This window comes from Mauremys reevesii, linkage group 11 (assembly GCF_016161935.1).
Source record: "Mauremys reevesii isolate NIE-2019 linkage group 11, ASM1616193v1, whole genome shotgun sequence".
NCBI lineage: Eukaryota > Metazoa > Chordata > Testudines > Geoemydidae > Mauremys > Mauremys reevesii.
Genome location: NC_052633.1, coordinates 30,892,031 through 31,180,388, shown reverse-complemented (window position 1 = coordinate 31,180,388; position 288,358 = coordinate 30,892,031). Strand labels below are relative to the sequence as shown.

Below are 288,358 nucleotides of genomic sequence, written 5' to 3'. Positions count from 1 at the left end.
TTTTTGAATTTAAGAAACCTCTCAAAATGAAACTCATTTAGAACCAATCCATTGTGCCTGGCTTTAGGGTCAAAATATTTTTTTATTTAAAAAATAAATTCACCACAACCCCTAAATCACCATTTTTTTTGCCCAAAACTTAACCTATGTTTTCTAAGAGGTTTGCAAACCTTCCAGAGAAGGCCAAAGTTCTGGTTTTCTAACTAAAACCTGACCCTGATCTTTGGGATATAGTTATGGAAGTTTGTATACAGCTTTACTGCTGAGACATTTGTACCAGCATGTGTTTTATGCAGGTGATTTCAGACTTTATGCTTTCAGCTGAACACCTTACATAAGACAAAATAATTATTAAAAAAATGTCTGTATATAATATTAGTGCACAATAATATTCTGTTATCTTCTAACATAAGAAAGCTTGAATCTTGCTGTTTGAGAAATGTAGCTGTCAACACATGTTTCTAAGTTAAAAGATATGTTAGTGGAGAAACTCCTTTTTGAGTGCATGGTGGTTGTTCTTACGTGCACACTAGTGGGAGAAAATAAACCCATGACCATGGATTCCTAATTTCTCTCATCATGATGTGGTTTTTGAGGCTGATAGGTTTTGCAGGAAAATCATTTCAGGATTTCCATGTAAAATCAAAAATGTAGTACTGCCAAGTACTGCTTGCTTTACTCATTCAGGTAGTCCCACTGACTTGAATAGAATTCAAAAATATCTGCAGTTTAGCTCCAAGCTGTGAATATTTTATCTTTATTGAATATGTAATACATATCATCTGAACCTAGTTGCTGTGTGAATCTTCCTGCTTTTTATGTCTCTCCTGGACTCAAAATTCAAAATTTATACGCCAAATGGCTTACAATATTATGGAAAACCTGGATTCAGTCTGCGCAAAGTACTGGTAGTTTCACCCAAAACTCATCTGAAAACTGTTTTTAAAATGAATTGGATAACGTCTGTTTAGGGTGCTAGTTATATTCAACTTTGACTATAACCTTTCTGTGTGTGTGTGTGTGTGTGTGTATACAGAGAGAGAGAGAGAGAGAGAGATTGTTTGAATATTTCTGTAGCAGTTAATTCAGACTACATTACATTTCTAATTGGCAGGAAAAACAATCTTTGTCACTGTAAAAAAATATCTTATAGCAGAGTGACAATATAGCTTCAGAAATAAAAATTATTCTTACTTAATATGACTATTGGACAACAAGCTGTACATTCAGAGCAGATCTCTGGAAGCTTTATGCATGTCAAGTAAAGTTTTTACTGGGTTGTTTTTATAAACTCACTAAGCCTCATCGGTCTGTTATAGCTCCCTCTTTGTTCTAGTGGAAGAAATGACCTTAACAGACTATAGCTGGGAATTTTCCTGGTGTAGGAGGCTTGGTCAGTGTGTGCCTGTGCTCTGGCTATTCTTAGCTGTTCAAGTGGTCCATTGGTGCTAAAGGAGATCAGACTGAAACACCTACTCTGGGTGCTGAACTAACTCCTAGTCTGTCCCAGAAGTGAAGAGCTGCAAAGATGGGGAAATTAAGCTTTTTCTCCCCTTTTGGGAGTGCCAAGCACAGCTCAACTAAAACCAAGAAATGGGTCCACTGAATTTCAGTTTTGTTTTGTTCACCTGAAAACAATGTGCTTTGCATTATTTCCCTTACTTTTGCAGACACAATTTGCATGGCAACAGCCACAAATCAAGTAATTAGAGATAAGGTGCAAATATTTAGCCAGGGTGTTTTGGGGTTTTTTTTGTTTTTTTTTAACAGCACAACTAATGTATGCACAATATGTCTGCCCAGAAGAGAGATTGGGCCTCAGCAGAGTTGAGGGAGCACTGAAAATACTTACAGTACACACTAATTGTAGTGAATATCTAATTATCTGATACTTGCAGAAGGGAGTATGGTTGTGGGACATGGATGCTGGCATAGTAATAAAAACTCATTGGTTTAGGAGAGGTAGAGTATTCATTTTATTAACCTCACTAATTTCTGAAACAATCATGGAAACTGATAAATGAGAAGTGTGAGAATCCACACATGAGAATCCAATGTGTGTCCACTTGGATTAGTCTTGACACAATCCAGGGATATAATTATTCTGCCCAGAGGACCCTTGATCTCTACAACTCAACCTTCCTTGTTTGTGTACTCCACAGTACATGAGGACTCATGGTTTGGAACCCACAGCAGTGTTCAGCCCAAGAGAATAAAAATGGGAAGAGACAAAATAGAGATGGAAAACTGGCTTAGTTTTGATTTTTGCAAAGTAATTGCTAAAAAGTAATAGTTTCGATCTGGGGCCCATTTTCTCTTAACCCCACACTTCTTAGAAAGTTGACTAAATAATAGTTTAGTTTTTGGCTTGTCTCTAGCTAAGTCCTGCTGGTGGAGACAGACAGGAATTCCTGCATATGTGTAAAGCTAGAGGAGTTCAACTACCCAACTATCAGCCACTGGTTAAAATTGGGACCAATTCAGTTAATTTCAAGGCTTAGCCAAGACCTGCTGTTGGTGAGTTGGCTTATTTGATAGTTTGGGTGTTAAAACTCTATATTTGCTAATACTATTTGAAGTTTACTTTAGCCTGATATTCTTGTACTCAAACTTAACATTTACTTTTTGTGAGTTAAGTAAAATGCGACTATTCAAATGTTTGTGGGAAATGAAAGTGGTCAAGTCAAAATTTGTTTTTAAATTTGAATGAATATTCATAGAGAACTTTTAACTATTCGTTCAGCTCTGCTGATGTCTGAAGTGAGGATACCTGAACAACACACTATTGTATGTGAGCCTCTAGCGTAGGCTAAAGACTCAATGTAGTCCATTAATTGTCTGTACAGTGTATATTGTATGCACGTACACATGCCATTCTAAGCATTTGTTTTCTGTTGGTCTGAAATTGCCAGCATCCTGAAATTTAAATAAATATGCCGTGAAAGGGAACAGGGATAAAGCTATCTGTAAACATTCAAATTGGGATACTCATTTTCAAAGTATCACCATGCTATATAGCTGGTAAAATATACTTCAATTTAAAATAACCCAGAATGATTAGGACATAAGGCAAACAGGAATTACTTTTTCCAAAGAATAATAATTGGGCTTTTTTGTTGAGTACCATATCTTGAAAGTGGACTCTGTACTATCTGCATATCTCTCCTATCTTGTTTAAGATCAATTTCAATTTAATCATTTATTTTTCAAAGTTTGCAAAAATTAAACAGTCTTCTTGGAATATTTTGCATGTTATCAGACTCATCTGAGAGGCAAAATAAAAGATATTTATCTCCTGACAAGACATTAAAAAAGCTTTAAATTATATTGACTGAGGTTGCCTTGTGAAATAGCCTGATAGTTCTTCTTTGAAAGGTCTGTAGGAAGTATGCATTATCAAACTATTAAATTGAATAACTCATTAATAGTGGTTGTGTGTCATGAATCATTAGATGACTTGGGAAAGAAAATCTGACCATATTTAGAAAGGGATTAGATCATATTTATTTCTTTTGCCGGACCTGATTCTTTTTCCTTCTGTCAAGGCCTTGATACATTTCTAGTTTGTTTTTATACGACAGGATATATTGTTTTAGAACATATAGTGTAGGTGTATGTCACGCTTATTTCATTTCCTTTCAGTGACTGCTGTTTCATAGCTGTTCACTCTTGATCTTCATCCCCAAACTGCGTATTTCTTATATATTTGACTGTACACAAGGTAAGCTAAATCATCTTAATGTGGGATATGGGAAAATAAAACACTGAGCCATAGCACACTACTGTTTGCTGGAGAGTAGCTTCAGTAGTACAATTCAGTACCATGTAAATCATTTAAAAAAAAAAAAGACACTAACTCCATGTAGTGATCAAACATAGAATTTCAAGTTCAGTTCTTTGGCTCTTGGCTGATGGGTACTGGGGAGCAACGCAGAAAACTTTAGAAATGGTGTAGGGGACGGAATAGTTAGTGATCTTCCTTATTGACACAGGAATAGTGATCCTGCCATAGTCCATGAAGGACTATTGTGTATGCCAACTCCTGGTTGGAAGCTGGATCAGAATCCCCTCAAGCAGCTGGACACAGTGTGTATATCTTGCACATTAACACAGCTGAGCTTTAAATTAGTTTTCTTGTGTTCAAACTCAGCACCTCTACAGGTCAGCCTACAGGGAGCATCTCCACCTGGCTGAGTCATTTAGAGTTGTTCTTTTAGCTGGATGCTCCTCTTTCCACATCGCTTGGCCTCTTCCAGCTCTCCTCAGCCTCAAGCAGAGTTGACATAATGTGGCATCGTGATATTAAGGGTAAGAGTTTCAAAAATACTGAGTGTTGAGCTAACTCCCTGCTAATGAAGCCAATGGGGAAATTTCCATTAACTTCAATGGGAGCAGTTAGTCCAATGCTGAATGCTTTTGAAAATTCCTACCCTAAATTCATATTTTCTTAAGAAGAAAAATCCTTATTTCCTCCAGAATGTTTTTACTGCCCAGCTGCATTTTAGTTTTTTATTTTAATGTTCTAATTTAAACTTCCATTGACTAAGCATTAGAGACTTAGCCTTTCAGTGAGTTTAAAGGATGTGATCCCATTAGAACTAGTGACTAATCTGATTTTTTTTTAAATATTATGGTAAAGAAAAAGTCTATCATTCATACTAAGTAGACATGCAGAGAAAATCAAAATGAAATTTTATTTAAGTGCAAAAAATATATCAGTGCAAGAAGTCTGACTAATACTGAGCACGTCAAAGTGATTAAAGTAATCATTGGAAGTTATTAGTAAAGTCAAAGCTACAAATAAGGTACTTTAATACTGATCTGACCTACTTCTTAAGTCTTGCATTTAAAAAAAATCTAATACAGTGCAAGCTAGTCAGGACTTTCCTGCGTATACTGTACATTAGCCTTTTTTTAAACTTATCCCTCTTCCCAACACAACAGCACAAAGAAATAAGGCAATTAGGATGCTCACCTACTGTTTCTACAATGTAAAGAGGATAGACACCATCTTATGTTCCTATATAAAGCTGCTGGGTGTATTTGATACAGTATAATAAGCAGTGTTCTTTAGAATTACAATAGAACGCTGAAAGAATTACAAATTCCATCTGGACACAAGGTGTGTGACATATCTCTTATTGGACCACTTCTGATGGCAAAAGACAAGCTTTCGAGCTATCCAGAGCTCTTCTTCAGATCCATCCACACAGATATGTGTAAATCAGTATCACTTCATTGATGTCAGTAGTGCTACACTGATTTCCATCAATGGAAGATCTGTCCCATGAAACTCAGATTGTTGACTCCATAAGTGTTTACCTATTTTCTCCCACATTTTCCTATCTTCTTCTGACAGTTAAAGGTCCGCAGGATACCATGAAGTTATTTGAGCTATACCATTTTGGCTAACTCTATCAAAGGCATTTGATGTAAAAAACTGCCAATGATTTTACTTCTGTGTGTATACTGCAATCTTTCCAGTCTATTAAAAATATACTCTATTTGAAAGGACAGAGAGAATGGGTCCAGTGAATACTTCTTTCTAGTTATAATGCCCAATAGCAATTGCTCCTCACTTTCAACTTGTGAACTGGGACCATTTCCTTTTTTAAGTTGGTGTGTATGTGTGTGTGTGAGAGAGAGAATGGCTATAGAAACAGCTATGAACATTCCGAAGTGTGGGAAACTTAACTCCAGTCACTGCAGCAGTGAAGAATAGGTTGTAATCTAGATACAGTCTGTGAGAATTTTATAATCAAGCTTTGGAAACAACAGGGTCAACAAGCAACACTTCAGCATATCATGCCAGACCTTGAAATTCAAAATGTTTAAATATTCAGTAGTTCACAGTATTATATTATATAAAAATATTCAGCTGTTTTTTGGCAAGCATTTTCAAACCAGATTTCTTTTCCATAACACGCTGGACCACTGATCTCCCATGTGGCTGAGCAGAGACATTTAGCACTTTTCTTTCCTCTTTTTAAAGTTTTTTGTTTGGTTGGGGTTTTTTGGGGGGTAGATGGGTGGTAATTATATTCAGGCAGTCCTTTTTTTCATGAAAAACAACTTGTTTTAGATTTTGATCAAGAAAGTGTGAAAATTTATAAGGTTTCTGAAGGGAATATTTTGATTTAGGAGATTGCTTTCTTCAGTGTACATGTGATGGTGTGGTGAAACGAAATGGGATAGACTATTAAATGTTTGAACTACCCAAATTACAACCATAGTAATGCTATATAATGAGGATTCTCACTTGTTTCAGGATTTCAAAGCATGATATAAATACAGAGTAACCTCAAAATTACTCCTGTGTAGAGCTGAGTGGGGAAATGGTTTTTATGTACTGAAAAAAATTCTGAGATGCAGAAAAATTTTCTCATCCCAAATTTTGGGGGAAAAATTTTGAACATTTTTTACTCACTGAAGGGGGGGAATCTGTTTGGGTCAATCAGAATGTTTTGTTTCAATTTTGACTCTTTTTTTTTTTAAAGATACTCTAGCTTAAATTTTGAAATAAATTCATTTTAAATTAGAAAACCCGACTTTTTCATTTTGAAAATGTTTAAACAGAATGGCTCAGTTTTGAAAGTGGGTCATGAAACTTGTTGAAACTACCACTTATTGCAAAAAAAAAAAATTAGCAATCAACAAATCAGTTTTTTTCAGCCTCCCCCACCCCCAAAAAAGTTAGTCAAATTGCTGACCAGCACTAGTCCTTTAGGTGACCAAAATCTTACTCCTACTGAATTTGAGGAGAAAACAAATTGTGGAAGTGGGGTCCAGATACAGCAGTAATACATATTATCCTCATTTCACATAGGAAGACGCTGAGGTAGAGCGTTAAGTAACTTGCCCAAGGTTACATGGTAAATTTGTGGCTGAACTATACATAACTGGGTCTAAAATTTGCTCATTACCTTAGATAACTAAGATTGGATGCTACTGTGGCTAAGCTCAGCATTCAGTTCCTTAAGTAGAGATAAGGGAGAATATTAAGTAAAATTAACAGATTTTCAGTACTACCACTATAGAACTGAGCAGGGTCTAAAGCCAGTATGTCCTGCTCTGGTCATTAGTACACTCTGCCTCTATAACTAGCTAAATCAAACAAAGCTATGAACTGTGGAAAACAATAACAGAGTAAGGGACAAAACTCAGGCCTAAAAATTGTGACTGTAGCTACACAAGGGCCATGGTACTGTTATACACCATAACATTTCCAGTATTGGTTCTGTGGTAGGTATACCGTGAGTAGAGCTGGGCAGGAAATGGTTTACCAGTCCCAGGAAATTTTTGGTAATTTATTTTTTAATTTTTTTCCCCCTGTTCTTTACTGGGACAAAACCAAGACCTGTCAAAATGTTTCACTAAAAAAAGGCAGAGGGCCATTCAGAGCAGGGACTCAAACTGAGACAGTGGTCAGGATCTGTTCAATTACAGGCTGAGCAAGTGCAGATGGGTGTGGAAATAAATATTTAGAAAGATACATTTTACAGAACAATGGTATACTCTGTCTCAGTGATTTACCCTCCCCCCACGCATGGCTAATACCACGGCTAGCTCCTGCTATCAAACAACCTCCCCCCCCCCCCACCTGCTTGTCCGGTGTGGGAAGCTCGCCCGCCGGTGACCAACCAGAAAAGATCATCCATCACCTCCCCTCCCCTCCCCCCCGCGCAGGAAACAGTTTTTTTTTTTTTTTTGCTGCTGCCACACCAGTAGAAAAAAGAAAAACCCCCACCCCCTTACTTTTTTTTTTTTTTTTAAGGTTATTATGATGAATATCACTTTGCTGAGGATAACAGAACAAGATAAAAAGGATGCTTCTTGGAATGCCCAGCAGTCCACCCACCATGCGCATGCTTTGTGCAATGCATGATGCCTGATTACTACTTGCATGGCATATGGTGTATGGTGTCAAAGTGTCACGGTGGGCAGAACAAGGATGCCTTGCCCAGAAACCTTCTGCAAAGGCTGATACCTTCAGGAGAGAGCGCATCGAGATGTCCCTGGAGGGATTTCCCCCAAAACTCGACACTTAACTAACTTTTTAACTAAACTATACTGTAATCCCAAGTCCCAAATCCATCCCAATCATTAAAAAAAAATAAAAAAAAAAAAGCTTAAAAACAAAACACTGTTTGCAGAGCTCAAACCAGGCTCCAGAGCTCCTTCAGTTGCTCAGCTTCTGCGCAGAGGGTGGCAGGGGAGAGGGGGCGGGGTGGGTCCAGTGAAAAAAGCTGGCTGCTTTCTCAGGAGACTGCATTGTTAACTGTGCTGATGAGCTGTGCGTGGTCACCTGTGATGATGAGCTCTCCACTGTCGCGAGCAGAAAATGAATTTCAAAAGTTCCGGGCTTTTTCCTCTACCTGGCCAGTGCATGAGTTGAGAAGAATGCTGTCCAGAGCGGTGGTGTGCTGTGTGTAGCATCTCTCGAGAGGCCACGACCGATGCCACCACCCACACTAACCCTATTCCGATATATTAATACCCGATATTAGCGCTCCTCCTCTCGCAGGAGTACAGAACAGAATTTAAAATCATTAAAATCATCCTAATAAGGTGCCTCTGCCTGGATTTGGTTAGATTTGTTAAATTTGTTTTTTTTACAAAAAAAAAACGCCTAGTGTAGACCAGGCCTGAGGCTCCCCCATTCTAAAGCACTTGGCTATTCTGGGGTCTTACTCTCTCTTTCAACCAGTTCTAACCATGAGTTCAGACAGAATTGTTATACATGCTGCAAACACTAAACCAAGATGCAGTAGCCCTTGATGTTTTCCAAAAAAATGCTCATGCGCACCTAAGAATGTATTTACTGGGACTGGCAAAAAGAGAGCATGTAGATATCTGAGGTCTAGAATCTACATTAGTGATAGATGGAAAGTACTCTGTAAGTGAATTGCTTGGTGGCATTCCAATAAGAAAGGATGTAATTCTCTTCTTGTCCCTCAGGCAGGGCTGCTGGAACAATTTATATAGTGGGGATGCTGAGAGCCTTTGAACCAAACTGTAAATCCTGTGTATAATAAAAACAGCTTCAAGCCAGGGAGTGCAGCAGCACCTCTAGTTCCAGCACCCATGCCCTTAGGGCTCCTTAAAGTCACCTGTCTTTTGGAGACAGCCCATTTAGATAGTTGTTTTCATAGGCCTGGGCTTGACTGCACTTTCAGAGACTTCGGTGATGCCTGGTGGTTGTGTAGGGGATGGCTCTGTCTTTACTACACTACTGTCTTTCTGCTTCAGTGGTCCTTGTCCTCTGCTTGCTAGTCTCTCTTTCTCTGTGTGAATGTCAATTAGGCTACAATGGTTTCACTCTCATCCTGTCCAGTTATCCTTTGGATATTTCATTCACTGTTGCTTGGTATGAGGTAGTGAAAAGTTACATCCTGGGGTGCAACAGAACCTGTAGTTTGATCCTAGTTCTTCTATCCTGTCTGTGCTGGGGATCGTCTTCAGAAGATATTGTCCCTGAACAACAGGTCCTATCTTCTCAATGGCTGATAAAAGTTCAAGTCCAAGTTCCTGTCTGGGACAGGCTGATGAATGCTTAAGGAGGTGAGTCTCAGAGTACCACAGGGAATAAGGTTGTGAAGGAACCTTTGCACATAGACACGAAGTTTAGAATTTCCAAGTGTGTAACTGGGGGCAAGTTTTGTTCGTCTGCCACCATTCTTAGCAGATGTGAGCCAGCACATGTGTTCCAGATCATCTTAAGGAAGGGACCAACTGTTGAGCCAGCAGACTCATTACAAAATGTACCAAATAAATTGTAATGTTAAAATAAAAACAAGTGTATTAATTATGAAAAATGCCTGAATATTATTCATCATGAAACCACTTTGCTTACTGTATTGGAAAATAAATAATTTATGACATTTTAGGTGCAAATTGACATCAGAAGAAAAATACCTCTTCTGCTGTTTTTCCCCCACCCCTCACCCCTCAGATGTGACTGTAATTATATCCACATTACTTCTAAATGAGTGCATCATGATTAATGGCATTGCAATAAATGTTTTATGAATGAATAAAAGATTAACTTCCCATTGGAAACTGTTTGCTATTAAAGGGAAGAAACCCTCAAAACAATCCAGGAATGTCTAGCCTCCAAAACGTTTTTTGGCCTAAAAAGGTATTTGTAGTTTCTGTAAACATTTCCAGCCAAATTTAGTTCTCTAATTGTTTAGAAGAAACAAAACTACTTGTATGTAAATAACTTTACTAGGGTTAACATGAACAGTTATCAGAAAGTGACATTAAAGCAATACTCTTGTCCTTGAAAGGGTTCCCACACATCCTGATGTTTATAGCCTTTATCATGCTATGAACAATGACTGTCCAAACACTCCAGTGAAATGCTACTAAACTGCAGGAAGTTCTATGACCAATGACTGTGCATAGTACTGCTCCAGTGATCCATGAATAATATATTCTGTAAAGAATTCATTCTTAATTTGAGTCTGTTGGTGCTAAAGATATGAGATACTTATTACATTATCTAAATCCTTTTAGAAACTTGCTAGAGGATGCCAGCAATTAGAACCATCAGATCAGGCAAGAACTGAAAGCCATTGAGTTTGTATGAGCCTTAATCACTCCAAGCCTGTTTTACATACAATTGCCAAGTTTGAGGTTATCTGAGAATTAAGTTTTTTTTTTTCTCTCCAATTAGTGTGTAACTGTAAGCATATACTGGGCCAGATTGTAACCTTTCCATGTGGAAAAACTTCAGGAAAGGACTCTTTAAATCTTGCAGATATTACTTTAAATTGTCCTTTCCCTTCCCTTGCAGAAAAGCCATCCCCAGGGTCTGAGACCTGCAGTAGTTCTGGTCTCCATTGACAACCCCCCTCCCCCAATGGAGTTGTGCTGCCAGAGAACAAGGAAAAGTTACTAGGAACTTTCTGTGGCATCTCCTGTGGGTGGTGAAGGGAAGAAAATTAATGGAAAAGCCTAAGACTATATTAACTTTTCTGTATAAGTTCTGTGGGCCAGAGAGGGATCACTATCTATATTCCCCCGACCTTCTCCAGACCTCCTTGACTCTACTCTGTCCCACCACAGGTTACCCACGTTACATGGAGAGTTCTAGTGGTCAGCCACCTGAGCCACACTTACATGTGGAGAAGGGTGATCATACATGTAGAAGATCCTTCCAGGCAAAGATCAAAGAGGGGCACAATCTGTGCCTTAGTGCTTCTGCCAAACTACTTCAGCCTTAGGTGGAAAGTAGTCTCTGTCTGTCTGCACTTCCTGGGTTGCTATTTCCATATTGCATGTAAACTAGTTCAAAAGGCAACAAGGCTTTCTCATTCCCTAGTAAGTCCCTGAGAGGACTTAGCTGCATTTTCTCTACTGTTAACTTGTTGTTTTGCCTTAATTAGAAATAAAGATACATTTCACTGGAAGAAAGGGTTGCCTTTTGTATGGAGGGGTCATAACCAGAAACCCAAAGACAGAAAGGATATGCTGTACCTTTTTATGATCCTCCCAACATGGATATTTGCTAAGATACTAAAACTTTTTAAGTAGGTACACACGTTCCTCCCCAGACAATGAGTTGTCTTAATGATTTTGTTGTTGAAATGTCTTGAGTTTATAGCATGAGGTAATTACATTTCAGTCTCCAGAGAAATGGATTTATAATAATGTGGGACAGAGAAAGTTAACTTGATTATCAAGGAGATCAAAAGGCTCCTTTACTAACATAGAAAAAAGTCACTGGCTGTTTGGGTAGGGCTTAGAACTGTAAAGCTGAGCGAAGCCGGAATTCCAGAGCAGATGCTAGGAATTCTAAAACTGGGTGTTAAATAATGAAACTGATAATTAATATTTTTCTGTGCTAGTTTTCCAAGTCTTCTGCTCCCATAAACAATATCCATACAGATAATTAAATAGTGCAGTTAAAAGAACATGGAAAATACAAGTATTTTCATTTGTAATACTTATCCTTGCCTTTTTGCATGTTTGGTAAAATCTGTTTTAACCATAAAGGGAATGCCTGAATTAATATAATACTTAACTTTTTTGTATATTCTAAATGTTGTACAAACATTAACAAATTAATCCTCACAACACCTCTGTGAGATAAACCAGGTATATATAGATAGGAAGCTGAGAAACTGATTTAGTGACATCTTCAAGGCTAACAGTGAGTTGATGTTAGAGATGGGATTAGAATTCTGGAGATCTTGGCTCTGACTTCCATGATCATTCCATTACACCCCTCTATGCCTATTTAGCTCACTCAAGACTCACAATTTAAATCTAATCTATTTGTAGTGGAATTATAGTATTTCTTCTTTGTATTCTTTAAGGAACAAGCAGTTACTCTTGAGCATCCTGGATAAATACCCCTTAAGAAAAAAGAGTAATGTGATTTTAACTATTTATTGAACTCCCAAAGGTATTTGATAAAAATCTATAGGTACTGACAGGACTGAGTGAAAATACCAAGAGGGCAATAAAATTCTAGAACTGGAAGAGATCTGCAATGGGTCATCTAGCTCATATTCTTTCATTGTGTGTGACTACATTATTCCTCAATAGATTGATGTCATCTGTAGCTGTAAAAGCTTCTAATCAAAGAAATTCCATAACCTTGCTGAGAAACCTATGGCAGTGCCTATCTGTTCTAAGTATTCCTCCCCCCACCCCCAAATGTTTCTAACATTTTTTCCAGTGTTATATGTCTGTTAGTTGTTAGTTCATGTGGACTAAAAAAGTAACATTTATATACCACCTTTCACTTCCAGAGCCCTATACATTTGCAAATATAGCCACAATATTGCTTCTCTTGTAGCCTCTGGCAAAGCTGCCAAAGAAAAAACTTGAAAGAAATTTTGGTATTGACTGCAATAAGACCAAGATTTGGCCTATAGAGGCTACTATCCTTACCACTGGAATAGAAATACTAAGGAAATAACCATTTTTAGAAATACATTTTAATTCCTAATTTGGCATTAACTTAAAAAATGCAGTAGCTTTTACAAGCTTCCAGGAATAGTTCTTTGCAGTGGCAAATCAGCCAATTAGTTTGTGCTGGTGAGGTAACTAAGTAGCTCATTGATTGAATATTTTGTCCCTTAATGGACTCCTGGAAAGTTTAGGGTCTGAGGCCTATGGTCAAAGGGTGTAGTAGTCTCTCCACAGTATGTTCAGTTAAACTCAGTTGCTCTTGTTCTATCTTATTTTGAGACTCATTTACAATTGCACCGAATGCAATATAAATCATTTTCACCATAATGTTATTTTAAAGCCATTTCATTTTTTTGTGTTTTTAAATCCTTATTTTTCTTCCTGCATTTGAATGACAAGACTCATTTATAGAAGGTATTAATAAAATGGCAGCATCTGGCTTCTTCCAGACTCTCTCAGCATTTGTGCTGGCAGCATCTGAATTGCCTTAGAGCAGTCATTTGTTTAGGCTGCTGATGACTGCCCAGGCCATCACTGCAATCTGGATCCCAGGCTTCTTTTTTTAATGTAATATTTATTATGGATTTTTAAAATTAAGTCACACTGAATGCAAAAATAAATCCACTGTGAATCAATTGAGCATGAAATGGTGAAAAGACTCACAAAGAAAGATAAGGAGTCAGAATGCCCCTATAGGAGGGTGGCCTTGCCTGGAGCTCCCTCCTATGCCTGTCATGTCATGGTTAGCCAGGTCTGACTCAGTTTTCCCATTCAAAGTCCCTAGTAACTCCACTTCAGGCTTCATTGCTATAATTATAATATCCTCCTTGGGCCAGTTCCTTACATAGTTCAAATAGTCAATAACAGTCCCAAACAGAGTCCACATCACACCCACTGCAAGTTGTTAAAACTCAAGACATCTCATACCTCAGATGCCTTTGGCCACATACTGATGTTCTGTCAATCCTCTCCTGTCCTTGTACTAGGGCAGCAATGCCATCCCTTCCAGCTGGAGTGAAACCCTGCTCCATCAGGGGTCCCCCCACAGCCTCTCTGCTGGGAGCATCCTACACTCCCCCTGGCCCTCCTACAGTTCTTGAGGCTTCAGCTCTGGAGATGTCAGTGGGGAAGCTCTTCTGCAGTGCCCCTGCCTTCAGCCCTCTCCAATCCTTGGGGTCCTACTCTCTGGCTAAAAGCCAGCAGGTATCTCCTGCTGCTGCTGTCCCTCCTGCCTTCCCCCTCTGGCTCTGGCAAACCCCTTTTGCTATTCGACCTTCAGCCTTTTCCCAGGTGCCAAACACACAGTCTCTGGAAGCTCTCACCTGCCCTTTCTTGACTGATTTGGAGTCATTGGGGTTGTCTGACACCCTGCCCCTCCTACCCCCAATCCTTTATAGCCTTGCCTACTCTCTTAATTGGCCAAATGGCAGCACTTGCTCTGACACTGGGGGGGGCGGGGGAACTGCACCTTCTTCACTGACAGGGGCAAACTACCTGTGACAATCCTCTATATATAAAGCCCTTGTGTGAGGGACAGAACATTCCAGATGTTTTTACTTCTTGAGCCTTCATCAAATTGTCCTTTTGGAATACAGGTCATTGCCTCTGGCTGAACTAGCAGAGGGTTAACTTCCCCCAGTCCCCCACCTTATCCCATAATTCCCCCAAGGTTTGTGAGGATCTTAAGGACTCTTTGTAAAACAGAGACCTCTGTGCCCCTATACTGCCTCCCCAAACATGTCTTTGCCTGTATGACGGTATGGCTCTTTGCCTGCTGTAGTCCAAGTCCCACTTATGGACAGGAGAATTTGCTCTGTGTTGGCGCAAACCATCTGAGACAAAGTGATCACATCAGCATTATTTTCAAAGGGGATGCCCAGAAGGGTGGAAGTGGTGTCAGTGCTACCCAGAGATTCAATGTGGTCTTTCCTTTTTATCACCCCTTATAATAAGATATGTCTAGAGGGAACAATCAAGTCTTTAGTAACAATTAGGCACTTCCCTCTGGAAATACAATTTCTAAGACTTGAACTAAAGGTTCTTAAGTGCAGAACCTCAATAGTTCAGACTCAGTTGTGACCAATACTGAGACTAAATTGCTTTAATTAAAGGCAAATCTAGAGTAGGTGGGCGATGGTATGCATTAAAGTTAGTTCTCTAGGCTGAGACCACTTCAGAACTGAAAAGATTCAGAGAGCCTATAGTAAGCATCACAACTTCAAGAGAATCCTTCACTACCAATATACCAACCATTTATGGATCAGGTTAAGATAAACTTCATAATTTGACCAAAAGCCCATAAATGTGGAGCCTGGATATTGTATGTCAGAATTGCATTTGTATTTATATTTTGTCTATATGGCACCTCAGAGGCATGCATGTCATATTATTGCATCTAAAATAAGGTGTGTGCACAGAGAGCTCCAAAGAGTTACTAGGGGATTCTATACATTTGGTGACTTTTTATTTATTTATTTATTTATTGCTGATCACTTGAGACTATTTCACATCTTTAGACAGAACTAGAACCATCTCCCACAGAAATCTATGGGAGTTTGATTGAGCTCAGAGGCTCTGATTCAGCAAGATACTGAAGCACATGTCTGAAGAGCATGGAACTACTTATGTTCTTAGTTAGGCATGTTATAAAGTAGTTTGTTAATGTGCTGCTATAAAGATTAAGCAGATGTCAAAAGCCTGGTCTATTGGAAAGCAAGAAAAGTTCTTCCTTAGACGTGCTGTGTGGTATAGTAGGGAGTGGAGGCTCCAGTGTCAACAGGTTTGATCCCATTCTCCACAAAGCCAACAGGACTATTGTAACTAACTTCTGTGTCTATCTAAGTTTTTAATATGGTGCTCTGCACCCTGGCATCTGAAAATACATGGGAGCATAATTCTATTGGTTTTTCCTTTCCTTGTAGAGACCACTAGCATTTAATTCCAGGTGATCTGTACTACAACTTGTATTTCATACACCAACATCATTTGGATTTTTTGGTAGCTGATAGTTTAAATCCAAATCAGGATATTTATTTACAAACCTGGTGTTTGCCTATAAGAATCTTGTTTATTTGTATGCTTTATATCACTCTGATTTGGATCAGCTGACCTGCTGTGCTTTATAAAAAGAAACAGAACACTAAGTGTATTTTTTTCTGTCATTCATAATGCTTAATGGGGGAGGCTTTTCACCAACCAGTTTCAGTGAATTTCAGTGATGGAACTTGCCTGCCCCTACATATGAACTAAACTTCATAACTAAAGGATTATGTAGAGGGCCTAGGACAAGGCTGCACAAGGCTTCAACTCCAAGCAACCCATCATATGAGTCATCAGAGAACCACTACATTTCTTTCTCAGCATGAGTCATCCTAGTGATATAATTTGAGCTATGGAAATTCAATGCACCCTGTGCCTTTTGCCTCCAGATCTGTTGCTCCTCACTAAACCTTGGAAACTTCCATCTGGCCACTCATTATTCCAAAGAAAGTTCAAGATCACCTCATTCAGCCCGTAAGAAGAAAAGCAGCATGTTTTGCTGCAGTATGTAACAAAGTTCCAGTCCCAGGTGACCAGGTTGGAGGGGCAAACCAGTTGTAGGACTTTTCCATTCCACAGTGGAGACTGAGCTAACAGACAGTTTTTAAGGATTGTCATTGCTAGCTGAGCTCTAGCACAATTTCCCTGACTGACCTACTATGAACAAGAATATTTATTTTTTCTGAGATTTAAGCTAGCCAACTGTGCGAAAGGCAAACCTTTATTTTCCCTTCCTTAATCTCCCCCCAAATCTACAGTACAACTTTAAAACATGGCATGGTTCTAGGGTGACCAGATGTCCCGATTTTATAGAGACAGTCCCAATTTTGGGGTCATTTTTTTACATAGGTTCCTATTACCCCCCACCCCCTGTCCCAATTTTTCAAACTTGCTGTCTGGTCACCCTACATGGGTTCTCAGAACTGCCCCTATTGGTTAGGGAAGCACTGCTAGGTTCATGGTAAGAATAATGATTGATCACAGTTACTATTATCACAATTTGAACATTTGACCATCGTCTTATTCCTTAGATCTGTAAATTTGGTCTTCAACAACTGTTGATGTTGAGGGAATCAGACAGGATATAGAAAATGTCTTTTTAAAATTGGAATGGTGTAATGGGGAGGGGGAATCCAATCAAATATGCCATGCTTAAAAACGAGGGCTTGAAAAACAAATCACAGAGAGAAGAGGAGGAAGATCCCATTTATCCTCCTCGTTTTTTCTCCTTCAGTGACTGAGAGCTATTTTATGGTTATTTTATATGATTTAATTCTCTACTTTTATTCTCTGGATGTTCTAACCAGTGCAGGATGTGATGTAAAATGCTGAATGCTGCGTGCTCTGAATTCAAACAAGCTACTTGGAGTTGTTATGGTGTTACTTATTTTGAGCCACCAAGTGGAGGCAGAAAACAAACTACTGGAAAACCTGAAGTGTCCAACAGCCTTTTGGCTTCCGAGATAGTGAATAAACATGTACATGGCAGAAAATTCTTTGGGGCCTCACGTGGCTGAGGGAAAGTTGGTTTACAGCCGGGAGTGGGAGCCAATACTTGAAATTCTGTTCCTGTAGGTGTGTATAATGTGATAGATTGAGTGACTTGCCTAAAGTTATATATCTGTCATGGTTTATCAATCTGTACAAGGAATGTATCTGTCTCAAGGGGAGAGGGAAGTAGACTGAGCTTAAACTGATTAACATTTATAAAGCATTTTCAGAGTGTTGCACTGAAGACCCTCCAATAGTGTAACTTTGAGGGGAAGGTATTATTAGCTGTGTACAAGTTATTTGTGTTACTCAAATTAATAGCATTACTGTGTGTTTAAAAGGAGAGATGATATTGCTTTTGTATTTTCAACATTCATGAGAAGCAAGAGGAGAATAGGTTGTCCTTTAACAACACTTGGCTGCAGTTCAATTGAGAGGAAGCACACTTACATCTGCTGCTTATAAAGGTTTACAGCTGATTTGCTGTGAACTACTCACTGAACAGAAGGAAAAAATCTTATGTTCAAGTTGATTTGCAGTGTCTGTGCTTTTGATGCAAATAAAAAGCAGCTAAGTGCAAGGACCTATTGATAATTATGAATCATAGTATTTTCCTTTCAGTGATGAGTCCTGAAGTGCTTTGCAAAGGGGCAATTCTCCCCAAAAAAGATCTGGGCATTATGCTAGGCAATGTGCATACACATAGTAAATGAAATTCCCTTGCATTCTACATATTACAAGATAGACAAAGCATGGGAGAAAGAAAGTATTATTTCCATTTTATGCTGGGAACTGAGGCACAGAAAGATTAAGTGACTTGCCCAAGTTTATACAGGAAATCTGTAGCAGTACCAAGAACGGAACCCAAATCTCCTGAGACCCAGTCTACTGCTTTAAGTATATGGCTCTTCAGTGGTAGTAGAGCATGGTGCAACTATCTATAAAAGAAAACTGTAAATATGGAATTTCTCCAAATTTTCAGATAATTTACTGAGATCATAAATGAGAAATTGTACTTCAAAAGATGATCTTCTTTGGAAAGTTATAAGCTCCTGAAAATGGGTGTTTACAATGGAAGTGACTCTTTTTGCTATAACTAGTGCATTGCTACACCAGAGTGTAGAATATTATTTTGTTAAAAATTCAAAAGACAGTCTCTCTTAACAAAAGACAGCCCTGAGCAAGATGAGGGATAGTGACAGGGAAGACAAAAGAGACATAAGCCATCAAGGAGAGAACAGATTTCCACACATGTTCATCTGCCATTAAGCTGCATTCACAAACCTCCTGCTCTATGTTAACAGTCTCATGGTTCCAGTAGACCTTAGCTGCTATTGTAGGTTGGGTTGGGTCGGGTCGTGCTTGTGGATCCTCACTTTGCCATGTAACAGAGTCACATTTGTAACTCTGACCCAGATCAGGTGATTGGGGCCAGGAACTAAAGAGCAGGGTTTGTCCAGCTCTTCTTGTGTCACACCTTTAGTACAATGCTGAGTAATGGTTTCTTTAGTGCTGGTCAGATTTTCCTCCTCACAGAAGGGGATGGCAATCTGTCAGCTAGGGTCTCCGCATGTTTACTAATTTCTTTGCTCCTACAGGAAGGAGCAGGGTCAGAACCACAGGTGGTGGCTTTGATTGTTGTGAATCCTTCCCTAAGTACTTTGTGAGGGCTTACTTCTTGGGGAGGAAAAAATGGTGTGCCTGGTTCAGTGTTCCAGTTATCATTCTTGGGGTCCCAATAGACCATCTTGGATGCATGTGAAATTCCAGTGAGAGGTCCTGTTGTTGAATGAAGGAAGTCTGGGTTTACAATGGAAATTATGGTCAGGACAAATTCTGTAGAGTTTTTTCCTACCACTATTATAGTGGACGAGGAGGCTTTCTGTATTTTTCAAAGCACTGGCATAGGTATGAAGAAATTAATTGTGTCTCAATCTCTGTATCAGAGTACATTTGCAGCAAGCAATGCCAAGATTAATTATTTTTGCTCAAAATGTTTGCTGTGCATTTGAGTTTGGGGGCCAGGATTAAATGTAAGTAGATGTAATTGTTGCTTTCTCTACCCTGCACATACAAATCTTTCTTCTCCTAAGCACCATGATACAAACCTGGAACAAAGTGGGTGTGTCAGTAGTGTGGAAACATATGCAGGATGCAGGCTGGTTTGCATAAGCAGCATCTCTGTTTGCAGTTGTTGTCAGTTTATTTCCTCTTGCACCGAATTAGGCCAAAGCGAGATTCTATGCAAGAGTCTTTAAACTCTGGTGCCCAGAAAATAGATTTCTATATTAGAAGAAGCAGAGTGAGCTATTATGTTACACTCTGTTAATATAAAAAGAATAAAGGTTGTGAAGCTGTGCTGCATTAGAATCAGTCTAATCAACCATGACTGCTTTGTTATTTGAAAAAAATAGTTTTCATTTTTATCAGTTTGTTTTTGTTATATTACCCCAAATAGTACCTTTCATCACCAGCGTGTCTTGTGGGAACATTCTCATTTGTAAACAAATTGGTAATCCTATAATTGCAGCAACTGGAAAAATGGGTGCACAGTATGTGTTGGAACAATATCTCAATGGACTGTTACCATCAGCTAGATCCTCCATCATGTCCAGACCATTTAATATCAGGAAACCTGCTATATCTAAGCAATAGGTGATGATACTGTGCAGTATCGCTGATTTAATATACATCTGGGGGAGTGTGGCAGCAGTACACGCTGACATTAATCAACAGTATCACACACTGGCCCAAATATGAAATCAGAATTACCCCTTTCTTACCCTGCTCCCCCAACACGACACACACTTCGGTACTTCTGAGGATTGACTGGAAAGTCTCAGGCAGGATAACTAAGTAAATCCAGATGTCTTGAATAAATACAAAATGAAATGCTTAGAGCATGGCGGCAGGAGGTTCTGAATGGAAGTGAAGGACTCAGAGTCCTATCTAGGCAAGAGGAAGATAGCCCTGAGCAACATTTGGAACATGGACACCAAATGGAAGGCAAGGGAAAGGTAACATAAGCAATCAAGGAGAGTGGAGAGGTCCACATGCTGGACTCAATCAGGCATTCAAATAAACACATTTGTAATGAACTTACATTTCTCTGTACTTTTGTTTCCATTTGATTCCCACAGTATGCAATGGAGCTGCCTCCTCCTCCCTTATATCTACAGTGCCAGATCATCAATTGGTGTAAACTGATGTAGCACCACTGAAGTCTATGGAGATACACCAACTTACACCATCTGATTCTGGCCCATACTGATTGCCATTAAAAAAATCAACATTTGCCAACAGTTACATTTTTTACATATACTTTGACTAGGAGTGTAAGTTCTTAATGGCTTCTACTGTACTTGAAAAGGAATTCCAACCTGTAACATAGTCTTAATAACCGCTCCATACAAAATGAACAACCTTCCCCTTTTTATATGCCTCAAAGTTTCTTGTTGGTGACTTTTTTTCCACTTGATAATTGCAGTAAGATGCCTTGTAAAAATTGTGTTTATTTTATGCACTCTCTGGAAGACATAAATCCTAGAATAACTGTAGAAAAAACAAGAGACCAGGATATCAGCTGAGAAATTGAGGTTCCAACCTGATGGAAATCTACCCACTCAATGCTTGATTAATTCCAGGAACAGCAGGACACTCTGTGTGCATGTGACTGTTTGGGAAACAAAAAGAAGACATTTAACTGGCCTTTTCCATCTCTGTATAGATAGCTACCTCTTATTTCTTACTATCTGTGGACCATCATGGGCATATAAACTGGTGGGGGGTTGAGTAGCTGCTGCATTCTTTGAGTAGTGTCCCTAAGGGTACTCCACTTTAGGGGCGTATGCATCTCTCGAGCTCTCAATTGGAGATTTTTCCACCAGCAGTGCCTGTTTGACCTGCACATGCTCCCTATGAGTCCTCGTGCTAGACACTGAGGCTATAAGGGATGTGCCAGTGAACCACCCTCAGTTTCTTCTCTACTGCTTCAGCCTGAGATGGAGCTCTAGAGCATGTCTCAGCTGTTTTATATTCTTATAGTTGTTTGTTAAGATTAGTTAGTTGTTAGTAGTAGTAATAGTCAATTAGTGAGAGGATGGTATTTTTCCCCCTTTCTTTCTCCTTGGAGAGCCTTGTCTTCCTGGCAGACCATACCAGGCTCCAGTATCTTTAGAAGTTCAGAATGGTGACTTTGGCAGCTATAATTCCTTCACTGGAGAGGGCATAGATTTTTGTTCCTCAACCTACAAGATGCCTGTTTCCATATACTGATACACCCTTTTCACAGGAAATACCTAAGATTCACTATAGGTCAGGAATATTTCTAATAATGAGTATTTCCCTTTGGTCTCTCCTCTCCCCCAAGAGTGTTCTCCAAGGTTCTGGCGGTAGTGGCTGCATATCTCTGACAGAAGCCGATCGTAGTCTTCCCATAACTTCACGACTGGCTACTCAAGGGCCAATCTTATGAAGCAGTTCTACCTTTCTCCCAGATGGCCCTTGCTCTGTTCCAGGAGTTAGGTCTTCAACTAAATGTAAGGAAATCCACATTAACCCTGTAACAAGTTACAGCTTCTTTGGCCTTGTTGACAGCCAGAGCCTACCTTCCCTTTGACAGATTCATAACCTTGTCAGGTTTGGCATGGATAATTCAGGGGAATCCTCGAACCACTATAAGGAACTGTCTTCAGCTCCTAGGACACATAGGAACTTGTACATTTGTGACCAATCACACAAGACTATACCTCCACTCCTGTCAATTTGGCAAAGAATTACCTATTTTCCAATCCGAGACACTTTGAACAGACAGACTGAACTTGAGCTTCCTGAATTGGTGGCAAGATCAATTTAATGTGTGAGTGGGCATTCCCTTCTGTCATCCAACTCCATTACTATTTTTAAGAACAGACACATTGCTGTTGGGATGAGGAGCTTATCTCAATTCTCTCATGACTCAGGGCAGATGGACAGCTCAGGAAACCAATCTCATCAAAATGTTGGTGTTCAGGGCTGCCAGAATTGCCTACTTCCATTTCTTGCCCCTGATGAAGGGCAAATAAATCAGGGTCATGATGGACAACATGTCCTGCATGTTGTACATCAACAAGTAAGGAGGAGCTGAAGCTATGGAACTAGTGCATATTTTGTCAGACCCAAATTTCAGCTGTCTACCTCCTAGATATTCAGAACACCACACCCCGGTGTCCATAACAGACACTTCTCATTTGACTACAAGTGGGAGCTAGACTCTCAAGTCCTCCACAACATACTCCAAAGATGGGGTCTGCTGGAGGTGGATATCTTCTCCATCTCCAGGAACAAGAACTGCCCTTTTCTCTGCTCAAGAGGGGGTCTGGGTACCGCTTTTTGGGCGATGCCTTTCTTCGGTCCTGGAAGAAGGGTCTGCTCTATGCATTTCCTCCAATTCTGATATTGAGGATGATGAACAAAATCAGATGGGACAGGGGTATCCTTATAATATCAACTTGGCTGAGACAAGCTGGGTACCCTTACCTGCTTCATCTCGGCATCTATCTGCTGCTCAAGCTGCTCTCTACTCCTTATCTTATCTCACAGGCTGGGTGTCATGTGCTTCACCCCAAAGTAGAAGTTCTCCATCTCTCAGTGTTGTTCCTCAATGGTTCATGGGATTAGAATCCTCCTGCTCTGAGGAAGAATAATTGGAGTTACTGAATAGCAGGAAGAGATCAACCCATACTAACCTGCAGAACTGAAGGGATTCTGCCACTGATACTGTCATAGCTACTTACTGCCTGGATCTGTGCCTCTTTCAGTCATCTTGGATTATCTGCTGGATCTGAAGAAATTGGGGTTATCCATTAGCTCAGTTAAGGTTCATGCGGCCACAATATCAACCTTTCATCCAGCTATAGAGGGGTTTTCCATATTTGCTCAGCCTGTATCATCTAAGTTTTTATTAAGGGTTTGGGGAATCTCTGCCAGCCTAGAGACCTCACCCCAACCTGGGACCTCACAATTAGCTTATGAAACATCCAGTCAAATCTATGGCAACCTGTTCTCTACTCCATTTATCTATGAAGATGGCCTTTTTAGTAGCCATTACATCAGCCCGTAGAGTCGGAGAGATTGGTGCTTTGATGGCAGATCCACCCCTTTTTAGAGAATTATTCAAGGATCGGGTTTCTTTAGGCCTAGACCCTAACTTCTTACTTAAGACTCTCTTAGGGTTCCACCTTAATCAAACTACCAGTGTTTTTCCCAAAGCCACAACTCTCTGCAGGAATCCCATTTTCATACCTTTGATCTTAGAAGGGCTCTGGCCTTCTACTTTGATAGGACCAAGCTTGCCCAGGCTATTCATCTCCTTTGCAGACAGATCCTGAGGATCCATGATTTCTGTTCAGAGACTACTGAGATGGATATCTGGATGTATTGTCACCTATTATGAGACCCCCTCATATTGTCACCTATTATGAGACCCCCTCCAGGCATTCATCTGCCTCAAAGGGTGATAGCACATTCTACCAAGTCACAAGCAACATCCACAGCATTGTTTAAGAACATACTGGTGTCTAAGACACTGCTAGAAGAAGAAGGTTACTCATCTTGTGCAGTAACTGCAGTCTTTGAGATGTGTGTCCCTATGGGTGCTCTACTACCCACCCTTCCTTCTCCTCTGCTTCAGACCGTTCTCTGTGGAGATGTTGGTTGGGTGGAGAAGGAACTGATGGTATTTCACCTGTGCATCTCTATATTGCTTTGGTATCTAGCACGAGGAAATATAGATACCATGTGCGGGCCAAACACTCACTGCTAGTCAGGAGCGCCGCCAGCTTTTGTGCTGCCCTAGGCGGTGGAAGGTCCCGCCCCCGAAATACTGCCCCTGACAGAGGCAGCGGAAGGTCCCGCCCCCGAAATGCCACCCCCCAACAGAGGTGGTGGAAGGTCCGGCCGCCATGGTCTCCACCCCCCAAAATGTTAGTGCCCTAGGCGACCGCCTAGGTCGCCTAATCGGTTGCGCCGGCCCTGCTGCTAGTGGGAAAATCTCTGAGGTCTCAAAAGGCATATGTGCACCTGGAAGTGGAGCACCCATAGAGAGAGACATCTCAAAGAACTTTTAATTACTGCACAAGGTGGGTAACCTTGTCTTTGGGTGGGGTGGTGGCTCCAGGTCTTTAGGGGAGGTAGGAGGAGAGAGTGAGGCTCCAGACTCCATGTTATAATGTTAAAGAACAGTCTTTTGTTACATAGGGTAGGTGGGATAAGGAAGTTTCTGGTCTACAGGTAAAGCCCAAGAAGGAGATGTAGGGGCAGAGTTACAAAACTTAACTTGAAAAATTTTAATAACAATACATCTGTGTTTTTGCAACATGGTTTATTTCTGAATAAATTACAGGAGATGTCTTTTTTTATTGGTGCCTGAAGCACAACTTGAAAGGCTATTCACATGCAAAGATGCTGTTCATTTTAATTGCACTACGCACTTTAAACTCAAACTTAACATTTCCCAGTGACTGTAGTGTCTGTATGTTAAACTAAAGCAAAATCTTAGGTATTTATTTAATTTCCTACCAGTGTGGCAAATAAAATATATGCTCTTATTGGCAGACTGCCTTTGAATTAAAATTTCAGCATATAAACCTAAAGAGAGTGCTTATCTCTGTCTCTAAAGCCCTGACTTTGGCACATGCTCAACTTTACACATCTCAGTAGTTCCTTGGACTTCAATAGGAGTACTCACTCGGGTAAATATAAGCATGTGCAAAAGTGTTTGCAGGACCAGGGCCTAAATGCTCTTCACAGACCATTAAAAATGCAATCCAGTGAAGACAAAAACAGCAATAGCAAAGCAACAACCACTATGCACCGAAAATGTGCTAGATTTTTTGAGACCTATAGAAGACAGTCCCTGTCCCAAAGAGCATATTATTCTACAAAGAAACATGAAGCATAAGCGAATACAAGAAAAACATGATGGAAGAGTAGTGAGGAAGGGAGAACAGGGGTTGGAACAAGAGGAACATGTTACCTAGGGTCAGTTTGTGATATTCCTGCTATCATTTAATAGTACCTTAACCCTTGAGTGGACATAGTGACCACTCCCATTAATGGGACTATTTGGGAAGTACTTGCCAATGTGAGTAAGGATATCACAATCTGGCCTTTCGAAAATCACACATGCAATTTTATTTTTATTTTAGCTCTTTGTATTGTAATTTAGTCTCCCATTTGGCACCAAAAAGCTCTATGGCCATCCTTTTTGAAAGAATGTTGTTACAAGGTAGAATTTGACAGTGGTGATGCAACTAATAGTAATGAAAAAGTAACTAACATATTCTACCTTCTGCTTGTTGTTCTGGATGTTAAGACATTCTTGTGAGGCTGTGTAAGATGAAGGTCTCACTGGACATGTTAGAGCATAAATAACTTTTTTACTTTTTATTATTTTTAATTTAGCAGCCATTTGAACTTTACTTAAGCTCTTTCACCTGGCCGTTCCTTGGGGAAATGAAATATATTTACCATAGCTTAACTGTAGCTGATTTAACTTAGGTACACAGTAAGCTAATGATCTCTTGGGAAACCACTGTTATTATAAGAGGCTTACAAACAGAATGACGTTAAATAGTCACACAGACCCCAGATATTTATGGCCTGCAGTGAGACCTTCTGACATTAAGAACCTACTGTTTTTTTAAATCTGACGCTTCATTAATCCAGGGCTGACTGTGACTCTTGGTATTTAAAGCATCCTATGTTTCCAATATATATGATCTCTTTTCTTGTAAGCAAAAAGGCAGCATTCCTATAAAAAGCTGTACCAAAGAGAACAATGCTAGCATTAGAAAAGTTTTCTAAACGAGACACATTTTCTCTCTTTCTCTCTTTAATATATTATCTGTCTTGCTAGTTAGCTATCCACAAGAGATCTCTATTACAAGTATTTGTAACTGTCAGGCCAGCTGACAGGCATAGGCTTTTTACTTTACTTACTTTTAATTTTCAGTTCAAAACCAGCACTGGTTTATGATACCCTTATTCCAGCTTAGTGGCAGTATAACCTTCAAATGGTCTCATTTTCTTCAATGGCGAAAGGTACTGTTCCACATCACTTAAGGGTAATAGTCTGATCCTTAGAAAATATAATACTGTAGTCAGCAGCGACTAGCAACTACATCACATAATATTATGTATGCATGCATGCGTGTGTGGGTATATATAAGTATGCATGTCTCATAACATAGTATTTGAAGTCCACTTGCAAGAAAAGAAGACATTAAAGACTAAGGACCTGATTCTGCAATAGTATCCACAGAGGTGAGCCCTGTATCTGCACAAAGTGTCATTGATTTAATTGAAGTTTTGAACAAGTGCATGTTCGACTCTTAGAGAAGGAGTTAACAGTCATCAACTCCCTCTTTTATTCTCCTATGTTGAAACCCACCTCCAATCCAGAGGAGGGGCAAAGAACTGGAACCATATAGGGCTTCCTGCGTAAGACCTCTGGGGTCCACATGTCGGTTCCCCAGTACTAACTACCAAGGGGATTATTCCATATTTCACATCTTAAAGAACCCTGTTTTTAAAGTGTTATGAAGATCCTGCAGTCTTTTACTCTGTAATACTGAAAGTGAGCAAAGCATACCATATTGTTCAGATCAATGTTGGAGGATTCATGGCCAGCTCACCATTGAACAGCCTCTAAGTGGAAAGCCTTCCACACTTAGGTGAATTTCACATACGGTGTAGAGCTGTGCTCTAGGAAAGACCCTTCAATGTAAAAGATAGTGTTCTGACTATAGCTAACATAATGATAACACACATGTAATACAAAGACAATAAAAACAAGAGCATGCTGGCAGTTAAGAATCTAATAACTATTAACTAAAAAATTGAATATTGATCAAATCCAAAGGTTATAAGGGACCATATGTCATGATATAGTTTATATAGAAGAACAAATAATACAGATAATGAAAGAGGCACTATTTACCTTCAAGGAGCCAAATGAGCAATGTGATACCCACATTCACTCTTCTCTCTTCCTCCTACAAGAAAGAAACAGAAACCTTAACCATCATTTTGTCAACCATCTTAACATTTCTCCCACCCAGACTTAGATGAATTCTAATTATACATAATATATGCATCATATAGATGGGGAAAGAATACAAAGAAAAAAGTTTGTGAAAAATGTCCACAGTATCCTTGTTGGTCTTCCTCTCCCCCACCCCATCCCACCCCTCTGGCAAAAAAAAATAATTCCAAATGCTTTGTAAAAATCAGACTTCATTTTGTTCACTTCTTTTCCATGATGACTGTAGCTCTGGATGTTAGTAATAAAAGCATAGTTAGGCAAAGTCTAGCTAGCTAACTGAAGTCTCTGAAGTATTAATACATTGAATTACATTTGTTAAGGCAATATAAGCTTTATACTGTGTTCTAAAACACTGGAATTCAATTCACATAGTTTAACAAAGCTCTATTTTTATTTTGTCTTAAGTTTGATGTTATTAAGGTTGTTCGTGTTCCAAAATTGGATGAGTTTTAGCAGTAGTTAGCAGTTGGTAATAGGAGTCAAGAAGAGAGATTTTTAACACATTCAGAATGTTTAATTTCCCCTCCATCTGATGATAATAATTTAACATGTAAAAAAATAACACAAAATTATGTGGATTTAAAAAAGCCTCCCACACACCTTATGGAATTCAAATACTGTGTGGGACTGGAACCACGAGTATGTTCAGTAAGCATGATCTCCAGAAGAATATTTTCATTTAAGAAAAAATGTTTAATTAAAAATTAATGGTAGTCAATTTAGTCAAACACTCTGCTTCCCTAACATTCAGACTATACTCATTAGGATACCAAGTCATTTAAATTAAACTAAAATTTTGCTGAGGATGAAAACTGTAAAACTTAAATATTTGTTTATTCATTGTTTGAATTTCCATAGTAGGAACACAGTAACATAGTAAATTCTAGAGTGAAAAGGAGCAAGGGAGACTATTTTTGGTGCATTCTTTTTGGATATTCCCTTAATTGAGACTTTTTAGTCTAGAAAAAGTATTGAACTGAAGGAAGTGATACATAATCTCATAAAGACTACAAATTTTCATTGTGCTGAAGAGAGCTGGTATAGCTCCTGATTCAGAAATAGACTTGGCACCACACAACCAAGATATGTAGTATGCTTTACACATTCACATAAGACACAGACAACATTCCATAGATAATTGTGGGGAAATCCCAACCTTATCACCATCCAATAAATAAGAAACTCTGTATTTGCACTATACCAATCTGAGCCATTTTTAGGAACCTATTTGGGTATCATGTACTCTGAATGCGTGTTATGTATTGTTAAAAGGGAAAAAATGATAGAAACTTCCTTCTTATAATTGTATACTATATTATTATTATTATTTATTTATTATGAGCTGGGTAAAACCTTGATATGGGCTGGGTTAAAACCCTGTTGAGGCTGATAGGTATGAAAGCCCCAACAAAGACAAAAGGGGTGTGTACCTGCTGAGGAGCTTTTGGAGCTGAGTATTGTTTTAGGTAGGTATGTGGGGGAATGTGAGAGAACATTCACATACTGACAAGACAAGAACAGAGCGGCAAAGGCAAGAAAAGGCCAACCAGCAACCTGTAAGCACAGGGTGACCCTGGAAAAAGCTAGAGAGGAGTGGGTTTTTTGGGTCTGGTGTTGGCTAAAGGGCTTAATGTGCTGGTAAGCTAAGACTGCTCTTTTTTGTTCTTCGGTCCTTCTGTATTCAGAGACACAGGACTTTATACATTCCTTGTAAATAAGCAAGTTTGCATCAAAGAAATGACTGATTACCACCAATTTCTACTCCCAACCTACAGAACCTTGAATTTTGACTAGCCACCTGGGTCAAAAAGAGGCAACAATATACTTTGTTAAATTGTATTAGCAATTTAATTCTCTATTCCCCCTCTCCTAGGGGGAAAAAAAAAGAAGGGGGGGAAGAATAAAACAATAAAAGCATGGATAACTGTTCCCCTTAAGATGCCTCATGGGGGTTTAAATTAAGAACAACAAAATAATATTGTGGTAGTTACTACTGACCATTATTATTGTTGTAACAATCTCTACTTTTTCTCCACCATATTTTAAATACAAAGCATGAGACAGCTGTAAAGCCTGCTTAAAAGGGCTTTGTTTTACAAGGAAAAAACAAGTGAACTAGAGGAATAGGCTCCTCAGTCCCAACAATGAAACCTTCCTGCAAATCTGGAATGAGGCCAGCAATGCAGGCAATGGGAAGCATTTGAAAGATGGAGACAATGGCACCTGACTATTTGTCTGCATTGCTCACAGACTGTGTACTATGTCTTCACTACCACTGCTGCCCCATTTGCAGCCACTAAACTGCTTTTGGGGCCTCCCTTGGGTACTGTAATAGGGTGGCTTGGTCCATGGTGTGGACAACCTGCGGCTAAGCCAGCCCTGATCAAGAAGGTGAGTCCTGCCTGCTATGAATCAAGTATTCCCAGGATCAAAAGGGTAGGACGTTGCAGTGGTGGGGATGGGGCTGGTGGGACAGACGAGAACTTGCTAGGAGTGAGCAGGCTCCAGAAGAGTCCTGGGATTTAGGAGGTAAGACTCCAGCCAGGAGGGGCCGCGAGTAGCCTGCTAATGCAGGAGAGAGACTCTGTGCACTCTGTCCCTGGCCTGATCAAGCTCTCCAGGCAGGAATGCCTGGGAGTGAGAAGAGTAATGTCTGTTTGTGAGACTTTGAGTTTTATGTTGAGTTATTTTCTGGGAGGCAACCCAGATCCCAAAGAGGGGCATTTTGTCCTTAGAAACAGTGTGTGGAGTCTGTAAGAAGCCCTTTGAGGGAGAAATTATTAGCAGAGAACTGCAGAGGCCCCCCTGGCCACGAGGGGGTGCTTGGGAGGTGCCCAACTGTGCTAACATCTACAAAGACACTCCAAAATTTGGCCTTTTGGTAAGCAGTGTTTTGCTTATGCTAACATAGGCTTTCAGAGGTTTGGGTTCATTCTGAAGCATACTGCTCCTAGAAAAGCTCACAAGTGAAATAAAATATAGAAATAAATCTTTTCTATTCTAGGATGTTATAGTCAGTAGCAACATATGGAATGACATAGGAGAGAGAAAAAGATGCACATACTAATCTGAATTGCAGCTAGATATACACTTCTCCCTCTACAGCCCCTTTGTGCTGCTCATAGAATATATTAAGTAATTATACTACCAAGAAATTTATCAATGGCTCATTTTTGTACTATGCATCTACTGATGGTTTTCATTCATAAATCTGGTATATGTGTAGTGTTTTTATGAGATGGCATTAATTAAAGTACTGAAAAGTTACTAGGGATATTGTCAGCATATTTAGCCAAAAATGTTCCTTCCTGTAGAAGGTAAATCATGTTCTGCAGGGCACAAGAAAAGACAGTAATAAAAAAAATATATATACAAAAGGCAGCCTCAGAAACACTGCATGGAATTTATCTTCCTTAGACTTATGCTGGTTGATAGTCTCTTAACATATAGAATATTAGTAGATCACTTAAGAATGGTTTATACATTCCTTTTTTTCTTTCTGCTACAAAAGGAAATCTTCTCGGATAAGAGTGTAAAAAAAGAATCTTATCCTCTCTGGACTGGATAGTTGAAGAGAAATGGAACGAAAGAGTCTTTCACCTTTATGGTCCAAATTTTACTCTAAATTGCACCATGCAACCCCTGACGTGATAAAGGGCCTGATCCAAAGCTTCCTGAAATCAGTTGGAATCTTTCTATTGACTTCAGTGGGCTTTGGATTGGACCCAAAGTGCATGAAGTCCGATGGGTTGCATGGTTGTTACACAGCGCCGAATTGGTTCCTTGCCCGTAACATAAAATTAGGGTGCTGGTATTTGCCCTTCCCTCACAAATTGTTTTCCTCATTGGTTCTCATCCCTATTACAACAAATTATGACTGGTGAGTAAGCTAGGGATAAGAAGTGAAAATAAATTTTGCAGGATGCAATGACAACTACAGCCTGAAACCTACTAGACCAAAGATGAGAAGTGGTGAGAGAAGCAAATTGTGAAGGAAAGCATCATGTACTACTATTATGGATTTTAACCTGGGTGATTTAGAAGTGCATGGGGCTATGTCTCATTGTCAGCCAAGTCCAGCAGACCTGATACTGCAATGAGTTTCTCTGAACCCTCACAGTTCTACTTTCATCGGTGACACAGGCGTGATGCTTTAGAAGTATGGAATATTCAAAACCTGTTGTATTTACTTTATAAATAGTATGTCTCTGTAAGGACAGGCTAGTGTATCCCTGGATAAATGGATTTGCTAAAAGATGTTTTCTTAAAGTCCCTAGAGGGTAATTAATGCAAATACTCAGTCCTGAAGCAAAGCCAGTAATAAATCTGTGGAAGTTTAGGAAATACCATATACTGGTTTGCCCTGGTTCAAAAACCCTAGCAGACAAAGAACCAAACACTGTATAACGACACAGCCTTGATCTGGGAGAAGGGTCATGGTCACTTGATCCAAAAACTAAGCGAAACTGTGAGCAAGATGGACAGGCTGTGTGGAATGGTCCTGAAGTACTTTATTCCTATCAGGGTCTCCATGTGGAAAATGGGTAACCTGCTAGTAAGCAAAGACCTGCACGTACGCTGTTTACTCTTGTTTTTGGGGTTTTTTTAAGATACGTTTTCTCTAATGCTTTTAATCTATGTAAGTAATATATGACAGCTGGCTGGTTACTGGTTAACCCAGTCATTGCCCCTGAGAAGACAGGACGGCAGGTGTTGAAGTGAAGTCAGACCTGCTGAGATAATCACTGTGAACTATAGGAGTCCCTGTTTTGGAGAGATTGACTTGGGGGACCTTGCACTGACACAAGTTATGGTCCTGAACGTGTTAGAGGTACAGTTACTTTGGGAACTGTGACATTCAGTTTTTATTGTAAAAAATAAAATCCTTGTCTTAGTCCTTTCTCTGAAAAGATCGTGGAGGAGAAAATGAAAATATGCATGCCAAAAAGTCTTAAAACAAACTCTAATAGTTGATTAGAGGAACAAAACTCTAATACATGATTAGAAGACAGTAAATACAGTCTGCCTACCAAAAGTACATACTTGTAAACAACTGGATGTAGAATAACATTAATAAGTAAATGTTGTGATCTTGAAAAGTTCTGGACTGACAGCACTGAAGATTGAAGTCCTGTTTATCCACAAAACATTAACATTACACTTATATCAACATTTCTGACACTTCAAATTAGCATTTTATATATAAGAATAAAATATTTCTTCTTCAAATGATATTCTCCACACAACATTGTGATGGGTTGGGTTCAGAGACCCCCTTGGGACTGCCACCTGATGTGCTGAGACTATCTCTGAGCCTGTTTTCGCCGCCAGCTTGGGACTTTAGTACCCTGTCTTGTTGAGCCAGACACGCTAGCCTGCTGCAAACACAGACCCAGGTCTGAACTACATCCCCCAAAAGCTTCAGACTTAACTGAAAACAGCTTAAGAAGTGCTCCTATCTCTAGCACCCAGTCACCCAGTTCCCAATGGGATCCAAAACCCAAATGAATCCGTTTTACTCTGTATAACACTGTATAACACTGATAGAGAGATGTGCACAGCTGTTTACTCCCTCCGGAATTAATTGCTTACTCTGGGTTAATTAATAAACAAAAGTGATTTTATTAAGTATAACAAATAGGATATAAGTGGTTCCAAGTAATAACAGACAGAACAAAGTAAGTTACCAAGCAAAATAAAACAAAACCACTCAAATCTAAGCCTAATACATTTAAGAAACTGAATATAGGTAAATCTCACCCTCAGAGATGTTCCAAAAAGCTGCTTTCACAGACCAGACTCCTTTCTAGTCTGGGCCCAATCCTTTCCCCTGGTACAGTCCTTGTTCCTGCTCAGGTGGTAGTTAAGGGATTTCTCATGACTGCCGCCCTCTTTGTTCTGTTTCACTCCCTTAACTTGTTAACAACCCCTTTGGCACAAGGCAGGAATCTTTTGTCTCTTTGGGTCCTTCTAAATGGAAAAACACCAGGTTTAAGATGGATTCCAGTACCAGGTGACATGGTCACATGTCCTGTGAGACCCCAAACCTTCATTCTTCCCGACCTGACTCACAGGAAGGCTTGCAAGTAAACAGAGCTATCTACCGGCAATTGTCCTGGTTAATGGGAGCCATCAAGATTCCAAACCACCATTAATGTCCCACACTTTGCATAAATTACAATAGGACTTCAGAGTTATATTTCATATTTCTAGTTTCAGATACAATAATGATACATTCATACAATTAGGATGACCACACTCAGTAGATTATAAGCTTTGTAATGATACCTTACAAGAGACCTTATGCATGAAGCATATTCCAGTTACATTATATTCACACTCATTAGCATATTTTCATAAAATCATATGGAGTGCAATGTCACAATCATGACAAAGTCATATATAACAGAAAAAAAAAGAAACATTAGTAAACTAATGTTGTATCCCAGTATGTAGTGGTAACATATCTCATAACCTTAAACACAGGCTTGTATGAGTCATCAAGTAACCACCTCAGAGTACATTAATCTTGACTAAAGATTGAATAAACATTAAATAACAAGCCTCTGTCTATTTTTCTGGTTTTTATTCCTTACATTCCATAAAAGTCTGACTTCATTACCTCATTGGCTTTTCCTCTAGTTACTAAGAGCTGTTGTGAAATGGGCATCAAGTTACAAGGTAATGCTGAATAAGAGCTCTGTCTCTCTCTCAAACAGACGTTGGTCCAATAAAAAAATCTCATCCACCTTGTCTCTCTAATGTAATCCTGGTATGTCATGCAAAGAAAGTCTGTCCATTATCATGATGTACAACCCTGCTAGGAAGCTATCTGTCCCCTAAGGACAGGATGTTTCATTTCAAGAATCAGGGCATCTCACTTTTTCCTGTTTAAATTAAATTGCTAGAGATCATAAGCAGGATTTCAGGTTACAAACCCAGAAGCTAACTTGTAGGATCTATTGGCTTCAGAGGTGAAAATTTATTGATTTCTCATGTATTTTTTGAATAATTTTCCAGCAGTGTACACAACCCCACCAAACATGCTTAACCGAACCACACAAACTAGAAATGTGGACAGAGTAGGACTCTATAGCTCAGATGCAACTGTGCTTGGAAATTGGCATTCAGTTCCTGGCACCAAATGATCAAATATTGACATATTGGGAAGGAGCTCAGAGAAGAGCAACAAAAATTATCAGGAGGCTGCAGGGATTCATTTATGACCCAGTATTAAAAGAGCTAAACAACAAAGGAACATAACAATCTACAAGTATTTGTAGAACCTGAAGAACAAGGGCACCCTCTTGAGAACCATCTTGTGGGCCTTTGCTTCAAGGATCAGCTTCCAAAAATGGTGACAAATTCGAGTGCAAAACAGTAAGTGTGAGGATAAAACTGGAGAGCAAGGAAGCCTTGCAGGAAGGTTCCCCTACCCCACCTCCCACAAAATACACAGGTCATCTCATAATAACAAAGCTATCATTCAAGAAAAGAATCCCTCATCCCTGGAGGTGTGTGACATAAGCACATCCTCTTCTGCCAGTTTGGGACATGAGGAACTGATCTCTGAATTGAGATCAGTCCCTCAGCAGTGCAATAAAAGCAAAGTAGCTCAGAGGCAAAGATTACATGCTATTGTATGAGGTAAAAGTTATCTGAGAGGATCATATATTTACTTGAGTCAGATTTCTGTATGTGGACCCTTTAACATGAGTCTATGTAATCCTAAAGCCAATTGTTTTGGTATTAACATTTTAAAACACTATCTATTTCAAGCTCCTGATTACATGGGTTTCAGATGTACCCATACAAATGTACTTTTGGATAAATAAAATATTCTACAAGGTTTCAGCCATGTAGTGAGATTATTTTGACAATTCAAAGTTGTCCATATATTTTTTTACTTAAACTGCTAAAAAAGGAAACACTGGGTTTTAGAAACTCTCTTTATTTTTAGAACAAAAATTTACTTTGTTTCTTATAATGATATTCTACAGGCCAGAATCCATAATGTGCGCAAGGCCACTTTGAAATAGCTATTTTTAATTAAACACTTAAGTTATTAATGTTTTGAAAATTGGCTTCTGTTCCCAATAAATTATTTTTATACTGTTTTACATATGCCTATTCATAATGAATATTCCTTCTGTACGGTAGACAAATATAATATGTTGTGAGGTATTAAGGGAAAGGTTTAAGTAACTGTTCTAATCAGTAAATAGGGTGTCTCCCCAAATACATTGCAGGGGCTGACCACCACTCAGGATTATGACCATAATGAATACTTTAAAAACTATTTGAAGTACAGCAAATGTCTACTTGCATTTAAATCACAGGCTATATCCGCTCCTTTGCTTCTGGTTTATAATGTAACTCGTATATTTCCATGCAAGGAGTTTTACTGCCTTCTAAAAGTTGTGTGGTAATAAAAATGGTAAATTAACTATAAAAATATGTTCAAATAAAGTCAAGAGACTAATTTAAATCCAGAACTGAAAACAAATATAGATTTAGGGTCCAAACTGCAGCTGGTCGGCACTTCAGTTTCCACAAAAAAAAACCCTCCAGACGTAATTGATGTAAATATGTGACATGCTCTAATGCTTAGGTACAACAGGGTAAGTTATGACTGTGTTAGTCTAATATATGAATGTACTGGCTTTTGAAGGTTTAAATCAAACTCTTAATATTATTTGTACATAATTGTATTAGCTGTACTTTGTGTAGACTACCATGTTAAGGGTACAATGTGTCATGATATTTCACAATATTCTTCTGTAGCATATATATAATATACTGTAATTTTGTTGTACTATTGATATGAATATTCTGAAAGTGATCAATGTGTTAGGAAAATGGCCAGGATTTTCAAAAGTGACTAGTGATGTTTGGTGTCTCAGTTTTTGGGGCCCAACTATAGACACATCAAATGGCCCTCTTTTTCAGAAAAGGCGGAGCATCCAGTCTGTGAAAATAAGGCCCCTTTAAAGAGTCTCACATTGGGCACCGAAAGCCAATGGTCCTTGGGTTTCCTTTCCCCTTCTTTTCTATGATCATTACAAACAACAAGAAATGAGCTATTGTAATGTGTAGTTGAGTCTCATACTATGAATTTTAATCAAATATAATTTATTTTCCTCCATTTGAGTTCCTATTTTTATTGGAACATTCAAGAGTAACGTATCCCTACTTTCTGACCTATTAACACTGTCATTTCGGGTTAAATTCAGTTATTTCCACCAAGAAATATATTATTGAACTGAAAATGATTAAGTGAAATAGTGGTTTGAGAGATGTTATAATTATTACACTGTCCTTGCAAGAATGATTTAAAGGTTTTCATTTGTCTTTTTTATAAGTGTAACTAGAAGTCCAGTTATGATAGAAATTATTTTTACACTTCCTTTCACTAGTCTTGCTGTATATATGTTAACATTGAGATTTGAGTTGAGAGCTGAACTCCTCTGATCTGAATACCATGCAACTTGGGAAAGTTTGGACCCAGATCCAGGTCCTGATCTCAGTTTTGTGGCTGACTCCTAATTTAAGGGCCCACTAAGGGCACTCTGTTTCTGTGCTGCCTTTGAGTTATTCAGCTCTATTGTAATCTTAGAAATGACAGTGACCTCACTGGCTCATTATTTAGTTAATTTTCTTTCGCAGAAGTGCGAATCATTGAAAAGGCTGCTTGGTACCTGCTAGTTCATGACTTACAGGCTCAATGGCCCACTGCTTCTGGAAAGACTGACGTTCCTGACGGTCCTGACGTGGGTATTGTGCTAGCTGGTGAGTCAGGTCTTTCCACATTTGAGGGAGTTGCTGGGGGCAGCAGAGAAGGTGACTTTGAGGCAAGTTCAGAAGGTCTCCGGCTTTATTGCATTTACCTGTAAAGTCATTGTGGCAGGACACATCTTATACTAAGTTTTATGAAGCGCAGCTGGGATCACACACTGTCATCACTGTATCCAGTTCATTATGCAGATCAGGGAGAATTTAGACATTTGCCATACATAGTAGGCATTTCTGAAATATGTCAGACTGACAATAATCAGTGGCATATTGTAAAATTAAACAGTAATAAGTCACCAAGACCACATAGTATACATTCAAGGGTTCTGAAGGAACTCAGATATGAAATTGCAGAACTACTAACTGTGGTATGAAACCTATCACTTAAATCAACCTCTGTACCAGATGGTTGGAGGGTAGCTAATGTAATGCTGACTTTTAAAAAAAAAACTCTAGAGGAACTGCATGATGCTAAGCCTAACTTCAATACCAGCCAAATTGGTTGAAACCATAGTAAAGGACAGAATTATCAGACACATAGATGATCACAATGTGTTGTGGAAGAGTAAACATGGCTTTTGTAAAAGGAAATCATACCTCACCAATCTATTAACATTCTTTGAGGGCATCAACAAACACATGGACAAGGATAATCCAATCAATATACTTTCAGAAAGTCTTTGACAAAGTCCCTCACCAAAGTCTTTTAAGCCACCTAGCATGCATGGGACAAGAGAGACGGTCCTCTCATGGATCAATAATGGTTAAAAGAGAGAAAATAAAAGACAGGAATAAAGGGTCAGTTTTCACAATAGAAACTGGTTCTTCAGGGCAGATGCCTATTATCTAAAGCAATTATATTTCAGTGGTTAAGCACGTAAATCAACAACCATCTTTTGTTAGCCCTTTGCCACCCACCTTTGTACTTTCAGTCCAAGCTGGATGCAAAAGCACAACAGAGGAGACAAGTAGCCCCCACATTTAAAATGGAGTTTACAGTTTGGTAAAGCCACATACAAAAAATGCAAAATCTCATACAGAATTTATAAATCATCACCGTGTGTAAACTGGTCAGAATTCATGTCACGTGGGGACAAAGTTTAAAGAAGCAATTTATTGACACTTTCACTGGCCGCTTATTGGAGCAGTTAGTTCTAAAGCATTTGAGAGGGTAGGCTCTTCTCAGCTTAGTCTTAAACAAACAAACAAACAAACAAACAAACAGAGCTGGTTCAAGAGGTAACTGTAATTGAACCTCTGAGTAATAGTATCTACTTACTACAGAAAGACTGAGGGAGAATTGTTGAATAAGCTGGACTATTAAGGCATTAAAGAGGCAATGAAGGAGGATAAAGACTATACAGAGAAGCTAAATGATTTCTGTGAATAAGACTTTATCATAGAGGATGTTAGAGAGCTACCTGCCCCTTATTCTTTTTAAGTAATGAAGTTCAAGCACTGTCAGAGATTTGAGGTATCAAAAAAGGAAGAGTTGGAGCAAAATAACTAAAGGTATGAATTTCAACAAACTTAGTTATTTCAGTTCCATTTACTTCTACTTACTGTGCAGACAAGCCCTAAGTAGTCTCAGGTTAAGAGGTAAAATACTAAACTTGCTAAGAGGCAGAAAACAAAGAGCCAAATCCTGCAAAGATTTACCCATGTAACTACTTATATGAGCAGTCACATTGAAGTGAAGTAGAATTACTCACATGGATAAATCTTTGCAGGACTGGGCCCAAAAAGTAATAGGAAATTATCATTTTTACATGGCAAAACGTCATCATTGGGTGCCTAAGAAACTGTTTTTATGCTGGTATAGTTGAATATATTTGTTAATGATCTGGAAAACACTGTGAGCAGTGATATGGCAAATTTCATAGATTACACAAAATTGTTTAAATTAGCCAAGTCTAGGGAAGACTTTGAAGAACTCCATACACAGCTAATAAAGCTACATAAATGCAGAGCATGTGAGGCAAAATTCATTGATGATGAATGCCAGGTGATGAAGCAGTAATTTGAAAGGATCTTACATATACTGGGTTCTAAATCTCACTGTGTCAACTCAGAAAAAAAAGTCTTTGTGTCATCATAGACAATCTAACAAAAATCTCTGCTCAGTGTGCAGTGGCAGCCAAAAAATGGAGCAGGTATGAACGTGACTGTAGGCATAGAAAGACTTCTGTATAAGGAGACATTGAAAGATTGGGATTGATATTTTTAGAGAGAAAATGACTAATGGGGAGAAGTGAGAGGTATATAAAATAATGAATAGTATAGATAACAATAGTGTAGAAAAGGTAAACTGTGCAGGTCTCTTTAACCTTTCCCTTAGCACAACGAAAAGGGACATGAAATGAACTTAAAAAAAAAAAAGAAGTTAGTTGTGAGAAGGAACTGCAAACTAGGATAGGCCAATGGAAGGAGGCTGTTTTAAATATATGGGGGAGAATAAAAAAAGGCATAACATTGTGAAGGGGACAAACAGATCCCCTAGACTTTGCAGTATCCTTGGGCTGGTTCCAACTCCCACTGAAATCCATAGGAGCTTTAATGGGAGCTGGATTAGGACTCTTGTGAGTGTTGAACAGTTGCTAATGTCTACCACCATTGGGTGCATTTCAGTGGTGGGTGAAATGATTTCTTGACATAAAGCTATTTGGTATTCTATAATTTGTAACATGCTTTAATAACTATTAAGCAACATGAAGAATATGTTTTTACTGAAGAACAAATTGTATTAAATTATGCTTGGATTATTTATTAAATAAAGAATGTTGTTAAATATTAAACGGCAGAATATTGAGCATTATATTTGTCACAGATAGAAAAACTACCCACTGTGTGTTGATTAATACAATTCATTCATTGCATTATAGTCCCACCACCTTCCAGAGATTGTCACAAATCCATCTCCTGTCTCTGGGTGCTAAGTTTGCATTTGCAGTTTTGTAAGAATTTATGTGTTCCCACAACTCCTTGCAGGCTATTCTAATAGAATAGCGAGAATATAATGGGGCATTGAATGGCTATTATCAGGTCTGATACTCTTATGAAGAGGTGAAAGACTGCAGATTGAACAAGACAGAATGAAGTAGAGCATCCAAGACAGTGAACTTTGGAGGAAGAGTAGAACAATGAGATGGGGGGGAGGGGGAAAGGACAAAAGGGAGAAGCTTCATGGTTTGTAGGAATCATGGACTGATAGAAGGTTAAGGACAGAAGAAAAGGGAGGGAAAGAGCTAAAAAGTTTATGGTCAATAATTGAGGAGATGGCAGACACTTAGGAAGATGAGTGAAACCAAGGGAAGACAGATATGTGGGGGAGGGGAAAAGAGATAAGTTGGGCAAGAGAATATGAGGAAGCAGCCATTCAGGAAGAGAGTCTGACTACTGAGTTAATTAATACAACGAATAGTTCAGTCTGAGGAGGAGCAGAGTTTGACAAGAGAGGTGACCGTGGAATTGAATAAAATTTTGTCCAAGACAAGGTGGCAACCTTACCTTCATCACCAGCGAGTGTCATAGCCTTCCAGATATTCTTCTTTGTTACAGATCACAATATAAATTGTTCACAGATTTGGGTGTATGGAGCAGGCCAGTTATTCACAACTATGATGAAAAGTTTACAATACTTTCTGGAACTAACTCTGGTACACAAGGTATGTCTGGTATGTCTGCCAGAAGTCTGAAAACATTTCACTCTACTGAAAATGGATAAGTAATAGGAACATAGCATTTACCATACCTGATCAAACAGTGGTCTGTCTAATCAGGTACCCTTTATCCAACCGTGGTCAGTGTCAGATACTTCAGAGGTACAAGATTTCCTGAAGATTCAAGATTCCCTGAAGTGGGCAATTATGGACTAACTTCTCCATAGGGGAATTTTCTTCGTAACCCCAGGCAGAAGTCAGTTGGCCCACTATTAACATTGTATTTAGAAGTCCAAAACAATTTTTTGTTCTGCTCAGTCCCTGCAAATATTTTTCTTTGCTTTATTCCAAGGAAGGTGATTGCATAGCCTTCCTGGTTCTTTTCATTTTTGTTATTCTCCTCTCTGTCTATTCATTGTTATCTTCTTAAAATTATTGAACTTTTAAAACAGCAATTATATAGGAGTTGTTGTTGATATGAATTGGTAGAAAGTACTACTGAAAGTTAGAATTGCTATGAAAGGAATAATAAAAGAATGTTGTAACCATATGATGGTTAATTAGATAACCCTAAGGTGTGTCAGTGTAGCTACAAAGCAACCTTCTCCAGTCACTGCTGAAGAGAGCAGAGTTTGGCTTAAAATGTTAAGATACTGTAGAACCATTAAATGAACAAGTTGAAATTGGCTTAAGGGAAATCAGTTTTGTCTCAGTGATTCCTATTTTACTTACATGCTCCACAATTCAAGATATAATTAGATCTAATCTTTTATCCAGTCATTATACTAAGATAACTACTAAGAGTTTGCACACAACCTCAAGATGATTTATTTGGGACCCAGAGAAATATACTAAAATAATGCTGTGATTGTGTATATTTTATGTCAGGTGTTCCCTCCCCAGACTGTCCATTTTGTACATTATGTCTATTTTTAATGCCCCCCACCCCCAACCCCCCCCAAAATTAAAAAAAAATTAGACCTGGATACTTTAATTCACTTTTGCATGCACTGGAGGGAGGTATTATCTAATGGTGAGAGCAGAGGCTTGGAGTCAGAATAATTTTGTTCCCAGCTCTGCCATTGACTTGCTCTGTAGGCATAACACTTGACATTTCAGTGTCAGTATACCCATCAGTTCTATGGGAATCTTGTAATTCCTTCCTTCCATAGAGCTGTTGTGTCGTCCAATTAATTGATGTTTCCAAGATATTCTAACATCTATTCATAAAAGGCACTATATGAGTGCAAAGTATTATATGATATTGTATCTGTTAATAGTATACACTTTGAATCGCAGGTCAGGTGGCTTTTGAATATTATTTTATTCTTGAATTTTTACCTCATGGAGTATCTGGTTGGTCACATATGACTATGGGAGAGTTCATCTGAATGACATTGGTCAAAATATTATTTAGTTAATTAATGCTTTGTACATGTGCCTGCACATTTTATTATGGATGGATTTTTATAAATCAGTAAATGTTTGCTCACTGCCAATCTAAATGGCCAGTTCTTAATCATTTTACTGCTTTTTTTTTAAGGAAATAGACAGTACTTCATCATCATTTGATCCCACCATCAACATTGTGGTCACATAAATATTACTATAATATGTGCATTCTAAATTTATTAACAATTGCTAGGAGCAATGAAATCACTGAAAGCCAGACATTTATTTTCTTCCTGGACTTGTTTTACCTGCTTAATATTTTGTCATCCCCCTAAACTAGTCCCAATCCAACTGTATTTATCTTTTAGAGTACATGAAATTTGCCCTATGTACTATCCATGTGCATAGTCAGCTGGTTTCAGTTCTTTGGTTCCCAAGCATAGTCTGATGATTATGGGAAAGAAACAGAAAAAGCAATTGCTGACAGCTGCTATTAATGTGCTTGGATCAAGTACTTAGCAGTAGTGTGACAAAGGCCCAGGATCATAATTTCTACCATCAATAACATATTAGTTGACACTAAGGGTAAAGCATGAAGAATTCAGCAGATTCCATAGAACATTATAGCCAGCATGGCAGCCAGGGAGAAAAGCTATGAAGATCATGCAAATTTGTGAAAGTAGAGTCATAGTGGTGACACAATTATTTTAAGTGTTGTGTTTATTGCCATACAACTGACACACTTTACTGTTGTAAACTATTGCTTTCAGTAGTTTTCAATGGACAGTTGATATTAGCTCATCAATATTTTATATCCGAGTCAGTGCACTTGGTAAAAGTAACTAAAACAAAACTACACATCTTTCAGATGCCTGGACATGATATAGAATTCCCATACCACTTCTGTATAAGAAATACCCCTATAAGGATTCACACACAATCTTCTAACATCGTCTCTTCTCCTGTGATGTTCTCTTTTCCTGCCTCCTGCCACTTCCAATAATTTATTAATACTTATTTATTATTTATTTTGTAGTAGTTCCCATAGGCCTCAGTCATGGTCAGAGCCCTATTGTGCTATGCTCTGTATAAGCAGATAAGAAGACATCGTTCTTGCCTTAAAAAATCTGCAGTCTAAACTTCACAACTGGCATTCTGTCTTCAAAACAAGGAAATAATGCAAACAATCTACTGTTGCAAGATACCTTTAAGGGACCAATCCTGCACACCTTATTCACATCAGTAGTCCTACCAAAGACTAGGTTTGGGCTAGTGTGCTGTGATACTAAGTCTACTAACTACTGATGATGGTGAGGTGGCTCAAAACCCATATTATTTTGTAGTAATCTCGCTACTTACTTCAGGGTGTGTGTGTGTGTGTGCATGCACATAGATAGATTTTACTCTATATTTTCTGGCATATTCCTGTAACAGTTAGTAGCAAATTCTGACAAGTGTCTCACCTGTCACAATGTCCTACTTTCATCATTTGATTCATTGGTGCAACAGCTAGCAAATTCTGATGTATGACTGACACCTGCCAAAATTTACTACCTAGTGCAAGATGAGAACTAGAAAAGATAGCAAATTCTAATAGGAGGAAGGCTCCTATCATAAATTGTTGCCTCCTGTATCAAGGATATAAATGGTAAAGATAGGAAATTCTGACAGGAAAGTGACACCCATCAGAATTTCCTAGAAGCAGTTTCCTTATTTTCCAACACAAACTGATAGGATCATCATATTTTGCTGCCAGGAGCAAATGCTGGCTGGGAGGCATTTTGTGATGTTACATCATAGTTCTGAGTTAATTCTTTTTGCTACAGTTCCCATTTTCAGTAATGGAACCAACCTTATGCCACAAAACCTGACTCCTAGCACTAAACAGTGAATGTAAAGTGGACTGGACGGGGTAGGGGGCCCCTAAGAACATCTGAACATTATGTATAATAAAGCTGCAGGTGGCTGAATCCACAGGAAAAACAAGGTTTGGTTTTGTGACAGTGTTGAATTGTTTGCATGCAAGATCCGTTTTATTGCTATAACAAGGAAAGAAGCATTAGTTAATAAATGGTAAGAACTGTTAGTAGGTTTTAAATATTGGCTAGATTTGGGGAAGGTAAATAATATATAGTGTCTCTTATTTAGTGTTTTTCTCCCATAGATTTTTCCAACTGCTTTATAAGTATCATACATATTTTAAAGGTTTCAGAGTAGCAGCCGTGTTAGTCTGTATCCGCAAAAAAAACAAGAGTACTTGTGGCACCTTAAAGACTAACAAATTTATTTTAGCAGAAGTGAGCTGCAGCTCACGAAAGCTCATGCTAAAATAAATTTGTTAGTCTTTAAGGTGCCACAAGTACTCTTGTTTTTTTTACACATTTTAAAGTTGAGGAAAGTGACTTGGTGGTGATGATACAGGTCTGCCACAAACTAGGAATAGAACATAGGTGTCTTCATTTCCATCCTCATTCCTTAGCAACGAGACCACAGTGCCTCAAAGTCAGAGAAAACCACGTAATTAGACGTTCACAGCTCAGTGGGATATAATATCTGCAGTTAGAAAAATAAAAACAACACTGTGAAGTGCTAGAAGAGTGTTGCTATTTAATTTGAAGTTTTCAAGGAAACTGTAATCAACAAAGTGATGTGGTTTTACTAGATTTTAAAAAAACCCCACACACACTGCATCACCCATGTCCAACCCTAATTAAACAGTCGGTGAGGTGGAGGTTTTGTAAACATGGTCTTTATTTTAAAGATTCCCAGACTCCCCCAAGCGGATAACTAGAAAATATATCAGCTGAGTGTATTGAAAGACTTATTGAAAGCAGTAATACACGAGCAATACCCTCTCCAAAAAAAAGCGGAACTCCGATCTATGACACGTTTTCCCATTACCTGCGCTGTACTGAGTGTTCTTTTCACGGGAGCAAGATTGTTTTCCTCGCCCAACGTGTTTTTACGACCCTGCCCTTATTCAGTTTCCCCTTAACACTGGGGCGTCTGATCGGTCTAGGAAGCCTGGATCCGTTTGTAGCCGGCTAAAAGGTAACACTTTGCTAGTACTTAGAATGGTCTCAGTTTTGTGGAGCGAGATGTCTGGTACCTATTGTGTATTTAGGAAGTGATTGGCATGGGAGTAGTAGGAGCATGGACCTAGGTTTCGTTTTGTCCAACTTCAGTGATGCCGTGAGAGACTTGAAGTGTACAGGGATTTTTCCCAATTCTACCCCACTGGGGGCGGGGGACACAGGAGACCCTAGAGTGACATTTGCCCTAAGCCCAGGCCCAGACATCGTTCTCAAACCCTTATTAACCAATTAAGGCTGCCCTGGGAGAGAGGGAGATAAAGCTCTCGGTACATGCACTGAAGGACTGGTCCCCAGGCTGCCCGCTGGCTGCTATTGATCCCTGTAAGTGCCTGCTAATGAGTCCCGTATATACTCCCGAGGAGCCAGAGGGGAGCAGCGCAGCACGCACGCGGAGCGCCCCAGCCCCGAGCCGAGCCCGAGGGGTGCCGGGCGTTGTGCGGTCGCGGCCTGAGCAAGGGCCAGCCCTGCTTCGGGGCTCGCTGGCTTGGGGGAGCCCTGTCCCTCGGCCCCGGGGCTAGAGCTGCACTGGGGGCGGGGGCAGCCCAGGGAAGAGGACGGGGCCGCGGCGGCGAGCTCCCTTGTCACCTGCAGCTGCCAGTGGCGGGGCTCGACAGAGGCAGCAGAGCCCAGTGCCAGCCCCCTCCTAGAGTGGCGGGGGGGCGGGGGAGGGAGAGGGCAGGAGGGCGGGGCCCCTGAGCCCTGCTCTGGCTGGCTGCCCCGTCCACAAATCCCGGACTAACCAGAGGCTAGACTGGAAAGCGCCCCCCACCCCCGCGTCCCCCAGGTCAGAGCCCTGCCCGTGCCCGGCGGAGAGCAGCGGGGCCGGGAACACTCCCGGGGAGGAAGCCGCTGCTCCCGGGCCAGGGATTTGCTGCAATTGATGCGAAGGGTTCCCAGCCAGCCAGGGCCGGGGGCCGCCTCCTCTGCTTCCACTTCCCCGTCCCCCCGCAGCGCCTGGTTTCCTTCGCTCCTTCTCCTTTACCTGCGCTGCGGCCGCCTGGGTGCCCTGCCCGCCTCCCGCTGCGGCTGGAGAAGCGGGGCCGAGACAATAGCCCGCGGCCGGGGGGAGGGGAGGGGGCTGGGGGTGGCGGGAAGGCGGCGTGTGACAGCTGTACTCCTCTGACAGCTCCCGGGATCAGCCTAGTGGCTCCCTGCCATTGGCTCAGTGCAATGGACCGGCAACGCTGCGCGGTATAACAACACTATGCCTGTGAGAGGCAGCAGCTCAGACTCCTTCGGCAAAGCCACGGAGATGCTGCTGCTGCCGCCGCTGCGCCGCCGCCTCCTCCTGCCCCTCCAGCCAGCGCTGCCCTGAGACCGCGGGAGACTCTGGACCGTGCCCCCGGGCGCCTGCAATTCCTGTGTGTCTCCCCCGCCCCCCAGCCCGCGAGGCGAGCGGGACCGCGCTCCGCCAGGCGGAGGAGTTGGGCGGCTGGGTTAATTGCCGAGATTAGCCGGAGGTGGGTGTACATGCCGGTGGGGCTCTGCTTCCTTCGGGCCCCTCAGCACAGCACCGTCTCTCCGCCCGTCCTGGGGCTGCCTGCGCTGCCAGCACTGGGGTGCATGGACGCGGCGGAGGCGGCGGCTGCCCCATGGAGTGTTACTACATTGTCATCAGCTCCACGCACCTCAGCAATGGGCACTTTCGCAACATCAAGGGAGTTTTCCGAGGGCCCCTCAGCAAGAACGGGAACAAAACTCTGGTAATGTCTCCTTTTCTCCCCCCGCTTCCCAGCAGCGGCTCGACGTGCGGGGTGCTGGGGGGGCGCTGCCATGGATGCAGCACGTGGTAGTGCTGGACAGTTCTAGGTAGCGTGTGGCTGGCGCTTGTGGGGTAATGGGGACCTGGTCCCATCTCCAATGGCGCGGGTGGTTGAATGGCTGTTTCTAGAGCACTGAGACGCCCTTCTTGGGTTAGGAGTTCCCACTACTTTTACATAGTCACTCGGACTCCCCGTGGACAGGACTTTAGCCACCCAAAAGAGTTCCCTGCATGTTCTTTCAGCATTCTCCGATTTGGGGGTCTGTGAATAGGGATCCCAGAAACCCAAACTGGAAAGGGCATGCGGGCTGCATGGGTGGGTGAGGTGTCACTTTCAGTCCTTTAACCTAGGATTGCAGAGTCTTTAACAAGCTGGAAACTTACCTGGTGACACTCCCAGCACACACAGCTCAGTGAAGTGGTGTGGCTCTCCAGTCTGGAATCGAGTATGATAGGTGATTTCATCTATCCCAGATATCTATGCCAATTAGAAAGTCTTTGGTTTTTAGAAAGTAAGGGAAGAGACTGGAAGAAACATTTGGTTGAGGCCTGAACTTCCTGAGAAGGGACAGGCAGTTGTTCAGGAATGACTTCAGAATCAATCTCATTGGTAGTACAGACAGGCTTAAAGGGTTTTAACAGGAACTGCTTAGGAGTCTTGGTTAGATATACTGGAAAGTCTTGGTTCATAGCCTGTGTATTAAGATTATATTTATATAAAATGTGCAGTACTTCATATATTGGTTCAGCATCTCTTCGGGTTCCAGTAGTTTTGTTGACTTGTTTGTGCTCACAGTGTTTTGGTTTCTGGACTTAGTGGATATGAAGCCTTATAGTGTGTGCGGAGATTGGAAGGATGAAGTCCGCGCTTACAAGTGCCACAATGCCCATGACAATATGGGTAATGCAGGAACACTACAATTGAGTGAGTTACTTCATGTAACAGCTCAAGAAAAATGAACCAAAGTATAAGCAGGTGTCTGCAGGATACCACAGAACTGGAAGTGGGACTTTAACAATGTTGTTTATCACTCTCCTCCATCACCTTATTCTAAATTTCCTTTTGTTAAAATGGAACAGCACTTGTTCACGGTATACTTCCCTGGAATGCATGACTTGTATTAACATTTGCTAAAGTTGGCAAGCTTGCAGCTTCTCCCAAACAAAGAGATTAAGACAAGCTTTTGAGCCAAGTCATAAAAATAGTAACTACTACAGGAGTATCTGCAATTGTCTCTGGTTTGTTCCAAACTGAAGGGTTTCTGATGCTGGAAAACTGATGCAAGAGTTATTTCAGTGGTATATACTTTACAGTCTTCTTTATTAGGGAAGTATCCTATTCCTTGAAATTAAACAGATAATGGTAGAATTATTGTGATTGCAAGCAATACACATATTTAGTGGCTATAGCTGCAAAATAAAAAATCCAGTATAGAAATGTTTGACAAATTGAAAATCTGGTACATATATATTGCCTATATTAAACTGGCTATTGAACTATGGGAGGAAAGATGTGTCAGGCAAGATTAATTGATAAAAAGTCTGCTACAACTTTTGAACTGTGTGTTTACGGAGTAATACCTATAATTTATACAACCACAGTTGTACTATAGTCTCTTCTCTTGAATATCCGACAACCTCCTTTTTAATGCTTATGTAATAAAATAGCTTATAAAATCAACAATTCTGTTTATCTTAAATTCAAGTAATTAGTAACTAAAATAATGTTGGAAAGAAAGCATATGTGTTTAATTTAGTAATTTCAAATGAAGTGAATTGCATAGAGTTTCAAACATTTAGTTGTTTTCATTCTGAAAGTAAATGTAAAGTTACACTGATATTTGGCAAGATACATACAAGAGAACTAAGTAACAAATATGCTATTTATTAAATGAATTGCTATTAAAGAATTTAATGTAAAACTTTAAACCTAAACTATCCCTTTTATCATACTCAACTTGGAATATAACTGTAAAATAATTATCCAGTAAAAATGTTCCTAGTTTTTTTAAAAGGAAAATTAAATTCTTGATTTCAGATTCTGTATTCTTCATAATAAATTCCTTAACATATGAAACAAATTACATAAAGTATACATACCCAGAGTGATATTTTCTCTGAGTAATTTCTGGTTAAAATAATATTTAGCTGTGATCTAATCTGGTTTGTGTATATAAGGATTTTTAAAGTTCATTTATATTATTAAGGAATTAAAGTACTATAAATAATAAGGAAAAGCTGCAATAACTCTGCCTCATGCTCTGAACAATAATGTACATTTTACTCAGTTTCTATTTGCAAATCAATCGCTTTGAATATAAACAGACTTCATTAACATGTTTTAATGTTTAATGTAAATGTTTGTTTTAAGGCAAATTCTATATTATGGCCTTGGGAATTTTCATAAGAATACATTGTCTTCTATTGTAGTCTGATGTCTACCCCTCCAATTCCCACCTACCCTCCTTAAATGTGATGGGATGGACATAATCCATTTTTAAAATATAAAGGATACATCCAGTGTAAGCAGAGCTGAAGCATATGCCTTTGTGTTTTGCTCTAAGTCATTCAGTTCATTGTCATTTACACCTCGAACACAAAGGCTCTGGTTGCCAACCCTCCAGGATTATCCTGGAGTTTCCAGGAATTAAAGATTAATCTTTAATTAAAGATTTTGTCATGTAATGAAACCTCTAGGAATATATCCAACCAAAATTGGCAACCCTACCAAAAGCAGATTGTCAAAGTGACGGTTTCCTTGTGAGTTGGGGAGAACACTAAAGCAACTGTTTATATAGTGTTGAATCATTTCTGTGAAAAAGTTGGCATATATTACTTTGCCTATGCCCTGAAGGGATTGATTATAATATTCTTCAAGGAAACAGGAGACTATATTTGCTAAGTTTCAGAGTAGTATTTGCTAAAGTTATCAAAGACATCTCCCAAAAAGCAGGAAAGGGAGGCACACACAACAGAAGGAGTGGGAATGGCTTTTTATCCATAGTTTTATGATATTGAAATAAACAATCTGATTGAGTGGGATGGAAATAACTTACTTATTTTAACCCACCTGCTGAACAGAGTGGAAGGGCCTCAGAACTGCTGCTGGAAGCTGTTTTTATTTTGGAGTAATTTGTTCCACTGGCCAATAGGGGTCACTGCTGAGCAGAATTTCTTCCTGCCTGCCTGCTGCTCTACCTTACCCCTTGCAGATTCATCTGTTTCCTTCTGTACTCTGCTGGACTGCATGGCAGAGTGAGAAGGCTGCCCAGAGAGCTGAGATCACTAGTGACCGTCCCCCCCTGCTCGCTTGGGTGAAAGGGAGAGGCAGAGAGACTACCCTATGGATGTCCACTTTGTGTGGAGCACAGGCAGAAAATCTCCTCAGGGCTTCCTCTGCTCTTCTGGTGGGACAGAAAGGCAAGGTAGAGACTCAGAGCTTCTCTCTGCTTCTGGTTAGGGAGGAGAAGCAGAGGGGCCCTCCAGGGCTTCCTGTGAGGGTTAGATGGGGAGGAGAGATGAGGCTAAGAGTTCCTCTACCCTCAGATAGTAGGGGAGGAAAACCTCACCTCCCAAGTCTCCTCTGATGTGGAGAAGAGACAGAGACACATCCCTTTGAGAGTTTTGGTGGGGAAAGGGGGAAAGTATAGTCCCCACTTTCCTCAGTGAGATGGAGGAAGAAGAAGTTCCTTCTGTGCCCACAGATGTGGAAGAGAATTAAATCAGTTGCTTCCACTGTCACACCTCTGGGTTATAACCTTTCCCCAGCCCCCAGGATATCAGTAACTCATTTTGACAGATATGGCAATTTACCCAATATAATTGAAAAATTGTACTGAATTAAGTTTAAGTAGCTATGGAGTCGATTGTATTAAAAATGCAAAGTTTATGCGTTATTGTGGAATTGTATGCAACTTCTATAAGAGAAGACGTGACCAGCGTAAACCCTGGGAAGTGTTATGATCTTCAGAGGACTATTTGAAATAATTGTGACAGATAAGAACTTATGGGACAAATAAACATAGATGGGTTTCCCAGGAAATCTCTAGGGGGAAGTGTATACTAGTGTACCCACTCTGGTTATGCAAGAACTCAGACTTAAGAAGCTCTGTCCTGAGGAGGGGACTTTTGTCTGCTGATTACTTGTTCCCAGAGTCTCAATATCAAAGACCAAACTGTATAAAGGAAGGACTCATGGGTGCGCTTGTTCTGAGTGAATAGCTATTATAAACTTGTAATCACAGAAAAGCTCTTGGTGAGGCTTGAAGTATTGATCAACTGCCAGTGTCTTTGTTGGAGTTAGGGTGATCTCTGTTAAGCTTATTAGCACATGTTCTTTTATTTTTTTTAATATGTTTTCTCTGTAAAGCTTTCACCTTAAGAATAAACGTGCTTGCTTAGGTAGAGCTGCGTGGTAGCTTCTAACTGTGGGCAATTAGGCTGTTTATAGCCCCTGGCAGGCCTGTTTAGCTGTCTGACTTTCTGGGGAACTCACAGTGTAGGCAAGGAGCTGTACAGCCTGGAAAAACCTTGGTTATTAGAAAGAGAGTCTCTGCCTAAGAGGGCGATGGTTGAGGAGTTGGGAGATGCAGGTGCAATTGCCATGAACTGTGACCCTCATGTTGAGATTTTAGGAGAGGATGATGTGGAAGTGGAAGAGAAAGAAAGAAAGAAAGAAAGAAAGAAAGAAAGAAAGAAAGAAAGAAAGAAAGAAAGAAAGAAAAAGAAGCTGCAGAAAAGAGGGTGTGATGGAGTAAACACTGAGAAGGGATGCAGGGAAAGTCAGAACATGGAGAAAGGGGATGGTAAGAAGGAACTAAGATAAGTTGGAGTGAAAGAAGAATGGATTTAATCAAACCAGAAACTATTATAAAAAATGAAATAGAAAAGGAAGCACCAAGAAAATATGTACAGGGAAAGGTGAGGTGGGGGATGTGAAGGAAGGGATAGTGAAATGAAGAACATAACCAACAGAGACCCAATAGGTTGATTTTTAAATGCAAATATGTTAACATAAAACCTATAGTAATGTTTATGGGTATGTGTATATGACATATATGCATAGGCATCTTTGTATATTCATACTCCTATGAGTGCCTGAGTAATATATTAACATATTTAGAACAATCTAGTTTTGATGAATCTTAGCCTCATTTAGTTTTAATCTGTGCCACTTGCCACTGACATACATTGAAGGTAGGAGTTTGGTGGAAGAGGGACTCAAACTCATTGTCTGGCTATACTGAAAGAAGGACAGGAGACATTTGACATGGGTTTAATCAGGCTGCAACTTTATTATTAGATGTCTGGGACTACCTGGCAGATAAAAGTGTACAGTGCAGGTAACCCCATGTTTATTCCATAATTACCCAGGGTGTTTTTACCAGCTCTCCATCTTTTTCCATCCAGGTCCCTCCAGCACATCCATTGCTGGGACCTCGTTGGAAGGTTCAGGTGGGCTATAATAGTGGGGGTTGGCTCCCTGCCTTACCAGTCATAGGAGTCCCCAACCGCCCTCTGTTCGCTCGTTGACTGAACACTTCTTTTTAAGACCTTTTCCAAGCCATTTATCCCGTCATGGTGTTCCTTTCCGATAGAGTACCGGTGCTGGAAATCTGCCACAGCGAGGCGCCAGCCATTAGCTTGGCTGCCTCCTCCCCAAACCCAGTCAGGTTCCCAGATATCTCCTAATGCTGCCTTTTATATCAGTCAAAAACATGACAGCATCTAAGTCTGAAAGGTGAACCCCATTCTCCCAAAACAATTCTGGTGTCCCATATATTATGCCAGGATGTGAAATTACTGCCCCTCCTAGGGTCCCAAGGAATTTTGGCCACCTCCCTGTTCACATACCTCCTTGCCTTGTCCACCCTGGGGGAGGGGGCAGGAGGCTCATGGCTCCCTGCCAGATCCTGCGTGGAAGCATGTCTGACCATACAATGTTAACTCCTGGGGAAATTTCAAGGATCAGCCTCAAGTCCCTCCTTGCTCTGAGCATTAGTTCCACCCCTTTAAGCATTCCCAAATCGTTTTCCCCAAGGTGTACCACAATTTTATCTGGTGGCCGCTGACTGGTCCGCCTCAGCCTACTCCATGCAAAGGGAGGGTTAAGGCACAGGGCTGCCCCTTTTAAGCCCCTCATTCCCAGGGTGTGAGTCGGCGACCACACAGATCCTTTTGCAGCAGCTTTCACTTCCTCCCCCACCAGCGTCATAAAGCATAGTTCCCTTCATCTGGCCATCCCTCTGAATTACCTCTCCCCCACCACTTAAAGGGTCAGGGGGGTCATTCTTTGGAGCATAGCCTCTAAAATCCTAAAATCTAAATATAGCAAATAAATTGAAAAAAGTTGGGGAGGGAGTCTCTGGACTCTTTGTTAGAGTTTATCCTTCTACACCATACATCCTACCATCTGAAGCATTTGTTTTGGGACTATGTAGAATCTCTTTTTGATATTTATTCTACTGTCTATTACATTATAAACCTGTTCAAATTACTTAAACAGTAGTTAATTTTGAGGTGGAAGAGGAGAATTAATTGATTGTTCTTTGCTGTTTGTGGGGCACAAAAGCTGTCTGAAGAGACAAACTTAAAAATGAAGAAAACCATATATGTGAATGTAATTAATCGAGGAAAAAATGTTTGTTTTGGGCCACCAAAATTTCTTGTTATAAAACACAGTTATGTTTTGAAAGAACCAAAACTTTTGTCCTAATGAACTTGATTCGTAGACCATTCCACTTGAGAAAAGTCAGCTCTACGAAACACAGAAACATAACACATTCATACAAGGAAAACATTTCAGATGCATCTTAAAATATATTCTTTAATTTGTCTTCCTATATTTACTAATTACCCAAATTATTTGTTTAAAACAAGGGCTTAATATTTTATTCACATTTTTTCCTCTTTTTAATCCTTGAATGAAGTCCTAATGTTAAATCACAATTATATTACTAAAATAGACTAATCTCCTAATCATAGTATGAGAGGGGTAGCCGAGTTAGTCTGGATCTGTAAAAGCAGCAAAGAGTTCTGTGGCACCTTATAGACTAACAAACGTATTGGAGCGTGAGCTTTCGTGGGTAAATACCCACTTCATTGGATGCATGATGGAATCATAGAAGATTAGGTTTGGAAGAGACCTCAGGAGGTCATCTAGTCCAAACCCCTGCACAAAGCAGGCCCAACCCCAACTAAATCATCCAGCCAGGGCTTTGTCAAACCGGGCCTTAAAAACCTCTAAGGATGGCGATTCCACCACCTCCCTAAGTAACCCATTCCAGTTCTTCACCACCCTCCTAGTGAAACAGTTTTTTCCTAATATTCAACCTAGACCTCCCCAACTGCAACTCGAGACCATTGCTCCTTGTTCTGTCATCTGCCACCACTGAGAACAGCCTAGCTCCATCCTCTTTGGACCCCCCCTTCAGGTAGTTTAAGGCTGCCATCAAACCCCCCCTCACTCTTCTCTTCTGTAGACAAAATAAGCCCAGTTCCCTCAGCCTCCTCTCGTAAGTCATGTGCCCCAGCCCCCAATCATTTTTGTTGCCCTCTGCTGGACTATCTCAAATTTGCCCACATCCTTTCTATAGTGGGAGGACCAAAACTGGACTCGATACTCCAGATGTGGCCTCCCCAGTGCCAAATAGAGGGGAATAATCACTTCCCTCGATCTGCTGGCAATGCTCCTACTAATGCATCCCAATATGCCTTTAGCCTTCTTGGCAACAAGGGCACCCTGTTGATTCATATGCAGCTTCTCGTCCACTGTAATCCCCAGGTCCTTTTCTGCAGAACTGCTGCTTAGCCAGTCGGTCCCCAGCCTGTAGCAGTGCATGGGATTCTTCCATTCTAAGTGCAGGACTTTGCACTTGTCTTTGCTGAACCTCCTCAGATTTCTTTTGGCCCAACCCTCTAATTTGTCTAGGTCACTCTGGACCTTATCCCTACCCTCCGGGGTATCTGCCTCTCCCCCCAGCTTATTGTCATCCGCAGACTTGCTGAGGGTGCAGTTCATCCCATCATCCAGATCATTAATGATCACAAGAGTTTGATTTCATTCAAGGAGAGGAGAAGCTGGGTTATGAAAGCTCATATTAAAACACAAATAGAAAACAGAAAAATACTAGCCTTTTTTTCTCCCTCTCGAGATGGCTCCAGAATATCAATCCAACTTTAACAGTCAAAGCCCGTCTTTTTTAAACAACAGGTCTGACTTTGATATAACTCATTTTAATGTCAACAATTTTATATAAAAGTGATAACTAAAGCAGACATCCTTTGTTTGGTCATCTGTTCCATATATTACCATTCATTATGTATATAATAATATTTATTTTAAATAAATCCAAAGAAACTTTCTGCTGCCCTCTCTTCAATTTTAATTCATGATCTTTTTGTTTTTTAAGTAATAGATAGCTGTAGGCTGATTCTGCATTCACTTGCCACCATCAGTGACTTTGATGGCATTTTTGCCAGTAATTATTGTTTGCAGGATAGGGTTTGAATTTAGAACCCATTGTAACATCACAGAAGTCCAGTAGAAGTCTTTTAATTGACTTTAGTGATATTTGGATTAGGATCTAATAAAAAAATTGCTACAAACTGTTCACTTTCTTTTTGGATCTTCTAAACTTTCACACAAACACACAAATGCTGACTTAGTAACCTCTTTGCGTGTTCTAGAGGTCAGGTCTAACTACTCTATCTTCACAATTCATATTCCCAAACCGGAGCTGCTCTCTTGCAACTTTTTAATCTCATCAAGGGTTGACAAGTTGTCTATCTGGACAAATAAATCTATTGTTTGGAGTTATGGACAGGTTGATTTGTTAAGCTCTCTCAGAAATGTCCTTCAGAATTGCAAACAATATTTTAAGGGATTTATTCTAGTTACACATGCAATTCCCTACTAGATAAGTGGGAGAATTGACCTTTAAAAGTGGCCCTCCTAGTAGTTGGTCTGCTGATTTACAACTGGAGGGCTAGATCCTTAGCTGATGTAAATCATTTGAGCTCAGTTCATTACAGTAAAGCTAAAATGATTTATAGCACCATTCTAAGACTTCATTAGTCTTTTGTTTTATTTTTACTGTTATGAGATATTTTGCATTATTTTCTAAGTTTCTAATGACCATCTTTAAGGGCCTGTTCCTAATTCCAGTGAAGGCAATGGCAGAAGTCACTGGCCCAGATCTTCAGCTAGTATAAATTGCTACTCCAATTTACACCATTTGAGAGTCTGGCTCATTGATGTCAGTAGGAAGTGGATTGAGTCCTAAAGTCAAAAGTTTTATGGCTTAGGCATCTAAATAAGTGGTCAGATTTCAAAGATACGTAACACATGCAGCTTTCATTAAGGATGGACAACTTATTTAAATACTTTAATATATATTTGAGTGCCCAACTTTTAGTCACTCATTTATGAAAATTTTGGCTTAAGTGTTGACTAAAGCTTAGCTTCTGTGATTATTTTGCTCTCTCATAACAATAAGTATCTTGCACATCTTTAAATGTCTGTCTGTTTACTGAACAAGTCTGTTCTGAATTAAAAAAAATAAATAAACTAAATTGTAAGTCTCCAATTCCCAGGGTCTATTGATGTTTTTATAAAAACTCCATGGGGTTGAAAATAATGATATACTAGTGAATTCTGAAAATGCCATCTGTTGCTCCGGCTGTTTGTTGTCTTTGTCTCTTCTACATTTTTAGAATATTGCTGTTCATAGCTCAACTAAAGTAAATATGTTGTGGTGGACATGAAAACCTATTTTATGATCAATTTTATTACAAATATTTTCAGTTCAGTACATTTAAAAAGTAATTTTTAAAATCACTTTCCTGGAGTTAGCATAGTTCAACAAATAGCCGTGTAAGTGACAAATTTGTTGGAAATGTATTTCAAGCCTCTGAATATATGTATAATACAAACAAGTAACTAAATCTGTCATAATTTTTTGTAATTATTAAAGAAAAAAATCCTGATTGCTTGCCATACAGTGTAGATTCAGTTGTTGAAAATAAAATGAAATAATTAAAAAGTTCACAAAATTTGTGTTCTCTGTCATTATCTACTATAACTAAATGTAATATAATCTACATTTCATATCCTACATTTTGATATTTATTCTAATAACCCATTTCAATTATTAGAGCAAAATTGACTACCTATAGCCTGAATCCTTCAAACATTTACTGCTGCATGTAGTGTTTACTATCGTGAGTAGCCCCATTGTCTTCAAAATAAGACGTGCTTCAAGTTGGAGAATCATGGATACTGACCAGCTAAAGCCTCAATCTAGCAAAGTACTTAAGCATAAGCTTAAGTCCCAGTGACTTCAATTAGACTACTTGGATGCTTAGTTACCCACTCACTTAAGTGCTTTGCTGAATCAGGCCATACTCTTTGTTATACTTACCATTTTCTTCTATGGGACACTTCATGATAGTAAATACTAAATCTTTAGTGCACATCTAAAGAATCAGGTCTTTGATCTGTAGCATGAGTGGATTTTATAATGGCTTAACCAGAATTTTACAGAGTTTGATATACTTTCAAATTGACAACGTCAAGTTGGATGTTTAAATCTGCATTCTTCTGTTGTTTCTAATCCATTGCTTACATCATCTGGACTTTTTAATACCATTTAGTATTTCAATATGCTTAGGTAATCTGGGTTTTAAAAAAATCAAATCTCATCTATATGACAGTTCGTGTGAATGTGCTAACTCAATAAAGTATTAAAATGATGCAAAAATATAATTATCCTACTCAGTTCAGCTCTAATAGCTAATCACACTTACATGTATAATAATTGTAGGAAACCAGTTAGTCATTAAAGAAACATAATGTTTTTATAAAATGAAAATAACAGTTAAGATCTAAAATCTGTTCATGTCTATTTTTAGAATGCTGCCTAAAATCTTTGATAGGAATTTTAGTTATGTGTAATATGTTTCAATGATGTTCATAATTTTTTTTTTTAAAAAGGGCATTTTGAAACTCTTCTAATCCACAGGAGGGTTATAGTATTTTGACTGCATGGGAGGCCGTTTTACTGTGAAACCAATACATTTCTGAATCAACTTGTAGGGATCGCAAGTCTCATACTGTGATTTTAAAGGGCATTTCACTGCTTATTTAATATTGGGACTTTTCTAAACTAAGACTATTGCATATGCTCACCTCCAAATTTATCAGTGAAAAAAAAGTTTTTTAACCATGCCAATTACTTTTGCTATTAAATGCTTAACTTTTACAACATTTTAAAATCTGCATTTACGTATATATCAGACTATGCAACAAGTGCATGAAGCCTGAAACCTAGGGCTTGATTGTCACTTGTGCCAGCTTTGTACCAGTGTAATTCTACTGACTTTTGTAGTTATTCCTAATTTAGGCCTAAATATTGCAAAAACTTAACTTTAAACACATAATCCTGTTGAACTCAATGAGACTGCTCACCTGGTTAATTTAAGCAGGAGTGTAAATTACTGCAAGATTAGAACCATATGCTATAAATGAGAAGAGAATCAGGCCCTTGATTTTTCTAATGCAAATATCAGTTGTGATCTCTCGAGATCGGTGAGATATGATATCTTTAACATAACATTCAAAACTAACGTTTATCAGACTAACTTGAAGATGGCAAATATGCTGAAGAATATGTATCTCCTTGATGACATTCAAAATTAGCTATATCCCGAATTCAGCAGATTTCTGAAGCTATCTTATTTTGCTAAGCTTTCTCAAATCCACATTTAGTTCAGATTGTACTTCTGATATTCTTAATTTTCCTCTAAGTTGGTGGAACATTCCAATTGTATCAGAGTTTTCCTATCCATGTCTATCATTGTTGCAATTGAATAATCAATATTTACTAGTCTAAGGGCCTGATCCAAAGCATGTTAAAGTCCATGGAAGTCTGTTAACTTATGTCAGTGGACTTTGGAAAGTGTAGGAAATAAATGTAGTATCCCTGGTTGTACTAAGTGCTGACCACTGGTAAATGCTGACTTTTTTAATGGCAATCACTGGCTGTGTACACACACACACACACACACACACACATGAGCATTCTATAAAAATCAGAATGATTTATCATTAATGGTACATGTATTCATTGTATAGCATTGTATAAGAAAGTTCTCTTATTTGTAGTATAGATTTTGGAATTGGCGTTGCAAAAAAAATAAGAGTATCATAGTTTCTCATTTGTGAAAATTCTGACTCACCACTGGGAGCGTGGTCGCTTTTTACATTTGAGTCAAATGCAAAGAAGGGGGAGACATAAGGAGGTATCCATATGTGGGCTACTACTACAGGTAACTTTTAGTCACCATTTATATGTTTTCCCCAGAACAGTTTAATGATGGCAGAGCAGATAACTGCTATGCATCCAACACTGACAGGCTGTTATATGATGAGTTGTAACTTAATTGATGTTGTGTCAATAAAACACTGTCACTGGCTGCAAAAAACAAAACCAAAACAAACAAACAAAAACAACAGAAACACATCCCTGTCCTCCCTAAAGCTGTTTCTCAATCCAGCTGAGAAAAATTCTGAGATGACCAGGAACGTGTGAAAGTTCAGAGGCTGGAGGCTTGAATTACTACTACTGAGTTACTTATGTTTTTAATTATTTTCAACTTCAACTTCTTCTTTTACATTTTGTTAAAATGTGTTTACAGCTGTAGCAGACACAAATTCTTTGTGAACCAGCCACTGGAGGGGAATGTGTAATACATACTGAACAATGAGTTTCATTTTCCCCCTGGCCACAGGAATCTCATTCTGATCATCAGAGACTCACAGCACTTCATCTCTCAGATGAACCCCCATTTTTGTATCGTTTAGCTCAGATTTTAGAAGCTCATGTTGTAGGCATCTCTTGTTCAAACCTGGTATTGAATAAAATGATGGTCATACAGAGACAATCCCTTGGCAAAGGGAGACTGCTTGGCATATTCTTCTCCTTTCCCATTCCTTGGAGCAGCTGTTCTTGCAGGGAATTGTGGGTCTTGAGCCTCTTCTTTAGTTAGGTTCTCGCTGGCATACAATGGGTTTGGGCCAATTGCTGTTCAGTTTAAAGCTATTAAAGAACTAATAAGGGACCTGACTTACACAACTTATCCAATCCTGAAAAATGTTTAGGTTCACTATGGGGGACTGACAGAGATTTCTTATTCTCTCCAACCCATTTATCTATCACTATTTTTTGGATGTACAGACAATTTATCATGGAAAAAGCCCTGCCAAATCATGGATTGTTATATTTGGTGGGAGGTGGCATGTCTAAGATCCATTTAAGGATTGTAAGATTGTACTGTCCATAGGTGTCTAAAGAGTTCAATTCTAAATAAGCAGACATATATTTATTTGCATGTCAGAATGTAATGACTCCTTTGGATATGTGTTGAATAATATGTAGTTCTGAAATTATCAAAATACTTTATGTATTTACACAATAGAGCATGGAAATACCCACTATGGTTTATGTCAGCTGTCATGCATTTTCCTAAACATAACTTTGCCATCAACTGAAAATAATGGCAAACTTGTACAAACTGGAAGAATTTATACCACAGGCCCTGAAGACCTCAAAGTATTTATTTCATACTACAAAATCCCATAGGCCCTTGGTTGGGGAGATATAACATTTTGAGCTGATGACGCTTGCTTGTTTGTAAGTTTTACAAACAAGAAGTTGGAGTAATGAAAGGAACCACAAAATATATTGTAAAGCAACATTTAGGGTCATTTTTAATCTGTGATGTGGCTGAGTTATGTCTCCAATAGATGTGCATACAAAGCATTCTGACACTCATTTGCATGTGCAATTCTGCATATTTTTGAATCTGCAGCATAGCTGCCTGTGTTTGAAAATTTAGATCTTTAAATTTAAACTTTACTAAGTAAAAGAACAGAAAGGTCTAGTTAAGCGTTCATCTATACCCTTATCTCATAATTTTACCTAGGTATAGATGGTCAATGGTAAACATTCCAGTACCCAGACTTAATGGGCTTTATTGGGAGTTATATGTGGAAAGTGAGCACTGCATCTGCAATTCCTGAGTTAATTCTGGTGTCACTGATTCTTCAGTAGTTTTTATACCAGCAGTGCACAAATACAGAGAGGAGCTCCTATGGGTAGTAATAAGAATCAAAGGTTCCTTGTAGCCGCACCCACATTAGTCTGTTCCCTTGTCTCTGCCCCAGTGGTGACACACAGATGCATAGTTATCCCTGAAATGATTGTCCTGTCACTAGTGCTTGGGGAATTTGAAGAGTACAACAAGGGTAAAAAAGCTCCCAATTGGCTATATGTGAAAATAGTCAAAAGGCGTGCTTAAGATAAATGCTTAGCAAGGCCTCAATTCTGCAATTAGGTCCTATATCCAAATGGAGGACCATTGATTTTAGTGCACTTCCTGGGGCAGGAGCTGATTGAGCAAAGCTCAATACACTGTCAGGGTCTAAATCTATAAAAGAAAATGCCTCTCTTAAAAAAAACTTCTGACTTCTGTGCCATAGTCACTGTAAAATTCCCAAAGCCCACACCAGTGGAATTCCCACATAATTGCCTACAAAGTGATTCTGGTGCTCACCTCACAACCACTAGCTTCATACAGTGTCTCCACTTTACAAGCCTATAAGCTTTTCAGGTGCTCTGCTGTTTTTTCTCCTGTATCTCCTGTTTGCACAAGTTAAGGTGACCAGACAGCAAATGTGTAAAATCGGGACAGGGGTGGGGGGTAATAGGAGCTTATATAAGAAAAAGAACCAAAAATCTGGACGGTCCCTGTAAAATCAGGACATCTGGTCACCCTAGCACAAGTCTATTCCCATGCAAATATGTTCTGTGAGGTGATCCTCTGTTACACAAAGGCAAACAGATTGCAATTTCCATGGTCTAACATTAAAAGGCATCAAAAAGAAGGCAGCATAAAGGAGACGTGTCTCGCTAGAGGACATCAGCAGAGGGACAGTCATGAAGCATGGCATTATTAGATTCAGTTACTAAGCTCAGTGCCATTGCACAGCTTGGCATTTAGGTTTAGCCTCCTGGTTGTTGTAGTTTATGCAGACAACTTATACCAACTTTATTTAGGCACTAGCTGGCGAATAAGTGCAGTGTAATTTTTGCTAACAATATACCTTTTTCTGGATCAGCCATGTCACTTAGGCCTGGTCCACACTAGGACTTTAATTTGAATTTAGCAGCGTTAATTCAACTTAACCGTGCACCCGTCCACACCAGGAAGCTAATTAGTTCGACCTAGAGGGCTCTTTAGTTCGAATTCTGTACTCCTCCCCGACAAGGGGAGTAGCGCTAAATTCGACATGGCTATGTCGAATTAGGCTAGGTGTGGATGCAAATCGACCTTAGTAGCTCCGGGAGCTATCCCACAGCGCACCACTCTGTTGACGCTCTGGACAGCAGTCCGAGCTTGGATGCTCTGACCAGCCACACAGGAAAAGCCCCGGGGAAATTTGAATTCCTTTTCCTGTCTGGCCAGGTTGAATCTCATTTCCTGTGTGGACGTCGTGGTGAGCTCAGCAGCACTGGCAATGATGCAGAGCTCTCCAGCAGAGGAGTCCAGGGAATCTCAGACTAAAAAGAGGGCCCCAGCATGGACTGACCAGGATGTCTTGGATCTCATTGCTGTGTGGGGCGATGAGTCTGTGCTTTCGGAGCTGCGCTCCAACAAACGGAATGCAAAGACCTATGAGAAGGTCTCCAAAGCCATGGCACTCAGAGGATACAGCCGGGATGCAATGCAGTGCCGCGTGAAAGTCAAGGAGCTGAGACAAGGCTACCAAAAAATCAGAGCGGCAAACGGACGCTCCGGATCCCAGCCCCAGACATGCCGGTTCTACGAGGCACTGCATGCCATTCTCGTTGTGTCTGCCACCACTGCCCCACCAGTGTGCATGGACTCCGATGATGGGATAGTGTCAACGGCCAGTTCCTCGGCGATGTTCGCGGATGGGGAAGATGAGGAAGGAGATGAAGACGGGGGGGCAGTCGACAGCGCTTACAACGCTGATTTTCCAGACAGCCAGGATCTCTTCATCACCCTCACTGAGATCCCCTACCAACCCTCCCCAGCCGTTACCCCAGACCCTGAATCAGGGGAAGGATCAGTCTGTAAGTGCTTTAAACATGTTAACATTTATTTTTAATGGAGCAGGAATAGTTACTAGTTGAAAAGAAGGTCAATATATATGGGGATAGAACAGAAATCCTCTTGGGAGATTTCCGAGAAGCTCTCCTGCAGGTAATCGAAAAGCCTCCGCATGAGGTTCTTGGGGAGAGCTGCCTTATTGGGTGCTCCGTGGTAGCACACTTTTCCGCGCCAGGCTATCATCAGGTACTCCGGGAGCATTGCCTCCACGAGCATGGCAGCATAGGCCCCTGGTTTGTGCTGGCTTTCACACAGCATGCGCTCTTTATCTGCCTCAGTGACCCTCCTCAGGGTGATCTCACTCGGAGACTCCTGCATTTAATTACAGTAATTTGTGTACTATTAATATTGGGAGTGCTTCACTGTTCCTTTGCATAACAATGAGCGTCACTTTACAGCCACGTGGTGGAGGCTGCAGAGTGGCAGCATACAAGGATCTTTCCCAGGGAACAGACGTGAGGGGGTGCAACAGGGGCAGATTTTATGCTTTCAGGATTGCCTGTAGCAAGAGAACAGTGTACATTCACTTTTAAGCAGCCAAAAGTTTTTGGCTTACCATGCCTGGCTGCTCCACGGATTCTGCTGTCCTGCCCCGCTTGTCTGAGCTGCAGTGCAATCCCCCAGGCAATGAAAGCGAATTCCGAAAATTCGAACTTTCCCTGAGTGAGTGCTGTGCATGGTCTTGTTCACAGAGACTGGCTAGACTATATTTCTTCTTTGCAAAAATGTATCTTTATAAGGAAGTCAATCCCTTTTTCCCATCACACAGCTGCAACTGTATCCCGACCTGCTCCAGCATGCCCCTCACAGCAGATTAGGCGGTGCAAGAAAAAGACACAGGACGAGATGTTCGCTGAATTTATGGGCTGCTCCCGAGCCGAGGCGGCCCAGCAGAGCCAGTGGAGGGAGAACCTCTCTCGGCAGCAGTGCTCACACAGCGAACGGGAGGACAGATGGCGTCTGGAGGACCAGCAGGCGACTCAAACGCTGCTTGGACTAATGAGGGAGCAAACGGACACGCTCAGGTGCCTTGTGGATGTTCTGCAGGACCGCAGGCAGGAGGACAGAGCCCCCCTGCAGTGTATCTGCAACCACCATCCCCCGCCACAAAGTCCAATACCCCCCTCACCCAAAATAACAAGAAGGAGGTGTGCCAGGAGCCGTGAAAACTGTCACTGCACCCCAGCAGAGTGCTCAAGTACCAAAAAGCTCTCATTCGCTAAATTCTGAGAAGTCCTTCCCTTCCTGGATCACCCAAGCCCAAATCCCAGTTTCATCCCCTCACTGTGTAGTTGATTATTAAAAATAGTTTGCTGGTCATTACAGTTTCCGTCATGTTTCTTTACAGAAGACTTTGTGTGAAGGGGGGGGGAGAGGGGTGGTAATTGCATAGGACGGTCACCATTACCTGGGTACAGACATGGGGGCAGGATCTACAGCAGGTCACACACACAGTGCGGTCACTAGGCACCCTGGTCAGTCTGGGAGGTGTTTTTTATGTTCTGTGCATAGGCGGCAGGTGCCCTGCTCCAGCTATATTTGGAGCTGGGTCTCTCCCCCGGCCCTGCCTGGATCGGGCCCTGGCCCCCACGGGTCTCCCCCCGCCCCTCCGCGCTGCATACCTGCCTGACAGTAGAGCGGCTCCCCGCAGAAATGCTGTCTGGTGCCCCAGGGTCCTAGCGCCTGCCATACACAAATGGCAAGGCAGGCTGCCCTTACTCTGCCCTTCCACCATAGCTCTGAGCCTCTCCAATGCCCCAAACCCTCAGCCCCAGCCAGAGCCCTCATCCCCCTACACCTCCTCCCCCTTCCCGCACACCCCTCCCCCCTTCCGACGCCCCCACCCCCAGCCCAGAGCCTGCACCCCTCACCCCTTCCTTCACACCCACCTGTAAATGTCCTCCCCCCAGTCTTCCCCCGCCACAAGGCCACATAGCCCCCGCACACAGAGTCCCGAAACGGAGGGATGGCAGGCTTAGTTGAAACAACCAGTCCGGCAGTGCAGACCGCTCTAGGAGCAGGAGCCTGTCATTTCTCGAGTGTAGAAGCGGTCTGTACATCACTGCACACCCTACCCACCATAGTCTGTGTCCCTGTTTCAACCCTTTAACGCAAATTCATTAGTAAAGAAAACATTGTTAATTAACAATATTCCATTAACTTTATTTTTAAACGTGTGTTGGAAGGGGGGATACGTGGTGAACGGGGTATGTAACCGCAAAAGAAAGTCAACAGTAACTGAAAGAGGGGCAGGTTCAGCTTCTCTGTAAAGAACCTGAACAGTCACAGGTTACCCTGCAACCTGAGGAACCTATCTTTCAAAGCCTCCCGGATGCACAGCGCTTCCCGCTGGGCTCTTCTAATTGCACGGGTGTCTGGCTGAGCGTAATCAGCAGCCAGGCGATTTGCCTCAACCTCCCATCCCACCATAAAGGTCTCCCCCTTGCTCTCACAGAGATTGTGGAGCACACAGCAAGCAGCAATAACAATGGGGATATTGGTTTCGCTGAGATCCGAGCGAGTCAGTAAGCTTCGCCATCTCCCCTTGAGACGTCCGAAAGCACACTCCACCACCATTCTGCACTTGCTCAGCCAGTAGTTGAAGAGTTCCTTGTCGCTGTTCAAGGCGCCTGTATATGGCTTCATGAGCCAGGGCATTAGCGGGTAGGCTGGGTCCCCGAGGATCACTATAGGCATCTCCACATCCCCAACAGTTATTTTGTGGTCCGGGAAGAAACTACCTTCCTGCAGGCATCTAAACAGACCAGAGTTCCTGAAAACACACGCATCATGAACCTTGCCCGGCCACCCGACGTTGATGTTGGTAAAGCGTCCCCTATGGTCCACCAGTGCTTGCAGCACCATTGAAAAGTAGCCCTTTCGGTTAATATACTGGCTGGCCTGGTGGGCTGGTCCCAGGATAGGGATGTGAGTGCCATCTATAGCCCCACCGCAGTTTGGGAATCCCATCGCGGCGAAGCCATCTATGACGACCTGGATGTTTCCCAGGGCCACTACCTTCGAGAGCAGGAGCTCAACGATTGCGTGGGCTACTTGCATCACAGCAAGCCCCACGGTAGATTTGCCCACGCCAAAGTGGTTCGCTACTGACCGGTAGCTGTCTGGCGTGGCAAGTTTCCAGAGGGCTATGGCCACTCGCTTCTGCACAGTCAGGGCTGCTCGCATGCGGGTGTCCTTGCGCTTCAGGGCAGGGGACAGCAAGTCACAGAGTTCAAGGAAAGTGCCCTACGCATCCTGAAGTTTCGCAGCCACTGTGATTCATCCCAGACCTGCAGCACTATGCGGTCCCCACCAGTCCGTGCTTGTTTCCCGGGCCCAGAATCGCCGTCCCATAGCATGAACATGACCCATTGCCACCATGATCTCCACGGTGCGGTGTACCGTGCTTTCTGAGAGGTCTTTGCCACTCTGACACTTCATGTCCTCACCGCGCTGCCGGAGCCTCCTCACCCGATTTCTCAGCATCTGACTGTTGAAGAGGTGTACGATAAGGTGCGAGGAGTTGACAACAGCCATAAGTGCAGCGATGATCGCAGCGGGCTCCATGATCGCAGTGGAGTGGAGTGCTGTGGCGTCCACGCTGTCACTAACAGGAAAAGTGCGCGAACTGATTTCCCGCCGGCGGGAGTGATGGTTGAATGCTGACAGTTACCCAAGACCACCCTCGACACAATTTTCCCCCCAGCAGGCATTGGGGGGAAATCCCAGAATTCCAATGGGCAGCGGGGAGTGCGGGAACTGTGGGATAGCTTCCCACAGTGCACTGCTTCCAATTTCGACGCTTGCCCCGTTAGTGTGGACTCACAAAGTCGAATTAGTGTCCTTACTGTGGACACACAAATTCGACTTTGTAAGGTCGATTCTACAAATTCGAATTAACTTATATCGAACGAATCTGGTAGTGTAGACATACCCTTAGAGAGCTTACACCTGAACTCATGGAGCCAGTTTGTGAAACTGCAACTTAAGCCTATTGTGCACAAGAGGAGAATCTCTTCAGACATATAGAAGGGTGCCTTTTGCTGGTGGTAAGGTTTAAAAGTGATTTTACACAGGTACAGTTGGCTGTGTGGGGTGCAACACAATGGATAATCAAATCCACTGTGGATGAATATCTCGCTAGATCAGGATATTCTTGCTCTTGTAGCTAAATTAGATCTTCTGTAGTTTAATAACTGCAGTCAAAATTCCTAAATAGTAAGATCTCTTGTGAAGAATTATTTTTTTAAACAAATAAGCTTTTGTTTGTTTGCTTGTTTCTAAGTGATCTAGTGGTCATGACACGTACCAGACTGACAGCCCCGGAGACCTGTCTTTTATTCACAGAACCAGCACAGCAAAGATAGCCAAAGTACAAGTGTCTCTCTAATGAGTCATCTGTGTGCCTCCACCAGATCTGGAGGGACTACTTCTAAGGGTGAGAAAGGTTGTGTTCTATGCATACCTAGGTGATTCTTGGCTTTTATTTGCTGAGGTTCCAACCAGAGTGCTAGATACTGAAAAATCTATCAACACGAATTAAGCTGGTCATTGAAACATTCACAGTAATTATAACTTGTAATTCATCAGCCTGAAATTAAATAATATTCCCTAAATAAGGAGATTATTTGGATAAAATATTTTGTTAGACCATGTCCATTATACAGTATAGGATTTGTCATAAAATTGAAAAATGGGTAAAGATGTTCATTTTCCAATCTTATAACTGTCCAGCTCTATTTTTCAAAGTCTTAATGTTAGGCAGTTCATAATTTGCAGGTTTACCTTCCATCCTTCTTAGTAAAACTGCCTTTCAGTGGTAAAAGAAAATTAAATGATCTGCAGTTTTTTAATATCATGTTAGGTTAGTTTCGGTTGCTTCTAAATTTATTCTCCACTAATTGCTGTCTGTGCTGCAGAGGAGTGGAAGGGTGAAAATGAAGAATACCCTGTGATGTGTGAACAGTGAATGATCAGGAAGAAGTCTGAACAGCACATTGGTAGCAGTTGCAAAAGAACATTCCTCCTTTTCATTTAGTGTAGTTCAGGAGTAAATTTATCATTATCTGTAAAGGTAGTTACCAGCTTTGATAACAAACTTCTTTAGACCATCAGACTTGTCAGTCACTTGAGTTAATCAGTTCAGATGTCTCATAGCTTCAACTTAAAAGTTATCATTTTGTGTCTAGGAATTTAATATTTTGACTACATATGCTCTTAACACAGTATTAATACAGAGCAGGGAAAGTGAAACTGACAGACTGACATCTTTTAATGAATTAAATTAGAGAAGCCTTAAAATAAAACCTTTGGACATAGTAAATTATTACACCCTAAATGTTTAATGCAAAGTTTTTATATATATGTATTTTTAGTCTTAAAATTATAGCACATAAAGTATTAATTGAGAGAATGATATGTATGAAATGTGACATTACAAATACTGTGGCTTGCTTTCTGGGCTAAAAAATGTAAAGCAAAGAACATATTTTAAATGCTATTGTAAATAACTTCATATTGTGCCACAGATCAGTAGTGCAATATATTAGTTACTGTGGTCTGTAGAAACTTTTTCAAATGCGCTTTTTAATGCTTTTACAGTGATAGGTTGATTGAAATAATGAATTTTGTAACTTCACTTATTAAATCTGCTGTGGAAATTAACAATGCAAATATATATTTCATAAGAATTATTCAAAATAATGTACAAAACTAAGGAAGCTTCTATTTTTATTTGAACAATGAACAGTAACAATTTAGCAGAAAATAGTTCTGACACAATCCAATAACTATTAAAAAGCAGCAATTCATTATACTGCATATTTAATTTAAATTATTATTTTTTTAAACAAATTATGGTAGCTGTCATGGTGGCTTAATATGCTACAAGTTAGTGATGGAATATGTTGCTCAATAGTTCAGGATTTTGCCTTTTTTCATATTGATCTGCCAACAGCAGCTGTAATTTTGGGAACAGTTCTCCCTAGAAGGAAGAAAAATGCAGAGAATATTTGGCTGTTCTTTTGCTGCAGAATTGGCACACTAAATAATATGACAGCCATTTAGCTGTGGGGCAGCCAAAAGTTATATTGCTCCTTCTCTCTCCTCCACACACATTGACTCTGCAGAGCACTTAACAAGGCTTCTGGTAAAAGTCTGCTGTTGAGGTGTGTGGAGGAATGAGGAAAACATTAGCAAACACAGAATGACGATAAACAAATGACAGTTTCAGAGAGAGTCAGCAAACAGACTTAAAGCAGATGACAAAGGTGTTGCAGCAAGTTTAATTTAAAGGGACCCTGCCAAGGTTATCCCAAGTTTCACTGGCATAATAGAGTTTTGCAGCTTATTGAATGGTGCAGAGATAAAGACTTGCTACCAACAGGATTTAAATATGCTAAACAGTTACCCTATGAAAACACCTATGTTTTCTCTGGGGTATAAAGTGTCAAGACAAAATAACTAGGAAGAGTCTACTGATGTGTGCTGATTTTATTGTTATGGTGGCAATTGCTGATGAAGATACAGTGCAGGTAGACTGGAACTGCTGAATGAACAGATTAGAAGTATATGCACAAAACAATTTATGATGAACTCATAACTGATAGGAAACAGACACAGGGTGGTGAAAAGAAGCATTTAAAAATACTTTGTAAAGAACTCAGAGCTGCATAGTATTGACATAGAGTATTAAAACTATAGTTGCTGATTAAACTGTCCCCTCCATGTTCTTCCTGCCCCAAGAACATTACGTCCCTGCTCTTATATAAGTGTGAGGGGCAGCTGGCATAGCTGGCAAAGGAGATGTCTCGCCAGCTTTCCATGAGTGGAAAGTTCCTCTGCACAATGGGAATTCTCCACTGGCTTTCTCTGCCCACTCTAAGGTCACTTTGTTCCACTTAGACTTATACTGTGCAAACTGACCCAAGTTTACCAGCAAATCTATGCCTAACTGTAATTTTTGAAGCTCTGACTCAAAGCATGCTTTGGGGGTGCTCAAAACTGCTCCCTTTGTATATCACTGGGGTATAAATTACCAGAAGGAGGTGGAAAGTCATAGCCCTATGCCCTCTGCCTTGGCACTCAGAGCTTGCCTGACATGGAAAGGAGAGCATCCTGCCAAGGGATGGTGCATGAGCACGCTTCCAGCTGTGCACTCAGGAGATCTGAGAGAGATTTTGTCTTCTGAGGTGGAGGTACATTGTGCCTTTAAGATTGTGTGCTTTTTTCACTACACACTATTCAGGCCTGTTGCTTAATGCAACGATATAGTTCCCTGTAAATTTCTCACTGTTCTTCACTTAACTAGAGTGAAGAGTAAAGAATATTGGATATAGCTTTGGGAGAGAAAAGAAAATTTGGCTTTATCTATTAATTATTTTCTCTGAGATGGGCCAAATTCTGCTCTCAGATGCAAATGGACAGTTCCTATTGAGTTTATTGGGAGCTATGCATGAACATCAAAGGCAGTATTGGGACCAGTTTGTCCAGCAGTCCCCAGAGAAGAATAAAAAATGGTGTAAATTATTTGATGAATTTTGTGTGTAACAGTTTGATGGTTAAAGCTTTTGGATTAATTTTCTAGCATTGTGTGTGGTCTTCTGGCACTGGGTCTCACTATAGGCTCAAACTGACAACCCATACATCAGCCAAGACAGACAAACCTGTGTTGAGGATGTGTCAGGTGCTATAATCCTGGATATATTCCAGACTGATTTGGTAGAGTAAGCAAATCCATATAATAAACTTACAGATACTTGAAAGGTACAGTGCATACTATGAAGGCTGTGGTATGGGGTAAATTATCAAATGGTTGAGGCCTAGGGTCCCTTTGTGGTCTCATTTTATGCAGACAAAATATGCACCTGCATTTTACACCTGCCAAATATAATTACAGGCACAAATCTGCTTTGCAATTCAGACTTCCTCATTTGTGTCCACAGTCAAGTAGTGAGAGGCACATATGCTTGCACTTGAAAAAAGAGACTTTTTACCCTTTTACAAATTAGGCTCTACATAGGAATCTGTGTTTCTACCTTGTCTGATTATTTTAAGAATGGTTAACTGTTAAACTATTATAATAGAGAAAGAGTAGTTGATTCATATTTTTACTATCCCCTTAACAGTTGAACACATGACAGGATACATTATTACTTTGGTAGTTTATTCTCCTTTCAATGGGTGTGCCTAAACCCAGTTAACATTAATGAGTGTCACATGTGCATCAAGGAGAAAATAGACTTTCTTGTCTTTTAGAGTATATTGTTAACTATAATGGAGAAATCTTATGGTGAATTATTGCAGAGGAACATAAGTCTGTAACGTTTATCTCATTTCCATGGTTGCTAACACTCCCCACTAGTTCTCGCTACCCTCCCAAGAGCCTTAGTAATGACTATAAATGTACAAACAGCATCTGCTATAAATGAAGTGGAGAGTACTGTATTACCTCAAGGTCTAAGATTAATTACTAGCAGGCCATATTTGAAACAAAATAGCAATATTATAGTAGGGTTAATCTATTTGTACTTTTTCTGGGTTATTTTTTTACATTGATAATAATTAACAAACACTAATATTAATGAATTAGTATAAATGATCTGTGAACAAGAAATATTTCCTGCCAGATAGCTTTAATTACTTTATACCTCTAACACTTTCCATCTCTCAGGATCATGATATACTTTACAAGTATTCATTATTCACCCCAACATCCCTGAGAAGTAGGTACTATATCATCTCCAGTTTTATATGTGAGGAATCTGAAACAAATTGTGACTTTACCAAGATCACACAAAATATTTGGTGGTAGAGATGAAACTAGAACCCAGGTTTCCTGATTCCCAGTCATGTACCTGAACTGTGAGACCATGCTTCCTCTCTTCCTTTTTCCAAACTAACAGATTTTTAGTAAATGAAATATTCGCCTCCAGAATAGTATCACCTCCTGGGTACAACCAACATAAAAAGGCCCACTGGAGCACAATGCTTTATAAGTACATTGAAGCCATATGGTCTATCATACTTGTAATATCACCTCAGAGGTTTAGAAATAACATGTTTATTAGCTATAATTACTTTGAAATTTTCATTCAGATGAATAGCCATAAGTGCTAAATATGGTTTGGAGTTCCATGCAAAGCTTGTCACTGCTTTGCAGTGTAGTTTAGAAACAAGACAGGGTGATTAAAAGTTAAACATTTTAAAGGCTCTTGAGTCCACTCCTTTGTGTTAGCAGAGTTCTACTCCGATCATTACTTACAAGTGCTGCGTCTTCTAACCTGTGGTATCCACAGAGGAAAAATATATTTTGGAAAGGACATAAACACCTTCCTATTCATTCAAGATTTCATTTAAAGTAAGGAGAGGGATAAGAAATAAGGGAGGAAAGCATACGGTACAATGAAATAAATACTGCTACTTGAATATGTATTAGGTGCTGCATATCTATAAAATAATAATAGAGCTGAAGTGTTGCACTTGTTATCATAGATTTGAGATTGATATCCCGACAGAGTTTCCCCCTACATGCTGCACTGCTGAGTGTCCATAAACCTGGCTCTGGTAACATGCAGGTTCTTTAGGTGCAGTAGCATCTTCTCCCACTGTCTCATTCATAAGTAGCAATGTTGGGATTAGCCAATTTACTTGCATTGGAACTTTGGGTATTATTGCCTGCCAGATTGTGAATTACAGTCCTGATGCCTAAAATGTTTGACTTAATTGTTGTTCAGGTATAGAAAGTAGAGCGTGCATTATGCAGGATCCAATAGAAAGGAGCAGGAACAACTGTAATTGCTGTTTAAATTACGCATCAATCACTTATATTTCTTGGCTATAAAGTTAGAAATAGAAAAGACCTCTTAGGTTAACCAGTCCATCTCCTGGCCAAAGCAGGATTGTTTCCTATATTGTCTACTATTTTGTCCAGTCTACTTTTAAATGTTCCCAGCCATGAAGAAAGTGGAATAGTCCACAAGATGTTCCATCCCAGTATTAGGAAGCATTTCCTGATACTCATTCCAGATTTCTCTGTTTTTAGTTCCACTCTGTTACTCCTGGTTATGCCCACTTCAGCAGCGGCTCCCAGCACCAGCGCTCCAAGCACATGCCTGGGGCGGCAAGTGATGGGGGGCGCCCTGCTGGTGCCTGTGAGGTCGGCAGACAGGCAGCCTTCGGTGGCTTGCCTGCAGGAGGTCTGCTGGTCCTGTGGATTCGGCGGCAATTCGGCGGTGGGTACGCCGAAGCCGCGGGACTGGCAGACCTACATAGGCACGCCGCTGAAGGCTGCCTGACTGCCGTCCTTGGGGCAGCAAAAAAGCTAGAGCCACCCCTGGCCCACTTCCATGTCCTCTGTCTAAGCTGTTTATATCCTCAACACTTGCTAACATCTTTGCTGAGCTAGGTGTATTTAGCTATTTCAGTTTTTCTTCATACGCCAATCCCTCTAACCTTAATTATATTTATTGTTGTTCCTTGAGCTTGCTCCAGTATTTCCAATATGTATCTGTTAAAGTGATACCTTTAACTCAGTACAATACTCCAGGTACAGTGACCCTAGAATTCTGTGTGTATTGCTAATGGTTGCATTACCATCTAGATGTTTATAACCTTTACTCGTGTTGGTAAGCACGTATTCATGTAAGTAGTTTCATTGACATCAGTGGGACTACTTAAGTGAATAAGTGCCCACCAACATGAGTAAGGGTTTTGCAATCCAGGTTTTAGTATGTCTTGGTGGTGGTTCTCTAGTATTTTTTCCATTATTTAACTAGGAATAGATGTAAGCCTCTAGTTTTTCCTTAAGCTCCCAGGCTGATATTTTGAAAATAAATACTTTTTCACTAGCTCAGTAAATTTATTAGATAATTCCCTTACTATCCTAGAATACGTGTCATTCAGACTGGTTAATTTGTGATTATTTGTATAGTAGAACCTCCGAGTTATGAACACCTTGGGAATTGAGTTTGTTCGTAACTCTGAAATGTTTGTAACTGAACAAAAAGTTATGGTTATGGTTGTTCTTTCAAAAGTCTACAACTGAACATTGACTTAATACAGGTTTGAAACTTTACTATGCAGAAGAAAAATGCTGCTTTCCCTTTATTTTTTTAGTAGTTTATGTTTAACACAGAACTGTATTTGCTGTTTTTTGGGTTTTTTTGAGTCTCTGCTGCTGCCTGATTGTGTACTTCTGGTTCCAAATGAGGTGTGTGGTTGACTGGTCAGTTCGTAACTCTGGTGTTTATAACTCTGAGGTTATACTGTATGTTTAACGTATTGTCTTATGTGATTTTTAGCAAGAATTATTGTATAGAGGCTTTTTCCATATTAAATGCTCAGACTCATCAGTTTCATCCCCCTCTTCATTTATTAGTGAACATACTGTCTCATATTTCTTTCCCCTTGCTCTATTTGCAAAAGCCCTTCTTATTTCCCTTAACAGCTTGGCAAGCATTAGCTAATTTTGCTGTCTTTTTATTTTTCCCCTGTAAGCCTTAGCTGACTCTAAATATTCCTGTTTGATTAGCTCTTCTCTTTCCTATTTTTAGAAGAGATTTTCTTTATCCGTAGATCTTTGGTTAGTTCCTCAGTCCACATTAACTGATTCTTATTTCTTGCATTCTCCTGTTTAGAGAACCAGATATAGTGTCTTAGGGCTAAGTGAAATGTTAGCTCTTCAGCACTGTAACTTTTGAAACATCTCTTCTGTGTAGATTTGAACCCTCTCTATTGATATTCTGACTGCAAGAATTATTTTACTAAATTCCACTGGGCCTAATAGATCATAACCTTCATCACTTATTATTTACTATTGCTTCTTCTTCTTCTAGTATTTTCCCATGATTAGAACAGATCTATTAAAACTATACAAAAATACTCTTCTAGTATGCACACAGTCTCTAAGTCTATATTTGTTATCTTATATCTTCCTTATTTTTTATCTAAAACAAAAACTTAGAACTACCAAGATGTGCACATGATTAAACTGAGTAATCATATTGCTTTAACACTCTACCTTCCCTGCCCAATCCCCTCAATACAGATTGGCACACTTACTGATATTTAGATTGTAAAGTCCTTGGGACAGAGTTTGTGTCTTTCTGTGTCCCATATGTAGCACCTTTCACACTATGGGGTGCCACAGAAAAATAAACAATGTCAGCTTCCTGTTCTTCATTATTTTTGTTTTGGGTCAACTCCACTGCCTTTTTTGTCACCTTCTAGCCTAGATGCAGAGGAAAGAGAGCCTCAGAGATGATAAGAAACTGCATCTTAAAAGTGTGGTTAGCTAATACAATATATTCCCAGACTGGTTTATATTTAGGCTACATTGTGGAACTACTAGAAGTTAAATTGTGGTAACCTATGTTCTTTTGTAAGAGACAAGATGTATGGTCTGTTAACACTTGCCAAATACAAATAGCGTGCTAGGTACAACTGGTACCGGGGATACTTGGGACAGATGTCTTCGTACCCTGTAAAATATGTATGAAACTAGATAAGAAAAGGGGAGTAAAATGTGCAATAATATAGTGGAATTTGTGGAATCTTCTAGTTGCTCTAAACAAGGGGAGTATAAATATGAGCTAAATTGACCTAATAATTTAGAACAGAGGGAAGATGTAATTGTTGCAAGCCTGTTCTCCAGATAGGTAACTGAGAAGAGAGACGTTCATATTTTACCAATCTTTAATAAAACCGAGTGAGCTGACTTATCTGATGTCTTATCAATAAACAGAGTTGAACCCTCAATAGTGTGCAAGGCAAAAAGCCTAGTTACACCATGTAACAGGATGGTTTGCCCTATGGGCTGGAGAACCTGGGGCTGAGCTAATCTGATTACGGAATAAACCCCACCTGAAGGGAATCAGGCAATTCCCCATAAAGAGCAGAAGGAGTCGGCAGTAAAGGGGGAGAGCTAAATTTAAGTGATGATAAAGTCCAGCAGGGGAAGAAGCTGGAGTAAGAGCCAGGCAGAAAGCTCCAGGCAGGCAGAGACCCCGAGAAAAGTAGGGCAGAGATGGAGAGATTCAGAGGGGAACTTAGAAGGCTGGGTAAGACGTAACCCTGGGAAAACTGCAGCAAAGGGACTGGAGCAGACCTAATTGTTCAGTGTAGGACCCTGGGCTAGAACCCCTAGAAGAGGATGGGATGGAATTCCCCTACTGGCCCCAAGGACGGGGGCATATAAACCCCTCACAAGGGCTGTTGAGCCCATCAGGGAGGCTTCAGGCTAAGGAATAGCCCCAGAAAAGGCAGAAGGATTTTGTTTGTGTTCAAGACATTTTGTGACTTTTATGTTTGGCCAAATATGACCCCAGTGGTGCTGAGTTGCTGACGGAGAAACTGCTCTAGCACTGCAGCAATCATCTGCTGGGGGCACTAACCCAGTGAGCGAGCTGCTATGTAATGCCTGGCATGTGGGGATGAACTATGCTGATCAGTGATCAAAGCACGTACAACCAGATCAGCCTCATTATTCTGGACTGAATGATCAGGGGCGGTCAAACGAAATCTATAAGGCTGCCATCTGCTCTCACAACCAAATGATGGAAACTGCACATAATCTCTTCTTCAGAATACTCTAAAATCTGAAGTATTTTAACTGAATGGATTTTTTTCCTTCTGTACTGGGTATATCCCTACTCCTATGTCCCCTGTTTTTGGATTTTCCCACTAGCCACTTCTATGCTATAAAGCTTGCCATACATATCTTTTCTGGAGAGAAATTTCTTTGCCTATGAATATCTTTCCTCTCAGCAAGTTGTGTAAGGTGTTCTCAGTTACCCTTCCCTGTTTGTGGTGAGTACTGTCTTAGGTGCTCCACATGTGGTGTTTACATCTTTCACCATAAATGTTCCTATTTTGAGAGTCTAGTGTATACTGCTTTGGAAGTATATGGCTGGAAAGGGAGCACAGGGAACTGTTCATGACTGGCAGTTCTGAAATCTATTTCAGTAGCTGCCAGGTGGGATGCAGTCTGTTTTGTTATGTAAGAGGGCAATTCTTCCCAACAGATGTTAATTCCAACTACCTGGCTTTTGATGCAGGATGGTTCCATGAGGAGTAGGAATTAGCAACAATGCCTGGAACCGCTGCCACTACTGCTGCCTAAGAGCTGCAGTAGCCTCACTCACATTGTACCCCCTTAAATGAGGATGAATAGCTTGCAGATTTATCTCATGTTGCATCATCAGCCTGTCCTCTGACCCTGACATCCCCTTCCCCAAGACATAGTGCAGACATGGTGTATTGGGGGTGGGGGAAGGTCCTAAAGGAAAGGGGGCTGCTAAACTCTTTCTCTGCTATGTAGCAGAACTCTGGTTTTGATGTGGACAAAGCTCTTTGACCACAAAGGTGGAGTGCCTCTTAAAGAAAATAAACTGCTACAGACATTTTTCTTTGACTTCACTGTATATCTCAGGATGCTATTCATTTAATCTTCTCTTTGCCTTTTTCTCTGTTTCCATTTTAGTTTTTGTTGATTATTATTATTTTGTTCCTACAGCACATCTCCCTGTATTATATTCCCTCTCCCATTATCCTGTCTGGTAGTCTTTCTTTGTGTCTTCCCTTTCTCTATCTCTCCATTGCCTCTTCTCTTTCCCTTTCATTTCTTTTCATGGCCTCCCGTTTTGCTTTCCATCCTACTCACTCTGTACTTTGGGTTACTTTTCAAAAACAGGTGCCTTTTTAAAAATAGATTATCTGCTTTAGGTCAATCAGTTAATGAGAAATTCAAGCTCTGGGTTTTTGTTTTGGTATTTTTTGTTAAAAATACTGTAATAGGAAAAGAAGCATTTTTTATTATTCAGTGAGAATAAAGGTCTCTAATATTGTCTTAATTGCATTGCTCATTAATTTGTTAGATCTGGTACAGATTTAATGATATTGCAGCTGGTATTCAGCTGATTAGAAAAACTTAAGTCTTTTTATATTTTAGTTCTTGCAGAGGAGAGAATAGGAAAACTAGATTAAAGTTCTCTTTAATTATTGTTTTTATAACGTTTTGCATTTTGTTCTTGTGACTCCCTAGTGCATCCTTTAAATGAGGAAAACCTTCCAAAATACTTATATAAGTTAATATGTATGCATGCTAGAGTATGTTAATGGGAATGGGAATTTTTTATTCAAGAACAGGGTTATTTTCCTCTTCCCTGCCCATTTAAAGGTCTGGAACTCTGCTGACAAGGTTTGGGGATAAGACTTAGGTGAGCAGTGTGTGGTCATACCAGGATGTGGGGCTTTTGCCGTTTAAAACAAACAAACAAAAACCCATCCAAAACCAAAACCAAATACCCTTAATAAAATGTTCCTGTTTTAAACTGTCCTATGTCAAGGAATGTAATGTTTGGTGAGAACTTCAATGATCTAAGTTCTTTTTGAGAAGAACCTACCACTGAAGCTGCTGAGATTGTTCCAAGAAAAGCTGCCAGAAGGTAATGTAAACAGGAAAGTGATTTTGCAAAAAGGGAGGTTTTTTTCTTTTCTTTTTTTCTTTTTGGTAACAGACACAAGGGACAATGGGGATTAGAAACAAGTGGCCCAAAGGGCACAGCTGACCTTCAGTGTCTAACTTCCAAAATCTCTGATGTGTATTAGCCGGGGAAGATTTAATTGCTTGCAAGCACTGACGCTGTCAGAAAATTAGATGACCCTCATGGAAGAAGGAGGATTCTTACACCAGCAAAGGGATGAACATTTAAGAGAAGTCTAGGCCTCTTTGGCCTTTTGTGAGGCAGATTGCATCAAAAAGCCATTTTGCTTTAATCTGATAATACATCTCTACCCCGATATAACGCGACCCAATATAACATGAATTCAGATATAATGCGGTAAAGCAGCGCTCCGGGGGGAGGGGGGGGGGGGCTGTGCACTCTGGTGTATCAAAGCAAGTTCGATATACCGGTAACAATGCAGTAAGATTTTTTGGCTCCTGAGGACAGAGTTATATCGGGGTAGAGGTGTATAAGAAAACATTTAAATAGTATAGTGAGCAGGATGAGTTAGAAATTCAGGGATTGTCTACACTGCTGGAACTAAAAGATCAGGTCATATAGCACACTAGTACCCCCGAGGAAGAGCAAACTGAAAAAGTCAAGTAGGCAGTTCAGAAGAGTATGCTGAGAAAATTCATTATGTTTCAGGAAAGCATGAAGGAAATTAAAAACAAAGACCAGTGAAAATGAGTCAGCCCCACTCCAGAAAATAAAACTAGTTTTATTACAATTCATATTAAAATACTCTAACATACATAAAACTTATGCTGCATATATAGGTATGTACATGTAGGTGAGTATAAAAGATAACGAGCTTGCACAATGGTCAATTTTAATGAGGCAGGTCGTTAAATACCCATTCATCAAGATGATTGTTTAGAGGAACTAAACGTCTGGAAAACAGCTATTGTGTTAGAAAAAGGCACTTAATGAGACATTCAGCAACTGAGGTAACATCTTTAAAAAATATTTAGTGCTACTCAGAGCCCAAGAAAGCAATTTTTTAAAATATTTAAAGATGAGAATCACTTAGTGGATAAATGGCCAACTTCTTATGCAATATACTGTATTTAATGTTACAGTCACTCAAATGATAGAAAAGCAACTCTTAATATTTTATATTTAGAGCCACTCAGAAGCACAGCCTCTTATAAAATATGTTAAATGTTTAAAGCCATTCAGAGGTCAGAAAAGAAGCTTTTTCTTTCTATTGCATTAAATGTAGAATGGCTTAAATAGTGAGAATAACATTTAAAATATATAACATTCAAACCCTTTTATATGCTAGAAAGAAAACAAGCTCTCATACTGTTGACCACTTTTGGTTAGTATTGGCCTCCTAGTACTCTTGACAAGAGGTATGAGTGTCAGCCCTGGAATTTTGACAGAATTCTTGTTTGGATGTAACTATATTATGCCTAACTCAATTCCCCTTACGGTTTTAATTAAAATAGATATTCTTCGTGTCCACATTTCACTTTGTAATGTGTTTGGCTGTCTTTCCCTGTGGAGATGATTACATTTCAGTGATAAGATGAGTTCCTGTGCAGTAAATATAGGGCTCAATCTATAAATACTTGCTTATCACACGTAGGTTCCAATCCTGCATTTGCTCATTGCTCAACTTACACTTAACTTCCCCTGAAGTGGAAGAATATACTCAGTAGTAGTTCAGATAGAAATAATTTTATATAAAATAGAACGTTTCATTCACTCACTACTACTAATCACAGTGCCTACTTTTCTGAATAGTTCCACAGTAATTGTTTGCAGAATTGGGTCCCTAATTTATAAAACTCTTTGAAATCCTTCTTGATGGAAAGGGTGAGATAGTTGATCAATATGTGTGTGTATGTGATTGTTACACCAAGTATTAGGAACCATTATGGCATATTAATCAATGTATGCTATAGTTTGCAGCACAGTTTTGTGGCCAACTGGGTGCATTCTTGCCCTGCATTTTAAATGTTGGCAGTGCAAAAGGCAGATCAAGCCTCAACTAATAGGAGATTTTCATAAATTTGGTAGTTTTCTTCTTAAATAGACATTTCAAATATAAAGTCTACATGGGCTCAGTGTACTCATACAGTTCACAGGTAATTCCATAATTAAAGGAATGCCGCATTCTATGCAGTGCATAAAAAACAAAAACAAAACAAAAACAAAACCCTTTGCAAATGTATTTGTCTAGCAATATTGGGATAATTGCCAAATACAAGTTTCTGAATCAGTGAGTAAAGTGTGTATGTATTATAGCACATTAGATAAGATATTACATACAATGTGAATTTTAAAATGTTTATATTATTGCTTGTATTGCCATATGACACGTTGTAGAGTGAAGTGTTTCATATTTTATATGAACAATGATTGAATGAATGGTTCTTTTGTTTGTTGAGCATCCAACACAAGACCAGAGTGGGGAGGAGCAAGATGACTTTAAGCCACTTTTACGTGCTCCTGATCCCTGGATTGGTTGGAGGCTACTCTCACTTATTTCAGGCTACCCATTGCCCCAAGAGGGCAATTCCAGCAGCTGGGGATCAGCTGGCACTCACATGGAAGCTGTGGCTCCATAGGATACCTCTAGGTAAGAGGAATCCTCTGGCCTACCAAGTTATGGCTGCTTTGTGCCAATGGACTAGCTCAAGCCAGCTGCAGCACATCTGTAAATCTTAGCCAGTATTTATATCTATACTACTGTAGTTAATATTCTTTCATCAGGAATGAGTTAAAAACCTTCCTCTCCCCCCCATCCCCCGAATGTATAACTCATGTATGCATAATGAATCTCAGGACCAATCTTGTAAAGCTCTTATGCATATGCTTAACTTTACTCACATGAATAGTAACACTGAAGTCAGTGAAACTACTCCCATAGTTAACTATGTGCATGAGTGTTTATGGGATCAGGGCCCAAAACTGCTAAACTGGGAAAAATGCACATACATTGGATGTTATATTTACTTTAATATTCATATCTATTATAATATTGTTTTAATTTGGTTTGTAATGTATTTGATAAAGCAAGAGTGGAATAAGTAAGTTTATTTAAACCCATTATTTCAATTCAAGGAAGTATAGTATGTTTCTGTTCTATCAATTCTCAATAACACCGGGCTCAATTCTGACCTCAGATATGTACCAGGAACTCCTTTTTGAAATCAGTCAGCTTTCTCCAGCCATTAAAATCTGTGGGAGTAGTGTCTGAGTAAGCACTCCAGAACTGGACACAGTGGAAATTGTTCATGCATTTTTGAAGGCAGAATCTAGCCCATAGTGCCTGTCATTTATCCAGATGCCCACTTCATCACAAACTGGGGACCAAACCCTGCTGTTCCTGTGACTTCAATAGGAATAATTGTATAAGTGAAGTGAACAGAATTTGACTTTTGATTGCATCTTCCATTTTTCCAGCATTGTTCTGATTCTTTTGTTCAATGACTATATTTAAACTTTTTAGAGATATAATCATTGAAATATCTAACTTTCTAGATATTGTATTATTAATTATAATTAAAATTCCTAAGTGTGAGCTAGATGTGTCACTTGCTTTTATTAAGCAGTCATTAAGCACTGTAGCAAAATAACCTAGTACTTTTGTTCAAAGCAGTGTAATCACCTTGCTTAGAGAGTCAAGCATCTAAAATAACATGGCAAAAATTAATTTAAAACAGAGAATCCTCCCACATCTACCAATGTAGGGGGACAGAGGGGAAAAACAGGCTGTCTTGAGATTCTACTCACTTTCTCCTCTCTAATCCTACCCATCCTTCAGGACCCCCTCTGCTGCAGTCACACTCCTTTCAGCCTAAAGGACTGGCCAAGATGCCTTTTGGAACGATGTAAATATAGCTCTTTATTTGGCCAAAATGGTCACTGACTGAATACTATAAGGCACTCTGTCCTTCTAGGAGCTGGATATCATTCCCAGGTCTTAAGAAATCTATCATTGGTAGAATCCTGATCCTACTGAAGTCGGAGGCAAAATTCCCACTGAATTTAACCGTGCCAGGATTTCTCCTTCTATGTTTAGCAGTTGCTATTAACCCATGAGGGTGTCTTTCTGTTTGCTCTACAAAATGCTTTTCAAACACTTGCAAGCTATAATTAATAATGCAGTATTCTGTACAATGTTTTTGGTAAGTATTTTTTTCTGTGCTGCTGGAACAGAATATTATTTATATATGTGCAGAACCTTATAATAATTAAAAACATTCTGAGACTTTGATGCAGCAGAAATGTTATACATATGAGGATACAAAAGGCTAATGTTTTTGCACCCTCTCAATTCTTTTGGAGAAAATCAGTCAGTGAAGAAAACAGTTTTGGCAGATTGTATTGGTGTTTGCACAGAAATTAAAAACTTAATTATAATACCACCTTCTGGTGTAGCATTACATCCTGTACCACTGTCATGGGCAGTACACTTTTAATTTTCTACTCTAATCAGCAGCAGGATCGGTTATGATACATTCTTCTTTAACCACTGATGTATTCCTTGAGAGGACAGCTCTCCTCAGCAACTAGACATAATCACAAATGATATGATTTTTTTGTTAGTGACCGGCATTGTGCCCTTTTGTGCCTCTGGAATTTTGCCCACTTACAAATTGTTCAATAACATTTGAGTAAAATGCATAGGCATGTACCGATAATTTCTAAAATTCCTTCCTATATGATGCTGCCGCCACCTGACTTATCGCTAATATTAGAAATTCACAGGCCAAATAATATTATCTATATAGTTAAAAACAGGAAAAATATAACTAATAGGCACCCTTAATTGCTGAGTAAAAAATTTATTTCCCATGCAAGTACGGATAATGTGGGTTTTTAAGGTTAGTCTATTGAAGAGCACGGATACACTCAGCCACAAACCAAGGAAGTTGATGGAGAATAAGACACACTTGTGCACTTTCTCTAAGGAGTCAAAGCCAGCTCATGTGCACTTGGCAGTCTTGTCCATTACAAAAGCAGGAGATTCCTCTTGGTTTCAATTGACATTATGTGTACCACTGAACAGTGATGTTTCCATGTGTGCTGACGTCTGTGTGCCAATAAAACTCTGTAAAACCCATGAACAGCTTGTCTTTCATTTTGTCTATATCAAAATGTTAATCTCCAAATTGAGAGAGTGGCTTGATCAGATAGGAGTCAGGAGTTCTGCAAGCAAACCAGAATCTGTCCCCTCAATTGAGGGGGTTGGCCAGTGAACCAAAGTCAAATAACAAGAACTGGCTGAACCATTTGATGCAGCAGAACATTGGAGGTGGGAATTGGATTTGCATATGTAGGTTTTTATAGAAAAGGACTCTTGGCTTACTTTTGCCATATACACTCAATACAAGTGCGATTAACTAGCTCCTACCCAGACCCAGTATAAGGACAAGACTAGTTCAGCACAGTTGGTACAACAGTGGGACGCCAAAGCCTGGAAATGACCATTAGCAAAATCCTGGCAGGCATAAGTGAAAAAACACATACCTTGCAGGATGGTGAAATACAGGGACATGTTTGTTGTTTGACATTGGAGAAACCTTGGATTGATCTGATTTGCTATTGGCTAAATGCATAGTCAATAGTTTGTGAAAGATATTCTGCTTTGGGGATGTTGATGGTGCCTGAAGTGCCAGTCATGGAGATAATTTTGGACTGCATATCTTTGCAATTAAACTAAAAAAGCCCCCATAACTGAAATGAATTAACTTCAGATTACTTTCTAAAGAATTCCTTTTGATACTATTTTTCAGAGAGAGTTGCTAATTAAGTAGAAGATATTTTAATTACCAGTTAGCTGGTGAATGAAGAAAAGTGTATTTTTATATCCATATGTTGAGAAAATATTCTCCCTTCCCTCACACATTATTTCAGATTGTTTCCAAAATGTTTTGAAAAGTTTTGCTCCAGAGAATGACAGATACCAAATAATTGCAAATAGCAGTTGTCTCCTGCTCCACCTCCTTGTATGCAAGTGTTCCTCTCTCCCAGGTCACTCTGGATTATATAGCTGAATATAAAACAGATACAGGTATGGATTTAAGTGGTAGGCCTCCAATTAACTTAAGTGGATTTAAGTGGCAGGCCTCTCCCCGTTATCTGACTGCTCCCTCTCTTATATTGGGTGTTTAACTGGATTCAGTACCCCCACAATATAACAAGTAGTTTAGGTAGACTCTTTTCAGCCTAACCCCTAGGGCTGGGCTCACTTCTGAATATTCTTGCTCTCCCATCCATGAAGAAGGTAGGATATACTAAGGGAGACTTCTGTCTGTGAAGACTTTGATCTCCCTTCCCCTTGCAGGCAAAATATCTCTCTTGCCTCTGGGATCTGGCTCTTTTAGCCTTTATCTGCACTGGACACTGACCACAATATTTGAAGAACTACAGATTACAACATTATCTCCTAGCATTAACATCTCTATTCTTATAAACCTAAAGTGTGCCTCCATGATGCTGCAAGGATGATGAAGGCCATTCTAGACTCCTGCCAGTAAGGCCCAATGGCAGGAAAAATTCCTCCCTGATCCCTAAAACAGGTACTTTGTCAGACCCACAGCATCCTGGAAACACAACTCATGAAGGAGTGAGGATTGTATGGCAAGATAGCTCCTAGATATCTGAGAAGGCTTTAAATGAGAGCAGGGCTGTGAGAGCAATTTGGGTTCCCTAATCCCCCACGGCTGGCCAGTGGGAGACAGAAAAAACCTGAGGCACAAGTCAGTTCCAGCACGTCTGGGAAAGAGCTCTTTCCCTCTTTCTCTCCACCCCTGGCAAAGATTTGGCCCTCCCCTCTCTGGTTTGACCAAACTCTCCCCTCTGAGAAGGGGAGGGGAATTTTTTTGTTTGGCCTGTATTCCATGACCCCCTTGTTTCTGTGTTTCTCTCTCAGCTGCAGTAGAAATGAGTTAATGGACAGAACCATCTGTGTGCATATATATATTTTTTCCTTACCCCCAATACAGTGGGCAGCAGCATTTTGGTACAGACTAATCATGCTATCCTAAAATGTTTCAAATTGCTTCTTCTAGAACAAAGCACTTTGCATATGTACAGGCACACTGCTATTGACTGATAATTTTGTAGTTTGGGTAACTGGAAACAATAGGCAGGTGAATACAAATATCATCAACATAGTTTAAACTATTGCCTTTTTAATATTAAATTTTCTGTGGGAAAAAGTGCCTTACAATGACGTTTGGATTATTTAACAAAACTTTATTATGTAATAGTGATGTGCCATGTATAATCTCTGTGTTGTCTGAAATGTTTGTTTCATTTATTTTGCTTTCATTGCAAAGCATAAAAGATTTAAAACAAAATCTACTTTTAGAACTTAAGGTGTTTGATATTCAAGTGGCTAATTTCCACCTATGGTAGGTGCATCTTTCAGAACCCGCAGAAATTAAAGGAAGAACAGATAGGCTGTGAATTATTTTACATAGGGTTTTTCCTCAGGTGATCATTTAGTCAGAACGGCCAGCACTTTACACTTAAATGCATACCGTATTTTTTTAACTTACTTTAAACCACTTGTTCGTTCCCTTGGGAATTAGCCTAATAAGAGAACTACACATAAAATGTGACTGGTTTTATGTAGGACCATTCCTTTACAAAGGAAGGACAATTGTAGTAAATAATTATTTGCAAAATAGAACTGAGTATTATTTTATAGTTTAGAATTGCTGATATTTATTAAATTGAAGTGACAATCTATTATTATTAAATAGTTTATCTAGGTGTACAATACATCCTGTCCAGTGCTTGTAGAAGCCAAGAACTTTTAGCAAGAGATCAGATGCAGTAATGAACGTTCATTGTAGTTAGGAGTGTCCTTTATGTTGTAGAACATATCCAGGACTCTTTTCATTAATATTTTACTTGCATATTCATGCATTCAATTTAATAGAGGGGTTTTGGGGGGGGGGAATGGGGGAGGGACATGGGAAGGATGAATCTGGAAAATGGCCTGCAGCCCTATGGAGGAAAAATAGAAACCATAGCATGAACCAAACACTTACCAATAGAGTTAGGCTGAAACTTCCCCTAGGGGCAGGTTATTCCATAGTTGTCCACAGCTTGGTTATTTGCACTTTCCTCTGAAGTATCTAATACTAGTTGTGAAAAACACAATACTGTATTAGATGGATCATTAGTGTGATGTGGTATGGCAGCTCCTATGACTCTGACAAAGGTCAGGTACTGACAACAGGGCAGTATAGATGTATTTTAAAAAAAGCTGTCCAAAACCTAAAATTTTGTTACAAATTTTGTTACATCTCTATGCAAAGACAAACTCAACATTTGAATAAGCATTACTTTAAGCCCTAAAGAGGGATGCATTGTCTTCAAACGGACACTTTGAAAAGTTGCTACTTCAAACAGCAATGGATACACTTTTATTAGCTCCTAAATATATCTAAGCAATTTCCAAAGGGCTGATTTTGTGAATCACTGCATATTAGGTACATCTACATTTTTACAGATATGGAATCATGTCAGTCTTTGAAGTGATGTGATACACAAACCTGATACTGGGCCAGGGCAGAAAGGGGTTCGTAATATGGCCTGCATTCAGGAACTTAGGTGATGCAGGGCAAGACCAATTTATCTGGTGTGTCAAGCCTTGAGCTAATAATCAGGAGGGAACAGAAGATAGAGGAGACAGTAGACTTAAGTGGCAACTGCCCTAACTCCATAGATGCTTAGAAGGAGCTTGGTTTATAGACCTGGGGCTACAGCCAGCTGGTGAGACAATGGGATTCCTTTGGAAATAAACAGACTCACCATGAGGTGAGTGAGGGAGACAGACCAGGCCTCTCCCAGACAAGGGACAGTCTGAACACAAACTGTATTTGAGTATTTGTTTCCTTTAAGAAAAGACTCATTTGGTTACCATTCTTGGGGGACAGTGGCCATATTTCCCAGAGGATAGGGAAGGCATAGACTAGACGTGAATTGGTTTCTTTCCCTGTCCTATGCCATGCCTCTCTTGTGGAACTGACTGTACACCAAGCTCAACTAAGGAAGGGGTACGTTATTGTTTTCTGGTTGTTTTGAGTCAAGAGGGTTTTTTGTTTTGTGTTTTCCCTCAACACCACCCCACCTAGAGGCATATCTTCCTTTTTGACCCCCTCGCTATGGTCAGCTGACATGCAATCAGTATTACATCTCCACATCTGGGTATGCACTCTTGACCCTTTTTTCCTCTCTCCATCAGTTTCTAGAAACTTCCATCCACAAACAGCCCATCCCAAAAGGGTTCACTAGAAGAACGTACTCATATTAGATGCCTTACAGTGAAAGTGAACCTGTTGTTCAATGCTAATTCAGCATCTTTCTGTGACATTTGGGATCTCTGTAAGCTGCCTATCCCATGGTATCTAAGTGATCTGTTAGTATTAGCCATTAGAATAATAGCTGATAACCAATTCTCAAAAGTGCAAATGGGAAGAAGTGGAGAAGAGAAGCAAAAAGAGAAAGGGGAAAAACTAGTGAGATGTTAGCTTGTAAGTGGTAGGGAGAGAATGGAAATGGCTGGGGTGAAAAGAGAACATCAAAGAAAATAATGGGGGTGGCATAGGAGATCAGAGACAACAAGGAATGAAGAGAGAAATTTTTAGAGAAAGGAAAAAGAAAATATGTCCTATGAGAAACAGTGTCTCATATCAGAAACAAACAAACAAATCAGTGTCTTAAGAAAAGCAGCAGGTTGTGACAAGTGATGGGGCGGGTTGAATCATCTGAAAAATATGGAGCATGACCTTTATTTCTAAAACTGTTATTCCTGTTGTTTGTGATTGCTGGACACTGAGACTGTGGCATATTTGTGAAACAAATCAGACATATCATTGAATGGACTTTTTATGTAGGGCTGTGTACTTATTTATTGTAGCAAGATAGTCTGTAACATTTATTTGTACAATGTGTGCATTCTTGTTTTTTTAAACCACAGCTGATAAGTTAATGAGTTCGAGAGGTGGAGAAATATTTTGTCTTAAAGATAGGATCCACAATTACTGTGACTTTGTTCATGTACCCTTCTCAGTTTTTAATCTGAATTTTAATTGGCTCCTTCTTGTATGGCCAAAGTGAGGTTTTGTTTGTTTGTTATTTTGTTTCTAGGTGGGTTTTGAATGGAGTGAGGCTGTTGGCTTGGTGACTAGATTTGGAGAGAGCATGAAAGAGATAGGCACACACAGGAATGGCTGGGTGAGATGATCTGACTTAAATCAATGCAACCCGCAGTGGACTCATTAGACTCCCTTCCCCCCTCTTCCTCTCATAGGAAAAGTTGTGGAAACTAATGTAATTATATATATATATATTTGTTGTGATTGATATTCTGACTTGGGGGTAGGTTAGAGAGTGTTCATTTTAGTGTCTGTTGTACAATATTGCCAAAGGCATCCAGAACATGGGACAGGTGATCTTTTATTGTGGATGGTAGAAATCATAGCAGTGAGTTATTTCTCTTGACTAAAGGGGAGGATTCATAGACCCTGATCCTTCAAACACTTATGCACCTGAGTAGTCCCACTTAGGGGGGGGGGGATAAAGTTGCTCACATGCATATCTGCAGGTTTTAGATACTGAAAAGGAATCCTGTTTTGGCTTTTTCCATAGGCGTTTGTTCCCCTTTCCTCTCCACTGTTCATCCATTCCCTTTGAAGGGCCAGCTCTCCAAACCACCTCTTACCTCTGTTGTGTAACTTGCAGGTTTTCACCAGGTTCTGTGAGGGAGACTGCTGACTATGGACTTCATCGGCCAAACTTCCTATTCATATTGTGGATAATTTGAGGTTATACTGGTTGTAAGTAAAGGCAGGGTAGTGTCAACTGCTGAGCTCTAGCAAATACCTCTCTCAATATACAACAGTTTATATCTTAAGGGATTTATTAATTTCTTTAAAAAATTATGGGACAAAGAAATGGGAAACAAACATATTAATCAGTTTTTGTTTTGTTTTGAGTAATCCAAGTATTTATGATTGTTAAAATACACACCACACTGGGGCAGCAGTTAGCAAGCCTAACTCAACTCCAGTATAATGTCACAGGTGTTGTATTTGCCTTTCTTGTAGAGGATGGTAATTATTTTATTGTATTCATGGTTACTTCTGAAGTAGTCTAAATTGTATCTGTGTTTTGCAAACAGTGCTCATCCTGGTTTTGGTTATGCATTTAGCAGCCATAATTTAGGTGGATATCTCTGATCTAAAAATAGGCAAATAAGATTGAGGAAGGGAAATCCATAGATTTCTCTGATACTGGTATTTGTGTTTGTATATTGTTTTATATGTACATTTTTAAAAGCACTCTGTGTGTTGGTGTGTGTGTGTGTGCAGTGCACATTTAGGTATATTTATCTTAGCTATTTTGAAATCATAATACACACTTTTATTTTTAAAAAAGTTACTTTTCATTGCTTTAATCTGCAAGTAGAGAGAAGGGATTATGCAGCATGTGCATTGATGGCTACAAGGCGCCCTTTGTAATCTCTCTCTAAATGCAGATTAAAACAGTACAGAATAATTACTCTTTTCTTTTTAATAACATTTTCTTACTTCAGTTCATTTTACAATGAGTTATTTCTTTTCTGTTAAAGATGAATATTGTAATATGGACTTTTCATTTTCATAGAGAGAAATACTACATTAAAAAAATAAGAATACCTTTGGAAAGCAAGAAACGTTTATTCCAATAAAACAGTGTTACTCTCCTTGGTTGGTATGTTGTGCTCTGATCCTGCAAACACCTACACATACACATATCTTTACAGGGCGTGTAGTCATATTGACTCCAGTCAATATGTATTTGTCTAAATGTTTGCAGAATCCCAAATTTACTGATAACTGTAGTATCTGCAAAATGTGAAGAATTTTAAACATTGAACACAACTCATACTGCATTTTTTTACAATATTCATATCACTTAGGCCTGGTCTACACTAGGGTGGGGGGGCGAACTAAGGTACGCGACTTTAGCTACGCGAATAGCGTAGCTGAAGTCGAACTACCTTAGTTCGAAGTACTCACCCGTCCAGACGCCGCGGGATTGAAGTCCGCGGCTCCCCTGTCGACTCCGCCACCGCCGTTCGCGGTGGTGGAGTTCCGGAGTCGACGGGAGTGCGTTCGGAGTTCGAACTATCGCGTCTAGATTAGACGCGATAGTTCGAACTCCGAGAAGTCGAACGCTATGCGTCAACCCGGCAGGTAAGTATAGACCTGCCCTTAGAAAAATGGATGATCCATTTTATATTGATGACAGCAATAATGTAATGGGGTTTGCCATAGTCTAAAATTTGATAACAGATGGAGTAGTGGGTCTGGTATAATGCTAATGCATTAGAGACTTTTATTCTCTGCTTCTTGGGATGCTTGTTCCATGCTTTCTTTTATTCATCAAGTCACAGACATCACTGAAAACAGATAAAGGCCAGTGCATTAATGGGGGTGGAGAGGAAAGGATGCTTTGCTAATTGACCTTAAAGTACCCATTTATCTGTCAGATACAGCCAATTTATTTTTTATCTTTGTAGAACTGATTTTAAAGGAATAAGAATTCCTTAATGGAGGGAGGGCGAAGTAAACAAACCCAAATGCATTTTTACCAGGATAGAAGATTTCTCCAATTTTATTGTAAATCCTAATAAACATAAATGTGAAAAAGTAGAGAAAATGTTCAGTTGAAGCATTTTTCTCAAAATGTGGTGGTTTTATGGCTCAATTCAGCAAACACTTAGGCCTATGAGTAGATATACACACAAAAAGTCCCATGAAAGGCAAAAGGATTACTCGTGTGTGTAGCATTTGGGAGATTGGGTCATTATAATATAAAGTAAACATTATAAAATCTACCCCAAAGTTATCTAACATGTTTATTTTGAGATGATGAATAACCAATCCAAATAAGTTGCAACTTTGTTATAATTTGTGACAATTCCCCACAGGGTCCTTGGGGTTACCCTAACACATTCTCAGCTAGTAGTCTTGACTGTGCAATAGAAGCAAATAAAAGACAGGTGAGGAGGGAAATAAAAAGCACCCCAAACAAAAACTGGTGATTAAGGTGAAAATGTACAATATTCTATGATTTTTAGAGGTGCTGATTCCCCCTCCCCCAGAGGGGCGGCAGCGATTTAGTCTTTTGAAAATCAGGATGACAGTACACAATAGCTCTTTGCTCTAAAGCAGTAAAATGCTGCATTTATACATGTAACTCCATAGAGGAATTGTGATCATCTTATCTGGGAGTATCCGTTCATCATTCACATATAGGGGGATGTGCATGTCACATAGCTGCTCACAAATGATCCAGCTATTGAATACGTTCCCTTGTGGGTTCATCCGGTATTGCTTATTTTAAATCCTTCTCCCTCCCTGCCCCCCAGGCACATTGCTGTTTCCCACTAATTAAGGAGCCAGAAAAAATGCAGAAAAATAATTTTTACTGGGACAAATCCTAGCTCTGCCGTGCCAAACAGAATGGAGCTGTGTGGCTCCTACTGAAACCTTTTGCATCAGCTGCTGAGCACCTAAATGGCTGTCCCTTTCTCTCGCTGGGGCGTGGAGGGTAACTTCAGCATAAGGCAGACAGGCTGCAGTGCTTCTCCATTGCACTCATCTGAGGGAGGAGGGAAGGCTATCCCAGGCCAAATGACACCTGAAGAACAGTGGCTGAATTCCAATATTGGGCTGTATGACCCATAGCTGGTGGAGAACAGATTGGGGAGGTATGCTAGGGAACGCCGCTCTTTTAACCAGCTGGGGACGGAGGGGAGTGGGAAGCTTCACCTCAGTGCACCCAGACCTATCTGGCTGTCAGCACTGCAGAACTGGGTAAGGGCAGGTTTTGACCCTGTGAAACAAATTTTCTGCATTTTCCCTGGATCTTTAAATGACAGAAAACAGCATCTGTGTCTGAAAGAGAGTCTCATATTTGTTACAGATTTTGATGCAATCACAAGCAAATATTTTTAGTTTAATTAATTGAAATGGCCTGTTGACTTGGCAGCTAGGGAGCAGTTTGGGCCCACTGGCAACTGGAAAGAACAGCAGAAACTATCCATTTTCTAAAATGACGCCCCCCCAACCCTCTAAAATAATCCTTTATTTTTTTTAAAAGGCGGGGACATCTCATATGTGTGGGGAGAATGAGAGTGGAAAGACATTTCTGTTGCTTCTTTTTTTTTTATTGAGATCATTTTTATTTAAAGTCTTTCTTTATAAAGCAATCACTTTAGTCACACAGTATTGTCACATTGAATCAAATCTAAAAGGAGCTATGTGATGGCAGGTCGCTCTGGAGAGTTAGGCAATAAGGCATGGCAGATTGTGTGGTAGTATTGATTAAAGAACGCCGGAGGTGTGTTTCTGCAAGTGCTTCCAGCGGCCTCATGAGGTGTGGTGTACTCAGCACAGCCGTGTGGTAATAGTATTACTATTAAAGATTTTTTTTTCAGATATTCTTACAAAAGTTTAATCCAAGATTTATTTATAATTGTGAAAAAATAAAAATCTGTTAGCAAATAAAATATTTAATACATGTTTCACTATTATGGGAATTGCTGTTCTCCCAGGCTTTTCCCCAAAGCAGGGGTGGCTCTAGGCACCAGCACAGCAAGCGCGTGCCTGGGGTGGCCAGCCGGGGAGGGCGGCGTGCTGGTCGTATTGAGGGCAGCAGTCCGGGAGCCTTTGGCAGCATTTCTGTGGGAGGTCCGCTGGTCACGTGGCTTTGGCGGCAATTCAGCAGCGGGTAAACCGAAGGCACGGAACCAGCAGACCTCCCACAGAACCGCCGCCGAATCCACATGACCGGCTGACCTCCTGCAGAAACACAGCCGAAGGTTGCCTGACTGTCGTGCTTGGGGCAGCAAAAAGCATAGAGCTGCCCCTGCCCCAGACAAAGGTTCCAGTCTTTTTTCCCCTTTTTGTAAAAGTCCTTCCCCTCTGTCCTATATTAATTTTTTTATTACAGTAGTGCCTAGGTACGTCAGTCATGGGTCAGAACCCCATTGTGCTAGATACTGTACAAAGAGAACAATGAGATGGTCCCGGCCCCAGAGCTTACATTTTCCAATCCTTCTTCTCTGCTTCGCTGTGGGTGGGCCTGTCAAGGTAGCTTCGTGAAGGCTTCTGTCTCGCTCACCAGCTGAAGTTGGTCCAGTAACAGATATTGCCTCATCCATCATGTGCACCTGGACCAAATCTGCTTCCCCCAGTCAGCAGAGGCCAGGCAGTGCCTGTGCCATTGAGAATAGAGCCCAGCTGATTGCAGGACAGCATGTTTTTTTATGGACTGTGGGATGTTTCCATTCAAGCAGGGAAGCTGCCAATAGGGACGTGAGGGGAACTTCCCTGCCACATGTCCCCTTAACTTACTGTATGTACATTAATCTTATTTCTATTGTGCTTAGTTTTCTCATAGCCCAACACTCTACCACCGTCTTTGCCATAAGAGTCTTGGGCTGCAGCATTACTTCTCACTTGGTATCAGGCTGCAGGCCATAAATCGACTTGTGCTCTTTAACTTGGACTCGTATTGCTATCAATCACCATTTTCCTCAACTCACTTCTCACTACCAACAAGGGTTGCCAGCCCTCCAGGATTGTCCTGAGTCTACAGGAATTAAAGATTAATTTTTAATTAAAGATGTCATGTAATGAAACCCCCAGGAATACATCCAACCAAAATTAGCAACCCTACTACCACCTCGACTCCAAACCCGTTTATCACACATGTAGAAGAGTTTACATTCTAAGCCAAACTCCTTTGCTGAGTTCCCCATCCATCATGTTTCCTGCTGTCAGCACAGAACATCAATTTCTTTTCTTACCATCATGTAAGCTACTTCCACATCTCTACCATTCAAACGGGATACACTTAGTGTTGCTACTTTGGGGCTTCTTTGGGTGTAAAGGTCACTGCTTTTTGTCTCACTCTTCACTCTGGCCACTAATTCCCTTGATCCTCTAGAGACAGGTCTGATGCTGACCAGCAGAAATCCCACTGTTCTGTGGCTGCCAGACTTGAAGTGGACAAAATTCTAGCATAGGGCTGAGACATACGTCCACAGTTAGCAGTGGTCCCTGGCAAAGAGGCATACAGGCCAGTCTCACCTCTCCTTATAACTGGTATCTGCTGCTGTACTTTGGTAACTCACCAAAAATAATAAACTGTTTGCACTGAATTAGTCACTTTTGCACCAAAAAACTGTAGTATATTCATAGAATCATAGACTTTAAGGTCAGAAGGGTCCATTATGATCATCTAGTCTGATCTGCACAATATAACCCACCCACTCCTGTATCAAACCCCTAACCTATGTTTGAGCTATTGAAGCCCTCAAATCGTGATTTAAAGACTTCAAAGTGCAAAGAATCCTCCAGCAAGTGACCGGTGCCCCACGCTGCAGAGGAAGGTGAAAAACCCTCAGGGTCTCTGCCAATTTGCCCTGGAAGCAAATTCCTTCCCGACCTCAAATATGTTGATCAGCTAAACCCTGAGCACGTGGGCAAGACTCACCAGCCAGATACCCAGGAAAGAATTCTCTGTAGTAACTCAGATCCGACCCCATCTAACATCCCATCACAGACCACTGGGCATATTTATCACTAATAGTCAAAGATCAATTAATTGCTAAAATTAGGCTATCCCATCATATCCCCTCCGTAAACTTATCAAACTTAGTCTTGAAGCCAGATATGTCTTTTGGTTGACAGCCCTGACATCTACCACAGTGAGAAGGCCTTTCCCCAGCGGAACTAATATAGGCCCACTCGCTTCACACTATGTTGCCCCAGCCCTAGTAGATCCAGAATTTTCCTTTTCCTAGGTAAGCTGGTCTCCTGAACTGGAGACCCCCATCTGACCTGAGCTGTCTGGTCATTTTTAAAAGGCATCAGATACCCACCTTTTACACCCCCATTTTTTGGATTAAAATAAACAAATAAAAACCCTGCCACATGAAGGCACATGATCAGGAGTTTGGCTATCATAGGCTATCAGAGACGTTGGCCTTTTATAGATGTTGGGAGCTCATTTGCACAACCTAACTCCAGCCACAACAGCCCTCTTTGGAAGCTGATCCTTCATATTAGGGGAGGGGAAAACCTGTTTCACTGTTTTTTGTTTTTTTGTATGTAATGTGTGCTGGTGTGTATGCACTGTGGGGTTTCACTTTCCTTTTATGCATTTAGGCAAGGTATCACTATGGTAGATGAATCAATTAGCAAGGCCAATGTTTCTTTGTGAAGTCAGAACTTATCTATGTAGGGAGCCAGAAAATATAACTGATAACTGAAGCAGCTAATGACACTATTACTTTCTTGAGCACAAAAAGGCAAAAAAAAAGTTCTAATATAGACAGAAAATCCATATAATCTCTGTATGACTTAATAATAGGGCCAGGGAATTATTAGAAATAAATCACTGGATCTTGTCCACAGGGAAGTGAGTTCAAACTACCAGACCCTCTATCTATCCAGGAAAAGGGGAGGGATAGCTCAGTGGTTTGAGCATTGCCCTGCTAAATCCAGGGTTGTCAGTTTAATCCTTGAGGGGGCCACCTAGGAATCTGGGGCAAAATCAGTAATTGGTACTGCTAGTGAAGGCAGGGGGCTGGACTTGATGACCTTTGGGGGGTCCCTTCCAGTTCTAGGCAATATGATATTGCCAATTATTTATTTATAAAGCCTTTACATTAAACCAACAGGGCATCAGGAGTCACATTTGCTTTGTAAAAAGGTTTAAATCTCAACATACTGAGAATTCATAGTGTCTCAACTGGCTTTGTGCTCAGAAGGTGGAAACCTGGCCCGGTTGAAGTCAACGGCAAATCTCCCATTGATTTCAATAGGACCACCATGTCACTCATAATAAATATTTAAAACTAGTTAACAGGTGCTAGTCAGTGCTTTGTGTGGCACAGCTAATCCATTTGATTTAATTTCTTTAAATAAAATGTGAACCTCAAAGAACAGAATGCTTAATGTTTAGGAATAGGATATCTAGTTATGAATGTGGTGTGCCTTTATTTTTTACTTTTATGACTGAGGTTTCAAACCATGATCTTTCAGCCTGTGGCTATGCGTTGGCTATTGATTACCATTCAGATTTGTGATGACAGTTTCCATATATATAAACTATTTTTTGTCACTGAACTTTATACTTGATCATCTGAGTTGACGCAGGTTATAGGTTTAGTATCTACTGTTCTATACGGTAACTTATGTGTGAGGGCCTCAAAGAATATGCTAAAATGAAACTGTAGGAAGCCCTGCGTATGAGACTCTTGTTTGCTGCAGTGATGATGAAAACCTTTCTAGAAATGATTCCAGTCACCTGTTCACATTTTACTCTGTGTGTTTCTCAGCATTTTAGTAGCTTTCAGGGAGATACTCTTTGTAACACACAAACATTACAAATGGTAACCGTGACATCCAAGACGGCCAAGATATTCTTTATTTTCAAAATATTTTGGCCAGTTGATTGAAAAGCAACAAAATATTTGTGCAAAAAATTTTGAAAAATATTTGAAAACAAATTCACTAACAATTTCAAAATTGTAAACTGGACACTATACTGGGATAATATATTAGATAATGCTATCCAGGGAGTGTCATTTAATTATATTTTATATAATTGGAGGGGTGAGTGTACACATAGTCAATGTCACCTTCCATCCTTTTATCTGTTGTTTTAGTCCTATGAATGGTCTTAAAGGCTTTGTTATCTGAGGTTAGGTGGCAGGCTTCAAGTTTTTATGGAGTCCATTTAATAGATGTCTGTGATATTTTGTGGGAGAGGATCAAAATTCTCACTTTTCCGATTGCATTTCTTATGAATATGACTATTTGTAATACACATAAAATATCAATAAAAATAAATTTGATAGACTGAGACCATTTTAGAGGAAAATTAGACAAAGTCATTCCCTAAAATAGCTATTTAAAAAATAATGTAGGATAAATATTGCTATATGCTTTTCCTAGCTGCTCTTCAGAGTTATTCTTATTGCTACAACTAGCTGAAGGGCAAACTTCAGTGCAGAGCTTTTAGTTTCTGCAATATTAAAACATTCAATACAATCTAACATTTCAAAATACATATAAATACTCAGCCCAATTGTACTCTGATAGGGTACTTCTGCAGGTGAAAGGAACTTGTTGTCAACAAACACATCTTTTATAAAGCACAATCATATTCCTAGCTGTGCTTTTTTTATTCTATCCCTACATTTCATATATATTTTAGAGAAGGAAGAAGCAGTGCTTTCATTTGTTATGTAAAAAATCAGAAACTAGTTATTTGCCGTTTTATCTATAAAGGGTCTCTTACTGCTATTCAAACACTCTGCTTTCTCAGAAGTGAACTGGAGGTGGTTGGAATATAAGATAAGTAACCTTTTCCTTTTCCTCCCATCCCTGCTCCTCTGTCTCTAGTCATGGTTGCTGTTTTCCTGTAGACATTTTCTGTTGGGTTTTTTACAGAAGTGATCCCTTGAATAGGCATTTTTGTATAATATATTACTTTATTTTAAGGATACTAACATTGCTTCTGCAACAAAAATAAAATAAAGCCAGCAATTGGAATAGCAATCTAGGAAGTCATCAAAGTTTACTGTGCAAAATTATATATTGCTATATGTTATATATTGAACCTTTCAACATCCTTTCATATCAGAGAATGTTCATGAGCCATTTTGGCAAAACTAACAATCTTGTAAGCAGAAAGAAAAGTGTACAGAAACGTAAAATAGTGCAGCATCTTTTAGTTTGCTAAAAAGGCATGTCCATGTACATTGCTGAAGTGCATGTATTCAATATCTATAGATATTGCTTGATTCCAATGGAATACAGCAAGACTAAGTCGGAAAGGGCAAAAGTTGGGCGGAAACCCAGAAGTAGACTATATTTCTTAGTAATTATTGAATTGAAACCGTGAGAATTCTGAATAGACAAGTGAAGTAACATATATGGAAATAAGGGGCTCATGGCATACTGGGCTGAAATCCTGCACCAAATTCCACTGGTTTCTACTGCACATCAGCACTGCATTCTTCTTGAAGCTGGACATTCTGTGGAAGTAGGAGATGCACAGAGAAACATTGTCTAAGTCCAGGTTGAAGGTGAATGATGTGAACAACAAAGCAAGGGGTGCACTATTTAATTTAGTAAAAATCTCTATTTGCGAATGTCCCTTCTTTCATTCTTGTGCTTCCGGAAACTGCCACAGAAATCAAGGCCTTGTTGCTGGGCTGAGTTGAGTTCCAGCAGGCTGGGTAAGAGCCTTCTTCATCTCAACTTTCCATTCTCCTCCTGTATCCTCCTCTAATTCTTCCTTCCACATGACCTCTTGTCTATACACATGGCCTGGCAGCTATATGGATGGACTTGGGGATGTTTTCAGAGGTTCCTTCCTGCTGGGTAGCTTGACTGATTGTGAGAATCCATAAGAGCCTTCATCCTTGTCAACTGTTTTTGGTACCTTTCTTTCCCTTTTTGTTTCTCTCCATGACATAACACAGCTTACAGGGTCATTTGGCTCAATATTATTGTTTGTTATACAAGCAATAGATGTGTGTGTGTGTGTATTTATTCTAGTTATAAATATTATACAATAGGAGGTTAGATTTGGGTGTGGTTATGATTTTGCGTGGTATTTTGCCAATCAAAATAAATGTGGAAGTCTTCATTTGACTTTCCTGTCACAATATACATGGATGAAAATTAGATATTTACAACTAACTTTGGAGAAGGTGGGAAAGGAAGCAATCTATGGTATTTTGTCTTTGTTGTTTCTTAAGGAAAAATAGCTTTATATATGTGACTAATCTGTCAGTAATTCAGTTTTACGTTTTAGCATTTTCAACACATTTTCTCACCTGATCTGAAATCTCTGGCTTCTGGTGGCTTCTTTCCATACTGGCAGTTAATCAGCACATTTCAATCTGCTGCTGGTTATCTCTCTCATTTCTCAAATTTAAAAGGGTAACAGCAATGGAAAGCAACTTTTGGCTGTGATATGCTGAAATATGAAAACTCATCTAAGAGCTGTTATTACTAAAAGTGAGAATTAAATCATGGTTCTTGAGAGCAAAACTTACATATTTTGACATTGCAGCACATTGATTCAGTTAGCCTCTAAAAACCACAATACACTCTCAAAAGTTTACTGCTAGAGGTTCATAGTGAGAAGTGTTATTCAAAAGGTGAAAACATGACGTCATTGTGCATAAGTGTACACAGTGAGATTACTTCATTAAAGCAAACAAAACAAAAATGAACAAAACAAGGCTTAAACTTTGATCTGGGAAAGGATCATAGCCTGCTTAGATTCTTACTCAACATAGAAAACGCCAATGGGTATCCTTAACAAATGTTAATATTTTCTTCTTCCTAAGCCATGCAACATGTTTGTGTTTAGAAAATGCTAACACTGTAATTGATTTCTGCAACATAATATTTGCAAATGCAGGATTTTCATTACTGACAATTTGTGAAATTCATTAGCAATTTCTGTGTTAGTCCTTGCTGATTGTTTAGAAGTAGACTCAAGTCTGCTTACCTTGAATAGTACCTTCCTCAGAGTAGTTCCATTGAAGTTAGAGAGACCACTCATGGAATATGTTGCTTTTCAGTGCGAGTAAAGGTTACCAGAATAGTAGTCATCTTTTTCCCAGAAAGAGATGATCCCACCCCCACTTGGATTTCACTCCAGCTATTGTATTGTCCCTTCAGCATTCTGACTGAATATGTACTTTGCTTGGAGAGAATGAGGGAGCATATCAGCAAAAGCTGGGCTGTTCTTGAAGAAAGCTGTTTGTTCATGCAGCTGATATCAAGATAGTGTTTACAAAATTATAATCTCAGTTTGAATGTGACGTTTCTTTTCTGTGGTTTTGGTCCTATCAGTGCTAATGGATTGCTCCTCTAAAGACAAACAGAGGAAAATTACTGAGTGTCAATCAGGACTTCTTTTTCCCCTGGAACCAAAACATTTGTAAAACATAACTGTGAGAATTTTCTTTGCACATTGTCACTTGCTCAGGGTTTCACTGTCAATGCTCAATAATGCCAGACCTGTAGGAGAGCTCTGTGTAAACTCGAAAGTTTGTCTTTCTCTGCAACAGCAACTGGTCCAGTAAAAGATATTACCTCTTGAGATCCACCTTGACTCTCTAATGCTCAATAAAGACCTATAATATTGTAGGGTATACAGATACATATTAAGTATTTAGTAGTAGCAGTTGGGGGTGGAATGGGAGTGGGGAATGAATTCTTCAGTGATTACCTTCAAGTAATTTTCTTCTGTGCCTGTTTGAGACAGTGAGCCGAATTCAGAGGATTGTATTCTGCCATCTTTGCACATGCTAAGTAGTACTTTAATTCCTAAGGAGTCCCACTGATTTTAGTGAAGCTACTTGTGGAGTAAGGTACTACTCACTGTAAGTAAGGGTGGCAGATTGTGATCCTAACTGAAGGAGAAAAGTGGGGGTATGGTACCATTTTTGGTGTTTTGTTTTAGCTGGATTTCCCCTATTTAAACAGCAGTTATATGCAGCGTGATTATGTGATAAGTCCCCTAAACACACACACACACACACACACACACACACACACACACACAATTTGTGCACTGATTTGAAAAAAATAAACAGGTGGATTGGTCCCATGCAATTTTAACTTTTCAACCATCCACTTACGCAGTCTGGCCACGAAGCATTTTGAAACAGAAACTGCATCACCGTCTACATGGATTCTGAGGAAGTTTCTTCTAGCATTCTCCAATAAAAGAGAGCAGGTGGTTCCAAATTGGTTTTGTGCAGAGAAAGCATTCTAATACATTCATTCCTGTTTTACATCCCTGATATTTAACATAGATTTTTCATATTGCATTCAAACTGATTGATATATTTAGAAGGTTTAAAGCATATGTTGGCTCTTTCAGCAAGACAATGATATGTTTACATATGTAACTCTGGATTTATCTTCTCTTTAATCCCATTGTGTTTTGCTAAACACCTGTTTGTATTATCTGACATGCAGAAATGTGCTCATCTGACCAGGTGATGAGCTTTTGAGTCCTATATTGCTTAAACTCAGGCATGTCTATGTGGTGGGGTAGTGTGCTCTACGGGGGTGTGATTTCTAAAGCACAAGAATATGTTGTGCATTAATTAGTCTACAGTAAAGGTTCATAAATGCACTTTACCATAGTACTGTTTCAAATAGCATTACTTTAAAGCACACCAGCAGGGTCTTCACACACCAAATAATACACATCATGTTAGTGCTCTTTAGAAATCACACCCCCATACAGCAAGTAGTCAGACCCTTAGAGGCTTGCTTATCCAGAAGAAATACTGGTAACAATTAAAATATCATTCCTTGGGTTCAATCCTGTTCTTTTGAATAATGTGTGTATCATAAGTATAGTGACTGGCTTTACAAGGCATGCTGAGTTGTAGACTTGTAAATGTTGCAACAGGAATAATCTCTAAAGAGTCTGTCTTAATTTATTAACTAGCCTGGTATTTTACATTAAGTATCCAAATAATATATTAAGTCCATGAACATGGTTGCCTGATATCAAAGGGGGGAAAGTTTCAATTGTTGATCAGTGAAAATACAGAAAAGTATTACATGACTGAGACAATTTTTACTGATTAATTTTATGATTTTTCATATACAGTGTTTAATATCTTGCATTGTACCAGAACATAGTGTATCTCTGAGGATAGCTGATGTTTCCACTGTATAAGACTGAAATGGTAAATATTCAAGAATTCAGTTAAAAAAATAGTTATTAAATTGCAGGCATCGGTGATGGCATTTTGAAATTTCTATAAGGTTTTACTTTTTTCCCTCTTACCTTCCGCTCCTCATCTTCACGTGTATTAGATACAGAAGCTACATGATAATGAGTTTTTCCCAGTCTGTAAATACTTTTAGATTTACAGCTTTTTAAATATCAGTTTAAGTCATGGAAGGCTTTAATTTGCTTTCTCCAAAATAGGTCCTCTGTTGTCCTGTTTTTCAAAGCAGTGGTGCTCAGATTTTGCTACATCAAGAGCTGCATTGACAACACATTAGGAGACCCAGAACCACACTCAATTTGCATAATACATATTTACATGTATTTTAATTTTAAAAATAAATGCATTCAGTTATGCCTGTTTGTCTGAAATAAACTTGTCTGAGATCACCAGCAATGAAAATTTGCAGTTGAACAGCTTTGTCCTCTATTTGAAATCCCAGGGAGAAGGCAGCCTTGGGCTACATTCCAGGATTCCCTGGATCATATCTGACCCTCAGAGTGCACTTCGTAAAGCAAAATTGTTGGCCCTTGTTGTTAAACAGGCTGCCCTCTCCTGATCTTCAAATTGCAAGGCAGCAGACCTATGCTATAAACAAATCAGATTCAGCCATGGTGGAACCGGTATAGAATAAATACTGCTTCTGAGAGCAACTCGTTTTCTGAGGCCTATGAGATGTGACAGTATTCTGTTTAGCTGATAAATTGCAGTGTAGCAGGAAGGATGCTACAATGAGTATTGATTTCTTTTGTGCATAGAACTCATTTTGTTACAGCTTGTGAATTGCCTTCATGAGCTGACAATCCATTAAGGATCACTTTGTGTGTCTCTTCCTTCATTATTGCTTCTTTTACTGCTTTCTGCTTTACTGCCTTTAAAATACATTGTCAAAGCAAAATAAAATAGGTAAGAGGGGAAACTCTAATAGTAGCAAAATGAGTTGGTAAATGACTTTATTGAAAAATGTATTTTTACTGGACAACTATGTGCAAAGATGCCTTTCTTTTTAAGGTACTAAAGACACTATATTAAAATTATTTTATAATAGTATAACTCATCTAAAAATTGTAATTCTGTATCATATAACAGTCATTTTAGTATATAATTTTCAAGTCAGAACAGCTAAAACTCAGATTTTTCTATGGATATGGATATTATTATAGTCATTTTATTTCCCTAAGAGGACTATCGATATGTAATCGATCAATCAGACTATGTCATTGAACAATCTCAGTCCATAATTGTGTTTATAACACCTCTGGATAAAAACCACCTTAGGTGTAATTTGGTTAAAAGAAAGAGATAAGAAAGAAATACAATAAAACCCAAAAAGAGGACAGGATCAAATGTGTGGCATGAAAACACAATAGCTGATTTTTCTCAGATTTACAGTGATGTGCTGCACAAGTCATTGGTCAGACTACAGCTCTCTTTATAAACAATGTTAAAGTTTTTCTCTGAGTTCCCTGTCTTTTGTGAGCATGTACTATAGCATTCACTCTTTTATATTGTATTAAAGCCAAATCCTTGACTGTGTTCATGGAATAGGAAGAAACACAGAAGTAAGAGGCATGTGCCATTACTGCTCATCGTTGAACCAGCTGTGGAAGAGGTGGCTTCAGACACCCACTGCATGCTCAGGAGTGTGGCTAGTAACCTTGTAAATGAATTTATATTAAATATAAAGAAAACAACTAATGCTTGAAATGACACTGACATAAATCAATCTCTGGGGCCTTGTGAACTTGTGTAGTCTTTATTGTCTTACTGAAGGTTTCAGTCCATTAGTCCAGTGAAGTGTTAATTCCCAGTTTTCCTGCTGGAGTGGCAAATCTGTCAAAGATAGTTGGAAAGACTGAATTTTCTCTTTAAAGGCAGTCCCCTGCAGAGTGCAGATAGTTTGAATTTCACATAGATTGAGCAATTTAAAAAAAATAGGTATTTTATTATGCATTTTATCTTAGCAGTTACTAATTTATCCCGATATAGGTAAACTAACGGAAAACTAATTTACTTGGCTTGCCTTTAAGATCATACCAGTGCATTTGCTGTTCTGCTTCCTCCTGTTACTATAGTACTGAAGTCCTAGCGATTGCGATATTTGAATATGTATTACAAAGCTGTGAATTCAATATGTTTGCCAAAAATGTAACAATTACTCATAGAGAAGAATATCCATATAGATATGTCTGGCAAAATTGTCATGAGAATTTAACAGCCCAGACAAAAAAATCCACATACCCATGCTTTATTACTCTGATTGTTAATGAGAAAAATAACATTTCACTACTCCGTAATAAATTACCCTCAACAAGAATCAAGCAGAATTTTCCAAGCCCTGGCTCTTGCAGACAACACCTGGAAACTAAAATTATGAGGTAGGAGCATGTGCTGAAGTTATCTATAATGTTTTTGTTTTAAATTCAAAATAATTTCTGCTTTTAGATATGCCCTTTGCACCATGTTAGAGTGGTTGCCAATATTCATCTTCATCTTCTTTACAGTAGTATACTAGATGCCAGAGTTTCTCTGTACATACAATTGGAAATAACTGCAGTATCTCCAATGCCACTATGCTGTAATTGTAATTAAATGTGAACTGTTTAATATACACTATTCTATATTATGGACCAGTAATTACATTATAAATTATCTCCTATTTGGGCAAATTCTGTGCCAATTTATGACTTGTGCAATTCAAGGTCATAGTTGGTGTCCTGGTATTCTCTTCCTCTTGACAAAGAGTTATTTACTGAAGCCCTGATCTTACACCAATGAAGACGTTGGATGTTATGCCTTTGATCTCAGAAGGGGGAGGATCAGGATATTATTTTGATTTTTTGCTTATTTTTTGTTAAGTTCATCAGTCTGAATTTTAGTGGGAAGTGTGCTGTATAGAACACACACTCTTTAAACACATGCTTATGTATTTAATAAAAGTTAATCATTTTGCTAAGAATTACCTTGTGAGTCTACAATATGTAACAGCTTTACTAATGGCTTTTCTTTTAGAGCATTTTAAACATTCTTTAGAATCTGTTTTTATGCAAAGTGGGTCTGAATCACTCATTGTGATCTTAATTTCACCAGCCACAAGTTTCCAGGTGATGATATGTAATTAATAGCGGAGCATCTGACAATGTATTTTTCATTTAGTAATTAAAGACACTGAAAATTTTGCACTGCAAGCTTTTATTTTTTAATTTATCCTTGCTCGGTGTAAAAGCATCAGAAACTTCCATCACTGCATGAAGATGAAAGGGAAAATTTTGAGTGTGTGTGTGGATGTTTAGCTGCCCAAAGCCCTGTACATTGTCAGATCCCTTGCAAAATATTTATTACCCCATCCAAAGTGGAGCTGATTTTGTCTGGCAAGGAATGTGGTTATATGTACGGGCTGATGGAGAGAAGGGAGTTACATTTTGTAGATAAGGATTAGGAGGAAACTGTAGAGATTTTCCTGCAGGTGGATAATATTGGGCCCAATACAAAGCACTGTCTCCACTTCTGCTAGTCACTATGCAAAATACTCTACAAATACCCTCCATATAGCTCAAAATGAATGAGAAACTTGAAAGATCTAGTACAGAAAGGAAAGGAGGGGTTCTTGGGACCGAGAAGTAATACCTGTGGGGAGCCAGCAGAGGCTTTATTAAAACTAACTTTGTGAGGAGAAAATAATATTATGGCATTTGATTAAAATTCATGTGAGATGGACTGAGACAGCTGCCAGGGAGGGCTATTTCCGCATCCTGGGGCTTATGTGCTGAAGTCCTGCTGAGCCAGCAGGTCTTGGGCAAGACAGCCAGCTGCCTAGAACGAGGGGAACTAACCAAATGTCTTTGCATTTGGCATATAGGGGATCCTGGCTGGCCAGCTCCCCTCATTATTCCAGTCCTTGGTGCTCTGAAGTTTGAGTGATGCAATCTATCTTTTGGATAATCAGAGTTCTAATGTACAGTATGTGTGATCTTTCCTTTGTGGTCATATGAGTTTAATGTCGCATTGATATGTTTTGATAATTTCAACACATTTTAAATAATCAAATTATATTTGTGCACTTATTTCAGTATGATTGGTATATTAGTTCATGGTTCTTAATACCAATAAGTACATTAAAAAGGTGTATTAACTGCTAAAGATGTTGCTAGGTGTTATGAATAAATAAAATCACCCATGTAAAATACACTTTTTTCACATCCATTAGTTTCAATTACTTTCATCTAATGTAAATTAGCCTCATATTTTTACGATTTCAGAATTGTCTTTTGTACTGTAACAAATAAATGGTTTGATCTCCTTTTAAAAAAATACTAGTGGTATAAAATACTTTGAAGTATTAAATCTATCGCTTTAAAGTCAGAGAAGAGCTTGAAAAAGAATAAAATAAAATAACCTACTCCCCCACTACAAAATCAAGCAAAACTTTCAAAGGAAACTATCTGAAAAAAATAGGGGAGGGGAGAGAAAGGTCAGTGAATTGATTTTTATCCCTTCAATAACTTCCAGTAACAGCACATTTAAAATAATTAAACTAGTCTAAATTAACATTGAACACTGACTGTGAAATAAAAAAGGGAAATTGAAATTGTAATATCTTACATTTATATAGTTTATTTCATCCTGAACTGGAAGGATCTGAAAGCATTTTATAAACATAGGCATTATCATTTAGGGCCCAGTTCTGATAATCTTACTTAGGAGAAGTAGTATGGCTGATTTGTGGTAAAGTGCTACTCAGCATCAGTCTGGGTATCAGTCTGGCCTTTTGTTTTTTATTACTTCGTTATGCTATTTCTCAACTAATTCAACCCTTACAGTATGATACTCTACAATTATTTTTCCAAACTTTAGAAACATATTTGTCATATCTTGCCTAATAATATCTATTACTACAATATAGGATTATGTGGTCACAAGTTATTTCTCATATTATCCATTAAATATGTTTCACATAATAGACATACCTGGATAGCATGTTATAATATTTACTTTTTTATTGAAATAACTTTCCTATAATAGAGATTGTACATCCAAATCAGAGTGGAGGCATGTTGGCAATGTTCAAATGAGTCTGTGCTTTGTGGATTAATAGAGGACTACAGTCTGGAAAGGAAATTACACTAACTCCTCACTTAACGACATAGTTTTGTTCCTGAAAAATGCTACTTTAAGCAAAACGATGTTAAGCGAATCCAATTTCTTGTAAGAATTAATGTGAATAGGGATAGTTAGGTTCCAGGGAAATTTTTTTGCCAGACAAAAGACATTATATACATATACAGTATAAGTTTTAAATAATTTTAAACAAACAATTTAATACTGTACTCCCCAATTATGATTGTGAAGCTGGGTTGAGGCAGGGGCACAGTGAGGTTGGGGTGCCGGGGCTTGCCCTGCTCCGCCTATCCGGCATTCCAGCTGGGGAGCGGGGTCTGAGGCTTGCCCACTCCTGGCTGGAATGCCTGGTGGGTAGAGTGGGGTAAGCCCCTGCTGGACGAGAGATGTGGGGTAAGCCAAACAACCTTATAATGGAACATTGCACGACTTTAAATGAGCATGTTCTTGAATAGATCAGCAACCTAATAACGAAACAGTGTTAACCAGGATGACTTTAAGTGAGGAGTTACTGTACTCATTTTTTGTTAAGACATGGGACTGGAACTCAGGAAATCCAGGTTCAGTTCCTGGGTTTGCTACAAACTTCCTCTGTGACCTTCGGGTGAAAACATTAATAGGAGCTGGAGGCCTGACTCCATTAAGATAATTTGAACGTCCCAGCCTTTATCTTTTTCTACCTCATTTCCACCATCTGTGAAATGGATTATAATAATATTTTATTTCTATCATCCTTTTTCTATCTTGTCCATTTAGACTGTATACTGTTTGAGAGCAGGACTGTTTTTGAATATGTTTGTATAGGGCCTAGCAGAATGAGGCTTCTGATCTTGATTGAGGCCTGCAGGTGCTAATGTAATATTAATAATAATATATTCTCCCAGACTTGCAATTATACGCCTTTCCAGAACACTAAATATACTAGAAAAGCATAAAAGGGAAAAAGAAATCAGAAACAATAATAACTAGATTTCATCAAACAACCAAAAGATATATCTGCAAATTAGGTGCTCTATCCATGCTAATTCTCAAGTTTTGAATGTCTACAGCAAAGGTGATCAACTGTTAAACAGCTTGCAAAGTATATGCATATATTATTGGAGAAAGAGAGGGAGAGTCTGTCCAGCTATGGTGTATTATTCAACCTTTTTAGACGATAATGGTAGTGGAATCATTTTTTGTTGCAAAACTTAAAAAAATAAAATAAATGCACAACCTTCAAATGTAGCCCAAAAGGTGAAAGAGTTATGTGACTGATAATGGTGATTTAGAGTGGAAACTCAATCTTATCTACAGTTAGCGGTATAGATTCATTTTAAATTCTTTATTTCCATGGGAAGGTCCTTTGGAATTTTTCCCAGGCTGAAACTTATCCAAACTGGGTTTTCAGGCTGAGAGTTCCTAAGAAGAATACATTTCTAGAATCCTTTTGGCTATCAAATGGAAATCCTCTTTTTTGTAAACCCTTTGTAATGGCTCAGTTGAGATGTAGACGGCCACTCATCCTGCTGTTGCAAAGATGGCCTCCCTCCTTTGGTGCTGATGGTTCACGTCCCTTCTGCCTTGCTAGCCTTCAATTCTGAGGTATCAGCCAGGGAGAGAATGTCAGCCCTTATGGACTCCTTAAAAATTTTTCGTAGTCTGGTTGATAGTCACTTAACCTCCACAAGCCTTACTCTTACAGGATTCAGGTGAGAGGAAAGGACAGATTTGCATGACCACAAAGGCCAAAATCAATTTTATCTGGCCATATCGCAGTGAGAAGTATCCCATCACAACAAGGAGTAGCCTGTCTGACGGCTTCTGCAGACTATGCAGTAGAACTAAGCAACATTTGGAATTTCCCCCAGGAAAACCGAGGGTGGGATGAAAATTTGAAACTTTCATGTAATGGAAATTTCAAAATATTAGATTAGGTAAACCCTAAACTATGCATATTCTGGTTTTAAACATTCTGCAAAGGAATGACACTACCTAGCAACCTTAGCTCTGTGTTAATGTATTTTTTGCCACTGAACATAACAGCCTTCTGTGCCTTATGTGTTAAAGGTCTTACTAAGATAGAAATTGAAGGATATTGCATCTGAGTGTCCTATATTATTAGTGTAGCAATATAATTAGTAGTATAGTATAGTATAACTATATAATTAGTAGAGGCACAACAGGCTCAGTTAAGGATAGAGGAGTGCTGTGTGTGTAATGGCCATCATACAGTACATAATTCAACACAATGATAAGTATTGTTATGGACAGAGGTGAAAATAAGCTGGTACGGTCTGGAACGGCTTCTCCAGCGGTGGTTTAAAGGGCCCAGGTCTCCAGCTGCTGCAGGGAGCCCCGGGCCCTTTAAATCACTGCCGGAGCTCCGGCAGCCAGGCTCGAGTGGGGATTTAAAGGGCGCAGAGCTCCAGCCTGTGTGTGGAGCCCCGGGCCCTTTAAAGCGCTGCCTGAGCCCCCCTGCCAGAGCTCCGGCAGTGCTTTAAAGGGCCCGGGGCTCCCCGCAGCAGCCGGAGCCCTGAGCCCTTTAAATCACCATCAGAGCCCTGCTGCCACTACCCCAGCAGTGGCAGGAGCTCCAGGCCCTTTAAATCCCCACTCAAGCCCAGCTAGGGACCGGCAGGGATTTAAAGGGCCCAGGGCTCCCCGCAGCAGCTGGAGCTTCTGGACCTTTAAATCACTGCTGGAGCCCTGGGGGTCCTGCAGCCGGCCTTGGGTGGGGATTTAAAAGCCCACCACTGGAGCCCTGCCACCGCTACCCCAGCAGCAGCAGGGCTCTGGCAGCAATTTAAAGGGCCCAGAGCTCCCCACAGTGGCAGGAACACCGGGCCCTTTAAATCCCTGCCCAAGCCCTGCCCCCCTGGGGTAGCGGCGGCAGGGCTCCCGCAGTGATTTAAAGGGCCCGGAGCCCCGGGGCTCCCAGACGCCTCTGTAGCTGGTAGTTCTGGGGTGATTTAAAGGCCCTGGGGCTCCCAGCCACAGCCCAGGGCCTTTGAATATTGAAAGGCCCTGCCTCTTCTGGTTGAGGCCACTCCTCTTCCAGTTGAGGCCACACCCCTGCTCAGGACTCCGGCGTACTGGTAAGTCCCTTAAGTTACTTTCACCCCTGGTTATGGACTAGTCTAACATACAGTAGAAAGAATAAATATTCCAAAATTGGAAATACCTAAGGTAGACCTTAATTTTACAATATACAAATGATAATGAATGTTTTACAGATTTGCATGACTTATTTGCAATCTCATACTCAAACCAAGATAATGAAATCTGAACACATGGATTTAAGCTTTGGTGTAAATAACATGAGGACTCTAAATACATCAGACTGCCTTTAATGTATGGAGCTTTTTTACATTTTACAGCTGCAATCCCTGGTAAATGGGATTTTAAAAAATATATAAAGAGTCTATCATAAATGTAAGAATTCTTAATTTATTGTAGTAGTGTATGGAGTCCTTTAGAAGAGATTACTCCATCAATAAAACAAAGTATGCACAGCACTCTTGTGGCACAGGCATCTGTCATTCAAACAGATGTCACCCTATAAACCTGCAAATATAACCCTGTTCTCCATTCTGTATGGATAACAGAATTCTTTAGGTAGATTTACTTGGTGGCATTTGTTTAAGTGACAGATGTTCATGTCATAGTGCTTTTCAGTGGAGAGGTGACCTTATTTTTTCGGGGTAGTGGTTCCAGCTCAAGCATTTTAATTATATGTATGGAATGTATGTATGCCTTCATTAAAAATTAAACTCATATGCATGTTCTTATGCATAAATTTTAATGTGCGTAAATGATGCTCTGAAAAATAAATTCAATAATTAAAGGTCTCAGGGCTCGATTCTGGCCTCCACTTTCTCCTTGTATACATCATGAGTAACTCTGTGAAATCAATGAAGATACACAGTTGTAAAACCAGTGAGAGATCAGAATCAGGCCCCAGCTTCTCCAGGTAGGCACTAGGCAGTCATGTAGAGGCTGTTTGCTGTAGCAGAGACTGTCACAGCCAGAGGAGAATCTGAAAGTATTCTCTCCCCAGCTACATTCAGTCCTATCATATCTTTTAAATTGAGGCTATGGCTACACTACAGTTTCAGTCAAGATACGTGGATGAATTAGCCACCCCCTGAGAGACATAATTTATACCAATTTAAGCACTGGTGTGGACAGTGCTATGTCAGCGGGAGAGCTTCTCCCTCCGACATAGCTATCACTGCTTACCAGGGCTGGAGTAATTAAGCCAACAGGAGAGCTGTCTCCCATCAGCTTAGAATAGCTACACTAGAGAGCTGACAGCGGTGCACTGATGCAGCTGTGCCACTGTATGCTTTCTAGTGTAGCCATAGCCTGAGTCTTTAAGGAAGCCTTGTCAAGCAGATAAGCTTGAGTGCAGGTGTTCATTCTCTGCCCCAAATGAGTCTCTTCCTTTTCATTCATCTCACCTGCTCCCAGGCTTGTGTGTTTCAAGTGAACTCCATGCTCCCCTTAATTTTCCCTCACTGAGTACTCTCTGCTGCTAGGATTGAGATTTCTGAAGCAATCTAGCAGAGCAGTGGCTTGTGTTCAGCAGATCCCTGCACAAAACAGTGACACCGAAGGAGACTCAAGAGCTGGAATTTTTTCTTCCTTTTTTCAAAATATCATACACAATCAAAACTGAGAAGATATTTAGGAATAACCTAGATGGTTCTATAATTAAATGTTTTGCGGTACAAGGTCAGTTCACTAACATGCTTATTATATGGCACCGATTTGACTGCTGGTTGAATACTATGTTCAGTTCTGGTGCCCACAATTCAAGAAGGGTATTGATAAATTGGAAAGGGCTCAGAGAAGAGCTGCCAGCATGATTAAAAGGATTAGAAAAAAATGCCTTATAGTGATCGACTCAAGGAGCTCACTCTATTTGGTTAACAAGGCAAAGGTTAAGGGGTGATTTAATTACAGTCTGAGTGTCTACGATGGGGAACAAATATTAAATAATGGGCTCTTCAGTCTAGCAGAGAAAGGTATAACATGATCCAATGGCTGAAAGTTAAAGTTAGACAAATTCAGACTGAAAATAAGGAATAAAATTTTTAACAGAGAAAGTTAATTAAACAGTGGAGCAATTTATCAGTGTAATGGTGGATTCTCCATCACTGATAATTTTTAAATCAAGATGGGATGTTTTTCTAAAAGATCTGCTCTAGGAATTATTTTAAGGAAGTTTTGTGGCCTGTGTTTTATACTGGAGGTCAGATGAGATGATCACAATGTGTCCCTTCAGGCCTTGGAATCTATGAATATGTGAACCTTCTATAGATTTCACTTAAAACAGCCTTTGTTCACTAAATCAAAACAGGAAATAACCAAAACCCTCCTCCAAAATACGACATCCTTGATTTCACTAGGGCCACTGCAGTATGAACCGTATCTTGTCAATTACTTTGTTTTTTTTAAATGCTGAACTCCCAATTGATTTCCATGAGGAGTTCTGCACATAGCTCAATGGCACAATATGCCTCATTATGCCCAGAAACCTATAGCACATTTCTTTTGCTCATTATAAAATCTTTGGGTCATGGTTCTCTCTAGTAACATTGTGGTGGAAAGCACTTTGCATGTGGTACTTCAAAACTACTCCACATTATACAAGGAGCTGAAATTGACTTACTATTTGTATATTAAAGGATGGGTTGGTGTTAATATGGTGGTGCCCCTAAGATATGCATACAACGAACCTAGAAATCAGCATGACATTACTTTTGTAACCAATTACTACCTACACACTATTTTCACCTTATTGTTTGTTACTATTACTTGTCACACCTTACCTTAAATATAGATTGCTATCACTTGAAAGCACTTGAAAAGTTTTACTTACATAAGTAATTGACAAAATTTAATAGGACTTCTTCCATGTGTAAAGCTACCCCCTTGTGTGAGTGTTTACACGGTCAGGCTCTTAGATTGCCAACACTTAGGTAATAAGAACATTCATTTTTTCAGTGCTTAATTAAATGCCTATTGTAATTTTGGGTGCTATATTAATAATGATAGGAAAACAGCTCACGTGGACAACACTTTAGCTCTTGTGCATTGATTTCAGAATTCAAACTCTTTTGCTGTTAGATAAAAATATGGTGCAGAGTACATTTAACAATATCATGTTTTGCATTACATGGTGAATATGCCATCTCTGAGATGCCATGAATTTTCATAAATAATTTTAAGGAACTTCAATCATTTTAATGTTTTTTTAAACACCATCATATCTATCTATCGATCTATCGATCTATCTATATTCTCTGTTTCACAGTGCCCATCCATAAGACATGATTCACTTTTAGTAGCACAGAGATCTAATACACTGTCTGAAAAAATTCAGTACTAGATTGTGCCTGTATTCGACCTCTGTGTAAAGGATGGCAGGTAATCCACCTGTGTTTCTGGGAGAAATAATCTACAGCTTGCCCTCACCAGAAGCAGATAACAGCCACTACTGCCCCATGCCAGCTCAGTTATGCTGGCCTTTGTCCATCTTAGCCAGGGGCAGCTCTAGGAATTTTGCCGCCCCACGCACGGCAGGCAGGCTGCCTTCCGCGGCTTGCCTGTGGAGGGTCCGCTGGTCCCGCGGCTTCGGCGGACCTAGGTCCTCCGAAGCCGCGGGACCAGCGGACCCTCTGTAGGCAAGCCGCGGAGGGCAGCCTGCCTGCCGCCCTCGCGGCGCCGGCAGAGCGCCCCACGCGGCTTGCCGCCCCAAGAACACGCTTGGCGTGCTGGGGCCTGGAGCCGCCCCTGATCTTAGCCTACTCCTTGCCCATATGCCTGGGGATAGTGAGGTACAGAGTATATAGCCCTCCCCTTCCTGCATGCAACTGCACTGGGTTTATGGGGAGGCTGCTGGATGCATCCAAGGCCCCTAAATATGTTTCTGGCACAGTATTAACAGTTAACCAGGTTTGTAAATTGAATTAATATATTGTCCATTGTATGTAATTTGTTTCTGTTCTATGTTTGGTTTTTTCTAGTGTTTTACTTTCACATTTATGTTTACTTTAGTACAAAATGTCTCAAGAGTTTAAAAATTGTTCATTTGCTTCAGGCCATAAACTTTTTTTTTAGTACTCTGGAAAAACTCATTATGCTGGATAAAGCATTATGAACAATTTGATAAAATAATGATTAAGTCAACTGACTGTATGTTTATTAATTTTTTTAATAAGAAGTTTTGTTGAATAAGTTTCCTTGCAATTTTGTGAAATAATGTAACTTAAAATGAGAGAAGTCTTGGCTCATTGTGTTGAATTCAAGAAGGCAGTTACTGGAACAGGTCAGAAATTGGTAAATACTTTGGATGAAAAATTTCCAATTACACAATTCTTTTGAAAATGTTTGCAAATTTTTGGATTTTCAAAAATGAAGTCTGTTTTCAAAAATAAAGTTGGTTTTGAAAAACAAACTTTTTTATTGAAAACAAATTTGTTGGTTTCTTTTTTTTTCATTTAAAAAAACAGAGAGAGAACAGTTTGAATCAAACAGATGTTTCCACAAAATATTTTATTCAGGAAATTTTGTCAAAAATGATTTGATGGATAAAAAAATGCCATGCAACTGTAATAGCTATGCTTCTACATAAGGTAAATGTATCCTGTTGTGAATTTAGTGCTTTATCATTATATGTATTATTAATGTGAAAAAAGTTACACACGTGCATAAGTGTCTGTCAGATTTTTATTGCCAGATGTTTTGGAGAAGAAAAGAGAATGTGCCTTTTTCTTCACACACCATGGTCCAGCTTCTCTCCAACATACAAGCACCATCCTTCCCTGCCCTAATACACTCCCCTGCGCTGGGGGCTATAAGTCATTTGGGCTTTTGGCTAGTGGAGAGTTTCCCTGCAGCTTCACCTTAATTCAGCCCTTTCTTTTTGCCCTTCTGCCCACACACACTTTTCCCAAGTTATATTTCCTCTTTCCCACCACCCACCTCCCCCACCAATATTATTAGTTGTGCATGTTTGGTGCTGTGTTGGAAAAGTAGTTTGGTAAAGGGTTGTGTGCAGAGTGGCAGTTAATGTTAGTGGTGGAAAGCGAACATCCCTAGGGGATAGGAGTGGATGCAGTGGTACCTATCCTGTGATGTTCAGTGGTGGGGTAATAATAAGGTGTATGCTAATGGGTGGAGAAGCAGAAGGTCTGAACTGGTAAGTGGCTTAATATTTCATTTCCTTACTTTTACGGGTTTGTTTGGGTTGATACACACTTTAAAAAAGACCTACCCAATTCACAACAGAATTTTGTATGTATTACTCTCTCCTAGGGTTTTTTTAATCCTTAATTGGGGGTCGAAATTGGATAAACTGGGAGAATGTGATCTTATACAGAGTGGTGCTGCTGCTGACAGAATATTTTATCTGTTGCAAGCAGCTCATGAACCCCTCACCAATCAGCAGCTGCACATGAACCTTCTCTGCGGTAGGATAAAATCTGACAGAAAAGTGTAGCTCCTGACTGGCAAGGCTTTATGTATTCCTGGCCCTCTCAATCAGACTTGTGTGCACCCAGTCCAGGGGCAGCTCTAGGAATTGCGCCGCCCCAAGCAGGGCGGCATGCCGCGGGGGGTGTTCTGGCGGTCGCCAGTCCCGCGGCTCCAGTGGACCTCCCGCAGGCACGCCTGCGGATGCTCCACCGGGAGCCACGGGACCAACGGACCCTCCGCAGGCACGTCTGCGGGAGGTCCACCGGAGCTGCCTGCTGCCCTCCCGCGGCACGCCGCCCCAAGCGCGTGCTTGGCACGCTGGGGTCTGGAGCCAGCCCTGACCCAGTCCCAATCAATCAATCAAGTTTGTGTGCACTCAACTTTCATCAAACATGTTTGTGTGCACAGCACATAAACTTAAAACTATAATGTGAATAACAGCTAAAAATTACCCTAAATCCTATTTAAAAAAACATCTCCCTGTTGCACCAGTTCTCCACAGGGTACACCCGCCGACCAAGTTTTGTTTTGATAAATAATATTATCTAGAGAGACTCCAAGAGAGTGGTAAACAGTGAAAAGCAGGACAGCCAAGGAAAAAGTTCAGCTAGAGTCCAAATACAAGAATTCCTATCAAAAAATTGAGAAAGGAACCAAAAATATACATAAATTTCAAAGGGCTTAAAACCTAATCCTGCATGAAATTTCACACCAGTTGGCCACCCATATTTGAAACAAAATAAAACAGGGCTGTATGTTCTATTTTAAGCTGATTTTGGAATGCTACCCTAATTATTGAGTCACTACCAGGGGCCTCCATAGCACTCATAGGATCTCTCTTTCCACATTTAGGGCCTGAATCGGTGAAATTCCAAGTACATTTAGTAAGATATTAAGCACCCTCCACTCCCACAAACTCAGTGCCTTGTAAAAGATGTCTTGTCAGATTGAGCTCTTAGTGCTTTCATCTGTTTCCCCCCAAATCAGACCTATTTTAAGAAAGGAGTAGTATCTTCATGAATGATCCTGTAAAAGCTGCTTTACGAAGCCCTTCTAGTTTATGGCAGTAAGGGTAGGATTTTTAAAACTGCTCAGTATTGGCTTCACTCTGCTCAGTGACCTCTGTTGACTTCAGAAGAAGCAGAATCATACCAGCGCTGGGCACTTCTGAAAATCTCAATGTAAATATAGAGTAAACATCTCTGTATTTCTGGGAATTTGTTTCACATTGGGAGTGGGAAGTGTGGTTGTACCTATGTAAATAAATAAAAAGGTTCATCCTTGAAATACACTATACGATTCTTCAAAAGCTAGTGTCTTCAGGACAACACTGCAAAATGTTGTCATGTTGCAGCTGTATCATTATGAATGGGGGAAGATACTGTTTTTGCTCACAGGGTTCAATTCACAGAGGGCTGGCACAAGTCTTATGCATCACTTAAACTCTACCTTCAGCCTTGGGCTAGCTGTCTGCACAGGGATGAATTTCACTCATGGTGTATATTGAAAGTAATATCCATTGCAAATATTTCCTGATTCCTGCCCTTTCCCCTCAGCCTAATAACTACTATGATGCCCAAAAATCTTGATTTATATTAATAGCAGTAGAAATCCAGACTATGTAATGTATGCAGTATAGTTGTAGACATGTTGTTCCCAGGATATTGGAGAGACAAGGTGGGTGAGGTAATATATTTTCTTGGACCAACTTCTGTGGGTGAGAGAGACAAGCTTTTGAGCTAAGAAGAGCTCTGTGTAAGCTCAAAAGCTTGTCTCTCAGCAACAGAAGTTGGTCCATGAAAAGATATTATCTCACTCATCTTCTCAGACTGTGTAATAACATTATTATATACTCTGGGCCCAACAGCTAGTTTCCTCTTCCTACCTCCCCTAGCATCCCTAATCCTTCTGTAAAGAATCATGCATTGGAATGACCCCTCTCATAGCTTCTGCTATCTATGCCAAGAAGTTCTCTGGCATGATCATCTCTCTGTTCTTGAAACAAACACTATGGCCCAATTCCACTTCCCTCACTCCCCCCCATCTTTTGCTTCTTTTCCAGATTATGCTATTGAGAGATGCTTCATCTATATTCCCCCTGCCCTGCCACACAAACAAACAAAAAAACCCCACACCCTTCAATCTCTGATTCTCACACACACATACTCTTATGGTTTCCCTTTAATATAGCGCAACCCCAAACAACCAGTATATTAAAATTCTTTTATAACTCTTTCTCCCAAAAACAAAGAATGAGGAACACCCTAGATCTGAATTTTCATCTCTCATAAATAGCAGACTCTGACTACAGTCTCCCCAGTTCCTCAGTTAAAACCAGTTGTGTTCCCTAATATTTCTTCCTAATTTCATGTATTGAGATAAGGAGCTCCTTTTAGCTACTGGTTACATAAAAAAATTGCAATTTTTATTTTCATGGCAGATGAGTACCCAAAGCCAAAAGAATTTGCTAAGCTTGTCAGCTTCTGTGAATGTTAAATGCTAAGACCTAACTGCTGGTAGAAATGATGGCACGAATTCTCATAAAAGGGAAAGAGGGAGAGATTTATAAATGCCTCTTTCAGAGGTTTGGGTCTTCTTGTAATCCAAGCAGTTCCTTATGTATATGCTGGTGCTTGTTTTGAGCTTCCTCCCCTCTTCCATCTTAACACGATGGAATTCTTTAGTTTATGTAAGATTATTCAACAGAGGTATTCAGTGACTGTGTTCTTTTATTTAATGTGGATAATAAAAAATAAGTCCACATCAGAGTATTGTACAGCAGACTAATCTATTCCAAGGCAATGCTTAGAATGATAAAATCTGGTGGGTTAAAATGGGTAACAACTCTGAATGATTGTTTTCACAGGAAATAATGAATACTGACACTTTTACTTGATAATTACACTACAGTAACAGTTCGGCTTTCTCAGAATAAAAGGTTAGCAAGGAGAATGTGGAAAATTAATGATAAATGTATCTAAATTAGATGTGAAGCCAAAATTCATCATCTCCATTTAGAAAATGACGCTTCCACAAATAACAGAATTTTAGTATAATTTGGGGTCAGAGAGAAGAATTAATTGTAGCTTGCTTTCAAAATTAAACCCATTTGTATATGCATATTCCCCAACCACTCTTCCTGTGCATATGTCCAAATATCTAAAAGCAAGGAAATACAGAAAACAAGGAAATATGGAATCCATCCAAAAATTAATTCCTCAATTTTTCATGATTTTTACACAGTTCCAAAGAAAGACATAAAAACATAGAAAGAGCATCTTTTAAAATGCAACCTAATTAGTGTCATGAATAACACTTGCTGTGCTCCCTCATCACTGCTTCACTTCCCCCAGTACTAACCCATCTGGATCTCATGCATATTGTGGTTGCAGAATAAAAGATCACTGGATTATGTATCAAATAACATGCACAGCTATGCCATGGAAAAGGAAAATATACTAATGCTGGCATTTATGTGTCGGGTATTCAGAATAAGAATCCTTGAATGGATTTAGGTCCTCAAAATTACTTTTTCCCTTTAATGAAATATTAAATATTTGTATCTGGACTATTTTAAAATACTGTTTTAAATTGTTTGTGAAAGAAATGTGCCATTTGCTCACTCTGAAACTTTTTATTTCTTTCTTTCTTTCCTTCCTTTTTTTCCCCTCCTAATATGATAGGGAAAGGACCAGTTCCTACTCTCCTCCCCCAACTGTTACCAGATGTGAAAGGTAGTTTTCCAACAGCAGTATCTGGCTTTTGGCAGACCTCTTCCACAGATACTGTGTACTGGTTCCTGAGGGTCTTGCTTCTACATCTGTCATGGGATTGTCCTGTTGATAATATTTGTGGGCTGTTAACTCTTTGGGTTTTGTTTTCCTTTGAGTACTAAAATAGTTATTTGTTTAATATTTCTGAAGATGAGTTTGGGTTTCAACAATATGTATGGCTATACGGTGTTCATTTCTCAGTGAGACAGGATTAACTATTCTCAGCATTGTACTAGGATATTTTCTGATGGACAGAAACATGTTAATGAGGCCCATTAATGCAGAGGACTGTATTGTGAAACCTTCATGAATACCACCTCCCTTAGGCAACCTCCTATCTTAAGTAGACATGGGAAGGGATCCTCAAGATTAGCACTATAATTCGGTGTGAACCCTTGGGTGATTCACTATAATGTGCAGCTTTTTGTTGTTTTACAACTTCACGATATTTCAGCTGATAAAACATAGAGATGTTTTTGGTTCCTCAGTCTTAGAAACACAGAATATTCCCTCTTCAGAGAATCATCTGATATCATCTAACCATGTCAAACTGAAGCAAGTATAATGTCAAAAACTTACGATTGTAAGTTATCACCCATATGGCAGCAAAAACCCTGTGCTTATGCTAAAGATGCCAAGTAGCATATTTAAGTTAATCACCAGTTTTCTTTGTGTAGCTGCTGATAACACTATTTTAAAACAAACTGAAGTTTGAACATATTTTGCTTATTGAGTCACATAAAAGGACACCTCAGAATGAAGGTGTTCATTTTCCTACCCTATTTCAGTTCCCCAGCCAATGCAAGCCCCTACCTTTCAGGTTGGAGAAGAAAGGATCTGTGTTGAATATAAGGCATTTCCTAGCTGCACTAATAGATTTTTCTGTGTATTAAAATAAAAAGTGAATGTTTGTAAATGAATGTTTCAGAGAGTCCAAGAATCTCCAAATTATCTGCCCACCCAAAGGTTCATTTAAATGGATGTTGTTTTTTAAAGGACTAAGTAATTACATTAAGGTCATATTCAATTTTTTGTTCCATACTAAACAAGCAAAACTCCTATGTTAAAAACAAACAAACAAACAAACAAACAGCAATACACAAAGCAAAGCATTCCAAATCAGGAAGTGATGATAAGGTTGCCTCTGCATTAGGAATTACACTGATCAGAATCTCCGTCTATGTTTGTAATCTACATTTAAGATTATAGTCAGTCACTACCCCAAAGTGGGCAAACATTTAGATCTTTCTGCTGAACATTTTACAGGAATCCTGTCACTAAAGAAAACTTCTTTGTGAAGTGAAGTAAAGACAATACTGAAAAGCTACAGCAGAGCCACTCATTGGAGGCAGCACAAACTATATAGCTATTTAGTAGGCCCTTTCAGACTAGGGAGAGACATAGGAGGTTCCATATAGTAGTGGATCCTCACTTCAGCGGTGGGTCCCGGAGTGGAAGGACCTCCTGCCGCCGAATTGCCGCCGAAGACCCAGAGCGGAAGAAGCTCCGGGGGCCCGGGCCCCGTGAGAGTTTTCTGGAGCCCCTGGAGCGAGTGAAGAACCCTGCTCCAGGGTCCCCAAAACACTCTCGTGGGGGCCTCTGTGGGGTCCAGGGCCTGGGGCAAATTGCCCCACTTGCACTCCCCCCCCGGGCGGCCCCGCTAAAAACAAACAAACAAACAAACAAAAACAGTCAACAAATCAGTCATTGTCTATATATGTGCCTTCTTCTGAAATTGCTTTTAAACAGTCCAATTCTAGTAACCCTAGGCATGGCTAGCTGTGCTGGATGAGGATATAATATTTGAAAAGTATTGTGAATGTGGCATAACATTTGAAAAAGATTATCTTGAGTTATGAAAACTAGTTTAAGAGCCTGGGCATTTTCAGCTCAGATGAGAACCAGGGACTCTCTCAGGCTGAGAGATGAAGATTACATATGGAGAGGGACTCTGAGCTTTGATGTGACAGAAGACTGTCTGAGTGCATGTAGTGAGAGAAATCTTTGCTGTCAGCCTCTGCATTCAAAAACAAATTATCTTGCTTTAATGTTAAATCCTACTCTGTTGAAAACCTCTGTGTAGGAGTGATTCATTTATAAATAAAAGTAGATTAGGATAATTATTAATCATGAGTCTTCTGTCCACTCATTTCTCTCCTGGAGGAAATTATCCACTACTTGAGTTCAAGTGTGCTAGCTGCTCTGCAACATAACAATCCATTAATCTTCAAACTTCCAAAAGTGTCCTTATGTGCCTTCATATTTTCATCATCTTCAGGCTGCTCAATCTGTAAATCTCAAGAGAAAATGTAAACACTTGCAGCTTATTCACATTAAGGCTTCAGGAAAACAGGCCTGTAGCAGGTGTTTTATTAAATAAATATTGGGAGGGTTGTTCCAATTAATGAGGTGTAAATGTTACCTTGCAAATTCCTAACGGGATCAACGTGTATTACTGTGCTTTCTCAGATAATGTGAGGTACCCTGGTGTGTCTCCTTTCTCAAATATTTTGTGTTTGGAAACATCAAACTCATAGTTTTACAGATGTGTTCATTTTTTGTGCATACCGATTCACCCAATGTGTATATACAAGTCAGAGGTTTGGTACACACAAATGTGTACACTGTTCGAAGAACTTGGCCTCTGAGTTTAACAGCTGCTATAAGAGAACAATTCCTTGAAATACCGTTTCATTATATTTCCGATTAAAGATTACTTTTATATAAAAATAAATGAATTGTATTCTTGGCACATGTCTCCCTGTTATAAACATGATTCATGTATAACAGTAAGAACATCATAAAGGCAAATTTGAAGCCCAAAGTTTCAAAAATTATTGGGAGAAATCTATTCAGAATTGTTTTGCTTTATATTTAATCCCTGTGTTTATATGCAGGGTGCCATATTTTACACAGCTGTATATCTTGTGCAATCCCACATCATGCCTTTTCTGTTTTTAATGCAAATCTGTGTCATTGGATTCTTCAATATACTTTTTAAAATAATGGGAGCTACATATATTAGTCCATGCTACTCAGAATTCAGATAACCCACCGTATAAGCCTATTGTGTCAGGTGGCTTTTACGTAATTGACAAGATGATTATTCTCAACTGGGTCAGTAGGATGTGTTTTTAAAATCCCTAGATTAGGCTAGATTGTAACCAATGACTGCAAACAGCTATTTGGTCAGATCCTCTGATACAGTCATTATCATGTTATTGTGTGTTAGGGTGCTATGGGATAAGTTAAAGGAGATTAAGAGTTAAACTCTGAATCATCTACATGTATATGTTTGTTAGACCCTTTGTTAAGCAAACACTATTTTAATAATAATTAAAAATTAAAGAATGAAGTGGGTCATTTGTGGGTGGGTGGGAGGAGATTATAAGAGGTAACAATTGTATTTTGCTTTCAGAATCATGTCTGTTTCCTGTTGCAGTAAATGGGAGTCTTTTATGCATCTAAGGACAGCATGAAACCCAACACAGAAATACTTGAATAGCTATGGGAGCAGGAGGATTGGAAGCTAGGTCTTCCAGGAGAGTGTCCTGACCACTACGCTATAGAGTCCAGGTCACTCTCTCTTTACCAATGAGTATTTAATTATTTCATACAAAGTTGAACAGTTTCAAAAGGCAAGATGGAGGCCCCTTCCTCACCCTGTGAATACTATAGCCCAGTAGTTAGGTCACTACTGTGGGAAAGCTGGGTTCAAGGCCCTCCTTCACATCAGGCAGAGTGGGGATTTGAGTCCAGGTCTCCCACAGCTTACATAACTATTCTAACCACTACGATATTGGATAGACATGGGGAGTTGCAGCTGCATTAGCACTACTGATTGTGACAAAGGGCTGACCGGACTTAAGTGCCTAACTCAAAGAGAGCGGCCATGGCTAAGCATCCCAATCAGAGATAGACACCTCCCTCTGGCCCAGAGTTAGGCACTTCAGTTTCTTTGAGCCACACCCCTCTCCTCGGCACATCCTCCTGGCTAACTTAGGCAGCACCCCACTCACTTGCTTCTATGAATCCCCTTTTTAGGGGCTGGAGTCTCCCCAGGCCTTGTATAGATGCCTTGGGCCCCTGAGTCATGGTTGAGGATTCCTCTAGGTGGCAGGGTGCCTAAAGTCAGGCATTGCAAAGCTGAGCCTAAGTCTCCTTTGGCAGCCTTCAACGTTTATATGTAATTAATTTCCTAGTTCTTTACAAATAAAATTGGGTAGAAAAATGTAATTTAAAAGCCAGATAATGTGCGTGAAAGATTAAATGTTATACTGCGGTACCAGTGCAAAGTGCAAGATTAATGATTTTATCTAGTGCATGGCCATTAGTGATAGCACTATTTTACATGTACCAAGTCAGCACTCATGTTTATGTGTTGAGAAACATCTTAGTCTTCTATTTTGGCGAGGCAACTGCTGCCCTCAGGAATAGCAACATGTGTTTGAATTCACTGCAGACTTGCAGAGGATCCCTGGAGAGCTTCATCACAGATGCAAGCCTACTGTTGTGTACCCACAAGAATCTGTTCAGTCCTCATGGTGTGCGCAAGGAGACAAAACTACACAGCAGAAATAATTTATGATGGTGCACCAAAAAACATTAGTCTGAGGCACCGTCTCTGGAAGTTTATAGGTTCTGACATCTGACTCTGGTTTTGTGGCATCCCTGAGGATTTATCAGCAGAACTTTATCTCCTCCCTATATCTTCCGATAAGTTCAGAAAATTTACAGCTTCAGACTACAGTCTGCAATGTTATTGAATTTCCCAGAAGTGTATTTAATTACTCACTGAAGAATCCACTAAACAATCACATCTATTTTGACCAATTAAGAGCACACTAAATACTAATGAATATCTTTTTCATAACGAGAGATGCTGCATTGCCTTTAGGCATTCCCAAAGCACTGTCCAATATATCTTCATGTTCTAGTTCAAATCTGTGATGAATACAGCCTAAAAAATTTGATCTTTGCACTCTCCATCCTCAGAATCTGCGCACTAGATTTTTCTCCTGCACCACAGCTCAGGTCTACACCAGGGAGACTAAGGGTGTCTGGGATTCAATTCTGGGGACCACCTCTGACAGTCACTTACTACCGTGATGGGATGTATATAATTCATTAGATTACCATAGCAGTTGTTTTATGACATAGTTAAATGATGCATGTGTATGTAGTGGCAACATCCATAATTGATGCCTTGGACCATCTATGCTAATTCCATGTGTCCTTTCTGCTTCAATGTAAGTAGAGGGGATGGAGACCAGTTTCATTCTACTTTTACAACTGGGCTGGAGAGTGAAGAAGATTAGCAGTATCAGCTCTGCTGCATGGTCTTTCCTATCCTATTGACCTACTTAAGCCTCCCTCTGAGCACACTGCTCTTTGGGTCTACAGGAATGAGATCAGGGGATGGTTACTCATTGTGCCTGGGTATCCCTCCTAAAATTAGGCTAACCTCACCAGTATAATCCTAGACAGCGAGCCCCATCTCCTGGGTGACTTCCACCAGCAAGGAGTAGTGATGCCATCAGGGCAGGGAAGAAATACAGAATTGCTAAGGCCTGTATACATATAGTACATGTATGGTGCTGAAGGTCCAGACCATCCTATAGAAGAAGGAGGTGTATGGTTTGTAAACCATTTCTCCCAGGCTCCCCCATCCTCAAATGGAACAATGGAACCGGAACTATGCCAGTTAAAATGTTCAGGAAATGTGCAGAGATTCCTGTCCCATGCAGGTTTTTTGTGCATAAGGGAAGACTTGACTTCACGGACTGGAAGTGAGTTTTGCTCATCTTTGGATGATCTGTTTTTGCCTAATTGCCTGCAAGATAAATTGGAACATTAATGTAGAGGAATATGTTCAGCGGTGGCAAACCTTGGTCTAAGTTGTTTACAACTGTAAACAAAGTGTAAGTAGATTCTAATGGGATATTCATCCTTGCCAGTGACACTCATAAATACAGAACCAACAACTTAACTACAAGTTTCAGAGTAGCAGCCATGTTAGTCTGTATCTGCAAAAAGAACAGGAGTACTTGTGGCACCATAGAGACTAACACATTTATTTGAGTATAAGCTTTCGTGGGCTAAAACCCACTTCATCGGATGCATAGAATGGAACACACAGAAATAAGATATTTATACATAACAAACTTAACTACAGTGGCACAAGAAAAACACCTGGTTTTCAAGGCTTGGGCAGTCCATGATGGACCACTTGGGTGAGAGAGACAAAAATGCTTTTTTTCTTTTTTTTTCTTTATTTTTTTCCAGGAGCATTTCATTTCTGAATGTTTAGTGACACTAATATTGATATTGAAAAATTACTTGGATACCCTAGGCCAAATTTTCCAAGCAATATGCCCTCTAAAAATGAACATGCTCAATGCACTGAGGTAGGTCATTTGGATAGTGCATTTTTTGAGAGAAGGCCTGTATTTTTGTCTGTGTTTGCAAAATACATTGTACAACAGAGGTGCTACCACAGTCCAAATAATACAACATAAATGCTAGTGAACAGAAAATGAGCCCCCATGACTCCCGTTTTTACAAACTGCTATTGAAAATGGTAGCGCTCTTAGTTTGTCTAGCAAATTATCCAACTGATATTTTCTCAGTTTTCTTAATTTATTGAATGAAGATAATATGTTTGATCTTGGGTGTCTCTACCTCTGGCCAGTTCAACACAGATTTGGTCAAATTTCTTTGAATAAACCCCACCACCCTTGCATAATTAACAAGAAAAGTTTGCAAAGAACTTTAAAAAATTTGAAAATTCTGACTTTTTGAACTAGATTTATTATCATTATTATGTCGGAAAATTTAGTTTCCTTTTTAATGTTGGAATTTAGTTTGCTGAATTTTGAGGTGCTTTTTATAATGAAATGTTCTTCCCCTCATCTTAAACTTTCTGAATATGGCTGTCTTGAGATCTAATAATGGGATTTTAATATTTACACCAATTATGAATATATTGTGTTTTATAGAATTCAGTGTATAATAGGATTTAGTCATTTGGCAAGAGCTAACAAAAAATTAATGGGAGTATGCCAAAAATAGCCTGTATGCTGTCTTTAAGACCCAGTCCAACTCTTATTAAAGGCAATGGAAGTACTCCTTATGACAGAGTGTCAAGGGCTAGCTTGGAAGATGTAAGAAATGCAGAGCCATTTTGTTGGCTCCTCCTAGCAGCCAGAAGGGGTGAGTAGTAGTATATTTATCTCAAGAGTATAAAAGTGTTGAGAGTTTCTCTAGGGCAGAGATCAACAGCAACAGAGTCAGAAGTCCTTCAGGCAGAAACTAAAAACACGGACGTTCAGGCTGAGATTTGTTTGTTGTTATTTAAGTTAACAATTAAGGAAAACCCTCTGAAAGAGCTAAGTTTGGATAATATCCAGTGTGTGCATACCATGCTAGGAGTATAATGGGAACACCACCTGCTTACACTGCCGTTATTCGTATTGGGAGTTGGACTGGGCCCTTATTCAGGATTCATTATAATCTGCTTATTTTAATGATGTGTGAGTATTTTACAGCATTTGATTGGAACTGCCAAGTTTTAGTTAAACATTTATATTTCAGGACTAGTGTGATCAGGCTTATAAGGGTTTATTTCCATGTTGTATATAAATGAATTAACTTTACTTCCTTCTCTAGTAACTTTTTTCTTGTGTTTCACATAAGGGACTTTCTATATTAAAATACTGAAATATTTGTATCACTAATATATGCGTCTCTGTTATAGTATATTATCTGTTTATATGACATACATGCACTACATTAAAAGAATATTATGGTTGCAAAGTCAAAAGCTGGGAAATGCTACAATTAATGTTGCCAGTACAACCTTAGTTCACCCTCCCCCTTGTGTGTATGCATTATGATACAATCTTTAATTAGGTGGTTACATAATATTTTTCCCCAGGACCCCTGCCTTAGTTCTAATGTCCAGCATCACAGTCGCTTGCAGCAGTTGGGAGCAGCAATTGCAGAGAAAGTCCTTTTCGACCCCTACATCCCTAGACTGGCACATGCTCAATACAGACAGAATCTTGAGAGATTTTAGCTGCTAAATTCTAACCAGCCACTACTGAGCATGTACACGCTATGATTTTTTCCCCCAGGGGCTTATAAATTGTCCAAATTTAGGTAGTTTCTCTTGGGGATGACAAAAGGCACATCTCTGACACCAGGGCAGCCTCCCTGACAAACTTAATTTCCTGCTTCAAAGCATGGAGGTGCTAGAACTTCTCAATGAAAATGTTGGAAGAATTTTTTAACTTGGCCAAAGCAAGGTATTTCCCCCTAACCTTATTCTCAGAATCATTTTTGCTGAAGCTTTCCAAAAAATAATTCAGGCTGAGGCAGAAACCAAGCATGGAGAATTTTAGACTGAATATTTAAAGTTTGGCAAAGTTGTAAACAACCAAAGCAAACATAGGGCCTTATGATGAAACATGTCAGGCAACCTTAAGTATAAGTGTTCAACCAGCTCAACCTATAATATACTTTCATATTTCTCAGTAATCTAGCTCCTTTGTTTGCCTATGCTTATGTACACAATGCCAGTGGTACATCAGTGTGAATGGAAATCAGTTGCTACCACTATCCCTAAATATCCTGTTCAAGAATAATTGGATTTTGAATAGGAAATATCCTTTCTTCTGGGAAAGAATTTACCCTGAGATAAATGTTCTGCCATGTGCCAATGGAGATAAATTAACTAGAGTTGTGTACCAATACTACTCCTCCTCAGTGTGTTCCGCTCTCAGATTTCTTGTTACAGCTTACACTGTTCTCATTCTCTCCCATCAAATTATCTTGTTTTTATTAATGTTTATGTTGCTGTTCAAACCTACTGAAAACAAGTTATTCAAAAACTACAAGTTGTTAGAATAAAGCAAAGTTAGTCTCCAGTGTTTTGACTCAGCTTGTTTTAACTGCCAGTTTATATAGTCTGCTTCTTACAAAAATAAAATAAAAACCCGAGATAAAGCTTTAAAAAGTGATGGAGGGAAAAAATCATAAAATACCACACAGTGTTAAATGCTACATAAAGCACTTTCTTTGTAATTTAGTTCTTCATTGTCTTCTTAGCCCATTCCAACAGAATAATAAAAGGAAAAGGTGTAAATTCAACAACACTGTTCCTCCCCCAAATTTATATTTCAAAATCATTCCATATACAATGTAGAATGGTAAAATATGAGCATCAGACCTTTTAAAATAATAGGAGAGATCCTCAGCCAGTATAAATCCAGTATTGCTCCATTAAAGTCAATTGTATTATGCTGATTTGTACTGGCTGAGCTTGGCCAATATGTTAAATCATCCAATAATAATACTGACAAACGCCTTACTTTTTCCTACCCTGAATGTGTAACAGTTCTTTTTAAAGAAACACTGTAGTTTTTCTGAGGCCCACATTCTGATATCCTCACCCACATAGAAGAGCACTTTATTCATTGTTGGAGTAAGGTATTATTCATAGTAATAGTAAAAGGATCAGACTCCAGCTGTTAATTTATCTAGCTTATTTGCCCTCAATCACTGTATCTGAGCACCTCAGTCTTCACCACCCCCCATGAGGTACAGAAGTGCTATTGCACCAAGTTACAGATGGGGAACTGAGGTACAAAGAGACTGTCTGAGCTGCCCAAGGTCACACAGGAAGTCTGTGTGGAGCAGGGAATAGAATTCAGCTCTCCCAAGTCCCCTGCTTGCTCCCTGAACAGTAAACCAGCCTTTCTTGTAGAATGAATTTGGTGGGAAATTTTCCTGGGTGCAGAAATAGGCCCTTCAAACAGAGAAACAATAGCTTACATGACATTTCGTATTTATGATCAAATCAGGCAGTCTTCCTTGGTTGTTAATTTACCAGTTCCTCTCTTTGATATTGTATCCAGTCCTGTTTCCACTGAAATCAAGAGGAGTTTTGCAGTCTAATCTAGGTATTTCCATTATACCAAAAAATCTACATGCAGATTGGGATCAAATCTGTTGTGTGGCAAAATGCTATTATGTTCTTTTACTGCTCTGGGTTCCATATGGACAGACTCACTGTGCATGCACAAAGACCCATGCCAATTCACAATAACGCATTCACAGGTCAGGGGCTTCGACTAGGATGTGTGTCATTTGTATAAAAACAAGTGTCCTTTTAAAAAAAAATCATTTACTTGTCTTGTTGTCGTTGCTCTTTGTTCTTCATTTCCTTTCTTTGCTATCCTTTTGTTAACTTTTCATTTTGAGTGTGGACATTCATGCACTTCAAATGTATCACATGTACTCTTCAAAGAATATTCACAGTAACACAGGCATGGTAACATCCTTAACTTCCCACTTATTTACGAATGCTCATGCCATCTGCAAGAGCTTGTGCATGATAATAGTCAATACATTCCTGGAAATTGTTTTATGTATGATTTCCTAACAAAATTGCATTACATTTGATGAAGCACATGTTATAGTATATGCCTGTTAACTTTGGGGTTAAAAAATGAGTGCAGAGAGTTAAATATGTTAATAGTAGCAATACATATACATGTATTTGCAGTACCTACCTCTAGTGTAATTAACGTCACCAATGAATAGTGATAACTTGTTGGAAATGGAGTGTAAAAGGATATTGTGGTAAAAATACTGGGACAGGTTGATTGGGCATTTAGTGGATGAGCAAAACACTTGGCATAGCAGATGAAATGGGATAATTTACATTGTTATCTTTATTGAAATCACCTTATTATCATTTTTGTGCAGAGTAAACCCATTTGTTTTACAGAACAGCAAATGAAACCAACCCAAAGTAGTACATCTTTAACAAAACTAGCTATCACTAAGAGATAATCAGGATGGGCAAAATATTGAAGATCCTCTTAACCTGGGCTCCAGCAAAATTACAAATGCAGATAACTAAGCCAGAAGTTAGGTGCAGTGAATGTCACTTACAAGTCATCCTAGCTGATTCTGCCTTCATTTATATATGTAGATAGTCGTGCACTATATATTGCTAAGGAATGGTTTACTTGCAAATCTGTTCTTCTGGCTAAAAAAGTGTACTTTATCCAAATTACAATTATAAATACTATTTGTGAAATTCTCAGTTTGTGGTGGCCTGGGCTGCATGTAAAGGTTAAGAAAGAAGGGACAGTGGCTGCTGAAGAAAATGAGGAGCAAACTTACCTTTGTCGCTTTAAGTGATGACAAGATGTAGAATGGAATAAAATTCAGTGATAATCTCTGTTGGACACTTCACTAAGGTATTTGATTGGCTGAATGATTTGAAATATCAAATATTTGGCTGAGGGGAACAGATGCTGTGTTTTTATAAACAAAAAGAGAAGGAATCCAAGTGTGGGCTGAAGAGAAAGTGCTGAGTATAGAGGAGCTAACATAACATAACAGGGCACAGCAGGTCAACTCCATTAAACTCCATTAAACAAACTAAACAAACCTTGGAAAAAACTCTGAGACAAAGGAAGAGAAACTTTGAACACTCAAGTCTATTAGTTTTTCACAGATGGACACAAATGGCCAAGAGAAACTGCAAACCATGCATTTCAGCTAGAAGAGCCAGAAGTGAACCAGATACTAGCTGACTCTGGTCTAACTAAGGTATTGTAAGGCATCATGAGAGTGTAGTTCCAGGAATTCACGTAACATATCGATAGGACTGAGGCAGAAGCTTTGGGAGAGTGCTCATATACCACAGTGATAGGCAACTTTATAAAGTCCTAGACAGGGTATAAAGTGCTATAGAAACCAATGAGATATAATGTAGGCACAATGATGGCAGAACAGTTGCAGGGATGAAAGGAGAGACAAATGAAAAGTGGGAAAGGTTGAAGATCTTGCTACAAATGTTTTCAGGGGGATTATGGCCCAAATTCACAAAAGGACTTAGCATTGCAAGGCTCCTTCTCTGCTCTGCATCCCCTCTCAGCATGCCTATCTTATTGGGCCCCTCTACTGAGGATCCTGTTGGAGTTTAGATGTGAAATAGGTCTCTAGGTGCCTAGATTAAGGCAGCAGTGCACATACCCAAAGGCAAAAACTTAGACTCCTAGGGGACTTTTACGGTCAAAATGTAGGCACCTAGGGAGTTTAGGGGCTTCTAGCATTAGGCAGAAGCTGAGGAGGGGGGTTTTGGACTTGGGCTCTCAACTCCCACTTTAAGCGCCTAAGTCCTTTTATGGAGCTGGACCTGTGAATGCTGCTGTTACCAACCAATTAAAACCAGGGGAAGCCATGGAGAGGATATTTACAACCATTCAATTTTTTTTGTACCTAACATACAAATCTCAGACTCTGCTTGCTAGTTGACCCTCAAGGGTCAGATGAATCCATCCATCAAAGGACTTTGCAAAGCAAGACTCTCTTGTGTATCTTGAAAATCTTGTTTTGAGACTACCTTAAACACTGGTCTTTGCAACAAATTGCAGCAAAGGGGAGTGAAACAATTAAGCATCCCTACTGCTAATACTGCTGGAAAAATAGACTGTCTTGTATTACATTTCAGAGTAAGCAATATACATCTTAGTAATTACAGCTTATTTTGGAAAGACACTGACTAAAAGCTTGATTTTTTTACGATAATTAAGGCATTTTCTTAACATTAATTTGAAAGAATCATTAGTGGTATTACTTAAAAATTGTGATCACTTCTTTTCTGATGGTTAAATAAAATCCAGTCATAGGAGCAATTTTACCAGTATTTTAAATATTCTAAATCAATATTGAAAATCCTGGGATTAGTTTAAAAACTTGTATAGCAAATATTAATTATCTGGGAAACAAACACAGTAAATATTTCCTCTCTAAATAAGGTCATTTGCAAATAGTTTTGTTGTATAATTACAGTGGACAATTGAATACTATTAAGAAATATAAACTATTTGCAGTAACTGGTATAGTCTTACCAACTAGATTTTTGCTTTTAGTAACTAAAGTTAAATAGACCTTTGTTACTGCTACAATCATTGCATATTTTGATTTATTAAACAGTATTTTAAATGCTTTTTTAGCTTGGAATAAAGCATCAGAGGCAGGACAGATGGGGGAGCTATTTTGGTCAAGTAGTGATGATTCAGACTTTACAAATCTCCCAATACTTGACTTTTAGTTATGATATGTAAATTATGATAGTAAATATGCAGTGGCTTCAATTATATCTGTAGGCAGCTATTACAATTCAGGCCCTGATGTTTCAACCAACTATGCAAAGCTCCATTGACTTCAGTGGGGCGTCTCATGCTTGCATGTAACAAGTGGTGGGATTGGGGCCTATGAGCACAATTTTGGTTTCTTTACTGAGGCTGAACTCCCATTAGCTCTGAGACTGACTACAGAATTGGGCCGTGTATCTTGTTCTACCATGTCATGCTGTAATAAAACACCTAGGGGTAAACATTCAAACTGATACATGAAATCTTCATGCACAATATTTGTGAACAAATAAGATTCCTGTGTATATTGCCTGTTCACGTAATTAGGACATCATATCCTAAAAGCTCAAAGGAGTTTAAAAAAGAGCAAGCATTCAATACTGGTCTAGTAGTAAATGTGCATGTAAGGAAGTGCCTGACATGATTCTAGCATGGCTGACTTTGCACCCCTGTTTCCCGTCACACACATTGTCTCAACACTACCGTTGCAGTGTCTCCTTCATAACCTAGGAAAGGCAAAATTACTGGTGCTACTCTAGTGCTGGTATTAACCGTTAGACTTATTGTGCTTTTTTTCAGAATGAATTATCTGTGGCAATCACCTCACCGAGACAGATTTTATTTTTCAATTTAAGTTCTGTTAAATAATGATATTAGTGATTTTATTTCCCTTGTTATCACTTTAAAATGAAAAAAAAGGAATAATAGAAGAGAACATTAATCTCAAAACAATGTAAAGATAAAACTAAAATATAAACTAATCAGACGTTATTAAATTGTCCATCTTCCACTGTAAATGCTAGTATGTATTGTTCTCATATGAATAATATGTCTTGGAAAGCTAAATTTTATTTGTTTGTTTTTTTGCCAGAAATCCACAATAGGGATTTGGTATTAAAAAGCAACTATGTTTTTGGACTAGGGACAACAGTAGGGGTTGATACTCACTTTCTCTTGATTTCTTGATTGAACCATTGATACAGTATTTCATACATAACTGATAAACCAGAAAATATATTTTAATGTAGTATCTCATCTGTTCACCTGCCTTACCAGAAGTTGTAATACATAACAACAGATGAAAGACAGTCTCACTCTTTCTGGGAGAACTGTCATCCCCCTCCTTTCGTTTGCAATGCCTCTTTAGAGCTGTTGGCCATGGCAATTCATCAAAGCTCACTTAAAGAGCTGATCATAAAAAAGTAACATACGGAATCCTTATTTTAACAGATTTTGTCATGTTACTTTGTAAATTCATGTACAACAGTAAACTGTTGTATGTTATCTAGCAAAATCATTCTGTTGCTAATGCACAGAAAAACAATGGCTTTTTTAATTTGAATTTTAGATTACTGAGAGACAAATTTCCAATGGTTTGGGTCTCTTTGTACATACTCTCATGTCTGGATGCTCATCCCAAATGCATCTGAATCTTTGGCACTTTAGCAGCGTTAAGCATAAGCCATTACTCCTCAAAGGACTACCTCCTATTAACAGGCCTGGACTTGTCCTTACATTGAGCTTTCTTCATTCTCCATTCTATTGTATTTTAAGGCAACCGACTAACCCACTCCCACTTCTTTGGCAGTCTGATTAGTGGGCCTAAACTCTCCACAGTTTAATTTTCCTTTGATGTCTCCACTGGGTGCTGGAAAGATGACATATACCCCTTCTCCGCTCTGTCCTCAAAGCATCCACTTATTATCTGGTTCACCCTCCCCCATTTCCTTTGTGAGAGCCTTCCAGGGTGCTCAGGGAAGGGAATAGGTCTTCAGGATGCAAATTCTTGTGGTGTAATTGGGCCCTCAACTTTTCTTTGGGCCTCACTTAAGCAAAGTTCCGCTGATTATAAGCACGGAGACAAGGGACAGGTAAATCATTAGGCAAATGTATTTTTTTAGCCATTTTACTTGATTAAATCAATTATTTTCTAACTAGATCAAGCTGTAGTTCTAATTTTGTGTTTGAATGCAGACATCTGCAGTATAGTGACAAACTAAAACTAGTAAGAGAGGATAGCATCTCAGTTAAGAAAGTATTTTAAATATTAGGATGTAATGCAAGGTAACTATGCATCATGCCATAAACTGTTGATAATATAATACTTGCTAATTAACATACACCAACCTGATCATAGTGCAAATAAGTTAAATTAGCGTAAAGGAAATGTATGATTCCTACCTTGGTTATTGCATATATTTTTTTAAATAGGAGAATTTTACTAAAGCCAACTTCATGGATATTTTTCAGCTGTGAACAGCTGTTTTATTGTGGTCTAAATTCAAGCAACCATCTTTAATATTGAAATTCTGGGACACAACTGAAGCAAGAGTTCTGTATTTCAAACATAGACAGTAAATCACTGTATTTTGTGGCAGGATTACTAAATCAATGTTCCTATGCATTAGAGTTAGCTCCGGATACATTGTACACCCTAGGGCATTTTTATTTATTGTCAAATACATTTTACAAAAGAGTTGAAAGTTCTGAACCAAATAACCCCCTTCATTTTGAATCTTTCTATCAGATGTAGGAAGATGTGGATTTGTTGTATAATCAAACACAATACTCAATATCATTCCCTCTTGCACATACATACAACACGCCCACCCCTTCAGGTACACATAATTTTCTTTCTCTTTTTTTTGAGTGTGCCCTGTAAAATTTGTGGAATGAAGCTAATAACTTTATTTCATTTAATTGTAATACAAAGCATCTTGGGACAAATTCAATGTTGGTTTACAACACATTCAGGAAGTCAATGGCTAAATTAGTAGTTTAAGTAAATAGATTTATTTTGGATTTAATATCTGGCACTGCCATCAGAATCTGTCCCATTGGAATTGAGTGGGAATGAAGTCCTTCACCTGGAAGGACCCCAGAGCATTTTTAGAAAAGTAACAAAATCATACACAAGAGGGATCATGGTAGTCATGGAAATTTAGACCCTTCTAAATGTAGTAGCACTTTAAGGGTCATATCCTGCACAGTTTTAAACCAAAGTGCATTTTCTGCTTACCTCAGTGGGAGCAGGATCAGATCCTAAAAGCACGCTGAGTACTGGCCACTAAACAGGATGTGAGGAATAACATAACAAACTCTAAGGGGTTGGGGGTAAGAAATCAGAATATAATTACCCAAGCTGGAATTTCTCCAGGACACTGAAGCTAGCATAGAGTGTTATTTGCAATTCTGAATAGCTATGCATCAGGCTAAATCCCTTTACCTATAAGATATTTGTGTATTCCTTTAGAGTCAGTAGATATAAATAGGCAAGGAGTTTCCTGTGTGGCTAATATGCAGACATGTCTGCAGGAATCACATGGCTTTGGTGAAGCTCAGGCTATACCTACACTACCAAGGTAAGTTGACCTAGGCTACACAGCTCCAGCTATGTAACTTAGGTCGAGTTCCCACAGGGTCCACACTTTGGTGTGTCGACAGGAGAAACTCTCCCATCGACTTACCTTACTCTTCTTGTCAGGGGTAGAGTACAGGGGTCGACTGGAGAGTGTTCTGCTGTTAATTTGGCAGGTCTTCACTAGACCTGCTAAATTGACCACCAGTGGATCTCAGAGCATCAATCCCAGCTGTAGTGTAGACCTGCCCTACGATCATTAACAAAGTGTTAAAATGATCAACTTCCCACTGAGAAATATTTCTTATTGCTGTTAATAGGAATTGCTGTGGTTATCGGGTGGGTAACTAAGCTAGCTGCAAACAATGTAAAAATTTTAATTTTGATAAATTGTTTATTATTATTCAGTTGTTCAAACAAGTTTGCTTGTGTATATCAGCAAGCACCATAAACCCGTTTCTTTGTCCAAAAGAAATCTACTATAATCATTGATCAGCTGAATTGTAAAATACTATGAAAATATGGACAGATAGTCAATTTTGTTAGTTGGTTGGCTGGGTTTTTTGTGGGTTTGGAGCTTATTTTATCATTCCAATTTCAAAAAACTGTACTATGAAAGAAAACACTCACCTTGGCAAATAAAAACCTCATTGAAATCTCAGTCATGCATAGTTTCCTTGCTTCTCAAAACAAGGCTTTTTCTGTATTTGATTTTTATTGATTTTTTTTTTCAAAAAACAGATTATATAGTACAAAGCAATTTGCAACTTTAGATATAACTCTACCTTTCCCACATATGCTCCTTTTCATAAATTCAAATGAAAGTTTCCAGTCATCTAAGTAATATAACCCACACCCTAAAAATAGTTAATAAACATTGAATTAAAATCTACAAGGAAAATATAGTTTGTCTATATTCAAAATACTTTCTAAATTTTGAATTGCCCTGTTCTTTAGTAGAAGTTATGCACCAGTCAAGCATGTTAGAGTGTCTTCTTGTTAACCACAAAAGCTGGTCTAAAAACTCTTCAGGATTGGGACCAGTTATCACATGTCTGCTTTAAGGTGCATTGTTTCACCACGTTAATCTACTGAATATCCTTTAGTGCTCATCTTGCAGCAGGGACGGTAGGCAAGCAAGCTCTTGTAAGATCACCGTCATTCCTTGGCTGGCCAACAAGATACATTTGTAGTGTGAGTAGCCATCACTTTTACTTTGCAATCTAAGGGTTTGTACTGTCTGTATTCTGGAAAAAAAGTTTTGCCTCATTAATGACTACAGGTTCAGACATCCCCACAAGGCCCCCAAGTGCTAGAAGCAATGGATGGGAGGCATGTGTTAAAGCTGGTACTCCCTCAACATTCTCACAGCAAGCCACTGGGCTGGTTCTTGAAATTTCCTTTGCAAAGGTGTAAATGTGTTTCCCAAGAGGAGGCAGGAAGTGACCTTTGAAAAATGTTCTGCCATTGTTGACTGACCATCCCCACAGTGACCTTCTGTAATCACTGCTGAGGTAGAAAATGGAACAGTGTACACAACAAGAAAGGTGGGAGGATTAATAGCAGCTAGAAGAAATTAACTGTTTGGCTGTGTAGGAAACAAAAGAATAATAATCTCCACATTAAAACATGCTGGCACAAGAAAGTGTGGGAAAACGTTCCAGAATACAGGCTGGAATAGGAGCTGCAGGTGGCCTGCATTACAGCCCTGAGACCTGGCCAGGTGTGTGTTTGGAGAGAGGCGTTGGTGAGGGTAGTTCCAACTCCCCAGAATCCATTAAGTTCTTTCCTCAAAGTCCAGTTCCTTGGGATATTTGCAAGAGTGGTGTATGAATTTCATCATTCATAGTCAGTGTATTTAGTCCCCCAACTCTCAGATGTTCCTGTAAGTTAACCATCTGCCAGATGCTGTCAGCAGATCCAAGGGCCAGGTTCAGGTAGCTAGAGGTCTTTATTAAAAATAACAAACACCACCAGCTTAAGCCCTCATGCAGAATATCTAAGATCACTAAATATCTTACTTGGGTGCTCTTAATAGACAATATTTTCCACTCATAAGCACTGAGTCTGTGTATGAAACAAGGAGAACTTTATTAGGGAGAAAGGGAAAACAACAATAACATGACTAAAAGAATAAGTAAAATACCCTCTCGGTAACTTAGGCAGTAGTCTGTTAACTCTGTTCCTCACTTGCCTGTGAGAATGTCCAATAGGCTAACGTTCCTTTACCACATAATTTCCCCATCTGCTAAACCCCACTCAGAGTTCAGTATCAGTGGATACCATAGTCTCAGAGTTCTGAAATACACTCAGGCAGGGATGTCCCCAGTCCCTTGGGAAGCTCAGCCTGGTCCTGTCCTTAGGCTGCACCACCTGACCTAGCAATAATGATTTCAGCTTTATTTGGTGGCTGAGTAGGAGGGGCTTCAGCAAAGTTAACTCAATTTTGCTGCTGTCCTCTGTGGTTTCAGCAAAGAGCCCTCTCTGCATTGTATCCCATTGAGGCACCATTTCTGCCTCACCTCTTGTGAAGCTCTCTGCAACAACTCTTGCAGAGAAGACCTCAGCCTGTTATCTCTTGTGATGATTTTTCAACAGCACAGGGGCCTTAGCAGAGGGGAGCCAGTAGCATGTAAAACCACTGATCAGACTCCTTGCCATGTATTCAGGAGCCTTTTTTCCTCTCTCTCTCTCTGTTTAGTTCCACTACTGCACCAATTCTGCATTTGTGTACAGTATGGTGCCTCCCAAAGTGTCACTGAGGAATTCTGGCTGGAAAGTTTATGCAAATACAGCTCTCTTTGTAGCTATATGTCCTCCTGTTCACCAACAGATGGATGCTGAGAGTTTCTTACTCTGTAGAGCTTCAGACCACTGGGCTTATGTTTTTACTTGGATATTTGGTTAAACTATTTCTGGCTTCAGATAAATTATAGGTTAATATTAATAAAGTTGCTGTCTGTTCACCTGTCTAAAATGATTCTTAAAGCTGCATAAATATTGTAGTAAGTTGTGTCTTCAAATTCCACTTTGGGACTAATTTTGAAACAATAGATAGTGTTAGAAATGGGATATTTTTCACCTCTGGCACTGGAGGGAATCAGAGGATCCTGTTTATGCTACTTAGTATTAACAGTATCTGTTTTAAAGGCAGTTTATACTTCAAAGCACTGTGCAGCCATTTAGAGCTGCAGTTCTTGGCTATGTTATTAAACCAATCATCTAATTCAAGAGCATATTGCTGTGTGAAAACCAGCTGGCGTAGTGCAAAGCTAGTAGGAAAACAATGGAATACAATTTTAGAGGGCAGAGTCGGTTTTACTACAATAGTTTTTTGGCAGGAATGATGGGAAAGTATTGGTTTTCTATTAATTAGAATAATAAGAATTATGTTGTGGCTGTTAATCCATTACATGCACTCACTGGCGAGTAGGGCATTGAAGTTCTCTGACTCACCAAGAATTCTTCCAGAATTCTTTTCATTGGGAAAGCACATGCCAGAGCAGGCTTTAACAGATACAGTGTGTGCTGTCCATCAGTTGATTCAGAGTGTAAGGCATGGAATGGCCATGACTCCAATTCTCCAAAATCCTTTGGGGAATCTTATGCTAGGCTAGAATTTCCCTTCCTGCTGCTTAAAGAATACAAGGACTGGGACAGTGTGTAGCCTCCGCACTGTAACAAAAGGGTGGCACATGTGCATAGTCACTCACAACCTAGCACAAAGCCTATTACCCCTGCAGGAGTGAGTCCAGAACACTAGGTGTGGATCTTACAGGCAATGAAGGCTGCAAAAACTTAAGTTTTATAACACTGATCAAAAAGACTATATCATATATATTTTTTTCTGTATTATTTGGGATTGAGAGAATGTGTTGAGAATCAGTTCTTACCTGAGACAGCCCCAAAACGTTCATGCACACAGAGTTCTTCTTCTGTTTAAAAAAGAATAATTCTCAAAAAAAAATGTTACATGGGTTCAGTTATTGCACCTAAAATTTCTGGGCCTAAATCTAACCTGCTAAGCTGTACTTACTCCACATTGATTTCTGTAGGACTATTTGGATATGTCTACATTACAAAATTAGGTCAATTTAATAGAAGTTGATTTTTTAGAAATCGATTTGATACAGTCGATTGTGGTGTCCCCACTAAGTGCATTAAGTCGGCAGTGTGCATCCACAGTACCGAGGCTAGCGTCAACTTTCAGAGCGTTGCACTGTGGGCTGAACAAGTGCATAATGGTGGTAGAATGTGCCTTTGGACGTTTAAAAGCTCACTGGTGCAGTTTACTGACTCAGTTAGACCTCAGGGAAACCAATATTCCCATTGTTATTACTGCTTGCTGTGTGTTCCACAATATCTGTGAGAGTAAGGGGGAGATGTTCATGGCGGGGTGGGAGGTTGAGGCAAATCGCCTGGCCGCTGATTACGTGCAGCCAGACATGTAAGGGTCTTTGAAGGGTGGTTAGAAGAGCACAGCAGGGCGTGCTGTGCATCAGAGAAGCTTTTAAAACCAGTTTCATAGACTCATAGACTTTAAGGTCATGACTGGCCAGGCTATGGTGTGAAAGTTCTGTTTGTTTCTCCTTGATGAAAACCTGCCCCCTTGGATTCACTCTACTTCCCTGTAAGCCAATTGCCCTCCCCTCCCCACTTTGATCTCCGCTTGCAGAGGCAATAAAGTCATTGTTGTTTCAAATTCATGCATTCTTTATTAATTTGTCACACAAATGGGGGGATAACTGCCAAGGTAGCCCGGGAGGGGTGGGGAAGGAGGGAAGCACAGGGGTGGGGGTAGTTGGAGGGGCACCCCCTAGAATGGCATGCAGCTCATCATAGAAGTGGCATGTCTGGGGCTCTGACCCGGAGCAGCCGTTTGCCTCTCTGGTTCTTTGGTAGGCTTGCCTGAGCTCCTTAAGTTTCACGTGGCCCTGCTGCGGGTCCCTGTTATAACCTCTGTCCTTCATGACCTTGGAGATTTTGTCAAATATTCCAACATTTCATCTTTTGGCACAGATTCGTCTCCCCATACAGTGATCATATGCAGTATCTCCCATTTGGTCCATGCTGGAGCTCTTTTGCAATTCTGGCACTCCATGGTCACCTGTGCTGATGAGCTCTGCATGGTCACCTTTGCAGATCAGCTCACCACACTGGCCAAACAGGAAATGAAATTCAAAAGTTCGCAGGGCTTTTCCTGTCCAATTCAGTGCATCTGAATTGAGAGTGCTGTCCAGAGCGGTCATAATGGAGCACTCTGGAATAGCTCCCAGAGGCCAATACCATTGAATTGCATCCACACTACCCCAAATTCATCCCAGCAGGGTCGATTTCAGCACTAATCCCCTTGTCGGGGAGGAGTACAGAAATTGATTTTAAGAGCCCTTTAAGTTGACAAAAATGGCTTCATCGTGTGGATGAGTACAGGGTTAAATCGATCTAGCGCTGCTAAATTTGACCTAAACTTGCAGCGTAGACCAGGGCTTTGTGGAGTAAACTACTATTCTACATACGAAAGTGAGAAGAGCCATTGCCACCTTCCATGCATACAGTCACAAACCACTACCTATAGGCTATTGGAACTAAAATTTTACTCTGCTCTTTTAGGCACACATTCATATATCCTAATGAATGCTGAGAGAATGTCTCAATGGACATTTTCACTCCATTTGTAGAAACAGACATATGTATATTCAGTGTTAATGGAACAATGGCAGATTGCTAGTGTTAGCCAATAACAGGATTCAGTGTGCATGCACAAAGTACACTTTAAAACCATTTTAAATTGACGAAATATAATCCAGTCTTCTTTGGATCAAAAATAAGTACATCTGTGATCTCATGAACACATCCATACCAAATTTTAAGTTTTCCACAGGATTCATAGATAGAGCTGGGCAAATGTACTTATTTGTTTGTTTATTTAGGCAAATAGTAAATGCGCCAAAAATGTGTTTTCTGGGGCATCAAAACTATTCACAAATTTGGGTCAAAGTTGGTGAATAGTTTAAGCTGGAAGAAAAAGGGAAAATTGTTTAGAAAAAGTCAAAATGGTTCATTTCAAAATGATGATTTCTCATTTTGAAACAGTTTCATTTGGAAATTTAGCTATGCTTATTTAAAAAAACATTTTTTAAAGAAAAACAAGGCAGAAAATGAAATGAAAAAAGTGTTTGTTTCAAGTTGAACAAACTATTTCCATTGAATGTAAATAATATTTTGTGGGGTTTTCCTTCTTGGTTAGAAAAATCTAAAAACAATTTTTTTTTGCTTTGAATGGAACAGAATTTTTTAAAATTTTCCCAGTTTGGCCTCTAACTGAAAAATCAATGATTTGTTCAGCTTTATTCACAGGTGCTGGAGCTTTATTTAGAAGAGAGACTACATTTCTATTCCTCACATTCTTGAAAATGGCTCAAGCATCTTTCTGGCAAGGACTTCATTAATGGCCATATGCAACATTTCTGCTAGTTTCTCTGTAGATTCCATTTCCCCAGCCATTTACTGGGGCTTTTTGTGGGCTGGGGCAGTTGGAGGTTCCCCTGAGAGAGTGTGTGGGTAAATAGCCTTATTATGAAAATCTGAAACCAATAAAATAGCTAGATATGAGCCGCCACTGAAATAATGATCTCCCTGGCTTCCAGCCAGTCTCCCTTTTCCAGTATCTGACCTATTCAGCACTAAAGGAAAGAGCTAGATACAAGTGGTGTGATTTGTTTCTTTAAGGGTTGTCACAATGTTTGTCAATGCTGTAGTACCATATCTCAGTTCACAAATTTCTGAGGGATCAAATAAGAATGCTACTCTGTGGAATTGTATTAGTCAACACCAGGGCATTGATTGGAAAATAGGCTGGATTAAAACTCTCCTCCTACACATGGATCTGTGCAGACACTGTATTTGTAAATATCTATACTCCTTCAGATTGATTCTGTCTACCTCTAAAAATACTTTCATATGCAATATCTATCTTACAGAAATGAAATTTCCTTTAATGTCTAATCCTATGAAAAAATCAATTAAATACCTTCGGATGGATTTTTTTCTTAAATGTTTTCTCATCATTTCCCATTAAAATGACTTGTAACATCAAGCAGAGACATTACGTTCATAATTTGTCATCTTTTCCCTTCTCTACCTCCATGTCTGTCACTGAATGAAAAACATATCCATGCTCATTATTAGAGACCTGAAATGGACAAGCAAGTATGAATTTCAAGCAGAGCACTTCTAGAGTGAGGTAGATGGGGCTTTATTAACTGATCTGTTCTATTTGGCTGAGATTTTGTTTTGTTTAGATTAGATTAAAGTCACAGAGGAAGAGGGCCAAATTGGTTTCAACATTTCCTGAAAGTCTGCTAGGAAGACAGTCATTGTAGTGCTATGATTATAGTGTAAAAGAACGTATTTTCCACATTCCATAGTAACTGAATTGAAACAATGTAGAATGCATTCTTATTTTTTGTCATGTGGAAAGCTGAAGTTAAAACTATAGTTCCTCACAGAACAAAAATTTTAAAGTAACCAGCTTCCTTAGTTAGACTGCTCGCCTAGAGGACTCCCATACAAAATATCTGATATATAGTAAAAAAATAACCCATCCATAATGTGACTTATTAACTACTACAGTACTACTCTTGTGTACAGGTAGTTCAAATCTGGTATCCAAAACAGTGGCAAAGGGCATCAGAACTACATGCCATTAAAACTATGCTTGCAAATTCAATCTGGCAGCAATTACTGTTTTCCTATTACTCAGATTCACTGATACAGAGCTCCATAGATGACAGTTTCCCAACTTGATCCCTCTGAAACACTGTACAGAGCCAATGGTGGAACTGTACTGTAAGTCACAACAGCAACCCAAGTTCTTCGTTTCTAGAAAGTTGTTCTGTGCTTTTTTTATCTGAATGTATTTGAGCTAAATCCTTATATCTTAACTTATGCAAAATTGCTATTGATTTGAAAGGAGCTTTTGCAAGATGTTGCCCACTTATTTAAATTTTCCATCATTTCATCACAGCCATGGCACTTGGCTGTGTTCTTATCAGGTCACACATCTGAACAAGATTGGGTTTAGCCACTATTCAGTTGAGAAGTACTGAGTGAAATTCTAAGGCGCTTCAGAAAGTGGTGCTGGTAATTCAGGAGGTGACCTGTTTTGGAAGCAGCACTGAATCAATGCCTCATCATTACAACAGGGGGACTGTATTATTCAGCTCCCTTCTTATGGATGTGATGGAAAACTGAGATCTTCCTGACCATGTGTGGTTATTATCAAACCCTTAGCCACATTTTTGTAATATGTAGACTTAACTCTCAACAGCCACAGATGAGTGAGGTATCATCATTTGTAGCTTCTCAAAAACTGGCTAGGTAAGTGAAACAGGATTCACAATGAGGCTAGGGGAATTTAACAACTTTCCTCATTTCTTGTTTTATTGTGACTTTTGCTCAGCTCATTTGCTGTGATGTGTGACTTTTTGAAAGAGGTGATTGCTATTCTGGGACAAGCACCACTTACCACTCCAGGAGACCAATTTCCTGCATCCCTCCCCAGATAGACCTCTTGTTTTCTTGGAGGCATCTTAAGAGATCAGGATTACATTAAGCAAGCTTAATTTGTCTACCACCTACTGTGTGTATGAAGTTATATATTGTCTCACTAGCAATGTGATAGTTTTTTAAATCAAATATAAAACATATGTTAATTTAGTATCAATGCTGAGACTTAACATGCAGTGAAGTTGCGGACTTGAAAGTCATGATGTTCTCACCCCAAAAGGCCATACTGCTGATTAAGGCTCAGTCCCGCACAAAGATGTAGAAGCACAGAGCCTAGCTCCTGCATGGAGTTTCACCAAAGTAGTTGGGGTAATGGTCAGCTTTTGTGGATCTCTTTGCATTTTGGGCCCTATTATTAAAATTAATGCCATAAACAGTCAAATAGAGTAAAGCAGAAATTTTACACAAAACTAGGGAATAGGGGAGTTTAACAGCTTTAACTTTAGTTGATTTGGAAACTTGTGTGTATGAAAATCTTTCTGATAAAGTTACATTAAGTAACTTCTCTTTTAATATAATCGAGCCTATTGTTTACTTTAGGATTTACGTCAAAAATGCTTTTTTCAGACCCAGCAGTTGGTAACATTTCATTCTGTGTCATTTTGTGTATTGTTAGATATGTGTTGACATTTCTGCTTGTTGGAATAGCTTTTTTACTTTCCATCGTAGCCTGAGTGTTATAAAATGCTGCATTAACCTTTCTAACAGGCTTAGGTTTGACACAGAAGATATATTTTACAGGAGAATGTATTATTCATTAAGTAAATAGTAGATGCAGTATGAAAGAATTGTCTGAGCACTAGAACTTAATCAAGGCAATTACAGTCAGAGATATTAATATATTACTAGGCACAACCAAATCATCATTAAATATACTTGGACATTTCCTTCAGGAATTTAAATGACAAGTTCCAAACAGTCATTTGAACTGAGCAGGCAATGTTGATTCCTCCTCCCTTTTAAAGGTTTTGTAAAAGGTTAAATAATGGTTGGAAATAAGCTACCAGCATTTGAAGAACAATTTCAAGAAAAAAGAAAAGAAAAAACTTTTCATGTTCGAAACTTCCAGATCTTTGGAAGACTCTCAGCTAGAAGCCAAGGTCAATTCTAAATACTTACATGGGGGGAATTCTGCAACCATTTAAACTTGTGGAAATCTGTTGACATCAATAGGGTAGCAGAGGTTTAAATGACAGCAGAATTTGTCCTAAGTGTGTGTAATATTGAGTACTATGGAAAATATGTAAAAATCATAATTGTTCAGTAAAGGAAAGGAAAGGATTGAGCATGTATAGCAGAACATGAATTTGTTGTGTAACTTAATTTACTTCTACAACAGGTTTTTAATTAATGCCAGTGTTTTTTACAACCTTGTCACTGTTTCCCTACTTGCTAGATTTTGATTCTAGGCACAGCCCAGATTGAGTCCCATTGATTTTTTTCATTGGAATCACGTAGACTTTTTTAAAAATTCTCCTCTGGTGTGAAATCCTGAAGTCAATGGTAGTTCTGCCATTGATTTCAATGGGGCTACAATTTCACTTCAGGTCTGTACATTGTTGCCTTAAAAAATAAACTAACATGACAACAAAGCCTTTTTCTCCAGTAGAGACCATGCTGTTTTTGTGGCATGGTTTCTATAAAAATTCTATCTGTATACATTGTGGGTTTTAAATTTGTCATGCCATGTTTAAAATTCCAGTTAAACAGCCCAATTAGTCAACAGGAATTGAAGAGATTACTTCTTTGCTTTTTTCTGTAGATATTTCATCAACGAGTAAATAATGTATGTACGAAATCTGTACTTCCAAACACACAGGCATTTGGTTTGCTGTACAACTAGTAGGCTAATGTATGAATACAAAAAGAACATAACAAGTAAACCCAAATCTTAGACTCCCAATTTATCTTATTTGTTTGAGTTTTAAAATGGAGGAAAAGAGACAAGAGGGGTCAATGGCTATGAGGGCAATAGTTGTCATATTAAGAATGTAATATGTAAGAATGTAAGAGTGTGGGGGGGAGTTTTATGGGATATTTCATTAAAAAGTGTAAAGAAATTTTAACGAGATGCAGTTCAAGGGAAGTGAACTCCACACCTTAAGTCCCATCACAAGAAAAGCATGATGAGCTGATGACCGAAAAATTTACAGTGGGATTCTTAATAGGCAGATGATGCATGAGAATGGAAACTCCTCAAAGCATATTCTGTCAAATAAATCACTGCTACATCCTGAAATAGCTGTAAGTGATAAAGAACTCCTCAGAGCCGTTCAAGAGGCAGTTAAAATAATCACGCCTTGAGGTAGCCAAATTATGTGGTGATGTTGTGAAGTTCACTAGGGATAAGTATGGCACTGCACTATATGAGAACTGCACAAGTGAAAAGAACATTTTCCAGTATTCCAACATTTCCAATATGCAGCTTTTAGTGGAAGAAAGTGTTGTCAAAGATAATGACAAGTGTCTTAACCTGAATAACTACCTCCTAACAAATGCCTTCAGTAAACAGGGATACAAGTGAATAGAGAGCACCCTTGTACAGTTTCCTAGGAATGAAAACCAGAGTAACTCTGAGGCAGCATTCACCTGGTACTGTCACCCAAGTGTTTCTTTAGGACAGAGACCAAACTTGCAGGGTAAGAGTGATACGGTTCCATCTCATCAGTACACATACTTATGATTCCTTGTTTAGAAATGATCTTGCTCATATGCTGAACAACATGACAGATAGAAGAGATTATTGAGGGATTCCTTATGCTCATGCTGACAAGATATCAAACTTCAGTTCCTGGCCCCACTCCCAGCCCAGATTCTAAAAAGTAAACATCCCAGTCACATCACAGAAGTCAGTATTATATCTGATCAGGAAAAGGGAGGTATTTTTACAGATTTTTTTTGACTTTTTGGTGAAAAAAATAAAAAACTGAAATATTTTAGCTGAAAAATAAATATTTTGATTTGGCAATGCCACTGTGGTACCCCATGAGCCTTATAGTTCAGGTGCCCTATGTTCCCATTTTGTATAAGCCCCGGTGTCTGGATGGATTACCTCTCCTGTGGGTGCACAACTGTCCCCTTTCTTGGTTAGGGGAGTTGGCACATCATGGGAGTCTTATCCCCATGGTGCATCACGGGAGATGAAGTTTTGGTGAGGAGCCAAGCACATGGAGGAGAAGGGGGACATAAGAATGACAATGCCCATGAGGCACCATGGTGACATATCTGAACCCAAATTTTTCAATTTGGAGGCATTTGGTTTTTCAACACCCCCCCCCCAGTCTACATTTTCTTGGGAAATGTTTTTCTTCACAAAAAGAATTTGTTTAATCAAAAACTCAACATTATGTCACAAAACAATTTCAATGGAAAAATTTCAACCCGCCTTAGTCAGTATCCGCTGACTCCAGTGGTTATTGTTACATCTTTCCTTTAAAAATATCAAATGCACCTAAAATACGCCAGCTGAGAATGATAACTAATATAACCAATTAATAACTATAGTCTGAACCTCAATGGCTTTCTTATCAATCGCATAGGTCTTGTTCTCAATATAGTTCCTTCTGCAGTGGCTTATTCAGCTACTGAGATTTATCGGAAACCTGAATCCTGTGTCCCTGTTCCTAGTGATTTTCATTACCAGTGAGTAGGTAGACGTGTTACTTCTGTGAGCAGTTCTCTGTATGTCCTTTAGAAACAGAGAGAGCGAGCTCGTATCCTCTTCGGTTTTGTTTAGATGTCTTTTGTTCCTGGGGATACCGTTTATAGCTAGGAATGTGGATAACTTCTTGCTGTGGCTGGCAACCACATGGAGCACCCTATTAATATTAAATAAGATCTGGGACTAATAACTGTACATGGTGCTCGTAATTCTACACTTATGTGTTTACTTTTTTATATTAAAGGGTCATTGCATCAGTGGTTTGGGACAAGACAAAAAAGAACACATGGCATTAATATGCAAAGGAAGAAAATGAAGCACATATCTTCAGAAACCACTTGCAGAGTGTTTCAAATTTGTAAATTTGTGGGAAGGAGAGTACAACTGAGGAAATGTTTTTACTGTAGTTAAACAAAAATGAAGCAGATTTAGTCACTGAGTGATGGATTAGCTTAACATCAATTATTGCTTTATATAAGATATATAGTCACCAAGTTTTTATTCGCTGTATTAATCATTCAAAAATATTAGTTTAAAAGATAGAAATGACTGTAAAACCAGAAATATCAGCACTGATTTACTTTAAACCCAAACCACCAATAAAATAGCTATTTGATAATGTTTCATACTTCGGTTTACTGTAAATGACCTTAAAGACAGTGTGACAAAAGTCAGATTCTTTGCACTAGGCCTGTGCCCATTTTACAACAGCTGAGGATCCAGCCCTTCCTATCAAAACTATGCTTGCAATGTTTCCGTCCACTGAATCTCACTGTAAAGAAAGCTTTTCCTGTCTTTTGTCCACCTTTGGTACCCACAAATATTTCAGTGACTGTGCTCTTCATACAGAACATCTAAAGACTGTAATAACATTTAAAAGCAAGTAAATATGTTTATTAGGTGTAGAGGATAAAGAATGAAGAAAAAATACATATTTCAAAAAATGCTGAAAAACAAGGTAGACAGAAGAAGCGAGTTTACATTTTATGAAGCAGATTACATATTGTTTTCCAATCACACTGATTCAACAATCAGTGCTATTTAGTTCTGATTATACAGACAAAAGGCCATTATTAGTGTTCAGGGGAGAAAAAGCATTTTATTGAAGAATTATAATAATTATCTTTCTTACTTTATCTTGCAGATGCTTAAAAGGGCCAGAGAGAAATTTTGCTTCCCTGTCCGAATCAGGATTATGGGGACAAACTCCCGAAGGGGGAATAAATGAACTAAGCATTGTTTCCCCTGTTCACTGTCACAGAGCACAACAAGGCAGGTGAGCCTTAGTACTTGGTTCCCATGCATTGCCGAATGACAAATCAATGCAGAAAGGCCCAGGCAATAGACATGCTAGTTCCTCTGAGAATGCATACATCCCCCAACTCCCCACAAAAGGAATTCTTCCTCTTTTGAGGAGGAGAGCCAGCAGTCCAAATCAGAGTTAGACAATCAAAGAGTAAAATATATCTTTTTTTTTTTTTAAAGAGGCTAGGTCCTCTTCTGGTGTGAGTGTACTGATTGTTTTGAAACTACACTTAGGAGGACTGTACACGCTACACAAGCTAAAGTGATCTATCCCTCCTCATTCATTCTGGGAAGGTGTAAGAGGGGGATAAGGATTTGCTGCCACGCCTAAAAGACTGGGAAAGTATCAGGCTTTTGTCCTTAGCTGCTGCTATCAGTCACCACACCCTAATGATTGGCCTTCATTCCTTCAGTCCATGTGCCTTAATGTCCAAGATATTGTTCCCAGATTCTGTACAGGTTGCGGTGCCTCACCGCCACCATCTCCTCCTCCAAAGCACCTTAGCTTGGCTTCCTTTGACCAGCTGTACTGAGAGTGTCCAAACTGTGGGCTTGAATACTGTAGTAACAAATTATAACAAAACAAATTGAGGATGAAATGTCCTTGTTTTAGCATACCAGGTTTACGTCAGGACCACATTATTCCCTTATTGATGATTTCTGTAGTTTAATGTCATGCAGGTTTATATTTAAATGGATAAACATGCTCCGATTGTTCAGAGTCAAAACCAGACTGGGGTGGGGGACAGCGTTTAGAAAGAAAAGGCAACTCATCAGCAGCCTGTGGCACAATACATCTGGAGGGAACTTCTAAGTCACCAGCAAACTGACAGCCGCTTGCTGGGTATGAAGTCTGCCAAGGAGACAGATGGTAATGTTGAAATAATCTCTGTTGTGCCTAGCATCTAGGTTTTGTGAGGAGAAGAGGAACTTAGAGCAGCAACATGTTGTAGTAGAATAAATAGTATCCGCTACTACCTTTTTATTTTTAAACAGTTTTGATACGAAACTGAGCAGAAATCTTTCAAATGTTGCATTACAAATGTAAGTTAGAAAGGCAAGTATTTTGTATCTCCTTAGAGTGGATAAAACTACAAGAACTGGAGGTAGTTTAAAATAGATTTATCCCCAGAAGACACTATGCAAGGGAATTATAAAATAATAATCAGATCTCTGGTAAAAAAAAAAGAAGGTTGTATGATTTTTTTTCTACAGAACTACCAGACAGTGTGAACCTAGTGGAGACTAGGTTAGAGAGAGGAAATGAACCAGCATATTCTTCAGAGAATTGGCAGGATCTACGTGCTCACCACTCTCAGCAATGAAAGTTTCTTCTCACGGAGAGAACAAATGTAGAAAGTTATGATTTGGTGTTTTGTACCCCAGGCTTGAACAATGAAGTAGACACAACATTCACAGCAAAATGTTAGAGGGAATGCCACAGTATAGAGAATTGTCTAACCTGTGCTGAGATTATGTTGATGCAGGATAATTTGCACACGCTAGCCTAAGAATTTAAAAGAAATTAAGCCAACATAATGCTACTGTGCTGCAGTGCTTATTTGTAATACATTGCATGCAATTTTGATTAAAACCTTTAATTTTTGCTGAAATGTGTGATGGGCTGAGGCAGGAGCAAGGAACCCTGGGGCACATGTGGATACATCAGAGGTAAGTGGCTCAATTGCCCGGCCACACCAGAAGAAAGACAGGAGGCAATGAATGTGGTTTAGGCTGCAACTATTTTCACTTAAAATATCTGGGAGAATCTGGCAACAAATTGTGCAGTGCAGGTCTTTATCATTCCTTAAACATTTCCACAGTCTCCAACTTGGGACCCTGACCCGTTTCTGGGACCCTGTTGCCCTCTCCTCATATAAAGTCAAATGGGGCTAGACAAGGAGAGGGTTAGCCCCATGCGGTACCTGTGATAGGAGCTCTGAAGCCCCCCTTCCACAGCTTCCTCAAAGGGGGAGGGTCAACTCCCCACTGTAAGAGATTATAGGAGCCCCAAACACTCGTGCCCCACCCCTCACACACCTTACTCAGCTCCCTTAGGAATGGTTTACTTCAAATCCTTTTTACATCCATTTTATCTGATAACTTCATCCCTTCCTTACTGAGTACCTCCACTGGACAGCTGCCACAAATTTTATGTACCAGATTGCAACGCTACAATCTAACCCACCAACTCCACCTGACTGGGTCCCAGACCTACTGTGGGGAAGGCAAAAAATCCCCCACCCTGCTTTGGTCAATCTGAAGGTAAGGGATAAATTGCTTTCCAGCCCCACAATAAAAAAGGGCAACTAGTATACTGCCCACAGTAGGTCCTGAGGAAGCAGTGTCCTTTTGGAAATGTAAAGGGTGGGTGGGTGCTGTCATCCCTATCCAGGTAAAAGAGGGCTTTGCCAGGGCTATATGGGGTATAAATATCTCTACTCTTCCAGTAAGAAGGAAGAGCAGTACCCTCTCCTGACCTGGTCCAGGTCCTACTTGCTCCAGTTTCCTGTGCCTACTTGCTCTGTACAGGTAAACATTCCCCTTTCCTCCACCTCTGCTACTAGTTGTGGGGTGAGGTGTGTGTGTGTGTGTGTGTGTGTGTGTGTGTGTGTGTCTTTTCCAGCCAGATGGACAAGGACCCACCCCATCGAGCTGCAGTGAGCAGAATGAGCCAGCATTACTTCTGAGTGTAGTGAGATCAACAGTATTAATTCTCAAAGTAACTTACAGCATATCTTCACTCTTTTAGATTCAGAAACATTTATTAATATTGAAAATTAGTGCTAACTTTTAAGTGCAGTGAAAGACATGGTGGGCAGAACCCCTGAACCTCATAGAAGATTTTTCTGCTTCATACTCATCTGGTACTCTATCATTTTTCCCTCAAACTGACAGTTCTACAACTATACATGTTCTAGACACTTTGAGCCATATACTTCCCTGATCTGAATTGATCCCCCAGTTCCTCATGCAGATATGAAGTGGCAATGTATGGTCCTTTATACATGAACAACTTAGCAGTATTAAGAATTCCTTTATTTAATTGGAAAGGCAATTTTCAGTGTCATACAATATCAGCTTAGCTGATATCAGCAGGGAACTGAGAATCAGGACTCAGCGGTCTGACTTAGTAAGTCATTTTGCCCCTTTGTTCCTTGATTTACTTATATGTAAAACTGATGTACTTCATAAATTCTAAGGCAGAAAGGGACCACTGTGATCATCTAGTCTGACCTCATGCATAATATGGACAATAGAAATTCCCTTAATTAATTCCTGTTTGAGCTAGAGCATACCTTTTAGAAAAACATCCAGTTTTGATTAAAAATTGTCAGTGATGGAGAATCCACCACAATTCTTGGTAAATTGTTCCAATCGTTAATTACTCTCACTGTTAAACATTTATGTCTTATTTCCAGTCTGAATTTGTCTAGCTTCAACTTCCAGTCATTGGATCGTGTTATAACTTAGTCTGCTAGACTGAGGAGCGCATTATTAAATAGCTCACATAATATCATTTACCTTATATTATTTTGTGCCTCTTAACTATGTGTTTGCAGATTGTATTTAGATCTACATAAGAAAGGTGCTAAAGATATGCAAATATAATATCATCATCATGGATGTATTAAGGCATCAGTGTGCAGATGAATCTATAATAGTCACCTGTCATTTCAATTTAAAGCAAGCTACAAGATTACTGGAGATGTAATGGACCACATAACTTGCTAGATTATGCATGCTATTCTTTTGTCACATCAGAAAAGCACCCACCACCTTTGGTCAAATTATCAAGCACATGTAAGCTAACAGGAAACTGATCTTGAATACCATGGTTTGGGTCTCTACCAGACATGCCTTTTGAGAAGGCATAAGAGAAGGCTAAACAACTTCCACACCCTTTCTCTTCATTGTATTCTAAATATCAAGGGGAAAGCCAAAGTTTCTGACACCAAAGTACTTGAGAAAGCAAAATTACCAAATCTAACCACAATTATCAAACACGGACTTTCTGTTAGTGTGGTCATCTGCACTGTATGGATGATAGCCTCATTCCAAAGGCTCTCCTGTATGGATTACAGATGCTCCAAGGCCACTGGGCCAACATAGACTCAGTTGCATGGATGTTTGCAAGAGGCACTTAAAAACTTTCAACAGGAACACAGCAATATGGGAAAATGCAGCTAGCAACAGGCTGTCTTGTAGGGCTATGCTGCCCCAGGGAGTAAAAGAGACTGAAGAAAGGTGGTTGAGAGGGAGGCAAGAAAAGAGCATGAAGAGAAAAGTACAGCAGGCCTCAAGTGCTAAATGTGCACTGGCTTCCACAGATAACACCTCCGTAATGGCATTACATTCTGAATTATAAAAGTCAAATTTCTATTATTAGTAACAAGGCTATCACAGGAAGTAGTGGGACTTCAGTCATGGAGTTCTTGATATGTACTTGTGAAATTCCTTATATGTGAAAAAGATTTTTAATCAAGAAAGCTTTTCAAGTCTCTTTCAGAATAGCTTCTTCTTGGGCTGTTAGGCAGAACAGGAAAGGCATCTACTGTCCTTAAAATGATGTATGCCTGATGGAGAGTCATGGCACTGACTCTAGCCAAGCTAGCAAAGATTATTAATATCATCTGTACAGAGCAGAACTTTAAACAAGTCTAAGGCATTGCCATGAGAGTTTAAATGGTGTATCCCTTTAGGGTGAAATTGAAGCTGTGCAGAGGGCTAGTGCAAGGCTGTCAACATCAATTAAAACTGGCTATGTGCTGGTGTGGGAAAATCACTCATACAGTAGGGAGCCTCCGTATCCCTTGTGTGTCATGGAGGTGGGCTGTAAACTGATTTATCAAAGACCATCGTGGAGGAATCCATCACAGGTGGCTCTGTTGATTCACTGGCTGGGATCTCCACATAGCTGAAGTGTCATTAGTGAAAAGGATGAGCTATAGTCTGCCTGATAGGGAGAAGTGGTGAACTCAGTTTCCCTGACCACACCATGAATATTTGGCCTTCGTGTGGAGAGAGGTGAATTTTACCCTTAGCATTTGGATAGGCTTATATTTTCTTTTAGGCCAGACCACACATAGCTATGCAAGTGAAGGAGATGTACAGTTGGAGAGTTATAAAACGGACTAGCTGATGTTTTAAAAAAAACATTCTTGTATATGTTGCAGACACAGACTGTGCAATGGTGTCTTCTGGTTAGCAACATTTTATAAACATTCATTTTGGCATAGTTTACCTAACTCCCATGTGGCTCTGCCAATTGTGCCCATCGCACATCTAGGGTGATACAACCTTTATGACACTCCACAACGTCCTGGATGTTCTCTCTTTATACATTGTGTGGAACTGGTCAGGCTTTAGGTTGCCTGGCTCATAACCACAACAGCAGATTCCCAGAGGTTCTGGAGCACACACGTCTGATCAAAATAAATGTGCTATGTGGTTAAAACGGTTAGCTAGTGGCCTTATTGCATCCAGTGTTTAACATCAACTGATTTGTTGGCTGACTACAAGTTATTTGCTTGTAAAGGTTGCATTGGGCTGGATTCCTCTCCCTCAGTGGCCAGTCAGGGAGGTGGAGGAAGCACCAGTCTTCTTTGTCAGGCCTGGTGGCATTTCATAGACAGAAACAGCAGCCAATGGCTGCAATAGTTTCCATCGCAAACAAGCCATGGGAAGAACCAATCAGGCCACAATCTTTAAAAACCGAATGAAATAATCAGCAGTTCCATAGGTTTTTTGAGACATTTGAGGAAACAGGTCAGTTGACATGCATTGTCTCAGCCAGTCTAAAAAGTCCTAACTCAAAAATGATTTCAAAATTGCATAGCTAGCATAAAAATTGTAACTGAAATCATAGAAATGCACCAGTCATACATTCACTCAGAAGGGACAGATCCTGTTTTACAAACATGCTTATAACTTTCCCTTTATATTTGGCACTCAGCAGCTCAACTTTCAACACCATTATTTTGACACACAATATCTGGGAGAAAGGTTAAACTCTAACTCAGAGTAAAAAATTGTCTTCTCCTAAAATCACAACTCTGGGGTTCCATTTTTATATGCAGGGCTATCTTTCTCACACCATATATTTTATACACAAAAGAAAAATCATCAGCATATTTTCACTTTTTTATTTAATATTTCCTCAAATATTTTTTTCAGCTGCACCATAGGAAACAAAAGTTGTTGAAAGGACTAGTTAGCACACCCAAGAGTATTTATAAGTAAAAATGGGTCTGAATGGACAGATCATGGCGATGGACAAAATGTTTAAATTACAGTGGGGGACACTTAATAATGTGTACTGTGTTGAAAGCTTCTATGGATTCCAGCGATATCCCCTCTCCTTATAATGAGGAACTCCACTAGTAATAGTAGAATATGTCAAAATAGAACAAATTGTGAAGAGAACCCACTGTACATTTATCTAAGATCCTAAGATGGAAGCTATTTATTACAGTTGAAGTCAGTGGTCAAGGTAGATTGAAAAAGAAAGGGAAGGTCTCATTGAACCAGCCAAAAGAGAGAAGGAGATGTTGGGGAGTGCCACTTACACAAGTCAGGGAGAGGACAGAAAGCTCTCCTTGCTTTTAGCAGAGGAGGAGGGGGTTGCACTTCTTTACTTGCTTACTTCCTCCCCACTTTCACTTACCTTAACCCTTGACTGAAGCTATTGGTTAAAATTCAAACAAGACTTAGGGGACTAGGTCATTCTGAAAATGGGACTTAGGCACTTTTGATAAGTAGATCCTTAAAAACCTAAATAACTTTATGCACATGGGCCTGAGATGAAGTCTACAGAAGTCAACAGGAATCTTTCCATTTACTTCAATGGGCTTTGGAGGCCTGTTAGGGGACCACTTTCATGCATCAAATTACTGGTATCTTTTCCAGAATTAGGACCTTAGGGGAAAAATCATTATGTCTATGTCATAGCTACAAGTCCTCATAAATTTACACTGTCCCACTTATCTTCATGATTTTATTCTTTACAAAAAAGCAAAGGTATCATGGCTCTTTCTGTCTGGTTAACTTAGGTCAATTTACCACACTTATCACAGTAAAGTTTGAATGGCATCATCTAGATGCATACAGAACTTTTTTCCTTCTACAAACCAATTTTATTTTTATTTAATTAGGGAATGTGGATGGCAAATTCTGCACTGACTTGTATTTGACCCTTAGGATGGGATTTTCTCACACTGACATGGTTATGTTTGAACTTCCATTGATTGCAGTAGGAGAAATATTAGGCCAAAGGTGAGAGCTTTTTTAAAAATACCACATTTAATGTATATTGTAAATATGTTAACATTGTCCATTTATAGCTGCATTTTCAGAACTGTTGAGGAGCCATAAATCCCAATGAAGGCAATGGGCACTGCACAAGCTTAGGACTTTTAGAAAATTGCCTACTGACCTCTTAACCAAGTTGTTAATGCTGCTTCAACCAAATATTTACATGAATTCTCTCTGAGTACTCAGTATTATGTCACATTAGGATCACCCCACATTGACAGTACATAAAAGAAATGCACGGCATGTTGAACATTAGATTAAAGATAAATAGGCCATTATAGATTGGATGATGTGCAGAATTATGGAAACAAAGGTTATCTGGATATAATGTTGACTTAAAAATCATTGATAGACTTAAGTCAATGACAGTAAAATCTTATTTCATTTTTCATGAGCTGAAGAGTAATATATTCTAAGGTCATATATTATTTGTCTGCTTTTTAAAAGTGGTATCAATAGTATAGCAACCGCATTCTCATTTTAGTTGAATATCTCTTCCAGGACCTGGGCTAGAGGGGCAGATAATGTTCTGCAATACAACAAGCACATTATTTAAATGACAAATGACCAGAAAATTAAATCTTCTCATCCCACAGGACATTTTCAAATGTTAAATGAAAGCATCTGCAACAGAGTTGTTTGTTCCTATTAAGGGCACAAAGACCAGAAACTTGAGTTATCAAATCCAAATTCAGTTATTATGCTGTGTACCTGTGGCGAAAGACTTATATTAAAAAAAGTAGAGTGTGTGTGTTCACCACAATGGGTGGACCTCACACAATTTTGGCAGACTGGTTGTGATTTATAGGTGTCTATAGGTTTTGTTGTTCCTCTGAAAATTACCTGAATGCACCCATATAGCTTTGCTCTAGAGACTGGGCTGGAAATCTCATGCAAACAGGCTCTCTCATGAGATCTTTATATTTCCTGTTTGATGGGACAAGAATCTTGAGAGAACGTACCATTTTCATGGTTTCCCTTATTTTGTTCTTATAGAGCTCACTAAAGGCACAAGTTGTATGAAAATATAAAGAGAAACAATGTGGCATCTTTAGCACTCTTAGAAACACAGGAAACATTCAGTATTTTCAGGCCCACAAAGCCAAACACTGATTCAGAAATTAAGCCAATTTGGGGAATCCTTAAAACATGCTAAGGTAGGCCCTTGCAGAGCATGACCATCATAAATCTTCCTGGCATTGTCTTCATGGCAGTCTGCCTTTTAGCTCCCTCTCACCTCCATTCTTACAGACATGCACACCCTGTGATAGTGTGACTGCTTCTGGATTTCCATAGGATTAATGTTCCAGTCCAAAGCCTCGGGAGCTGTTATGTTTCCGAAGTATCACTGCGGTAATTTGAGAGAGAGAGAGAGAGAGAGATGACAGCAGGTAATCATTAGGATGTATATGAGATGAGCAAGCATGCTGTGTTGCCTTCCTTTTCCAAAATATTCAATCTGGGGGAATAAAGGTTCTAGCAATACCTAGAAGAGCTCAGGAGTGGGGAAGAGAACTGGCAAGTAGTTGATTTACTGGAAAAAATATATTCTTTTTAAAGGACTTGTAACACAACCCATAATATTCTATAGAAAGAGAATGATATCCTTGTAAATTATATAAAACACTGCTGGTTTGATCCTTGTTAAATTATGTAGGACTTTTTCATGGGAAATCCCACAGGAGCAACGCTAGGTTTTCTAGATTTGTGGAACCTGATAGTTCATATTAATCACATCAGTTTGCTTTTTGACCTTTGGGTTTGTCAGCAGTAGCTTGCATGATGATAGTGAGGTACTGGCTACCCACCAGTGACCGACAAGTTCTCTCTCTCCTCGTCCATGATAGTAGTGGTGAGACACAGTTTTTGGGTCCACTACAGCATCAGTACTTGTATAGAATCAATGGGTATTAAAGACCGTTAAAAGCTTATAATTCTCAACTATAGTATGTTCAATAAGCCTTTTCAAAATAAACTACATGGGAAATGACAAGACTTATTAACAAATCAGACTTTCAGTGTTTTAGAGCCAAATAAGCTTTGTCACAATTTTTGTCCTTTGATGTTTAATATAGATCTATTTTAGTGAAGAGCACTATTAAATGTCACTCCGAGAAACTTTGAAACAAGTACCTTAGGGGCTCAGTCCTGCTCACATTGAAGTCAGTGGCGGTAAGTGCATGACAGGCTGAATTTTTGCTTTGGTTATAAACACATTCAGCATTTCATTATCTCATTAACAAATAACTGAAAGTCCAATTTGGGCAGAGAGTGAGGCTCAGATCCTCAGTTAATATAAATTGTCATACTGCATTGACTTCAGAGAGCTATAACAATTTACACAAGTTGAGAATCTGACCCTAAGTATCTTCATTTCTGGGTTTCAGAGAGACTAGCTAAGGACTGTAGTTAAAGACTGTTTGAAATACTCACTCAACTCCCCCAAGTCCTTTTTTCTTAGTTGTTCTTAATTTTCTCAGAGTAATTCTTTCAAGGTATGATATTTCCCATGCTTAGGCTCAACCCAAAGATGTATTATTCTGGAAAATCTGGACAAAATTGTAATTTCCTGATGTGATTCCTGTAGAGTCCACCCTTTGGGGAACTTGCTAAATATCTCCGTGTAATATAGTTTAAAACCAAAGAATACTAGGCTTCTCTATAACTTGGCTGTTTCCCTTCAATGATCCTTAACATGCAACATTTCACTTTTCAAAACTGTCAACTTTTAATTTTAGGAGGGAGTTAGCAACAATGTCTTAAACTAATCAATATCTGGCTTTTATACCTGTGTAAATGCTAAAGTTATAAACTGTTTAAAATAGAAAGATGGACAAATCACATGTACTGTGCTGATGCTATCTTCACCATATGATTTTATTACAGAATTCAGTGTAAGAAGAGTAGCCAATAACTACAAAATGAAAATGTGTTAACAGCGATTGTATGACTACATCAACACACTTGAATGTACAATCAATTTATACTAGGTTACTATATCAGTTTTATACTAGGTTAACGTTCTGTAAATACCTGCATTTTAAAAGAGCTTGATTTTGTGAGGCTAAACTTAATACCCACATTGGGTATTCACATAGTGTGTATTTAGAGCAATGGAATGGTAGTCAGAATTGGGCTCTTAATACAAGCTGAGCCAGTAACTTTGCCTTTGATTGCTCAAGAGCTGTTGACCACACTGAGCCTTAAACAATTTGCATGGAACAAACTTAAAAGTGGATCGGGAAAAAACAGTTGCTTACAAGAAGCTGTATTTGACCAAAAATAGGTAATTTTTAAAACTGTGTGTATGTATTTATATACATGCTCCTATTTACATCTGTTGCTATTAAAATAATAAAATTATAATTTATGAAAACTGCAAACAATATTGACACAGAAATATTTTCCCCTTTGTAGTATCATTAAGCTATCACAGTTGATGGAATAGAGATATCTAGTGAAATAATGTTTATTATTGTTACTTACCTTTCTCTGAGTTAAATTACGAACAAGTTTGCTACAGAAGTGACTTCAGAATACCCATATGTAGAAGTGATAATATAAAGCTGATGCTATAAATTCTGACCACTTGACCATTTGCTGCCATTTTATTTACTGTAAAATAGTTATTATGAAGAAAAGCATACCAGCAGGCAGTCCTGACATCAGTGTTTTCTTGCAAACTCAGATAATCTGTACATCTGAGAGCTATTATTTTCTTATTTTATTGTCTCCTTAAAGAGAAGTGTACCTGCAAAAACAGCAACTATATGCAATCAATTGGCTGCTAGAAGTTATTATCCCACTAGGAAGATTTTTTTTATATATGAGGTGGAACATTAACTTTAAAAATTAGCCCTGCTGTGAAACTAATGACAATCTTCACTGAAAAATGTCAATCCACTTCTGACAATTTCAAGATAATTTTTATTTTGCTCTTCACATAAAGAAAGATTGTTTGAAAAAACTATGTAGCACATACTAACTATAGACCCAATCCTGCTTGTCTTACTTAGGCACATGAGTAAGTAAAGCAAATTTGGCTTTTTATCTTCTGATTTATGCATCTGTGAAAAGGTTGGGAGAGAAGTAGAGTTTTCCCTGATTCTCCTTGGAAGATTATAAGAACTTCAAAACTTTTTGAAGTGTACTCCTGCTGTGCTGCTTTTTTCCTTCACATTGATTGGCAATTTACATGTCACTGGTGAGGGTAGGTAGATTTTCGGAACTTCAGTGAGCCAGCATGAGAAAAAGGTGTACTGTGGGAGTAACAATGATAACCCTTTAACATCATGACAAGATAAAGAAATGTTGGCACACTGGGCCCATGTTCTGAAAGCTAGGCCTTTGCTAGGAAATTGAGAGTCTCTAGGCATCCTAAGATATAACAGTGTCAAAACGAATGTAAAAGAGCAAAGAGACCAACACTGAAAGAAAAGAGAGAGTCACTGAAAAGAAAAATAGAAGGAAAGGAAATTATAGTTGCTCAGGTACTACGTGATGAGGGACACAAATATGTATCTAGGAAAGAAAGACAGGAATGAGAAGATGAGAAGATGAGGTAAAGTTGTGTTGAGTATTTTGTGTGGGAGTGGAGGGGTGGGGGAACGAGACAGAGAGATAACTGCTCCAAAAACATATTCTGCTGCTTCTCCCTTAAAGTCAATGGTACTGCAGTGATGAAAAATTAAGAGAGAATATTTATCTTTTTAAACTTTGGATTCCCTATTGTTTTGTACCCAATCTTCTACCCAGCTTTTCCTTTTTCTTCATGTGTTTTGTCTGCCTTTTTTTCCTTCTTCTGCAATATAGGTTCTGTTTGACAAGAGAGACCTATTTACCTCACAGCCAGTGTCTTCATACACTACTTATTCTCAGCATTGGTTAGCACTAGTTGTCTGGCAAATGTAAGACTGGAGAAAGTGATCAATTCTGGGTATCCCTGCCACCCTTTCTGGTCATGTGGACTAGCATTTGCTCATTCCAGAATGTGTATGCCTTCGTGTGTTCATCCAGGAGGACATTGGCAATGACAGGGGGGCTGGAGAGGGGAGGGACATGGAGAAGGGAGTAAGTGACAGGGAGAAAAATGGAAGCCTACTATGAAAACTGAGCCTAAAAGAGGGAAGAGTCAAGCACCAAAAAAAGGAAATGTAGTGAGACAGATACAGACATAAGAGGAACCATAAAGACAAGCAAAATTGACACAGAGAAAAAGAGCGAGCTATGATAATCCAAAAATATTATTTCATAGGTTTAGTAGTCCACCTACACCTGAACCCTGATATAACGCTGTCCTCTGGAGCCAAAACATCTTACCGCGTTATAGGTGAAACCGCGTTATATCGAACTTGCTTTGATCTGACAGAGTGCGCGGCCCCGCCCCCCTCCCCGCGCCCCTCTCCCCCCCGGAGCGCTGCTTTACCGTGTTATATCCGAATTCATGTTATATTGGGTCGCGTTATATCGAGGTAGAGGTGTAGTTTTTGCGCTGATGTTTACATGGGCTTCCAAAATTTAGAGGTTGGTTGTTAAAATGTGCCTTTTAGTAGTCAATTATTCTATTAAAATGTGTTACAACTCAGTCTACTAATCCCTGAACTGTGTATAAAACTAACATTGCTAATAATACCAATTGGCATTTATAGACTGCTTTCCAACCAAGGACTAAAGCATCTCATAAATAGTCTGAGCTTAAGATGCTGAGTGTCCTTGGCTCCCATTAACATCAATGGAAGTTTAGGGAGCTCATCACCTTGCAAAATGACTTTCACAACGCCAATGTGAGGTAGGCAAGCAGTAATATCCCTTTACAGGCAAGAGTGGAGTTAATTCCTTCATATTGTGTAATTTAGTTGCTTTCTATCTGAGAGACTTCCTGATCAGATACTCATTCTTTGAATTATACTGGGCCTGAGTCTGATCTCACAGTTTTTTCCTCTGGATTGGAGTTGTTCCACATTTTATGTCAAGATGTTAACCACACAGCTGAAATTATACATGATTAACATTTAGATTTTCCCTGAGTCTTATTCTTTGCCCTGAATATGAATGATGGCATTCCTTTTCTTTTTGCTTGATTTTTTGTTTGTTCATTTCCCAGTGCAAGTACTTGAAGTGAAAGCTGGTTCAGGTTTATTTAGTCAGAAAATATTAATGTGGGAAAGCTTTTGAAAGCTTCCAAATAAGTTTGAAAGTCAAACAATAATGTCTTCCCTGTGATTATACTAAAGTAGCATTAAGGATAATATAAAAGTAGCATAAAAGTAGCACAGCAGAAAGCACCATTGCAATATTTGCACTCTGTCAAGCTTGCGACAGCAGAGGAGAGCTAAGGTTTATTAGAAATGTGCTTCCCAATGTTTTTTCCTTCTCTCCTGTTGAATGTCACTTCATTTTCAAATTGTACTCTGTCAGACCATTACTCTATTGGGGTATTTGCATACATTAGCACTGATGGATGAGAAATGATTAAAGAATAGTAGCATAATGAGTTTCCAAAGAAGCATATGTAATGAAATTCACTACTGCTGTGGAAGACAGTATGATAAAAATCTACTCATAAAAGTGTTCTGTAGAAGCAAGGAACACTTGCTTTCAAAAGTGAACACTGCAGCACATTTTAAAAAAGTTCAAATTAACCTGTTTCTTATTTTAAAAATAGCGCTTTGTGTTTTTTTAACTAATGTTACACTGTTTTCCTTCATATGATAGATGGTGCATGATACAAAATGTTTCTGTGCATACTTCAGTGTGATAAACTACCTGATAGCTTGCATTTATGTGTTTCAGCTTGGCATTCAGGCTAATGGTGAGACTATATTAAGTTTAAGGGCAATATTAGATGCCTCTATTGAGCACATAAGAACAATGAGTTGATCAGTTTCTGGTTAGTGTCAAGATTGGTTAGGTAAAATTGTATTTGTGGACAATCATTTATGGCAACTGATCTCTGCCATTCTCTTAAGTCACACACCTGCTCTTGTTGTACTCAATGGGAGTTTTGCATGTCTTGTAAAATCAGCTACTATCTATGTATATCTTTTCCAAGGCCCAAAATGATGTGTTCCGTACATTAGAGAGCCTTAGGACTTTTTGCATGTTGAATGCAATTTTTGGAGCATGATGTTACACAGATTATTTGGTTGTTTAAAGTGCTGCTGTTTACCACTCTTTGTTTAAATAATAATAATAAAAATATATTATCTAATAAAAATAACACTTTGTTCTGACATTGCCATTTTTATCTGACAAGTTCAGAACACTTTGCAAATATCATTACCCCAGTTTTACAAATGGACAACCAACGCTCAGAGAGGTAGGACACATGTCTCTTAACTCCCTGCTCCACGTTCTAAACACTTGGCAATGCTGCTTTATAAAGTTTATGAGAGACAAGATGGGTGAGGCAATATCTTTTATTAGACCATCTTCTGTTGGTGAAAAAGACAAGCTTTTGAGCTTCACAGTTGAAGCTTGAAAGTCTGTCTCTTCCATCAACAGAAGTTGGTCCAATAAAAGATATCACTTTACCCACCTTGTCTCGCTCATATCCCGAGACCCACATGGCTACAACAACACTGCAAGCAACTCTTATATAGTTTGTTATACTTCCTAAAAGTTCCTTAAACTAAAGGATCAGACCCTATTTCCTTTGTTCATGCTGAGTCTTCATAATAACTTCAAATGCATACTTACCTAATAAAGTATTTCCCAATAGGAGTAAGGGTGGCAGAATTAAGAGCTAAGCAAACAATATATGTACAGCTTTCAAATTTTATTAATTTACCTTTCCAACTGGAGGAAAAATGAAGTCTAAAGACATTTAGGTTGAAATGGCAAAACTAAACCAATTTACCGTAAACAATAGTATAGAATTCAAGGTAGCTTGTTCCTTTGGAATAAGAAATAGCAGAGTTCATGGCATCTGCAAATATATTTTGCACCTAGGCAATATTAATAGCCTGGCAACTATTATAAAGAAACCGAAGGCTGAACAGGCTATTCCTGCAGTTGAATAGCATGATTGGTTTTCATAATCTGTTCACCTAAAGCTGAAAGGAGAATGCATGTATGTGAAGACTGTAACTATAAATCCTATCCTGCATATGGATTCGTATTCTATCTTTAAGCATCAGAACTTGTTTACTAAGATGGCTAGAAGAGATATAATTCACAAACTTGCATTGCTCTTCTGGGTTGGTGGGAAGCCCAGGATGTACTGCAAACCTTAGCAAACCAGCATATGATACTGTAGTATTACAGAATGGCTCAAAGGCTTTCTTAAGTACCAGGTCACTGGAAGATTTGAATAGGAGCTTATCCCAGTAGTATGCAGGCAGAATTTGGGGCCTGATTCTGCAATTCTTATATGATTTCTCTGTCATCGATGGGACAAATCACACGAGAAAGGATTATGCATATGAATAAGGGTTACAGGATTGCACCTTTATGTGCATTAGCTTATGTCTAAAGATATTATATTTGTGTTACATCAAAAGGGAGACAATGAGGACATTATTTTAATTGGTCACTTTGTAAAATACTGTGTTTTAAGACAATTGGAGACATAATAAAAACTTTTGTGGCCTTCTATTTATCATGGTAGTTGACTGGAGTAGTAGGAAGTTAGAAAAGATCAGAGAAAATCCTGTGAGGAAATGGTTCATAAATTATACAAGAAGGACTATAAACTCTTGAGGGTGGAGATATCTAACACTTGATAACTGGCATATATATATATATATATACATACACACACACACCTCATTCAGTCACACCTTATAAACAAGGGTTCCATGTAACTGACAATTGTCCAGCTATCTGCATGAAAATCTTGGCTAATGCTAATATCTATCCAGAAATGTAGCTGTAGGCATTGCATAATACCCAAATGTTGTTTACACTGAAAGCCTGAGAGAAAAACTGAACTCTCAGTAGAGGTTTAAATGTTTAAGAATCTACCTTTGGGACAAATCCTCCAGTTCTTGGGAGTTTTGCCAGAGTACAAACTGCAGACTTTGGCTCTGTTACGAAGAAATAATGGAAAAGAAAGAAAAAAAGTTCACATTTGCAACCAATATGGACCAAATATTTTTCTAAGTTGTTAAGTTAATTTAGTGTCTATGAAAGGTGTTGGATAGAAACACCTTAGAAACTATAGGTATATCCATAAAACTGGTGCAGCATGGTTGGTTGAAGTACAAAATTTCCTGTATTTTCCCACACCTGTGTTCCAAATGGAACCATTTTCAGAGAGGAAAAAGTATAGCCTCCATACCTATTCAGGCTTTGGGCTCTCTGCTGACACTGCTATCAACACAATCTAGTCAGGCCCAACATGATAATAGTTTGGTGATGTACATAGCTGTCCTCTAAGAAATGTACCAAAACTAATAGGTTGGGAGAGATAGTAGGGTTGACAGTCCAAATTCAACAGTCAGTTGAAAGTCCAAATTCAAATTACCCAGTAATAATAATACAAATAGTGCCAGCCCATTGATATGCTGAAAAGTTAGATGGGATGTGGTACAGAAGTGCTACTTACAGGAAGGAATGTAGCAGTAGCTCAAGAAATAACATAAAACAAATAGTGTTTGCAATGCCACTGTGTCATTTTTACATTTGTAGTACTGCATTTCTGAGAACTGGCTCAAAAAACATTGTTAACCATTATTTTCAGAAGGGGCACTGGTAGTAAATTACCTGCCCCACTGATGGGCCTCATAGTATCTCTTTATTCAACTCTACATTATTTTCATGAACCTGTTACAGCTTTCTTAAAAAACATAATACAGTGAACTTGTTCTTTCTTTTTAAAATGACCCTTTTATTATTTCATCATAAAGTAGTTGTAAATCCTTTGCTTAGATATGAATCAATGTCATATTCTGAGACTTAAGAAAATGTGTACAAGGAGTTAAATTCACTGAAGTAATTTATGCCAGCAAATAGTATTAGAACCTTATTCAAAGACTTACTTTATAACAGTATGCATAAAGGCTTTTGTCAGTGTAATTGCTTTCTTTGTGGCCTATTTTACAAAAGATCATGAACTTTTTGTTACCAAGGCTAGACAATGTGATCTATTACCCTAATGACATATTAATTACCACTTTTGCTGAACCAGCACACATGCAGAAATTGGAACATGTTTTTAAGCGTCACGGCGGTAGTTAGGGCTGAGACTAGAAGTCAATGCTTTCAGTCCTGTTTCTTTTGTGGGATGCTATGGAGACATTTAAGGTATTCCCCATGAGAAATACAAACTAGGAGCTTTTGTGGATTTATCAGTCTCAACCCTCATATTGTGCAGATGAGGTATTTTTCTAGTATTGTAGCCCTATTATGGGAAGTTCATACCCTGCTTAAAAACACTAATCATTCACCTGAGTGAACTGTCAAAACAGAAGTCATGGGAATGGACTGGAAATGTCAGCATGTCTTTGGATTAGCTATGAGAAATTCATTATTTTCAAAGGTTTGACAATATTTAAACATAGTGTGCACAAACTTAAGGTAACATCATAAAACACAGTGTTGGATACATATCCTGAGCCAGAGTTTATACTGTAACCTGTTCTATTCCTTTGGCATTAGTAGATTGTGCCCTGGAATGTGTAGGTATATGAGAGTGAAAGTGGGAGTGAGAACCCACACATTTACTCTCTTGCATGACCTCTACAAATCTTTAGTCTAGGTACACAGGCAGGAAGGGGCCCTGTGTTCCCATTACACTTCCATGCAGTTATCTTGTGAATTAAATAGCCATTCGGTTCATTTTGGAATGAACAAAATTACTAATATGTGCTCAACATAATATACTTGATAAATAAACACAAAGGCAATTTATTCTCATGCATGTCGATGCTTCCAGTTACAGAGGTTACTGAAGAAAAAAGGGGAAACAATTTCTTCCTATTTTCCCTTTTTTTTTAATTAAAAATGTTCTTCAAATTTTGAAATTTGAGAAATGTTGACCAAGTCTATTGATTGAATCTATCCCAAGTCTTTAATTGTATAACTATTTATTTTATGTAGCTTGGTAAATGGCAGAAGATATTAATCAAATTTAATATCCCTCCCTCTTGTCCGCTCCCTCTTCTCCCTCTGTGCAAGATCCTGGTGATTTCTTTAAAGAAAAAGTTATTAAAATCCTGAGCAATCTCCTCTTTGCCCCTTAGTCTCTCTATCTCCCTTCTACACTGCCACAAACACTGTGATCTCTTCCCTACATTCCCTTCTTATAACCTTCAGGTGCCCCAGTAATCCTGTTCCTACCTGTCTTCTGACCTTCGTCACAAATATACTCACCTCAGTCCTCAGCATCTGACTTTTCTCAGGTTCCTTCCGGAGCAAAGAAAAGAAGCCTTGACCCAACTTTCCTGTAAAACTCCCATCTCCTCTTTTCTTCCACACCCATGGAGCATGCCACGCACAAGCACCAATATTGTTCCCTGCAACACCATTCTTGCCCCTCTCCAATATGGCATCTACCCCTTTACTCTATCACGCTCACCAAAATCTCTAATGACCTCCTCATGGACAGACATCATGGCCTCTATTTCACCGTCATCCATCTTGACCTATCAGCATTTGTCAACACTGTTGGCCATACTCTTCTTCTTGAAATCCTGTCCTCCCTTGGCTTTTGCAAGGGAGGTGGGGAGCTGCCATTGCTGTTGCCAGTTGCATCTATGAGTTGTGCACACAGCTACTCTGCACTAACCATCCTGTTACATTGTAACTTCATCTGTCTTTCTCCTGCCCACTTATTTGTCTTATTCATCTTGTCCTGTCATTTAGACTGAAAGCTGTTTGGGGCAGGGCCTGTAATTTACTATAGGTTTGTGTAGCACCTAGCACAATAGGGCACTGACCTTGGTGAGGCACCCAGTGCTGGTACAATAAAATAATAATATCCTGATTAGCACTATACCATAATGAAAGACAATATAATCTTTGAAAGCTATAGACACCTGCTACAACTTGGTTTACAGGTCAGAACGTCTATTAACCTCTCTCACATCTAAAATAGGTCAATTTTACATGACATATGATCCCCTGAATTGTCAGCTTGAGTTTTTGTTCCGTGAAATGGCTTTTGGCAGTTGTGTGAAAAGCAGTACATGCAGCATAACATTATTAAGCAAATCTCAAGTGAAGGATTTGTGAACAAACAAGAAAGCAGTCTCAAGATCCCCAAAACAAAGACTGTGAAAGCCTAGTTCTAGGCACAACTGCATAGTATTCCCCATAGATCCCATAATTGGGATCTTCATAATTTTTTTGACTGGCATGATAAAGGTAATAGTCTTCACACAGCCTCTGCTACGAAAGAAAACAGAATAAAAGGTAAAAGAAAACGGTTTGTGGTAAGCAGATCTTGAGACAAAGTTAAAAAACAAACACTCGTTAATTGATATTTCAGTTCTTTTTCCTTTTTATGTGAATTATCTTTTAGGGGCTTCTAAAGATTAATTTCATGGAAATGAACTACAGTTATTCTTCAAAACCTATCGCTCAGTAGAGCTGGCCAGCACCTGGAATTCCCATTCCACAGGAAATTCCAGTATTTCCAAGTATCAGAGGGGTAGCCGTGTTAGTCTGGATCTGTCAAAGCAGCAAAGAGTCTTGTGGCACCTTATAGACTAACCCTCCAACACATCATCAGGGATCTACAACCCATCCTGGACAATGATCCTACACTTTCACAGCCCTTGGGTGGCAGGCCAGTCCTCGCCCACAGACAACCTGCGAACCTGAAGCATATTCTCACCAGTAACTGCACACTGCACCATGGTAACTCTAACTCAGGAACCAATCCATGCAACAAACCTCGATGCCAACTCTGCCCACATATCTACACCAGCAACACCATCACAGGATCTAACCAGATCAGCCACACTATCACTGGTTCATTCACCTGCATGTCCACCAATGTAATATACGCCATCATATGCCAGCAATGCCCCTCTGCTATGTACATCAGCCAAACTGGACAGTCTCTATGGAAAAGGATAAATGGACACAAATCAGATATTAGGAATGGCAATATACAAAAACCTGTAGGAGAACACTTCAACCTCTCTGGCAACACAATAGCAGATCTTAAGGTGGCCATCCTGCAGCAAAAAAACTTCAGGACCAGACTTCAAAGAGAAACTGCTGAGCTTCAGTTCATCTGCAAATTTGACACCATCAGCTCAGGATTAAACAACGACTGTGAATGGCTTGCCAATTACAGAACCAGTTTCTCCTCTCTTGGTTTTCACACCTCAGCTGCTAGAAGAGGGCCTCATCCTCCCTGATTGAGCTAACCTCGTTATCTCTAGCCTGCTTCTTGCTTGCTTATATATACCCGCCCCTGGAAATTTCCGCTACATGCATCTGATGAAGTGGGTATTCACCCACGAAAGCTCATGCTCCAAAACGTCTGTTAGTCTATAAGGTGCCACAAGACTCTTTGCTGCTTTTACAGTATTTCCAAGCATCTTGAAGTGGGCCAAAAAAATGAAATGTACAAATTTCCAAAGGAATGGGAATACCAAACTTTTGTTTAGAAAAAGTTAAAATGTGGCATTTCATTCAGACCTTTTCAAAACATTTCCAAGGCTCGCCGAGCTGCCTGGAGCCTTGGCAACCATTAGATGGGGAGCCAGACAGGCCTAGGAGCCTGGCAGCTTGGAGGGGGAACTGCCTGGCAGGCTGCTGGGGAACTGGGCAGACGAGCTGGCAGGAAAGCACGCTCAGAAACCTTTCTGGCACACAAGGTTCCACAGGAAACCTGCTTGATTTTTCCTCAGAAGTTTGTTGAAATCATTACATTCCCATAGAACAAGTAAACAAAACTAAAGGACAATAAATTTAAATCTGATACAAGGAAAGATATTTTACCCAACAATTAATTCACTTTAAGAATTTGCTGTCACATGATATCACTGAGGCCAAGAGCTTAGCAAGTTTTTTAAAAAAAGGTTTTAAACATTTATATGGAGTAATAGAAAAGCCACAGTTAAATTAGATAAGATTTAAAAAATGAGAGAATATACCTCATGCTTCAGGGCAAAAGTTAACCTCTGTGGGGTGAGGAAGAAATGTCCTATATGGGCAGGTTATTTCATAACTGCCAATTATGGGATAGCTTGACCTTCCTTTGAAGTGCTGGATACTGTCAGTGACAAGATATTGGACTAGCTGAACTATTAGTTTGAGGTGATGTAGTTATTCATGTGTTCCTATAATTCAAGTATTTGGCAAATGTTGAGGGCCAGATTTTCAAATGGTCTCTAAAAGCCGACAATTGTCACAATTGTCAGTTGTATCTGTCTGGGTGTTAAAAAAACACTTTTGTGAGCACAAATTAGGTAATTATGTGCATCTAACTTTGCACATGCAAATTACCAGATTTGCAATACATATTTGCACATGCAAATATAGGTTAGTGGCATATAAAGCACAAATAATGATTGTGTTGTGTTATAGAGGTTTTATTAAAACACTGGACTTTAAACAGGATCCAGAAATGTGGCGCTAAATAAACACTATATTGCCATATATCCCAGTGTTGATATAATCATAATATCACACTGAGTCCATTATATTCACAGTCTAATGTCTCATGAGTGAATGTAACATAATTATGACTGACATTTGTTTAGCTAGTTTTGCTGTTGCTTATAGAATTTAAAACAATGAGATCAGGAAAGAATCTAAAATATGGCTAGAAAGGGTATAAAATAGCCTTCAGAAACTCAGAATAGTATTTTCATATCGGTTTCAAAAATAAAAATATCTGAAGTATTTGTAATACTGATAATAAGTGATGTCCTTGAGTGCATGAATGGATGAATTATTAAATACAGTTCTCACAATTTTTAACTTTGATTTAATTATTTTGATTTTTTTCTTTCTTTTTTATCATCAGATTTATATAGTTAGTTAGGGGGAAAAAAAGAAAACCAGGAACTGTACATTTGGGATCTGCTTTACTGGAGTAAATGAAAAAGTGTGCATGTGTGCATGGGTGTGGGCGTATGTGTGCACATGCATGTGTGTACTGAAATCAGATGTCTAGGTGCTAAGGGAATATCCTGTTTGGCAATCAAAATAAAGTAGCACATTATTAATGATATGGGCACAGGAGAGGCGGGAGTTGGAAGTTTTGCTGAAGGCAGTTATCTAGAGGTGTGTTAAACTCATTGAACTGTTCATATTAAATATTAATTCCCCTGGATTTAAGTCTGCTCAGAAAATTCCTTAGTGTTTTTATGACGAAATACAGAGACTCCTTTGTCAGCCTTTCAATCTAATCATGGTGGAATGAACTGAAAGTGCTAAGATGTCTTAACTGACTATATGGACCAAGGTGGAAAGACTTTTTTCTTTCTTTTAACTTTTTATGTTAAAATGAAGAGGAAAGGGTGAAAACATTACAGAAGGAATGAGCCCTTTTGAAAATTACACTCAGGAAGCAAAACATAGTATATAGGACTCCATTTTTAAAATGTGCGTCGGGGATATAAACCTTTATGTTAGCCCATGAGTCTCACCTTGAGGGTGTTGATGATGTGCCTATTCAAATAAGTAAGCTATTGCCTCCGTTTCTCTCCGGTCCCACCAGATATTTCATTTACAACACTTAGCTAACCAGAGTGATAGGCACTTTAGAAGTAGCTCAAATACATTTGTAGACAGAAAGAACCATCCACTCTGTGTACCCTGCCTAAAAGGCACAGCTAGCTCAGGGAGCCAATGATCAGAGACATACTAGCAATGTGTTAAGGTAAGCAAGGAGCTCTTCTTCGATCTGTGCTAAGTTTCCAGCTCTGGACATATCTTTTATGGAGAAATGATGATCAAGAGAGATAAATGAACTGGCCGTTTAAAGTGCTGTTGCCTTTGCCCTCACTTTCCTTTCCCCTCTGTTTCTCTTCTTCCTTGCCCCATCCAGTCCCCATTCCAGCTCTTTGATTTTTTTTCACTCCTCTTCACACAACTTCTTCTTTGCCTCCTTCATCTTTTTTTTCTGTTCTTAATCCTCTCCCTAGTCATATGCTCTGTGTGAAGAATTTACCATCTTTGGTAAGGTTCACTTTGCCACTTTATTTCCCCTTCACTGTGTAAGTTTCAAAATGAAACTTGCCAAAGCTGATAGATGCATCTTTGAAAATTGCTGTACTACAGACACAGCACTCTGGATAGGGTTACCAATTTTGGTTGGACATATTCCTGGACGTTTCATCACATGACATAATCTTCAATTAAAGATTAACCTTTAATTCTTGGAGACTCCAGTACAATCCTGGAGGGTTGATAACACACATGACTGAAATAAGTACAAGATGAGAGCTTAATTTTGCGGTATAAGCACTTAAAAGCAACCAAACTGGTAAACATCTATGTTTTTTAAATTAGTATTAAACAGGCAAACAAAGCCAAAACCCTCTGGACTGATTTTTACAGCCGGTTTCTAAGCCTCTGAAATATAGCATACCAGCATAGAAAATATTATTCATTGTTCATCTCTTTTAACATTTTTAATCTTTGCAAAGCTGATGGGTCATCACTTGCTGTCTTATTGTTTTAGTCAACATTAAATTCTTTGAAAACTAACCCCAGTATTTAATTGCAGCACATATGAGAGGAAATTTTGATAGTAATCAACATGAACAGCAAATAAAAATTCACATTAAAGGAAATTTTGCTAGTAATGAACATAAACAGCAAATAAAATGTAAATGAATCTGATATAGTGTTTAATAGCCTGAAACATGACAGATGAGGGCTTGTGAGGATGAGCTAGCAGTAGCCATTAACCAACATACAGACAGCAACATCAACTAAAGTAATTAAAAATTGCAATATATTTTTAAAAGGTGAATTTCACTCACTTAAGTCTATCCAGATTCAATCAAAATTTAATTCAGCAAGACCACAGAATTTCATGCTTCTTGTACACAACAGCATGCAGTTGAGTGGGTCAGTAAAATAAAGGCAGATGGCAATGGATTAACTCTGTTTATTGCAATGCAGTCATTAAAAGCTTCACTGTTGCAGTCAAATAGGGGAAAATAGTTTGAACAGTAATGATAAACACATTAGAAATGTATGGAATTACAAGCAGCAAGATTATTCCTAATTGCAATATACTGCTTTATGTGTGAAGCAGTGCAAGCCCCAGCAGTTTTGGGGTGTCACAGAAACTGTTTTTAGTTTTGGGTCACACACCTGGCAGTTCACTTTGGGTTTCAGGTCAGAACAAAAGCAAAACTAATTTTGTATTGATAAATTTTGAATTGTTTTCTATCCAAAATCATAAATGGTCCATTCTAGTTTGATTGCAGTTGGGCCCTGGATCACAGTAAATTCACCCTAGGTTGGTTTGAAATTTCAGGTTTGTAAAATTTCATTCATCCTGTAAATTGTCCTCAGCTCTAAGTGTGTGTGAATCTGTATGCATGTACCACTCCCCTATCCTAGATGGTAACAGACCCACTCAGGTGTTTGGTTTGATTTCTCCCTCCAGTGAGTGGAGAAAACTCTGTTACTACTGAGAATAGTGAATATTTTCCATTAACCCTTTTAGTTAAGTGATAGAGGCCTGCATTCTTGGATTGAAAAGATCATAAATTGTATTCTTTATGTGAACCTGGCTATCGTGGTGCCTTTGCATGTATGTGACATCAGATCCATTACAAAATCAAGCGATTTACAGCATAGCAAAGATACAGAAATCAAATCTGAACAGATGTTGCAAAGGTGCTCTTCAGGTAATAATTCAAGCATATCATGATACGGTATATACTTAGTAAATCACTGATTTCAGTTAAAAACCGTTCAATGTCATTGTGTGGGAAAAATGGATATGGGAATACTTTAATGCTGGAGATTCAGAAAGCTGGACGTTTCATGCAGATGTTGCAATAAACTAATTTGTATATCTGATGAATATGCATTACCTCATTTTAATTCCTCATACTGTCAAATCCTTCAATTCTTTTTTCTTGGCTTCCCTTCTCCTCTGATCCCATGAAATCCATCATTGTTATGCCATGCACTCTCTATCCCCTTCGTCCCTTACTTGAATTTTCCCATCCCTCCTCCCCAGTTTGGCTACATCTTCCCTTTCAACTTTCATACTCACTGCTACCCAAATCCCTCTTTCAACTTGCCCCCTGTCCCTATGTGGCTCCTTATATCTCTGCCCCTTTCAGATTCTTCCAATCCTCCTCCCCCGCTACACTTCTCAAATGTCCCTTTTCCATTCCCAAAGCTATAGTGATGATGCCCCACATCACAGCACCCAGTTTCATTCTAATCATAATTCTATGGCAGTAAGCAAGTTGAGACTATGCTATAGGCCATGGTGGTCTCTCTACCATAAAGTCATTGCCTAGAGTGCCTTCCACACAGCTGGGGTCTCCCAGTTCATCTGAGAGAGTAAACAGGCTCAACTTGCCAAAGGTTTGACTTGTGTTTTTTTTTTCTATTCCCTAAGAGTCTCCTGTTGTTTTAGAATATATTGACTCCAGCCCCTAGTCAAGGTGCATATGGTTCACATTAGATGTACCAGTGCAATAATATTTTATTGAAAAACCTTTGTGCTTCTTGCAAGACAACTTCCTAAAGATGATGGTATTAAATGTAACGTTGCATTTGTTCTGTGAATGACCTTTTTCCTCCTCCACACTGACTGAACAATATCAGCTTCTTAGGTTAACCTGATCTGCAAATTTCCATACTGGAAATACTTTGAATGTGGGCCATATACTTTGTAAGTGGTGCTGTGAGAAGGACATACTGCATGATAAATGGTGCATTTTCTGTCTACCATTTTCTGTCATGCAGATTTTGACCGTCCTTGTACTTTTGATGCCCTTTCCACATCTTGCAATAATTCAATCTTATTTCTGTTTATGTTACATGACATACATGTTATACATGAAATATAAGCCTAAAAATTTGACATTAACATAAAATATTTGACGTTAACATCAAATTTGACATTAACATCAAATATTTAACCATTCCACTGATGCACGCTGCTGCTGCAGTTGAGCAGGGCACTGTTATTTTAAGTACACTAGCTACCATTCCAGGTACACCAAGTGACACAGGAGGTTAATTTCGTACTACACACCTGATACATTAGGCATTCCTGAAGTTGTTTGTCATAAACGGAGGAGTAGGAAAGACCTCATGCCTCACCTTGTCTAACTACATGTATGAGGAAGGATTTTTCTTTGCGTTGATCCTTCAAAACTATAATCTACCCCCACCGTAACCACCTCTGGTGATGGGGCCTCAACCACTTCTCAGTATGATTAATTCAGTTGCTTTTACTACCCAGGTCAATTTTCTAATGTCTGATCTCAATACTTTATTAATTTCTATCCATTATCGTTTTTGTATCATTTTTGGGTGTAAACATGATTCAAATAATAATAAAAAAAGACCAGAGTTCTGCGGAATTATACCATGGGGAAGGGTCATGAAGTTGAGGAAGCACTATTTGTTGATGTGGTTGTTTTGGGTATAGATTGGGTGTTTTGAGTGCAGTAGGTAGTGAGAATGCACGTGTGAGAGTGTGGAAAAGCAATTTTGGTAATAATTATAAAGTGCTTCCGGTTAACTTGGTAAAAAGCATAGCCTGGGCTAAGCAAAAGCTGGGCTTTTTCCCTGATAGTTTATTTAGCTCCAGTTACAGTTCCTGCCCCACAAACAAGTAGCCCCTCAAAGTCATCATCTAAATATTCACATTTTAAAAGGTTCAGAATGATCATTTCCTTGGAATAGCATTGCAATGTAAGGGTTCAACACAGCGCATAAATGCACGGCTTTTGCTGCATACCATTCTTGCATGAAACTGCCTTTTTAAAGATAGAGTCTTAATAAATTAATCAACTTTCCCAAGAAAAAGCAAACAGAATTGATTTTCTTGCTTTCCTTGCATATTTTAAAGAAACTGGGTTGGGAGATTCTGGGGGAGGGACCTTCGCTAGTGTTGATGGGTTAATTTAGTTTCTGGATAATTCCAAATCCATGAGGCTGAAAAATCTAACAGACCAAGAAATATCATAGTGAAAAATGTTTTCAGGTTTTCTTTATGAGACTGTGCTGAAGTACTACATCCAAAAAGATTACATTAGTTGTTCTGGTTTGGCGTTTTATTTTCTACATAGACAAACATAAATGAAAATGAAAAGTATGCAACCATTGCTTCTGGTTGATTTTTTTGGCTCTGTATTCTCTGAGCAGCTGATGCTTAATTCTCCGTGACTCTCAGCCGTTTCCTTGTGTTGCATGCAGAAAAACAAGGTTTTACCGATGGACAAAATTAATTGGTGAGTCCTTTCCCTCATAATGATTTATTCCCTCTGTATTGTAATTTCTTTTACTTGCACCACATCTGAAGCACTGAGGCCATTTTTCATGCTGATCTGGTGGACAATGGCATGCAGATGTGCTGAACAACACATTCATTTATAGCAGTAAGTTAAAGACAATGGACTGTATGCTAGCTCCCACGCAGTGCAATATGTATACATTTTTGTAGATTTTTAAAATATTGATGGGTTGCAATGTGGTATATCTTACTTTTTTCTTTTTTAGATAGATGTAGTCACTATTGATGCTGATAGTATGTATGGGTCTGAGCCTCCAGATGCTTAAACATTTAAGTAATTTAACTCACATGAATAGTGTCTTTGAGTTCAGTGCTCAAGGGTTTGCAGGACTCTGCCCCATATGTTTTGGAATCCTTGCTAAACGGATGCTGATCCATGCTACTGTGTTAACTAGTATCTCTTGCTATTGAACTGAAGGGTCTGAGTCTGAATAGGGTGCAATTTATTCAAAGTACTGCAGCTAGATTACTTAAATCAGATGAAATTCAGCCATCACATTATTTTTAAATTCCTATTTTTACCTGGATGCCTGTAACATTTTACATGGGCTTCAAAATTTTGTACCTCAATTGCGCAGGTACAATATTGCTATTTTCTGTGTCATCTTTTAGATTTAGATCACTCTTTGCCCTTTTTCACTGTGAGGTGAACATATCTGAACTATCATTTGTACCTCCTACTGTATCATTCATCGCCGGCAATTCATGATTGTGCTGTAATGCTGTGGTAATGGGTGTGGTGTACAAACGAAGGTCTATGATTCCTGTTAAAGGTATCTTACTGAGCCACCAACCAGGTAAAAAAAAAACACAGGAGAAAGCACAGCTTTCATTGAGAGGGCACAGGGGGAGACTGCTTTGCTAGTAAACTTTCAAACCCCTAGAAGGGAAAGGGGTGACTCATGCTGTCCTTCCCAGGCCATGAAAGAGGAATGAGAAATAGGGTTGCCAACTTTCTACTCGCACAAAACTGAATGCTTGTGCCCCACCCCCTACCCCACTCCTTCTCTGAGGCCCTGCCCGCTGCTCACTACATCCCCCCCTCCCTCTCCCCAACCTCACTCACTTGCTCATTTTCACCGGGCTGGCTCAAGAGGTTGGGATGTGGGAGGGGGTGAGGGCTCCGGGTGGGGCCAGGGATGAGGGGTTTTGGTACAGGAGTGGTTGGGCTGAGGCAGGGGGTTGGGGTGTGGGAGGGGGTATGGGCTCTGGTCTGGGGGTGCTGGTTCTGGGGTAGGGCAAGAAATTAGGGGTTCAGGGTGTGAGGGGCTCCAGGCTGGGGCAGGGGGTTGGGTTGGGGCACAGGAGGGGGTCAGGGATGCAGCCTCTGGGTGGCACTTACCTCAGGCAGCTCCCAGAAGCAGTGGTGTTGCCCCTCTCCGACGCAGAGGCGTGGCCAGCCAGCTCTGCGCACTGTCCCAGCCACAAGCACCACCCCCGCATCGCCTATTGGCTTTAGTTCCTGGCAAATGGGAGCTGCAGAGCTGGCGCTTGGGATGGGTGCAGCGTCCAGAGCCCCCTGGCTACCCCTGTGCCTACAAGTGGGAGGGGGAGACATGCCACTGCTTCCAGGAGCCGCACAGAGCCACAGCAGGCAAGGAGCCTGCTTTAGCCCCGCTGTGCCACTGATTGGACTTTTAATGGCCCAAACAGCAGTGCCGACCAGAGCCACCAGGGTCCCTTTTTCACCGGGCATTCTGGTCGAAAACCAGACACCTGGCAACCCTAGTGAGAAGAAAGAACACAGGGAGGAAGGACCTTTGTTATCATGGTTTGAGTTTAAATTTTGCAAGACTTTGGCAGCTGGATCCAGTGGAACTGGTGCCAGGAAATGTAAAGGATCCACCAAGAGATAGTATGGGTTCAGGCAACCCACCACAGTTACACTGTTATAATTGAAAGGGCTTTTCCCTAATTGTTCTTTCTTCTTGAGAACAGGAAGTAAAATAGTTTTCAAATGGGGCAGCTAGATACACCCTATTCTTACAGGGACAGAAAGGTTTCTGAGGTGATAATAACTATAAAAATAATTTTATATTTAAATGACACTGTGAAATAATAAAATGACACTTGTCTATGTTGTCTGACTGAATTATCTATTTAATTTTAATGTTCCTCTCCAAATCTCCTGTCTCTGCATTCTGTAAATTCCTACTAGGTCTGCAAGTATCCACTGTGGGGGAGAAATAGCCTGATTGTATAAGAAGTTGATTGGTCATTTTGATTTTTTTTTGTCAGCATACAAATGTAGTAGTGAGTTCTATTTTAGGTCATATGGATGTGGACCAACTTCAGCATTCAGATATATGCAAGAATCTCCCATTTAAATTCACACCATGACTTTATGTCTTCAGAGAGAATTCAGCCCTACACATTTAATTTATTCATTTGTGCAAAAAAAAATTTTAACTGACTTTGGGAGTTCTAGAACGAAACTGAAAAGTAGGAAGTACTTGAAAGTTACATTGGACTAAAAATATGGGTTTGAAATGCAAATGTTATCTCATCCTTAAATTCTGGATTGTGAAACGGATAGTCTTTTGGGTAAATCAGAAACTCCTTATTCTAATCTTGGATCTGCTGTAAACCATAGGGTATCCTTGGATTAGTCACTTCTCTTTGCCTCATTTTCACCAGATATAAAATGTAGATGGTAATTCTTTTGTGAAGCTAAATTAATAGTTTGTAAAGCGCTTTGAGATTTGTAAAGGGAAGGGCTTTATAGAAGTGCAATATTATATTGTTATAGTGACACTATATTGCTGAGCAAATCTCTCACTATTTCATTAATGGACCATGAATGTTAAGTGCTTGGCATGCCTCTAGTAATGTTAACTTGTGTCTGTATACCCTTTGCTGAAGCAAGTAGCAGCAGCCTTTGCAGAAAGCTCTCCATCTGAACGTCCAGGGCAGTGGTTCTGTTCATAGTACTGTACACTATGGGAAAACAAACCCTCCAAAATTAGTGCCAAATCAAAGACCTTTGAACTTTGTGTGTCTGTGAAGCTTAAACTGAAAAAAGAAAAGCTGAGTAAAAAACAAGAAGCAGTAGCATGGAATGACTCTTAAATTTATTCCTAATCATATTGCTATTTCTCTGGCATAACAATAGAATGCCTGAAAAATAAAATTGCAGGACACAAACCTCAGGTGTCAACTTGTCACCATGTTATATTTAAAGTAGTTATTAAAATCATTATGCTATCAACTTGTGAAGTTTAGATGTACCAAATATAGCAACCTGGTTTAATTGCTCACCATTTTACAGTGAGTGAAAGAAAGAGAGGGGGAGGAGAGAGGGGAGAAAACTGTATTTTTGCAAGTTACCATCCAAGGCCTTTTTCCTCATTCGAATGTAAAAAGTCCAGTAGAATAAATTAAGAATAATTTGTACAATCAATTCTGTCTTTGAATATAGAATATAATATTATACATGCAGCTGTCTAGATGTCTACATAGTTTAGAATAAAGGGTCTTATTGAGATCTTCCAGTAATACAAGCACAATACATGTTGACATGACACTGCAGTTCTAATAGTATTAACAGTGCTTTTCTCTTGGGGAATTAAATGAAATTAAAATGAATGGCTGTATCCTGAAAGAAGGGCTAGGGATCAGGTTCTAATCTCCTATAGAAAAGATTGGGAGACAAGTTTAACACAATATAAAAGATGGAATTAGTAATTATAATTAGTAATTTAGGGTGGGAACTATTTGGAAGAATAATTCCTCCACCAAAACACTTCTTCCACTATTCTCATAAAACATGAGTTTATTATAATTTGAAGGAACAGGGGGAAAATAAACAAATGAACACCTCTACCCATTTGTGGACTTCCCAGTATATCATCACTTCTGTGTTTCTGTCTCTTAGGAGATGAGCTGTCTTTATTTAATCAGATAACATAAGAACATAAGAATGGCTGTATTGGGTCAGACCAAAGGTCCATCCAGCCCACTATGCTGTCTACCAACAGTGGCCAATGCCAGGTGTCCCAGACGGAGTGAACCTAATAGGCAATGATCAAGTAATCTCTCTCCTGCCGTCCATCAACACCCTCTGACAAACAGAGGCTAGGGACACCATTCCTTATCCCGCCTGGCTAACGAATAATAATAATTCGTAAATCCTATTTTTTCAGTCTTTCACAGTGGGTCAAACTCAGTTTTACATAGCTTTGAATAGAGCTAGTCAAATACTAGAAAACAGCATTTGCAAACAGTCATTTGAATTCAGAATCGCTGGTCATTCAATTATGTATGTGCTCCTTTTATTCTTTATTTGTGAACATTTGCATTAATGAGCTTTAAGTCACACAAATGGGTGGAGAATGACTTGTTTTTGCACGGACTCCCATATTTGCCTGGAAACAAGAATACTTGCTATTCATTATTCTGGTTAATAACAAATAGGAACAAAACCATGTGATTTAGGTGCCAAATCCACAGTAATAAATAGTAACAGTGAATAGTCTAGGCAACAAATTTCAGCTTATGAGTGTTCACGAGCTGTTGGAAGCATCATAACAGATTTGTTAAAAAAAAAGATTTCTAAACAGAAAAATGGTGTGAAATAGTCCAACATTTTTTTGTGAAGATGTCAACAAGTTGTAGGGCCTGTTGCAAATTCTGCAACGTATGTGCTAAAACTTAGGGGCAGTCATAGGACTCAAGTCTGTCCTACTGCCAAAAGGAAAACTAATGTCAGTGGAATCGGAACATCAGAGAAATCTGATTGAAGGAGCAACCCTAGTTTGGCATTCTGTGTGTTTTTGTAATGTGACACATCACAGGCTGATTCTTTAGCATATATGCATCCATTGTTTGGGGGTCAAGGTGCATTAAAGAATATTTAAAATTCACTGCTTTGCACATCTTATCCGTTTCTGATAGGAAGTCTTTTGAGGTGAACATGGGGACAAGTGTCTTTTTGTTCTTTTTGGCCAATAAAGTTACCTGTGTCTATTGGTTGTTCCTTTGCACAAATGAGTCAGTAAAGCTCCATGCCATAGATATGTCTGTAAAGGTTTGTTCCCTTTATGACCCTCTTTGCAGGAATGGAATTTGATATTGAGCTCATTGACATAAATGTAATGGTGCAATGCCAAAAATACTTTGTGAATTATAGGTGTATGAACCAATGTTCTTTCTTCCCACGGCGTAGTTATTATTCTACAGCCCCTTTAAATGTCTTTTAATTTAACATCTCCCTGCTTGACTGCTAGTGAGTAGAGCTCTGACTAGATTCAATATGGAGGATTTTACCATGCGAGAGAAATTTCTCTCTCTGTTATGGAGACTATATTTCTTTTTTTGTTTTCCTTGAGCTAAGATCATCTAGACTAAAAGTACACATTTTGTTCCATATGTATGAAAAACAACACACTATAGTCTAGTAGTTGCAGTTTTATCCAGCTCTTAAAGCTAAATATAGAGTACCTATGCTCATCCCTTCTTGGTCAGAAGAAATGCTGCCTTCTGTGAAGCCTGAGATATGTTAGAATTTTCAGAAGCCTGTTTATAGCTATATGAAATATATGGATGGAAGCGATGAATATAGCAGCCATTCCAAACAAATTTTACTTCTGTGATATGCTATCATCCTTCATTCAATGTATATATTCATAACAAATGATTTGTACTCAAAGTATGGAAACTAATTCTGTATAATACTACAGCTGAGTCTTTTCTATACTAAACTCAAAGCAACTACATCGTAGAAGGACAACACTGTTACAGTCTGAAGTTTACGGTCTGTTCAATGACTAATTACTGTATGTCCTCATTCAGATGCCTCTTTAGACACTATAATACTTTGGCTTTTTCCATGTTAGGTGTTGTGATTGTCTGTGCTTCATTCATCATTGATTACAATCTCAGAGATGCATAGGGAAGTGATGGACTAACCACACACTGGAGGTTCAATCTTCATGTGCACCCGAGCTCAATATATGAGGGGGTCTGGGGGGATAGCAATGGCATTAGTTCACTTTTCTGTGTACACCAATCCTGGGGCCCAGCTGATCTAATTTACACAGGCAGGAGCCTTTCCAAGCCAGGCTCACCCCTTCTATTCCTTGATATGCCTCCTAGATTAGTCTGTGTCTGGCGGGGGGGCAGGGGCTGAGCGAGGCAGAGGGGTGATGTTGAGTTGAATACATTGGCTTTATGCTAGCTGAGGAATCCCTCATGCTGGGGCAATTCTCGACTGCTATACGTTCCCTTGCACTTTGCAAAGCAGGATTAATCCTTGAATACTGAAATACCTTTAATTGTTATTTTTCTAGTGTTTACATTGTTGGCAGTGTCTGAAGGGCGTAACTGAGATCAGGGCCCATTTTGTACAAACACACAGTCAGCGATAGTCTCTACCCCAAAAAGTTTACACTCTAAATAGACAAGGCAGACAAAGATTGGGAGATGAATCAGAGGCTTTTGCCCAAGGTCACACAGCAGGTCAGTGACAGAGCTGGTACTAGAACAGTGGTGGGCAACCTGTGGCCCATGCCGTTGGGGTAATCCGCTGGCAGGCCGCGAGACAGTTTGTTTACATTGACTGTCCACAGGCACGGCCACCCGCAGCTCCCATTGGCCGGGAACAGTGAACCCCGGCCACTGGGAGCTGCAGGCAGCCATGCCTGCAGATGGTCAACATAAACAAACTGTCTGGCGACCCGCCAGTGGATTACCCTGATGGCTGCATGTGGCCAACAGGCTGCAGGTACTAGAACCTTGCCACCTAACTCTTAGTCCACTGCCGCATTCACCAGACCACACTGCCTCAGTGACATAGAGGTCACTCAGGTTACTCTGGCATTTGGACTATGTCATTAGTCTATGGGCTAAATTCTGGGTTTGAGAGACAGTCATTCTTGGGTAGAGACAGTGTCTGATAAAAGCATCAGAACAACTCCTGGGGTGCAGGAGGAAGCATGCCCCAAAGAGATACTTACTGCACACTCAGAGAAACTTACTCCTTTTTCACAAGTCCCCAGCTTGCTTGCTTAGTTCCTTGGAGATGCTGAATATCATTGGCTGCATAAGACAGGCCACAGTTGTGTTCAGGGAGTCCTGCTTTCTGCATGAGAATGCTGGGGGGGAAAAGGATCTTGACACTGCCTCTCTACTCTGCTATCTATTATTGTGCTACTAAAATCTATCTGTATAGACAAAGCTCCTCTAGAGTTTGTAAGATATATTACAAATGTAATACCATAATTTAATTTTATACTAAGGTAACCCTTCTGCCCATCAGAGTTGGCAGCAACGAGGGCTGGGTTCACTATCCAGGGGTTCCGTTTCAAGAACACAATGCAAAACCGGCTTGAGCCCCCACCCAGACACCCTGGGTGCCTCTAGGAGGCAATACTTCCCATCTCACAAGCACAGAGTCTGAATGTAGCAGGAGAAAAACAATGTGGCGTTATGTTGAGGAAACACCACAAACAGGATTCATAACACAAATCATGAGCAAAAGACCCCCTCCCCCAAGTAAGTTTGGCAGTGTCCTTTTCCCCTCAGGGTCTTAAGTCCAGCAACTCAACAGTTGCTGGACTTAAGACTGTTGGTCAGTGCAGCCCCCAGAGTTCAGAAGTCCATCTGCAGAGTTTACCTCCCAGCCTGGGTGGAAGTGGAGGAGGGTATGGGGGGCATCTTACATTCTCTGCTGCTCAGTTCGATGGTGGAGTGCCAGGCCTCTCCATGGGGTTCTGCTGCAGTCTTCATCGCCAGCTGCATCTCTCCACCAGCCGTCCTGCTATCTACTCCACTCCACTCTCTGCTAGCCATACTGCTGCCCACTCCTCTCCACCAGCCGCCCTGCTATCCACTCTGCTCTCTGCCAGCTGCCCTGCTATCCGCTCCGCTCTCCGTCTTGCTTGCCACTCACCAACTTGTCTTCAGCCCACCCACCACCCCGCCCCGCCCCGCCCCTTAACACAGCCCTAAGTGATCTCAGCTCTTAGTAGCTTCAGCTCTCGGGGAGTTTTGCTGGTAGTAGGGGAGCCTCAGTGCTAATGCACCACTAGCCCAAAGTAGGTCTAATACTTAGACCTTGGTATCAGTGATTTCAGATCTGCTGCATGTAGAAGACTCCCAATGGAGTCAAAAATTGCTCTGTTATTACAAGGTGAGAGAGGAGGGGTCAAAGTAGTGTTTAGGGCCCTCAGAAGGGGGCCACACTACCAAGTACACATACCTGTCCCCAACCTCTCTCCATTCACTGGGCGCTGGAACCCATGCCCCTTGCCTAGCAAGTGCTGCTTAGTTGAGGGCGAGTTCCTCCATCATAAAATGCCAAGTAAAGTTCTACTGTCCTTGATTCACATAACCAGGATAACAACCCTTTATTACTCCTGCCCTAATAACAAAGAGACTTGGGATTCCACAGCAGCCAAATGACCATTTGGGCAGGCAGTCCATCATGTTAGACACGGTGGGTGTGCCCATGCAAACGAGATCAGCCCCTGAAGTCCTTTCCCACAGCTCACCACCAGATGTAAGGGTAGAGCTCAGGCAGAAGTCAGGTCTGGCCTAAACAAAAGAAGGAATGTGTGCTTGCCTTAATTTACATTGAAGCAGTAATCAGTCATAAAGCAGGGAGGAAAAACAAAGGAAGTTCAAACAAGTGGAAAAAACCAGCAGGGAACATCCTTCCATGTAGACTCTGTCTCTTGGGTCTCAGCTGAAAATGTTTTTTCAAGAGGGGGACAATTACCCCAAGTCACTCTCTCCCTGCCCATTGCATTCACTGCACCTGAAGAGACAAAGGAAGCCACCATTAGATGCTGGGGAAGAGGGTCCTGAGCTAAGAAGTTTGGTCAGTAAGACTGCTGAAAGCAGATGGTGAGAAAACTTTGCTTTGAATCTAATATGGTTTATTACGTTAGAACATAAGACTGCCACATTGGGTCAGACCAAAGGTCCATCCATCCCAGTTGTGACAATGCTGTTCTGGCGGGACCCAACTGAGAGTGCCAATTCAGGACCAATTGCTTAAACAGAGCAGTTACAGCCCAAGGCTGGGGTTTTTCTATCTCTAAGGCAAACCAAACCAGCCAGACAAAGAGGACTTTGGTTTCACCCCACTGGCTAACCACAAGTCACACAAGCAATTTCCTTAGACACTCCAGTTTCCCAGTATCACCACCAGTGCCACTCGTCCTGGGGATGAATGATTATGAAAACCAACACCTCAATAAAAGAAAACGGTTCTCTCGATCCCAAAGAATCAAGCCCCAGACCCAGGTCAATATACAAATCAGATCTTACCCACAGATCACGCTGTTGCCAATCGTTTAGAATCTAAAATCTAAAGGTTTATTCATAAAAGGAAAAAGATATAGATGAGAGCTAGAATTGGTTAAATGGAATCAATTACATACAGTAATGGCAAAGTTCTTAGTTCAGGCTTGTAGCAGTGATGGAGTAAACTGCAGGTTCAAATCAAGTTTCTGGAGTACATCCCCCACTGGGATGGGTCATCAGTGCTTTGTTCAGAGCTTCAGTTTGTAGCAAAGTCCCTCCAGAGATAAGAAGCAAGATTGAAGACAAGATGGAGATGAGGCATCAGCCTTTTATAGTATTTTCCAGGTGTAAGAACCTCTTTGTCCTTACTGTGGAAAATTACAGCAAAATGGAGTCTGGAGTCACATGGGCAAGTTCCTGCATACTTTGCTGAGTTACAAGGCGTATCTGCCTTCTCTCAATGGGTCAATTCTATAGCTGATGGTCCTTAATGGGCCATCAAGCAGGCTAGGCAGAACTAACACCAACTTGTCTGGGATGTTTCCCAGAAGCACAGCACAAATTTGAAATACAGACAGTATAGAGCCAATACTCATAACTTCAACTACAAAATGATACATACATATAGACAGCATAATTATAACCAGCAACCCATAACCTGGTCTTAGACACCTTATATGACCCCCTTAACATAAGATTTGGTGCACTACAGGACCTTGGTTGCAACCATGTTCTATATGGTCCCAGCTTATATCAATAACGTCACACCAGTATCTTGTCTTCCGACAATGGTCAATGCCAGGTGTCCCAGAGGGAATGAACAGAACAGGTAATCACCAAGTGATCCATCCCCTGTCACCCATTCCCAGCTTCTGGCAAACAGAGGCTAGGGTCACCATCTCTGTTCATCCTGGCTAATAGCCATTGATGGACCTATCTTCCATGAACTTATCTAGTTCTTAGTTAGGCACCAGTAATCACTTTATCTTTATTTTTCTCGTAAGCCTCATTTCTTGTAATCAGGTAAAATATATCTCTTTGTAGTTTATAAACTTGTTTTATTGTTTTATCTAGTCCAGTGTATTCAAGTTGAAGGGTCTGGGTAACTCCATTTGGGGTAACAAGTTTTGAGCATATTATTCCCTTAAAGGAATAATGGACTTAACATATTTGTCCTGTCCCTGAGAGGGCTGTGCAGTACAGGACATACATTTCTGGGAAATGGGAGTGTGTTGAGGTCACTTTGTGGTAATCTTTAAGGCTGGTAACAGCTAAGGTGTGTCTGGCTGGCTGCAGCGCACACACAGACGTAGCTGGGAGGGATGTACATGCCAGAGACTGTAAAGAATTCAGGCTAGAAGCTACCGCAGCAAGGCTGTGTAAAGGGCACCCCCCACTTAGAGGTCGGGGTGACACAGTTACTCATTAGTCTGTGTTGTACCCTGGTATGTCACACTGAACTATAGACACATATATTAAATAATACAGCTAATAATAAACGTTTCCTTCTTATGGAGCATACTGTAATTCAGATCGCACCTATTTGTTTGTAAATCTGCGAGCTTAATTGCCCCATTATAGATGCTGAGATAATGTATGTTCTTTGCTATCTGACATCAGTTTAAGAAGGCTGATTTGCAAAAGTAGATGCCATAGAGGAAATTTTGCCCTTTATCTTTTAGTTGAAAATGCAACTTTCATTCTTATAAGAAATAATATGAAGATTATCATTACAGGAAACAATAGAAAAATCTTGCACATTCTCTGTCTCCACAACTACAAAGAGATTCAGAGGTTTGAAGATGTGAGATGTTACTTAATGAGACAAAATGTGTGTGTGTGAGGGAGAAAGTCGACATTTGTATTAGTTGAAGTGACATTAAAACATGTTAGTTATAGGGAGTAAACTGGATGTATTTTTATAATTCAACTAGAAGCACAGTGTCACTCCATCATTACAATGCTACATTACACCTTCTGTAAGTCACACAGTGACAGACCAATATGCTGTGTAAATCTTGATATTTAATTCATTTAAACAAATTCATTCAGTAGGCATTCTGATGACAGCAGTTACCAGATCACATGAACATTCAGAAGATGGGGGCGGGGGGAAGGAGCATTGATTATGTGACAAAAGGAGGCACAGTAGATAAACATGCTTAAATTGAGACAGATACTGAGTAGGCTGATGATAACAATGACTGTGGAGAGTTTTGCTCACATTGGGTCACTGTTGTTCTTTGTAGATGTACAGTTTTTTCAAAAGGAACTAGGTGATTTAGGGCCTAGTCAGATTTTCAAAAAGTGCTTAGGCAGGTAAGCTGTCTGACTCCCATTGATTTCAATGAGGGTCAGATGCCTAACCTGCATAAATGTTTTGAAAATTCTACTAGACACCTAGCTGCATCTTTATTGCCTAACCACGTTTGAAAATCTAGCCTTTAAGGGTATGTCTGCATTGCAGCTGGGAGGTGTGATTCCCAGCATAGACATACAGACTTGCCCTAGTTCTGCTCGAGCTAGTGCACTAAAAAACAGCAGTGTGGCTGTTCCAGCATAGGCGGTGGGTGTGACCCACCTGAATCCAAGCAGCACAATCCCCGGAGTCTAAACATGCGTGGCTAGCTTGCTCCACAATGTCCACACCGCTATTTTTAGCAGGCTAGCTTAAGCAGTGCTAGTGTGAATCAGTCTACTCATGCTGGGAATCACACCTCACTGCTGCAGTGTTAACATCTCCTAAGAGCCTAAACCCATTTTGAAAAGCGACCTAGAAGCCTAAATCCCATTGACTGTTAATGAAATTTGAACTCCTAAGTTCTTAAGTCATTTTTGAAAGTGGGACTTAGACACTGAAAATGTTACCCTTCTGATTGGCACACTTTAGAAATGTGAAGTAAAAAAAAACGTGTATATGAATATTCTCAATTTCATTTTGCCAGTTGATTTGCAATGAACGTAGCAGTCTCTGATTTGACACACATAGCTACTGTATGTAATGCGATATTGATGAAAGGCATCACAAAATATGTTTGCTTTAGAGTAAAAAAAGTGTTCTCCTTAAATGGAATTATCCACTCTGAGAGTCCCAGTAATGTTTCAAGTTGCTTGTCATTTTTTTCCTTAGGAATCATTGGTTAGGAATGGCTATGAATAAATGAGTAGAGTTGAACAGTCGTTTCTCAAGCATGAATGTGGCTGTGTAAGGCAAACAACAAACGTTGATTATGTGCTTCAGCCTTCTTCACATCGACTGACCTCTGTACATCTCTCAATAGGCAGCTCCTCCTCATCTCATTACTGCCATTGTTAAAGACAATGGCTTCCCCACTCAGCTCTTGCTAAGGTCAGACACATCAAATAGATAGGTGCTCTGCATTGTCAGCTCTGAATTGGATGCTGCACCAATGCTGAGCTCCATTATAGTCTGATAAATTGGTTGGTATATTTGTGACTGGGCTAAAAAGACATAAACAGTATAAAACAAATGCTTAGAAAGGAGAACTATTGAGCCAAAATGTTAGTAATCAGACATTCTGGACTGCTGAAGTACCCGTGGAGGCATGAGCATAGATTGTAAAACTGCACTCTTTGTTGTGTTTCTTTACTGGGTTTTTTCATATACAGTTGTTTTCATAATCTTTGTCACTAAATGGTTGATGCTCAAATGATAATGAAATGGCAACACAAAATGGTATTGATAAATCACAGAGATTTTAACATCTAACCCTCTTGTATTTCTAAAGTGTACAAGCATTGGAAGACAGAAATAGTAACACATTATTTTACAATTGATCATTGCTCGGGCTGCAGCACCACCTTTGATCTTACAAAGAAATTTGTCCCCAAATCAGTCTCTGCTCTTGATGGGAAGCAATCTGATACTGTATTCATACATAATTTTTAAGAGCCTGATTCCTGCAAACATTTATTTGAGTAAGGACCATATGTTTAGCAGTGGAAGGACAAGGGTCTTGGTTAGCAATGGTGAATGTCAACTCCAATGGGCTTAAATCACGTTTTTTAACCTGCTTACCACTGGTAGCCAGCACTGTGTGGCAGTGGAATAGTCCTGCACTGAGATGCAGTTGATAGTTAGAGCCTCTTAGAAATAAAAAACACTATTCCATTTTAATTCCTTCCCGCTTAGTTTGGGGCTGAACATCTCACCTTTAGAAATGGAAATAGTAGCCCTGTCTTCTTTACCATATAAAAATACACAAAAATTACCTAGAAGTCAGAAAAGAAAATAACTTTTAAGCAGCGTCAGGTAATCTGCCTTCAGTTTATCCACTAGGCTGTTTTTTGAGTGCCGCAGCATGCTGCTGTTTTTTTGAAAGCTTGACAGAAAAAGTGACAGACATCCTGATCCTGAGCATGTTTCCCCAGTGTGAAAATCCTCAACACCTACCCCACTTTTTGTGAAAGAGGGATTTTTTTTTTTTTTTAGCTCATAACACAAATATCAGAATCGGATAGAAAACATTTAGTCAGAATCATTGCCTTGGTATGAATGGATGTTGAATAAATGTTATCAGTACTTCTGCATACACTCTTGTTTGAATTGCTCTTTCTCAGTAATATCAGAGATTGTTTTCACATGGTTACAAACATTCCCTACATATTTATCCTGAGTACATCAGTTCTGGTTCACAGTTTTTATATATGTATGAATTAAAAGATATTTAAAAGTAACGTTGCTAGCCCTAGGTCAAGCTAAACTTGAAATTAATGGAGTAAAAAATTCCTCAGAAGCATTATTTAAAATGGTGCTAATTTACAGTAGTTAAAAATTAAATCTATGCTAGCACATTCTTATAGATGAAAGCAAGGAATCCATTTACTGTGTCAGACCAAAATAAAAAGGAGAGGAAATGAAACAGAAAAATGGGAATTTTAACATAAGAAATCCTGCATGACTGTTTGTATTCTCTCACATTATAGTGGTGGAAGCCATAGTAGTACCTAGAGACAGCCAGATGGCATTGGGTTGGCAATAGTATATGGAGTTTTTTACCATTTGAGTCAGGGCCAAGTTAGTTGTGACTAGAGCTGGGTGAAATGTGCCCAACATTTTCTTCACTTTTTTTTTTTTTTTTTTACAATTTATGGCACTGCTAATTGAACATATTTTTCAGTGGTGAATGCAAAAACTTTAGCTAGCCTGTTCTCAGCAAGGTAGGTCCAACTGAGAAGTACACACTAGTTCTCTGTAAGCATACAACTTCAAATGGTATAGTTTAATCCTGAAAAAAAAAATCCAACAAATTACAAAGTGAGATGACAGTTCCATAAAAGTGTATTTGACCAAGATTCTGGTGAGCTGACAGTGGTGGAAGTGAAATTGTATTTAAACAGTCATGTTGTCAATGTCTGTCATTAATATTATACACAGTGAAGAGACAGTAAATTGTCCTGACAGTTTGTGATGCTAGCCATCTATGAAAAAAGTTATATAAAATTATACTATATGCCACTGGAGCACATTGTCTCCTCTTGTGAGGTGTGATGTTTAGACACATAAACAGGAGGAAAAGTTAAAAAATAATCAATAACACAAAGAAAACAAATCCAAAGCATTTGCTATCTGGTTGTGCGGTGGTTTAATAATGTGCATTTCTATTTACATTAGGTCACTGTTCTAGTGCTTAGCCTTTTTCATGGCTGTTTGCACACTGACTGTGCCATCCTCATTCTGTTCACGTAAAATTAGTACATTCAGCAATGTAGAAGTGGCAACTACATTCTAACTGGGAAAGCAGGGCTCGATTCTTCATTGCCATTTGGCCCTCATTAAGCCAGCTACACTGATAAAAAGTGGAGTATGCTAATGGCGATATTAGGTTTTAAAGGAGATGTAATGCCAAACCATGCACCAGTAAATAAATGTTCTGCTAAGAATTTCAGGGCCTGTCTACATGGTGAGTTACTGCACATAGTGCGAGTTGGAGTGCTCTCGATTTGCACCCTGGGTTGCCACATGCTAACTGGCTGCATGGACCCTGCTGCTGTGCACTAAATGTTCTATAGTGCGCTTCAGCATTGCAAACGGGAATACATTGAAGCACTTTATGGTAGCGGCATCCACATGGTCAGTTAGTGTGCTGTGGAGTCATACCCTGGCTTGCTGCTCACTAACTCAGCATATAGAGACACCTTTAGTCTGAAGAGAACTAACTTAGAACCAAAGTGAAGCTTGAAAAAGGCAAGAATATTTGGTAAAGAATATGAGAGGTGATAAAGAAATAAAATAATCAGGTGAGAAGCAAATCCTCAGAAATCTGTGAAACCCTCAGCTTTTTCCAGGAAGCAGATATTTGGATATTAAGAGAGCTGGAATATAAAAGAAAAGTTCCAGCCCTATATAGGAAAAACAGAAATTGCAAAGTAGGGCTCCAACGTTCCAGTCTCACGGTGCTACATAATGAGAGAAGTTGTTTTTAGGTCTGTTTTAATGTTCTCGTGCTAAGGCTCCGAAAATCATCCAGAACTTATTGATTGGTAGTTTAATACTTTTGATGTTTGCCAATAACTGCAGTGATTTTTCTCCTTGCACATCCCAAGTCCACAGTCTATTGAATGAACAAGTAGATGAGTAACCAAGATGCAGATTATTCATTCTGAAACTGGGAAAGGGTGTGGGGGAGGAGTGTGAATGATAGTGAAATTGTATTTTATTGAATAACACACATTAGCCAAGTCTTCACACTGGAACATGTCTTTGTGGGACCTATTGCCTGAATCTTAGGAACCTAGTTCATTATGTTTGAAATGTATCTTATGAGTTGAGGAGATTTGGAAGAAAATGTAGAAAAACTACATTATTAAAGTCCTGCCATGCTTGTTCATTCTTGCCCTCTGTCATGCTTTCTTTCTATTTAAAAGCAACATTATGGCAAAATCTGCTGATGTGATAAATGACAATGTCAAAGAAACAATTTAGTACGCATTGTCAGCCCAAAAGGAGAGTAACTGAACTTGTTAATATAGGTTTTGTTTTTAGACTTAAATATATATGCATAAACAATTTGGTTTCATACTGTGACCTACTTCAGAGCTAAGAAACAGGATTGGCCAAAGAGATTAAATGTGTGCAAGCTACTGGATGTTACCTCAGTGAAAATTGACCCATTTTAGTTTATTCTCTGCACTTTGATAACCAAGAGCATATATTGGAAATTTACATGGTTGTGTAGACACATCTTGAAGCATAAATTACAAAGCAAAAAACATGTGGCACGGTCCTGTGAGGTGCTGACTACCCTAGTTCCCAGTGAGGGCTAAATTGTGGCATTTATAACACAGTCCTGAGTAGAGGGTACTGCTCAGTCACAATGCTGTGGGAGAGCACTGGAAAGACTGACCCTCAGACAGGCAAAGTCCTGTTCCTTGAACAGTTGGCTCCATCTGTGATAGGTCAGCCCGGCTCCTGTAGGTTGATGCTGAAAGGGTGGCTTATCCTTTTACAGTGTTTTGCTGCCAAAAATGGGGGCAGGAGTCACTCCCAGGTTTACAGAACTTATACTAGAAACACCACTGTCGGCACTTACTACAGTGACCGATGGGGTCCTTCCATCTCTGTAGTAAGTCCCCTTTCCAAGAGGTGGTAGCTAGGTTGGTGGATTAATTCTTGTGACCAAGAGGTGTCTACACCAGGGCTTAGGTCAGCTTAATTACATCTAACAGGGCATGAAATTTTTCACAGCCTTGAGTGATGTAGTGAAGCCAACCTAATTTTGTAGTGTAGTGCAGACCAGCTGTTGTGAATAGTCCTTGTGCAACCCTACAAGAATGGGGGCTAAGTCAGTTCAATGGGAATAGAGAGCATTCACCACCACTCAGGAGTAGGCTCGTGCCACATAAAACACACTTAAAAAACAGGTTTAAAGTTGAATTTGTAAGGTAAATCCATTATATATTTATTTAAAAAGAAACATTCATCTATCGGAGGATTATTTTAAAATCCTTCTTTCCTGTGTTCCTATCTTCTTTTCAAATTAATTTTGTAGAAATGTGAGATTATGCTTCATTTTTAGAGAATGCTTCTATATTTCAGATAATGGTTTTTCAGGCTGTCAAGCGATTAAAAAAATTAATCACAATTAATCATGTGATTAAAACAATTAATTGCAATTAATCATGCGATTATCATTTATTTAACTATTTTTGTAGAAAACATCTTCAAATATATTTATTTCAATTACGACACAGAATACAGAGTGTACAGTGCTCACTTTATATTTATTTTTATTACAATTATTTTCACTGTAAAAAAACCCAAAATAAATAGTATTTTTCAATTCACCTCATACAGGTACTGTAGTGTAACCTCTTTATCGTGAAAGTTGAACTTACAAATGTAGAATTATATACAAAAAATAACTGCCTTCAGAAATAAAAGTGTAAAACATTAGAGCCTACAGGTCCACTCAGTCATATTTCTTGTTCAGCCAATCGCTCAGACAAACACATTTGTTTACATTTGCAGGAGATAATGCTGCTCGCTTCTCATTTACAATGTCACCTGAAAGTCAGAACAGGCGTTCACATGCCACTGTTGTAGCTGGCGTTACAAGATATTTACATGTTATATGTGCTATCGATTCATATGTCCCTTCATGCTTCAACCACCATCCTAGAGGACGTGTCCATGTTGATGATGGTTCTGCTTGATAATGATCCAAAGCAGTGCGGACTGATGCATGTTCATTTTCATCATCTGAGTCAGATGCCACCAGCAGAAGGTTAATTTTCTTTTTCTCTAATTTGGGTTCTGTAGTTCTGCATTGGAATGTTGCTTTTTTAAGACTTCTGAAAGCATGCTCCACACCTCGTCCCTCTCAGATTTTGGAAGGCACTTCAGATTCTTAAACCTTCGGTTGATTGATGTAGCTATCTTTAGAAATCTCACATTGGTACCTTCTTTGTGTTTTGTCAAATTGGCAATGAAATTGTTCTTAAAATGAACAACATGTGCTGGGTCGTCATCTGAGACCACTGTAACATGAAATACATGGGAGAATGTGGGTATCACAGAGCAGGAGACATACAATTCTCCCCCAAGGAGTTCAGTCACAAATTTAAATAATGCATTATTTTTTTAACAAGTGTAATCAGCATGTGGCCAAAGCATAAAGGGGCACACCTGTTCTCAATTTCAGGTGACTTTGTAAATAAGAAGCAGGTAGCATTATCTCCCATAAATGTAAACAAACTTGTTTCTCTTAGTGATTGGCTGAACAAGAAGTAGGATTGAGTAAACTTGTCAGCTCTAAAGTTTTACATTGTTTTGTTTCGGAGTGCAGTTACGTAACAAAAAAAATCTACATTTATAAGTTGCATGTTCACAATAAGGAGGTTGCACTACAGTATTTGTATGAGGTGAATTGAAAAATACTATTTCTTTTATCATTTTTACAGTGCAAATATTCGTAATAAAAATAACAATATAAAGAGAGCACTGTACACTTTGTATTCTGTGTTGTAATTGGAATCAATATATTTGAAAATGTAGAAAAAAATCCAAAATATTTAATACATTTCAATTGGTATTCTATTGTTTAACAGTGCAATTAAAACTGCAATTAATTGTGATTCATTTTTTAATAATGATTAATTTTTTGAGTTAATCTTGTGAGTTAACTGCTATTAGTTGACAGCCCTAGTTTTCATAGCACACCTTGTATTACTCTGCTTGTTTTGAGGGAGATGTTTTTTTAGCTTCAAATAACTGTTTAAACATACATTAAAACAATTTACATCTTAATGTGTACTGTCTCTCTTGGGGATATTTTTAAATTGCTTCTCACACTTCTACCCCAGACTCCGCCTCTCTCTGGTTTGATTATTTTTAAAGGGAAATATTTCACATTTTTATGTCATAATTACTTGTGTGGGTGCACTTATGATGTCATAACCAACGAAATTATGACTAGGTTTGAATAGGCAGGAGAAGAAAACTGTTCCTACCTGCAAATGTTTAACTAATTTGTGAGAGGAAATATTGCAGGACAGCTTCCTGAAAGGTAATGAATTTCCATTCATCTGTTCTGGTCTTATTATCTTTTAAGACTGAGCATGAAAAACCACCAATAAAAGTATTTGATTTTCAGGTTGTGGAATGCAATTTAAAGTTAACACAAGACTGTAATCTCTAATAAATAGAAAGAAATACAGACTTTTAAATACTCATCTCTCCTCTGCAATGCTGCTGCTATTAGTGTTAATCTTTAACCCAAGTGTTTTTTAAAGAATTCCAAAAAGGAAATATTCCATTCATAGAGAAGGCACTGATCATACAACATCTAAGTATACTTCTGGAAGCAGGTCACTGCTTCTTTAAAAATGGAAACCGAATCATAAACAGGGTATGTGAATAATAATAGGGTCAGATCCTGAAAAATCTCAGGCAGGTTATTCAGCTGCTTTCGGTGGCAGTTTTCCCTGAAAAGAGACTAGGTCAACAAAGAGACATTTAATAAGCCTGCAGTGACATGCTGATGTCTTTGTTTTTCATTATAGTAAATTGAATACTGTGTATCAGTTAAGAGTTGCAGCCATCTTTCATTCAGCATCATCACATACACTGCACAGCCACACACATTCAGGACAAAATTATCCACCATGACCACTGATTTAATATGCTTCAAATTTCTGGGTGCCCAAAGTACCTCAAAATTAGAATATGTTTTTTGCAAATGTTGATAGAGGGGACTTCTGTAACACTCTACATGGGACTACACCATAGGTGGGCAAACTACGGCCCACGGGCCACATCTGACCCCCGAGCTCCTGGCCCAGGAGGCTTGCAATGCTCTGGGAGCAGGGCTGCAAGCTCCTGGGGCAGTGCAGCTGCAGAGCCCAGCCTGATCCGGTGCTCTGAGCTGCGCAGTAGCTGCGGTGTGGCTCTGCTCCAGTCGGGTGGCCTGGTTGTAGTGCCACCAGCTGCCGGTGCCCCAGGCAGCATGGTAAGGAGGCAGGGGAATTCAGGGTGGTGGACAGGGGGCGGGGGCATGAATAGGGGTCGGGGCAGTCGGGGGGAACGAGTTGAATGGGGGCAGGGGTCCCGGGGGCAGTCAAGAAGGGGAGGGGGGGTTGGATGGGGCAGGAGTCCTGGGGGGGCAGATAGGAGGTGGGGGCCGGGCCACAACCCCCTCCCCTAACCGGCCCTCCATGCAATTTACAAAACCCAATGCAGCCCTCAGGCCAAAAAGTTTGCCCGCCCCGAACTACACCTTGGCTGTTCAGATGCTGAATCTAGCTTAAAATGCTGCTACCTGTTTATTGAGGTGATAATTTGGCAAGGTATGCCTATCTTTAAGCAAGTGAGTAATCCCACTGAAAGGAACACATGGAGTTTTACATAGAGATCACAGAACTGTGGTGCCTCATAATTGACTTAAAGGCGGATTTCATGATGCTGTTTTTGGCCTTTGAAGCCCTAAATAGGTCCTAACCAATATTGGGAAGGGAGGATCAGGAGAGAGATTACATTAGTCATGCAGCTACATGGAAGGGGACATTAATAGAACAGTTAACAGTCTGGAGGAAAATGGGGAAGCTCCCACATCCTCATTTTCCCTCAGCACCTATGTCTTGGATTCTCAAGAAATCTCTTTTCCCATCCCTATGTGACACTAGCCAACTTTGATCAGCAGAGGCTCTGAAGTGTCCTTAATTTAAATGACACAAGACCAACTACAGTGCATCTAAAACTCACTCCTTGCCTCAGCCGGAGTCGATTTGTTAACCTTCAATGCATATTGAAAAGTTATCATTTCTATCTTGAACATTAATTTATAGATTAAGGGTGGGCTGCAGGCCAGTGATTAATGGTTGTTGGTTGACTAATATTATCTGCAAGTATTACCAGTCCTGTGGCTGGGCAATGTATTTATGTTTGCTTAGTTGTTGGTATTATTATGATTATTGTTTATTATAATTATTTTAATTATTGGAGGGTATCTACCTTTATCTATGGATAGATACTATATGAATTGGAATGTATAAATAAATAATTATATAGCCTGCTGAAGTAATAAACAAAGTATTTGGATGATTGATGGAAAAACAGGTTAAATTTAAAATATTTTTACAAAACAATCACACCTAAAACAAGACCTAATAGGGTCTGGCCAGAAACAAGCATTCCATGGATAGAGGGTTCGACTGGGTATTGTGATCAGGTGTGTGTGTATGCATGTGAGGGACGACAGCCAGGAGAAGCTGAAAACACACTGTCTGCCCCTAGAAGAAACCTGGGGAGAGGTTTTTTGTGTCAGGCTTGCAGGCTGAAAAGAGTGTTCTTGGTGACCGTGAGCAAAAGAAATGGTTTCCTGCTATTTGATTCCTTCTGCTCTCCCAGCTGAAACGTCCTCAGGCCCTCAAACTTTGACTAGCTGCTTGAGTGAAAAAGGGTCAACAATATGAATAGAATCAGTCACTTCACAGTAGCTATTGATGTCCTTCCTAAAAAAAATGTGACTTTGGGTTCTGGAGAATCTATGCAAATGGCAATATCACTGTTTTGCTTTTTCTTTTCTATGTGGTAAATCTGATGCTAAAAGTAACAACTTTCTCATGCAGTGTGTTAATACAAATGTGGTTGTTGTTTTTTTATATTGTACTTTATATACACAATGGACTCAACCAGTCATATGAGAGACTGGTTTTGAGAGAATAAGAATTATGCATATACAAGAACAACATGGGTTCTGTAGGATGACAGAAGGTGTCAGCATTGATTTTTCTGACACTTTTATGTCTGACCTTTTGAATTCTAGTTGCTGATCTTTAAAGGATTTAGTTTGTAATGAATTAAAGATACCACAGGACAACTGCTGACTCAGAATCCTAACACAAGAACTGATTGATGAACTCATGTTTCATATCAATAGTGACTTAAAAGGGTTCAGAAATATTGTCAATAGATGGTCAAAAATACCCATTTTGTAGATAAACTTAATCGAAAAGCTGGGCCTGAAAAGGTTGACCATTAATTTAATAAAGACAGAAGTAAACTCATTAATTTTAATCTATATGTTACACCATTTGGGAATTGCTTTGGTGCAGTTTACAACTGGAAGCAGAAACAAAATACATCAAGATCCTAGATAAATCAGTGCTGGCAAAGCCAACTACTAAAATAATCCTAAAACCTTTAGAAGTTCACTACCTCTGTTGTGGATTAAATGGGGAAAAATATGTGTGAGTTAGCATCTCCTGGCAGTTTTAATATCAACATTCACTATTGCATAACCTTCCACCTTTTAAAGAAGTAAATTGGCTGTGTGAACCAGTGAAAAGACTTCCACCAGCCTGAAGCATTTTACCACATGATGGAATCCAGTTTGGGTGGACAAATGCTATCATTTTTTCACTGGAAGCCCTGAACAGACATATCTACCATAGTAAAATTTAACTTCCTTGTGTTAGTTCAATTTTTATCAGATACAGAGATGTAGAAATATATAGTTATTCAGTATAGTAATAAACTTTGCAAAAGTAGCATATTTTATAACCACTAAGAAATACTGACACAAAACAGCAATCAACATCTGAACTTTTAAGAGGCACTGAAGGAATAAAAACTGAGGATGAGAGAGGGAGTGCTTGTTATATTACTGCCCACTATTCTCACCTAAGAAACATTATACTTTACCACAGACATGCCCTCCTTCCACAGCAGCTAGGCAATGGAGAGGTTCCTCCCACTCTCAAGAGACATAATTGCATGCATAGTGGTTAAGTATGATGTTTTTATGAAGTCCTTCTTTTGAATGTGTGCTAATTAGCGATGTCAGAAATAAAACTCTATGGATTTTAGCCTCCAGCCTGAGGCAGCTGGCTGTGCTGACATGTTTTTCTAACACAGACACCTGGACACTAGGAACTTGATTGGGACCCCAGATTATTTCACAGTCACCAGATGTTTTGATCACTAATATTAGACCAAACCAAAGTCCTAAATCCAAAAGACCTTCAAGCTTCAAGAAAGCCAGATGTAACCTTTGCAGTTTGACCCTACACTACAAAATTCAGCCACTCCAGTAATTAAATTGCTTTTGCATGTCCACACTACGCTTCTTGTGTTGTCGGTGCGTGTCCTCAACAGGAACACTTGCACTGATTTAACTGTCAGCATGGGCCCTGTGGGACAGCTTCTGAAAGGCAGCAACAGTTGATGTAAGCAACAGTGTCTACATGGCACTGTGTTGATCTAACTAAATCAACTTAAGTGCTATGCCTCTCGTAGACATGGAGTTATAAGTAGGTATAGTGGGCGAGTTACGTCGTGGGAGCAACATTTTAGTGTAGACACTTACAGAATTGGGTCAATGTAAGACTACCTTATGTCAGCCTAACTCTATAGTGTAGACCATGCCTATCTCCAGTCACTGGTGCTGTGGGATAGATTTGAACAGTATAGTTGCTAGGCTCCATAACCTATTACCAATTCTCTGAACCAGTCTGCTTAAATAAACTTTGTTTTGAAAGTAGGCCTTTTAGATTTGTTATTACAAAATAGCTTCTGATTATTAAACTGTAATACATTGCAGTCCTGCGAGCCTTACTCATGGCTCCTGCACAGCCAGAGTCAAGAATTCTGACACTTCTTTAAACAAAATGGCTGCTGTAAGTAGCAGGTTTGGAAATGCTAATTTCACAAACATTACATGCTCATGCTGAGAAGGAGTTTCTTTGTGCACCGAGTAGTTTCCATAGTGCTGAGCATGTTGCTTTTTTTTTAATTGTTTGGTGCTGTGTAGGGCTTATTTCTTCAGTTCTGCTGTAGTTCTTTCAGCTTGAAGATGAGGAAAACTTTTTGCTATGCAGAGATGGCTTAAGGCTATACAGGGCCTGGATAAATAAAAAATGTGGGGCCCTCAGGAATATCAACTCCTGTAGAGGATATGCCTCCCTCACTCCACACATTGATCTCCTGCCATTAGCTCTGCCCTCCCAACAGACTTATCGTGCCAGCAGTCTTTTACTCCCTTTATATTGTCTGTTTTTCCCCTCCCCCTCCAACTCCCCAGGGCAGACACTTCTTTTTCTAGTTATGTCACTAACAGACGTATTGGAGCATGAGCTTTCATGGGTGAAGTGGGTATTCACCCATGAAAGCTCATGCTCCAATATGTCTGTTAGTCTATAAGGTGCCACAGGACTCTAATCTGTACATACAGTGCCTAGCAGAATGGGATCCAAATCTCAGGGCTCTAGAAATTCTAAATAATAAATTACTATTAATATATATGAAATCTTTTTATAATGAAATTTCAAACTGGAACTTGTTCTTGATATTTGGTTGTTACTAAGAGAACTATGGACAGCTGGCATGAGTGTTGCTCACCATGGTTTTGCGTTTTAGTATAACACGGCTATTATTCTGGAATTGCAGCTGTGTGGTTCTTCGGTGGAAAAACTTAGAACTTCAATCTGATCTTATTTTCTGTCATGTCATGGACTTATTGCACATTATTAATGCACCCCCTCCCCTTTTCACCCAGCTTTTGTTTCAGTGACAATATGACACTCCCTCCTGGAATTTCCCTGAAATCTTGCAGGTTTTTGACAGATCTACATTTTCAAAAAGGGTTGGAAAAAGTAGAAAATATGGAGAAGCTGGCCCAAGGGAACCATTCTACAAGTATTAACTCCTCAAAAATATGGATTAAAGTCTGAATGAACTCTTGGATGAGTATTGAGTATATATATTTTTTTCCTCTTGGAGTACGAGAGAGGCAGGTCTCACTTTCCATGTCATCTTTTAGACATAACTAACATTTATGGACAATGTAAAGCAAATTCTGCCTTGTTGCATGTTTGGCTCTGTCCCTCAGATAATACCCAAGGCAGTAAAACAGAATAAAATATTGCCACATTTCTGCCTCCACTTTTAAGAGCCTCCCTGAAAATTCCATCATTATACAGTAACCAGCAATTTATAGCTGTTTTCCAGCAGTGTTCCTGGTGTGATGTGTGAAGAATTTCAGCTTGTGAGAAAAACCAGAGAGCAGTGTCCGTGTCTTTTGCACAGTTGTGATCCTTTTGTTCATAGTCACCCATTTAGTGTAGGTTAATACTTAGTTAGGTTAGGATAGCTTTTTTATTAAGTTTCTATATAAGTAAATTCTCTCTCTCTCTCTCTCTCTCTTAAAGTTACTCAGTACTGAGTATTAGGCTTTAGAGATGACCAAAAATCAGTATTGCCCTTCAATACAGGTGGCTGTACCCCATAGGATATGTCTACACTGGGGTCGGCTGTGTAGACATACCAGAGCTTTAATCTAGCCATTGTGAGTATCAAGAGGACAAGTGCAGATCAACAAGGACAAGTGCAGAGTTCTGCACTTAGGACAGAAGAATCCCATTCACGGTTACAGACTAGGGACCGAATGGCTAGGAAGCAGTTCTGCAGAAAAGGACCTAGGGGTTACAGTGGATGAGAAGCTGGATATGAGTCAACAGTGTGCCCTTGTTGCCAAGAAGGCTAACTGCATTTGGGGCTGTATAAGTAGGGGCATTGCCAGCAGATCGAGCGACATGATCATTCCCCTCTATTCGACATTGGTGAGGCCTCATCTGGAGTACTGTGTCCAGTTTTGGGCCTCACACTACAAGAAGGATGTGGAAAAATTGAAGAGAGTCCAGCGGAGGGCAACAAAAATGATTAGGGGGCTGGAGCACATGACTTATGAGGAGAGGCTGAAGGAACTGGGATTGTTTAGTCTGCAGAAGAGAAGAATGAGGGGGGATTTGATAGCTGCTTTCAACTACCTGAAAGGGGGTTCCAAAGAGGATGGATCTAGACTGTTCTCAGTGGTACCTGATGACAGAACAAGGAGTAATGGTCTCAAGTTGCAGTGGGGGAGGTTTACGTTGGATATTAGGAAAAACTTTTTCACTCAGAGAGTGGTGAAGCACTGGACTGGGTTACCTAGGGAGGTGGTGGAATCTCCTTCCTTAGAGGTTTTTAAGGTCAGGCTTGACAAAGCTCTGACTGGGATGATTTAGTTGGGAATTGGTCCTGCTTTGAGCAGGGGGTTGGACTGGATGACCTCCTGAGGTCCCTTCCAACCCTGATATTCTATGATTCTATGAAGAGCAGTGAAGCCGTGGTAGCATGGGCTTCAGCACAGGTTGTACAAGCCCTCCTAGGACCCTGGGTATTTATCTAGCCCATACTGAAGACCGTGCTGGCATTGCTTCACTGCTGTTGTTACTCATGCTAGCTACATTAAAGCTAGCTTACGTAGTTCTACACATGCTGCAATGACAGACATTCAAAATGTTTCTTTTGTCTTGGTGAGAGACACATCACCAAAATTGCTCAGATTGCCATTCATGCTCCAAAAAACTCTAAATGCAAGAGGAGTTTGCTTAAAACCTTTTCTTTTGTACATATCCATGAGACCTGCTTTGGATCTGGACAAACAAGACCATCCTGGATCTGAACAGTCTTCCTCCAAAAGTGCCCCAATGAGATCTACATTGCACTTGGTTCCCTTCTTCCTTAAAGCATTCTTCAGCTGCTCCTGCTCACAAGTTTTCATTCATGAATGAAGGGGAAAGGATTCTGCACCACTTTTCTAAAGAGCATAAATGCAGATCACTCTCTGAGGAACCAAGAAAGAAAAAGACAAAAAAAAATATCCCTTCCAGTTGTCTTATATGGAACTGATACAGATGCAAGTTTCTGAGGAAGAGCAACACCAGTATATCCAATTACATCTCTTTATCATTGCTGAATGAAGCGATGGTCCCAGTTCTTCCCTCTCCTCCCAATGACTATGAGACCATTTAATACCTGTTTCACAGGCTGGAAGAACCACTAGGAAAACCAATAGAGGTAGTATAAGAAAAATAACACAACTGTTAGACATACTGCACACCTCTTTGCCAGAAAGCATCAAACCTTCTGCTCTGGGGCCCTCTGTCTGGGATCACACTGCTGCCTTTGTAATTTTTCAAATATCAGAATAGCTAATTTACGCTGTCATCTTTGTTCCTCCAGATACTTTCTTTTACTTCACTTCTGGTAGCAATGGAAAACTGAAGGAGAATGTTAAGGTGGTAAATACAGTAGATACTCTAGAGCTATCAGGTTTAAATCACTATTGTTGGAATGTAGGCACAGGATCCAGGTTAATAAAATAATAGATTTTAAGGCCAGAATGGACCATTATTTATTATTATTTATTATTATTTTATTAATGTTTGTATTACCATAGGACCTTGGAGCCTTAGTCATGGATCATCATCTAGTCTGACCTCCTGCATAACACAAGCCAAAGAACCTAACCCAATAATTTAAGCATCAAGCCTTTCCCTTCTGGTTGGGCCATCACACAGGTTCATAATTACAAGCTGAATTTTTAGTTGGGTTTTGGAGCTAGTTGGTTTTGGCTGGGTATTGGAATTTTAGTTTTTACATCAGATACAGTCCCTGAACTTAACATTCCATCTATCTGTCCCTTCAGGATGAATTTTATTGAATAATGTTGGAAGATAGATATTCCTTCCCTGCAGGATAAGTGGAAATTTAGTGCTCCAGGACTGTAAACTAGAATCTCTCTCTTGGTTAATGTTCAGGCTGGAACTTTTTCCTATCTGCTTCAAACAGAATTGAAGACAGACACATGCAAGCCTGCATATGATTGTTTTAGACCTGCCCGGTGCTAAGGTATCCTTTCAATGACTTGATATTGAAGTACTTGTGGCACATAACTTCATAATACATAAAGTAAGGCTAGTACTGATGGATCCCTGAAGCTATAAAAAGATAGAAGAAAGATGGTAAATTTCCATGAAAATGTTTAATGGTCTGGAAAGCCATTGTAAAATGGAATCGGAAAAAAGGTCTGTAAAGAAAAATCACCGAGCCTTCTGTTGGGATTTCATCCAGCATTTACGTGAATAGACATCATTTTAAATTCTGAAGTGCTCTCTTCATAACAAACAAATTGACTGTGAAAACTCAGTGGACATATTTACTTTAATTCAAAATACAATTCCTCAGTAGGTCAAATGCATAATAGTCACACTTTGGAGTCATTGATTTCTATTTAAATAACAAAAGGCTTAGGGTTATTTATTTGAAAGGAAAATGGTTTGTAAATTGTAACCAATCAAAGATAAATTTAAAAAGGTTTTAAGAGGAACATATGCACGATGACAGAAAAAAGTCAGATTTTTAATTAAAGAGACTATTATATTGCCATTTTACTTTTATTTTAGAAAAATCTTTTAAAGGTGGAAATGAGTAAAATTAAAAATGATTTTTTCCCCAAAGCCTAGAAAAAAAGAGGAATATGGAACACTGAGATAAAAATCATATTTTAATCATTAAATATGATTAAAATGTTGCACAGTAGTCATAGGAAGGTGTGAGTTTGATTGATAAGAAGAATGTACTTCATAATCATCATGGACCCTGATCCTGCAAACAATTTCATACCTGCTAAGTTTTACACAGGAATAGTCCCATTGACCAGTCATGTGCATAAACTTAAGGACATGCATACTTGTCTGCATTATCAGGGCCCATTTTCTGTTTCCTGCCCATCCTTTTTCTTTTCTTTTCCCTTTTCTGTCTCTTGTGTTTTGTTTTGTCTTGTTCTTGTTATTTAGATTCAATCTGTGACTAATAAAAATATTTGTTTTATGGAACATGCACCTTTTTTTCTCTTTGAAATTTCATATGCTGGTATGTGATGTGTCCCTCAATACTACCTGATAATGGCTATTTAACAAGGAGGTAGCTCAACATTCAGCAGAAATGGTCTATGTGAGTTCAAGGGGCCAATTGTAACCCATGGACGTTTAAAATGTACATCAGAGCTGCCATCCTCTTTAATGAAGTGTACTCTGGTGGGGCAGTAAAGATGTGGCCTATTACTTTGAACAAGATGGAGTACTTGTTGCCGGAACCATCAGAGGGCTTGTCTTCGCTAGGGTGTTTTTCCCTCAAGATAGTCATTTTTAAAGACTAGTCTGAACACTCCCAAAATGTATTTTTCTGGGCTAAAACCATTTACAGTTTACCTAGACTGTTCCCACAATTTTTTTTTAGCTCAGAACAAATGTTTGGAGAGTGTCCAGATTAGTTTTTACAAACAACTTAACCACCTCCAGTTAACTGGCAATCAGTTTACTTGAGGTAAAAAAAACCTTACATAGACCTACTCTCTGTGGGCTGCAGCCTGTACTGAAGATGACAAAAATTGCAATCTGCTTCATTTTATGCAAACTAAATGCGCCCTTTGTGCTCAGTATTAGCGTTCAATCCCATCTTCAGATGGACAAAGTTAGGACATTTTATTAGGGACTAAGGCCAGATTTTCAAAGTTATTTAGGCACCTAGTAGGTTGATAGGTGCTTAGTGGAATTTTCAGTGGAGCTGAAGCAGGTTATGTGCCTGACTCTTATTGAAATACCACTAGGTGCCTATCATCCTCCTTAGGCACCTGAATATCTTTGTATATCTGGCCTTACATGCTGACTTGGTCTGAGTGGCTGAAAAAAAGATTGGGAAGACGTAAAAAAAAAAGTTCCCCTCTTCTGCATCTGTGCAGAGTGTCAAGCAACAATGGTAAAGAATCACACAAAGAGGTACTTTCTCCCAATGCTGAGCCAGGAACATTCTAGGGGATTAATAGTGGTTTCCTTATTCCAATAGTTAATCTCACTCTTTCTGTTTTACTCCAGAGCATCTGTAGAACCTTCCTCAACCCTGTTCTGCATGGACTGTATGAAGCTAGTGCAAGTAAAGTAGAACAGCAGATACATGCTCCCACTTCACCATCCTGTCCACCAACCCACGACAGCCCCAATTTTACTAATAGTAACTATTTTTAAAAAATTGTGACAAGTAATGTTATATTTATCGATACAGTTCCTGATTTAAAACAAAAGATGTTAAAGGACCAGAACATCATAAATAATAACTACGGCTGAGCTATATGCACAACTGTTAGCTGTAGTGGTGAAACGTTAATCAGGTTATTTTATAAGATGATCCATTTTAAGGTTTTGCAGATGAAAGTACTGTTAATGAGACAGACAAGACTGGTAACATATTGCTGTCTTATCACAAGCCTGCCAGAAATTTAGTTTAGCCTTAATATTATGGACCAAATTCTGCATTGATTCACACTTTATTGGGACCAATTCTGGCCCCAGTTTGAGCTCCATTGACTTCAATGAGATAGAATGGGGTGCAGAAGTTGACCCTACATTTTTAATTTTCCATGATCAAGCTTCACTCAGGAATTTGGCCTTCCAGAATGACAGCATGGCACTAGTAAATGGCTCATTGATATGATGTTTTAAAAACTGCTTCTAATTTCCCCCCAATAGTTTTTCTTTCTACCTGCAGATGAACCCCTGTATAAATATCTATTTGAAGCTTTAATACTGTTTATTAATATCTTAGCAGAGGGAAAAGATTTTAATAGGAGTTGAGTGCTCAATAGCTCTCACTATTGGGGCTATTGTTTTTAATTACGTATCCTATATAAATGTACACAAAGTTTTACAAAACACGGTATGGTTCAGTGGGCTCAATTCCCAGATGGCTTAAGTAAAAACAATTCCAATTACTTAAATATTGCATAATCAAGACCTGGTTGGATAAGCCAGCAGGATTACTATTAGCCCAACTAATCTGACTGGGTATACAGTCCAACATGAATCAAGAGGAGATTATGGAATGGTTTTGCTTAGTGTATTAAATCTCAAAAGCAGGAGGTTACTCATAAATTGGAGCAAATGATGTGCCTGTGTGATACAAAAGTCCTAGGATGGCACACTGGTGTGTAGGTCTGCTGCACTGTGGAGATCCTGATGTGTTTTGTAGGTTCCTCTTTATGCTGATACTGGAGGTGCCCAGGCTCAGAGTGATCAGGAATTTCAATGACCATTGAAGTGGCTATTCTTCTGACTCATAATTCAAATCAATCAATCAGAATGATATGTGCAGATATTTAGACGAAACCATTACATTCAAACAGTAATATCAATACAGATAATAAGAATGGCATTACTAAATTTTACATTTTATGCAGTGAAAGCTGCTTCTACACTCTTTCTTCATAAAGTACAAAAATTAATCTAATAGAAATGAAAGAATTACTGTTTTCCCCTCTCCATTTTCCTTTTCAAAAGAATATTTTAAGCAGTATAACATTCCCTATTGTCAACATACATATTGTATAGAACACACACTTTTCTAAATATAACAGAGATGGAGGGTGAATGACAATTTCATTTTGTGACAACTTTTGAGGTTTCAAATTTTGCTTTATTCCACATTGGAATGAAAACAAAACATTTCTAATAGTTTTGCAAAACAGAATTGTGTAAAAATGGCCATTATTGGATAAAAAATGCAAGGCTTTTGATTCAGATGACAAGAGAGTCCATCCGGGACTTCAGAAACCTTCCCTTTTGAAAACTTAATTGAAATTTGTTATGTCTACACAAAACATTTTGGCTTTGACAAAACAGCATATCTTACATTTAGTTGAAAATGTTCCAATCAGCTTGTGAAAGGTTGGATCCCCCCTTCTGGGTTGCCACATGATGTACTGGGATTTCACTGAGCCTGCCTGCTCCACTAGCGTGGGCTCCCTCTTCCTGTTTTGCTGAATTAGGCACTCTGGCCTCTGGCAGCACACACCCACAAGTAGGGATGCACCAGTTGTAGAATCACACAGAGTCTGCAAACAGCTGTCTAGGAGAAGCCTCAGCTAGGAAATTGCTTAAGATCTTAAGGAGACTGGTAGCCTCTTAGGTGCCACAAGTACTCCTGTTCTTTTTTCTGGTAACAAACAGTAATTCCTCACTCTAGATGTTGTTTTAGGCAAGTTTCAGAGTTTCTGTGGCTTAGAGTTCCAGTTATTTCTCTTTACAGACTAGACTTCTGTCTTAGTCTGGACTCAGCCCTTGCCTTTTCCACCATTCAGTTCCTTTGTCTCTTCAGGTACTTTCAGCAGTCTTTCTTCTTGGGCAGGAAGACAATGGAGAAGAGTCTTGTTTGCCGTACTTCCCAGCCTTAAATAGAATTTACATAAAGCAGGAAGCCTTTGTTTCCAGTAGAAAAGTACCAGCAGTGTCCAAGGTGGTACTTTTTACCAGGTGACATTATTACCTGACCTTGCAGTGTCAAAGAAACCATGAAACCAGGTTTATTTGCAATGTCCACAGGAAGGAGCTCCCGGAAGATGGGGATCTACATCTTGGAAGACTCATTCTTTTTCCTAATGGCCCATTAAGACTGATTGCTTACTGTCTGGTGAGCATTTCCAAATATAACCAAAGTTGTAATTGTTACATAGTCAATATTCCTAACTCCAGATACAGAAATGATACATGTATACAAATTGGATAATCACATTCAGTAAATCATAACCTTTCCTTACATGAGCCATCTTGCATAAAATATAGCTTAGGCCTAGGATACAGCCGGGATGCGTGCAGTGCCGCCGTGAAAGTGAAGGACCTAAAGACAAGGTATCAAAAAACTCCAGGCGGCGGCGGGGGCCTCCGGAGCCCACCCAGACATGCCGCACTCTACACTGCATGCCATTCGAGGAAGGGTCTTTTGAGGACGGCGCAGCGACATCGAAACCCACTCCGCTTTCCTGACAGCCAGGATCTCTTCACCCTCACAGAGATCCCCTCCCCTAACCCCCCCCCCGCTAACCCGGACGGAATCAGGGGAAGATCAGGGGCGTAAGTGCTACAAACAGGAAACATTTTTTTTTTTTAAGAAACAGATATATATAAAAAAAATAATAATATATAAAAAAAAAATTTAAAAAAACTACACACACAAGGTCAGCACACATATAGGAATGGAGCAATAGTCCTCTGGATAGTTCAAAAAAGCAGAGAGCAGCTCTGAGCTGGAAAAGCAAAGGTTTAAAAAGACAAGGGACGACATGTTCCAGGAACTGATGGCCCAGAGCAGCAGAGGGCGGCAGCAGAGAGACAGTCGAGGAGAGAGCAGTCAGCAGCATCGCACACACCACCTGGAGAGGGAGGATAGGTGGCGGCAGAAGACCCAGCAAGGCGACTCAAACGCTGCTTGGTCTAAAGGAGAGAGCGCGGAGCGGCGCCCGTCGCTTAGATGTTCTGCCAGTCAGGAGGAAGGAGAGAGGAGAGCCCCTGCAGTGCACGCAACAACGCTCCCTCCGTCAGAAAGTCCTGTCCCCCCACCCCAAAAGGAGGCAGGGGAGGGGCGGTAGGGGCCGTGAGAACTGTCCCTGCACCGCGCACACCGATACTGTTGTTCGGACAACTGTCGCTACTAAATTTCCTTACACAGCATCCTTCAGTACACAACCCAAGTTCAAACCCCCCAAGTTTACCCCCCCACTGTGTACATTATTATTAAGCGGTTTGGTGTTGTTTCTGTTTCTTTTCAGTTTGTTGTCTGTTGTGGAAAGGTGGGGGGAATCTGGGTGGGGGTGGGGATATGCCAGTGTGTGCATAGCCCGGCTGCACAGATGCTGCAGCTACAGTCACAGGGCACCAGGGACCAGGCACCAGCACACATGCTGCAAACCCACCCATCAGTGCACACCTTAAAGCACAGAATGCTGCCATGTTTTCGAAGAAAGAAACAAAAAAAGTCAACGAAAAGATTTATTATTAATTAAAAAAACATGTCCTTAGTTTAAAAAAAAAACGGAAGAGGGGGGGGGGGGAAACTTATATCAGCTCTCTCTCTTAAAATCTAGTCACAGGTTACAGTGCTCCTGCCCACCACCATTCTGCACTTGCTCAGCCGGTAGTGAAGAGAGTTTCTTTTTCCAAGTCGCGCCGCCTGTGGGCTTCTTCATGAGCTTAGGGGGCAGGGGGTAGGGCCGGTCCCCGAGGGGCACTGTAGGCATCCCATCATCCCCAACCGTTTATCCGGTGGAAGGAAAAGGTGCTGCCCTGGGGCGCGCCCCTAACAGACCCACTGTTCACACACACGCGCGCCACCTGCCCGCCCACCCGACGTTGATGTAAAACGTCCCCGTCCGGTGGTCACCACTGCAGCACCATTGCAGCACCGCCCTTAATTGTTGCCACGTACTCGCTGGCCTGGCTGGCTGGTGGTGGGGATGGGATGTGAGTCCTATCTATAGCCCATCCGCAAATTTGGGAATCCACGCGCGGCCATCTATGATGACCTGGACATTGACGACGACCTTTGAATTTTTGCTCTGCACAGTCAGGGCTGCTCGCATCCCTTGTGTCCTGGCTCAGGGCAGGGGGGACAAGTCAACACAGTTCAAGGAAAGAAGTGTCCGCATCATCCTGAAGTTTCGCAGCCACTCTGTGTCATCCCCAGACAGCACTATGCATGCCCACCCACCAGTGCTTGTTTTGTTTCCGGGCCCAGAATCGCCGTTCCACCATTGTGACCCACCCCCACACTGCCCCTTAGTTATACCATATTCATATCATAAGCATATTTCTATACAGAATATGGAGCATCATATCACACAGCTCTTTACTAACAATCTTACATGGCTAATTAAGAATTAGCCTTTGCCTACTATAGGCCTTTATCCTGCAAGATGCTGAGAACAGGGCACCCAACACCGCATGAGAGGTGATCAGCACTTTCTAGGATCAACATACCAAGTGCACAGAGTACATTTTAGGTGAAGGCACATAATGGACACCACAGGCCTGTTCCTGAAAGCTGCTGAAACCACATTTATTTACCTTTTTGCAGTCTTTGGAGCTGGGCCGGGGGAGAAAGTAACCTGAAATGTACACCCTTACTGTGTACCATTCCAATCTGTGATAACTTTGCGGCAGTTAGCTTCCCGCCCCTTAAGCTGGTGGCCTACTTGCTCTCTCACTTATCTTGTTTCTTTGGGGATGCTAACAAAGTGAGTCAATTCTCCACTCCTTTAATGCACAGAAAAATACCAGGCTCCTTGCATTTTCCCATCAACTGACTACCTCCAATTCAGCAGCAATAGGTCTCCAAACTTGGCTACTAGACACACTGCAGCACTAGTGTTTACCTCATTCTAAGGCCAAGAGAAATCCCCAAAAGTACCATGATACCAGAAAATCCAGGCAGAATAGCAGCAAAGCAATCCCGTGCCCAGGTTAATTACAGTTAGTATGCCAGCTGATCAGGTTTGTTCTTCATGAAAAATGGGAAAGGCTTGCAATAGTATTTGCACTGAGACATAAAACCAATGTTCATTTGAGGTCTTTCCAGACTTCTAGAGCTTTGCTTTAAAAGTAGTGATGTTTCCCCAGTGTTCTGGCCAGGTTCCAGCTCTGGTTATTACATTCTGCCTACTTGGTTCCATTTGCAGTCTCAACTTGATGTAGTTGCTGTGACGGGTTTGGTCACAGAGATCTCCTTGGGACTGTCACCTGATGTGCTGCAATTACCTCTAAGCCCGTTTCCACTGCCAGCTTGGGACTCCATAACCCTGCCTTGTTGAGCCAGACATGCTAGTCTGCTGCCACACAGACGCAGGTCTGGTCCACGCCCCCAAAGCTGCAGACTTTAACCAAAAACTGCTCAGCAAGTCACCTATTTCCAGCACCCAGACACTCAGCTCCCAAAGGGATCCAAACCCCAAATAAATCAGTTTTACTCTGTATAAAAGCTTAAACATGGCAAATTCATAAATTGTCTGCCCTCTATAACACTGATATAGATTCTAGGACTGGAAGGGACCTCGAGAGGTCATCGAGTCCAGTCCCCTGCCCTCATGGCAGGACCAGATACTGTCTAGATCATCCCTGATAGACATTTATCTAACCTACTCTTAAATATCTCCAGAGATGGAGATTCTACAACCTCCCTAGGCATTCTATTCCAGTGTTTAACCACCCTGACAGTTAGGAACTTTTTCCTAATGTCCAACCTAAACCTCCCTTGCTGCAGTTTAAGCCCATTGCTTCTTGTTCCATCCTTAGAGGCTAAGGTGAACAAATTCTCTCTCTCTTCCTTATTACACCCTTTTAGATACCTGAAAACTGCTATCATGGCCCCTCTCAGTCTTCTCTTTTCCAAAGTAAAGAAACCCAGTTCTTTCAGCCTTCCTTCATAGGTCATGTTCTCTAGACCTTTAATTATTCTTGTTGCTCTTCTCTGGACTTTCTCCAATTTCTCCACATGTTTCTTGAAATGTGGTGCCCAGAACTGGACACAATACTCCAGTTGAGGCCTAACCAGTGTAGAGTAGAGCGGAAGAATGACTTCTCGTGTCTTGCTCACAACACACCTGTTAATGTATTGTGGCAAATTGCCAGCACTACTATGATGGGTCTTGTGCTTTCTCTTCTTCAGGGGGCGTGGTTCAGGGCGCTGTTTCTTGCCTCTGAACTGGGATATTAACTGCCCCACTGGTGTCCTAGAGGAGGGGAGTGGAGAGGGAGGGACCTGGGCCTGCCCTCTACTCTGGGTCCCAGCCCAGGGGCTCTAGGGATAGCAGTAAACCACTTGAACTAGCGGTTCCTTCCCCTGGGCTACTTCCCTCTCCTGCCCTTCAGCTTGTGGGGGCTTCCTGCCCTCCCTCTGCACAAGCCAGGTGTCTCTTTACCTAGGGTCTTGGACTTCTTAGCCCACCGCAGCACTTCTCCAAACTTTCCTCTGCTTCCCGCCAAACTGTTCTTTGCTCCAACACCAATCCACTCTGCTCCAACTCCTCCAAACTGCTCTCTGCTCCAACACCTCCCCTTGTCTAATTGAAGCAGGGTTTTTTTTTATCATGTAACTGACTTCAGGTGCTCTAATTGGCTTCCGGTGCTCTAATTGGCTTCAGGTGCTTTAATTAATCTATAGCAAACTTTCTTCCCTCTACAGGGAATAAGGCTCCCTTCTAACCCTCTCCTGCTGCCCTCTGGCCATGCTGTATCACAGCATCCCAGAATCATGTTTGGTTTTTTTGCAACAACATCACACTGTTAACTCATTTATCTTGTGGTCCACTATACCCCCTAGATCCATTTCTGCCGTACTCCTTCCTAGACAGTCTCTTTCCATTCTGTATGTGTGAAACTGATTGTTCCTTCCTAAGTGTAGCACTTTGCATTTGTCTTTATTAAACTTCATCCTGTTTACCTCAGACCTTTCTCCAATTTGTCCAGATCATTTTGAATTATGACCCTATCCTCCAAAGCAGTTGCAATCCCTCCCAATTTCGTATCATCTGCAAACTTAATAAGCGTACTTTCTATGCCAGTATCTAAGTCGATGATGAAGATATTGAACAGAGCTGGTCCCAAAACAGACCCCTGCGGAACCGCACATGTTATACCTTTCCAGCAAGATTGGGAACCATTAATAACTACTCTCTGAGTACGGTTATCCAGCCAGTTATGCACCCACCTTATAGTAGCCCCATCTAAGTTGTATTTGCCTAGTTTATTGATAAGACTATCATGCGAGACCGTATCAAATGCCTTACTAAAGTCTAGGTATACCACATCCACTACTTCTCCCTTATCCACAAGACTCATTATCCTATCAAAGAAAGCTATCCGATTGGTTTGACATGATTTGTTCTTTACAAATCCATTCTGGCTATTCCCTATCACCTTACCACCTTCTAAGTGTTTGCAAATGATTTCCTTAATCACTTTCTCTATTATCTTCCCTGGCACAACATAAACAAAAGTGATTTTCTTAAGTATAAAAAGTAGTGTTGAAATAGTTTCAAGTAATATCAGACAGAACAAAGTATGTTATCAAGCAAAATAAAACAAAACATGCAAGCCTAAGCCTAATACATTTAAGAAACTGAATACAGGTAAATCTCACCCTCAGAGATGTTCCAATAAGCTTCTTTCACAGACTAAACTCCTTCTTAGTCTGGGCCCAATTCTTTCCCCTGGGACAGACCTCGTTAGTTCCAGCTCATCCTCCTTTGTTCTGTCCCACCTCCTTTTATAGTTTTGGCACAAGGCAGGAATCTTTTGTCTCTCTGGGTCCCCATCCCTCCTTCTAAATGGAAAAGCACCAGGCTTAAGATGGATTCAAGTACTAGGTGACATAATCACGTCACTGGAAGACCTCATTCTCCATTCTTTCAGGGCTGGCTGGCACATACCCAGGAAGATTTGTGAGTAATCAGAGCTATTCACAACCAACTGTCCTAGTCAATGGGAGCCATCAAGATTCCAAGACATCATTAGTGGCTCACACTTTGCATAGTTACAATAAGACTTCAGAGTAATACTTCATATTTCTAGCTTCAGATACAAGAATGACACATTCATACAAATAGGATGAACACACTCAGTAGATTATAAGCTTTGTAATGATACCTTACAAGAGACCTTTTGTATAAAGCATATTCCAGTTACATTTTATTTACACTCATAAGCATATTTCCATAAACATATGGAGTGCAATGTCACAGTTGCATCTTTACTTTTGCTATATATTGTTGTGTAGAATTGCGGTGTATTTTTAAAAATTCCATAGCGTATTTCAATGGTAGTGATCCCTGTATAATTACTGGTATGACTCTAAGCACTAAGGCTGCATAAGAGTTGTGGTGGCATGGTTACCATGGTGCAAGGAACTGCTGTTTCTGTTATGATGCATTGGCTCTGCTGAGTATAATTGCAAAGTAAACTTCATTTCAGTTATAGTGGCCCTGATTGTCTCACTCTTATGATAAGTAATACTTTATTCCAGAAGCAGTACCATTGACATCAATGAGGATATTAAAGAAATTAGATGCTATTCCATGTGAGTAAGAGTAACAGAATCTGTCTCAGTGTTTGATTTGTAAAGCGCTTTGCGATCCTCAAATGGAGTGTTATATAAATGAAAAATAGCATCATCATGGTTTGTCACTGTTCCTGTCCTGCATATTCTTTGTACTTGCATGTTTCCCTCTAAACAGTCTTATAAAACATTATATAACATTATATAGCATTCTATAATAATGCTTTCATTTCACAAATCTCTCCACCCCGTAATTTTGCACCTCCACCAAGACTGGATGTGAATCCCTTTGGAGACCACCACCGCAACTCCAGACCAGTTTCTGCAGAGTGTTGCAAGACATTCCATCCCCTCAGAGATTGACTGTACTGCCCCCACTTCTACCCCAAACTCATCCAAACTAAGCAACTATAGAAGTGATTTGAAATAGAGAGTTTCAAACACGTTAGTAGCTGCAGGGCTTCCAGGCTAGGTCCCCATACACTATACATTTATTTCTAAGTATAAAGTAGCACCTTTCATTCCTGGAACGGATAGCTCACTTGGTTTTTATATGAAACTTAGTTTTTATAAAACATAAGAATCTAAAACACATTTTTTAAAATGTGTGATTTCCCCTTCCCTCATTAGAAACACTGAGCCATTTATCTTCCATTCAAGACAAAATTCTGAGCTGATTTTGTTATTCTTTTTGTGACTCTAACCCCATAGTGCTACCTACTGTATCCTAATAGCAAATATTCAATCTGATTTTATTGTAACAAATGAAAGCAGATGATAAAATAGCTATGATTATGCTACTTGTGAATGAATCAACAATGTATGCCAGCTGCTCTGCCACTTTGAATTATATTGAAATAAGTACCATTTTAAGATGCAACTCTAAAACTGAAGTTACTATGATTGTTATTCCCATTATTTATTTTAAAAAAACACCTCTTCTGAACATTTTAGGAAACTCCATAACATATTGCAAATTTATACAAGCTATTTTAAAAACAGACTTTGTATGACATGCTTACAATTGTTAATAAATAAGTATAGTAGGGAACATTTTAATTCATTTTTCAGAGGTAAGGTCAACATTAGGTGGTATGATTATAACATAATTTTTCATAGTGTTTTTTTTCTTATTTTACTCCTTGAAAAAGGAGGTTGTTGGGAGAAACAGACTGATAGAAACTAAAGTTGGTTTAAGAAGCCTCATTCTGATACAAATTTCCAAATAATTAACCAGACAAATATATTCTTTCCTCAGTGTATGGACTTGGAGTAATTAACATTTATACCAATTGGAGTGTTAGGGCCCGATTCTGATCTCACAAACAGTGCTACAAATTGGGAGTAATACCACTGAAGTCAATGGAGTTACCCTGATGTCAAACTGATCTGAGATCAGAATCAGACACTGACTATGGTCTTCAAGAACAGGCCATACTGTAGTCAGTGTATCTAGGAAAGACAACATCAAATAGGGATTTATAGAATTTATTTTCCAATAGTAAACAAGATTATTTTTAACCCTGATTCTTTGCAAGAGGTTAATATATGAATGACAAGCAGAGCTGTATTTCTTTTTTACCGATGACAAATAACAAATTGAGGGGAAAAATCATTAAACCTCCATCACAGAAATGATCCTTTAATTTATCTATCTGTGTATATTTTCAGATAGGTCATTCTAAGGGTGTTTTTTATTTTTTATTTTGTATCATCATCATTCATTGGAATTGTCCTGTAACCAGAGTAGATTAGTGATTTTTTGTCTTCATGCTTGTTCTGGTTAGGTTCACTAGACGCTGAACATTTTAAGCATTGGCTATTTGACAGAAATTAACATTAACGTGACCTTAGGCATAATAAATATTTGGCCTTTTTGGACAGAACTTTAAACAAATTGCTTCTGTAGACTTGTATCTGTCTGATACCCTAAGAGTAACCTTCAGTTGTGCAGCAAATTGGAATGTGCACAACTGTGTGCCTCTCACCTGATATAGAAAATATGTGCAGAGTGACCTGGTAAATATGTGCAGGATTTTAGTTATAGCAGTATCCATGTTGACAAATATGATTAAAATGAAGCACACAAATGCAATTTCTAGCATCAGAAGGACAACTAAAGTTCTGCTGGTTTTTTTGTTTTTTTCAGGATTATGCTGAAAAGGAGAACACAATAGCAAAAGCCCTGGAAGACCTTAAGGCCAACTTCTACTGTGAACTCTGTGACAAACAGTACTACAAACACCAGGAGTTTGACAATCACATTAACTCATATGACCATGCTCACAAACAGGTAAGAGGAATCTGTTAGATATGTAGTCATTCCAGGTGGCATTTTCAAAGCCACCTATGGGATTTGGACACCCAGGATGATCTCCTGGCCCTGCAGAATTCAATGGGAGTTTGGCCATTTACTTCAGTAGGCTGGATTTTATCACCAATTTTCATTAAAATTAGTGAGGAACTGGATGTCCAAATCCCTGAGGTGACTGAAAATCGCAGGCTTCAACTATGTCCATAGTTAGTAATCCCTAGAACTGAGAATTAAAATGTGCAGTTTGCGTAGAAATAAATCTTAAAAGATGTTTTGACAAGGTAACCTCCAAGATAACCTGACTGAGAGAAAATGCCCCGTTCTATGGGAACTGTGAGCATTCTAAAAGTGAATGGAAGTAGGGTGTGATGAAACGTACTCAGGAAAAACTTGAACGTAAAATTCAGTGGTTCTCAGTTTCTCAGTAGTTTGGCATATAAATAAATATTGTAGTCTATTAGTTAAATGTGCCCTGGGAAACAGTTCTTACCACAGATGCAGATAGGACATTCTCATCACAGTTGATTCTACAGGATTGAAAAACTTATTGCTAAGTTTTCTTTTACCGCCAATTACATTTCTCAAAAGAATTGTAATTGTTTTTTTTTAATGGACCAATGATAAAAACATAAAGAAGAAGAATACACAGTTTTTTTACTCACAGCTAGCTATGAGCTAAGTGTGAATTCTGAAATGCACAGTTTCAATACTAACCTTCTCTAAAATACTGCATGCCACTATGATTATTTATGTTTGCTACAGGGAATACTAAATTCATAGTAAGAAGCAAGGCAGTGGAATCACTGGACCATAGGAACTGTGTTACAGGATAGGACCATTAGTCTATCTAATTCAGTATCCTGTCTCCGACAGTGATCAGAACTGTATGTGTCAGAGTAAGGTGTAAAAAATATTTTAGATATTATTTCCTTATTCGTAGTTTCAGTTGGATAGTTTTATTTGATGACTTTGATTCTTTGAGCTAGAAAGTGCATAAAGAGTGAAGCGTAGGTATCACTACACCAAACATAGTGCTGAGTCTCCTATGTTGCTTGCAAGTTTACAAAACATTTATCTCTGTTGTACTCTCATGGACCTCTCTGTGCCACTTGCACCATCATCTACCACCACATTCTCCAGAATGAAAGTTGCCCTGCCTTTTTTTCCCTCCAAAGCATCTTCCTGGGACACATCATTTCTCTCTTTCTCATCACTAGCAGGAGTAAACACTACATTTTTAATTAGGTAGTACACAAATTACTCTATCAGCCCTTAAATGGTTTATAATTAGAGTTTATGTAGAAGCCTACAGAGATCCAGCATCTTTTTCACAAAAGCCTCCTGTTAAAGGCAGGAGAGAAAGATACTTTAAATGAGAAACTAATTTTGTTTTTTGTAACACCATGCTGTAGTCATTTGTTGGCAGAGTTTCAAAAATTGGGTTACAATTAACTGTTCTGCATTTTTATTTGTGCAACTCAGATGTGCAGAATACCTGGCAACTCATCAGAATGATGGTGGACGTACAAAAATAACTGTAGAAGCTTTGGCTATGTGCAATGAATTTCCCTTTTGGAATTTATCGTCGATCACTTAAATCCCATGTATATTCTTTCATTATGAGGAACATGAATCAAGCCATTACAGTAGAACAATATATAGTATTAAAAGTAATCTATCCAGGGGTGATTTTTTAAATAAAAAGCAAATTTATAAGAAGAAAATGGGTTAAATCTCCTGTGAACTTTAGAAAAGACACAAAAAATAATGAATATCGATCTTCCTCTAAGGGCAGGATTTTCTGATTCTTTCCTTCATAGGATTTATACCTTCACTGGCCTCTGCCAGACAGGATTCTAAGGTGGATAGAGCATTGAGCCAAACTTTATGGCAGTTTCTGTGTTCCTTTGATACTAAATTTAACTCGTCAGGTTTTTTTAAACAGTTTTCATAAAATGAGCTGATCCTAACTTCAGGGAAAAAGCAAGACTGAGACTCAATAGGAACTGTCAGTGACACCATACTGAGTTCTCTGTCCCCAACAGGGACAGAACAAGTCAACTCAGCAGCACTCTCAGTCTCTGCCAAATTTTTAAAGCAAAGAGGACTCACCAAAGACTGCAGCATTTAGTGTTTTCTCTATTAGTTATAGATGGGATGAGAAAACAGTGTTTTGGATCCTAGAGGTCAGGAGTGATGCCGAATAAAAACTAGTGTTCAATGGTTAATATTTTTATGTATTTATTTGTATTGCAGTGGTGTTAAAAATGTGCTAGGCACTATACTTATATATGGGAAGCAGGGCCGGTGCAACCATTTAGGCAACCTAGGCGGTCGCCTAGGGCACTGGCATTTGGGGGGCGCCATTTTCTTCAGCAGTGACCACGGCGGCCGGATTTTCGGCTGCCCCGGTCGCTGCCGGCATTTAGGGGGAGGGAGCTGGGGCAGGGGAACGCGGGGAGGGCCTCCTGCAGCAAGGAAGGGAGGGGCGGCACGCAGGGGAACTCCCCGCCCCAGCTCACCCCTGCCCCGCCTCCTCCCCGAGCACGCCGTAGCCGCTTCACTTCTCCCGCCTCCCAGGCTTGCGGCGCCAATCAGCTTAGGCACTGCAAGCCTGGGAGGCAGGAGATGTGAAGCAGCGATGGCATGCTCGGGGTGCTCGTGCTCATGCGCGGAGCAGGGGTGAGCTGAGGCAGGGGGGGTGCCTCAGGGCGGACGGTTGGGAGATGCCGCAAAGGGGGCGCCTCAGGGCAGAGGGGGGGAGCTGCCGCGGGGGGGGCACCTCAGGGCGGGGACATGGGGGGGGGAGGGTGCAATGTGGAAGTTTCGCCTAGGGTGCGAAACATCCTTGCACCGGTCCTGATGGGAAGGCATAGCCCTCATGAAATTTCAGCCCAAAAGGGGGGGGGGGATATTTTGTAACGCTAGCTAATCATATGAGATTTCTGTCTGCATCCAAATAACAACCAGAAGCTAGTCCCCTTCACATTTTAGATCAACTGTGAATACAATACCTTACTCTTAGGGATTCAGATGCAAATTTGCAGTCTGAGTCCATCTGTAGAACAACGTGCGTCCAACGTGCGTCCAAACAAATTGATAATTCTCTGTACTAACCCTGGCAAATTAGGATATTGTTCCTGAAATAATAGTAATAAAAAATATTTATCCCTTATGTTGTGATTTTCATCTGTTGATGTCAAATTGTCTTAGAAAGTTGGGTAAGCATCACAATCCCCTTGATGTCAGAAGTTGTGCGTGCTCAACACCACTGAAATTCAGACCACTTATACAGCTGCCTAAATATAGCATTGCTAATTTGGGAAATCTGCTGTGTCAGGCTTCGATATGGTGAATGTTCTGATTTTTTTCCCCCAAGTTTTTGAGAGACAAGGATCTTTTTGCATTTTTTTAATCAAGTACATTCTGCCTGTCAGTGCCCTCTTCAGGCATACCTGGTAAACTTCACTGACTTTGCCCCGCACAATCTTCCATCTTCATGCTAAGAGTCAGAGATTTTTTTTGCCCCTAGATTTATTTTTGCCACCATCTCCCCTCTACCTTCCTTTCTATCTGTCAAGGACAGAAAATTCTGGGGAGAATGTTGATACAGTGTGGGAATTCTCCTTCTCTAACAGTAGAGCCTCAGCTGTGCCAGTGCTTCAGCAGGTGAATTAAGCCTAAGTGGAAAATTCAAGAACTCCCATACCTATGTTCAGCTCTATGCTCTGCCAGGCAGGTCTTTCCCCCCTCAGCTTCCATGATGTCATTTTTGGTGGCTTCCACTCAGCAGGCACCTAATAGTCATTTCACCAGGCCAGTTGTCTAACTATTCTCTCCTTGCCTCTCCCACAAGACAAAGTTTCTGGACTTTGTTGTGTTCGTCATCCATACAGAGAAGTTAGATAAAAACATAAATACTCCTGGTGAAAGGTTGCTACATAACACAACTTTATTTCTCAGTCTTCAGAATAACCCAAAACAGACATAAAGCAGTCTGTTCCCTAAAAACGGAGAGGCACAACTCACCCCACCGTATTCTAAACTGGCTGCAGAACTGACTCAGCTGACCTAGATCACATGGCTTCCTTCAGAGACCCCTATCCTGCAAGCTGGACCCAGAAGTCTCTCACATGTAAAGATGTAGCTTGTCATTTTTTAAAACCAGTTTCCAATATACCACAGACTGCAGAGCAGCTATCCATAATCCCAGTGCCATCAAGATCTAATGCTATCTGGATGATGCTACAAAGTGACAGCTCACCAAACCATCAGATTCCTAGGGTATGGTGGTCTCATGGTGACCCATCAGGAGATTGCCCTTATCCCATCCCAGGAACTGTTGTAGTTGGACATTACTGAAAAAGGATGTTCTTTAAGACTTGCTATTTTCCAGCAGTTTATAGCCTGATGGAGCAGCAGAACAGAGAATAATAAAACTATTTTTCTATCTGTAATTTTGTCCTCTTTGAATGGGAGCCTTACTGCTTTCTCAACACCTGCCCTGATTTCTTGTGTTTGACAAGTCTGAATATCTGGCTTCATGATCATGGTAAGGGATCTTTCTCTTCAGGTGAGAGAGAGAGAGACATCAGAGCACCTTTTTTTCTTGAGGTTCAGGCTGTTGCCTCAAGATCTAATTTATTTTAGTGTTTTCTTGTTCTTAGCTTTGACCACAAGATCTGGGGAGTAACATCAGTACAGTTCACCAGTGCATCTGTAAAGGGTGCTTACAAGAAGTGTATCCAGGGAAAAAAAATTCCTGCCTCAGGGACTTGAAATACAAAAAAAAAAAAAAAACCCAAGCAGTTCCAAGCACAAGGGAACAACAGCAGATTCCCATTCAGAGACGACAAAATCAGAGGTCAGGACGCTCAGCATTATCATTTAGCTCACTGTTTCACAGTGAACCTAAATAGCTTGTCCAGGGTCTATGGCAGATGTGGTAATAGAATCCAGCTCTTCAAACTCCTGGGCTACTATTCAAACCATAGGATCACCCTGTTGCTCTTCTATTGATAAGGAAGCATAGGATGAATACAGTGTTTGTCACTGAATCTTTTCTTTTTTGGTCACGTCAAATAAAACTGCAGTAAAGGTGATCCTCTATTTATAAAAAAATATTTGCTTCAACTATAGGGATATGTGCCTTATCTCTTCTGACATAGAAAATAGCGATTACATTGATTTAGTGGATTGTGAAGACTCTGGATGTATTTCTGTCTGGGAAACTGTCAGCAATGTTACCTATAACTTTCTGACATGAGGGAAAAATGGGAATTCCTGTAGGTGTTCCTCAGAACACTTCAGTGTTGGAGCAGCAGCTGAATATACAGTATATGGCAATAAATGACCATCCAACAGCCCGTGAGAGTCAGCATAGTGCAGTGCTTTGTTATGTCAGTGAGGAAGGCCAGATCACACAAGGTCTCCTGAATCAGTTGTTCCTTGAGGAACTTTTGTTTCTACAAGAACAAAGTGATTTTATTTCTGAATTTGAAAGCCTGCAGCTCCATACTGGAACCTCTGACTAGCCACCTGACACCACAGAAGCATATCTGATCTTTCAGTGCTCTTTCAGTATCAGGACAAAACAAAACAAATTAAAAAAAACACCAAAATGTGGATGAAAAGTAAAATAACAGAGCTAATGCCAAAGAGAGTTTAATCATGCAGCTAGATTACAGTCATATGAGTGCAACTCTGGCACAAAATGGTCCCGTTAAAGTCAGAGGCCATTCCTCAACATATTGTTCACTGGATGAAGATCACCCCTCCTTATATAATTAAACTAGTTGTGTGCAAGGAGCTAAGCAGGAATTGTAGGGTGAGAAATGCCTGTGGGCTGCAGTAGCAGGTGTTGCACCCCACTTCACATGTGTGAAGTTTTGTTGCCACTAGATCTGTATAACCATGGACCCTGTGGTGTCTCCCTTCCTCTCAACCCACATTATCTTCTCTGTACTGGCCTTCTGAGATACTGCATTCTGATTATAGAGAATACCTATAATATAGCCATTTGGAAAGGAGACTTTGCTAGTATTTGGGTGTTTATAACATCACAAACTACTTGTGAACTAACACATAACAAGAAGAAGGGTGGAAATGAGATCAGTTTTACAAAAGCCCAATTTTACTAAGGTTTCAGATAATCCCCCCCCCAAGACATTTTAAACTTAAGGTTATGTGCACCTGTATAGGAAACAAATGTAGGGCAGCCGATAATACAGTGGTGAATGTTAACATGCTGACCACTGTCAATCTATGCTGTCAATTGTCTAATTCCTTAGACAACGTAAAAACAAAAAAAAACCACCAAACCCTTGCAGTCATCTTTTAAGCTTCTTTTAAAAAAAAAATCAAGATGTGTGGATATTTTCTCTCTTTGCGAAAATAAATAAATAAATATCCTCATCCATCATAGTGGATTTTTTCCTGTGCCAACTTCCATCATTCTTTCCTCTACCAACTGCCATTCACAACATCCAAACGTCATTGTTTTAAGAAGAAACTATGTTGTTTGAAAGGGATAATGAACAGCACAGCCCGCATTAACTCTTCACTTGAAACAAAACATGCTGTGTGTCTCCACTTTTCCATAACCAAAGGTTTCTTTAAAAAAACCAAACAAACCCTAAACTTTTCAACAAAGATTGTGATGAACAAAGTGTCTGTCCCAGGATGCATATCCATTAGGGATACATATGAGATTAAAGGTATTTCCCTATTCTAAGTAAGTTAACCAGAGCTATTGTGACCTTGTGGGCTTTCTGAAGGGAAATTCCCCATCAAGATCTATGCAAAAGAATGACTTGGAGCACAGACTATATCTATTATACATCAGAAAATGCAAATGGATGTGTGGTTGTCAGCAGAGACAGCATTTGGGGAAAAACAGCCATAAGCAGTGGGGTGTTGGAACCTGATCTTTCTGTTATGATACCTCACTGCTTTTTAATCCCTGTAACCTCAAAATGACAGAGGGAACGTATCAGAAATAGGAATTTTGCTTTGAATTTGATAATTTTTTTTCTGTTACATTTGCTGCACAAGATTGAAAACAAAACAACCTTCCAGTATATTTAGGGGTGATGAAACAAACCTCCATAAAATGTATTGTAATGAATCTGCTGAGCATGAATAGGGCATTGCAATCAATCTGCTGATCGTGAATTTGCTGCTGCCCTGCTGGGTCCTGACTGGAGGATGATAGACATGGACAAAGGTCCTATATCAATGGGGAGGGAAATTTGAGATCGAGAGGGACAGTGACAAAAGCAGCTGTACCTGATGGCTGCTCCAGGTAATGGTGCTGGGTCTCTGGGGCTGTGTATAGTTGAGTTAATCTTGGATTAAGAATAACGGGATTTATGTACATTGTATAGATAAGAACATGTATGTAGTGTAAATAAACATACACCAGACTAGCTTCCATAGCATACATTTCTAACAATGGAAACTGACCTGCTGCAAAGCCCTAAAATCAACAATTTCTTGTCTGACAACCAACAATATTTGATATATATTTTTTCATATCTATTCTAGATACGTCACATTCACATTACTGACATGGGATCAGGCTAAGGCAGCAAACTGTCTTGAGAGTGTTGTCATTGCCACAAAATACAGACTAGCTATTACTCACACCATCTTGGAGCACTTGGCTTTAAAATGTTGTCCTGTATTACAGCAGGATACTGGAACTGGGCCCTGTTCAAAGTGAAACCTTAAAAGCTTCAAAGACTCCCAAGAACTCTTCCACATACAAAACAAATCCAAGGTTATAGACACAATATAGCAGACCAGAGTTTGGTGATGCCATAAAGGTGGGGTTCCATTTGGCCACCTTTTTTATAAAGTGAGGATGTTGAACTTCTTTAACTTCATTTTTATATCTTGCTCCTCTTGGTTCTGTTACATACATCCTGCTTTACCTTCACCCTGTGAGTGCTTTGTGGAGATTCAGGTCTCCTACAACTCGCTGAGGGAGCAGCCTGGAGGCAGAGCCTGAGGAAGGCCATTGTCTGCAGCATCATTCTCTTAAAGACACAGACAATTCCAATGCACTTGAATTCTGACTGATTCAGCATTAGCTTTTGCTGGGCCACTAATGAACCTTGAAACCTGCTTATAAAGGAGGAGTGGAATCAGAAGACACAGAGGATATGGCAAGAATTGGGCTGCCGTTGAAGACTCTGTGGGCCATGAAGCTGATTAGTGGCACATAGCTTCTGCACGAATGGCTCTTGGCCCAGTAGATTCTCTAAGAAATGAGAATTTCAGTGCCAAAGTCCCTGCCCCTTTTGCAGCAGGTGGGGAAAAACCCTATTTCCCAGTGGAATTATCAGGCAGAAACCACACAAATGGAGTGGAAACACCAATTTTTCCATTCTCCTACCTGGAAATAATATAGCTCCTGTCCTTGGTAGAATTTGGCTTACAGAAATCAGGGATGGAAAATATCTTCGGCAGCATCCCATCCCGTCCATTTCCTGCCAATGCAAAATACTTCGCTGCAGCTTATTCTGGTGCACTTCATCTTTTCTAGTTTTAAATTACTTACGTAATGGGGCTTCCACCACTTCCCTTGAGTTCCTGCAATCAAACAAGCAGAAAACTAGTTTTCAGATAGGGAGCAAATTTATATTGCTTCTTTCAGTTTGCTAATCACATTAGAGCACAGTGATATTTCTCATTTCTGTGTCTCCTGATGTGCAGGCAATCTTGACTCTCTTGAATGTTAATTAAACATGGACTGGGATTTAAAAGCTTTTATTTAAATTGAACCATAGGTAGCTCTCTCTCACTGTTGAAAATCACTTTGGCATTTTTTTTCTATATATTTTTTCCGCAGAAGGAGCTGTTTTTCTTTACTGCCCATGGTAATGTTAAATTCAAATGGCAGCCACTATTTACATATATATATATATATATATATATATATATATATATATATATATATATATATATATATATATATATATATATATAAATAGTTACATATATATATATATATATACACACACACACACACACATTTATTTCAGGTCTTCTTTATATAGCAACAGGCAAAAAAGCACAAAACCAATTATATTACATCTATTTTCTAAGTTTTTATGGTTGTTATGATTTTTTTTAAATATAGCTTTTTTATGTATTATCATCAGTAGTTGCAATTATAAGGCATATTATCAAGTTTGGGCATGTTCATTATGTACTTCCACTACACGGTATCTGATTTGGAATGTTTGAGAGGGACAGAAATGTTCCAGTAGAACTCTGTTATTTCTTCCTTCCACTCCATTTAAAAAATGCTGACATTGCTGTTCCCGGGAGAAAAGCAAGATTGCCAAATGACAGCACTGGACCATGAAGAAGGTGAGGCACAGAAATCAAGATCATACTCTGCTAAAATGTAAGGATGTGACCAGAGCACAAAGGCAGAAAGAGAATTCCAAGTATGAGTTTATTTTAGAGATACTAGGCTTACAGACATGACTGTTTTTGGAAATTGGCCTTGCCTCCCTGGTGCATAGTAGTTGTTCTATAAATAAAATTAAAGTCTAAATTATGTCTTTTGAGAGACAAGGTAATGCAGCAGGTTGCACTTTTAATGCCGTATAGGACATAATGCTTCCTGGGTGCTGAAGGAAATACACTTCTTACATTTAAAAATTGATATGGGCAGCACTCTCCACAGCACTACTGCTCTACTCTCATCTGCCCCTGTGCAGGGGTGGAGACATAGTAACACCCAGGTCCTGGCATGCCCCCTCTGAAGTGCTGCTGAAATCTAAGTGCAAATATAAGACCTGGAATGCTGCAGGGGGGAGAGGGAAGAGGCTACACTGGATTTACGCCAGGATTGAATTTGGTCTGTTGTTTTTGCAAATCACATGATAAAGAAAGGAAATATCATTACATTTAGCAATTGACTCTTCTGCTTTACAGCCAACATTCTAAATTGTATCAACTCTAAAAGGACTGTGAAAAGTGATGGTAATATTTTCCCTCTTTGTTATTATTAGCATCCACCCATAGAATGGACTAGTATTGATTGATCAGTCTAGATACATACATTTTATTTCAGATCTTCTTTATATATCACACAGGCAAAAAAGCACAAATCCAATGATAAAAAAAATGTTTTGTTCTGCTGGTTCTCCTTTAATAACATGCTGGCATCGAACATTTGTAAATGACTGATCTTGCACTGCTTTATTACAAATACTTGTAAAAAGAAGTAAATCCATTTGTATTAGTTATTAATATACTTTATTTTCTGTGTATATAGGGGGAGAACTCATGCAATGCTTTCTGAAGCAGCAAGAGTTGTAATTTAATTTCCTTTTAGTACTTATATTACTCATAAGGTACATGCCAAGTAATGATTTGCCATTTGGTACCAGGGAATTTAGACCCCTTAAATTCAGGACTTCAATTTGACAGGTTAGACAGGGATATTATTTTCTTGCAATTCTAGCCACTTTTGTTTTCTCATTCCCAAACAAGCCATAAAAATGCATTTTTTTAGTAATTATAAATTATTGGAAAGATATTGTATATCATGTTTAATAAATTTCTTAGCCCATGACGGTTTGTTCTTGTCTAATATATACTGTTTTCCTAACTGGATTATTGGCTGTGATGAGGTGTGTTTAGAATAAACTTGGCCATACTGGAAAAGTATATAGAATATTTAGTTCTATTGGAATTAAAGTGAATGCAAGTAGAATATTAAACCTATACACCAATTTTTCCAATTTCACTCAGCAGCCTGTAATTTTCTGAAGAGGTAGAAATAGTCTGTTTACTTACAAACTTTCTTGAATATGAAAGTTTCAACCTCATACTTCTGCCCTGGCTATTAGCATTTTCTGTCTTAACTATAGCAACCTTTTCTTTGCTGCCCTTCCTGACATTCACATGTCTCGCGGGTCCATTCAAATCACTTCTGCTATCATATTTTACTTCCATTATTATAATCATGCCAGTCCCCACACCCTTTGTCACAGTATCAAATACAAGTTCTTTACCAATGACTTAGCCCCTCCCAAATTGTTTACTCATATTTTATCGTCTCTCTGATTCCTCTCTGCCAGTAATGCAATATTTTATTACCCAATTGTCAATTTCTCCCATGATCACCACTGTGCTTTCTTCCATGATTCACATTTGACAAGCACTCTCCCTGAACTAATCTGTAAAGCAGAAACCCTTCAAATACCTCCTCCAGATTCACTTCTACTGTACCACGTAGGGTAAACTGACAACTAATAATAGGCATAGAACAGCTAAGATAATTAATGTCTCCTGTTTGTTTATATATATATATATTTAGAAAGAGAGAACTAGAATCTAACTGTGCCAGCATGCCTTCTGCTCACTGTTACCCTTCTCTTTCCTCTGCTGGTGTGTTATACCACCTTGCTGCATTTTGCCTTAAATTAGATCTGACTGAGTCCTCTGGGCATTACTGTAATACAAATAATAAATAATAAATAATATTAATTCAGATTCATTAATGATTAATGCAGCTACTTTTAAATGCCCAGCTGCTCTGGTGTAGCTTCCTCCTGTCATCATGATATGCTAACACTACCAAACATTAACATTAAAAGCTGATATTATAAACTTAGCCCACCTTCCTCTTTCCACTGCTGAAAATCTTATAGCCTTTCTGTGTCATGAAATGAAGAGAAGAATTTCTTCTTAGATGTAGATTTTTCCCTAATTCCCTTTTCTTTGTTGCTATTATCATTAACTATGTATTGCAGTAGCACCCAGCGGTCCCAGTCTGGATCAGTGACTCCTTATGCTATGTTGCGTACAAACACACGGGTAGATACAGTGCCTGCTCCCAAATCACTTATAATTAAAGTTAAGGCCAGGCACAAAAAGCAAAAGTCACAGGCAAAAGGAAGGAAGGACAAGATAGGGCTTGCTACACTGCCGCTTAAGTTGATAGAACTTAAATCAACTTAATGTGGTATATACAACCATGCTATATTGATGGGAGATGCTCTTCCAACGACATAGCTGCTGCATCTGGTTCAGATGGATTAATTATGTCGACAGGAGAGCGTGCTTCCGTTGATGTAGCGCATCTTCACCAGATGTGCTAAACTGACACTGCTGCATCAATTGCAGCAGCGCTGATTTAGCCCAGTAGTGAAGACAAGCCAATGGTAAAAGTTTGCTTTGTCTGTACAGTGTGTTACACATACAAAAACTGCATTACAAGCATCATTAAGATTGGAAAGTGAAGCACTTAAAATGTAGGTTTCCTGTGCTACCTTGTGCATATGCATTACGCTACAATCTTTAATTACATAATCACATATTACTTTTTCTACAGTGCGCAGGATGGCCAGTGTTCACTTAATGAGCAGCTAGTCAGTATTTTGCTTTCAGTGTGTACCCCGTGCTTTGTTTACTACAGACTACTCAACCTCTGCTCTGAAGTCAGAATTATTAAGTTCCTCCCAGGCTTTTCTGGGGCATTGAGTGCTTCACAAATATTCGTGTATTTTCATGCCACCCAAATAAGGAACTTAGGCACAGAGCGCATAAGGTCAAAAGTATATGCTAATTGTGGGTCTCAATTTGAGACACCTAAGACTTGATTTTTCAGGGTAGTCAGCATTACATAACACTTTATATGTTCAAAGCATAGTTCACATTGACTTCAGTTGCAACTGAGAGTGGTCAGCACTTCTGCAAAGCAGACCCCAGGGTTTCAAGTGAGTCACCCAGAAGAGGCGGTATACACAATTAGTGACCACCTATGAAGTTTGGTTTACCTGACTTGACTAGCATCACACAGGAATTCAGTGGCAAAAGCAGGGAGAGAATCCAGTTCCCCAGAGCAGCATTTAACTGCCTCAACCATGACATCATCCTTTCTCCTCCTCCTGAAAATCCTCTGCCTCATTCACTACACACCTTCCAAGGGAGGCAGCATGGTTTAGTAGATAGGGCACTGTACTGGGTGTCAGCTGACCTGCATCCTAGTCCTGCTTTGTGATCTGGTGCCAGTTACATCACCTTTCTGTGTCTAGTACATCCCTTCCAACTTCTGCAACAACAGTCTCTGTCATCACATAGTCCTCATTCATCTCCAGAGCAAGTTCATCCTGCACATTTAATGAGGGTGTGATTTCCTAGATTTTTAAATAATTAACAGAAATTCCATCATGTGGGATCATGTTGACACCCATATACATCATCAGCAGGGTTGGAACCTTTGGATCCACCGCACAGACCTCCACCTCTTGAGCTAATAGAGTAACACTTATTCTCTGCGTGGGCCAGCACCAGAAGGGAATAGAACACTTTGCCAGTGGGTTGACAGCACAGGAATGGTGAGATTAAAGAATCTTGGGTTCCATACTATACTTTGAAAGGGGGTGTTATAGTGGGCACAAAGTCTTCTGCCCATTCCCCCCAAGTATGACCCTCTTGTGCCCCATCCCCTCCAATCTGTTGCCATCCATGTCCTGCCTCTTTCTCACCGCTGGCTCCTTGTGCCAGTCCCAATCTTCTAACCCTAGCCAGTCACAGTCTCCACTTCTCAGGCTCCCATCCTACTCCCAGACTCCTTGCCACAAGTCCTCTCTCTCCTTCTGAACTCCCAGTCTCTTTCCTTTCCCACTGACAGTCTCCTTGCCTGGCCATTCCCAGTACCCCCAATCTCTTGATCCTTGTTCTAAAGTCTGAATCCCACCCCAACCTGGCTCCTCATCTGATCTGTCTCCTCCTGCAATATGGGCTCCTAGCCCCCAATTTCCCTTCCTAGGCTTCTCATCCAGACTCTCAGTGTCACCCCTCAGAGGGCTGTCTCTTTGCTCAGCCTATCCCAGTTCTCTCCTCACACCCTGGCTTCTTGTCAGATCTGCCTTCCTTCCCCCTTCACTTCATTCCCTCACCCCCACTGGTTCTCACTCCCAGTCACTCTTGGGCTCCTGGGCTCCCCCCCCCCACCCTCAGTGCAACTCCCAGTCCCAGTTTTCCTTGCCTTCCTGTCAGCATCTAGGCCCAGTCTTCCCCAGCCCAGTCTACTCCCCGAAGATCTCTGGAGGTCAGGTTCTTGTCCCCTCTGCATTTGAATCAGGAAACTTCATCCTTCACACTTCCTGAGCCCAGTGGGGTGAAGGAGGGGGTCACAGAGCACAGAAAAGACAGGCTTTCTGCTCCCAGTTCAAGTGACTGGACCTGGCACAGCTCAGAGAAACCCAGAGCTGCAATTGCAGGGAAGTCCTGCTCATCCACAGGCTGAAGAAAGCTCAGTGCAAACAGAATCTTCAGTGAATTTAGCTGCTCAAATCTATGAAACCTCTACTGAGCATGTGCAAATTGCAATTTTTTAAAGGATTATAACGTGGGCAAATTTGGCAACAAGGCAACCACACATCCAAATTTCAGTCCTGTTCCAAAACACAAGGGCACTAGCACTTTTCAAAGGAAAGATCACCAAAATGGTTTATTATGGGCACAACAATGCGGTTTTTCCCCCAGCCTCATTCTCAGAAATTACTGATTTGGTTTTGCTGAAATTTTCCAAAACAGTTCAGCCTGAGGTAGACACCCAGCATGTAAAATCTCAGGCAAACAGTTAAAGTTAGCAAAGTTAGAAGCTACTGAAAACAGGATCTTATAAAGAGACGTGTCAGGCAACCAATAGTAGGCAGTGCTACCAAACCCTCTGATAACAACACGATGGTTCCAAATATTTTTTCCTTTTAGTAACAGGTAGCAATTATAATTTGATTGACATTACTCTGAAAATTCTAATTATCTGACACATTTACATCCACAGCTCTATTGCTATGGAATTTGCTTTTAAAGTAGCCACTTCTTATTATGAGGTATCCTTTGCTTTGGTTCTGCATAACCAGACAGCTAACAGCAGAGGAAACATGAATCTGCTGATAAACCTGACCCGATTAACAAGAAAGTAAGCAAGGCAAAGTCAGGTCAAATTATCTTCCATAAGAAACAGATGGGAAGGAGGGAAGAGCCAAAGAGCTGCCCAACAGAAAAAGAAAAGGACCAGTGTTGAATGAAATAGAATTTTCAGGTTTTGAGAAGAACACCATCAATAACAGCATAAGAAAAGTATAAAAACTCTAGTAAAAATCCTGGGAAAAGCCACTTTGAGTACAGTAAGGCTATGTCTACACTACCAGCTTGGGATGTGATTTCCCCTAACGATGTACAGGGGTTCTCCACCTTTTATTTTTGAGTCCCACCGCCCAACATGCTATAAAAACTCCACGGCCCACCAGAGCCACAACAACTGGTTTTCTGTATATAAAAGCCAGGGCCAGTGTTAGGGGGTAGCAAGCAGAACAATTGCCCGGGGCCCCACGCCATAAGTTGCTCAGGATTTGGCTTCAGCTCCAGGTGGCAGGGCTTTGGCTTTCTGCCCTGGGCTCCAGTGAGTCTAACACTGGCCCTGCTTGGTGGACCCCCTGAAATCTATTTTTGACCCCCCAGGAGGCGCCAGGCCCCTTGTTGAGAACTGCTGGTATAGCTCAAGCTCATCAAACTAGCACAAGTATAAATAGCAGTGGAGCCAGGATAGCACTGGTAGTGGTAGCGGAGGCATGGCTGAGCTGTACCAAGTACATACCCACTGGTTTCATAGAATCATAGAATATCTGGGTTGGAAGGGACCTCAGGAGGTCATCTAGTCCAACCCCCTGCTCAAAGCAGGACCAATTCCCAACTAAATCATCCCAGCCAGGGCTTTGTCAAGCCTGACCTTAAAACATCTAAGGAAGGAGATTCCACCACCTCCCTAGGTAACCCATTCCAGTGCTTCACCACTCTCTAAGTGAAAAAGTTTTTCCTAATATCCAACCTAAACCTTCCCCACTGCAACTTGAGACCATTACTCCTTGTTCTGTCATCAGGTACCACTGAGAACAGTCTAGATCCATCCTCTTTGGAACCCCCTTTCAGGTAGTTGAAAGCAGCTATCAAATCCCCCCTCATTCTTCTCTTCTGCAGACTAAACAATCCCAGTTCCCTCAGCCTCTCCTCATAAGTCTTGTGCTCCAGCCCTCTAATAATTTTTGTTGCCCTCTGCTGGACTCTCTTCAATTTTTCCACATCCTTCTTGTAGTGTGGGGCCCAAAACTGGACACAGTACTCCAGATGAGGCCTCACCAATGTCGAATAGAGGGGAATGATCACATCCCTCGATCTGCTGGAAATGCCCCTACTTATACAGCCCAAAATGTTGTTAGCCTTTTTGGCAACAAGGGCACACCGTTGACTCATATACAGCTTCTTGTCCACTGTAACCCCTAGGTCCTTTTCTGCAGAACTGCTTCCTAGCCATTCGGTCCCTAGTCTGTAACAGTGAATGGGATTCTTCCATCCTAAGTGCAGGACTCTGCACTTGTCCTTGTTGAACCTCATCAGGTTTCTTTTGGCCCAGTCTTCTAATTTGTCTAGGTCCCTCTGTATCCTCCAGCGTACCTACCACTCCTCCAAGTTTAGTATCATCTGCAAACTTGCTGAGAGTGCAGTCCACGCCATCCTCCAGATCATTAATGAAGATACTGAACAAAACCGGCCCCAGGACCGACTCTTGGGGCACTCTACTTGAAACCGGCTGCCAACTAGACATGGAGCCATTGATCACTACCCGTTGAGCCCGACGATCTAGCCAGCTTTCTATCCACCTTACAGTCCAATCGTCCAGCCCATACTTCTTTAACTTGCTGGTAAGAATACTGTGGGAGACCGTATCAAAAGCTTTGCTAAAGTCAAGGAATAACATATCCAGTGCTTTCCCCTCATCCACAGACCCAGTTATCTCCTCATAGAAGGCAATTAGGTTAGTCAGGCATGACTTGCCCTTGGTGAATCCATGCTGACCATTCCTGATCACTTTTCTCTCCTCTAAATGCTTCAGAATTGATTCCTTGAGGACCTGCTCCATGATTTTTCCAGGGACTGAGGTGAGGCTGACTGGCCTGTAGTTCCTCCTCCTTCCCTTTTTTAAAGATGGGCACTACAGTAGCCTTTTTCCAGTCATCCGGGACCTCCCCTGTTCGCCATGAGTTTTCAGGCAGGTTTGTACTCAGTATAGCTCAGCCATGCCCCTGTGCTGCTACAAGTGCTACACAACTACTTATACTTGCGCTAGCTCAATGAGCACTCGTATGAGTATGTATACATGAGCTATAGCATCAAACACCCCTAGTTTCTTGTGTAAACATAGCTTATAGTAATGTGGGATCAAATTCTGCTCACGTTACTGCATTTTCACTTCACTTTATCATTCCTACAAAGGAACTCCAGTGGGATTTCATGTGACTATCAAAAGTTCAGTTTCCTTTGACAGTTTGGGTCTTGAGAGGGTTCTGTTGACTTCAGTCTAATGGTCATGTGAAGAAGTGAGAGCTAGCAGGATTTGGTTCTTAGATAAAACTCACCTATGTGCAAAGACCGGCACAAAAATAGGGCTTCAGCTGAACTTAGGTGGTGCATATGCCTTTTGCTGATCCACTGCACACCAGGGAACTTCATTGTTGGTAAAGAATTAAATAGGTATTCTGTGATATTGTTCGGTATGTCCGACTGCTTGTGTCTGTCTGTCTTCTGGAAAAAAGTGTATACTGGCTATAGTGCAAAATTAAAATAATGGTCACCTGTGGGTTATTGTCAGAAGGCAGCACAAATAATCTTGGTAGAGCAAATGGTTTGGTACTGCTGGGGAAAACATTTTCTTGTACATTTATAAGTGCTATCATTGACAATAAAATTACTTGAAATATGAAATAATGATAGTGTGCTGCGTAACATGACAGAGACTTTAAGAGGTTTTGGCCTTTAGTACATTTTAATGGGTGCTTTAGAAATAACCATACAGAAACTGACACTTCCATTTATTAAACTGTAATTGTCCAAAAACAAATTCTGCTTTTTTCCCTCCCAACAGATTGAACTATTGAGTATGCTAATTATGCTGGCTTTTCTCCTGTCTTGACACCTTGGCAGCTCTTTTCAGCTTTTAAAAGTTGTGCATTTGTGACTGTCGTACTTTGACTGGTTGTTCTTCCATAATGGCTTTGTCAGTTTAATTCTTACATCAAAGGTTGCATGCCGCAATTTTGTCCTCTGTCACAAGTATGTTTTTCTATTAATAATGGTAGCTCAATACTCGCTGTTGCAGAGAGAGAGTGCAAAAATTAAATCGTGTGTTTCAGTTTCCAAGCATAAGCATAAAGCTCTCATTTATTAAGGCCTGTGAATTTGCTGTTCATTAAAGAAATGGGATTCTATGGTAAAGCTATTAGCTGTACCACCCTGTGTTCTGTTCTCATCAGCTCTCACCAGCTGAGCAGGGTTTGGGCAGCTCAGAACTCTGATAAGGGACATCCAATTAGCATCAGTTGTCTACAAGAAGAGATGATGCTTCAATAGATGGCACTTTCCCCTGCGTTGTGCAGCTGGAGTTGCTGTCTTTGCAGCATAAAACCAAGACCTTAACCATTGTGCTAATTAAAGTTCTATAACATTTTTCTTAAGCACAAGGATGTTAACTCTGGTGTACAGGGCAAATTCCAAGTCAGGTAATTAGATTCTGTTACATTAATCTCCCCTGCAGTTTCAACTAATTACAGTGTTCTTCTTCACTTCCTGTTCTAAATAGTTTTGTAGAAATGACATGCACTCTTAAACAGCTGCCATCTTCTACTCCAACAGTGATTAAATTTCATTGGTGAAAGGAGTGACCCTGATGTATCTCTTATTTCCAGTACTTTCCACTGATTTCTGTAAGTGTAACCTAATACCTAATAGAGAGATATCTCTTTAAGATATGTTGAGAGGAGAATGGGGAGAGGAATGAGTTGTGTCTGGGTCATTGTTCGTAGGCAGATACCCAATTAGCATTCCATGCCCAGAAGTTTCTGGAATTGGATATGGTAGTCTTGGGCATGCTCAATAGGCTCCCTGTAGCTGGACTAATGGACTCCACTGAGGGCAAGTAGTTGGGACAGCTGCTTTACAAGAAGACATGTGACCAGTGTGGGTTAGGAGAAGCTCAACCACAGGAGCAGAAAGCAGGCTGGTTTCCCTCTGAAGCATTTTTCAGATTAGTGATATTGTTAACTTTCCAGCAGAGAGGCCCTGGCAATGCTAGTTATAGAAAGGAGAAATTATGAGGGAAACTGATTTCTTTCATTTTAATTGTATACTTTTAATGTTATTTGATTTTGGTCAAATTGTCTTAACCAGTAGTGTTTACCAACTGTTATTTAAATGTGATGATGGAGAAAGAGTCATCTATATTTTCTTAAGTATCAGAGGGGTAGCCGTGTTAGTCTGGATCTGTAAAAGCAGCAAAGAGTCCTGCGGCACCCTATAGACTAACAGACAATGAAGTGGGTATTCACCCATGAAAGCTCATGCTCCAATATGTCTGTTAGTCTATAAAGTGCCACAGGACTCTCTGCTATATTTTCTTAGTTTTGTATTTTTCTTTTAACAGGGTTAGTGATTTATATACTTAATACTGATTGGTTGGTTACTTTATTAACTGACTAGCTAACCGAATTATTCCAGCAGAGGAGGGGCCTGAGTTTAGCTGGGTTCCAGTTGGAGATTTCTGCAAGCAAGAGGAAGGAAGATATTGCACAGCAGACTGTGTAGAATTGATGGACAAAGACTCTGAGACCCAGGGAAATTCCACCTAAGCTTATGGAACTCAGAGTTACTCTTCACTGTGTTTCTGTAGGAACTAACCTGTTTAGGGATTAGTATTTTTCTTTTATTTATATTTATGTATAACTGTATATGGATTATTAAATAGCCTTGCTATATAGTAGAAATTAAGCTATTATGGTTTTGTATCATTATAAGGTTTTATAAAGTTGGTACTTCAGAATTAAATTCATTGTTTTGGGGGGTTTTTTACTTGATTTTGGGGAGGTTGACCCTCTGTAATCCTCGCTGAAAATCCTGAGTGACTGAAATCTGGGTTTCCATGTGCTTTTTTATAGAAGATGTGTTGAAGCACTAGGAGAGAGGTGGTGAAGTAAATGCTATATCACCCAAAAGTTACATAAAATTATTTGATGTAAGTGCAAAGTTTTATTTTTGCACTGAAAGCAGTATTATTTTCACTGTCATACAAAATCACTTATTTTGGGATTGTGGTTATGTCTAAAACTGAATCATGTGAAAATAAAGTTGCACTAATTAGCCTGAGATGAGTAGAATGCAAAATAAATGCATTGTCTTAATTTCATGTTTTACAATGTTAAAAACCAATCTAGCAGGAGAATATTTAGGACAGCTTGCAGTGGGTTGGTAAAGCGGTACTTTTTCTGGAAGCTGTGATTTTGTGCTCCAGAATCTAACCTTCCATTTAAAAAAAAAATCTTTAGCAGATGTAATGACAAAGATAACTTTAAAATGTGACACAAGCATATCCAATGCAGTTCTTTCTTCCTGAGTCTGCAGTGAGCTTGAAACAACATCCATGAGAGACATCTGAATTACCTCGCCATATCAAGGGGTTAATATTTCTGGAATATAACGGCAGCAGTTTAAGTGTCAATATTATTAACTATTTCATGCTGATCAAAGCATGTAAGAATATGGAGGGATGAACATAAAAATCTAGTGTGACTCATTTTCATGTTTCAATTTCATGGAGGTTGGTTTGTAGATGGAATTTAGGACAGTAATGCTATTTTTTCCGATATGGTCCTTGGTGTATAATATGAAATAATGTGGTTGTGTGAATAGCTGTCCCTATCTGTGCTGCAGAAATGGCAGACCCAGAGACCTTGTGAGATGATGGAGAGGGGGCCACACAATGGTTAAGGAAGCCAAAGAAAATGCAGGCAGCAGGGGGGAGGCTTTTGAAGAAAGTGCCTGACCTTCTCTTTTCTTTTTCTGACCGACGTTGAGAGCACTGCTAGACAGGTGCTTTCTCCAGCTGCTAACTTCCTATGGTGGGCAGAAGAGAGAATCCCTCTTGCATGTCTTGAGAGTTCCACTACAAGATAGTAGGGGCACCTGCCATGACTGCCCCTGCTGTGCACCTTGGAAGTTCTGCAGATTGGGATGTCCCTGCCCTGCAGTATTTCAAAATGTCCCCTCAGTTTAGGAGCTCTGAAGGACAAGTGTCTATAACACTTCCCCCTGCCCATTTTTAACTCCAGCAGCTCCCTAGCCACAATCCACTTCTCCCACAACTCCTCAGACTTGACTCTGAGGAGTCCTTGCTCCCTTCCAGAAGATGCAGTAAGCCCCTCAGGGCGGGAAGGGAGCTAGAGCTAAATTGTAATAGCTGTATAGGGGTTAACTTAGGACAGCAGGCAAGGCTGTTGTAGGCCATCTCTGAAATGGAGGGAGTTGTGGCAGCATGCGGCTGAGGGTGTAGTGTTCTTCACCATGATAGGCCTGGACATATAATTCCAGTGGCCTTATCATATAATTTAGATCTACTGTATTGCACAGTACAAGGGGCTTTGAGTATTATATTCTACTTCTACGGTATGACTCAAGCCTCTTCTACAAATCAAAATTTTGTTAGTACTAAAAGAATGGCTGAAAGCTCTTAATGTGCTTGAGCATGATGTTGAGACTGAGGTAGCTGAAGTCACTTCCCTTGCAATCACATTCAGAGAGTCATCGTGAAAGAACAAAAAATAGTTAAACTGTACAAATGCAGTATCAAGTCCTTTAAATGAATACAAACCTATATTATGTATACTATATTTATAATAGCTTTTCTCGCACCATGGTGTCTGGGTCCCCTGAAAAGCACTGGACATTTATTTTCTGGTAGTCTATGGACTCCCCTTTATTTCCAGCCATTAAATCACAGTAATAGAAACTGAATACATTAAATATTTGCCTAATATTACTTTTCATGGAAGCAAGGGTTGCTACAGTGATGTCAGTGGACTGCCTGTAGGATGGGAGGGGAGATTGTGAACAGGAGAGGAAGAAACAGTCTACTACACTGTGTAATTTGTTTATAGTGGAAGTAAAAACTGCAGTGCCATCACTGATACTAGACTGAAAGATCTGGATGCAAGTTGCAGAAGTTCTCAATGTAGGACACCAGCTGGTATATTAAGCGTCAGCAGGAATCTCAAAGAACGTTACTTATATTTAGCGATATTGCCACAAGCAGAAGATAGAGTTCAAATCATCATTGTGATGTGTTTTCTGGATAAGGAGACCTGATTTGTTCCGTAGCATCTGGTTTTTTTTACAGAAGTATTAACTGTTCTAATGTGTCTGCTTGTTTAGGAACATCAGTGCTTTTATATCACTGAATCTGTCATCCAACACTGTATCTGAAATGCCAAATTACTAAATTGCTAGAATGTTTAGCAGCACGGCAAAAGGACACATTTCTGAAGCTTCTTCCACCTTCATCATCACATTTCTCTTTTGTCATTACAACTACTCTAGCTTGCAGAACTATTTCTTCCTGTGAGTTGATTGATAGTGTTACCAGCAATGTAACACCTAGGCATTCCGCAGAACAGATCATCCTCAAACTGCAAAGGTTGTCTAACCAGAACAACTGACATTTCAACAGTTATTTAAAGGCCATCAAACTGCTATGGACAATATCACCTGAAATATTGCTCTTATGGAAAATATTAGATGAAATCATAATTATGCAGCTTCTACTTTCAATAGTGAAAAATGCTGGGAGTTGCAATTCTTAACTGGGCAGAGATATGGAAAATACACCTACCTCATGTCTGTGTTACACACACTTAAATACACATAATGCACCAGGCACTGAATTTTAGTCAATAAATCATTCAGTGCAGCAGGGGAACACCAATGCATCTAAACCTAGATTTTTATATCAGCTTTCTGTCTTTTCAGCTATTAAATGGCATTTGAAATTGTTAAGCAAATATTTGTATTTGCTAGACAAGCTAAAACAATAAAGTATTGGTAGCTTTCTCAAAAAGCACTGAAAATCAGAAGTTGAGTGCATTTTGAAAACAGTTAAGGATGACTGTTCTGCACATGTGCTATTTTCTGCATGGTAGAGGATGAGAGTTTTTTGAATGTGAAGAGTACAAGTACAGAAAGTAATTTTTCTTCATCTCCATTTTAAGCATTCACCCAAAGCTATCAATAACACCTTCAACTTTTAGGGTAGAAAAATAACAAACAAGTTCCCAGTCCTCCTCCCCCTATTTAGAATATTGGTACAGGACAGGATTCTATCCATTACAGTACTTTATTGAACATCAAAGGACTGGAAGTCAGTACAGATTGGAAATACCATATAGAAAATGACTTCCCTCAATTCAGAAGAACTAAATACTGTAGGTTCTATATAAGCTTATTGTCTAGTAATACTACATCAAAAGATGTCCTTTAATTCCGCTGCTTTAAGACACTCAATAACACCAGTGTCAACTGTTAGCAAAACATAGTATTTCAACCCCTGATCCTTCACTATGTTGCATATCAGAGTCCTAGTGTACAAATGTAGAGCCCCATTAAAGTCAATGGGACTCTGCATAAGTGCAGGCATCTCCCTGCATGGGATCAAGTGGAGAATCACATCTTAGCAGAATGTGTCCTGGCTGAACATTGAAATGTAAAACTCGTTATATAAATTATAATCATTGGAGTGTTTCTCTATAACTAAGTTTGAAAAGTTGGTTGAATAATATAGTTATGAATAATTCTCCCTTAGTTCAAGTGATAGAGGCCTATGGCTTTGAGGCTGAAGATTTTGTGTTCAGTCCATGCTGACAACTGTAATGTCTGTATATTTATGCAGCTACACTTAACTACATAAAGTGAAATTCAAACATGAATGATCACCCACAAATTGGAAGCATGGAGCTTCCCCCAAAGATACAAAAAGCAGACTAAAAATCAATGTTATTTAATATTAGTGGTGAATTAACTCCATTTTACAAGTAGAGAATCTGAAGCGTAGAGAGATTGTTAAACGCCCAAGGTGACACATTAAGTCTGTGGCAGAACCAGGGGACATGGATGACCTGACTCTCCATCCTATATTAAGCCCACTACAGCATGCTTTCACTTAGGGTACGTGTACACTGCACATTCCTTTCAGTGTGTAAGTACACACACTTCACACACCCCTGCCATAGATATAAATAGCAGTGTAGCTGGTGAGACACTGCTTAGGGAAGTAAAGACACACTGAACTCTTTAGAGTATGTACCCTACATGGCGCTCTACATGCTCAAGCAGTGCCTCTCCCATCTACACTGCTATTTTTAGCTGCCTCCCTGCTGCTGGAGTCCTTCCCTGCCGCCAGGAAATACTCTGGCAGTGGAGAAAAGCTCTGGAACGGAGCAAGCAGCAGGGAGCTACAAACTGCAGTGTGGGCATGCAGCCTACTTCTCAATGCAGTGCGTAGCTACACATAACCTACATGCCACCACCAGAGGTGTGCAGTGTAGACACAGCCATAGTTAGAGATGCCCTGTCACAGTAACTACCTGCTACAGGTTGTGTGGCATGCATTCACTTGTTTGTGCAGCCTATTTTTTGTAATAGATTTCTATGGGTTTTAGCTCTTTCCATATGTTTCCTACAAAGGGGAACATATGGCTCTTTGTCACGGTATGTGTTTTGTACTATAAGTGGAATATCCTTCTAGGAGGAGTGTGTGTGTGTGTGTGTTGGGGGGGGCGGGACGGAGGGAGGAATTTGTGGAACAATTGACATATTTCAAAGGGAGTCTTTCTTGTAGTACACATTTCTTCTCTCTGTTAAGTCCAGAAACTTTCTGAACAGCTGGAGTGGAAGGATCACTATGCCCCAGGCCAAGGAAACAGTGCAATGAGTAGGAGTTATGATGGGAAAAAAATGGATGAAAGGGTGAAAAATTTCAGCCAAGGACTACACACTTTTCTCTGCTTCCACAAGCAGGGGGAGCTCAAGCCCAAGAACCTGGCCAGGAGCTGCAGAAGAAGAAAATGTCAGTTGTGTTGCATGCTCCCTTCTTTTGCCTAATCCTATGGACCCTCAATAGTAGTTCTGTGATAGAATTCTAGCGATAGGGATGGGGCAAGGGGTGGCAGGTCCCTGATAGATTCTCCTCCCACCTCCACTTGCAGAGCACAACAATATAATAACTGTACCCTCATATATTAAGTGCACCAGAAATCCTGGGGCAGCAGACGAGTGATCCTCCAACACCATGGGCTTCTTCAGGAGTTGTATTCACAGACTACATCATGGGTGGCTGTGTGAAGGCAGGGTGCCTCGGAACACCTCTTTGAAATCTAAAGGCTTCCATGTGATAGGGCATGGGGAGAAGAGAGGAACAACGCACATCTACAATAGAGGACTTCATGAATTGGTTCATGTGGAGTTTATACGGCTCCACATGAGATAACTAATTTGTTTTATTCTTTTCTCCTTTATGGATGTTTTCACAATAAGACTATTGAAAAATTGTGTAGCTGAGAAAGGAAGAGTGGGAGTCAGAGGAACATGGCTAATATGATTAAAGGATGAGCTGAAGAGCTCTTCTGCCAAATTATATGTCAACAGTGGTAGCTGTTTCAGTTTAATAGTGTAAATCACGTATATGAGGAACCACATGCCTGTTATGCAAAAATATACTAATGACAGAGTGCTGTAGTAAGGCTTGTTTAAGCGTCTGAAAATGCCAAGAGTTGCATTTGCACAGGGTTCTTGTTGGGAGATGGATTATTTTTGTGTTGTTTGAGAAGCTTGAACAAGGTTTTCGCTGCCATGGTTTGAAGACATTATTTCAGGACTAGCTAGTATTTTTGTTTGTTTCCATATGTGTCCTATAGACTGGTAGGGAGATGGGGCTTAAAGCACTCCCCCCCCCACAAATAAGTAACAATTTTGATTAATGAAGTGGTGAGATATTTGTTGTTGTTCTTATTTTCTGCTTTATGGTGTAGTATTTTAACCATGGAAGTCTTCAGGCTATTGTCTTGAGTGTAGACATTTTAAATCCATCTTCTGTACAGTTGAATTACAGAGTAAGTCCACCTGGTTAATTTCAGTACTTATTTATGTGTCATGTGGATAGCTTTTTATGTGCTTCTCCTTCTATTTTCAAAGATTTGGACATATGAATAGATTAGATTTAGGAGTATAGTGTGGTAGATGTTGCTTTATGGTTTCTTTTTAATGTGAACCTCACATTTTTATTGGAGAAATTTGTATTTAGAACAGGAAATTAGTTTCTTATACAGGCATCATTGCTTTTGTGGGCAGGGAAATTACATTATGTACCTGAGAAACTGCCCTCTGCATTTAAGAATTAAGTGATGTTAGGGTGACCTTTTAATTGAATGAAAAACTCAATTTTTTTTCATAACATATCCTAGAGATCTGTAATCAAGGGCACATTTATCCTGGGCTTACAGAGTCATATTGAATCCTTAGTGCTTGTGGGGTGCATTAAAGAGGAAAGTCTATCCTGATATATTAATTGACATTACTACCACTCAGTCATATACTGAAAAGCAAGTTCTGAATTAAAATATAGTTCTGGTTCATACAATTCCTCTTATAAAGATGTGGTCTTAATTATTAGACTTACTTTTTTCCATTTTTTTTAAATTATAGGTGTCTATGAATTCAACCTAATAGAAGGTGTTTTAGATAATAACAGTTATGCAATGAATTGTTTGGATTTGATTATTGAAGGTAATATATGATAAAACAAAAGAAAATAACCAATATCTAATTTCCTTGGGAAATTCTTCAGTGAAGTATAGTAAACATAAAATAGCACTGTGTGAAGAATGTAGAAGTTATCTATTAATGTTATGACTGTTTTATATATAATCTGGGGGTTTAGTGGCTTTTGTGTTGCTTTTTAAAGGGTAGCTAAGGGTAAAATAAGTCTCAGTTACCTTTGGTTTGCTTAGAACCAAGATCAATGGCTGCAGAAAGCCACAATAGTCAAATAATCATACAATGTTATTGTTAATATCTTTGAAATTTACCTCAGCCAATTTGGGTTCAGGAGTTTGGTTGATCTCATGGGGTAGAAAGTCTTAGCTTGTAACCTCAAGGGGATCCAAAACAAAGGGTTTGAAAATGGTTGAAAAGCTATGACTAAGAGACAGACACACAAGGTCTGTTGAGTAGCAGGCCATGGGTTCCCCCGGAAAAGTGGGAGGACACAACAAGGGGAGCTAAATCAGGCCTACCTATGTCCTCAGGAAAATACCAAGCTTAGGTAACACAGGATACATATAGGGTTTTGTTGTTTTAATCCTTTTCACACTGATTACTATGTTCCATTAGATAGATAAATAGTACTTTGTTTTGAAGACGCTGTCTTGTACCACCGCTTTTACATACTGGTCACAGCTCCTGAAGGAAGTCTATAGTGGGGGCCAAACCAAGTTGGATTTTCTGAGGAAACACAATTGGTAAACAGGGGTGCTAGAGCCTGACGGTTCATTCTAAAGCTGCAGCGAATCAAGAATTCCATTCTGAAAGAAGTGTAGGGCTGTCACTTGAAAGAGGTGCCCACAGAGAGAGAGAGAGAGAGAGAGAGAGATACAGCTTATCCTGGAACTGTAACACACTGCCTAGAAGAATAACCTTTGTTCTTAAAGTTAATTAGTACCACAATAGGAAGAGAAATGTAAAGTCCATTATGTTTGTTCTTCATTTTTATTCATATGACATGTTTCAATGATTGGAACAACTTGAAGGCACAACATACATCTGCTTATTCAAAATAGCATGGGGGACATGAATTTTATTTGGTTAGTTGGGAGTTTGGATAATTGAGAGGGTAGGAGCCATTCAGTAGCAGAGTGGCATCCCCCCATCACTGGGGGCTCCTCCTCATCACATCCTGTTCTGTTATCTGAACTCTGCATTATCCGAGTCCCTTTCTTGTCCCCCAGCAGGAGATATGTGGGGGACAAGGAACGGATACAGATAATGCAGAGGTTCATATAATAGGGGTTTTGGATAAACGGGAGCATACTGAACATGACTGTTACAAAAGCCAGAGATTGAACCAATCTGTAATCCATGCTTCCTGAAACAGCTGATCAATACAATGGCTGGAATTGGGAAATATTGTCTGAAAATAGATGCCTGCAACTTTCAAACCGTTTTTTGTAAGAGGAAACTGTGTAATTATAAGAAGAATGACAGTTGAAAATTACAAACTGAGATTGCTTCACTAGTAACCAGAGTGTTCTTTAACCAGAGTTCTTTTAAGTGGTGATGACTGCATATGGAAAAATCGGGATATCAATTACAGGAACCCTGTTGCCACAACATCAGACTTCTGTTGTTGTTTGTGTAGAATAAAATATGAAAGAGACTGACCAACTTTTCAATGAGTAAAGTAAATTAGAAGGAATTATAAATAAGAGAGCTTGACCCAGTGAACACAATAAACTTGTTTGAATGATTCTCATAAATTCAGTGTCAGTATTGCTTGATACAAGCTATACAGAAGAGCCAGAAAGAGAGAAGTAGAGGAGAAACACTATTACTACTAATTAAGTGTGATTAAATTTAATACAGAAGAGGGTAACAAGAACTACTTTGAGTAAGGAAGAAGAGAAAAGCAAATGAGAAAGTGTCATGGCATTTGTTATACACCCCAAAGACTGAAAGAGAATAAAAATGAAAAATGATTCGACAAACTGCTAAGGAGCTGAGCACTGCAGAATACTGCCATCAAGGGGAAATAGCTCACCATGGATCTTCAGAGATTCCTGAACTACTAGAGGACAGCTTAATAATTCAGGTCCTGAGTCTGCAGAAAACACATGTGCTTAACTTTTCGTACATAACTTTGCATACAGTCCAGCTGTTCATGTACATAAGTGTTTTCAGAATCAGGACCTTAGAAAGAAGAGTAGAGATAAAGGCAAGCCATTCTTGGAATGCTCCTTACCAAAATATAGAAGTTGGTAGAGAAAACAAGAGTAACAGGAAAGGTAGGTGCCCATGAGCTATTTGAATTCAACATGGTAAGGAATGGTTTGGAGAACTCATTAATACAAGCAGATTAGATTTCTAGAGGGCAAATTTTAGCGTTTTAAGAAACCTAACCAACATGGTACTGTGATATGGGTGTGCGTGTGTGTGTGTGTGAGTAATACGATGAGAGCCCCACAGAGGAGGCCATAGTTAAATACAGGAAATTGCAATTTGTTTTGAAAAAGAGATGCACAGAAGCAACAATCACTATGTTTTTAAAGGGGTTGGTCAAAATGCTGAGTATAAAGAACCTGTAACTAGGAAATGGAAAATGGAGAAAGAACCAAATTACTGTTTGTACAGTCAATTCACATTTGCAGACTAATGCTCATGCCAGAAAAATTAGAAAGAGTTAATGACCCAGTGAGGTTAAATAAAAAAGATTATTATTTACAAATACTAGGTGAAAAATAAATACTAGAGGAAAAATTTGGTCTGTTATAAGTGGGGTCAGATATTAAATTGATTATTCAAAAATGTTTGTTAGTAAATCACTCCTTAAATCAGAATGATAAGGGAAAGTGGTATGGACATCTGGACATCCTAGGGCTACTTTTGCTTTTATGCTGGTGAACATTTACTCATATGAGAAACTCCAGCCTGATTTACCTCTGTTATATGGTAACCATGTAGGCAGTCCCTCACATGCTATGTGGATGTCAAAAACATGCACACACCCTCAGCCACACAGTGTAGGCAGGAGGATGTTAAACTAATAGCAAAAAGGAGAGGGAAAAAGAGGGAAGATCTGAACCGACAGAACAAAACTGAGATGTTGAAAACAAAATTAATCGAGGGACCAAACACGTGAAAAGAAGAAATTCTTTAGTTGTCTATACACCAATGCTAGAATCCTGGGTATCAAACAAGAGGAATTAGAATTGCTCATTAATGAGCATAGATTATATCTAGTTGGTATTACTGATATCTGGTGAGATGATCCCCGTGATTGGAATGTTAACACCATTGATTTTAACCTATTTAGGAAGTATCGAGGGAGGTAAATGGTGAGGGGAATGGCACTCTGTCAAAATGACATTACCTGTTTCTGAGACATTGATGACTCAGAAGAAAATGGTCATGAATACTTATGAATCGTATCCTAACACATAAAGCACAAGATGGAATATTAGTTGGTGTCTGCTGCAGACCACAAATCACACTAGGGAATAGGAGGACCTTTTCTGTATGAACCTATCTATAATGTGTAGGGGAAAAAACAGTATGATCATGGGGGATTTCAATTTGAGTGACTTATGTGGGAAATCTCATGGTGCCAATATTAAAACATCCCTGGAATTTCTAAACATTATAGATGGCAATTTCATAACTCATAAAGTTGGTTGCATCTACTATGGGGGAATTCTATATTAGATCTCATCTTGACAGATAAAGAGGAACTGATCAGAGCTAAACTTAATGGTAACTTAGAAACAGGTGATCATGACTAGATCACATTTATAATGTGCAAATTGAATAAAGCCTAAACCAAAGATATATACAGTTGACTGTTTAAAAGGGCCAGTTTCAGAAAGCAATTATGAATCAAATCAGCTGGGAGGAAGATTTTAAATAAAAAAAATGTAAATGATAATTGGGAATTGTTTAAGAACACTTTGCTAGATGCCCAAAAAGTTACAATCCTACAATCAAGTAAGAAGGCCGTGTTGGTTAAAAAGCCAACCTGGTTTAGAAGGGAAGTGAAGGCAGGTCTCAGAGCCTGAATTGCACCAAGACTTGGGAGAAAGTCTGCGTAGTGCAGTATGGAAACATTAGAACAGCTGTGAGACCTGGGACCAGTATTCACAGGTGTATAATGCAGTGTGGATGCCCAAGCACAAGCTTGAAATCACTGTCCCTGACTTAGTGTTCAGTGTAGACATATCCTCAGTCTGACATCAGTCATGGGAATGGGTGCTATGGGACTCAATTAGTAAAGAATTTAAAAAATGTAATATAATTAATGCCAATCAACACAGGTTTATGGAAAGCAGATCCTGTCTAAATAACTGGATATCTTTTTTTCTGCTGAAATTACCAGTTTGGCTGATAAAGGTAATAGAGCTCATATAATACACCTCTACCCCGATATAACACAACCCGATATAACACGAATTCAGATATAACGCGGATAGCAGCGCACCAGGAGTGGATCTGGTGGATCAAAGCAAGTTTGATATAACGTGGTTTCACCTATAACGCGATAAGATTTTTTGGCTCCCAAGGACAGCGTTATATAGAGGTAGAGGTGTATATTTAGACTTCTACAAGACATTTGACTTAGTACCGCACAATATCTTCATTAAAAAAAGTAGAAAGATATAAAATTAACATGGCACACATTAAAAGCTGGCTAACAGATAGGTCTCAAAATGTGAACAGGGAGTCACCATTTAACTGGTGTGTTTCTAGTGGGGTGCTGCAAGGATTGGTTCTTGGCCCTATGCTATTTAACATTTTGATTAAAAGCCTGGAATAAAACATAAAATCATCACTGATACAGTTTACAGATGACACAAAAATTGGGAGAGTGGTAAATAATGAAGAGGACACTTACTGACAAAAAGCAATGTGCATCACTTGATAAGCTGGTACAAACAAACGGTGTGTTTTATACGGCTAAATGGAAATCTATACATCTAGGAGCAAAGAGTGTAGGCCATATTTACCTGATGGAGGGCTCTGTTTCCTGGAAAGCAATGACTCTGAAAAAGATATGGGAGTTATGGTGGATAATCAGCTGAACACGAGCTCCTACTGCTACGCTATGGCCAAAGGGAATAATGAGAACTTTGGATGCATAAACAGGGAACCTTGAGTTGGTATAGAGAGATTATTTTACCTCTGTATTTGAAACTGGTGTGACCATTTCTGGAATGTTGTGTCCAGCTCTGGTGCTCACAATTCAAGAAGGATGTTGATAAATTGGAGAAGATTCAAAGAAGAGGTACAAGAATGGCTAAAGGAATAGAAAACATGCCCTTATAGTGATCGACTCAAGGAGCTCAAGCTTAACTAAAATAAGATTAAGGGGAGAGTTGATTGCAACCTGTAAGTACCTACATGGGGAACAAATATTTAATAATGGGCTCTTCAGTCCACCAGAGAAAGGTATAACATGATCCAAGTGCTAGAACATGACGTTAAACAAATTCAGACTGGAGATAAGACATACATTTATAAGTGAGAGTAATTAGCCATTGGAATAATTTACCAAAGGTCATGGTGGATTCTCCATCACTGACAATTTTTCAATCAAGATTTTATAGTTTTTTTCCCTAAAAGATCTGCTCTAGAAATGAGTTGAGGAAGTTCTGTGGCCTGTGACATGCAGGACGTCAGATTAGATTATAACAATGGCCCCTTCTGGTTTGGGAATCTGTGAACTTGCATAGCAGAACTTTGCAAAACTTGAATACCAGTAAAGCAGCACCCAGATCACATTAGAATATTACCATCATACATTCAAATATGCATATTAGCCCTATTAACATGAAATTGCCCATTAGAAAGACTGACAATGTGCAGCAATATGCTATTCCATGGCTTAATGTGCTTTCAGTGCTACTGCGAGCACCTAGATTGGAAGCAATCCCAAAAGAAAGCCATCTCTCTCTCTCTCTCTCTCTCTCCCCCCTGTGAAGTGGTGAAATTTCTCATCACAGAATTGTATTTGCCCTGGATCCCATGGGACCATTCCTACAAGATGAACGCTGCTCAGAAAGAGAGGCTGGTGAGAAGCAATAGCTGCCAGTGCAATGCTGTGTGCAGTTCTGGCCATCCCACATCAAAAAAGATTTATTGTAAATGGAAAAGGTACAGAGAAGGGCAACGATAATGATTAAGGGTATGGAACGGCTTCCATATGAGGAGAAGTTAAAAAGACTAGCTTAAAAAAAAGATATGACTAAGGGAGGATATGATAGAGATCTATAAAATCATGAAGGGTGTGGAGAAAGTGAATAAGGAAGTGTTATTTACCCCTTCACATAACACAACAATCCGGGGTCACCCAAAGAATTTAATAGGCAGCAGGTTTAAAACAAACAAACAAAAGAAAGTACTTCTTCATACAACGTAGAGTCAACTTGTGGAACTTGTTGCTGGGGAATGTTGTGAAAGCCAAAACTATAACTGGTTTCAAAAATAATTTGATAAGTTCATGGAGGATACGTCCATCAATGGCTATTAGCCAAGATGGTCAGGGATGCAATCCCATGTTCTGGGTGTCTCTAAACCCCTGACTACCAGAAGCTGGGATTGGATGACAGGGGATGGATCACTTGATAATTGACCTGTTGTTTTCATTCCCTTTGAAGTATCTGGAATTGGCCACTGTTGGAAGAGAGATACTGGGCTAGATGGACCATTGATCTGACCCAGTATGGCCGTTTTTCTATTTTTATGTGTAGTCACAGCAAGACTGTGGAGAAGATCAACATGTGGAAAACATTCAGTTAATCTACAAATAACTGGTGAAGGGAGAATAGGGAATCATTCAATGGCATTGCTAGATAACCCAAGCCATCATGTATGAAATGATCCATGGGATTGGTGAACTGAGCTTGCTATTAATAAGACACAAGTAAACAATTTTGCATCTATGTGACCCAGCTACTGCCTCTGAAGTGCATCCCAGTAACACCTTTTGCACCATCTAGCTTACACCTGCCTTAGCCTTGATTGCCTTGTACAGACCTCCACGCATGGGGACCAAAGGAGCAATTCTGAAAATAGCCTTTTGACATCTATCCCCTAAACGAAGCCCCTCTTCTTCAAAAAGGCCACAATGCCTAACTCCTGATCGTTCCTAAAATGAGCTCTTATGTGTATTTACACCTGCACACGTTTTTGAAATTGCATCCCACAATGATGCAGAAATTAAATGAAAGGTCAAGTGACCTTTACAGAGAACGGAGGACACGTACCCAAATTGGCTTTAATCTTCTTTACTGAAGAGGCATCTTTAAGTGTTATTGAAAATTTTCATTTGATAATTAAAGAGCCTGCTCCTGCTCCATTGGGCCCTAAGTCATTACAGTAAATACCTTTAAACCAAGAGATCTAGCATATGCAACCACTTTCCAGATGTACAAATGTGTCTCAGCTTTATGATCTTTTCATTATCTAGTAAAATGAATTTGATAGGCAAGATGCTACTTCCATTTTTATACTGTTTTCTTTGAATTCAGTCTTTATATTTATGAAGTGCTCTGCAGAGTTTTGCTGAAGCTAACAAAAATAATAATAATACAAAAAATCCTAAAGCTTGCAGTTTGACCAGACTGCTTTTATACACATGGTTACTTACCAGGTAGCACAATGAAATATTCAGTATGGAACACTCAGCAATTTTGCACATTTAAAAAGTTGAATGCTGTGGTAATTTAGTCAATCTTATATAACATGTGTTATACAAAATTCCTTCATTAATGCTCCAGAAATTATTATTTGTAAAAGTACAGGGACCCTACTCTGTTGCAGGATATGATGTTACTTGTACCCCGAGGGTGACACATAGGGTAGGGGAGAAGAGGAGAATTGGGTACAAGAGTGATATGAATTAGGTCAACATAAGCCTCATGATGTTGGAAAATGCATGGATCTTTAAATATTTAAAGTTTGCCTTTGATTCTCAGAAACATGTTGACTTGGGAAAAGCATGAAAAAGGAGAGAAAGTAGAGTAAAGAATCATTTCTTTTTCTTTTGTTAAATAACATGTATTATTGTATGGTGACCTATTTAGTACAAATTAATATAACTTAACAATAACTATCAGATATATAAGATAACAATAACTATAATTCTTTTGTGATAGTTAAACACTTACTCAGATATTTAATATTGATGCCTGATTTTGTTCAGGATTTTGGAAACAGTCTTTTCCCCCATTTAACTCAAATTTCATTTGTTTTAATTGAATGTATGTAGGATTATCTAGATAATTTAACAAGAGAGGTAAAACAGACATTCCATATGAGGAAACAAACATTAAATATAGCTCATCATAAAATATGCTTGGGATCAGGGCTGTATTGTGTATTCCTGCCATACCAGTGCAAAGTCAATAATTCCCCCCCCACCCGTAAACAATAGATGTGCTATGACTAAAAAAGCCAATGTAAATTCTGAGCTGAATATTCAGGGGCATCACAAGTAACAAAAGGTGCTATTGATAGGCATATGTAAGATGCAAACAGAAGTTCTGGATGAATTCTTTTTTCACAAATTATAGAGCAAATTAAAGTATTGAGTTTTGCTTGACCATGTTTATGAATATATTATTTGTTTTGCTTACAACAATTTGTACAAGCTGAATTTTATTCCCAAACAAAATGAGTCAGAAGAAAAATCCAAAATTGGTTTTGTGACCAAACAGCGTTTTCTGATTAAACAAAATTTGTGCCAGGAAGTAATGACATTTGTTTGGGGGCAGAAGGAGAAATATCATGTGACATCAAGTAACCTGAAATGTCCTGTAATGCCAAGGGATCAATCGTAAAATAAACAGTGGCAATTAGAAACCAAAAACATAAAACAAATTGAAAATTGTTCACAAAATAAACCATAGCCTAGCAGGTTTCACTAAAGATTTTGGGCAAATACTTTAAGAAGCAAAATAAATCATAAATATCAAAATTGTTCATAAACAGAACCAAGGAAATGAAACAAGTTGTTAAGAATAGCTCCTCCAATCCTAAAAACCTCCAAAGGTGAAATTCTGACCCTGTGGAATTTGGTGGGAGTTTTGGCATTTTCTTCAGTGGAGCCAGGATTTTACCTCAAAGGTGGAGAAGATTTGGATAAGGTGATTTAGGAGGTATTACTGGGAGTAATGACATCAAACTGAGCAAAGGAACAGTTAGAATGAAAGCCAGGAAATATCTCCTATTTATGATTGCTCTCTAAAAATACATCCGAGGGCAAACGTGAGGGAGGGAAGAGAAGGGGAGAACAACATTAGTATAAGAACAAATGGGTATAAGAGGACTATGAATAAATTTATGCTGGAAATTAGATGGTTTCTACCCATCAGAGGGTTCTAGAATAGCCGTCCATTAGGACTAGGGAGCAAACTATTTATCCAATTTTAAGTTGGGGCTTGATAAGATTTTTTGACAAGGTTGCCTGTGGTAGCAGGGGACCAGACTCAGTGACCCAGGAGGTCCTTTACAATTCTATGCCCTGTGTTTCTGTGATGGAGACAACAAGGCTGTGGAATAGTCTCCTAAAGGGAAGAGCAAAAGCACCATCACTTGAGTAGGTTGAGTAAGTCACTGTAGAATATGTTGTAGGCAACAATTCCATATTAGCAGCATGATAAATTAGATGACTTAATAGTTTCCCACAACCCCCCACTCTAATTTCTTATTTCTGTGACTAAACTATTCTTGCTCCATTGGAGATAGTTCTCTTTTTCTCTCAAAATTATCCAAAGCAATTTCTAGTTTAGTCTTCATGCAGAATCATTCTTACAGAAAGAGCTATCTTCTCTACTTTATATAATATGAAAGCTATATTTACCAAATGTTTAGAACTGCAGGTCATAATACAAAGTGATGATGCCGCCATATTATATTCCAGCTGCATGATGAACTAAAACATATACACATGTAAACCATCAGGGACAGAATAAAACGAGGGCGTACTTTACTAAACATCTTAGGAAGCAATGATTTCTATTTTAAAAGGCAGATATCATTCTCGGTTTAAGTGATTACAGGTGCCATGAAAATCCCAAGCTATTCAATTATTTGTAAGTGATTAAATCAGACCCTGTTTGAGAAAGGATACTAATCAAGCTTTATATCACAAGTGTGTATGTAACAAGTGTTTTGTCATTTTATTTCCCCTGATTAATAAATAAAAACCAATAAGGCATCCCAGTTAACAATGAATTTGAATAGCTCCATAGGCCCCATATTAATTAATTCAATAATTATTGAATAGGCCCCATATTAATGAGTAACTGAGAAACATATTTTTGAAATGCTGAATCAAAGCACAAAAAATCAGCAAGAAAATTGTAACAATGATTTATAAAATATACAAGATTACAAGTAAATTGTACTATATTTAATTTGTTTTATAAATGTTCTATGTCTGCATTGCTTTTCTATAGCTCAGTAAACATCCATTTCTTAAAGGAAACTTAAAGGTATAGCAGGTGTGTTACATGAGTATCATGATCATTCAGCAGATTATAAATTATTAACAATGTTTTATGATTATTTTAGATCTCATGTTTTTCAAAAGCATTAAGTAAAATCCTTGGTTCTCTAGGAGGATACTGTGTATGCAAAATTACTGTCAGATGCAAAATTAATGTAGCAAATTAATTTTTGTGCTCCCTTCAGTTTCTGTTCTCTTTATCATGCTCATCACCATGGTATGTGAACACCTTCAAGCTGTGCATTAAGCAACATCACAGTATGCAGTTTGGATTCAACACAAAATTTAAGTTATGTTAACCAGTTCAAATATCTATTGTGCAATGTGTAAATCCATTATTTCCACTAAATGCAGTATCTATACATTTGTGCAATGCAGGGCTATGAAAGGTGGCTTCAGCAAAACATTGAGAGAGAAACAAATTCCAAATGAGTTGCAAATAGAGCAGAATTGTTCAACTGACAGAAGTAGGTTTGCATATTCTATACTGGAGAGGACACAGGTAGGTAAATATGGAAAGTAAAGGTTCTTGTTCATATTGACTTAGCATCTAGCAGCCCTAACCCCATAGTGCTGGATGCTGCAATAGCCAGTGCTTGGTGCTGCAATAGCCAGTTCCTGCCTCATATTGCTTACAGTCTCAGTACAAGAGGAGGGAGAACAGTTGGATACAGTGAGCAGCCGGGGGCGTAGGGGCGGGAATCACAAGGCAAAGATGAGAAAGTTGTGATGTTTGTGACAAGTGGCCGTCACTGCACACCAGCTGCCTAACCATTGCTGAGCTTTTTGGTTCACCACTTTATGATTTTTTAGAAGATAATATGCAGGAGATGGAGATTTTACACAACTGAAATGTTTCCATCTCACTTCCTAGAATGTGCGAGCAGAATTAACTAGGGCTATGTCTATACTATGGACCTTACAGTGACATAGCTTTAAGGATGAAAGACATGAATTTAGAAAGTGTGCCATTCATATCAGCAATAGCTATTCCCAAGGTGATATGGTTTCAAATTTGCCAGAGTGAAAAGTCCAGACAATACCCATCCATGTCAGAGAAGGAAAGGCAATAGGAAAGAGATTTCTTGAAGTTCACTCAGCTGGAGAGAGATGCCCAAGAACTAGAAAGTAACAATCATAATACCATTAATTAAATAAGAACTAAACACAATCTGCCAGGAAATTATACACAGCAAAGCTGATTACCAGCTATAGGAAACATTGCAGACCCTCTTTTAAAGGATCAACTTAATCAACATTCAGACAACCACAGACTACACCAATGTAGCTAAAAGTGAGTCAGGAAATAGAGATAATGACTAAATTGTAATTCTTTCAGCATACTACTTCCATGGTATATCTGGATTTTCAGGAACATATTAATGAAGTCCCACAACAAAGAATATCTAATATAGAAAGAAATATTTAAACATTTAAATAAATAGTAAAAATTAATATTAGCTTGAATTTAAATTGATTCAAACAGAGGAAACTAGGGTCAAGTACATAGCATTTTACAGGTAGTAGAACTGGTACAAAAAAAGGCCCGAATACCATATCCTAGAAGAGCAAAGATTAAAAACCAGATATTCCTGGCTCCTGGTCATATGTTTAAACCATTAATCTAAATCATATCTGAACATTCCTTTCCTTGCAAGGATGGACTTTTGGTTTAGGCACTAAGCAAACTCATGATTCATACCCAGATCAGCCACAGACTTCCTGAGCCTTGGGCAAAGCATGAGGTCAGATGTGCTATTGCTAGTATCACCAGGTAGGTTGGTGCAAACGGGACTTAGGGCAGGCAAACCCCTCCCAGGGAATATGATTGTGTCACTTCCACAACAATCCCAGGTAAAGAGCCTATTCCAGGGTGGAAACAGGCACAAGCCCCAAGAAGAAAGGGGAAGTTAGAGGAGGCATAGGCGGGGTAGATCTGTGCCCTAGCAATTCTTGGGACTGCTCTAGCTTGGGTGAGAGACTTCACAGACACTCTGCAGCCCATGACCAGAGGAGGCAAAAGGTGTTCAAATTCTAAAGTGATGGCAACCATATAATTACCTAAACAGAATCTTCTGAATCTGAAATTTTGGGAAGGAATTCTCATGAGTCTCCCAAAACATTATGCTTCCAGTTAGGATAGAATTAAAGAAAAGCTTAAATCATGTCATTCATAGCCTTTGTTTCTAGTTACTTTACAGTAACTACAGCCTACAGTACAGATGAAATTGTATCTCATTGCTAATCCTCTAAACTATCCAACAAGTCCTCCACTCACTCAATGGACTTCCTCCCAAGGTTCCCTAACATTCACGGATTTGGGCACCATTCCTCCTAGTAAAATTGTTTTGCTAGAATACTCACACAGAGCAGAAATTAAACACAGACCAAGTAAATGTGTCTAAATATTCAAACAAAATCTATTTACCCAGATCTAGTGAAAAAAATCTTGTTTTACTGTGAAATTACTGCAATACAAAAACCTGAAAGTTTAACCATTTTAACCAGAAATTTACAGTTTAGAATGTAGTTAAACAAGACACTATTCTTAAACTGATTCTAGGTCAGATTAGTAAAATAAAATAAAATAAAGGACATAGAATAACAGTAGCCCATCACCTGGCTGTCTCATCTGACTTACCCCGCAATGCTGCCTGCCCCCACAGCCCCCCCATGCTCCCACCCCATCAAATGCTATAAGCCACCAGGGACAACTCAGTGTCTTGCAGTCCCTAACGTCTTGCAGATTTTGCACCAAGCCTGTTTGTCTTCCCCAGCTTCCCACTGCAGTTCCCAGGCCCTCTCTCAGCTCTTCTGCATCCTTTCAACTATTGGCAATTTAGCAATTCAACTCCTCATTATTTAGTCAGTGTGTAACTTAGTCCACATGGAGGAAACCTCTGTTTACAATTTCACAAGTCTCTGTGCTGCTTAGACAATGATTGTTTTTTTGTGCCTGTATGTAGGTGCAATCATGACAACATATTAGTTTAATTAATTTACCATAAAATAGCCAGGACTAAAAAAGTTATGAACTTCTCCCTTACCACTCACCTGCTTTCTCAGTGGTTTACATCTAGCAGTTCAACTCTTTTCCCATTGGAATGTGCTGATTTGTCAAAACAGTTTTTTTTGTGGAAACATATCCATTTCACCCATAGAATAGAAAGTTGTTGAGTGGTTAGGTAACTCCTTAGGCTGCAGGAATCCTAGATTCAAGTCCTTGCTGCAATTCTGGCAGATCAGGGTCTCCCATGCCACAGGTGAGTGCCCTAACCAATCACTTATTGGCTGTTCTGGTACAGATCTGTCTCAAATCTCTCCTGTTGGAGCTGTTCCATTTCGTATAAATAATAAATTAATTGGAGGTAGGTGTCTCTCTGTTTTTTCACAAAAAAAGTTTTAAAATGTCTACGGTTTTGTCCAAAGTGGAATGAATCCAAACACTGAAACCTCTAAATTTTTCATGAAATGGAATTAGTTTCCAGCTAGCCCTAGTGCAAAGAGCATTATAAATATGCCACTACTATACTTGATCATGTAGAAACAAACAATTCTACAAAGAGCTACAGTGGGAGTTTCAAGCAGTAATGGAAATACCTTATGATTTATTACACAGTATATGAAGAACCTGTGTAAAGTTGCTGGCAGGATGTGAGGGGAGTAGTAGAGGGCCCCAATATGGGGTCATCCCACATTGGGAACTGCAAATTCACTACCTTAAAATTACCCTTAAAGGATTGCTTCTTCAGCAATGCCCACAAGAGGTAAACCCAATGAACATTCACCTCACTAGATGGGGTGTGACTTTGATAATGTGGAGGCAATGGACACACCTCCATACTCTGGATCGGGGAGGACAGGGGTATACTCAAAGCAGGAGAGTCTGGGCCTTCTCCCTGAAACATGTATATATGGGGAAAAAGGGAGGACACTCTCCTTTCTCGTTCCCTCCCTTCCCAGGTCAGGAGGTAGGTCAACTCAGATGGCATTCAAGAAAAGCACCTTGACCCACAGAAGTCAGCTGATTGGGTCTTGTCTGACAGGGGGGTGGCTCTTCCTTGCTCCTACTGGTGGGAGTAGCCATTTTGAGATCTGCTTGCTTGTTGCTGGCAAGTAGTCATTTTGGGCTCTGTTCCAGCCCACCTTTCCCCATCTATGGCTAATTACTGGATATCCTATGATGCTGGGGGCTAGGCTGATCACCAAATTTTGTTTGGGGTGTAGCATATAGTGAAACTGACAAACTTCTTTGTGGGCTTGTCACATTCCATGTGGTATCTCAGAGATCCACTTTTGGGGGGCCTAAATTATATTGTCACAATTTTAGTGGGTTGCAGGATGGTTGGTGGGGAAAAGAGGTCCTATGTGAGGTCCCTGTAACTCAGTAGGCTGCTTGGGCATGGGCCCAGAACACAACCTTGCACAGTAGGGAGATATGTCTTGTGCAGCATGTGGCTCCCTAGTATAATCTCTCCTACCTCCTGTGTGGAAGAGTGAAGTGGGACAGGACTTTAGCTTCCAGCCAGGATCCCAGCAAGAGTGCATTGCCCTCATCCCCATCCTCAGGTTTGTAGAACCCAGGGCTATTAGTGCCCAGTTCAAATCCGCATTGTTGGGGGGAAATGGGCCCTGTTGGTTTTAGGGGTTTTAATAAAGTTGCAGCATCTACATTTAACCATACTGTATTATTTCAAACATTTGTAAAGTACCCTAATATTATTCCTTCTCTCGGCTTCCTGGTGCATCTTGTTTCCTATAATTGTAAGCTCCCTGTGGCAGGGATTGTCTTCATTTAGCTTGTCACCCACGGCTGAGTGAGCACAAATAATGATATGCTGAATGTAGTTTAACAAATAACTATGCTAAGTGAAGTGTCTTCTTTGTTCTTCTATTGGGAGGAGAGTTTGATCCCTCTGAAAGAGTCAAGGAGTTTGGCCCCCTAAATTAAAATGAGCATTTAGGTCATGAATGTGCTGTAACAAATTGAGAAACTGGACTTTTCTTCCCCAAACTTTCACTAGTTAGAATCATAGACTTTAAGGTCAGAAGGGACCATTATGATCATTTAGTCTGACCTCCTGCACAATGCAAGCCACAGAATCTCACCCACCCACTCCTGTATCAAACCCCTAACTTATGTAAGCCCTCAGGTAGGAATATGCTGATATACTTGAAGCACTGAGCATAACATTATTTTCGACTATTATAATCTTCAGTTTTACTAATGTCCATTCAGGAATGAATTGCTACAAGTTCATTCTTTTTAGAGGTCTAATGCTCACTTTGATTACCTTGGTTGTGTGATGCCTGTTCTGTGGTTCTGTATCCCTTCTGTGGCTGCTTCTCCTTTAGTACTTTCCAGGGTGTTGCCAGTCTCTCCACTTGGTTGGCTATCCTCTTTTCAAGTCAGAACATTTTTATGCTGATTAATGTCCTAAATCCAACTTTGTTGGTTGCCAGGTTAGGGAAGTAGGTCAGAAAATGCATCATGAGTTACAGAGGACATCCCAAATGACTGCTCTTAAAACCTTTATGATGCACCTTCTTTATGGAAATGCTGTTTTACTGCTCTGAGCCTCAATCTAGTCTATGGATGGCCTAAAGCAGGTGTAATCTAGAGTGGGTAAATTCCACATTTAGGGGGAGGAGGAGGAAATATTTCATTGATGGGCTGATTTTAAAATAAAATGACAACTGTCTGAAGCTACTTAATAGAGTATTAGCTGGGTGAAACCTAGTTGTGGGTTGAGTAAAATCTCATTCAAACTTATGTTTGAAAGCACCCTTCACAGTAAAACAGTTGGAAGAAACATTTATGTTACCACATCTAAAATAAGGCCTACTAGAATTTGCCCAGGAACTAGCACTATGTGGGTGGGGGATTCCACTGGATTGTGTGACCAGGAGTGGGAGGGAAGAAGGGAGGGAAAGCAAAACACAGAGAATGGCAGAGACAAAAAAGTAAGAAAGCCAAGTAGGAGCCAGTGATCACAGTGTGACCCTAGAAAAAGCTGGAGAGAGCACTTGTCCTGTAGATACATTGGCTAGGGGCTTGGGGCTGCAAGCTAAGAAACTGCTTTATGCCTCTATTGACCTGAGAATTAGTTCAGTGACCTGGATATTTGTCAAAGTCAGAAAAAATCCACGTAATTTGGTACAATTGTTAGTCTATGCTCAAGAGAAAAGCAAGATTGTAATAGCAGTGGCGTTGTAAACCAGGAGAGCGGGCTCAGTAGAGCAGAGGGTCCCCGCTATATCCGGCACTACACAATAACGGTTTTCTCCCCACGTTTATAAGCTTCATTAAAGTTTCACTGTTTTCCAGTGAATTTATCTGACTTTCTTTTTGTTAAACAGGGTCGACTCTGTTAACATTGGATTTATTAGAGTTTTTAAAGTATCAAACATTTTAAAGTTTTTGGGATACTGGCCACATAACTTTGTACCTTTGCTCATTTCTCCTTCTCTTACTACTGTTATCACAGTATTCAAATGCATCATGTTCCATGTTTCAGTCTTTAAATGTTGTTGCTAGCTTGAGTGTGTTTATTAATTTATGGCTTCTCCATGTTTTTAAGCCTATTAGTCTGAAGTGCTATTGTTACAAGTGCTTATATCTTGATTTTTTTTAAAAAAAGTATCCCCTTGCAAGGTAGTAGAAGGCTTGTAGAGGTGATGTAAGAAATGCACTTAATGCAGTTATGTGCTTTTGCTTCAGTAAGGAACCTATTGCTTGGATTAAATTAGACCTTCCAGCAGTAGAAAGGTAATGTGTCTACTAGACAATCTACTAGAATTCTTTGAGGGGGTCAACAAGCATGTGGACAAGAGGGATCCAGTGCATATAGTGTACTTAGATTTTCAGAAACCCTTTGACAAGGTCCCTCACCAAAGGCTTTTAAGCAAAGTAAGCTGTTATGGGATAAAAGGGAAGGTGCTCTCATGGATTGGTAACTAGTTAAAAGATAGGAAACAAAAGGTAGGAATAAATGGTCAGTTTTCAGAATGGAGAGAGGTAAATAGTGGTGTCCCCCTGAGGTCTGTACTGGGCCCAGTCCTATTCAATATATTCATGATCTGGGAAAAGGGATAAAAAGTGCGGTGATACAAATTTGCTCAAGATGTTAAGTCCCAGGCAGACTGCGAAGAGCTACAACTGGATCTCTCAAAACTGGGTGACTGGGCAACAAAATGGCAGATGAAATTCAGTGTTGATAAATGCAAAGTAATGCACATTGGAAAACATAATCCCAACTATACATATAAAATGATGGGTTCTAAATTACTGTTACCATTCAAGAAAGAGCTCTTGGAGGCATTGTGGATAGTTCTCTGAAAACATCCACTCAATGTGCAGTGGCAATCAAAAAAGCAATCGGAATGTTTGGCATTATTAAGAAAGGGATAGATAACAAGACAGAAAATATGATATTGCCTCTTTATAAATCCATGGTACACCCACATCTTGAATACTGTGTACATATGTGGTCACCCCATCTCAAATATATATATTGGAATTGGAAAAGGTTCAGAAAAGGGCAACAAAAATGATTAGGGATATGGAATGGGTGCCACATGAGGAGAGATTAATAACACTGGGACTTTTCATCTTGGAAAGGAGATGACTAAGGGGGGATATGATAGAAGTCTATAAAATCATGACTGGTGTGGAGAAAGTAAATAAGTGTTATTTACTCCTTCTAACAGAGGAATTAGGGGTCACCAAATGAAATTAATAAACAGCAGGTTTAAAACAAACAAAAGGAAGTATTTTTTCATATAACACACAGTCAACCTGTGGAACTTGTTGCCATCAGCGCCGGCTCCAGGCACCAGACGAGAAAGCATGTGCCTGGGGCGGCACATTGTAAGGGGCGGCATTCCGGCCAATCTTGGGACAGCACATTCCGGCCGCCCTGCTGTGGTTCTTTTTTTTTTTTTTTTGCTTTGACCCCGGCCTGGGGGGCAGGAACTAGCGATCCCTGCCGCTCACTGTGCCACCAGGCTCCTCCCTGCCATCTGCACCAGCTTCTGCCTCCCGCGTCGCTCTGAGCCCAGCCCAGCTGAGCCGCCTTTAAAGGAGCAGCTAAGCCAGCACCTCCTGCAGCCCCTGGGGGCTCTGCCTGCCCGGCCAGGAAAAGCACCCCTAGGCCAGAGGGGGAGCCCCTCTTGCCTTGCTGCAAGTGGGCTGCAGCGCCGCCCTTCACCCCCCTGCGAGCCGCCTTGACCGCCCTCCACGCGCTCCCTGCAGCTGCCTTTTTTTTCTTTCTCTTCAGTAGTCCGGATGTTGTGAAGGCCACGACTATAACCAGGTAAAAAAAAGAACTAGATAAGTTAATGGAGGTTAGGTCCAACAATGGCTATTAGCCAGGATGGACAGGGATGGTGTCCGTAGCCTCTATTACCAGAAGCTGGGAATGAGCGACAGGGAATGGATCACTTGATCATTACCTGTTCTGATCATCCCCTTGGGGCACCTGGCATTGGCCACTGTCGGAAGACAGGATACTGGGCTAGATGGACCTTTAGTCTGACCCAGTAGGGCCATTCTTATGTTCTTTCAGGTGTATGAAAATATTTGCAATGCACTACAAGTCCCAACATTTAAACTGCTAGTGATGACTATATTGGCAAATACATAGTAAATACTAAGAGCTGGATTGTAACTCTACAGCCCCAGTGAGTTCCCCAGGAGCAGGGCAAGAACCAGATTGGGACTCTGATATTCCCAATAGGGTTGCAGCGTTCCTTGTGCTTCAGAGGAAAGTAATCTATAGTAACTCTTTTGATGGTCCAAGTTACTTCCCTCCCCTGCGGTAGCTGACATGTATGTACATGACCATGGCTCTACCTCCTTCCCAGCCTCCTGAGCCAAAGGAGGAATAGAAGTCTGGTGCCAGCTGTTCTCCCCCAGTCCACAGGCTCTGGTGATGTAGGTAACCTGGGCATGGGCATAAAGGGCTCCTTATGACTCCTTACTACCCTGTGTGGGTGTACAGACGGGCAGCCAATTGAGGTCTAAAGTAGTAGTAAAATATTGCTAAATCTTGATCTTTCGGCTGGATTCACGTGGATGGAGTCTCAGTAAAATCAGCGGGGTTCAGCATGAGTATAAGGCCTGGTCTACACTAGGACTTTAATTCGAATTTATCAGCGTTAATTCGAACTAACCAACAACCCGTCCACACCAGGAGCATTTAATTTGACTAGAGGCTCTTTTTTTTTCGAATTGTACCCCTCACCCGGCCAGGTGGAGTAACGCTAATCGCGCACTCTCTCGAATTAGGCTGCTGGGTGTGGATGCTATCGAACTTTAGCAGCCCGGGAGCTATCACAGCACCACCCACTTGACGCCTGGACTGGACAGCCGAGCTGATTCTCTTCTCTCCACACACACAATGACCCGAATTTGAATTTGAATTTTTTTTCCTGTGTGCTTGTTTGAATTTGACGTTCTGTTGCACATCGGGCCGAGAGCCAGCGGCACCAACAACATGCAGAGCTCTCAGCAGAGGAGCCGGGCAATCCCAGAAGAAAGAGGTCCCAGCATGACTGACCCGGGAAGTCAGGATCGCTGTGTGTGTGGGGGGAGAGAGTCTGTGCTCCTCTCCAGCAAGCAACAAGCGGAACGAGAGAGCGAAGAGAAAGGTAAAGAAGCCATGAGCCACAAAGGATACAGATACAATGCGTGCAGCGTGGCGTGAAAGTGAAGAAGGAAGGGGAAGAAAGGGTATCAAAAAGTCAGCGGCAAGCGGGGGCCCCCACCCCAGCCCCAGACCACGAGGCACTGCCATGGCACTGCATGCCATCTGCCGTCTGCAGCAGTGCCAGTGGAGCCAGTGACTGTGACTCGTGGAATGAATGTGACCCCCCCCCCCCCTCCCTGTTCGCCGATGGGGAAGAGGAGGAAGGGGTCTTTAGAGAGGGCGACAGCGCGAGCACGCCCGCACTCCCAGCAGCCCCTGATCTCAGATCTCTTCATCCCTCCACAGATCCCCCCCTCCCCGTCCCCCCCCAGAAACAGGGACAGGAAGGGAGGAGGGGGGTGCTACAAAATTAATATTTTTATTTTTTTTTTTTTTTTTTTAAATAAAATATTATATAAAAAATATAAAAATTTTAAAAACTTTTAAAAATGAAACTAAACAAACACAAACAGCACAAGCAAGCAAGCAATAATTCAAAAAAGCTCAGGAAGCTGAAAAGCAAAAAGCTCTCAGAGCTCAAGCTCCTCAGCCTCAGCTTTTGCTTTCTTGGGAGTGCTGCTTTGCTGGGCCTCTCCGTACATCTCTTCATCCTCCCCATCATATGGCAGGGGGGGGTAGAGGCCTGAGCATGTGGGTCCAGGTGCTGCTCTGCTCTCTGGCTCTGCCTCTCTCTCTACTCTCTCATGCCTCTGTGTGCGCGTGATGTGATTGTGGAAAAGAAGTGCTGCATCTAATTGGTTGTGTTACTGTTACTAGTGTACTGTTACTTTTGTGCTTTTTTAACTTTTTTTTTTTTGCAAGAGAATTTCGCTTAACAGAGTTTTTTTTTTAACAGAGTTTTACTACTCGCTTAACAGCGCTTCTCAGCCATGCCAAAGAGGGCAGGCACAGGCAGCAGCAAAGGGGAGAGGCCTCAGGACAATTTCCATTCTGGAGATGCACATCACAGCTGCTTTCTTTCACTTTCTGCTTTGCACTTTTGCCAGTAGACAGCTAAGCAGCACTACACTAGCACTGTAGCACTGTGTAGGACTTACTCTTCCTTTCTGTGGACTTTCCTAGCAAGCCTCCGCTGCGCAATCAAATGAATGATAGCGCTGAGCGAAAGTGCAATGGCGCCGCCTCTCTTCTCCTCCTTGGTTCTCTGACTTATTCTGAGATCTTCTGAGACTTTCTGTTTCACTGTGGGTGACTTCACTAAGTTGTGTTTCTGCACTGTCACCTGTCATCCACATTTCAACACACAACACCCCCTTCCACAGCCCATCCCCTCCCCCAGCCCCCAAAGAGCCAGACACTGGAAGAAAAGGGAGACGGGACGGAGGAGACAAGGGAAAAGGCAGAAGAGGGAGGCCAGCGCCAGGGCAGAGACAGAGAGCAGAGAGAGGAGAGCAGCAGGAGAGCAGGAGGCAGGAGAGCAGGCAGGCAGGATGCAGAATGGAGGCAGGGCGGAGAGCGGCTCAGCGCCAGAAAGCGGCTGCAGGCGCGCGCAAAGCAGGAGGCTGCGGAGGCGCCGCAGCGGAGAGAGATGAGATGCAAGACATCAGCGCAGCATCCCCCCTCGCCTCCAACGCCCAGTGCCCCTGTCCCAACACCCAAAGTGCCTGGAAAGTGCCCGTGTGAAGAACAAGAACTGTGCGATGCACCATGAGAACAGGTGCACCGCTGTACAGTTGTACGTCACTGTTCCTACAAGCTCTTTCCCCACAGCACTAAACATTCCAAACTCCAAAGCTGTGTTTACTACCATTTTTAAAGTTTGTGGTTTGTTGTATTACATTATTGTTTTTTTTTGGGTGTTACTGTGTGTTTCACTGTTTTCTGTTGTTCAGACTTTGTGTGTTGTTGCAGTGCCTTGCACAGACACTGCACAGCCTGCAGGGCTGCACTGCAGCAGCAGACAGGCAGCTGCAACTGCAGGCAGGCACACAGCAGGTGCAGTCTGGTGGGCAGGGGCAGACTGTGTGTGTGTGCTGAGGCAGGGTGTTTCCTTTGGTTGTGTGCCTTCAGGTCCTCCCTGCTTCCATCCCCCCACCCCGATGGCAGGCCCTCTTCCCCTCACCCACCCCCTGACCCCTCCCCCACCCCAGACCCCCACCCCCCCCCACCCTCCCCCCTTCCCACGCCCAACCCACCCCACCCCAACCCCCCCCACCCCCCAACCCACCCACCCCCCAGCACCCCACCCAACCCCCAACCAACCCCCCCACCAATTGCTGCACCCAATCAATGCACACCTTAATGTTCAAAATGCAAAAAACAGCAAATTAACAAAAAACTTCATTTAAATAAAAAAAAAAAAAGTTTAAAGAAATTAAATTAGTTTTAAAATATTAAAAACTTAGTTAACTTCAGGCTCTCTTTGTGGAGTGAAGGAGGTTGCCCTTATCCTGCTCGAAACTCAGCTGCTCTGCTCCTCTGCTGACATGCTTCAAACAGCCCTTCTGGGCTACTCAAGCAGGCGCTGGCTGGCTCTCAGCTGCTCTCCACCCTCTCGATCTGGCTGATCGCACACATCAGCAGCAGCAGCCTTGCCAGGCCCCAAAGCAGCCAAATATTGAGCAGCCCTCAGCATCTCCCGATAGTCACAGAGCTCCGCGCACTCCTGATATGACTCCATTCTTTGTCGGCATCTGGGCCAACATCAGGTCCTTCTCAGTCCCCCCCTTGAAGTCCAAGGCGCCCAGCTGCAGGCTCTTCATGAGGCAGGTGCGCAGCTGTGAGTTCTGCTTGCGAGGTTCAGGCCCGAGAGGATCACTGTCCAATGCGGATGGGCCGGTGCGGGCAGGCGGTGTCCCGGGTCCAATGGATCACCGTTGGCCGTTGCTGACCAGAGTGCCTTAAAGAACCTGCGAAAGTGACTGCCTGGCCCACCACCGCCAGAGAACTTTGCACGACCACTGAGCACACCCCCAAACCTTGCCCTTTCACCCGCCCAAAATGTTGGTGCCAGCTCAAAGCTTGCTCACAGCACCAGCCCAACCGCAGAGTCCCATCTGGTCCCCCCAATGGGATGTGAGTCAGCCTGGTGGCCTGATGCAGTGTGGGAATCCCATCACAGTTTGGGAATCCCATGCGAGGGCTATTTGTTGCCCAGCAGCAATGACAGAATGACCCACATTACATTTTTAGATGCAGACACGTGTTGCTGGTTCGCTACTTGAATGTAGGCATGTGCGCAAGGTGCCTGGTCCACGCCAGCAGCTGCCGCTGCCCGCTGCTGCTAGTCTGGCTCGTGCAAGGGCGCAGCTCGCACCTGCACAGAAGTCGCTGGCTCCAGGCCTGTGCCCTTCGCATCCAGCTGTGTCATCAGGCACCTGCAGTGCAGCTGAACCAGCAGTCAGTGTGTCCCTGAGTTTGTGCGCCACTGCGCTCCCCCACTCCCAGCTCCCAGCCACCACCGCTGCCACTGTGTCATCCCACCACTGCACACCAGCCGCTCACTGTCCCACACACCCTCTGCCCCAGCTGGCCCCACTCTCATCTCGCCCAGCATCTCTGCTGCTCGCTGAGGCTGCCAGCCGCGTGCTCTGCTTTGCTCCGGGCCTCTCGCCCGGGAGATCAGCTGCTGCAGGCAGAGGTGGATGCTGGCTGATGGTGCGCTGGATGACACCCAAGCCAGCGCAGAAGCGCAGTCCAGGCCGCCAGCTGCGAGAGAAGGGCTGCGGGCGCGGCGTAGACGACCAGAGAAGAGCCGAAAGGCGCGAGCACCCAGCGCATTCAATGAGGAGAGGGCGAGCGGGATTGGAGGCAGGGGGGCGTGTTCCCATTCCGAGAGCATCCATTGTGCCCAACATCATGGTGAATGCTGGCAGTCAAGTGAAATAGGGAGTGGGATACAATAAAACAGTGATCGAACCAAAATTCGACGTGTTAAAGTCGAGGATACACAAATTGAATTAGCAGAAATAGTCCCAATGTGTAGACTAAAGTCGATTCGAAATATCTAAGAGTCCTTTCATGGATCCAATGCAGGACTGGAGTCTTAGGGTCAGCTCTCCCATTGCTCTGCACCTTGTGATGTCATTCACCAAGTGAATTCAAAATGGATGTAGATGAACACCTAGTCATAATGGTAGCATTTTACACCACCTTTACACCATTGTAAATGACTACGCAAGGTGCAGAGCAATGGAGAAACAGGCCTTTAGTTCTCTCAGTGAAATTTCTTACTTAAATTATCAATCATTAACTATTTGCTGAGCTCTCTACTTGCTAGGATGCCATATCTTTTGCTCTGGCTTTCAAAACGAGGGGAAAAACATACATTTGGAGACTACATAAAGGTAACTCAGGACTTAGACCTGATAACACCTACTGCAAAGTATATTTGTTATGACCAGGAGTAGTTCCATTGACTATGCATACTAGTATGTGTTTGCTGAATTAAGCCCTGCAACACCATGTAGAAAATACACAGTGAAAATTAGATAGTAAGGGACCCTTTTTTAACCACTTACACTTCCTGTACAGGGGGTTGGGATGTCAGTTATAAAATACAAATCACATAGTGTAAGTTGTTCATATAACACTTATAATGATTATATTCATCACCATTGCTTATCATATGAAGGACCATCCAAGACTAAGCTGAGAGGAGAGCAAGTCTGCAACAAAAAGTTAGATGGAGGAAAAACAAACATTCCCTGAAAAGTTAGGTATGAAAATTAAAGCTGCCTCCAGGCACCTCACACAACTGGCACCTACTTACATGCAATAACCAAACAGAATAATTTGCTTACTTACCAACATTTAATGTTTCATCTCTGCTTAAACTTACATGTACTGAACAAATAGTACCTGATTAAGCTGATAAGAGGCTCAGATCAACATCATGATATTTGCTTTGCAGTGCTGTGTTGCCTGAAAGAAATACTGAGCAGTAGGGGCTCATTTGCATACAAGAGCCAGCTATGCAGCTATGTGCATCTGCCCTTTATCCAGCTCTGAATACAGCTGTCCTAGGAAACCTTTAGCATCCTTTTTTGTGCTCATTATGTTCCAGATCCTGCATCATGCAAGGATCAAGACCTCAAATTGTGCAGTAAATACAAATGTACAACACTGACAATTTCGGGCAGATTTTGAACCCTCTACTCACATTGGTGACCAGTCTCTCAAAGAAGTAGCCCCATTAATTTCAATGGAAACCAAATTACAATATTATAACATAAGAACATAAGAACGGCCGTACCGGGTCAGACCCAAAAGGTCCATCTAGCCCAGTATCTGTCTACCGACAGTGGCCAATGCCAGGTGCCCCAGAGGGAGTGAACCTAACAGGCAATGATCAAGTGATCTTTCTCCTGCCATTCATCTCCATCCTCTGACAAACAGAGGCTAGGGACACCATTCCTTACCCATCCTGGCTAATAGCCATTTATGGACTTAACCACCATGAATTTATCCAGTTCTCTTTTAAACGCTGTTATAGTCCTAGCCTTCACAACCTCCACAGGCAAGGAGTACCACAAGTTGACTGTGCGCTGCGTGAAGAAGAACTTCCTTTTATTTGTTTTAAACCTGCTGCCTATTAATTTCATTTGGTGACCCCTAGTTCTTGTATTATGGGAATAAGTAAATAACTTTTCCTTATCCACTTTCTCCACATCACTCATGATTTTATATACCTCTATCCTATCCCCCCTTAGTCTCCTCTTTTCCAAGCTGAAGAGTCCTAGCTTCTTTAATCTTTCCTCATATGGGACCCTCTCCAAACCCCTAATCATTTTAGTTGCCCTTTTCTGAACCTTTTCTAGTGCCAGTATATCTTTTTTGAGGTGAGGAGACCACATCTGTACACAGTATTCAAGATGTGGACGTACCATGGATTTATATAAGGGCAATAATATATTCTCAGTCTTATTCTCTATGCCCTTTTTAATGATTCCTAACTTCCTGTTTGCTTTTTTGACCGCCTATGCACACTGCGTGGACGTCCTCAGAGAACTATCCACGATGACTCCAAGATCTTTTTCCTGACTCGTTGTAGCTAAATTAGCCCCCATCATATTGTATGTATAGTTGGGGTTATTTTTTCCAATGTGCATTACTTTACATTTATCCACATTAAATTTCATTTGCCATTTTGTTGCCCAATCACTTAGTTTTGTGAGATCTTTTTGAAGTTCTTCACAATCTGCTTTGGTCTTAACTATCTTGAGCAGTTTAGTATCATCTGCAAACTTTACCACCTCACTGTTTACCCCTTTCTCTTACAATAATTGAAATGAAGTGCTATTAAAGGATGTTTCCTAGTGAAAGTTAAAAAACAAACAACCCTTTTATCTTTAACAACACTGTATCTTCTCTTGTCCTATTGCATGCGTCTTTTCTTATTCACTGCATAAATTTCTCATTGGAGGAAAAACAAACATTTACAGTCAAAAAATGATTGAGCTCTGCAATATGCAGTGAAGTCCCTACCTTTGTAATGTCAATGTGTTTTTTCTCCCTTTTATACATTTTTAATATCCATCACCATGCTAAGTGCTCAGAATGAATTTATGAAATGAACTACTTTAAGTTTGAAAAGAGAGACATGAGTGCAAAGTGGGCACCAGGGTCAGCATCATATAATCTATTGGAATACAAGAATACGCTAAGGTGACCAGAGGTCCCAATTTTATAGGGTCAGTCCCGATTTTTAGGTCTTTTTCTTATATAGGCTCCTATTACCCCCCACACCCGTACCGATTTTTCGCATTTGCTGTTTGGTCACCCTAGAATACACAGAGGTAAGAAATCGTATGAAAAGAGGCCTCAAACATTTGGTCTTTTGCTTTGGAGTACAGCTATCATACACCCAAAAATCTTGCTTGAATTGTTTAATTTTGCACTTTTTTAGCAGAGTAATAGACCCTCACTTTTTTGTTGACTATCTTGGGAGCACACAGTGGAGTAATATATGATTATTTACCTTTCAAATAACTTCATTGGACTCATCATGGTTTCTCTCAAAGGCATACACAGCTACCAGAAATATAATATGGAACTTGTAGGGGAAAAAAAAGGAGGACAGATCCATCTATAAGCATAATATTTCACTTATGTGTTTCTCAACATATTTTTTGGTATCTGAGAACATCTGAATGGACAGATGGAATAGCAGCAGCATCACTTGCTATGGCAAAGACAGGCACAGAGCGTAGCTAAGTAAATTGTGCTGTGTTGCATTTTTTTACATCTCAGTGAAAAAGAACAAAATATTAGAGAGAGGGGGGGGGATATAGAAAAAGAAATATAACAAACATTTTACTGGGCACTTCTGTAAATTTCATTAAATGCACTTCTGGTATGGGCCAGTACTGTGAGGAAAGACCTGAGTGCACATTGAATGACATGAAGTCAGAAAACCTGGCACTGTCACTTCTCTATGTCCAAATGGCTAGTGATCTTTGGCAATCCCAGAGCCCCCATCTGCCAAGATCCACAAAAAATGATGGCTTAACAACGGGCTCAAAACTGGCCTTAGGCATTGATTCATTGTCTATCTACCTTGAAACAAGAGAAAATATTGGCAGTGTTGTTATCGATTCCAGGGATGACCAAGCAGTAGCATAAACATGTCTGTAAGCTGCTTGATTTAAAGTAACCTGCCCAACACCTGTTGATAATATGGACTGCAGTTTAGTTATCTGACCAAGAAAGAACCCATTTATTCCTGAATCTTTCAACACATAATTACCACCAAAATTAGCAGAAATTCTAAGAAAATAATATCCCTTTACTGACCAACAGAACTCCCAGAGGGAGGTACACATCAATCCCCCACTGAAAAACACACAGAACCTGAACTGAACCAGCAGAGATATCTGAGCGAACCTTAATATCTGCCTTGAAAATCTACTTTGTCTGCCAGAATGAAATGCCGCTGAAAGCAGGAGGCAAGAATTGCTGCTCGCCCAGTAGATAATCCTGCAGCCTTCTTGTAAATCAAATAGACTAGTGTCGCCATCTGGCACCAGGTGTGGCTGCTGCCAAGTGAGAACAGAAGATACATCCCAGGACAATGAAACAAAACATAACATTCAAGCATCCATGTTTCAGGAGCCCAAGGCAGTCATCCTTAAGCACCAGAGGTTTTTGACTAAGGGCTTTTCTTCTCTGCAACAGTTAGCTGAAGTTAGTACACTTGAGTTACTCCACTTGAGCTAGCCTAGCTTAAGTGAGAACGGAGTGAGAGTGACCACACTGTGAAACAACATTCTTGCTACACAAAGTGGTAGGAGTGAAACCAAAAAAATGTAACTCCAGATGCTGCATATTCACTGCATTTCTAGCTAGTGCATCAACCTTAGCACCGGACAGGCTAGCTGGCTCAAGCTTAAAGCCCCACTTAATTTGAGCTAGAGATTTTTGTGGGTGGGTGGGAGTTGGGTTATGGGGCAAACCTGGAGTTTGCAGCAATGTAGTGAAGACAAGACTTTAAAGTAATACACTGTCTGCCATACCCAATTCATTCTCAGAGTAAGCAAGACAGTCTTACTGTCCAAGTTGCCAGTTTGCCATCCCAGCCATCCCTGCACAAGGATGAAGAAACATGGAAGAGGAAAAGTGGCTTCCTATATCAGAAATAGTTGCTATCCTCCCTCCCCCCCCTACAGAAGTAGAGAAGGGAGACACTAGGTCCAGAGAAATAGCAGCTGTCCAGGTGATCACAACAGCAGCACACACTTATGGGGCTCCCTACAGAGCTGACTCATCCCCACATGTGAAGAACAAAGGGTTGCTTTCCCCTCCCTCGTCCAGCAGATACCCACCAGGCAGTGAAATAGGGCCAGAGACAGATTCCACTCAACCTGCTGAATTCAGAACTATTGCAGCTGCCCCTATTTCATTCCCCACAAGAGGGTCATGGCTGCAGGATCTGGAGCACAAAGTACCTGAGACTGGTGGATACCTCCAGGACTGTGCAAGGGTAGCTGCAACTTGTCTCATTGGGAAGCTCCTAGAGTTACTGTGGCTCCCACTTCTGCTGCCACCATCCTCAGGGCCTCCATTAGGGAAGCACTGGCAGACCTAGGACCTGAACTGGCTGGCTGGCGGAGGAGATCCAAGGGAATTCCTTGGGATTTGGTCCAAGTCAGCACCACCATGTCTACCCGCTGAAGCATGGCAAGGCATCCTGCACCAGAGGGCAGGAGTAGAACAACTTCTTCCCTTTAGCCAGGATACAATGACCCTCACCCACTATGGGGCAAAGGGTGAGGAAGATGCAGAAGGCAGGGAGGAGCTGACCTACTGGAAGAGGGTGATGGGACATTGGCTGAAAACCTCCCCTTTCAGGCTAACTGAAGCCCCAGTGAGGCAGGATAGGTTTTCTGAGGAGACAGGAGGAAAACCTGGTTACTGTTGTGAGCCATACTGTAAATGTTTGTTTTAATGTTTAATTTTAATAAGGTAGCATTGTGTTTGGTTAGCTCATGTATTTGTTTTAGTTATGCTGCCAGCGTGTGTTTGTCTTTCGGGATTAAAAGTGTAATTGGTTTGACTGTTTGGAGTTTGTTTAAAGTACTGTTAGATTTGAAAGTTTGTTCCATTTACATTGCAAGTGCTATGTGTGGGTACACGAGGGCATGTGGGCACATCTGTGAATGTAGGTTTTCACTGTGACTGTAGCACAACTTTTCCCCTCCCATTCTTGCTGCAGTTGTGTGTGTGTGTGTGTTGTTGGTTTTTTTGCCCTTGTCTATTTATTTATCCACTTGGTACTTCCATATCTGAGGAAAAATTGCTGATTTTGTTTGGCCTCGGGCATACACTCTGTACAATATCTTTATTTCTTTTGATATCTAGTACAGTTCAGAACACTGTGGCAGTTGTGACTGAAGATTCAAGGCAAAAAGACAGCTGAAGTTGTATGGGCAATACGACGGGCTACACTGTCAAGTGTTATATGGGATTTTTAGTTGCAGGATTCCCATTGATTTTAACAGCTAAAATACTATTCAATATCTTGAATTTTTTCCATGTTGCATATCCTTGAACTTCTATTTTTCATGACAAACACATTGAAAAGCAGGGCCTTGGATGTGGAGTTCATGCTAGAACAAAATTTGCATCATTAGAAGGATGAGAGTGCACTGAGGCAAATAGCTGAAATGAGATAGTGTGTGGTGTATGAGTTGGAAGAAAGAAGAACAATTTAACGAGGAAGAAGCCTCTCATGAACTATAAAAGGTATTAAATAGGCTATGTACAGAGGCACATTTAGCAGGTATGGTTTTGGCTCACATTATGTGCAGCTGTGAGGTACATTATAGTACAAAAGGTCAGTGTGTGACTGTGGATCTTTGTGCAGTTTTATAATATAGAAAAAACAATGCAAAAGGGGAAAAGAAAACATTTCTTAGAAAGTGGGATATAGCAAATTAGTCAGACCTGAACAAATGTTGCTGGGTAAAAGGTTTCCTACAACATACACCTCACTTATAAACAAAGTCATAGCTCTTGATTGTTCTATGCATATTTGAAACTCATTTGCATTAAGGGATAGTCTCATTATTTATTACTATAGCAAAAGGAAAGTGGGCTGTGTGGAGAATTTAAAATATTATGGTAAGGAAGGAATGGAAACTAGCAGTCATGATGGAAGATATTTTTGTAACAGACTCCTGGATGGATAGGGCATAAGATGTAGTAAGGCTGGGTTTATATTAATATTGAAAATTTGAAGGGATTATAGAGACAGTCATCTAGGTCAGATACTGGGAAATTTCCTAAAAGCAAAGAAGGTAAGAATGGCCATACTAGATCGGACCAATGGTCCATCTAGCCCACTATCCTATCTTTTGACAATAACCAATGTCAGGTACTTCAAAGGAAATGAAAAGTACAAGGCAATTATTGTGATCCATCCCCTGTCATCCAGTCCCAGCATCTGCCTGTCAGAGGCTTAGGGGGACACCCAGAGTACGGAGTTGTGTCCTTGACCATGTTGGCTAATAGCCATTGATGGACTTATCCTCCATTAACTTATTTAATTCTTTTTTAACCCAGTTATAGTTTTGGCCTTCACAACATCCCTGGCAGCAAGTTCCATAGGTGGACTGTGCGTTGTGTTAAGAAATACTTCCTTTAGTTTGATTTAAATCCACTGCCTATTAATTTAATTGGGTGACCCCCTGGAAGAAGATCTGAAAGATCTTCTGAAACTGAAATCTCTGGTAGCTCAGAGTGCTTTACTGCAGCCATCTTCTTCAAAATACAAAAACCAGTAGATTTGAGACAAAAATAGTTTCATTGGAAAACTTGATTAAACTTTAATCTGAAACAAATTGCTTGCTTGCATGATTCATCTGGAGCAAACTTTGTGTAGGGTGAAGAGAGGCACAGTCAAGCAAATAGATTTACTTGATGAACGGCAATGAGATAAAGCTGTGTTAATTACAAGGCAATCTCAGATGGATGAATTGAGATGGTGTTGGAGAATCAGATCAGAAACAAAAATATCTGGTGAGTTGGCATCCACTTCCAACTGGAGAGGAAAGCTCCTGATCCCATTACATACATGGAATAAGTGATTGTCTCAATGTTGGGAACAGAAGTGTAAGATGACCACATCAATGACATATAGTAGATATCTGCAAAGTTTCTGTGAGACAGATGGTTTTCAAACTCAAGTGGAGCACAAATTTTGCCATGATCTGGAAGCTGACAGTAACCAGGAAAAAAAGACATCATTTGAAGGAAACAACATTCTAAACTTTCCTTTTCTCAGCCTAGCAACACAGAATATAACGGGTGTGGGTGAAACCTACTTTCACAAAGAAAATATGGAGGTAGCATTTATGATTCTGAGCTGGGGCAAATTAAGACATATGTGCTATAAGCCTGTACTTAAGAGAAAAGTTTAGCTATCCACCAAGTCAAATAAAATTAATTTCTGGATTGTTTTGGCCAGTGTATCAAAAATGTTTTTCACACATAGCTGTTGTTTTTCCTTTCAACATAGCAGACAAAATTACTGATGTAATGCCATTGTACTCCATGGAATTACACCAGGGGTGAACTTGGTCTAAATTGTTTAAGTAAGAAGATACAACAACATACCATTACTCAGTAAATATATTTTGGGAAAGGACCATGCAGTAATCTGATGTAATATTTTGAATATTGCTGAACTACCAAATGTGTCATTTCTAACACGAAAATAAAAGAAACCAACAAAAGTGCAACTGAACTTTGTCAGCGGAACAAAATAATGCCATAGTAATGGTAATGCTATGGTGTATTTACTACCCAACAAGGGAAAATGACAGTCTCATAGATGTTTACCAGGGCTATCAGAGTCTTATTTTTTTTTAAATTATTTTTAATAGAGACTCAAGGAACTGAAACAGAGGGAGTTTGCTCGAAATGTAGCTTCCAAGTCAAGAAAAGATGAAAGGAAACAGGAAAAGGCCCTTCAACGTTTGCACAAGTTAGCTGAACTGAGGAAAGAAGCAGCATGGTGAGTGAATAACTACTGAAATGGAAAAAGCACTGGAAAAATAATCCCCAAACTATTAGTTGGGGTTGTGGGACACATGACTGTTAAGATCCTGAGCCCAGAACAAGGTGCACATATTTTTATGGCAAACTCTAAGCTGTATGTATGCAGTAATTTGATCTGGCACTATGTGAAGAAATAAATGTTTAACGTTACTTTTTTAGTGGAGCTAAAATGACATGTATTTTTAGTTAAAAATATGTTCTATATATATTTCATAAAGCCAGGCATAGTGTTGAAAGCATTAGTGAACTAGGTCAAGCATTTGAAGCTTGGCATTATTTTATTGATGAGGAAAGGATACACTCTATCTTTCCTGGATGTAACAAATCTGTGTGACTTAGAGTTTGAACTGCTCACCTGGGAATGCATCAGGAAATCTAGGTTTAAATTTAAATAGCTAGAGAAACTATGTAGGGGAATACCTTAAAAGAAAATGTTCCTTTTCCTGAACCCATCAGGGTGCATAGTCTAACCATAACAGTCATGTCTCACCAGATGTATATTCTCTATTGAATCTGGAAATATATTTCTAGTTGATATTGATATTTCTTAGTTTGAGGTGACAGCCTTTTTACCAAAAAATTACATGCCTCTGAAACAGATAACTCAGTGTAAAAGAATTTGAATAATTTTCAGTTTGTTCCAACATAGATCTAACAATCACAGAAAAAATTGTCGGTGGTTAATCTGTAAATGGAATGTTTATTCAGATGTTGTCTATGGTGAGACCTGCATCTCACTCGGTGAACTGCCACATTATTCAGTTGAATGTGAGGGCTATAGTTTTCTGTTAAAAATTGGTAACATCTGTATGTTGTACGACATATTGAAACAAAGTCCATCTAAACAAGTGGGAATGTCCTGGATGCAGGTAGGTGTGTATGGAATGAACAGTACAGTCTCACAGTTTGTAATGTCTTTGAGGCAACATATATATATTAACGAGAAGTGGCAGGTTTTTTCACTACTGTATTAAGGCTTTGCAACAGCTAAATCCTTCTCTCTAACTCCCCATGCTGTGTTAGTGATAATACAGAATGGCATCACTGTTAATGGTATAAAGCAGATAGGATGAAAGACAATGCAGCATCTAGTGTATATACTGAGTTGAAATTGCTAGTTGGACTCCTGGGATAGTGTATGCATCTAGATATGGCTATAAATGCTTAAGAAGCACAGTTCAGGAGTGTTACTTGATACATCAGAAAAAAAAAGGCAAACATATCTGTTAAAGTCTGACTATACTGTGAAAAGTGACTGTTTAAAATGACACGGAGATTCCATATTTATTCTATCTCAATGACTTGCATATTGAACTTGATTTGTTTACAAGCAAAAAATCTAACTACTAGCTTTATAAACTCATGTGATCTGAAAATTCTCTACAATTCATGTCCAGTAATATTAATTCTGCAATCAGAAATTAGCTTTTTGTCTTTTATTTATGGTACATAAGTCCATCTTAAACATCCATACCGTATTGACTCTTTAATGCTAACGTAGTAAGTACCTCATTTTGTCAGTAAGCTAATATACATGTGTTGGAATAAAGACATATAGGTCCAAACTCCTTAACTGTGCCCAAAATATTTGCAAGTGCATACATGTTATGAGCACAAAAAAACATGTTTTCTAGCAAAATTGACACTTACCTGTGTAAAATGGATGAACTTACAAACTTTACTGACAATTAAAGAAGATAATTGAAAATGTAGATGAAAAGGAACAGATATAGTTAAGAGGTTGATGTCATTTTTGCTGTTACTTTTCAGATAGATAGATAGATCTGTTGATTCCAATATATTGTTCTAAGTAGTATAATTTCAACTAAATGAAAACCTTATGAAAATATTTAATTGACAAAATGCAATGTACATTTTAGGACTAGGACAGTAAAGAATCTGATCTAGCCTTATGGATTAATATCACTGGATCATGGTGGGGGTGATCCTGTGCATCAGGAATAGAGCAGTGAGCTGCCAATTAATGTGTTTTTAAATCCAAAACTACAGCAAACACTTTTCATAAAAATAAATTGTGGAAAACCCAATTTTCTGTCTAAAACAGAACACATTCAACCAGCCCTAACTGCTCGAATGTGTTCCACTTCAGGTGGGTTTTGAGGAATTTTCAAAAATTCAGCTAGTGCAGAAGCAAGGATCAGTCCTTCCCAGGGGGGCAGATTGACATGAATATGTAATCCCTGTGTTCCATGTTCTCCAATGGCACACACTATTGATTTCTGCCTGTAGTTCAGATATTAATAACAATCTGTAAAGCCATATATAGTTTGGGATACAGTTAGTCTGCTGTGATGTCTTAGTTGTTAGTCTAAATTTGGCAGCTAGCCAGTCATTCTCAGATGAGTGCTCCCATCTCTGGAAACTGTTCCCCTGAAATGTCCATCAAAGGCTGAATTTGGAAAACTTCAGGCAGTGGCACCAATTCAGATTTTTTTTTGGAGGGAGGAAAAATTCTGATCCCTGCCACCCCTCCCCCAAGCTCATTGCTCATTGCCTGCTCTCCCACAGGGACCCAAGCCTTCCTCAGCCAGCAGGGGTGGCTCTAGGTATTTTGCCGCCCCAAGCATGGCTGGCAGGCTGCCTTCGGTGGCTTGCCTGCAGGAGGTCCCCGGTCCCGCGGATTCGGCGGCAGCCTGTGGGAGATCAACTGAAGCTACGGGACCAGCGGACCCTCCGCAGGCACACTGCTGAAGGCAGCCTGCCTGCTGCCCTCACGGCAACCGGCAAAGCGCCCCCCATGGCTTGCCGCCCCAGGCACGCGCTTGGCATGCTGGTGCCTGGAGCCGCCCTTGTCAGCCAGTTGCCGCCAGGAGTCAAGTTCTTGGCTGACTCCCCTGTGCTCCACTGTAGAAGAACAGACTCTCCATGCTCCACATCACATCATCATTTGGCCTGGTTGCCCCTCCATCTAGACAGAAGGGTGGCCAGGCCAAATTTGAATGGTCCAATCCCATGTACCAGGTTGCAAACATCAGTCACTGAAATATGATCAAGTTGCTTCTCTGTTTGATTTGGTGTGAAACCACTGCTTAAAAGTGGCTGGGTCATGGCCGCTCTACTCCTGGGCTTTGCAGCCTATGGAACTTTGAGCAAGTGCAAAACTCTTTGAGGAAGGGGGTTTGCCTCCTCCCCTTACCTTCCTAACTGTTGTCACTGAAGTTAGATCGTATTGTAAAGCCACTTTTTTCAGTAAGGTTGGTAACAAACATATTTTGGGCTTTCTTTCCATTCTGTTTTTTGTCAAATGCTTTTTCTGTTTTTTCTGGGGATGGTGTTTATATGAAGGGTAATGTTGTGTTCTGTCTGTATGTAATACTTATTGTATTGTTGTTCTTATAGGGGCTATGCAAGGGAATAAATAAATAAATATTTTTGTGCTAATATTAGCTAGGTTAGGCTGGTAAAAGAAGTCAAAATTTAGTTCTGTGAAAGAGCTATCCTAAAGGTATTTTCAACCTATCTCAAGTCAGGTAACACAGGAATTCTCTCAGGTGAAACCCTTTTTTGTGAGATATCCACCCCAATTTCCAGCCAAAACAGATTAAACACAGATAGACATCCATGCTTCTGGATGATTACCTGTACTGAATCTGTGAAGGTTTTCAGGTTTTTCCATCATTACTTCAAATATGTCAGTTTGATTTTTCAGTTAAAAACAAAAAAGTGTTGTACTGCATTGTGAAAGATAGGCCTTTACTGGCTAAGTTTCAAAAGTAGCATGACTTATGTTAATGCAGAAATCCCCAAATTGTGGTCTGTAGACTACTGCTGCTCTGTTGGCTCTTCTCCTTGCTTCTTGTTGAGTCAAACAGAACAGATGGGATGAGGAGAAAAAATCAAGAACAAAAGTAGACAGTGTGATTAATTTTCTTCATGAAGGATAAATCACTTATTGCACTAAGGTCAGCTGAAAGTAGGAAGAAGTTTGAAAGCCCCTGCTGTAATGTAGTCTTGTTTTGGAGCTATTGATTTAGAATAGTTAACCTGTTCCCCTAGAAATCTTTGTGGAAATAAATGTAACACAATGTTATGGAAATAACAGTACAATCGGAATGAAGGAACTCTGAACATCTAATTTCTTTGAAGTGTACTTATGGATGGTTTTGTTTTGTTTTTTAGTGCTCCTGGGAGCGGTCCCATGTTCAAGTCCACTACAGTTACTGTGAGAGATAATTTCCATGAAATTCCACAAAGTACTATCATAGACTCTTCTAACAAACAACAGAATTTCAATTGTACATTAATGCACAATGCACAGAATGCGAAAGAAGTTATTTCTAGTGCTTTTTCTGCTTCTGAAAGCACAAGTAATAACAAATCTGACACTCACAAACTTGGGGATCAAGTACAAGGAGCCCATGGACATAAAATAGGATTCTCTTTTGCTTTTCCTAAGAAAGCGTCAGTGAAGTTGGAGTCCTCAGCTGCTGTTTTCTATGAATATAATGATGAAACATCTAGTGAACATGGATTTAGCAGAAGAAGTAGATTTGTTCCAGGAGCTTGTAATCTTCAGTTTCCACCAGCAACAGAAATAGTTTTGTGCTCTGAGGAGAAACAAAACTACATTCACCCACTAATGGAAAAAGGTACTGACACAACAGAAGCTTCTGAAGTTCAGGAGTCAAAAGAACTATCCAGTAAAGAGAATAATATAATACTAGATAATACAGTATTAGTTCCTGCTGATTCTCATTTGAAACAACCTGTGTCTTGTGATTTGGATGGCTATTGTGTTGATGTCAATTCAACAGCATTACGAGATCAATCACTGTCCACAGTTGCCGTTAATAATCAGGCGCTACCTGTAGAAAATCACAGTTCTGAGAGGTTGGGAAAGAAATCCCCAGCTCTTGATATCACTGATGATTGCTTACCTTTGCAAGATATCACAGAGGAAAATGATAAATACATTAATAGTGAATCATCCACAACTGAAGCAGAAATTAAAAAACTTGGGTCTGATGTACATATGTCATCAAATTCTGAAGGGGAGAGTACAGCCTTACAAAACAAACAAGAAACACATAAAAGACCTTGTGAACCATTTGTTCCTGTTCTGAGCAAACATGGACTGTCTGTTCTTCAGTGGCCCTCTGAAATGTTAATTTACACAAATACAGAACCATCCATTTCATATAGCTGTAATCCTTTATGTTTTGACTTCAAGTCATCAAGAGCAAGTGACTGCATGGAGAAAACTAAACATCAGTCAAATGTACCTCATTCTCATCACAAAACTGAGTCCAACCAGAGTCTTGTTTTAGATGACACAGGTAAATCTATTTCAGAATGTGCCGATTACAAAACAGAAATTAATAAAAATGTGTGCGAGCAAGCAACATCACTTATAACAGATGTTTCGTTAGCTAAAAGCTGTGAACCTGCAACAAATCAAGATAAAATGTGCTCTTTCAGGACTGGAAAAACAGAAAAATACTACATTTCCAAAAGCCATTTACGACAGGACACCATGATAGATGATAAACACAACAAAGTCTGGAACAAAGAAACTCACAAAAGATGGTTTCACAAAAATAGGAAAAGGAAAAGAAGGAGAAAATTATGTCATCACCATCATGAGGAAACAGCAAAGGCAGACACTGAAGTTTCTTCAACAGCTGAACAGGAAATTAATTATGTCAATGAAGATAAACATCAGCAACTTCAGAATACTTCAGGGAAGTGCAGAGATGAAATTGGAAGCATATGGTTAGCTGCAGAGCAGTTACAACAGTCATGTCAAAAACTTGTCATTGAAAACAGTGATCACAAAAGAACCATGTCCACATCAACACACATACATGGTGACAAAGGTCCATGTGGGACTTGGAACACAAAAAACAGTGATGACCACTGCATTGACTCCGAACCTCTGCACAGAAAGTACAAAGCAAACTCTCATAGGCAATCAAAACAACTGACTTTTAATTCTGGAAGACATAACTTAACATATTCTAGAACACTATGTAGCTGTAAGGTCAGAAGAGCTAGCTGTAGCCCAGATCATAAATGTTTGGAAAAATGTACAAGTCAAAGTCAGTCCATCAAGAGAGCCTACAACTTTCTGACTGATGAACCTGAAAGATCCCATCGAAAGCGAAGACAACATACATATTCTTGTTCATCAGACGAAAGTTCATGTAGACAGGCATTTTTATCAGAAGAGTATCTCAGGCAAACAAGTAATTTAGCTGCACATTGTAAGCCTAAAAGGAAAAGAAGGAGAAAAAGATCTAGAACCCATCACATATTTGTCAACAAAGAACCAAGAAGAAATGAAAACCATAGACCTTCCAGAGGCAATTCTACATTAAATATTTTGGGGGAATTGTTTACTCAAGAAAATATACAACAAACAAAAACTCAACCCATAAAAGATTATACAGAAAATGTGGTACAAACAACACAGCTGGTAGAAAACAAGTTGACTCTACAATCTGATTGCTTACTTTTATCAGAAAGTAACAAGTCAACAGAGGGTTCAGCAATGGAGAGCTCTCCAAGTACATTTTTGGAGGACTTCACGCATTCCTCTGCATCTGTTATTGAACGTAGTATTCTGACAACTGCGACACCAGAGAACAAGCTAGAAGAAGAAGAAGAAAAGAAGCATGAAAACATAAGGGCTCGTGAAAGTCAAGCTCCTTATAAAGTGCCCAGTATTGACAGAAATGTGGAACAAACTCCTCGTAAATCATATCTATGCCAATATGAAGTAGCAGAGACCATACCACAAGAAAAAATAAATGAGGCAACCAGTGAATGGCTGCGGTATAATTCAGGCACATTTAACAGCCCTCCACCTTTGTCATTCAAAGAAGCATATATAAATAGTCATACCCTTTTAACCACTGAACAGATGCTTGCCCCATTTACATTGCCTGATCAGACATTGATATTTCCCCCAGAAAACCATGGAAAATTCAAAGACTTGCAATGTGAGGCCTATCAGCAGCTCATGCAGCAAAACATGCTGGCTAACAAGATGAAGTTTGCCTTTCCCCCCACTGTAATTCAACCTTCTAATTCTCCTCTGCAGCCTTTGCCCTTGCAGCAGCCATTATGTTCTACCTCTGTAACCACAATCCATCACACTGTTTTACAGCAGCATGCTGCCGCTGCTGCTGCTGCTGCAGGTACATTTAAGGTTCTCCAGCCTCACCAACAGTTTCTTTCACAGGTCCCAAGCCTTTCAAGAACACCTTTACCTCATCTCACAGTAGGACCTAGACTTTGTCCAGGAACCCACACAACTTTTGTTGCTCCACCACAGTTGCCACTAATTCCAACTTCTGTCCTTCATCCGAGTCACCTGGCTTTCCCCCCATTACCTCATGCATTGTTTCCTTCGCTGCTTTCACCGCATCCAGCTGTCATTCCATTGCAACCCCTCTTCTAGGTCAAGTTTTCAGCAATCAAAATGGAAAGAGTTGTCTCCAAATGAACATACTGCTATATGTAAGCACTCATCAGTATTGACAAATGGTTCTTTAAGTGACTGGGATAAACTGGTTAAAATGCCTCATTAATTTGGAATCATTTACTATAAGTGTAACAATGCAAATATGTATGTAAAGTTCAGCTCTATAATATAACTAAAGCACTGAATAGTCTGATACTTATATGAACTATATATATATGAAAATCATGTCTTAGAATATGTATAATGTATATAAATATATTTATAGTATTGTAATTTATGTTGTAAAGTATGCTCCTTTTGTTTTTTTTAAATCTTTGTGAACTTGCACCTATTTAATGTTTAGACAAAGCTGATGCACTGTTTTGTACTATGTTTCTTGAAACTGTAAATCTAGTGACAAACTATCTCTTGCAATAAATTTTTGTTAACTATTTAAGTATATCAAAAATCATTCATTGTAAGCCTCACAGATGATGGGTTTCAGCACTTGAATAACATAGTCTACTCCTGCTATGTTTGGATAATCAGGTTTCCTATCATTCAGTGATTTATCACCAAGCTCAGAGGCTAACGCCTTAAGGGTAAATGTCTTACCGAGCAAGGGACAAAGGGTAATAGATCTATTTGTGTTAGCAGTTTGATGTCACTGAGACAAATTTTGTCTACTTGTAGTGTGCGGACAAACTGGTGACTGTTTGAGATGCTCTCTTTTCTATTAAACCAAAACCAACTCTTTTAAAGTAACATAAACAACACAGGGGAAAAAAACAAGGACATTTGGAGTAAACTGTAAACCACATCTGCATTTAGCTTCTTCAGCGTAAATAGCGCTACACTTCCCGCCAGATGTCATCCACATCTGCACATATGTGTGATTGAAACTACCAAAGTTGTTTTGCCATTTTGCTTCTGCAAAATCCACATACATGGAAATGGAATAGCTGGTCATACAACCTGCAGTGTGTGTGGGAGGGCAAGGGGGGGTGCCCTTTTTGTGAGTGCAATTTATTTTATGCCTGAAAATAGGCACATTTAAATGGTGATCAGTTCAGAAAATTTAGCCAAATAATTACATTGTTCCATTGGTGGACACATAGCTCATGTTTACCTCAGTGGGAGACAAACAAGCATATCAGAAGGGAGAATGTTGTCACTTGTGTATCATTTCATGTGATATGTGGAAATGGCAAGGATATTTGGTCTTATTTGACCTGAGGAAAGTTACAACCCTGACTAGGAATTTCCAGTCTTTTAAGTGGTTGAATCAAACTCTTACTATCACATTAACAATTTTGTCTGAATGTTTTCATATTGTATGGTTCTAGAGCATTTTGTCAAATATATATAAATTGGTCCTTCTGACAGTCCTCTCTACTACCCCAACCCCCTTATTTAGGTCTGATCTGATCCAACTCTCATACAAGTCAATGGGAATCTTTCTGTTGGCATTACTGGAGTTGGATTAGGTCCATAATGATGACACAGCCCTAAATGTATATGGCCCTAGCCCAGCAACACTATTTCACATGACCAGTCCCAGTCACTTTAAATGGGACTAGTCACGAGGATAAAGAAGAGGGTTTGCAAAATGACCTATAGTGGTAGTAGCATACCCTCTTGTAATAAAATGTAAGGGATAATTTTGAAATTCATGTTGGCTTCCTTTCTTCGTTTATATGATTATGATAAAATTAAGTATAAGTGAAACTCAAGGAAAGATATTTTTTGAAGTATATATTAAATAATACCAACTTCACTCTTGAGAGAATAAAATGGCATAAATATATTGTTATATTTGCCATCTATAATACTAAAACTTACCTCTGCCAATAAAGCAAATTTTAATATAATATTACATTCAAAAGCCATCTCAATCACTTTCAAATATAATTTTAAAGCTCTGGGGTACACATATTTTACTTGCTCCAACATCTTGCAGATATAGTACCATTGTAAGGAGGAAAACTATATTACTGTTCTAAAGGCTGGTACAAAGGATCACTTTGATGGCCTGGTTTTCCAAGATGCTGAGAGGTCACAAATGGGTTTGTAGTAATGGGTGCTGCAGGTGCTGAGGAACTTTGAAAATCTGACTAAAAGATGTTTTGTTTTTTTAGTTTTCATCCCTCCAGTTTGTGGTTTCACGCCTAATTTTGTTGAATCTGGTATATGGAAAAAGTAGCTTAACGGCTAATTTTTTTTATTTTATGTGTGTGAAATGTATTTTTCCTGCTTTAATGGTTTTAGACTAATTTCTGATTTAAGTAACAATTTATATTTAACACGTTGTTTAGGAAAGGTTGGGGCAAAATAGCAATTTTATAACATTACAATTAGAAAATAATAAGA

The 288,358-nt window shown here is 39.8% G+C and overlaps 1 protein-coding gene across 2 annotated transcripts; it reads left to right on the top strand.

The window, feature by feature from the left end:
• Positions 1-46,811: 46,811 nt before the first annotated feature.
• ZNF804A (zinc finger protein 804A) lies at positions 46,812-286,064 on the top strand. Of its 2 annotated transcripts, XM_039495662.1 has the most exons (4): positions 46,812-47,179; positions 219,010-219,153; positions 278,388-278,518; positions 282,703-286,064. In XM_039495662.1, exons 1-4 carry the CDS (start codon positions 47,069-47,071, stop codon positions 285,983-285,985), a joined length of 3,669 nt encoding a protein of 1,222 aa, XP_039351596.1. In that variant the 5' UTR covers positions 46,812-47,068; the 3' UTR covers positions 285,986-286,064. The 2 variants fall into 2 exon arrangements, 1 of the variants encoding a protein (XP_039351596.1); XR_005586418.1 differs by lacking the exons at positions 46,812-47,179; positions 278,388-278,518; positions 282,703-286,064 and adding exons at positions 237,898-237,968; positions 238,759-238,818 and having other exon boundaries at positions 219,049-219,153.
• The last annotated feature ends 2,294 nt before the right edge of the window (positions 286,065-288,358 follow it).

Bases quoted from the DNA above. Each gene is read 5' to 3' on its own strand.
- ZNF804A (XM_039495662.1), top strand. From the start codon at position 47,069: ATGGAGTGTTACTACATTGTCATCAGCTCCACGCACCTCAGCAATGGG. The intron at 47,180-219,009 runs GTAATGTCTCCT...TGTTTTTTTCAG, and splicing joins AGAACGGGAACAAAACTCTG to GATTATGCTGAAAAGGAGAA. The intron at 278,519-282,702 runs GTGAGTGAATAA...TTTGTTTTTTAG, and splicing joins CTGAGGAAAGAAGCAGCATG to TGCTCCTGGGAGCGGTCCCA.